Raw genomic sequence first — 248,951 nt, forward strand, 5'->3', positions numbered from 1 at the left:
GTGAAATTTGTGTTACTTAGTTCGAATTGATCCCAAATGAAGTGTATTATTGTATAAATAATTAGAATTCCTTATAGTAAAGTTCTTAAGTTTAACAGCTCAATTGAAATTACTACGCGATCTACTTGTAGCGTAGTAAAATGTTAAAAATTCTAACATTGCAAACCGCCCATATACATCCGATGATGTTTTCGATGTAAACTGGCTTAAAAGTTCCGATTGAATGCATCTCAACACCTTTTGAATCAATAGCAAGTTCGAAGTACTCTTCAATGTCTTAAAGCACTGAATTGGGCAACCAGTTCCTTTGCACGGTTTGCTGTGATAACTTACATTATCTGCTACTGTAAGATGCCGTTATTCCTACATAATATAATATAATATACTACACAATGCATTCTGTATATACATGTATTTCTCGCATTTCGATATTAAAATACTATGTTATTTTTTACATTTAAAAAAGCGTATAATGGTTACCCGTTTTAATCAGATCTGATTATGAGAACAAAAATTCTAGACCAATATTAAATGTAATTCTTTTTTCTACAGTCCAATTGAAACACTCAGATTTTAGTCTAGATCTCGTTGTAACAGCCAGTCAGAAAAGGTTGTTATTCCATGCACTGGATCGCTGAGGACATTGCATGCACCATCAGCGTATCGTCGAACAAAGACGTGCGCGCCCGAATTGACATGTAGCATAATGGTGGCCGTAGCAGGGTGGATGTCATGTACCTCTTCCGAATCGCTTCTGGTCGTGATCACAGAGGCTCCGTCTACGATTAGTTCGGTTATCACCCAGTCATGGTAGTTGTTGACTACGGTGAATGTGAAAACGTATATGCCAGTGACAGGGTATCAAATATGACTGTGCGATAGTAAAACAGATTTGTTTATTGTTTTTAGTAAAATCCGAAAATATTATTGTATTATTCTAATTGCATTGATTTATTAATCAATGCTCGAAATGCATGATATCATTCATATTGAGAAAGGCACATCCATAAAAAAGAAGGAAAACATTACATGTATATGCAGTAAAATAGAACAAAGTAAAAATTATTTTAAATGATACATTTTGATTGATTCAAATGAACTCATATTTAAAGATCGAAATATTATTCGTATTTGGTCATATAAACTAAATTGGGAAGTGTTTGTATTCTGATGATGAGTTTATTAGAGGTAGAGAGTTAAATGTGTCACATTTCTGTTCATGACTAAATTAACGTTTATTTAATAATGCGTACGTTAGGTACTGTTTCCCATATCAGTGACACAATTAACGGCTCATCAGATACAGTATCGGAATAATTTTATGACAATACAAAGCGCATCAATATGTGATTCTAATCTGGTTCAGTCTATCATCTTTCAATAATGATTTAATTACCGCATCTGTTGTCTGTTGGCCAATAGTAAAAAAAATCGTATTAAAAAGGACGGCACTGTTACATTCCATGTGATCTTGATAGGGACATTGCAATCTCGTTATTCGCCCTTGATATGGCCTTAACATGAAAAAGCGCTAATTTTTGAACCATCTTCTATCCGTTTAATCTAAACAGTGAGATTCGGGAGGCTCGAAGTATTTTCGCCGGTCCCTGGGAGGTCGAGCCAACAGGGTTCGACTGTAAGTAGTTGCATTGAGTAGTTTTACTGCCGTCCTTGATAAGACCATTCCCGATATAAAAAAAAAACGTTTACGACTGCCATCCTCAATGATCTTGAATGTCCTATCACTGTCTGAACGCAGTACTTAGTATACGCTCATAACAGATTCCTACATATCAAGAATGTTCCGGAGTGGTCGACCAATCACTCCCACCGGTTCAGTGCTTCCCGTAACATTCGGAAAACTCAGCCGATTTTGTCTTGTCGGACCACAATCGAGACTATGTCTGCAGTTTATACCGAATCAAAATCGTACCATTGTCCTGTGTTGTCTGGTGTCTGGACGGTGTTATATCAGGGACGTACATGATCTGGAGAAAATCTTAAATGCCGTTTATTGCCAAATGAGTCCAGATTGCGTCCAGATCTTCCATCAGCGTCGGTACACTGTCTGTCTGCTCGCATTCGAATAAATCGGGATGCTGTTGGGACATATTCGTTCGTTTTTGTACCATTAAAAGGATTCGAATCAGATCAGAATCGGATAACGAAGGGCGTAATTGTGAGGAATTCGGCTGGGAACGTCTGAATCGGGACACTTCCTGAACAATATTTGGCTGTCGTATTCAAATAAATACTTCTGACACAATTTCATAAAATGTTTGAAGCCAAAGCCACGAATCGAAGGATATGACAACAAAATGTGTGAGTAAGGTCTAACCATACGAACGCTAATCGCTAGCTTCACCACTTATAAATTAACGGTCGTGCAAATGAAAATGAGCTGTCGACACTTCCGTCGTGCAGCTGTGACCTGTGTTTATAGCGTGAATGCTATTTATACTTTATTAGATATTTCCGAAAATCGGAGAATGTGGTACCATGTAAGAACACTAGCTATTACTTCTGGTTGGCTACGATTTAGTTTAATATTGTGCGAGCTATGTTGCGAGGTGCTTTTTCTCCCGAATCGGACTTGTGCATATTTTGAGAACTGCTACCATTTCAAATATACTTCGTTGCTAACACACATCGTAAGGACATTCTGGCTAATGCACATATAGCCGTTATGTAAAGTACTGCCGGAACACAACAAAACTAATTAGCACTTCCTAAAAAGTCAAATAACATAGTAATAATAATAATAATAATAATAATAATAGTGTGTGCGCTGTCGAGTAGTTCTGGTGCTGATGAGTACGTTTTGCGTCCCACGTAACATAAAACAGACTTGTAACACACATCTTAATTTGCATGAATAGAGTTCATTAGAGCTGTAAGTCTTAGTGAAAGTCGTGCACCGATTTATGCCCCTAGCATTTGTTGCATGCCATCAAATTCATTAAAATATACTGTTTTCGTGACATGGCTACCTATCATATTATTAAAAAGCGTACAATCGTCTATCAAGCAGTTCATTGGTTTCGAATGGGGTTTTATTTTGAATGCAAACCAATGGACTTACGGCGTGTGTTTCTATATTGATTACTAAATCCCATTCGGAACTCCTCGGCCATTTTTATCGAAAACAACCTCGGATGTATTTGGACGGTTTACATACTCAAAAAGAGGTACAGTTAAGTCCGCTGCAAGTAGATCGCGTAGTAATTTTATTTAGCAGTTACACTTTATGTCTCAACTCTTGGGAATCTTAATTATGTTTGCAATATTACACTTCACTGGCAATCAATTTAAACTTAGATCAATAAATAAAACTCTAAAACACTAAATTTGATGAATGATATAATTCAAAAAATTACGAACTACTTCAACTGATGTACCGGCATACATCCGAGGTTGTTTTCGAAAAAAATGACCGAGGAGACCCGAATGTACCAAATCCCTGTATGACGACATGGTTAACCTCTATGTATTTTTACTGACAATACGTATAGCCATGACGTTGTTCGTAATGAACCTTACAATGATGAGTCGCGTATGGATCTATAAACATTTGGACAAGATTCATATAAGTATTAATAAGGATAAGGATTTTTGCATAAATTTATTTGCGTATTTCTGATTCGTCCAAATATTCGCAACTTATTTCTCTAGAGTCACGTTAAACCCAAATTATTATTCTGAATTTGTTAACCTTTCAACGTTATTGAAGTCCTTTTTATAAATATCAAGATCTGCCTTTTATTTAAAAAGCGACGTGTCATGTTAAACCCAAATTTGTTGTACAAAACGATATCAATTTGAAGTAAGTTTTTGACAACTTTCTTGTTTTTTGGCAACTGTTTTATCTAGTGTCTAGTCCCTTTAAAGCTCGAAATCTATAATAGTATTAAGCAATGGTGAAAAATAACGTAAGCCACATCTTCAAAACAACTCGAACATAAAATGCTGGGAAAAGGAATTGGTTAATTTATTCTTACGGATAGATTTGATCGATCCGAATGATATCACTCTTGGAGATGGAAATAGTATTCTTACTTGGTCATACATACGTATTTGGAAGTTTTATTTTTTCGATGATGATGAGTTTATTCGAGATCGAGCGTTATGTTCATGACTAGTATGTTTTTGCTAAAATACTTTTATTTGTTAAGGCGCGCGTTAAGTATCGTTTTCCATATAAACAGTGACAAAATTCACGTTTCCTAAGATACAGTATCGGAATAATTTTATGCATCAATATGTGATGTCTGGGGTCTGGTCTGTCATCTATCAATAGTTATTTAATTATCGCATCTGTTAACCAATGATTACAAAATAATCGTATTACAAGCGACGGCTCCATTACATTCAATGGCACGAATCGATTGTATTACTATGGAATCCCGTAAGGGACATATAGCGGTCTCGTTACTCACCCTTTGATTTTGCCGACATAAGGAAAAGGCGCTATTTTTTCCCATTCACCCATCTTCTATCTGTCAATTTATACAGTAAATCCCATTTTGCTTCTCAACATCCACAGCATAGATGCGACCGGAATCTGGAGTTTCTTTTTATGTCGTTATTGTGGTGGTGGTGTTGTTTGTTTTTATTGTTGTTTGTTTTGTTGTTGCTTTTTATTTTTGTTTTTTGGGGGGACTTTAGTCTTAAATAATAACTTAGGTACAAACTTTTATAAACTGTTATGAAAACATTCATCTGCCAACTACATATAAAGATATGCGGAATACCAAAAATAAATGTCTTTTTAAAGAGGACAATCGAATAACTGTTACCTTAAAACGTGAAATCACAATCACCCCCTATTTACAATAAGCATAATAAATGTCCTAAAATTCATTAAATTGAATAATCTTAAATGTGTTTGGCGGCTGTGAGGTGGTCATGTATAATCGCCGAATAACTTGGCCAAGCTTAAAGCGATATTGCCCTTATACCGACAAGGTTTAATATTGGTTTTTGCATGTCGCCTTTATGAGTAGAATATGTGACAGAACCATACTCCAATTGTAGGAGAGTTACAGAAATACAGGTAAATACATGGTAACCATGGTGATGTGACCATGACCTGACAAGAATGTAAATAAGAAATGTAGCGGACTTGAGAAATTTCAAGGACAGTCTCAAAATAATAGATCAAATATTTCTATTTTCCTTTCAACTTCGTAGCAAGGTCATTATACAATTTGTAACATTGCAGCACAGACGACAAAGAGTATAGATAATGAAATTAATTTGCACACTCTATATTGCACCATACACAATTAAGCTTGATTAGTTTGTTTTCTATATAAAGAACGTTATCAGGAGAGTTCATACCAGGACGAAATCGTGGTGCGCCTTAGAACGGTGTTAAGATGTTAAGCCACATTATACTATTAAATATTCTTATTTCGATTTTTGGTAAAACAGAATCGACGTCTAATTCGAGCCCAGAACATAGGATAAAGGCCATTGAGGAAGAAAATGCATCTTTAAAACGTCGTCTCGATTCTCTTGAACGAATGCTTACAGTAAAACATCGTAAGTTGCATTCTTTGGCGATTACCTTGGTAAGGAAAATACATACTTGCAGGCTTATAATTCTTGATATATATAAATATATAAATTAAATGATACTTATTTGTTATTGATAGTGATACTGAAATATCTTGGTTGTGTTTTACAAGAGTGTTTCTGACGCAGGCCGCCAAGTTCCGGAGTCAGTTGCGTTTAGTGCAAAACTGAGTGGGCAACGGTGCCTGGGGTCCCACGAAACCATTGTATTTGACCAAGAGGTATGCTGGAAAGCCGTATAATATTTCTTTATATTTAACAAAGCTGATTATTGCAAAAATTATAATCATAATTGTTCGGTGCAGCAATGTAATTGAGTTTGCGGTTACAATTAACCCGATAGTACAGAACCTTACATAAATTGTATTTCAAACGTCAGTATATCTGTTCCGTTTTTCAGTCAGTATCTATCTTTTCAGTCTTTCCGTTTTTAAGTCAGTATATATCTATTAAGTATTTCCGTTTTAACTGTTCATGTCGTAATATTATTAATATACGTATAAGTTTAATTCGTTCGTTGCCGGTACGGTAGTCACGTGCGAAACGAGTCTTGCCGATTTTTAGTGTACAGTTGTTGCACGTGCATTTGTGTAACAGTTAAAACTGTTGTCCCGAGGTGGATGGGGATGACTTCTAAACTGTTGTCCAGAGGCCGATAGGCCGACACTTTAATAACCTGATTATATTGCTGAAATCAATGTCGGAAACATCTTCAAATCGTGACATTGTTCGTTTACGTCTGATATTGATTTATTTACGTCGTTGTTGTTGTTGAGTTTATATAGGTCTGCCCGCGCCCTATAATGGCTGCATTATGGCTTGACCCCGTCACATCCCCAAGTGTGACTTAAACAGAATTTTGAAGCCAAAAGGGGAGTTTTACCCCCATCGGTTGATGGGATATTCGTCAAAGGAGTAATTTTTTACCCAAAATGCCGCGAAACCTGCGATGAATGACATCTAGGGAGGTCCCACAGCTCTGAATATTGGATATGGTTTCATTTCTCCAGTCTTGTATCTTAAAAAACATTTACGTGTAAGAATGGTATTTATTTGAAAGATGGGCAAGACGGTCAGTTCATTGACAAGAAAATGTTGTGAGAACAGGACTTTTTGCCCACTATATGTATTTATATTTCTAATATATATATGAACTAACCACTTTGTTGTCGATGCCCGACTATTGCCTCACTATTTACTTATTGGAAATTCTTCAAGACCAGAGAGTGCGTTGACATTACTTTGCCTACATGTTTTTTAAATGTACATGTACATATAGAGAGAGGGTTATTATGGTTGTTTTAAAAATAATAATGATTAATAATATAGGGTTTTTTTTGGGGGGGGGGTTTTGGGTTTTTTTTTTTTTTTTTTTTTTTTTTTTTTTTTTTTTTTTTTTTTTTTTTAAACTGCCTGCGCCCGATTTTTTCCATTTTAATATGTATGTGCGGGATAAAAAAAAATACATAGTATACTTTCTATACACAGGTATGTAGCCCCTGGTCCAGTGCCTTCTCTTTTTTATCAATAGGTCGTAACCATGTATATTTTCAAAATTTCAATATCTTTAAGTGAATGAATGAATTAGGGCTAGGATCAAAAACTGTTTTTCCTAACAAAAAACCTGGACCAGAAGCGTTATATTACAACACCATCACCATAGCATGTAAAATCATCATGGACCTCTAATAGCACTATGGATGTAACGGTCCAAATCGGTAGAATTGTTAACTCAAAATGTCTCTATACAGTTTATACCGATATTGGTTTTCTTTCTTGACAACTTCGCCCGAAAAATAATTTGGTTTCGTTTAAGGTTATGGTGACTTGCATTTAATAATTTATGGTTAAATCGATGTATATCATCATACTCCTTAATACCTCATCCTTTCATGCGAAAACGAAAGAAGAAAAGAAATGTTTTGTCACCATAATGTAGATTGAAAATCAGTAATTTATAGCTACTAAAAGTAGTAGAGATCCAATTTATACGCGTTCATCTCATAACTCCAGGAATGAAATGTTTGTTTACCGGACTTGATAATAATGGATAGTCGATTTGGTATTCATCGTTCCAAATAACCTGCTTAAATCCATGAATTCCATTCGTATGTTTCGGTAATTCCAAAAGGTAAAATATGTAAAACAATAAATATTCTATATACCTTTGGCTGTTAGCTTAGTATTTCGTTCATCGTGTGAATTACTATCGTGTGTGTCGCTTAAGGTGCCGGTTATCGTTTCGTTCCCTCTATGCTCATTCTTGTTCAATATAATATAATGTGTTTGTAGTTGTCAGGTAAACCTGCCACATTTGTTGTTTGTAATGAACGTATCTCTAAGCAAGGCGCCGGAGGGGATCGTGATGCCCCTCACTAAGATAAAGTTTTACTTATAGGGAATTATTTTCTAAGCTTCATTAGGATGTTTGAGCAGTCATTGTATTACCACCCTTTTGAAAAGGGCCCCAACAACAGGTACACGGCGTATACAATGAACGTGCTTTATATTTTATTTAGAAAAAAAGAAATTATTTATGCTTTCTGTTTCTTTTGGATGTTAAAGCAGTCGTTGTATTACCACCCTTTTAAAAAAGGGCCCCAACAACAGGTGCACGGCGTATACAATGAACGTGCTTTTTATTTTATTTTGTTTTATTTCTCAAGTTATTATTAATGTATGTTTTTTGCTTCCTTGGGATGTTAAAACAGTCATTGTATTACCACCCTTTTGATAAGGGCCCAAACAACAGGTACACGGCGTATACAATGAACGTGCTTTTTTATTTTTTGAAGATTATTATTTATGCTTTGTGCTTATTATTGATGTTAAAACAGTCATTGTATTACCACCCTTTTCAAAAAGGGTCCCAACAACAGGTACACGGCGTATACAATGTACATGTTTTGCATATGTTGTTTAATAAGTGCTGTGCTATTTAGACGTCTTGTAATGATCTTGATCATATAAACGATTGAGCGCTTGAAATTTCTTCGGTATTCTCCATGAACCAATTAAAATTACAAAATCAATACCGGAAAATCACGAGTTTAAACGATAAGCAGTTTATTTTTAGAATCTCGGTAAAACCCATGACGTACCTATGACGTACCCTCACGCACGGGTAACGGTTCATACTGTTAACGGGTCAACAGTTTAAAACATTGTAATATTGATTACTATTTGCTAAACAGTCGAAAACAGTGAATAACATTTACATAGGGCATCGGGTAAAAATTAACAATAAACACTGTGTCTGTGCATTGCACAAAAAAGCGAGTGCTTCGTTGTTTTCCGACGTCATGATAAAGCATAATTAAAAAAAAAAAATCATGGCGCATTGTTGCACGTGACTCACCATTCAAGAGTTGGTCACATGACCAGAAACACTTGTCCGGTATGCACGAATAATGTATATGAACTTAATCATTGGTTCTGACTTCAGGTAACTGATTTAGGCAACGGCTATGATGTCAGGACGGGAATATTTGATGCCCCTGTCGCTGGCATATACGTTTTCACATTCACCGTAGTCAACAACTACCATGACTGGGTGATAACCGAACTAATCGTAGACGGAGCCTCTGTGATCACGACCAGAAGCGATTCGGAAGAGGTACATGACATCCACCCTGCTACGGCCACCATTGTACTACATGTTAATTCGGGCGCTCACGTCTTTGTTCGACGATACGCTGATGGTACATGCAATGTCCTCAGCGACCCGGTGCATGGAATAACAACCTTTTCTGGCTGGTTGTTACAACTAGACTCAGAATAGAATCTGAGTGTTTCTATTGGGCTGTAGAAGAAAGAATTAAATTGAAAATTTGACTATATATTTCGGTATATTTTGATATTCAATTAGCATGCATTTATTTATTTATATAAGGGGCTAGACGCCAAAATCACCAAATACAGTATTCCTTAAAACAAGCCAAGAATTGGCAATACGAGCTATTATGAGTCCGACACTACATCACCTTACATGATTAAAGGAACATTTTGTCTCTGTCTCAGCTGAGTTTACCCGTTTGAAATATAGCCCATTATGCCCCGTTCAAACAGAACTATGATCTCACCACGCTCATGCCGACCTGAAGAATCAGCGAGAACGGCGTCAAAATCTTGAAAATCGAGTATCGTCCGCGGATCTACGCTTGTTCTACGATTTCTCTACGACCGCCGCGTTTCCAATACGTTTCCGATACGTTGCTTTCGCGCTTGTACAACGCTTCCACCGAGACAATCACCAATCGTGTGCTGCATCTGACGCCCATACCTTGTTGTTAATTACCAAGGTGTACACGATCCTACTACGTTGGTAGACAGATTGAAAAGACTGATCCACGATGTCGCCGCGCTCTTGCCGACAACACTATGCTATCTCCATGATCATTGCACGATTTGATTCGATGCGTTTATATATAAATTAAGGGATTTCAGTTCTCTAAAAAACGTTAAAAATGAACAGGCCAGAATTGATTCAACTTGTAATCCTTCAGCGAGACCAGATGCTTGTCGAATATCAGATGGAAATATTATTTGCGGGAGATGAAGGCGAGAAAGAAGACCATGGCTAACTGCAGAAAGAAGGCTTCAGTTTGGACATTTCTAGAGACTGTCAGTTTGGACATCTCGATAAACTGTCAGTTTGGACATTTCGATAAACTGTCAGTTTGGACATTTTGATAGACTGTCAGTTTGGACATTTTTGATAGACCGTAAGTTTGGACATTTCGATAGACTGTCAGTTTGGACATTTCGATATGGACATTTCGATAGACTCTCAGTGAATTAAGACTTTATAAGAATGCCACCGGAACTGTTTGATGAAATACTTCAAAGGGCAGAGAATTCAGAAGACTGAGAATAACTGGAGAAGACCTTTAGTGACAGGCATGAAAGTAGCAATCACTATCTTGCTTCTTGGGATAAGTATACAAGCCTCATGTACAATTTTAGAGCGGCCAAGGACACACTTGCTCTACTGATACCAGAAGTCTGCCAGGCTATCATCGATGAACATAAAGAAGAAACCATCCGCTTACCTACTACACCAGATGATTGGAGACTATTTGCAAACGAATTTGAAAACCGGTGGAATGTTCTACATGCATGCGGAGCCCTCGACGGCAAGCACGTGGCCATACCATGTCCACCGAATACCGGGTCCCTATACCACAATAATAAAGGCTTCTTCTCTGCAGTACTTTTGGCGATTGCTGATGCACAAAACAAGTTCTTCTGGATATATTGTGGTTTATGGGGTCAATGTCTGACGCCTACACCTTGCTCGAATGAACCATGTATTGATCAACACAAGGTCCAAGAGCCTGCTCCCCCACAACAATTCCTTACGATTTGTATATTTGCACCCTTTATTTATTGTATAAAACTGGGTTTTCGGCGAGCCAATCTACCATTATTTTTTCCTCGTCTTCTGTCAGATCAGTATGTAGTTTCTTGCGTTTTCCTGGTATGGTCGACCTTTATCGTCAATATTAGTTGCGTTTATTTCTTTGGAGTTTGAAACAATTTCTGTCGTGGCGGGAACAACAGTTTCTGTAGATGGCACAGATGGCGACGAAGGGACAACAGAAGGATCGTCAGCCACCCCTGCTGTTGGTTTGGAAGGCTTTTCCTGGCGTTTAACACGTTGTTAAGGCATACTTTCTTGTGTAACGTTCAGAGTGTGAATGAATAAATCAAGGCAAATGGCGGGTAAGCAAATCCGTGAAGCCATGCAAATCTTGTCGCGACTTGATCGGCGGTCTTGGTGTGGGATACATGTGATCTTTCTGAGTGTCGCATGAGCGTAGTATAGAAGTAGAAGTGCGGTATAAAACGTAGTTCATTCATTCGCCGACTGCACTACGATGTTATTACGATAATCAAGATCTTTCCACGATGCTTCTACGCTTATGCCGATCTTACTACGTTCTTACAGGGCTTTTACCCAGATTCACTTTAGCCACTCTCCTGCTAAGCTTGTTTTGAAATGATCAAAATAAGCGTGGCGGGTTCGTGATCTTCTCGATTCTACTACGACCCTAACATGTTCATGAAGACCCTATAACGAACTGCCACGATGATACCACGATTGCGATTCCGTACCAAGTTTAAAGCGTGGTAGAAGCGGGGCTTGGCGTGAACGGGGTATTACGATTCCTCAGCTCATAGTTAGTTTATTTAGCATGTGAAAGTCAGATTCATATATCGACACTTTTTTAACTCATTTGGTATTTGCGTGGTGAACTAACCCAACAAAATTCGAGTTTGAAAAATACGCTTTAACTTCGAAAGATACATGCATCGTTAGAGGTGTGATACATCAAGAGTCAATGCGTTGCACACAAACTTTTCTTGAAACTGATTCATCTAGTGTCTAGTACCTTTAAAGCTCGAAAGCTATGGTAGTAAACAATTGTTATATTAAACGAAAGCCACATCTACAAAACAAGTTTAATATAAAATGCTAGAAAAAAACCCGGAAAATTTGTAGATTTATTCTAAGGGATACATTTGATTTATCCACATGAAATCATTTTTGAAGATCGAAATAGTTTTAATACTTGGTAATAAAAACGTATTGTGGGTGATATTTTTTGATGATGATGATGAGTAAATCTATCTTCTAGTTCGAACGTAAATGATCGTGGTGACTTCTTTGTTCTTTTAACTTTTGTTTGATACCGAGTATGGTAAGTACCGTTTTCCATATAAACAGTGACAAACTTCACGTTTCCTCAGATAATGTGATATGTGATGTCTGGGGTCTGGGTTATCATCTATCAATAGTTATTTAATTACCGCATCTGTTAGCCAATGATTACAAAATAAACGTATTACAAACGACGGCTCTGTTACATTCAATGGCACGAATCGATTGTATTACTATGGAATCCTGTAATGGACATCACGGTCTCGAGACTCGCCCATTGATTTTGTCGAAATAAGAAAAAGGCGCTAGTTTTTTTCCAATTCTCGCATCTCCTGTCCGTTCCAGTTTTATACAGGAAATCTCAGTTGTTTTCTCGAAATTCATAACTTTTAGAGAGAGTTTACTTTTACTTGAAAACATATCATTATACATATTAAAAACACTTATGGTTAACATGTCCAGAAAACCCCCAAACCACATTGCCTTAAAGCTGCACTCTCACAAATTGAACCTTTGGGCAACTACTTTATATTTTGTCTTGGAACGAACCAATTTATGCGAAAATACATGGAAACCATATAAGACTGCTGACAAAAAATCAGATCGCAGATTTTCATATTTAAGTTAAAAAATTGATGGTTTATGCATTTTTTTCAACCGCTAGTAACGCTTTTAGCCATATCTCATTAATTTCCAAATAGAAATATGAAAATCTGCGATCTTTTGTCAGCAGTCTTATATCACTGGTCAGCTGATATTTACGCAAATACTGGCTCATTCCAAGACAAAAAAAACATACAAAAAATTGTCAAAACGACAAATCTGTGAGAGTGTAGCTTTAAACAACGTCAAATATTTCCTAAAATAATTGACCAAATCTTATTACACTACCAGAAAGGCCAAATAATTATCTACAAGAAAAACACATTTATGATAGTTCCTGCTACAATTCTTGCATAATCAGGCGAAACTACGAAAAATTCCCCCTCAAACATGTTAAATACTGACCGACATGCAAACCTTGCGCTTGCATTACAAAAAGAAGCTTGAAATATCATCCGTATCGTCATGATTTCGCTCATCCAGACGCGAATTAATCCGAATCGAATATGTTATTTTTTTGTTTTGGGTAATCTTTCATGATTTAATTACTTAATTATCTATAAATACTTTTCAACATAAAACTGTGAAACCAGAATGTAAACTTAAACAAATGCATAGTAGATTAAGCCAATACGTGACGTTACACAAATTCATTTCTTGAAGGAAATTCAGGGAATTTAAATGGAAATTTCAAATAATTAATTTATATTTTTACCAAATAATAATTTGTAATGGAGACGAATATTTGAATCCAAAATAGTCAATAAATTGCTGAAAACGAACAAATCGAGCAATTTGCCAAAAAATCAGTAACATTATCATTACAGTCAGATAAAGTGGCTACGGAAATTGGGTGTATTGGCTTTCTATTAATTAACTTTTCTTTTAATTATTTTCAAAATGCATGAAAAGTAATTAAATCCCATATTTGTTAAATATATAACATTTTTGTTTTCTCATACTTCCTCAATTTCAATGTTATTGCTATGAATACAAATTTAAATGACAAAACAATTTAGCAATTAGAAAATGTGTTAGCATAATGATCGTTATGTAATTTGTAATTAAAACCGGGCTGTATTATAAAATCGTATCAAGTTTAATAATGAACTATTAGCCATATTATTGCGCTGTTTTAACTGGGGAATTCGTGGTCAAGTAGCTATTATTTGAAAACCCTATTTATAAAGGATATTATAATTATCTTTATCTGTAAACATTTTTTGTTTCGATCATTAAAGATGCACTATTACTCCCAAATTAGATTTACCACATTTAATAATATTGTTGTTATTTTCCAAAAAGGATGAATAAATGTAAAAAAATGTTTTTTATGACGGATACCGAGTTTAATTTGAAAAAAAAAATGATGTACGTGAAGTTAGCGGCCTAGCGGCCTAGCGGCGTGAAGTTGGCGGCCTAGCGGCCTGGCGGCCTAATTATATTTTCTATTTCCAAGCAATTTTTAATGCGTTTTTTTAAACAATGATAAATCAAGGTTTTTTATTCATATAGTTACAAAGCGGCCTTAAATTGTTATCTATTCAGAATATTTTTCTTTACCTTTTATTTTAAATTAACTGTTTTATGCACAAATTATCACTCTGAAGCGTTTTTCAACTTTTTTTCAAAAAAGACGATCGAGCACTTCAGCGGCCTAGCGGCGTGAAGTTAGCGGTCTGGCGGCCTAGCGGCCTAAAATGGTATCCTATTTCAAAGCATGTATACATGCATTTTCTTCTAAAACAATAACATATTAACTGTTTTTATGCACAAATTAACACTTTGAAGCTATTAGCGATTATCAACAGTCTTCTTTTAAGAGCGTCGATAAAGCAGTCAGCTATTTCAAAGCATTAAACATGCCTGTTCTTCTAAAACAATGATGTATTTACTGTTTTTATGCACAAATTATCACTCTGAAGCGTTTTTCATTTTTCCCCCCAAAAAGGTCAATCGAGCACTTCAGCGGCCTAGCGGCCTAGCGGCGTGAAGTTAGCGGCCTGGCGGCCTAAAATAGTTTCCTATTTCAAAGCATGTATACATGCATTTTCTTCTAAAACAATGACATATTCACTGTTTGAATGCACAAATTAACACTTTGAAGCTATTAGCGATAATCAACATATTTTTTTCCAAAAAAGTCGATTAAGCAGTCAGCTATTTCAAAGCATTAAACATGCCTGATCTTCTGAATCAATGATATATTTACTGTTTATATGCACAAATTATCACTCTGAAGCGTTTTTCAACTTTTTTTCAAAAAAGTCGATCGAGCACTTCAGCGGCCTAGCGGCCTAGCGGCGTGAAGTTAGCGGCCTGGCGGCCTAAAATGGTATCCTATTTCAAAGCATGTATACATGCATTTTCTTCTAAAACAATGACATATTAACTGTTTTTATGCACAAATTAACACTTTGAAGCTATAAGCGATTATCAACAGTCTTTTTTTAAGAGCGTCGATTAAGCAGTCAGCTATTTCAAAGCATTAAACATGCCTGATCTTCTAAAACAATGATATATTTACTGTTTTATGCACAAATTATCACTCTAAAGCGTTTTTGTTTTTTTTAAATTTCAAAAAAGTTGATCGAGCACTTCAGCGGCCTAGCGGCCTAGCGGCCTAGCGGCGTGAAGTTAGCGGCTTGGCGGCCTAGCGGCCTAAAATGGTATCCTATTTCAAAGCATGTATACATGCCTGTTCTTCTTAAACAATGATATATTTACTGTTTTATGAAAAAATTATCACTCTGAAGCGTTTTTCAATTATTTTCCAAAAAAAGTCGATCGAGCACTTCAGCGGCCTAGCGGCCTAGCGGCGTGAAGTTAGCGGCCTGGCGGCCTGGCGGCCTGGCGGCCTAGCGGCCTAAGATGGTTTTCTATTTCAAAGCATGTATACATGCATTTTCTTCTTAAACAATGACATATTAACTGTTTGAATGCACTAATTAACACTTTGAAGCTATTAGCGATAATCAACATATTTTTTTTTTCAAAAAAGTCGATTGAGCAGTCAGCTATTTCAAAGCATTAAACATGGCTGATCTTCTAAAACAATGATGTATTTACTGTTTTTATGCACAAATTATCACTCTGAAGCGTTTTTCAACTTTTTTTCAAAAAAGTCGATCGAGCACTTCAGCGGCCTAGCGGCCTAGCGGCGTGAAGTTAGCGGCCTGGCGGCCTAAAATGGTATCCTATTTCAAAGCATGTATACATGCATTTTCTTCTAAAACAATGACATATTAACTGTTTTTATGCACAAATTAACACTTTGAAGCTATAAGCGATTATCAACAGTCTTTTTTTTAAGAGCGTCGATTAAGCAGTCAGCTATTTCAAAGCATTAAACATGCCTGATCTTCTAAAACAATGATATATTTACTGTTTTATGCACAAATTATCACTCTAAAGCGTTTTTTTTTTTAAAAATTCAAAAAAGTTGATCGAGCACTTCAGCGGCCTAGCGGCCTAGCGGCCTAGCGGCCTAGCGGCGTGAAGTTAGCGGCTTGGCGGCCTAGCGGCCTAAAATGGTATCCTATTTCAAAGCATGTATACATGCCTGTTCTTCTTAAACAATGATATATTTACTGTTTTATGCATAAATTATCACTCTGAAGCGTTTTTCAATTATTTTCCAAAAAAGTCGATCGAGCACTTCAGCGGCCTAGCGGCCTAGCGGCGTGAAGTTAGCGGCCTGGCGGCCTGGCGGCCTAGCGACCTAAGATGGTTTTCTATTTCAAAGCATGTATACATGCATTTTCTTCTTAAACAATGACATATTAACTGTTTGAATGCACTAATTAACACTTTGAAGCTATTAGCGATAATCAACATATTTTTTTTTCAAAAAAGTCGATTGAGCAGTCAGCTATTTCAAAGCATTAAACATGGCTGATCTTCTAAAACAATGATGTATTTACTGTTTTTATGCACAAATTATCACTCTAAAGCGTTTTTTTTTTCCAAAAAATATCGATCGAGCACTTCAACGGCCTAGCGGCGTGAAGTTGGCGGCCTAGCGGCCTAGCGGCCTGACGGCCTAATTATATTTTCTATTTCCAAGCAATTTTTAATGCGTTTTTTTTTTAAACAATGATAAATCAAGGTTTTTTATTCATATAGTTACATAGCGGCCTTAAATTGTTATCTATTCAGAATATTTTTCTTTACCTTTTATTCTAAAACAATTTTAAATTAACTGTTTTATGCACAAATTATCACTCTGAAGCGTTTTTCAACTTTTTTTCAAAAGAATTCGATCGAGCACTTCAGCGGCCTAGCGGCCTAGCGGCGTGAAGTTAGCTGCCTGGCGGCCTAGCGGCCTAGCGGCCTAAAATGGTATCCTATTTCAAAGCATGAAACACTCATGTTCTTCTAAAACAATGATATATTTATTGTTTTTATGCACAAATTATCACTCTGAACCGTTTTTGAACTTTAAAAAAAAAAGTCGATCAAGCATTTCAGCGGCCTAGCGGCCTAGCGGCGTGAAGTGAGCGGCCTAGCGGCCTAGCGGCCTGAAATGCTATCCTATTTCAAAGCATGTACACATGCATTTTCTTCTAAAAAAAATGATATGTTAACTGTTTTTATGCACAGACTAGGCATGTTCACATGCTTTGAAAAGCTGACTGCTTGTTCGACTTTTTGAAAAAAAGGTTGATAATCGCCTCAGAGTGATAGTGTGTGCTTAAAACAGTTAATATATCATTGTTTATTGGAAACCATTTTAGGCCGCTAGGCCGCCAGGCCGCTAACTTCACGCCGCTAGGCCGCTGAAGTGCTCGATCGACTTTTTCGAAAAAAAGTTGAAAAACGCTTCAGAGTGATAATTTGTGCATATAAACAGTAAATATATCATTGATTCAGAAGATCAGGCATGTTTAATGCTTTGAAATAGCTGACTGCTTAATCGACTTTTTTGGAAAAAAAATATGTTGATTATCGCTAATAGCTTCAAAGTCTTAATTTGTGCATTCAAACAGTTAATATGTCATTGTTTAAGAAGAAAATGCATGTATACATGCTTTGAAATAGAAAACCATCTTAGGCCGCTAGGCCGCTAGGCCGCCAGGCCGCTAACTTCACGCCGCTAGGCCGCTAGGCCGCTGAAGTGCTCGATCGACTTTTTTGGAAAATAATTGAAAAACGCTTCAGAGTGATAATTTGTGCATAAAACAGTAAATATATCATTGTTTAAGAAGAACAGGCATGTATACATGCTTTGAAATAGGATACCATTTAAGGCCGCTAGGCCGCTAGGCCGCCAAGCCGCTAACTTCACGCCGCTAGGCCGCTGAAGTGCTCGATCAACTTTTTTGAAAAAAAAAAAAAAAAAACGCTTTAGAGTGATAATTTGTGCATAAAACATGTAAATATATCATTGTTTTAGAAGATCAGGCATGTTTAATGCTTTGAAATAGCTGACTGCTTAATCGACGCTCTTAAAAAAAGACTGTTGATAATCGCTTATAGCTTCAAAGTGTTAATTTGTGCATAAAAACAGTTAATATGTCATTGTTTTAGAAGAAAATGCATGTATACATGCTTTGAAATAGGATACCATTTTAGGCCGCTAGGCCGCTAGGCCGCCAGGCCGCTAACTTCACGCCGCTAGGCCGCTGAAGTGCTCGATCGACTTTTTGAAAAAAAGTTGAAAAACGCTTCAGAGTGATAATTTGTGCATATAAACAGTAAATATATCATTGATTCAGAAGATCAGGCATGTTTAATGCTTTGAAATAGCTGACTGCTTAATCGACTTTTTTGGAAAAAAATATGTTGATTATCGCTAATAGCTTCAAAGTGTTAATTTGTGCATTCAAACAGTTAATATGTCATTGTTTTAGAAGGAAATGCATGTATACATGCTTTGAAATAGGAAACCATTTTAGGCCGCTAGGCCACTAGGCCGCCAGGCCGCTAACTTCACGCCGCTAGGCCGCTAGGCCGCTGAAATGCTCGATCGACTTTTTGGGGGGAAAAAATGAAAAACGCTTCAAAGTGATAATTTGTGCATAAAAACAGTAAATACATCATTGTTTTAGAAGACCAGGCATGTTTAATGCTTTGAAATAGCTGACTGCTTTATCGACGCTCTTAAAAGAAGACTGTTGATAGTCGTTAATAGCTTCAAAGTGTTAATTTGTGCATAAAAACAGTTAATGTCATTGTTTTAGAAGAAAATGCATGTATACATGCTTTGAAATAGGATACCATTTTAGGCCGCTAGGCCGCCAGGCCGCTAACTTCACGCCGCTAGGCCGCTAGGCCGCTGAAGTGCTCGATCGACTTTTTTGAAAAAAAGTTGAAAAACGCTTCAGAGTGATAATTTGTGCATAAAAACAGTTAATTTAAAATTGTTTTAGAATAAAAGGTAAAGAAAAATATTCTGAATAGATAACAATTTAAGGCCGCTATGTAACTATATGAATAAAAAACCTTGATTTATCATTGTTTAAAAAAAAAAACGCATTAAAATTGCTTGGAAATAGAAAATATAATTAGGCCGCCAGGCCGCTAGGCCGCCAACTTCACGCCGCTAGGCCGCCAGGCCGCCAACTTCACGCCGCTAGGCCGGTAACTTCACGTACATAAAAAAATGCATAAAACATGGTATTGCTACCTTATAAGACTAAAGTAGATCTTTTAGCATTCACCAATCATTTAATATGTTTGCGTTTTCTGCTTTTTAATACACGTTACAATCTTGTTATCAATAATTAATATTTTGCATAAATGCATTATTCAGTTAGTAGTTAAAGGTTTAAAAATCAAAATTGATGTTTGTTATACATGCGTATGTACTGATTTTGAATAAGAATTGGTTTCTTTTGTGCATCCCTCAAGTATCTATACTGTGTCCCTTTGAATTTGACAATTTTATTAAATGTTTTTTTTCCCTTTAGTTAATAAAAATTGCATATTATAACTTCAGATCATCTTAGAAAATAAGTATCAAGATATAATTCTACTCCCAGGTAATAGTAATATAAAAATAAGTAAAATCTTAATGATTAAAAATGATAAAGAATGGGCGATGGAAGTCTTCTTAATCATTAAGATATTACTTTAGGTCATCTAACTGTTTTAGATTGCAACCTCATTGGCTGACACATTGTCAACACAAAATCTGACGCAGGGAGTGTGTATCGGATAAGAGGCAGTAGGCGGACCTTTTAACTCCCGTGAAAGATGAAATTCTTAATGATTAAGCCTAGTACTTAATGATTGCCAATCTGCATTTTCATTTGCTGTAAATGTAGGCTGTACTCCTAAAGGACATAAACCCGAAACAATTAACAAACTTATATTAGTTAAAGATAAAAATTTATTTAAGACACGTGTGCAATCCATTTTCTAAATTACAACAAGTTAAGACCAAAGAAATAATACCATATCCAATAGTCAGAGCTGTGGGACCACTCTAGATGGCATTCATCATAGGGCCCGCGGCATTTGGGGTTCAAATTTACTCATTTTGCGAATATCCCACAAAACGGTAGGAACACCCCCCCCCCCCTTGGCCTCAAAAATATGCTTTAGTCACCCTTGGGGATGTGACGGGGTCAAGCCATAATGCAGCCACTATAGGGCGCGGGCAGACCTTTATAAAATCAACAACAACAACAATTAACATACACAACAGTTGTTGTTTCCACGGGGGTGGGGATGGGGGGGGGGAGTCATGCATATAAAACAAACAATAACTTGAAAGTTTTAGTAGGATATAACCGAAAACGGCAGTGCATACATTTCAATGCTTCATTAATATCACAGAGGTATTATATTGTCTTTGATGATCGGATCAGTTAAAACATGGGACTTCTATGACGGTAACCGAGGTATAATTCGGGCTCATTATGGAGTAAGGGAATTTGGGTATCCCGTGACACGCCGCTCCTGGAAGAAAACGAAAACAAGTCTCATTATATATACATTATTGTCCGACTAATTTTAATATTTAGACATTTACCACGGGAGATAATTATACTGTAACTATACTGCTTTCAGAATAGTTCTCTTAAAGCTGCACTCTCACAGATTGACCGTTTTGACATCTCTTTCTATTTTTTGTCTTCGAATGAGCCAATTATTTCGTTTATGTCTAAAAACTGGTGATAAGACTGCTGGTGAAGATCAGATCGCTGTTTTTAAAGTTGCCCTCTCACAGGTTTACCGTTTTGACAACTTTTTTAAGTTTTTTGTCTTTGAATGAGCAAATTTTAGCGTAAATATCTGCAAACCAGTGATAAAAGATTGCTGACAAAAGATCAGATCGCAGATTTTCATATTCCTGTCCAAAAAATAATGTTTTAAGGCTTAAACCGTTTTAAGAAAAATGCATAAAACATCAATTTTTGAACTTAAATATAAAAATCTGCGATCTTATTTTTTGGCAGCAGTCTTATATTACTTGTTTCCATGAATGTTCGCAAAAAATGGCTCGTACCAAGACAGAAAATAAAAAAAAGTTGTCAAAACACTCAATCTGTGAGAGTGCAGCTTTAATATTCACTCTCGAAATTTGATGTTTAATGACTAAAAGCGTTACTAACGCTTTGAGAAAAAAAATCGGCCGTTTTCCAAACAATTGAGATCTGTTCTATTGTGAGTCATCTTATATGACTGACTGAATTAAAAGCATTGATACAAACATCAGCTAATTCTGAGACAAAAAATGAAAAAAAGTTGTCAAAACTGTAAACCTGTGAGAGGGCAACTTTAAAATGATAAGATAAGAATGAATAATTCATGATAATGAATCAAATTAGTAACCAGGGATGTAAAGCAAACAAAGAGCCTTATTCTGATTGTTCGTACACAAAATGCTCAGTTGATCAATATACTTCAACAGGTTTATTTTCAGTTTAAACATACATTTTCAACATAATTATTAAACATTGCAATATTGCATATAAAAGTATTATATTCATGATATCGAAACGGATTAAAACGAAAGCAAAGTTTATACATGTAATGTTTCTCTCCGGAAAAATGTTTCCCATTGTCTATTTGTATCTATCAGACTATGTCTTATTAAATAAAAATTAAAAAAAATGATATACTAGTACATTAAACTAGCAACCCCAGTGGCGTTGAAAAGATGTTTATTCCACAAATTCAATACCTGACCAAGTATGATTTATATGCTTTAAAAAAGCAATTCGAAGGTTCAGAGAAGGACGTCTGCCTTGTGCTAAAGCCTCGAATTGTATCAAAGTGTACATCATCGATAACCAGAACATCATACCGTGTTGGCCCTGAGTGTTCACAGCGACAACAGCTCCAATGAAGTCGGGATAAAACCGGATAATGCTTTTTATGGCTTCAGACGTTGCTACGGATGGGGAGACGCCGGTCTTCATAAGGGTAACCGCGTAAAAGCTGAAACCAGAATATTTAAAAACAATAAAATTGGGTAGAATTGTGAAACATTGCATCAACCTACACACGTACATGCGACAAAAAATGTTAACAGCGTTCCATAGTGTTCCTCACACCGTAAACCGTTTTTTTTAAAAGCAGGTATACATGGGAAAGTATAAAATGTGTATTTCTTCAAAACAACTGCAGTCAGCAGTTTACTTGCTGTTTCTGGGGAAAAGAAAATCGCTATGCAGTATTCACTGCCTAATATTTTTAATTGAATGTCAACCGATGAATTTTAAATCTTCGACAATCGGCTCACTCCAAAGTTCGTACCTGCCCCTAGTCTTAGGCACATATGGTCAGCAGAGTATAGTATGTGCAATCCATACATTAATGTGTCCATCATACATTATATGATCCATAAAACACAGATAAAGCCAACGTGTCATTTTGATATAAGGACCAGAAAAGACATATGAGCAGGGCTCGACACTTTTTATATCAGGTGGCAGGATCACCTACCCGGCTACCCCCAAGAAATGCTGACCTGTTAAAGTTACATAATGAGATAACACAGCTGGTATGTCCCATACTACAGCCTTGATTCAGGATTAGTTTGCATAAAACTGTTGGCCATCCACTTGCCTGGAAAGAGAATTCTTTAAAAGCATGCTCCTACCTAGGAAGGAACCTCATCATGACGTCACCATCGCCCGTGGCTGCTGCCCCGCCTACATCGTTGTCGACGTAGCTTCCGGCACCGGCTATTGGAGAATCTCCTACTCGCCTAAGGAAAAGGGCACAGTGTTGATATCAGTTAAACGGAATGATTCCTATGATACTTGATAAAATTACCCCTAGATCAGTATTGTCAATTTAAAATGATATAATTAGGACATTGCTAATTGGATTATTGTATAGACCTTAAAGGTACGCTCTAACCCCCAAGAAGCAGTGCCACAAGTAATACTATTGTTTTAATTTACCGACAAGGATGAATAAATATCGAAAACATTGGTTCTTATGAAGGATACCGTGTTTAATTTGAAAGAAAGCCTTGTTAAGACAGAAAGTAGATCAGGACCCGTCAGTCATTTAATATATGTGCGTTTCAGCTATCAATATAGGAGATTAACGTTATAAAATACGCCCAAAATCTACCATTTCGGACTTGATATAGTTTTTTATCTTTGGGAAGTACCCATACCCCCCCCCCCCCCCCACACTCCGGTTACAATCTTGTTATCAGTTATTAATAGTTTCCATAAATGGATTATTTAGTTAGTAGTTAAAGGTTTACCGCTCAAAATTTATGTTAGTTATACATGTGTATGCATTAATTTTTAATACGTATGTCACTTTAACATGATAAACTTGCAATTCCGATCTGTAAGGTTTCTTCAATAATCCAATTAACAATGTCTTTGTCATTATAACATTTTAAAGTTTTTTAAAGGTTATTAAAAGACGGGATAGGCTTTGGTAAATTGCGCAATTAACTATTTTGAAGACGTAAAAAACTTATACATATGTATGGCTTCAGGACAGACTATAACATATATTTACAAGCAATATATCTCATAATACCATTGTAAATATCAACAAATGTTGTGATTTATTTCATACCCAGGAATTTTATGGTTGAGGCCATTAGTTGAGGTACCTCCAGCAACATTGCCCTGGCTGTCAACTACTATCATACCTAGAACACATAGATAAAACATTTCATTTAATGCACAACAGAAGCACAATCAAGGGCTTAATTAAGCTTAAAAAAAATGTTCGTTTCCGGTTTCTTGCCCCCCGCTCCCCCTCCACAAAAAATAATAGGGTAGGTAGGTCGATAAATCTTTTAATTAAATTATGCAAATTGTTTCTTGAGATTTTACTAAAAACTATAAATGCCTCAGAACACCAAAACAATCGTAATTAGCGTGATGCTAATTACGATTGTAAAAACTTAAAAGACAAAAACAGTTCATTTTTTAAATTTTGACTTTTAATTAAAAAAAATCAAACAAATGATAACAAAATATTTATCAAGACAATAAAAAGGTCAAGGGGCGGGGCTAAAAGGGTAGGTAAAAAGGTCAAGGGGCGGGGCTAAAAGGGTAGGTAAAAAGGTCAAGAGTCGGGGCTAAAAGGGTGGGTAAAAAGGTCAAGAGTCGGGGCTAAAAGGGTGGGTAAAAAGGTCAAGGGTCGGGGCTAAAAGGGTGGGTAAAAAGGTCAAGAGTCGGGGCTAAAAGGGTGGGTAAAAAGGTCAAGGGGCGGGGCTAAAAGGGTAGGTAAAAAGGTCAAAGGGCGGGGCTAAAAGGTTAGGTAAAAAGGTCAAGGGTCGGGGCTAAAAGGGTAGGTAAAAAGGTCAAGGGGCGGGGCTAAAAGGGTGGGTAAAAAGGTCAAGGGTCGGGGCTAAAAGGATAGGTAAAAAGGCCAAGGGGCGGGGCTAAAAGGGTAGGTAAAAAGGTCAAGGGTCGGGGCTAAAAGGGTAGGTAAAAAGGTCAAGGGTCGGGGCTAAAAGGGTGGGTAAAAAGGTCAAGAGTCGGGGCTAAAAGGGTGGGCAAAAAGGTCAAGGGGCGGGGCTAAAAGGGTAGGTAAAAAGGTCAAGGGTCGGGGCTAAAAGGGTAGGTAAAAAGGTCAAGAGTCGGGGCTAAAAGGGTGGGTAAAAAGGTCAAGAGTCGGGGCTAAAAGGGTGGGTCGGGAACTGAAAAATAAAATCCTTATGTTTTCTACGCCTTGCTGTAAAACGTTCTCCGTTTGTTATTGTTCAAAATGTAGCCAGTCTCTTAATACAACTCTACGATGTATACATAGCTTAAGTAAATTTCGTAAAGCTTTAATAAATAATTAAAAATACACGTACATAGACCAGATGTTACCTGGTCGGACATCTTCCTTTATTTACCTATAGTATCGTGGTTGTGGGAGCTGATCTGTTTATATTTATCCTCCGACAGCTGTTGTTGTTTGCCCACAGCTGGTTGCGGGGGCGGGAAAGGTTTCGGTTTGTAGGGACCACAAGATTTCTTGGGGTCTGGAACAACATTCTGAGAAAATACAACAGCACTGCATGACACATTGAATGCTGACCTGGGGTGTTTTGTTATACACAATTTAGTTCATACATGTTAATTTTCGACTTAAACGTTGCAAGACTTAAAAAACAAGGGACACCCAGACATAATTTTCGCAGTATACACTATGTTTACAGATTCCGTAGTACACAATACCTTAGTGCACATGCGCAAATCGAATTCTGCAAAAGAAACAGGAAGTTTGTCGGGGGGGGGGGGGGGGTAACGGAAATCAAATGGAAGAAAATGGCAATGTAATTTGTGGATAAAGAAAGGAATGTTCAGGAACAAGTGATATATATAACTCTCATTTCCTCTCATTGCTGTTTTGAAACACCATATGAGACCCGTACATGGTCACTGTTTAAAGTAAAATTATAATATACATGTATTGCCTTATATGCAGCATTCAATTGTGAACAAACACTAAGTGTGACCTTGACCTCAGAGGTAGGGACACAGGTCATGCACGCGACACGTTGTTTTGACATGTTCAACACATGTGTCGGGGGTTTTAACGGAAATCATATGAAATCAGTTTAATATAAAAAAAAATCCTTTAAAGAATATTTTTATTCAAATATATACATTATATTATGAAAAACTTTATAGGTATGCAATAAAGGGAATACTACATTAATCGGTTGACCTATAGATGTGTATCACTTTTCGACGTTTGCGGTAAGTGTTACAACTTCAATAATCAGCCAAATTAAATAATATTTTCCATTTATATCATCCATTGAGCGCCAACTATCCATGTGACTGCCAAAGATATAGCTTTACCATCCTTAAAATATCCGTATAACCCAATAATTATTGTAAAAGAAGTATAAAATTATAAGTGTTGTTTCCTCATACTGTGTACTCTATTTTACCCATTCCTTTAGTTATAACAATAAAGTGTCGACAAAAATGGTTTTTATGAAGGATACCGAGTTTAATTTGAAAGAAAGGTGCAGAAAACATCTTATTTCTACCTTATGAGGCCATAGTAGATCACAAATCATTTAGCACTCACCAATCACTTAATATTTTTTCCGTTTCATAATATAAACATTTTTTCAACTTTTAATAGAGTTAAATGATACATATGAAAAAAGTCAACAAGGCGATAAAAAAAACCTAGAATCGGGGCCAAAACATAGGGCAGATCGGGAGACTGGAGACAAACATTTTACGCCTTACGGCCTATCGATTACAAATATAATTATGAATTATCATTCTTAGCAGCTGTTATTTACTACATGCGATTTCTGCCTGAATAGGGTTTTTCTTACATAATAATTACGTATCTATTTAACAGCTCATGGAATATAACTGGCTGAATAATGGTTAGACAATCAATGTTTAATATACATTAATGGGAATACGATGAATTCTGCCTTATCTTTTAACGGAAGCAAATATGTAAGTACTGAACACACATATTGTATTTTATTTGGCAGACTATGATATCGTTTATCAATTTCCATTTCCTTTTACGGTCAAAAGTGTTTAAATATATGTACATGATCAAGTTATCATAAAAAGGTCACCTATTTTTTCAATTCAAATTATTTCAGTTTTTGACACGTTGCATACACCCAAATTTGTGTTCGAAGGAAAACAATTGCTGTAAGTACAACTGATTTAAAGGCAAACATATTCAAAAATAACAGAAAGCAAGCAAAAAACTCAAAGCCATGTACATGTTTGACTTCAGACAACACCAGCCCAAATTCATATACACAGTACATTTTGACACATATGTAAAATGTCTTGGTGTTCGAACTTATTTGTAGGCCAATCAGTAGTCGACGTTCTTTCAAATTTTCTGAAGCTGAATCTGATGTTGATACATCTAGGGTTAGGAGTTTATTTGGGTTTATTATCTTTTGAAAACCACATAAAAACAAATTGAGGTTTTTTTTAAAAAAGAAAAATAACACGTAAACAAGCAATGATGGAACATCTGGACTGGACGGACGGACGAGACAGACGGACGGGACGGACGGACGGGATGCACGTAGGGGACGGACGGGACGCACGGAAGGGATTGAGGACGGAACTCACGGACGGATGGTGCGATTTTAATATGCCCACCTTGACGGGCATTGAAACTTCACTAAAGTATACTGTTTAATTTTCGTCTATTTTTAAGAGATAAAGTTAATCCATCGATATTCCTTCACTAATTATATTTTAATATAGTTCAATATTGGCAATCTACAGAAAACAGAGCGGGTGTACCGTGCTTGCAAATTTTAATGCTTTATGTAGCGTTGACTGCCAGAATTTCTCATATGTCCAGTATCAGAAAATTGAAGATTCAGCAGACCGCTATTTTGTCAGAACGTTTTATTTTTGGAGTTTTTTCAACAATGTTCTATTTGGTACTTGTGGGATTTTCATAAAGGGCAGTTATTTTAAATATTATGTTGTTCACAAATGCCAGCATATCAATATTTTAAACCAAAGGCAGGTAATAAACAACAGAGCTGAATGTCGCATTCGTGCCATATCTCGATCGTACCAAAATAAGATTCGCCCCCTGCACTTGACGTTTGTTAAAAAGTACATGTACGATTTAAGTATTAAGGCAATGTCGATTGTTTAAAATATTAAATTGTCTTTGCTTTTTATTCATTTTTTGAAGAGAAATTTTAAAAAAGGAGACTAAAGACAGTTTTGCTACCCATAAAAGAACACCCATTTTGTTAATATTCAATCAAGGAAATGAAATTAAGTTGAATGTGAATATAAATTGAGATTTGAGGTATGGCACAGGATTTGTATCAGTTTTTTTCTTCTTCTTACAAGCAGTGTGGGCAAACTTTTCTAAAAAATGCTTGCATTCTTAATGGTTCATATACATGAAGTCTATGCATTCAATTTTAGTCAGATACTTTGATTATCAAATATTAATATCACTGCAGAACTAATATTATGAATCAACCAGGGTGCCCTTTGAGGCAAAAAAATAAATATAAAAACATTGATGCACTTCTATGTGCCCTTTTAGAAAAACATTACCATGCCCTTTATTAGTCCTGTGGGAAACACTATCTACTGTACCAGAAGCTAGACTTACCTTCCAGTAGTTTGGTTGACAGTTTTGATGTTTCCACTGTTCAAACATATTGACACTCTTGTTGCTATGGAGATCTGATGTCTGGAAACCTATTTGTTGAGCAAATGCAGTAGCTGAAATATAACAATTGAAAACAATTTAATGTTAAATGAACAATAAGTTTACTAGGAATTTGATTGTGATATTTATCTAACAATTAACCACTTTTTGTTCAACTATCTTTGGTAACAATTGATTAACTAAATAAAACAGGTTATGCTTTGTTTTGTTCTTGTTCTAGGGCCTGCCTATTTTAAAACTGACAAAAGAACGAAAATTGCAATCTTGAAAAACCTGGATTATCCAAGCCCCTTTATATCATCATGATAATATACCTTGCTGGCAGTGCAAAAATCAATGCCACACAAATATACCCCCCACAAAGCAGTATAAAGATTCAACCTTGGTCCCCAACAAGCAGTGTATGGGTTGTCCTTTCCATGACTGCCCGGGCAACAGATATTGCTGTCTTTACACGCCGTATTGCACCCACTGCTCCCACATCATGGGTGATACTGAAATGCACAGATTACTTTATCATCTACAATGTAATTGCATGATTTTGCCATGCAGAAGAATGTTTCTCTTATATTTAACACTGAAAATATAACCATATATATTCAATAAATCAGACAAGTACATATATACATGTATATACTTCATTCCTACCATTCCATGATCATGATATCTAGCCTGATCTTACCTGACTCAGCCAAATTGTTGCCCCAGCCCATAAATCCATGGAACATTACCCTCTCACACTCACTGGAACCCTATACATGTACATTTCTGTACTTGATACTCACCCATTCATGATCATGGCATCTATGGTACCTCCCCTGTCCCCTTCCGGTTGCTGTCCCAGCAAACACTTCCATCACATCTTTTCATTTCAAACTGACTGAACCCTATATGTATATATCATCAGTTGATACTCACCCATTCATGATCATGGCATCTATGGTATCTCCCCTGTCTCCTTCCGGTTGCTGTACCAGCAAACACTTACATCACATCTTTTCATTTCAAACTGACTGAACCCTATATGTATATATCATCAGTTGATACTCACCCATTCATGATCATGGCATCTAGGGTGGTCTCCCCTGTCTCATCCGGGTCACTGCCCCAGCCCACACTGCCATCACACCTTTCCATCTCACACTCACTACAACCGGCCTCGACTGCATCAACAGCTGTGTGATTGCTGGTGATCACTTTCCAGGCTGGTAATCAAATGGGATACATGTGAATTAAGTAGTTATTTGTTCAATCTCAAAGCTAGCATAATTTTGCTCAGAAACGTTACAGAAGACTGTAATTTTTTTTTTATTTATTTTCAAATCAGAGTTTATACTTCGTTTAAAATATTGGTTGAAAACTTAAAACAGTATTTATATTGCAACTGTAATATGTATTTGAAAAAATACATGTTAAAGACTGAGGAAAAAGCCAAAGACGTACATGGAACCCATTTCCTTGTTTAAAATATTTAAGGCGATTGTAGAGTATATTGGGTTAATCAGCCAACTAAAAGACTGTATGTATTAAGCTCAATTTGTACAGCACCATGTGACAGGTGTGGTGTTCTGGCTGCACTGAGTTCCAGCTGGGACAGACAAAAATATGCATTCATTGAGACCAAAAAAAATAAAATGATTAAAACATATCCCATTTGTCACATTAATGCTTTTTTAAGTATGAGCACAGTTTGGAATATAAATAGTACCAGTTGACAAAACCACAGTTACTTGGTATTTGGACTTCATTTTTTGGCCAGTCGAGCGATTGGTCCCTAGGGTGATCTCTTGGACTGAGAATCATGAAAAAATGTGTTTTAGTACTCTATGATACACATAATGAACAAATAATCATCTTTTTGTTGTTTATTTTTACATATTAATATTTTACAATTTCATACAATCTTTATCATTCACAAGTTATGAAGGTTAGCAGATTTCAGGTTGAGACATATGTGTGGAACCGAGCTAAGATCTACAAAAAAATTTCGGTAAAACAACTGTATACATTGCATGCATGTTCAAAAGGAAGTTATCTGAATCGAAGAGCAATTAGCTTTTTATCATCGTAAATTTCAGCGAATCTGGCCGACTTCGCCGTTGTCAAGGCGACTTAGTCGCTCCAGTCGCCTTGATGGACACATTCTTAAATAATAAGGCTTTGCGTATAAAAACACGATGCTTTAAGCGTTGTGTAATTGACATGTTTTTTAAATCACATATGGAAAAAACGGTAGCCCAGTCGGGCTAGTTTCTATGGAAAATAGGTAGCCCCAGCTGAAATTTGGTAGCCTCAGGCTATTGGGCTACCGTGAATTTCGAACACTGATGGTTTGTAAATTACACTATTTTATTATAAATAAAGTGTGGCAAATCATTAGTAGTGTTTAAACTAAGATAAGTGAGCTGGAACCCTTAAACAAATGTTGATATTTGCTCAAATATTGTCTTTCATGTCCACAATTTAGAAAATGTGTTACAAACATGATTCAACAAAACATTACCCAATACAGTATAAATATTAGGGGCACCTGCAGTTTACGTTCGCAAAACTGTTGTCTGTGTCATTGGAAGCTTTGTTGACCAAATTTAATGAGAATTAAGTACTGTTTTTAATTTTTGTGCAAAATATTTGTGCAGGTACATGGTAAAATATGAATATAACCTGATATATAATCTATTTCAATCATCAAATACTTCTCTAAATAGAATAAAAATATTCCCCCACCCCCCACACCACCACCACTGTTTTGTTTCAGCAACCCGTGTAAAGGTATCGGGGTTTTGAATGTCTACTCTTTTAGACTACGGTAATCTGTAGCCTAATACTAACATAGTCCAAATAATTGTACGTTGAAGGATTTTTTTAGATTTTTGATATGGCAAATCCTTCACGTACAAATTGTTTAGTATCAAAAGTGGGTAGTTGTTCCGATCAGGATTCCGGGTTAAAGCATATATAGCGTCTATAAAATATCATAAAAACAAGAAATATAACCAGATAATGTTATTTTATATTAGTTCCGTACACAAAAAATAAATATCCAACTAATAATTATGAGTTTGACAGCTTTTCTTCATTTCATTCTGTCAAAACATAAGGATATATACAAGAAGGGCACCTGCAAGGCTTCAGGGCACAGTTTTAAGTCGGAACATTTCGGCCATGGCCGAGTTGGTACGATTGTGTAACGAGGTCTATCTCGAAGCTTTGTCGGAAGAGGCCGAGTTATTACGATTGTATCGAGTTGTTCCCCTTCGCATAATTGTTGTCTGTGTCAGTCAACTTTTGTTTTATTGGAAAGGTAAACAACTTGTTTTAATGCATTAAATGCTTGTTTAGTGCAAAATAACATTTCACTTACATGATAAAATATGAATATAACTCTTAATGATCAATTTCAACCATAAAATACTTCACTTAAAACAATTTCAATATTTTTAAAACACCCCCGTTTTTTGCACATTCCCGTTTAGACGTTAGGGATTGGGAGAATCGCGTATAACACGTCTATTATTTTAGACCAAATACTAACAGAGCCGCTTTTTATAATTAATGCTAAAAATAAAATGGAAACGCAAACGTGAAACAATTTACCTGCTATAGTTGCATTTGTAAATGGCCACGTATTCACGACCACTGGAAGAGAAATAGCGGCCGAACCAATGATACAGAAACAAAATATTGTCAAAATCAAGAGCATGGGCGCCGCCATTTTGAAATCATGTGACAAATATAACAGATCCCGTACTACTAAGTATTCCCGTATATAACTGTACCTCTCATAATAAGTGTCGTGACACGAACATTTGGTTAATTGTATATGTGCTAGAGTTCTAGGAATTTCGAAGTAGTATAGCACTTTCCACTCAGATTTATAAATATTAAAAAATTAGCCTAGGGCAAATGCATTATAAAAGAATATATGCATACATTTGCCGGAGATAAAAGTTATGTTTAAGCGGAAAGGGGAGCGCGATTCCGGAGAGGTGAAAATCAAATATAAGCCTGTCAGAGATAACTTTTTCTCACAAGCATTGGCTGCTCTCTTATTTTTTTTATTAAGTACACTTTCACACCATTTGTGCGGATGAGGAGCGTGTGTAAAGGGGTAGCATATGGTCGTATCCAGGTTTTGACGTTAATGGGCTGGCGAACTTAGGCGCCGCGGTAAGCTCAGTTTTACTTGCACCCGTCCCATGCCTTCCATCAGAGCCGAAATATAATTGGTTCAAAGTGTTGTGGCAGGGGTACACCCACAAGAAAGATTGAACATTTCTAGTCCGAAAAGGTGCATTTTGTGGTGAATTTGATTACTTTTTTTCTCTTCCGTATTGAAGTAACAAGTAAACTTGGACCATTTGGTGTATGGTGGGGACTTGTGTGCCGCATATATAAAAGTACTATCATGATATTATACCGAAATTCAATCTCCACATTTTAATTTCTTAAAACTGGGGTTATGATTTGTTATTGGTCCCAGCTAAAAATGAAATATCCAGGCCAGCACTTATGATGATCGGTATTTCCATTGCCACATTGATGATATTTCACACATGCTTTTTGTACAGCAGTCCATGACATCGGTATAACAACATGTCATTAGCTGCAATTAGTGTTGCACGATATTTAGCACGTAACACCTATTATTTAATTAATATTTCATTACTTCGACACAGTAGTATCTATTTAACACTATATTAGGCAACACGACAATGCTTTATGGATATTATTATCGTTATTAGACTGAATCGATGTTCACTGTCTAATGTTTATAACATTGGGAATGTTCGGATCGAGTGAATGATTCTATTTACGGGGCATGATTATCGACCCCAAATCTCCTTGGTGACAGAGCATGACGTCAAACCAATATTCGCAGAATATGGAATCGGCTTGAAATAACTCCGAACAATCTGCTACGCGATATTTTCGAAACGGTGGAACTAAAGAGAATGTATTAAACTTAGTTTGTATACAAAAAAAACACTATCGTTGGCTATATTACTTTATTAGATGTCAGATATGCCAGCAAAGCAACAGCTCATTGCTGCTCTGGAAGTTAAAGCGACTCGCTCACTTGTTCGTTAAATACGCTTTTTGTATGAAGAAATAAAGTGTGGCACATCATTAGAAGTGGTAAAACTATAAAGACACGGACGGCTGGAACACTCACTTTACCGTCTCCGTGGCCCAGTGGTTAAGGCGTCCGCCTATGGAGCGGGAGATCGTGGGTTCGATCCATAGCCGCGTCATACCGAAAGACGTTAAAAGTTGGTACAAGTAGCTCCCTTGCCTGGCGTTTGGCATTTAAAGGGCAGTGCTTGGAAAAGTGGTGTACTCAGTACCGGTTTAACCAAGAAAAGTTGTACCGCATGAATCGGTGCTTAACAGCGGGGTCTTTTCGAAAATAGATAGGGTATCGCACCCGGACTTCCTTGTATCCCACCACTGTCTCTTTCGCGTGCTGACCCGTCAGTAAAAAAAGTCCACGATTTTGAATAGCGTTTAAGTAACGCGATTCAACAAAAGGCCAGGAGGTTATCATTCTATTTGTGTTTGAGTTTACTTTGGCGTGTGTTTTTGTTATCAGTTTTCGTACGTTGCCTTGTTTGTACCGGCATATGTTCGCTCCCGACTAAAACTTGACTACATGTGTATACTTTAATTGTATTTTTTTCTGAAATATCGGTATCAAAGAGTAAAATAGTTATCATAAACGTGTTTTCAGATGCATGATCGGGGGGAAATGGTACCAAATCATAAGCGAGTCCCTTTAAATGCTCACATGCGCAAATGGCCGCGGAACAGAATATGTCCAGAGTCGTTTAGTGAGACGGGAACGCGTGTAGGCTTCACAAGAGTTCTCAAAGCGGTATTCCTGATTTTCTTCACGTACGAAGGAAACGAGGCGTCCTATTTTAATATTATAATCAAAGTAAGAACGGAAACTCCGCGGCCACATGACCTAGCTGTTACAATCTGTTATCAGTGAAATTTCCATTGTGTATCAAGACACTGTCAACCAGTTTATAAATTCATTCTTTTTATCACGTGTAAGGGACTTAAAACATATACAGGTAAAGTATGGACATTTTGTTGTAAAATTTTTGTTGTGAATTATTAGTATTGTTAGGCCATCTGTTTATAAATCTACATGCTGGAATACATGGGTGTTGAAATAAAACATGGTGCTATATATTGCCAAAATATGCTCTCAATGATATGTTAACTATGTTTACCTCTTCTATATCTACTGACTAATAAAATAGTAAACGTTGAGTATGACAAAAAAGTTACAAAGATGGGGAGTATGTTAAAATCTAAACCAAGCCAGAAATCATTAGTGCGTGGGCGGGATACATCGTACTTAATTCTGAAATATATCTTAAAGACATTGGATCGATTGTTAATGAACTTGGTTAAAGTTAACAACGCTTTTAATGCGACCATGCATTGTTAACTTTCAAATCTTTGTCACTCAGCAAATCACATTGACATATTTGAAGTACTTCATACACATAATGAGACAGCTGTTTCAGGTCTGCTTCTTTTATTGAAACATATTAGGACCTAATAATATATTAATTTTTTTTAAAGTTAACAACGATCCCGTTAACAACGTTGTTATTTTAAATAAAGTTTTGATTATTCGGCCCATTGTCAATTTATTACGGAGCGTATACGAACCATCGGCTGAGGTATCGATCGATTATGGTATCTTTTGTTTATATAACTAAATATTTGTGTGTGTAAAAATAGGTTTTTAATTATATTAATGTTTCCACCATCCTTGAGAGATAATGCCCAAAATGGTTCATCGGTTAAGGTTGTTGTACAATATTTATTCCTATGGACCGAGAGTTCATTACTTTGTAAAAGTTAACAACGTGATTAACGTCATCTTTGTTAACTTTGAAATCTTTACTGCATGTGCAGTTTAATGTTAACACTTTTGATGACAATTGTTTCAGCTGTACTTGTTTTATTTAAAGTGACACTCTTATTCAAAATCAGTACATACACAAGTATAACAAACATCGACTTTGACTGATAAACCTTTAACTACTTACTAAATAATGCATTTGTAGAAAATATTAATTACTGATAACAAGATTATAACCGTGTAATTAATAGCAGAAAGCGCAAAAATATTAAATGATTGGTGAATGCTAAAAGATTTACTGTGATCTACTATAGACTCATAAGGTAGAAATACCGTGTTTTATGCTCATTTCGTTCAAATTAAACTCAGTATCCATCATAAGAACCATTGTTTTGGACATTTGTTCATCCTTTTTGGAATATTAAAACAATATTATCAATTGTGGTAAATCTTATCTGGGAGTAAGAGTGCATCTTTAAATGTATGAGAACACCATAACATTTCCACCCTTTAAAGTTTACAACGATGCCGTAAATCACATTGTTAACTTAAATCGCCCCAATATTGTTCGTTCATGTTATTCAGCACCATATTTAAAGGGGCTTGACACCAGATGGTCCCAAAATCTTCACATTAAAAAAAGGATTTTGTCGCTTTCTCAGCTGAGTTAACCCGTTTAAAAATAGCGCACAATGGATTCCCAGTCATATCTAACATGTGAAAACACACGATTTGTACATATACAGATACTGAGGCTATTTTTAAATTAACTGAGATTTACATGGTAGACCAGTAATTTTATAATTGGAATAATATGCAAAACTTGCAAAAGATACATGTGTTATAAGCGATTAGATACATCAGTAAGTAAGATTCAATGCGGTGTACACAACGATATCATTTTAATGTTAGTTTTTGACAATTTTCTTTTTTTTCTTGCATTTGAATCATCTGGTGTCTAGTCCCTTTAAGTCTCATTTAAGATTAAATATTTTAGTAACACAGTAGAACAAGTATAGCTATTCTAGCTACGAGCAAAATCAGTCATACAACCCAAACAACATGAACATACAAATTACGTTTAACTTGCATAATAAAAACATACTGTGAGTAATTAGATAGTTTAAACTCAATATAAGGTTTATTCGAATTGTATCAATATAAATCTTATTCGAGTATTGTGTTTAGGCCTGGCAAGTAGCATTTTGTTTCAAAAACGGAAGTGACCACTTCACGCCTGCAGGGATTTCGTGTCAAAGTTCAGATCTGAATTTGTGCACCTGTCAACTGTTCATTGTGAATTATAAGTTTTTAAGTTATTGGCTAATATGTACTTATTGATAATCAAATGTTGATACTTATCACTGACATGGATTACAAGGAATAAATACAACAACAACATGGATCTAAAAAGAGTAAGAAAACTGTTGAAATGTTGAAAAAGAGAGTGTGTTTTTTAAGAAAACTATATGTAAAAAGAAAAAAAGTTTGATTCTTAGAGATATATCATGATGAAATTGAATAAAAAGGGTTCACTCGCACTATTAATTTAATATTATAAGAATGTTTGATATTCATTTTAAAATCCTAAGCATGGTCAATCGTATTGGAAATGATATCGCACGGTGTATTGTAGGAAACATATTCTAGTATCGATTCTGTAGCTGATATGTCTTACCTTATATGATCAATGTTAGAGCACAAAATTCATGAATATTATTTTGTCCAACATAAGTCTTCAAAATGTGTGCAATTGTGTGTTGTTGTTTTTATTATGAATAAACTAAAACAGAGACTGGCATATTTTCTTTAAACAAAAATGTGTAAATTCAAAAATGTGCTCCGATAATGATGATGATGGTGGTGATGATGGTGGTGGTGATAATGATGGTGGTGGCGGCGGCGGCGGCGACGATGATAATTATGATGATGATGATGATGATGATGATGATGATGATGGTGATGATGATGATAATGATGATGATGGTGATGATGATGATGATGATGATGATGATGATGTTGGTGCTGCGGTGGTGTTGTTGATGCTGGTGCTGATGCTGGTGATGACAATAATTGCGCTTCTCCACCCGAGATTAATCGGTATATAACTCATCAAGTTCCGACGGTGAAGGGCACGTGCAACACGTGTATTTATTTAAATCGCCCAAAGCCGTTCGTGTAAAGGATGATATGGAAATTGATCAGTGTAATTGATGATCTTATTGTACAGGATATTAATTTTTCTTTGTTTGGATTAATATATTCAGGTAAAAATCACATACACATTGCAGACTGAACTTGTTTTTTCAGAGTATCCATAAACAGCGGTGTGCTAACCATGGATTATAATTCTGTTGCTGGCAGTGACACTGCATCCATATAAATGTTAACCTTCTTTAAAAATGTAAGAATTTACCAAACTTTGTTTTGTAGAATCACACGTGCATGGAGGTGTTTCTCGTGCTACTAGGATGCGCATGCGCGGTGATGGGAGCCCCGAGCGGGGCGGCAGACACGGAAAAAGTTGACCTTCTAATGCCAAGCGTCAAACCACAGACGGTAAGAGTTCCCCCGCTCCCCTACCCTTGATTTAGTTTTAAAGGCCATAAGTTCAGTTTTCTTGTGTTGAACCAAAATTAAAACATTAAAAGTGGTTTCAGACAAATTGACGAATGACGCAACAATTTAGATGGTAATTGTCATATTGGGCGTATTTCATTACCTTTTTCTCATAAATTGAAACAAAATGTAAACTTGAACGATCTAAAGGCCCTGCCGGGTGCACCCCATCCTCTTGATCCGTTAGTGTTAGCCATACCTTTGATAGAGGTGCACCTTTATATAAACCTCTGCCAAACAATAACAAAGAAGCAAAGTTCTTTATTTGGCTGATAATTAAACTGCACCTCTATATTTAGACCAAAAGATAAACCCTGCATGAAAGATAAAAATAAACTTCTTAATTTGAAAGAGGTGCTTTTAACTTCGCTAATGTCGTCTTTAGGCAACTTCTTTTGACCCTAATTAAAATGTTTTGTCATAACGGCAAAGGCTATGCTGATATTTTTTTAAAGTAATGACTAATCATTGATATTTTGTACTAACACAAATGAATTGTTTGATGCCAAGTAAGTTTTTATGGGTAAACAACTCAATGACTGGACCACCCACTGACCTAAATTCACTCAAACTGATCAACAAGTCTTGACAATGCGGATGCATGTAAGAAGGAAAGAAAGCGTCTGTTGTTGTTTTTGGACAATAAAGAGTCAAGGAATTGGCATAAACTTGGCGTCGGTGTCGGCGTCAGCGGTGGTTTGCCAAAACTTTGATGTCGCCGTTGGTGTCGGTGTATGCGTTGGTGTCGGCGTTTGCGTCTGCGTCGGTGACGGCGTCGGTGTCTGCGTCGGTGTCGGCGACGGTGTCTGCGTCGATGTCGGCGTCGGTGTCTGCGTCGGGGTCGGCGTCGGCGTCGGTGCCGGTGTCGGTGTCTGCGTCGGTGTCGGTGTAGGCTTCGGCGTCGATGTCTGCGTCGGTGTCGGTGTCGGTGTAGGCGTCGGAGTTGGCTTGCTAAAACCCCAACCGTGGCCCTAAGTTAACCGTTCAAAAGATTTTTATGAAACAAATGTATGCATGTTACCAGAGACAATACGCACATTTGCAGCAAGGGCCATAACTCTGGTTTTATGTTTAATTATTTTTACTTTCAGCCTGACACATATCTCTGTCACCCAATGAAGATTGGAAAAGATCCCAAATATATTGGTAAGTATTTTGTGTGTATCTTATTAGCATATTTAGACGTTAAGAATGTATGATTTTATTTTGGTGGCATGTCATGATAATAGTATGTTTAATATACCTGTTCTTACTTCCCAAGAAATGTAAGTGGCGAATTTTGCTCTGACACTACTAACTGCTTCTCAAACACTTCATCAGCCATAACTCCGGCTGCAGTATTTTTTGAGTTGTTGCCCATGGTTAATTTTCACACATATTCTTTGTCTGGAGCATACATTGAAAAGTCTTTAAGGTAGTGACCTCAAACTTCATCTACAGATAGATCCCGTTGAGGAGAAGTGCCATGCACAGGAGACATAACTCTGGCTGAAGTATTATTTTAGTTGTTGCCCTTTGCTAATTTTTATTGTTATCCTTTGTCGTAAGGCGAAGTTGATACTGTTCTTCATTTGGCGGGGAATATGGCAGTCTGTGACGGTTCTTGTTTATTTTGGAGTATCTTTATAATAAAAACATAATGCGGAATCATACCATTTCAGTGAGAATGGGATTGAATTGGAAAAAAAAACACTGAGTAATATTGCAGAGGATACATTGAATATATTGATATACTGGTATTATTATGATTAGAATATGAATACAGTCGAGCCCCGTTGGCTCGAAATCGCTTTGCTCGAATTATTTCTTGGCTCGAAATGTATGTAAGGACCGATTTCTTTAAACTGCATAATAAACTTAATATAAGCTTTCCCACTTGGCTCGAATTTTCCGAGGCTCGAAGTATTTTCGCTGGTCCCTGGGAGTTCGGTTTCGACTGAATATCATTTACGATTATCAGTTGTATAAAACACAGCTGTATAAAACTCAACAAGCCTATGCTTTCTTCAGGAAAATATATATTAACCCATTGCGATGTGTTACAGTGAAATTTGAGCCGCACGCAAACATGGCGATCGCCCACCACATCCTTCTGTATGGCTGCGAGGTTCCCGGGAGTAACTCTGTCTGGTGAGTGGGTGATATATTTTTATTTTGGGGCTTTATGGATTGAGACTTGCAAATAAACAGATACCTCCCCCCACCCCCACTCACACCACCCGGAAAAAATAAAATAAGTTTTAAATAATATCATTATAAATAAATAATAGTTAAAAATAAATATATGAATAAAAGAATAGTATGCATTTTTACTAAAACGTTTAATGCCCCGAGTGTTTGTCTATGTACGAAATAACCAATTATATAACGACAAGTACAGACTTTACTGTAACTCTTTAATTGAGATCTAGATATACATTTCTTGCGTTTAAACGAAGTATAATCAATATTCTACGTCAGCATAACTCAAGCACGGAACTAAAATAGCGTTGACCTCTCATAGCGTTGACATCTTGTTTTGTATTAACCTCATGTGCGTCTTTTACGTAAACTGTTGTTTTTGTACAGGAATTGCGGTGAGATGCACGCTTCCGGAAGTGGATACAAGACAGGGCCGGTGTGCGCTCAAGGCGCCCGCATTCTGTACGCGTGGGCCATGGACGCTCCAGCACTCTCTCTCCCGGAAGGTAAAGAAATACATCAATGTTCCTATGATCATAATTGTTGTTATACTGAATTCATATTCGTCACATTAGTTCCATGCCCGCTGAAAACATGTTTTATCTTAAAATGTCACCTTATATGTTCTAACATTACCATACGCCGCTCGTCTCTGGGTACACCGTTCAATACTTTTGGGTTTATTGTGGGATGGTAAACTTTTTAAAAAAGCCATTTCACAGGGGATGGATCCGCACACATTTATGAAACGGTTTTGACTTCGTTCCAAATCACGGCCGTTACCATTTCTGTTTCTATTCAGAATGCGTTGTTTCCTTATAAGGATGTAAGTTTGAAATGGGTGGGGAAACGAATTATAACTACTCCGTGTTGTTGTAGCTTTAAAACATGGTCGTTACTGTCTGGATTATCAGTGTCGACGTCATTAATTTATCCACAGAATTGAGTTTTATGTTGTATTCTTATTCTCTTGTCCCCTGTTTCAGATGTTGGCTTCAAGGTCGGCGGGAAAACGGGCATCAACTACCTCGTGGTACAGATACACTACAAGAACGTCACCACTTTCCTCCCACCTGGTAAATTCACTGTGATGGTATAAACCCACTTGTAGAACTCGACTCTACGATAGAATACAGAAACAATTGAAATATATTTTTAAAATTGAATATCTAGGACAGTGGTATTTAATATACTCAGCAATTTACAATAAGACGTTATGATTTTTAGTTGGAAAAATTCTATTGTATTTAAGATATTATGAAATCAAAATTGGTATTTAATATACAATAAACAAATAAAAAAAATATCAATATATTCATCAGATAAAACAAAAAATTCACTTTCACTTATTGGTTATCAAAAATGTCACACTATAAAATTAATACATATTTAGAAACATAATGATTCTTAGTTGTAAAAAAATCACGGTTATATGCATCTTCGTGACATTAATACCGCAGGGGAAAACAGAAAGTTCTTATGAAAGACATTATTCCATCTTCTGAATGTATTTTTTCTCTTTTTCAGCGAATGGCCATGACAATTCTGGGTTAACGCTAACAATGACAAATACACCGTAAGTTTCTGTCTCTCATACTGATTGATTTTCATTATTGTCTTGGCCTCTGTAAAAGCACCCCTAGAGAGTAGTCACGTGGGCAATAAAACCATTTCGCGTGCTTATTTGATTCACAGTGGAATGATGATAGGCGAGCAATTCGGGGGCTAAATGGTACCCTTGGAAAGAAACTAAAATCGTGTTGCTTAGACACATAAAAAAAACATTAAACAGCACTAGCGGATCCAAAGAGGGGCGCATCTGGCGCGCCTCCTCTAAATTCCTTAAAGTTAACATGTGATTTCAATACATTGTATAGGAGAAACAAAGTACTAAAATACCCTCAAAATGCATCCTTTTGGACTAAAAATTGTTGAAACATTTCTTAAGGGAGGACCATCAAAACCCCTGCATACATGTTTAAACAAACAAACTTTGGTTATGAGGAAAGAGTCCAAGTCAAAAGGTTTACACCCCTAAGTTACGCCCCCTCCATCGTCAAATACTTGTCCCTCCCCTGAGAACAGCCCGTTCGAATCAGTCCCAACTCTCAAAGCTTAGATTATATGGGACTCAATCAAATTGTATATTGAGGGAACGTTTCTAGATCTGATCTCTGTGTCAGGGTTTATTCAATATGATAATAGGTTTTTCCAAGAGTACCATTAAGGCCCTAAATTTCTCACCTGTCCTCAAACCACTATGATTTGATTTTGCCATGATATAAATAAACAAACAACAAGGAGTCAAACAAAATAGTCTTTAAGTAGCTTAAATACCCGTAATCCATTTCGTACCCCTTTTGCTTTAAAGGTTTTTGTTATTGCCTGTCCAGGGCGTTTCCCAAGCAACCTGTCTAACTTGTGACGACATAATGATATGCCATCATATGGTGTGACTCGTTTTCTACTCAAGCGTTTAATTCAATATAAGTCTTACTGTGAACTAAGAACGATATAGCTAATCGGATTACGTAATAAAAATACCAGACCTATTGAGTGAATGCAGTCAAAGATGTATGACCGTAGGATTTACTTAAGTTGCATATTGAATACCAACCAAGGTCTAAGAAGCAATGAGGGGCAGAAGTATCAACACAAAAAGCGTAACCTAAATTATAATAAAGATGAAATACCGCTTGCAAATTGGCGGCCATTCGTATAAATAAAACTTTTAATTCCTTTTTGCAGACAGCGACGGCGAGCCGGTGTGTATCTTCTTGGGACAAGCGGAAGTATCCCACCAAACAGTGTAACCTACATGGAGACGGAATGCAGCTTTAATGAGAACTTTGAAGTCCATCCGTTCGCCTTCCGAACACACGCACATGGGCTTGGTTGGTGTTATTCACCTTGTAAAATTGTGACGTCAAAGATGTGACGTCAAACTTTGTATTTTCAAACCTTTCTTGGAGGTCTGATTATTTTCCAATTTTTGAGAACATCTGTCGCAAAAGAGGGGTATCAGTTCGATTTTTAAATTTACTCTCTCACGTTTATTAGGGCTAGAAATGGTATATTTCTTTGAGTCGTCATACAAAATAAAAGCTATTTTGTTCTTAGGAAAGTATGAAAAATTGAACTTCATTTTGCCAAATGTCTGTTATGCTATTTAAAAGTTGATAAGTTTAGGCTTTAATTTAGAATTTATATGATAATCTTCCAGTTATTTTTTGGTCATAATAATTAATAAAATCCCTAAATTTGAGCACATTTTGTCAACATAAAAGATGTGCGTGAGCTCAAATTGTGGCCAGGTGTGTTTCTAACAAGTCGAACTACACCTTGATTCAGTTGAATGTATATATGCACTGCAATGCTAATAGAATCGATAGTTTAACTAATTAGATTTTTCGAACCAATGCTTTTTAGGTCAGGTTACATCTGGTTACCGCATCAGAGATGGCCAGTGGACTGAAATCGGACGCCAGACGCCACAAAAACCGCAGGTAGATACCTCCCCATTTGTGTTTTATGTGGCCCAGACGGAATCCAATGTGCTCTACTTCGATCTTGGTCAAGGGTAAATAGTTGACATGAAAATGCTTTTTATTTGACCCGTATCATGAACCAAAGTGTTCCAAGCATTACGTCAGTGAAAGGGAACGGCTGACTTATTCCTGTTTTTTTATCTGCCCCAAATAAAGGCTACAGTGCTCCCAACAAAACTTTGGTCAAGGGAAATAGCTGTCTTATTTTTCAGTTTTGTCTGTCCTAGACAAAAAAACAACAACCAAAATGTTCCTAATAAAACAGTAAATACCCATTGTTTATCCATTTTTGAGAGATTTATCTTATTACAAGTTTTGCCAAAAGTCTATCTCGATTACGTTGACAGTGTTTATTTTGACCAATTTGGGGCCGAAATTCAAGAAGCATAGTATAAAACAAGAACAATATTTGACGGAATGCAATCATTTCCCCACCACATTAGTGTGCATTGACACTTAACAGTGAGGGACGAATGACCAGTTTTGTTCATTGACCATTGTAGTAATTGATCGTGGTGGTGGTGTTAGTAGTTTATACTCCGGGTCCCGGCGTGAGCACATTGAAGGGTCCCAGAGTGACAGTTCAACCACCGCACACCTATCCTGGTCAGAACCAGTACTGGGTGCCTTCACCTCTGCAAGGAACTGACAACTTCCGTACATGCCAGGGGCAGTGGTACAGTGCGAATGGCCGTAGAAAGGATTTCATAACCAATCACAACAGAAGTGACCTGGTCCGCCCGGGAATCGAACCCGGGTTGTCCGATTCAGAGTACAATGCTTTACCGATTGAGCTAACCGGGCGGACCAACAATCAATAATTGATCGTGGTTGTGTGTAAGATTATTTATACTCGCACTCGGGCCTTGCCCATTCGGCGAGTGCTCCGATAAGATTTTTAGTCATTTTTTGTTGTTGTTGTTGTTTTGGAGATAGTGCACAGACAGAATGTAACCCTAGTTAGAGTTACCCTGATTCGTTTACGTGCATCAGTGTATAGCACAGCCACACGGGACCCTCTCGAAAAACGATTAGTATTTTTAGTGGTGCGGCGGCGAATCGAACATGCGATCCCTGGATTGACAGTCACAGTAATTGGCACACTTTAGCCGTGGTATATCTGATTACTAGTACTTTTCCGCAAGTGATATTATAACAACATATGATTCAGATAATATTTTTCAAGTTTTGTAAAGTTGAATTAATTGTATTTTATTGTTTTTCAGATGTTCTACAACAGTACAACGCCTGGGCTTGTTGTTAAAAAGGGAGACATATTGGTATGTATGTATGTAAGAATTGTTCCTGTGTAAAGTATTTAGAAAGGAAGGGAAATAATTAACATTAGGAGATGGTTTTGTTTGAAGATATCGAACTTTCAGGGACTGTTTCTTTAAACCTTGAAACTACTTGGAAAAGTAGTTTTCTATTATCCGGGCCTTTTAGATAAAGGGGCCGTTTTGACCCGACGCATACACCAGAAAGTATTGCACATTCGTATAAGGTTTCTCATGTAGTTATTTCTTTGCATATTTAATGATATGATCAAAGCTGTTAGAAATGAAGGGCCCTTTTCTCTTAACCTTTTGAACAATTCGAAAAGAATCTCTCTACTGATCGATAAATAAGTCAGTGTTAGGTCATAATGGCGTGATTCAAAATTACCGCGTAATTACCGACCGCCAGGTGGCGTAGAACACTTGTATCCGGAATTGGCTGCAAGCTGCAATTGATCGCGCATCTAAATTAAACAGTACTTGTAGAGAATGTGGGGGATGTATAAACTTTTGTACATGAACATTCGGCTATGTATGAACAACGGATATTGGTTCTTTTTCAGGCTGCCCGGTGTACAATGAAAAACGACAAGAACACAGTTATGAACATTGGGTATGTTAAAGATTTTAAAATCTATCTTAAACATAAAACCAAGAATCACTGAACTAAGATTCGCGCGTTTTTAACAATATAATTATATTCTTATATGAAACCATGAATTATGCATTCACAAAATACATTTGCAAACACAAAACTGTGAACCTAACAAAGTTATTTTGTATACACAATTTTGTCAAAACGAGGACTCATGCACTGATAACATATCTCTGCTTGAAAGCTTGCATTTACAAAATAAAAAAACTGGTGTTTTTGCTCTAATCTAAATATTATGCATATAAAAATATCTCTTGAGCATACTAAACCAGGAATCTACTTTGTATTCACCTAACTCGGAATCATGCATTGACAAAATATATTTGCATACACTTAACTAAGAATCTCTTTTTGTATGCACTAAACTAGAAATCGTGCATAGACAAAAAAAATCAGCGCGTACTAAACTAGGAATCTACTTTGTACTAAACTCGGAACCATACATAGACAAAATATATCTGCATATACTTATTAACTAGGAACCTATTTTGTATTCACTAAACAAAAAATCGTGCATTGACTAAATAGTAAATACCTTTGCACATACTAAACTAAAGATCATCCTTAGGTATTTTCAGTGTGTGTATATCACGTGATAAATTACGTCATAAATGGTACGTCGGAAGGCAATATTTTGCTTCGAATGAAGACTTGAAACAAGAATAACTTCACTATTTCTTCACCATTTGCGATAATACATAGCGCAGTCTACGCCTCTTAAGGAGGTCCGCCTTCATTCTTTTACCAGAGTTTGATTGAGAGCTTAGTTTCTTCAAACACTTCGACGAACCTTTTCACAATACGGCTGTCTGACGGAGCACTGTCAAAACATTGTTTTGGAAACAGGTTTGTCGAAGTGTTTGATTAAACTATTTACCTTATCAAACTTCGGTAATAAAACGAAGGCGGGGCTCTGTAAGCGGCATGGACTGCCCTTTATTTTATTTAAAATGGTGTAGTAAAAGAAGGTTATCTCTGATTTAAGTCTTCATTTTAAGCAAAATATTGCCTTCCGACGTAGCATATATGACGTCATTTATCACGTGGTATATACACACTGTATTTTACCTAGGCTCACACTAAAATGGAAGCATGCATTGACCAAATACCTATTCCTTCACTTTCATACGAGTCATACATTGTCAAAATACTTTAGAAACACATACATTGACAAGATACCATTTAAATCTGGTAGCTTTTCTTCATGGTTTTGACAAAATAACACTGCTCACAAAAAATGTTTAAAGCTGCACTCTCACAGATTTACCGTTTTTACAACATTTTATTTTTTTGTCTTGGATAGAGCAGATTTTTAGGTACACATCTTCAAACCAATAATATACGATTGCTGACAAAAAATCAGATCGAAGTTTTTTTATATTTCCTTTCGAAAATTAATGTTTTATGGCTTAAACCGTACTAACGGTTTAAGAAAAATGCATAAAACATTAATTTTTGAACTTAAATATAAAAATCTGCGATCTAATTTTTTGTCAGCAGTCTTATATAACTGGTTTCCATGGATTTTCGCAAAAATTGGCTCGTTCTAAGACAAAAAAGGAAGCTGTCATAACGCTCAATCTGTGAGAGTGCAGCTTTAACCAATTTCCTACGCAGTGATCTCCGCTGACAAGCAGATCTAGATTTGTGCCACGATTAGCAAGTACATATGTTTTTAGCTATATAAACGTTTTTCTTCTCTCTTTTTTGACATTTTTATCAAATTAAAATGGTTCAAGGTGCGTTGTGGTTTAAATAAGATTTTAATTTTCGAATTAAAGATAATTTACAATCTTTACCGTGTGTATTGTCACGTGATTTGCATGGTAGCCGTGATAACTGTACTGAAAGTGAAGATCCACTGCGTCTAGTTTAATGTTTAACCATCATCGATAAACCTTTTGTGATGTAAGGCCATACTAAATGGTTTTGATGATTAGCCTCAACCATTAGTACGGAATCCCCTCTAGTTATCCTGGAAAAACGAACCCCCCGAAAAAAATCGTATACCAAATTAGTGACATCCTATGTAGAATATAGACAAAAGAGCCTCCTCAGTCCATGCCATACACAAGTGGAGCTTTCTTACCATATATATGGTGTTAGGGGTCGTAAAGCTCTAAAAATCAGTGCTATCTTGCATCCAGTTTGGTCAATTGACTAAAGAAGATATAGGAAATTTAATAAGTGGTGTATGACCTTTACCGACACAGTGGTTACGTTCAACCAATTTTATTTTCTTACTTACAGGAGCACTCAGAATGATGAAATGTGCAACTTCTACATGATGTACTACGTGGACGGGGATAAGACTATGTCAGGGACCTACTGTTTCACGGAGGGCCCACCCCGTTACTACTGGGCTAACGATGAGCGCATGCGCAATGCGATCAAGAATATCCCCAAGGATGCGAGCCTCGTTCCAGGGGAGAAAACTCCGCTTCAGGTATTATCGCTATTTCTCGGCAATTTCCGTATAAATGGTTTTTACATTCAAACTATGTAAAGTTGGTTTTAAACTGCGCAAGTATGTACTTAAATTAAGGTAAAAATGTTATTTTCGTAAAGGTACTCTATCTCAATTTTAAGGTCGTTTTGTTGTGAAAAAGCTGCTTGCAACAATGGAAAATCGTCGTTAGAGATTCAACTAAGTTATTTGTTATTTAATGTTTGGAAATAAGACAAAAGGTTCGTCGTTTTGCCGCGAAGTTCAAGTAGTGTTATTGTTCATAGTAATATATTAAATACATTGTAAATCAATTTCAATACACATAAAAAGCATGAAATCTGTGAGTGCGTTCCTATATACTTGACAATGACCGGTTGTTCCTTGTTTTGAAGTAATAGTTTAAACATTTTGTGTAAAATCTTGATGATAATGTTCTTACTCACTTATATTAGAACGTGTTTAAGTAGGTTGGGAACCAAATTATGACGTCATGTCTGCTAAATTGCGATGTCGCAATTCTTAACGAGTTAAGCCGTTACTTAATCTGGACATGTTGACCATATTTTTGTTGTTATGCATCTTTGTTTGCAAGACATTTACTTTAACCATTATATATTTTACAACGATTGTGAAGGAAGCTATGATAGCTTTTACTAAGTCACTCTCGTTGGCACGATGTTGCGCGAGAGTGTGGTCTTGTGTTGTGGGGGAAACCGGAGTACCCGGAGAAAACCCACTTGTCCGGCTTTGTGACCACCAACCAAACTGACATGCGCCAGGGCCGGGAATCGAACCCGGGTCGCCTTGGTGACATTTCATTGATGAAAATACGGAATTACAATTTCTGGCAGTTTAAGCGTGTATTGCAAAATATATAATAATTAATTTCGCGAAAAGAACTATTGTTTGTTTATGTTTTAAACTTTGGTCTCATTCTATTTCAGCAAACAGCCCAACCGGGACTCTACTCACCATCAGAGTATGACGTCATCTATGACGTCGAGGGCGCTGACATGAATCGAAATTTTGACAAGTTCTCTCCCGATGAACTCAGGGAACTAATGATGTACTTGAAGCAGCGAGGCCCGCGGGCATACGATGATGACGAATACTTCTGAGGTCACTTCCGTGTGTAGAAATGGATAATTTCACCCGTGTAATTTGTTAATGGCTGTTAAACTTATATGTAATAAAACGTTAATTATAATGTACTTTGGAATTTGGCATGACTGATGCAAATCAGTAGTGCTAACAGTACGTTCTAGGAAGTTAACGCAATACAAGACGATCTTAATGCGGTTGATATTTTCTTATACGGGAATCATTTTACAAAATGTAACCGTGATAATAATGTATCATGTAAAAGTGTTCTAAAATTATTAAGTGCTCACTTTAACATAAGTTGTTTTTTATCCGATCGAGTTTAAATTTTAGGGAACAAATTGTGGGGGGGGGTAGGGTTGTGTAGATTTTGCGTGGAAACAATAACAAACAATAACGTGTTTGGTAAAAAAAATACAACAATACTTAAACAAATGTTTAACCCAACTGTTCCAAGTTCTTTCCATCTTCAATTAGTGCAGGATTTTTTTTACTTCTCTCTTACTTAAAAAGCTGTATTCAGATAGATTCAGATTTCTAATGTCAGTGAATAAATAAGATCACACTCTGATCACACTTTCTAATGTCAGTGAATAAATAAGATCACACTTTGTAAACAACCAGAATTAATTCCAATATTGAATCTGTGGTTGTCTCATTAATTCTAAATACTAGGAATTACTATTATTTGTTATTTGTCTTGTTTTCTTTCAAAATGCAATCCAGAATTTTTTTTATATATAATGCATAATTTATTGTTAGTCAGATTTTATTTTGTTATGTAATAAAGATGATTGTAAAAGATGTTGTTTTGTTTGGGTTGAATCAATGTAAAATTTACACACACTAGACACTAATATATAAAACAACTTTTATAAATCATATATTTTAAGGCTTTAATAGTTTAATCCTTCTATAAGTGACCCCCCTAAAAAACGTGTATTGTACACAACCTCTGTGTATTGATCTGAATCTAATTGCCTAATTGTCTTATCAGATCTCCGATCTGAATAACCTGGTGCAATTTTGGAGGTTTTAATATAGAAATGGACCCTAAATGGCCCTGAGCCAATAAACAAACAGGAAATTGGCCCCTACTGTGACATCAGTGCAATTAGCAGGAGATACACAACAGGGGATTGTCATGCCAAACATTGCTTAAACTAGACATTTAAGGGGCCAGGGACCGTAGTCAATAAACAACTTAGATTGATATTAGTCTAAACTTTAGAATTAAAAGCATGACGTCATATTTTGACTAAAGGCTTAAGTGTAAATTTTAGTGTTTCCGTTGGTCAGATAATCTTATAGTCCATCCAAAGCAGCCGAATTTCACTCCATAAAATATGTTCTTAATCAGTAAAGGAGTTGTCCGGGTAATCTCTGTGGCGGATCCGTGGTTTTTGTGGTAACACTGTTAATCCAGGGATCGCAGGTTCGACACCCAACCGCTCTACTTACAAATATCATCGTCTTCCGTAGGGAAGTTAAAAGGGTCCCGTGTGACAGTGCTATACACTGGAGCACGTTAAAGATTCAGGGTAGCTCTAACCAGGGTTACGTTCTATCTGTGCACTATGCTCCAAAAACCAGAAAATGACTAACAATCTTATCGAAGCACTCGCCGAATGGGAAAGGCCCGAGTGCGAGTTTAAATAAGCTTACACACCCCACCCATCCGGGTAATTGCAGTAAAAAGATTGTGGTAATATAAAATGTTGACGTGCAGTGTTGAAGTCAAGTGACAAGAATCTATTTTTACCTCGGGCTATCGGGCAAATTGCACGAATTCGGCAGTGACTACACAGTGTCCATTTTGATACTTTCGTTATTTTTTATATTTTTTAATGTTAAGTGCACAAGTAAAACATTCATCCCATATATGCTTTGGGGTTCATGAAATACTAAAACCAGTCTTATTTTGCGTTCAAATCACTCAATTCATTATAGAATATATAGGAATTTTATGGCCTAAGTGGCAAATAACCTTAAGTTTCACCTGAAACTACCAAACTATATCTGATATTACCATTTTAGCGCTTCAACAATGGAATTGTGCCATAAACCTTTTTCCATCGTTCAAATACGAATGTTTTTTTTTTCCATGTAGGTCATTATGAAGTACAGTGATTGATTCAATGTTAATTCGTGAATTTTAATGCCATATTTTAATTTTCTATCATTAAGTATCTAAATTTTGCTTGGAAATACCATGTATGATTTTGAGTGGAAATACGCATAACTCGATTTTGAATGTGTGGGTGTGGCTGTTTTCAAAGAGCTCCAAAATCTTCAATCTTCAACCTTGTTTTATATTGATTTTTTTATTACACGAAGTTTCAGAAAACGAAAAATGAAGGGTAATCTATAAACTGCTTGGATGCAGGGTGTTGTTGGAATCATCGCTATTGAGTATTTGAGCTATATTAGCAGTCGGAAAATCCCGAATTTACCTACGAAATAATCTCAAAATCGCTATTGGACAAAACAAAACAGATGTAGTCTTGTCGATGCATACGTACTCTAAACTTACAACTTGTATTAACAAATTTAATTAATGCTTTTCTAAATATCTAAACATTTTTGTTAATATTGTTATCGTGTAGCTTGATAATTGCATGCATACTGTATGGGCTATTACTGTTTATGACATTCGGAGCTCCTCGGCCATTTTATCGAAAACAACCTCGGATGTATTTGGACGGTTTACATACTGAAAAAGTGGTACGTTTAAGTCCGCTGCAAGTAGATCGCGTAGTAATTTTATTTAGCAGTTAAACTTTGTGACATTACTCTTGGGATTCTTAAATATGTTTGCAATAATACAATTCAATGGCAATCAATTTAAACTTAGATCAATAAATACAACTCTAAAACACTACATTTAATTAATGATTTAATTAAAAAAATTACGAACTACTTCAACTGATGTACCTGCATACATCCGAGGTTGTTTTTGAAAAAAATGGCCGAGGAGTTCCGAATGCTGTTTATGAATGTTGTAAAGGCCTATAGGGATGGCCATTACCGAGCCACGTGGTCGCTTTTACAGGGCAAATAAAAGGGGTGCTCGAGGCTTCAAAAAGAAAAAAAAAATATGTACTATTCAAACTAATGCAGGTCCCTTTAAGCTAGACCTGTCAACGCAAAATGTCGCCTGTACAAATGACAGATGGTACTGAAGTTTAGTTATCAATACGTTCGCTTATCTCAATGGAGCGTAAACACAATATACATGTATGACAGTGATAATGGATACATAGATGGAATCAGTTATAGTGTTTAGTGTATTGGTATGGTTCGCCGTTGCCTTGGAGAAACCGGAAGTGGAGGAATTGTCCGTCCGTATGCCAAATGTCGTCGCACCTAAAGTATGTCCATCAATGATGTTTAAAATCAATTAATACCGATGATTGATTCAGAACTTCTACTGTTAGAAATATATTTTACACTTCATATTTTCTTCATGCAAGTCTTTTAAGCTGCACTCTCACAGATTTACCTTTTTTATATATTTTTTCTTGAAATGAGCTAATTGTTGGGTATATATCTACAACCTAGTGATATATGACTGCTGACAAAAGATCAGATCGCAGATTTTCATATTTCTGTTCGAAAATTAATGTTTTATGTTTTAAACCGTTACTTACGGTTTAAGAAAAATGCATAACACTTCAAATTTTGAACGTAAATATGAAAATCTGCGATCTAATTTTTGTCAGCAGTCTTATATCACTGGTTTCAATGCATTATCGAATAAATTGGCTCGTTCCATGACAAAAAAAAATAAAATAAAAAGTTGTCAAAACGTTCAGTTTGTTAGAGTGCAGCTTTAAAGTTATTTTCATCGTTTGTGTTTACAATTATTCAGACCTTCTTGAATTAGAACTTGCAATTGAAGGAGAAATATCTGTTAATAAATCATGTTCTTAACGGTATAATTTTTTTATACTATTAAAATATCCATCGTACTATATTTTGTGTCGAATGTTCAGAACTTTGTTGAAGTTAACAATGTTGTTAACGTCACTGTTGTTAACGTCACTGTTGTTAACGTCACTGTTGTTAACGTCACTGTTGTTAACCTTGAAGTCGTTACAGCTATAGAAATAATAGATTCCTTTGTGATCTGCTGTATTTCTTACAAAATTATGGCTGTATTTTTTATAGTACAAACCAGAACGTCATAAAATAGTTCCACGTTTAAAAGTTAACAATGATGCTGTTAACCGCGTTGTTAACTTTAACAAAGTTCTGAACAATCAGCCCTTAGTCTCATTTTTGAGTGGTTTAAATAGTCGGTAAGTTCATTGAATGTCGCCAATGTTCTTCATCTTAGGAGGATGCATTGATGTGCCATGCGTCGGAGCTGGAACCTGAAGAGGCATATATAGGTATTTAATTGTCTATAAACATTCATTGAAAGAGTTTGTGATATAAGCGGTATAAGTACAGGAAAGCAATTATTTTACCCAGACTTGGGAAATACATACATGTGTAATGAGGATGAATACTCATGGGCGCGTAGTTATGCACCAGTCAATTGTAACCACGCCCCCCCCCCAGGTCCGGGGGTATACCGGGGATAGCCGGGGAAATGGGCCGTGTTTTTACCTTTCAGGTGGCCCCGCAGTGCCGGGTGAATGCGGTGTTTTGGCTTTGCGCAAAATATAGCGGGGAATGGGCCTTACCTAGCGTCCTTTGGGTGCGGGAGCATTTGGCGGGGATTTTACCCGGGGTTGGCTGGACCGAAAGTCAAAGTCCCCGCTATTCCCCGGACCTGGGGGGGGGGGGGCGTGGTTACAATTGACTGGTGCATTAGGCCATAGTCTGAGACTCAAACTCAAAAAGCTAAGATTTAATTTTGTTGTTAAATTGCTGCTTTATGAGCAAAAATGGCGAAACATTATGTATGTGTTACAAATTATCAGTTCCACGATAAGGCACACATCCTTTGTCACAAGAAGATTTATCATAAATATTTTTAAACATTTATGAAATTTAGGTTTCTGAATCCGAGTGAAACTCAGACCCAAGATGTTAGTGAATACTCCTGGGGTCATGATTACGAACAGTCTCAACTCCAAGTCCAGATTCAGACTCAGAAAAGTATTTTGATAAAAGAAGAAAAAAACATATTTATTTCATTTCCTTTTTTAAAAAAGGGTAAATATAAGTTAAATATTCAAATAGCAATGTTTCAGCAAATTTTACCATCAATGCTCTGAAAGGTAAATTACAATGATATGAAGTTTTGCAATAATAAGTCTTGGGTCTGAACTCAGACTTGAGACTGTTCGTTATCACTGCCCCTCGGGTCATGATTACGAACTGTCTCAACTCCAAGTCCAGACTCAGAGTCAGAAAAGCACTGTTATTAAAGCTCAAAGAACCATCTTTATTTAATTTGTGTTTCAAACATAAATGTGAATAATTGTACAATTGCGAATAGTTCAGCAAATGTCATCTACAAAACTCGACAAGAAAGAATGTTACAGTGAAATGAAGATATGCAGTTTTACCAATTGAGCCTGAACTGATCAGACACTTAGGACTATTCGGTAATCATGGACCCAGGGCACATTACGAACATGTCAAGTCAGATTCGAGACTTCGAACTGCAACTTTGTAACTTTCTTTCTAGAAGAGTATTGGTGATAAAAACAGTTGCATTTATTACCAAGGGCGGTTCCAGGATTCGATGTTAGGGGGCGTAACTTAGGGGCGTAAGCTTTTAACTTGCGCCCAAACCCTGAGAACCGCAATTTATTAGATTTAAAGTGTTGAAGGATATAATGAAATATAATGAAAATTTGGACCATTTATGGATCCGCTAATGATTTTCACATGTAAGATTTACACGTATGTACAGGGAGTGGGTTAAAATAATGTCACTTAAAACATTGTTGGCTTTTCACATGTTTGCTTTTTGGAATCTGAGTCTTGACTCGGGCTTGAGGATGTTCGTGGTTATGGGACCTGAACTGGTATAAGCATATACGAAATCCTTCATAAATTTACAAACATAGGTATACACGTTTTGCTTAATTGCGTGTCACAGTTGCGTTCAAGCCTCATGCAAGCCGGGATGTTGCGCATCACATGATGGTGTACGGATGTGGACAGCCGGGGTCCAACCAGTCTTCCTGGGCATGCGGAGAAATGGACGACACATCGGATAGGTACTTTAAATATTGTGATCCTAAGGTCTGATACGAAGGCGAGGGTAAATAAGCCCAACACAACATGTCTACTTGTTATGAGGGAGTAACCTCCCTTTGGGTACGCCGTTTACGGGATTCAAAGATGATGTTACGGGGTACGCAGAAATCCTGAAGTACGCATTCTCTCAAAAAGAAATAAATAACGTTCAATATCATCTTTAATGCATGAAATCGGATAAAAAATGAGGAAGTGTTCGTTGCCGCAGGATATAGGTAGGGGAGGGAGCTAGCGAGGTTACAACCCTCTGTTTTTGCAAGACAATTGACCGTGGATTTATCTAATTTAACTGAAATAACATATTTAGAACTTGTCTGGTTACCGCAGTGGTTAGTGCACTCGTTCTCGCCGGATCCGATTCCCGGTCCGGATGCAGGGGAGTTTTGTTTGTGGTGACCAAGCCGGACATGTTGGTTTCCTCTGGTTACTCCGGTTACCCACCAGACCAGACTCTCACGTAACATCGTGCTAACGAGAGTAATAATGTTGTAATAGCTTGTTTCACAGTCGTTGTAAAATAACTAAGTTTATACTAAACTAGTACTTGTATGTCTAGATAGTTTTTCGTTAGTAGTTATAGTATTTATTATAACAGTTTAGATAATTTTAAATTAAACTTACAAAATATTATAAAAATACACGATTTTAAACACCCATAGGGATTTAAAGCAAGCACATAATTATTTTGTACCATCTATGTGCCTGTCTTCAAGGCAGAAAAGCACATTTTAATTTGCTCATGCGAAAGAAAATGTATGCAATACCATACAATTATAAAACACTTAACTAAAGATGATATTTGTATTTACAAATAACCATGGTTTTCAATGGCCACTTATTCAAACTCGAAGCGTTATTTTACGTCTATGTAATGCACCAGTCAATTGTAACCACGCCCCCCCCCCCGGTCCGGGGGCCGGGGGTATACCGGGGATAGCCGGGGAAATGGGCCGTGTTTTTACTTTTCAGGTGGCCCCGCAGTGCCGGGTGAATGCGGTGGTTTTGTCCTCGCTTTAAATATAGCGGGGAATGGACCTTACCTAGGGTCCCTGGGGTGCGGGGGCATTTGGCTGGGATTTTACCATCTGTTCGTCCCCGTAGGGCGGGGTTTTTAGCCGGGGTTGGCTGGACCGAAAGTCAAAGTCCCCGCTATTCCCCGGACCTGGGGGGGGGGGGGGTGTGGTTACAATTGACTGGTGCTTAAGTGAACGGATTTTTGGGACCGTTTAAGGTTCTCTATCTTAAAGTTTGTTTTAACCTTAGGTCCGTCTGCGGTGACGGAGAAAGACAGATCTTGTGGGCTTGGGCTATGGATGCCGAAGGAAAGGCATTTCCTCCTGGTAAGCTTTAAGTAACATCATAAAAAAATCCTTGAAATAAGTCAAATTATTAACTTTATAAAGTATCTTTCAACTCGCAACTCAACTTCTTATTGTCTTGACTTGGCATCGGTTTAAGTTTTTTTGATTTTCTGTAAAATGTTCTGATATGTTCATTAATTTGCGTATACAGTCGAAACCCATTGGCTCGATATCCCAGGGTGCCAAGCGGAAATGCTAACAAAGGGTGAAACAAAAATGATTTCTAAAATCCAATTCGAGCCAATGAGAAAATCGACCGAAGCGATATCGAGCCAACGGGTTTCGACTGAACTGTTATTTACATATCACTGTAGAATAATATTGCCCAACCTTGCATTCCTTTTATTCCGGTATTGTATCCGTATAGTGTGTCTTTATCAGCAAAACATACTCGTGTGAAATATATTCAAATGTAATCAACGTGCATCCGTTCCTTATACTTGTCTTCTATCACTTACAGTACTTTGATTTTAAATATTTATTTTATTCATTTATTTTTTAAGTAGATTGATTTTGAGTACTCATATCGAGGGGTAAATGCGAAAAGGATCTAAGTGACATTAAATAAAGAAGAAGATAGAACCTCTTCGCGTTCACCTCTCGATATAGTTCATTATACACCATACTTTTTATGAATGTATTACACGTAGTGCAAATCTTTTCGATGGATTCGTACCAAAGCAGTTCCCTACGTTTTTCCTACGTTGTTTTTCAGACGTGGGTTTCCGAGTGGGCGGGGACACGGGGATCAACCACGTGGTCATTCAGATTCACTACACTCACGCATCCAAACGTAACTATATATGAACCGTTTTAATATATAAAGTATAGAATATTAAAATTTGTACTCTGTTTTTGAACACCTTATTCATTTTTTGGGTAAATCCCTTTCAGTCATTCAACTTCCCTTGATTTCTAGAAAAACGATTGACCCATCTACAATTGGTTCCTGGATCAACGCTTCGAATGAATTGTTGATAACCACGGGACATGATCACATTAATAACTACACAAACCTTCCCCGAAGTTCATAACATAACATAACATAACATAACATAACATAACATAACATAACATAACATTTTTTCAGCATAATATGATAGAACATTCATAGCCAAAATAAAAAAAAAACAAATGAAACAAACCATTGCAAACCTTCCCCGAAGTTTTTGCTAATCTCGATTTGTTTATTATCAGAGTTGGAAACGCTCATGGACTTTTCGTTGGTTTTACATTTTTAATACTTCATTTATATTTCGAGACTTGTAAAAGATGGAGGCTGGGCGTGGTCATTAAGATGCACGTCAGTAAAACTAAACTACATTGCTGTGGAAGTTTTCATTAACTTAATATGTTCTGCTTTCAGCCAATGAAACAGACACATCTGGGGTAACTATTCAATTTACGAAGAACAAGTAAGTCAATTACTAGGCATACACGAGTCTGTAATTATTTGCATACAAATAGTGTATACAGTCTAAACCTGGTGTCATGATGTTATTCGTAAAATATATACTTAGCTATAAACCCATATTAGAAGTCAACATATACTATTTTATCAAATGAGAAGGCAGTATATCTTAAGTTTTTCAATTTCAATAAATTGACAATCATCAGTTATTGCTTTAAATCAGGTGAAGCGGTAGGTATGAACAGTGGCTGGCAAAGTTAGCGGGTAGTTTACAATATATTAAGTAGGCTACGTGTGAACACGTTAATACTTTTTTTTAAATTAGTATGTAATTATACCCAATAAATGGGATAATTCGACTGCACATACTAATAATCTGTTTCCATTACATAATACTAGAAACCTTTACGATTGAACTCTTCTATTGCTATATTTGCCAGATTGACATACCAGGCGGGGTACTATGTTCTGTACACATATGGATATATTCCTCCACACACGCAAGGTTAGTACTAAACCAAGGGATTAGTCCAAGAAAGTCCGGACATAATATGAAAGGTTTAAATAATTGATCAGTTCTGTCTAGGACGAATAACAGACTGGGGAGTTGCGTAGCAGAGCGATATTCGCTAGGAACCCAGAATCACTCTACTTACCTTAAACATGCTCTCTTACTCCCAAGTGAGATTTACCACAATTAATACAATTGTTCTGATATATACATATGTACTAAAAAGTTGAAAAGATGTCGAAAACAATGGTTTTAATGAAGGATACCGAGTTTTATTTGAAAAAAGGTGCAGAAAACACGGTATTTCTACCTTATGAGACTATTGAATATTAGCACTCACCAATCATTTTATATTTTTGCAATATCAGCTGTTAAATACACGGTTACAATCTTGTTATCAGTAATTAATATTTCCCATGAATGCATTATTTAGTGATTAGTGAAAGGTGTATCACTCAAAATTTATGTTTGTTAAACATGCGTGTATTGATTTTGAATAAGAGTGTCCCTTTAAATGGACACAGCATAGGTTAACAATTGAAACACAAAAGAAAAAAATAATAATGCATTATTATGTGTAACTCATTTGCCTTAAATGGTTAAAACAAAAACAAAACATATCATTTGTGTCCAGATAAAAAATATTACCGATGTTTTGGCGCTTTTTAACTGGGGTATTTTTAGCCCCGTAGCTTTTAACTAAAACCTTATTGTAATGGCTTATATCTTTATTTTTGTACACAAATAATGTATTTTCTTTCATGCTTTACGATGAAATATGGGGTTTTAACAGTGAAATAACAACAGTGAAAATATCAATTTGATATTTTCACTGCAAAATAAGGAGTGAATATATCAACTTTCAGAACTACTTTTAAATTCCTTTGTTGTTACATGTACTTGCCTTGATCAAAACAGAACATTGGACTTCAGTAAATTATGTCAAAAAATGTTAAATAAATATATAATTGGAAATTAACAACTTACCGTTTATTACCGGTTATCCCGTTTATCAAACATTTTACTGATCTTTGAAGCTGAATGTTCGAACATTTGCTTTCATACCAAACAAATTACAGACAAAAACAACTGTTCGAACATAAATAAAATTTTATATCATCGTTCAAATGTATTTTGAACTGTTAACCATTGTAGTACGTAAAATGAGCTTCCTGGAGAATTCACACAACAATTTACAGATAGATCCAAACTAGCGTGGCATTTACTCTTTTAATATCTGGAAAACAAACATTTTAAAGCGAAACAGACTGGTCTCTGACAGTAAGATGACTGAATATTAACTTACTATAAAAACACGCGTACATGCAGCCGTAAACTAAGAAAAATGGTTATAAAATCCAATGAGTATCCACATTTGTTTTGCTAACACATTTGACCTTCCAAATTTTCATTCTTTAAATAGCGGCGTAGTAATTTGGTTATGATTCATGTCCATCTTAAAATAAAAGTGTTTTCATTATTTTTGGAACATATGTGCACTAATGATACTTCATTGTTTACTGTTCATAAAGCTTTGCAATAAAAAACGAGCGAATATTAAGCTATAAGAATGAATAGCAGAGAACTATTTCTCAGCAAACCGAAAGTAGAAAAGTTGACAGCTATAATTATGCATGAGGGGCGCCCCACGGGTAGCGGCGTAAAGCCCACCCTTTTCAAAAAAGAGGGTAATTCAGAAATAAATAAAAAAACAAATAAAACTCCGAAAATAAGCATAAAAGAAACAGAAAATTTGTTTATTTCAGTGTAAGATCGTATTTAATTTCACTCGTGATCATAAAAAAACTACATTTTCACTCGTGGCTTCGCCACTCGTGAAAATATGTTTTTCTATGGCACTCGTGAAATAAAATACGATCTTACACTGAAATAAACAAATATCCTCTATTTATTTCACCCGTGATCATAAAAAAACTACATTTTCACTCGTGGCTTCGCCACTCGTGAAAATATGTTTTTCTATGATACTCGTGAAATAAAATACATATAATATAATCTTACACTGAAATAAACAAATATCCTCTATTTATCATTAAAGCTGCTCTCTCACAGATTTACCATTTTTACAACTTTTTTATTTCTTGTCTTGGAAAGAGCAAATGTTTGCGTAAATATCTGCAAACCAATGAAATAAGATTGGTGACAAAGAAATCAGATCGTAGATTTTCATATTTCCGTTCGAAAATTAATGTTTTATAGCCTAAACCGTTACTTACGGTTTAAGAAAAATGCATAAAACATCAATTTTTGAACTTAAATACAAATATCTGCGATCTATTTTTTGTCAGCAGTCTTATTTAACTGTTTTTCATGGATTTCATGAATTATTGAGTATCATATATAATTTCAATTAAATAATAATGATAAAAGGAAAAAACCAATCCGAAATAGTTATGGAATAATTGTATTGCTATAAATGACAAACTTCGCTGCACATGTCATACCAAGTGTCATAACATTGCCGATGGATTATTTCTATCCTGCTGTGAATACGCCGCGGGGTGGGCCATAAAACCATTATCGTACAGTTGAATACACAATTTCTGGGCATCGAATTTCTACAAATTTTACATAAATCTTCAAAAAGGACCAAAAGATATTTAAAAATTCATTATTTCGAAAAGTTCATTTGAAAGAGAAAATTTTTTTTGCATCGTAATCCGCTGGAAGCTAAGCGATCGGACGTCTATAATAACTTTAAATAGCAAAACAATTTTTAGCTCCTTCTTATTTCAATGAAACTTTTAATGACCAACAAAACCCTTAAAAAGGACCAAAATGTAAAAATCATACAATTAATACAAAACCATCATCTTCAAGGGCAAGAATTATCCTAACATATATGTAGGAAGTAAGTTGATCTGTTGAAAGACTAAGTCGTGAGAACTGTTTAACCATATTTTCCCTATATAACTCTATAGGCACTTTCGCTTCAGCTGATTTCTCCAAAGTTGGCAATGTTCGCAAAAAATGGCTCCTTCCAAGACAAAAAATAAAAAAGTTGTCCAAACGTTCAATCTGTGAGAGGGCAGCTTTAATGTAAAAAAAATAATATATTTCTTTTGCATTAAAAGTTATGTGTTTATTTTGTGCATCATGCGCTATGAATTGTAAACATAGATTGTGCCCCTTTAAGCAATGGCCCGCCTTTGCTTAAAAATATTATTGGGTAAGAAATAAAAGAAGAAAAAAAACAATGAGTAAGGTTAAACCCCGCCCTAAGAAGGTCGATTTGTTTTTAACAGTTCATTTTACTTGAAGTCCTATTTTACCTGCAGCTTTTTTCTGTCGCGGTAACGATATGTGAATTTCCCATTTGTTTGATGATTTCAGATTACCATTTGGAAACTGCCTGTGACTTTGTTCAAAACTACAGTATCTTTCCCCTGGCATACAGAACCCATGCACATTCATTAGGTAAGAAGGTCATGCACAGAACCCACGCACATTCATTAGGTAAGAAGGTCATGCACAGAACCCATGCACATTCATTAGGTAAGAAGGTCATGCACAGAACCCATGCACATTCATTAGGTAAGAAGATCATGCACAGAACCCACGCACATTCATTAGGTAAGAAGGTCATGCACAGAACCCACGCACATTCATTAGGTAAGAAGATCATGCACAGAACCCACGCACATTCATTAGGTAAGAAGATCATGCACAGAACCCACGCAGATTCATTAGGTAAGAAGATCATGCACAAAACCCACGCACATTCATTAGGTAAGAAGATCATGCACAGAACCCACGCACATTCATTAGGTAAGAAGATCATGCACAGAACCCACGCACATTCATTAGGTAAGAAGATCATGCACAGAACCCACGCACATTCATTAGGTAAGAAGGTCATGCACAGAACCCACGCACATTCATTAGGTAAGAAGGTCATGCACAGAACCCACGCACATTCATTAGGTAAGAAGGTCATGCACAGAACCCACGCACATTCATAAGGTAAGAAGATCATGCACAGAACCCACGCACATTCATTAGGTAAGAAGGTCATGCACAGAACCCACGCACATTCATTAGGTAAGAAGGTCATGCACAGAACCCACGCACATTCATTAGGTAAGAAGGTCATGCACAGAACCCACGCACATTCATTAGGTAAGAAGGTCATGCACAGAACCCACGCACATTCATAAGGTAAGAAGGTCATGCACAGAACCCACGCACATTCATTAGGTAAGAAGGTCATGCACAGAACCCACGCACATTCATTAGGTAAGAAGGTCATGCACAGAACCCACGCACATTCATAAGGTAAGAAGGTCATGCACAGAACCCACGCACATTCATTAGGTAAGAAGGTCATGCACAGAACCCACGCACATTCATTAGGTAAGAAGGTCATGCACAGAACCCACGCACATTCATTAGGTAAGAAGGTCATGCACAGAACCCACGCACATTCATTAGGTAAGAAGATCATGCACAGAACCCACGCACATTCATTAGGTAAGAAGATCATGCACAGAACCCACGCACATTCATTAGGTAAGAAGAGATCATGCACAGAACCCACGCAGATTCATTAGGTAAGAAGGTCATGCACAGAACCCACGCACATTCATTAGGTAAGAAGATCATGCACAGAACCCACGCAGATTTGGTATCATGAGATGGGACAATCTTGTTTTAGATTTTAAGTAATAAGATTGTGCATGTACCTGTTAAAGTCGTGGCTTTCTTGACTCAGTTATTTCCCTTTTCCTTTAATGACTATCTCTGAAAATACACTGAGTCGACCTGGGAACATAATAAGCGAAGGGCGGGGGGGGGGGGGGGGGGGGGGTTGGAGGTCTTGGACAAAAAAAAAACGTGCAAATAAATTGTATCCTTGTTGTCAAGACTTTTTCCATCATTGTTTTAATCATGTCAAACGTTCACTCATAGGCTGACTCATTTGCAAAAACACATGGTACAGCCTCAACTCCGCTTGAGTTGGTGTATTTCCGCATTCTTAATTTCCGCGATCCTAATTTCCGCGTTCCCATATCTCGCTAGGCGTTGTCACATCCGGTTACCAGGTTCGTGACGGACGATGGACGGAGATTGGCCGAATGTCGCCTCAACTCCCGCAAGTATGTACAAACTTGTTGTATATCATTTCCTGTTTACCTGCCGTCTTTAAAACGAATGTGTCACTCGCTATTATCAATTCATCTTCCTGACATTAATTTTCGCAAATGTGCCGATTTTTTGTTTAAGACTTATTTTGTTTCTTCATTGTATCTCGCTTTTTGCCTCTTCCGTATATTTCTTTACGGTTTTCATATTCCTTTCATGATTTATTTATTTCCTTATATATAATTCTCTTGATTTTTAAAATAATAATAATAATTTCAGTTTTCGTACCTTCCTCCCTTTGTACTTTACTTTTTCCTTCCTTATTCCCCCACTTCTACCTTCATTCGTCTTTCTCTCCCTTCTACTTCATTTACTCAGCCAATCTTCATTTGTGCCTCTGTTTCAAGCATTGTTTGTGCGTTCGCTCGTTCTTGTATTCTTTCTTTCTTTCCCAGGTTCAGGAATCACGTGACTTAAAGGGGTTCTGCATGTTCAACTTGAAGGAAACATTACAATACAAGCAAATCTAAACAAGTTCACACTTCACGGTAAAAGCAGAAAGCATAGTCTTTTATAGGCTTAGAAATACTTTCATATTTTTCTGTCAAAAAGGTTATGTAGAAATTAAGGCGGCACTCTCACAGATTGAACGTTTTGACAACTTTTTTTTTATTTTTTGTCTTGGAACGAGCCAATTTTTGCGAAAATCCATGGAAACCAGTTACATAAGACTGCTGACAAAAAAATAGATCGCAGATATTAATATTCAAGTTCAAAAATTGATGTTTTATGCATTTTTCTTAAACCGTTAGTAACGATTTAAGACATAAAGCATTAATTTTCGAACAAAAATATATAAAAATCTACGATCTGATTTTTTGTCATCAATCTTATATCTTTGGTTTGCAGATATTTACGCAAAAATTTGCGTAATCCAAGACAAAAAATAAAAAAGTTGTAAGAATGGTATATCTGTGATAGTGCAGCTCTAACGCCACTTACTTATTTTTTTACCTCAGTTATGACCCGTGGTGACCCATGTGAGAACCCCTTTAAGTCACGTGATTCCTCACCCTGATTCCTTTACACTGCATGATCATCATTTTATTTGTTTCAGACATTTTATAACGTAACAAATCCGGGCCTGGAGGTAAAGAAGGGCGACATTTTGGTACGAACACTTACATTTCTCTTCGATTGCATCTAAATTATTCATTAGTCATCAGAACTAAGTCGCTTAGTGGCCATACTCGAAGTGTCTAGCCTAAACAGTCAGAAGAACAATATAAAGATCATCGTATATAAAAATGCAAATGAAAACTTCCGTTGCGAATTTCACAACTATTTAGTAAATATATAACGCACTTAACGGGATATTTATTGGTTCTTAGCTTTTATGCTCATTTTATTCCGATATTTTATTTGCCATAAAACTTCCAGGCCGCCAGATGCACAATGAGCAGTGAGAGAGACTTTCCCACAGTTATAGGGTAAGAAATATCTAAAATCTATGGTGGCCGATATCTGTCATTTTTTCGTGTTTCGAGGAGAGTGGTGTCGAAATATTTTTGGGCGTTTTCGGGTGTATTGCACAGCTCGTTCGGAACTCCTCGGCCATGTATCAACGGAAACAACATCGGACACAAACGGACGGTTAACAATGTTAAAATTCTTTACATTTAACTACGCTGCAAGAAGTTCGCGTAATGATTTTAATCTAGCAGTTAAACCTAAGGCTTTTTGGGGGAAATCTTAATAACTTATGCAATAATCACTTCACGGGCAAACAATTTGAACTTAGTATCATTAAAAGTTTACGAACTACTTCAAATGATGAACCAACATACAACCAAGTTTGGTTTCGATAGTAAATTGCCGGGATGCTCCGAATATAGGAGGAGTAAACACGTTATCTGCGCCCTGTCAATTGTCAATTTCGTTCGTATTGGCTGCCACACCACTTCACCTATGTCGCTCTTTGTAATGCCCGGACAAGGTGTTATAATTGAAACTGTCTTGAATAGTACTAAACAGTCTCTATATGATAGGAACAACACGAAAACCCTGAAAACATGCAACAACGTGGCAACGAAATTTTTGTCCGTCAACTCTCCCGTAAGCAACAGATGTCAGAATTGGGTCACCATTTAACTATTACTTTAAATGTTTTAAGACAAAAGGGAAGGAAAATAGTGGCACTTTATTACCTATCCCGTTAGTTTCCATACAGTTCTGAATGCCACGTAAAAATAGCCATATATATTGTATAACTTCCTTATTTGAAAATGTCAAAAAGGACATCAAGAGGAATAAACAAAATATAGTTTTCGCTAAAATTAGTCAATTATTAACCTTATTTTTTCCTCGCCCAGACCCAGAAATGAGGACGAGATGTGTAACTTCTACATTCTATACTACACGGCCCACCGTGGCCGCCTCCGCGTGCAGTACTGTCTGAGGGACGCTCGAACCTTCCACTGGCGCGACTACATGTCGAACCTCCCGGCGTCCGCGAGCTCCACTTCCGGTTTGCCGCCATTCACGCGTCACGACCCTCACGCAGCGGTTTCGACCTGATATAAAGGATGACAATGATTTGTTGTGAGAAGCTGCAGGGGGATTTGCTATTGTATATGTTTTGCAATAAATCAAACGAGTTTTAGTGAAAGCTTCGAACTTGATACTTTAAACGCTGACTGAACATGGCCTTCAATATCAACCTTCTAGTATAATGTAACCTAATCCAGACATACCTTTCCATTGTAAGGTATATTGAAATGGAAAACTGTAATAGAATATCAGTATCACTTTAATAACTACGAGGAGTCTGATAGCAAATACAAAGAAAGTTTTATGATTAAGTGACCTAAGTGTTTAAGTTTTCTTAGAAAAGATGCAAGTATATATATACGTACATCAGTTCGTGTGGCAAAGCAAAAAAACAACAACAGAGCATCTGATCATTCTCCTGGCTTTTACAAATGTATTAAATATTAACCAACTTCTACATCCTTTTTTAACGCGGTTAACCATGGCCGATATCACGTGCAGTACTGTCTGAGGGACGCGGGCAGGTTCCACAGGCATGACTTCCTGTCCAACATTCATGCGTCTGCGAGCTCAACTCGCGTTCTGCCGCTACTCACCCATCACGACCCTCACCGGCTGTGGTTTCGACCTTATGTCGATGAGAGATCGTTAAACGTTGTTAATGCGTGACGCCTTGGAAATATAATCGTATTTTGTGAGGACATTAATGGCTAGAAAGCTTTGTTTCTCCTTTTGTGTTTTCATAGACTGTGGTCGTCAATACTGATTATCTGAATTGATATTCGTTCAATACATACACAAAAGAGTTCCTGTCATGCTTTCTCGTACATGCATAATGTATTGTTTCTGATGGAATCCGGTTGGCGTATTCATTCTTTATATTCCATTCTTCGTATTTAAAGATGCACTCTTACTCCCAAATACGATTTACCACAATTTTGTTTTAATATTCCTAAAAGGATAAATAAATGTCAAAAACAATGGTTCTCATGAAAGATATCGAGTTTAATTTGAAAGAAATAAGCAAACAACACAGTATTTCTACCTTATGCGACTAAAGTTGACCACAGTAAATCTTTTAGCATTCACTATTCATTTAATATTTTTGCGCTTTCTGCTATAAGATTTACGGTAACAATCTTTTTATCAGGTAGTTATTTTTTTCAATAAAAGCATAATTTAGTAAGTTCAAGGTTTATCAATCAAAATTTATATTTGTTAGACATGTGTATGTCTTGATTTTGAATAAGAGTGTCACTTTAAAGGACATTTTCTTTGTTCAGTAAAATAATTTAAAAAGAAGAAGAAATTTAATTGCGATATTGTATGTTGTAAATTAATTTTAACTGCTGATGATGGACGATACACAGCGGCAATGCATGTCAGAGGCGAATGTGGTTCACCTCAAAACAATAGCGGATTGAAAAGACAAAAACAAAACAAAATCGGGGAAATGCTTCCTATACAAACTTAATGAAATAAGTTACGTTCACTAGCGGATCAAGGGGAGGGGGCATCCGGCGCACGACCCCACCCCTAAAATCGTCAAATTTACCTTTTATCTCAACATAGGAGACCAAAGTAATTAAATTCGTCCCCAAATGCACCATTAGCGACTAGAAACTAGAACTGTTATGGTTTTCTTTGATGAGTACACCCCCCCCCCCCCCAAACACACACACACTGCCAACACGTTAAACCGAATACATTTTAGTTCCTAGTCAAAAGGTTACGCCCCTAAGCTACGTCCCTCTAACGTCAAATCATGGATCCGCCCCCAACATTCCCCTCCACCCCGATATCAAGAAAACCCTTCACCTCTGATTTATTATAGAAACATAGAGGCTTCAAGTTTTACCCTAACCCCTTCCATCCCAAGCTTTCCCTACGCCTATTGAACGCCGCCCGAAATCTGCCTATCGATTGGTGAAAATCAGTATCTAGATCGCTCTGATATTTACAACGTTGTCATGTGAAAAATAAACAAAATATCGTGACAGTTTTTAACAAAGATAATGGAAAACATTTCAAAATGTTTCTTTAATTTAAATTCAAACAGTTTTGAACTTAAATTAATTTACATATCTACAGCATTTGAAACGTGTTTTATATTTATATATAGCCCATTACTTAAATGCACCGCGCGATGCGAATGACTGGTTGCCAATGTAAACAAACGCCACGCCCAAATTGATAGCGACCAGGCGCTTTATCGTTAAACCTATAATGCACTACCATCGATTACTAATAAGACAGTGGTGCGAGTTTATAGAAAGGTTTCACATACAGTACCGGAAATTATAAGTGTTATATACAACCAGATCATTCACTACTGTGAATATGTAGACCATAAATGCCTTAACTCATTTAAGGTACGTGTTAAGATTACGATGTTTGTGAAATCTCTTTTCATCTATTCAATTCTTCATGGATAAGTTTAAGCCTTCACTCTGGATTTGTAATCAATGAACTTTTAACTGGAGTACAACTGGCTAACGTGCTTTAGAATTGATCTGGTGAAACACATTTTCGCTGGTTCATACATCTTTCATGCGGGGAGGCATTTAAACCGCTTCATTCATTGTGGTATGAACCATACATATGTTTCGAGCGTTTTTAGTTTATATAGCTGTTATATAAATGTAAACAGTGGTGGTTGTATGGTTTTCGTTTAACGGAAGTGGAGACAAACAGACAGAGACAGCTAAACGGACACATGCTGAAAACAACAGTCCTCTATACAGTTTACCTTATAAGAGGCATACCCGGAATATTTTCTTGAAACATCGGAAATTTAAGAATATGAAATGGACGTCTTAACCCATAAATACATTTTTTATAAAATACGGATATATAAAGGCATACAAACAAATATATTTATGAACTAATTTTTAACTTGGTTTAAGTTTAGAAAGCCAGTTATACATGAATGCATATCGATAAATAGAATAGCTCTGATCGAAGGATTGATGGTGTTAAACGCATGTATTTTAAGTGGATCTTAGTTCTGAGTTGAGTTAAGTCGGGGGGAAGGACTAAAACAAGATGGGTCCCATGTCGACTGACCCCCGGGGGAGTGGAGGAATGCCGGAAGTGGCGGTGGACCCGGGGCTCCTAGATGGAACCCTGGATGAAGTACCGGAAGTGGGTTCCAAGATTATCCGTGTCTTCCTCAGTTCGACCTTCTCAGGTGAGTTTTTTTACGTACGAACATTTGTAAAAAACTTGGTAAAAATTATTTATTATTTAAATAGATGATGATTAATCCTAAGATAATATGCAAACAAATACATGCAAGTTATAGATTATTAATATTTAAAGGAAACATGATTATATTACGCACTACGGATTAATTTCCCTAATAATACTATATTGTTACATGCATACGAAGACAACGGAGATTTGTTATTTATGTCGTTAAAGCAGATTTATTACTTAAAGTTATTAATCATGTCTCAATATAGATTATTTATTACATATTTACTGTATTCATATTTCGCACAGTTTATAGACTCGAGGGCTCAATGGCATACTAAGTTGTATCCCTATAAATCACGATAACAAGACATTTACATCCATCAGAAATATCCATTAATATAACAAGAGAATGGGAGAAACTGCTCGTTGGTTTAATACAGACAGACAGACTGACAGACAGACACACAGACAGGTCTTTGGTTTAAAAAACTAATGTGAGTTGGGCCTAAAAAAACATTTGTTTCGGGTTACCCGACCCTACGTACGAAATAGGCGCCGACCCCACCGTTTTGAAAACAAAATGAAAAACTAAAAATGTAGTTTAAAACCTTGAATGCTTTGTACAGAAGATCACTTCAACACCCTTCTCCAATGATGGAAATGACATTCTTATATAAAGCCCAATAAAAAAATTAAAAAAATAAATAAAAAGCCTACAAAATCAAACCATTTTTTAGGCCTTGCATAGAGTCATATTTTTTATTACATAGCAAGCAATCTGTAATGTTTACTTTCTTAACCCGAACTACTTCAAATTTACCTATGACTCGATAAAAATGAATCATTTCTCATTGATAACATTACGAACCAGACGATGCACCCATCCCCATCAATCATAAGCTACTGTAACAGGGAATTGCTTGTTAATTTTCCTTACGACTGTGCATGAAGTGTGGCTCGTTAACCAAAGATAATATCTTCTTCACTCTTTGATGGACGTTCGTTTGGTGGCGGTGACTTTTACGTCGGCGATCATGACACAGGGTCGTTGACTATTCACTCCCTGTATAGAGATGGCCAACTTGACACGTTTCTTATTGGTAAATGTTATGCGATGTCACAGGTTATTTTGACGTAACAATACAAAGCGTCAAATCACCATGTCACCTGTACTTAGTGTTGGTATTTATAAGGTGAGATTGTGGTTCAATTTATATACCACACTATCGTAGCTGGATTGTAGAGACAGCTATGTTACACGGTATTTTAATAGCGACGAGTTTTGGGGGTGACTACAAAAATTGAAATTTGATACTAAAACTAGTAACACCCTTTGAGTTTTGTTATTTCGTTACCAAACCTCAGTTGATGTTGACACATCGTCCGTAATAGCATAGTATTTACATGGGTGGAGCTTGAGTAGCGCATCATCATCATCACCATCATTATCGCCGTCGTCGTCATCATCATCGCCGTCGTCGTCATCATCTTCATCATCACCATCATCATCATCATCATCATCATCATCATCATCATCATCACCGTCGTCATCGTCATCGGCCTCATCATCATCATCATCAGCAGCAGCAGCAGCAGCATCATCAGCATCAGCATCATCATCATCATCATCATCAAACCTATGACCTCTTAGAGAAGAGCGGACAATTGTGCCACTTATGCACTGTTAGGGCTCAAACCCATGACCTCTTGGTCGAGGAGCGGACAGATATGCCCCCTAAGCACTACATGGCATATTGGGCGAGGGAGGTACGCCTATACTGCTAGCTACCAAAAACCTAACCGCCTTAAAGCGATTGGATACGTATTTATATGCAGATATTGAGAACATGAACATGTGTTATCGGTGATGGAGGTGTGTCAATGCATCACTAATGAACTTAAGTTAAAAAGTAAGTCCCCCGAAGTAGCTTTATCAGTATGCCGTTCTCAGTAAACGGTTAAAACCTAAAACTTAGCAAGAGCATTCAACACAAATGCAAAACATTAACCTGCTTAAGATTCCGAGAGCACGGTATGTATATCTAGTTCTCCCATGGTAAACAATTGAAATATTTAAATGTGAATCACGTGTGAACCACATATTGTGAAACAAAACCAAATATGTATATACATGTATATGTATTCAATAGCTACTTGCTAAAACTAAAACATCTTAAATAGTGAAGTTGGGGTTTAACTGCATTGTAAATTGGCAAGCAAGTAGATGTTGCAAGTAACAATACTAAGTGCCTTAAAATTAACTTCGTTACATTTGAAAATTCGCTTTCTTAAATCTTAGACACTTTAAACGATTTCAAAATAGCTTTGATATAAATCCCTACTTTGAAGTTTCATTCAGATCCTGCCGGGGGATCGGTTATGAAGAGATGATTAAAGTCTCTGTACAATGTACATTACTTAGTATATCGTAAAACAGTCCATAATCACAACTACGCTTGATTACTAATGTGAAGTTTCATCAAGATAGTGCGCACTAGAATCGCTATGATTAAAGTCTCTGTACAATGTACATTACTTAGTATATCGTGAAAACAGTCCATAATCACAACTACGCTTGACTACTAATGTGAAGTTTCATCAAGATAGTGCGCACTAGAATCGCTATATACACTCTGGGACCAATTCATCTGACTCCAAGGTACACAATGTTGTGAAAAGGGCCATAACTCTGTGGATGTTTTGAGTAAAACATGACGATGATATGTACCTCTTTGCTTGGTACCGAATACCTCTGTGCAGTTCAATACGAATCGGTACCAAATACTCATGTGAAGTTCAATACGAATCGGAACCGAATATTCCTGTGAAGTTCAATACGAATCGGTACCGAATCGGTACCGAATATTCCTGTGAAGTTCAATACGAATCGGTACCGAATACTCCTGTGAAGTTCAATACAAATCGGTACCGAATACTCCTGTGAAGTTCAATACGAATCGGTACCGAATACTCCTGTGAAGTTCAATACGAATCGGTACCGAATATTCCTTTGAAGTTCAATACGAATCGGTACCGAATATTCCTTTGAAGTTCAATACGAATCGGTACCGAATATTCCTGTGAAGTTCAATCGAATCGGTACCGAATACTCCTGTGAAGTTCAATACGAATCGGTACCGAATACTCCTGTGAAGTTCAATACGAATCGGTACCGAATACTCCTGTGAAGTTCAATACGAATCGGTACCGAATACTCCTGTGAAGTTCAATACGAATCGGTACCGAATACTCCTGTGAAGTTCAATACGAATCGGTACCGAATATTCCTTTGAAGTTCAATACGAATCGGTACCGAATATTCCTTTGAAGTTCAATACGAATCGGTACCGAATACTTCTGTGAAGTTCAATACGAATCGGTACCGAATAATTCTGTGAAGTTCAAAACGAATCGGTACCGAATACTCTTGTAAAATTCAATACAAATCGGTACCAAATACTCCTGTGAAGTTCAATACGAATCGGTACCGAATACTCCTGCAGAGTTCAATACGAATCGGTACCGAATATTCATGTGAAGTTCAATATGAATCGGTACCGAATACTCTTGTAAAATTCAATACGAATCGGTACCGAATACTCCTGCAGAGTTCAATACCAATCGGTACCGAATACTACTGCAGAGTTCAATACGAATCGGAACCGAATATTCCTGTGAATTTCAATACGAATCGGTACCGAATATTCCTGTGAAGTTCAATATGAATCGGTACCGAATATTCCTGCAGAGTTCAATACGAATCGGTACCGAATATTCCTGTGAAGTTCAATACGAATCGGTACCGAATACTCCTGCAGAGTTCAATACGAATCGGAACCGAATATTCCTGTGAAGTTCAATACGAATCGGTACCGAATATTCCTGTGAAGTTCAATATGAATCGGTACCGAATATTCCTGCAGAGTTCAATACGAATCGGTACCGAATATTCCTGTGAAGTTCAATATGAATCGGTACCGAATACTCTTGTAAAATTCAATACGAATCGGTACCGAATACTCCTGTGAAGTTCAATACGAATCGGTACCGAATACTACTTTGAAGTTCAATACGAATCGGTACCAAATACTCCTGTGAAGTTCAAAACGAATCGGTACCGAATACTACTGTGAAGTTCAATACGAATCGGTACCGAATACTCATGTAAAGATCAATACGAATCGGTACCGAGTACTCTTGAGAGGTCCAATACGAATCTTGCTAGGAAATTCTGAGATGAAGCACGCTCAAGAGTGTACACACAGACGGACATACGAACAAACTGGGGCCAAAATGCCCAGGGTTCAACCCGTACAACTCAGTTGTGCGGTGGTATAAAAAGTAAATTTGGCCTCCGTTACAAGTAATCATCGTCGGTTTACAAGACATTTTTGAACAAGTGGTTTATGCATCACGATAATCTAAACATGATTCAAGAAGCTATAACAGATTGTGCAAAAAATAACTTCCTAGCAAAGTACTTTAATAAGTCTAATTGCGACGAATGGGAGAAAGGCACAGTAATTGTATTTTTTGAAGTAGCGACCCTAATTGATCTTACAAAAAAGTTTCTTAAAGGCGGGCCGGAAGATTAAGATTGACAAATGACACACCAAACAATGGAACAAGATTTGAAATGACAGTAGATTTAAACCAGCTGATGAAAACTGCTGAACATTGGAATGGGGGGGATAAAACGCGGCTTAATTAGCGAAAACTATCAGGGGTTGTATTTTATGACCAACAAATGTATGTTAAACATGGGTGAAACATATATATACTTGTAAAACATTGTCATTTTAGTTTCTAAGGAAATAACTAGTCACTCAGACCTTGAACTTATTTCCAATTCTTTGGTGCATTTGTCATGATAAAACAATGATGACGACAGTCATTCATGATTTTACAGACCTAATGAAATGAAACCTTTGGCTTTGTGATTTTGCTGTAAAGATGAATTAATATTTTAAAACAATTATTACTTAAAGGCACCCAAGCACCAATGCTTCTGTAAATCTTATAAAATATGGATTAATGAAACACATGTTGTACTGTTTATTTGACAACATAATCGGTGCAAATTAAAGTCGTAAAATATGAAACAAGGTTTACCTCCATACGGAATGCCCAGTTCTATATTTAGAAGAAAAATATATCCGCTAGTACCAAAAATTATCTAAAAATAGATATTGTCGGTGTTTAATTCGGACGATTTCGAATTCTTTTTTTTTCGTTTTTGACATACTTCATACATTTCAGCCTCATAGGAATCTTAATTTCTTTTTCGTTTTCTTTTTAACGTACTTGTGTGCCTTTAATATGTTATTCCAAAAATGTGTAATCAGACATGTTTTTACCAAAGCAACATGTCCGTAGTGGGCGTGGCAGCTGATGTGGTTAAACGTCAGCAGATTGCCATTGTTAGCGTGACTAATAGGAATTCCGTTCTCTGCAAGTGTTTCCTGGTGAAACGCGCATTAATAATGAAGGTTGTTGTTTTTTCATGCAAAGTCATTCTCGTTAATATGATAGAGCATGTCAGACATGTCAGTTGCAGATGTTGGGATGAAAAGTAGTCATATTACTAATTTTTATTGTGGTCAATGAGAAGGCAGTATTTCTCAAGTTTTTAAGGACATTTATTTCAGTAAATCATTTATCAGCCGTTTTTGTTATTTTAATCAGGTGAAGCGGTAGATAAAAACAGTTGCTGGTCCAGTTAGTGGGTAATTTACACAATCAGTTGAAGAGTACTATTTTTTGTAGATTTTTGTTTCAGTAAATCGAAAATGAGCCGATATTGAGTTAAATCAGGTGAAGTGGTAGATATTAACAATGGCTGGTCAAGTTAATGGGTAGTTCACACAATAAATGTAGACCACATATTTCTTTAAAGATTTCACACAAAACATGGATATGAGACAGCGTCATATCAAACCCTTTTTGTAAGTAAAAACCACTGGCACCGGATTTTCAAACTCAATCATTTTTTTAAAAATAAAAAAAATCTTATAATTCCTTACTAAAAATTATAATACCGAATATGTAAAAAATATAATGAAAAATATTTTTTTAAAATATACACTTTGTACTGTATAATATTATACAGTACAAAGTGCATATTTAAAAAAAAAATATTTTTCAATTTTTTTTTAAATATTCGGTATTATTTTTTTGATTTTTTAAAAAAATGATTGAGTTTGAAAATTCGGTGCCAGTGGTAAAAACTAACAATCTTTAACCACTAATGACATAATTTTCATAACGTATTTCAGAATAAGGCCATTTTCAACGAAATGCTCGTTTCCGGACACATTTTGACAATATTGATTTGAATCGTAGCTATTAATTTTATCTTCAAAGGCACCTCTATTTTTTTCTTTTTCCACAATGTAAATATTTACTTCCAAAAGTGATTTAAACTTTAAGCGGTTTGAAACAATCCAGCATATACGATATACATATATACAAACAAATGAAATTCACTATGTACAGTATTAAAAGGACTGACCATAGCACATGTGAACTTTTCACATGATAAACATGTTTATTTTAATCAACCCATATAAAAAAAATCCCCCCTATCCCAAATACCTATCTTTTAACATAAGAAAAAAATCAGTACCAAAGCATATTGATATACGTAATCAACATTAAAGAGATCTACTCTCTTTGGGTGTAAGGTTGCGACCACAATATATTTGATAAGATATTTTGTTTCATTGTACCCAGTCTAGTATTAAACCATAGACCTCGTTAATTCACCAAAGTGATGTTTCAATGGCCCTTGTGGCGCATACCGGGGTTGCTAGCTGATATATGGCCAGACACAACAAGAACGGACAGGTCTTGGGGGGTCTTTCTTTCATTAAAACGTGCTGGCTCATCGGTGTGAAGGTGCATATCAAAAAGATTCTTTTCATTTATTTTCTTTATCATCATCGTTATCATCGATGTGCATATAGCCATGATCATTGCCATCACCATATGCTTCTTCCTTCGCCACCTTTCCATCCCATCTTTTCCTTCTTAGTCCCCTCCTTACTTTGCCTTTTTCCTCCAGTATCTTCATCTGCCTATTCATTTTCTTCAATTCCCCTCTTCCTTAGTCCTCTTTCACATCAGTTTCTTTCTCAATCCCCCCATTTGTCCCCTAACCCTCCCCGTTAATCCTCATTCTCCTCCTTTTCTCCACTCTCCTTCCATCTTCATATTCATCCCTAGTCCTCCTCCCTTTTCCTCATTTGCCTTTCCTTAATCCGTCTTGTCATCACTGTCTCTTTTGAATTCCACTTTCCCCTCCTCCCCATTCTTTCTCTCCTTTATCATCTTTACTCGTCTTCAGCTTAATTTCTCCTTCTCTTCCTCCCTTTTTCCTTCTTCTAAGTCATACTCCCTTCATCCACCTTATTCGTCTCCTGCCTCATCCCTCCTTCTCTTCCTCGTTATTCCCTCTTCTCCTTCATACTCATCTTCATTTTTTTTCCCTCTCCGGCCTCATTCCTCCCACTCTTCCTCCTTATTTCTCCATGTCAGTCATCCTCCTCTTTATCCCTCCTTCATTATCCTCAGTCTTCCTTGTCGTTTTTAAAGTCCATCGCACTTCCATATACCCCATATTCTTCCCCTTTATATCTCTTCTTTCTCTTCTCCCTACTCATGCCCCTTCCCCTAAACTTCCTTTCCATCCTTCTCTTCTCTGAGGTGTATGAATCTCATACGTGTCCCTTTCTCGAGTATAAACTAAGTACCGGTGTTATCTTGGGAAGCCAACAAATCATTCTCTGGCTGGGCACGAACCCGCGACCTCGACAGTACAAGTCGGACAACCATACCACTAGACCACTCACACACCCATTGGCATCGTCATAATATTTGGACAAAGTACAGTTGGCAGTAGTTTTAAAACCATCTTTCAAATCCTTCACGGAAAATAATTACTAAAATTCATATCAATCTGAAAGCTATCCGTTAATTGACTTTTTTAAACAAATGCGGAAAATTTGAATAATCCCATGTGTGTTATTACAAAGAGAAAATATCACGTACAAAGCTTATGAGTTATCGGTGCCTCATAAAGTTCCAACTATAGGGAAATTATATAATGATTAAATTGATGATAAATTATAGGTTTGAGATGCTTCCTGCTTTTAAGTAATTGTTAGATTACATGAATTAAGATCTTAATGATTAAGAATTGGCGGAGTAAGAGTAGCGAACGAGCTCTTTTTAATCATTAAGATTTAGTTCAGATCATCTAACTAACTTAGAACACAACCTCATTGTCAGCGCAACATCTGACGCAGGGATTGTGTATCGGATGAGTGGCGGACCTTTAAACACCTGCGAAAGATGAAATTCTTAATGATTAAGCATATCTGTAATTTCATTGGCTGTAAATGAAGGTTATAAAAACAAATAAATGAATGTTAAAAACATTTTAAGTGCTGTGAAAATCGTTTTTGTCTGTTTGTTTGTTTTGTTGATGTTTTAATTTAAAAATGAAACCCTGTTGAAATAGCAGCCCATAACAACGTTGATATCGAAAACAGCAAGATTGAAGGATCAAGATGGAAAATGAATCTCTCCCTTACGTGTAAACATTCCTCTGACACCCGTTCTTAAATCGTTGTGTGGGTTTTACAGACATTGCCCGCCCGTCTGTTATTTCCCATCCGTCTGTCTGCCCAAAATTGCGAAAGTGAAAATGTCCTAACGGACTTGTTCCAAAAGTCGCGATTAAGAACATGACCTCGTCGGATCGAGAACAAAGGTAACCGAAAGTAAATGGGCGTAACCGTTCTATTACTACCGTGTCGATGAATTACAACGCTATTCATTTATACCGCTCGTAATTTATTACACGTTGTCCTTGATAACAATGTGCAAAACAGGTACGTCACCCGCAACCCTCGTGATTTGAATAATACATTCGCGCTAAAGTGCTCGAGCAAAATTTCAATTGATCGGGTTGTGGGTGACATAACTACTACTCAAATGATGAGCCGCAGCAAAACCAACAACAAACTGTATTACCCATCGTCCCTATTTTTTTTCATATATGGTGGAAGAATGCAACGTTTTGCTTAAGGACTAATACCCTAGCATCCAAAGTATGGCCGCCGGAAGTGATACAAATCCAGCCTCTCCCATTACGTACATGTAAACGTGATTATTTTCAGACATGGCGGAAGAACGCAACATGCTGCTTGAGGACGTGTACCCGCGCATCCAGGAGTACAGCCGCCGGAAGTACGGTGTGGACTTTCAGATGGTTGACATGCGCTGGGGCGTGACCAACGAGGTCCAAAACGATCACATGACCTCCATTTGCTGCCTCCAGGAGATACACAACTGCCAGAAAGTCTCCATTGGACCCAATTTCGTGGTAGGTTATGTTTAAAGGGACTAACTCTCAGATTTCATGTGGGCAACGATTTTTTTTTAAACTTCGTTGAAATTGCTTTATTTTATTTACAAAAACAAACAGATAACACTAACTGGCAGATACGCATTGGAACTCTTAGCCTAAAATAGTTCAAATTCCAATATATTTAGCATTACTTACGTTTTTCTGCAAAATATAGCTTTTGTCACCTTTTAAACAATAATTGATGATGTTTTATCTATGAATGAAGAATTTCGTCTACATTTCAAACGGCACTCTCATTTTCGATGTCTGTCCCTATAAAACATAAACGAGCCCCTTTAATACCGTTCTTGTTAATTAAGCTTGACTGCGAAGAAAGTTATATGCTGGTATGATTAGGTACTAACCAGTTCTACAACTATGTACAACTAAGTGTCCCTTTTTGAGAGGCATAGAGAACGTGCACTTAGTTTGGCTCGAACTTCGTTGGCTCGAACTTAAATCAAAATATTGCCTTCCGACGTAGCATTTATGACGCAATTTATCACGTGGTATACACACACTGTATCTGAGTGAAAGAGAAGGGTTCATTAGCTACGCTCTTTCCGCCATTCTTAAAGTGATACTCTTATTCAAAATCAATACATACACATGTATAACAAACACCAAATTTGAATGATAAACTTTAAACTACTTACAAAATTATGGATTTATGGATAATATTAATAAATGATAACACAATTGTAACAGTGTATTTATAAGCAGAAAGCACAATAATATTAAATGATTGGTAAATGCTAAAAGATTTACTGTGGTCTACTATTGTCTTATAAGGTAGTAGTACCGTGTTTCATGCTCATTTCTTTCAAATTAAACTTGGTATCCTTCATAAGAACCATTGTTTCCGACATTTATTCATCTTTTTTGGATTATTGAAACAATATTAAAAATTTTGGAAAATTTTATTTGGGGGTAAGAGTGCATCTTTAATCATAAAAAGTTTACTTCTTGTCGTCTAACTATTACTTGAGCGAACGCTTTCCTACAGAAGAAAATAAGTAATAGAAAATATGAATATAAAGGTTTTTGTTACAGTTGTTACCAAAGAAATAGCAATGCCCATAATTCTGACTTAAATTATTGTCCAGTTATGGTTTAATTTTCGACAAAAAACAAACAAACAACAGAAGCGCGTGTGGCGTTCGCTTCGGCGCTCTTGTTTCCAAAATACTTAATATACACAAATATCAACTTAGTCAATCAGTTGTCGATGTGTCATTTAAGTGCCTTAGCACTCGTAACTCATCGTAATGTTTACAGAATCTCAGTTGATTTTATTTCAAAACATGAAACACATGGGCTCATTAGTTCACACCTATCTTATCTATATATGCAGTTCTAAAATGTAAATAATATAAAGCATATGGCATATATATATTCCATTCTTATCTTGAGGGGTACATGCAGGTAGACTGCAAATATTTGTTTGTTTCTTAAATTCAGTGTTAAATCAAGATATTGCAATTTAATCAAGATTTACAAATGTATATTGAAAATTCCGTTATCACCAATGTACAAATGGCCAAATATGACAACAAGGAATAATGGCAACTGACAATTTATTTGTAAATGAATGACCTTCCGATAACGTACTTCAAGGTTTGAGGGGAGGAAGGTTATTTCAGTGCTTCTCTTAAAACTTTAAGAGCGTTATTAGGCCTAAAAAAATACATTTGGTTCGGGTTACCCGACCCTACCTACGGAATAGGCGCCGACCCTATCGTTTTTATAGTCAGTTTGAAAAAAAAAATGAAAAACTAAAAAAAAAATATATATTTTTTTTTTTTTTCAATTGCTTTTCAATATGTAGTTCAAAACCTTCAATGCTTACTCAGAAGATAACATTAACACCATTCCACTATGATGAAAATGACAGTCTTATATAAACCTAATAAAAAATAAAAAAAAAATAAAAAAAGCCTACCTACCCTACCTATTTTTGAAAAGGATGTAACCCTAACCAAACAAATTTATTTTAGGCGTTAGGTACCACAAATCTTTCCAATTCAAATATTTAAAGCTGCGCCATCAAAAATAGACCGTTTTGGCAACTTTTTTGTCTTTGAATAAGCCATGTTTTTATATAAAACTGCTGTAAAAATTTCGATCGCAGTTTTTCATTTTTCCGTTCGAAACTTAATGTTTTATGGCTAAAAGCGTTACTAATGCTTTAAGAAAAAGGCATTAAACGTCAAATTTTGAACATAATTATGAAAACCTGCGATCTGATTTTTTGCCAGCTGGGTGATATCACTGGTTACAATGCATTTTCTCAAAAAAAAATGGCTCGTTCCAAGACTATGAAAAAAAAGTTGTAAAAACGGTCAGTCTGTAAGAGTGCACCTTTAATTTTTTTAATGATAACAGAAAGATAAAGATCAGCGGGCAACATTTATGTTTATTATCTCGTACAACATCTAGTCGTGCTCATTATTTCTCGTAAGAAAAATATATTATCCCATTTCACGCAAATTATAGTCATTACAATCCTTAACCTTGTTTTATATATTTCCATTGACCTTAATCTATCATTGGAGTTGAGCTTTTAGCTAGTCTGTTTGTCGACGAAGAAAATATCGGGGCATTGTGGCGACCTTGTGCTAACATTGGTGTCGGTGGCGTCATAGTCGTCGTAGTTCAAAATTGTTAACGTTGTTCGTTACTTAAATACCCTTCAAGATATTCAAATGAAACTTGGTACACATCTTGCCAGCGCGAATGTGGACATTTACGGCAAGGCCCACAACTCTTGCTTAAACATTGATTTAGTGATGCCCTTTGTGAGAAAAAAAACAACATAAGAGCGTTGGTGTTCGCGTCGCGGCGTTCACGTTACCATCGTGACAGGTATTAATGGGTCAGAAATACGGGTGCCACACATAACCAGCATGTATCGAGTCATCGCAGTTTAAACTGAACGTAACATTATAAGGTTTTAAACGCAGTATCCATCTGTAACATAAGTAACACTCCTTATTTCAGATGCCCATTTGTCAGAAATGCTGGTACCGCCCAATTTCTGCGTTTTTTTATCATGATGGCGTAACGTTTGATCTTTAAAATTGGATCCACCGTTAACGTTATATAACTCAAACACAACCTCACTTTCTTCAGGTGCTCATGGGTCAGAAATATGGGTACCGCCCCATCCCGGCGTTTATCGAGGCGGCGGAGTTTGAGGGGATGCGGGCGCTTTTAGCGGCTGAAGGAGAGGACGCCGAGGGGCTGGCGACCCTTGGACGATGGTATATCCGGGACGACAACTCTGTGCCGCCCCAGTATGTCCTACAGCCCATAGATTCGGTTCTTACCAACTACCATAGCCCGGTAAGTAACGTTTTGTTATATCATGGCTCAAAATACTGCATATGCATAATTTTTTTATGTTCATGCACCAGCAGCTGTTGAGCATCTGACAGTGAACGCAAAATGCAAGGAAAAGGACAACAAAAAACAAACAAACAATGAAGAAAACAAAAACAAATTAACAAAACCTATACTGAATATTTATGATGCACTTTAAAGTTACTTACATGTATAATCCAAATATCAGACAACTAATTGTTTCTCTTGCTGTTAAAGTTTAGCGTTATCAGAATTTGATAAACAAGGATTTTAAGAACGTTATATTAACTAATGTTGTCATGAAGTTGCGCGGGCGTGTGGTCTTGTGGTGTGGATGAAACCGGAAAACCGGAGAAAACTCACTTGTCCGGCTTGGTGACCACCAACCAAACTCACATATGCCTGGACTGGGAATCGAACCCCAAACACCTTGGTGAGAAGCGACTGCGCTTACCGGATAACCTGTACTCTTTTGAAGTGGTTTATCTATGTTTGGCTTAACTTACTATTCAAATGACATGTAAATCATTTAATTGCAAATTAATTTAAGACGTGCTCTTACATTTAGTCTACAAAATTAGTGTTCAACAATAAGAACATGATAACAATATTGAATTGAATTGAATTAGTATTTCCCTAAGCGCTCTAGATACCAGGCATACTGCGCATATTTAAGCATAGTATACATATTTTCCACTTAATGCATTATTACTGTTTTAAGTGTGTACTTATAGTTATACTCTTTAATCAAACGCCGATACACGTGCTTCAAACTATATTCATTTGGTAATTTCTTATCATTTATTGCGCTGTGAAGTCATTGTCTCATCGTTCATGATCATGTAATTGCATCTCTAAATTTAGAAGTAGAATTACCCTTGAATGCATGTGACACAATTTTTACATGTTTGAACTTTAGAAATGAATGTAGATTACACTTGCAAATATGTAAATTTGCATAATTATTTTTCATTGCATGTTGTTGTTAATATAAAAATGAACCCAGTATATACCAGGTAAGTGTTGGATTTATTACGTCGTATCTAAAATTTGACATTCAATTTAAGATCAAATAATATCTGCATGATAAAGACAGGATTTCGCATTAAAATTGCGCAAAGGTGTTAGTTATCATTAGTTTTATTAGAAACGTACATTAGACAAACGGTCCATTAATCGTAGCTTAATCCAAAATATACATTATTCAGTCTGTAATAAATTAGCGATAATTTAACACAATTCTTTGAAGGCGCATAATATAGATTGATGCAAAAATAGAATGCAGATTTGAATGCATTTTCATGTTTTACTCATTTGACTTAAGGTAGCACACCCTTTAAGATGCACGCTTACTCCCAAATATGATTTAACACAATTAATCAGTTTGTTTTAATATTTCAAAAAAGATGAATAAATGCCGTAAGAAATGGTTCTTTTGACGGTTATCAAGTTTAATATGAAATAAATGAGCAATGAACACGGTATTTTTACCTTATAAGACTATAGTAGACCACAGTACATCTTTAAGCATTCACCAATCATTTAATATTTTTGCGCTTTCTGCTATTTATACAGTATTTACATTAAAAAGTAATTAATTTCATTGTTTTGCACATACATATTAGCTTCTTTGAAGATTTTCTTACTTGAGGTCACGGCTGAAATAGGTGGTTGGGAATTCCAAACCCTTCTCTGTTTTAAACTAGACGATTCTGATTGTTTTGCATAATGTTCCCTAAAGGTTAAAGTTGACAAATAATAAGGAACAGGCCATGATTATTTCAATTGTTATGCGTCAAAACAGTGTGCTAAAATTGTAATACCATATTGCTATTTCAGTACAGTTTGATTATATATGTTGATCAAAAATGTATCATTCCGCAGAAAAATAAAATAGTTTATAAAATACATTGAAGATTCAGAGAACAGTATAATTCCTAAAGATTCTATGTTGTTTGTAAAGTGTACATCAGGGGCGAAGCTAGACCAGAATTTATGCGAAGGCCAAGTTTGCTTGTAGGTGGGGCAGGGGTGCATGCTACTCCGTGATTTTTATGATGCAGGATGCGCTTAGGTGCGTTTCCCGCTTTATATTGGGATAAACATAACACGGATAAGACAACAAACAATAAAGAGTACGCTAAAATTCTTACATGAAACATATACCCAAGCCCCTACAGTTAAGACAGCCATACAGGGCGATAACTGTATGTATGCATTTTTTTGTTCTCGTTACTATCTCTGTCTAATATAAATTAAATATTTACTAGGATCATTTCTAATTTCCGATTTAGAAAGAAGAGTTAAAACGGCGTGCACGAGAGGATTGGGATGACACTTTCGAAGAGATACGAGAGGTTCTGATGGCGGGCGCGAACCTCGCCTTCAAGACGGGCCTCATAGGCGCTCAGGGTCGTGATAAATATTTTAGTTCAGGTAGGTGGTAGGTGCTTAAGTATTCATAAGGAAGTTATCTGGACGATGTTCGAGGAGATGCGGGAGATTCTGATGGCGGGCGCAGAGTGCAACCTTCAAGACGGGCCTCATAGGCGCTCAGGGTCGGGATAAATACTTCAGCTCAGGTAGGTGCCTTTATACTTATGATGATGTTATTCAGACGATACTTTCGGGGACTTGTGCAGAGGGGGTGGAGGTTCTGATGGCGGGCGCAGAATGCAGCTTTAAAGTCGGGCATCATAAGCGATCAGAGTCGTGATCAGGTAGGTGGTAGGTGCCTTTAATAATTTATGGGGGAGTAATTTGGAAGATTTTTTTAGGAGTCTCGGAGGTTTTGTTGACGGGCGCAGAGCGCGGCTTCCAAACTCAGGTACAATACATGTAAAATGATGATAAGATCATAAAGAAAAGAAAAAAGGTATAGTCTGATTTCAACAACAACAAAAACACATTTATTTTCAACCATGTTTTCGACATAAAAACAACAACGGGTAATTATAATGAGGAAGACGTTGGGCTGACGGTCGGGCCGACTTTAGATATTGATTTCCGCCCAAATTTCTTTTAGTTAGAATTGATTGAGAGTGATTAAACTTGGTGTGTAGATAGCTTGTGTGCAGAACTAGCTTGCTAATGCTTCTCACGCTATTTCAGTGACACAAGAAGAAATAGAGATGGGAATACCTCAACATCCCGAAAAAGACAATAACATGAAATGTCTGTGTTTCGTTCGAGAGATCGAAGACCTCTCTGAAAACATTAACAACCTCAGGGCGGTGAAATTTCTCGACCTTTACCCTCGTGAAAACGGGGAGCCGGCGGAAGTGGATACTGACGCTCAGGAACGGTTAAAGCGCCTCAGGAACTATATGATACCTAAGCTTCTAAATAAAGAGAACATTGTGAAACTGACGACAAAATGGAGTGATAAAGGTGGAATCAACGTCGTCGACAACAAAGATTACCTCCAGCGGCTAGGAGAAGCATTTTACACAAAGATGGTGTGGTTGATTGATAGAAATCTGAATGATAAAACTATTGAAGAAGACGAGCATGCGCGGGAGCTCCGTGAGAGTCTCCTCTTCCGTAACAAGTGGAGTCGGATATTCTTCGGGCGGACGGAGCTTTTGACGCTCGTCCGAAAGTACGTTCAAGAGGGCGGACGGTCGGCGCCCATGATCGTCTACGGAGAGAGCGGCACCGGAAAGACTGCCGTCATCGCCAAGTGCGCCCGGGAGCTAAAGGGATGGCTTCCTGGAATGTCGCCAATTATTGTGGTCAGATTCTTAGGTAAGGCTTAAACAATGGACATGTATACATGTGTATGTAAAGCAAATTACAGTTCTATCATATGTTTAGGCAACAAATATCAATAAGAAAGATGTTAATGTTATAGGCTTAAATAAGACACGTATGCATATCAAAATATACTTAGTTAGACTTCAATATTATTGTTTATCTTTATGTTTCTTAACACAAAAAAACCCATCCGACATGGTAAACTTTTGCTCATGACACGAACTGCGGTAATTTTATACTATAAAACCAAGGCGTAATAAAAGTTCAGTCTGCTAATAGTATAATAGTGCCTAAAGGGTTTATACATTCTACAAATGTAACAGGCGGTGAAGTATGTTTGGATTTTGGAATAACAATGTAAAACATATTTAAATCACATGGAACAGATGTGCAGCATATCAAATTTTAATTATTCATTGAGATACTTCCCCGGAGTTATGGAAACTGTTTCAGCACAGCCGCGGACCCGTTTGGAATTTACCGGAAGGAAATAACTAAATAAATAGTCATGTTTTAGGAACGTCTCCACGTCCTCACACATAAAAACAACCTAAATTTTGTATATTAATTTTGTAGCGTATAATCATTTTCTTGGAAGGATTTCCGCATTGACAAGGAGCTAAACATAACTCCGGTAGCCCTCGTTTGTAATCAGCCTAGGATTAAAAAATATATTATTTTTATGTATATTTCAGGGACTTCCCCGCGGTCCTCACATCTGCATCTCCTACTACGCAGCCTCAGTTTGCAGATCTGTGACGTAGTGGGATTTCCCCGAAAGGATATCCCCACAGAGTTCAAGGAACTCGTCGCCTTTTTCCACACTCTGCTGAAGGTAAATACTGCTATTTATTTGTCAGGAATGGTCTGAATTATTTATTTGTTAGTATGACAAAATATTAATTAAACTTCACTTCTTGGTTTTATATACGATTGTATCAAAGATGCACGATAAAAAAAAGCTACGTGAAACAGTGCCTTACAATGAAAGAAGTCATTTAACGCTCATTGTCAATTTATATAAGTGTATAATAAATTTATGTACTTAGAAGAAGTATAACCATATTTGCTATTGTTTTCAATTATAGATGTGTAATTTATCTTATTATTTGTTATTTGTTAGAATGCGATTGAAGTGGTGTACAATGTTAGCAATAAAGCATACTTTTTGTACTATAATTGTACGTTCCGTAAAATGACAAAAGATACATGGTACATGGGCACAATTTAGGTCTACACTTGACAGATGCCTAAGGCCGAACAAAAAAAAAAGGTTTGTTTAGGTTAACCTTTCCCAAAATTTTTAGGTAGGGTAGGTAGGGATTTTTTTTTTCAAAATCTGTCGTAAATTCAGAGTGTTTTCTTGCACATGGCAGTCTTTCCTACATTACTGTCATTGCCTGACTTTGTTTTATCATATAAACAATAATTCTGATCGTCCAATTCGCATTTATCCGCCCTAAACTCTCTATTCGCTAACGAATATTTTTTTTGCTCAGAAACGGGAAAAAATAGTTAGGGTCGGCGCATTTTTATAGGTAGGGTCGAGTTAACCGAAACAGACATATTTGTTTTTAGGCCTAACAGAAACGTATTAATTTTAATGTAATATTATGTTTGACTCACTTGACTTTAATAATGAAAACAACAACAAAAATCAACATTTGATTGGCGTACTGATAAAAAATGTTAGAATTTATAAATGGGTGTTTCAATTAATATATAGCTATATACGTGGCCGCAAAATTCTCGGTTAAAAAGCGCCATAATATCATGGATGTTTTATCAATCAAGTCAAATAAGTTAAACATAACAATTCATTTAAATAAAAATAAAATGTTGCATCTATGAAGTGTATACCTATATTGTGTTTCTTTAATAAAATGCAAACAGTGTCATATACATGAAATGCAATGTTGCTCCTTATTTCAGAGAGCCTCCGAGCAGCCCCGCCCCATAGTGCTGTTCCTTGACTCCGTGGACCAACTGGCGTCTTCCGGTGAGCCTTACACGTTCCATTGGCTCCCTCGTCAGCTTCCGCCAAACGTCAAGATCGTTCTATCCCTCGTGCCATCCGTAAACAACTTGTTGTCGCGGTTCAGGGCCCATATGGACACTTTCAAATTTACGGCGGAGCCCATTCCGCCGTTAGGGGATACCATGTGTTTGGACATAGTCCGCGCACGCCTGGATGACAATGGGAGGACGATCTCAAAAGACCAGAGTGGAGTTATGAAGGCGGCCTTTTCGCGCTGCGGTCTCCCGCTTTACACTAGAGTCATGTTAGATGAAATTCAGACTTGGAAATCATATACACATGTCTCGCTGGAGAAGGTTTCTGCAACGCTAAAGGAGGCATTAAACTTCTTCTTCCGGCGTTTGGAGACGCAACATGGCAGCACGCTTGTCAGACATGCTCTTTCGTATATCACCGCAAGTCGAGAGGGCGTCTCCGAAATGGAGCTCCTTGATTTGCTTTCGTTGGACGACGAAGTCCTTAATTCTATCTTTCTGTTCTGGCTGCCACCCGTCCGCCGCCTGCCGCCATTCCTGTGGACGCGGCTGCGCATTGACCTAGATCAATTCTTGGTGGAGCGTGACGCTGGAAATACGGCGGTCTTCACATGGTATCACCGGATGTTCAAAGAGGCGGCCATGGAACGGTACCTCGCGGATAACGAAACTCGTGTGAACATACATTCCAGTTTAGCGGACTACTTTGCGGGAAATTGGTTTCGTAAAAAGAAACCGTTCAAGTTTAGCTCATTTCTCATGTCTCGTTTGTCGTTGAAGTCAGGTGACGGCGAAGAAGAACGTCATGTTTCCGAACAGCCGCTGATGTTCAAGCAAAACAGGAAGTTGTCCCAGTTTAACAAACGTAAGCTCACGGAACTACCGTATCATCAATTGAAAAGCGCGCGAACGGAAGAATTTCGTGACAAATGTGTTTTTAACTATGAATGGCTCTGGGCAAAGCTTAGTGCTTCAGGTTTACAACTTCTATTGGAGGACCTTGAGCTGGCGCTAGCAACATCTGATGACGCGGACACCGACATCCAAACGTTGGCGGACACCATTCGGATCGCCGGCTCCACTCTGAATGATCATCCTGAAAATCTCGCACTGGAGATCACCGGTCGCCTCATTGACTTGATGGACACGAGTCCGCGCATCCGGAACCTCATAAAAGATTGTGACGTCCATGGCGCGGCGCATTCGGCCTTGGTAGCGCCGTTTCAGATGTATGAAGTCCCAATAAGCTCGCTGATCAGCTCCATTGAAAATATGCCGTCCGATATAGGTGATACAATCATGGTTAAGAACGATTCTCGAATCATTGCCGTGTGTAGGGACGGCACGGTGTTATCCATTGACACTCAAAAAGGGGTTCCGGTAAAACAAGTTTCATTGAGTAAAGTAAAATCGAACTCATTTCAGAACATAGATTTGTATGCCAATAGAAATGAAAGGTATGTTGTATGTGAGTGTCGGTCCGCGAAAGTTGTATATGTGTTTGATGTTGACATCTTAGAAGTGAAAAATGAGCACAGAATGTCTATGGCCACTGCCTTGCATAACACTTACGTTAGCGAAAAATACCTGTGTATTGACAGCACCGTTTTCGAACTCAGTTCAGGAAAGAAGGTTCGTGAATTGAACAAGTATAACAAGAAAATGGGTTCTTTCGTGGAACTGGCCATCACCATAGATGAAAAATACCTCTTAATCGGCGACGCGGACGTTGTCGGTATGTATAATATAGAAACTGGAAAACATGTTAAAGACCTTCCGCTTCCGTCCACCGCCAGCGTGATCAAATTGACGCGGGATGGACGTCTGGCGGTCGTAGGAACTACTAATGCTTGCGTCATCAAAGTGTTTGACGTCAATGATCGCTCAAACACCTTCGGGCTCGAAGCGGTGACTTACGACCCACAGAAGGCGTTTCCGGATCTCATTATGACGGAAGACAATTACGCAACGAAGGAAGTGTCGGAAGTCTGCCTCGCTCACAAGGAGGGCGCCTTTGTCAGCCTCGTGAAGCGGAAATACCCGATTGTCTGGAGTTTGAAAAACGTCAGCACGAAACCGAGGCTCCTATCAATTCCGCAAAGCTCAGGTCCGTTTCGATACTTGTTTCAGGTTCAATTTTCTGCTGATGATAAGTTTGTGTTAGCTGCTGAACTGTCTCCCAACATTATGATGTGGGATTCGGTCAAGGGGGATCTTGTTGCGACGTTCACGGCGCATGAAAACGATCTCCATTCATTGGTTGTAGGTTCCAAAAATAACATTGCGTCGACCGTACAAGCCAACGGGACTGTGATAAAAGTTTGGGACTTGTATAAAGTTATGACCATGGAGAAAATGTCGAGTGTAAAATCGCAAGAAATGTCTGTGAAGAATGTAACTTTGCTGAACCAAAGTAACTTATTGTTCATGTCTAAAGTTCATCCACCGAAGAGTCGGAAAGCGTATCATTTTATAGACTACTTCGGCGTTGAAGTTCTTAACTTCACAACGGGTAAAAACACGACACTGCTACCATTTGACAAGTATGGACACATTGAAACGCTGTCTTGCTCGGAGGACGCTTCCGTAATGGTTGTGAATATTTCCGGAATGCGCGCGAGCTCCATTGCCGTCGTAGACCTCAAGAATGACCGTCTGCTGACGCTCAAAACGCCAGAGTGTCGCGGGGTTATCATAAGCCCTGACGGACACTTCATGTGCTTACTTTTGAAGGCTAACCCGATGCGTGTGGACCTCTATAACATCCAAAACACCGAGGCCATTGAAAAGATCGCTTCCTTTGATGGCTGCAGAAACGCTCTATTCACGCGGAGCGGCGCCTTCGTCGGCGTCCGCGGCTCCCAGCTCTTGGTGCGGCAGTCGGTGATGGACGAAGAGGAGCTGACGCTCGATCTCCACGGGAAAGTGGTGGCCACGCATGCTTCTGAAGCCGCCGGCCTACTGTTAGTCAGCGCGGATGATGGTTTACATGTAAGTTCATTAGATATTTGCATAAGATTGAAACGCTTATCTAGAAATTATGATAATGAGGTGACTATCAAAGGGACTAGATACCAGATGATCCAAAAATCGGCAAATACAGTATTTTTGAGGCTGGCTCATCTGAGTTTCCCCGTTTAAATATAGCGAATAATGGTTTCCCAGTAAAAATCTGTTAAAGTTTGTTTATGAGTACAAATAACTATAACGACGCTACTTTAAAAATTACTGCAATTTACATGGTAGACCCAGTAAATTTCGAATTGAAAAAAAGTGCAAAAACTTTGAAAGATACTCGTGTCGTAAGCGATGTGCTAGTTAGTAAGATTCAATGCGTTGTACACAACGATGTCAAATTTATATAAGTATATTGTTTAAAATATCTTTTTTCTTGCAATTGGATCATCTGGGGTCTAGTCCCTTTAATGTACACTCCCTACATGTCGTTCTTAGAAGGACGCATATCATTACAATTGCATTGATATTTCGATAGAGGCAACATGTGCAATACCTCAAGGGCGGTAATAAAAAAAGCAACATAAGTTGATTTTCCCACTTAGCAGTACATTCGTTACTCTCACACCGCCCATTCTTAATCGTTACGATTTTAATTAATGTCATCTAACTATTACTTAATACGATACGTTTATTGAACCACAGCTAAGGTCAATAAAACCTTACGTTCTTAATATAAACGAGGCCCAACACTTGAAGTGGAGTGCGTCATACAGTTTGTCACTACAAATACCTGTCATGGTTTTCATCTATTTCAGTTTACTGTGACGGCGTTCCGTACCGATAGTTTCGGCGCTATCGGCACCATCACTGACGTCAGTAAAGGCGGTATCAGCGATGTCGCCGACGACGGCTCCGTCTGCATTGACGCACAGTTGCAGGTTGGTGTTTTAAAGTTAGGGTAAACATAGGTTTTTTGACAGTGCCATGAGCCCTTGTTTGTAGAAAAGCTTCAATTCGTCTGATAATAAATCCATTGTTGAACATTTTTTCTAACAAACCCAGTTGAAACTGTTCCTACATAATTTCACTAATACCCAATAATCTATTTACTAACAAAGCGCCGATAAAAACCATAGTATTATTTGGTATTTAGCTCCCTGTTCCTCAAAGAAAACTGACGAGATATTGTGATAGCCTTTGTGTCGTTGCCGTCGTCGTTCAAAAAGTTTACCTTCAAAATAACTCAAAAACTGTTCAATATGTTCAAATGAAACACGGTTCACATGTTGCCATAGACAATACGCACATGACTAGCAAGGACCATAACTCTGACGTGAATAGTTGTCCAGTTATGCCCCTTTTGCGACATAAAATAATATAACAGACAAGCGAAGGGCGTTCGCTCTACTGCGCTCTTGTTTCAACTAATGTATGTAATTTTCTTTATCAGATATTCGAGCTACAGCGCTGTAAACAAGTAAAACGTCTGTTACTCACGTCTAAAACTGACGGCATCACGTCCGTGCGTCTGTCCAGCGGCGGGCGCCACGCGATCTTTATTGACAGTGTACAAGGGCCCTGCGTGAAGGTGTGTCGAGTCGCCGACAACGCCATTATCTCACGTTGCTTCCTGCACTGCGTTCCGGAGTCTATCGACTTTGTTCCGGCATTGGACGTCTTCCTCGTCGTCGGCAAGGATAGCAAGAAACTCTACATTCTCGCTCTCCGGGACCAGCGAAACCCGGACTTCGAAACGCGCGTGGATAGACTGAAAGGTATCCTAAAGGCCAACGGAGGAACGGCCGTCGGCGCCCTGGAGCTCTCTGAGAAGACAACGGAGTCTTTAAAGGCGTTGGCGACCGAGGAACAGGTGAAGCATATGACCTTGACAGAGCGTCAAGCGTCCATGCTCCAAGTAAGCGTCCGCCGTGCTACCAGCGCCAAAGGGCCGCATCCCCGTCAGCGGCACAAAAGTTCCTCGTGTACCCTTCTGTAGTTGACACTTAAGAACTAGCGCTTCGATGCCCCGGGACTTTGGCACTACGATGCCCCGGGAATTCAGTGCTAGTGTGACCATGAAATAAGGGGCTAGTGTGATCCTGGAATTCGACTCGTTACACGTTTCTCCGGTTTGTAGTTAAGTTGTTTATGGATGTGATTTCGATGTTATTTGGACTGTGGATTATTGTGATATGTTTTTATATTTAACTGGACACAAATGTGAAAAAGCTTCAAAAAGTTTTCACAACTAGTGAACAACTGGATCTTTGTTATCGGGCATTAATTTTGTTATCATATATAAATATGTTCAGGGATCACTTCTGTATAATGTTATTTGTAAAAAGTGTATATATGCGTATTTTTACAAGAAAATGGCCTAAGCATATCAAATCCATCGATTGTTTATTGTTAGAAATGGTTTAAATAAACTGCTTCATTTCTTAAAATCATATAACAATGTCATGTATTTTTGTACTGTTACGTAAAGGCTCATTTTAAAGAAATTTTAACGGTCTCTACATGTTTTTATATATTATATGTGTTTTACGCAGTCAACTTTAAAGTTTTGTAAAATTTGCGAAGTAACGATTCTTTGGTATGATTATTAATTTCGATTCAGCTCTGTTATAAAATAGTTACTGTTTTCGTTCAACGATATGAAACATGTATACAGTCAATCCCCGTTGGCTCGAACTCACAGGTACCGGCGAAAATACCTCGAGCCAAGCGGGAATGCTTACGATCAGTTTAAAGAAATCGGTTTTTTACATCCAGTTCGAGCCAACAGGGAAATCGAACCAAGCGATTTTGAGCCAACGGGGTTTGACTGTACATTTACGTATTTGATAATTTTGTATTTGACACAAAATGCACTGCAACTATTTTTTCTTTGCATTCAGTTGTTTTTTGCACATTAGTGAACGTACATTTTTTTTAATTTAGTGCTAGTTACTAGTATTAGGAATAATTAAACGTGTATCAATGAATATTTCATTTTAATTATCAAAGGAATGCTATTTCCCTTCAGAGTCTGTGATAAAACAAGTTGGTATTTATACGTTAACGATTATAAACAAAAAATGTATGTATGAACGAAATGTTGTTTGGTTCAAGTAAATACACAAGTAAGTTTAAAAGTTAATAGATGCATGCTTATTCCATTTTATCAACGATGTCTAAAATCACCATTTTCAGTTAAAACGCCCGTGTTACAAATCAAAATGATCGTTTAAATTCCAAAATCAATTGACAAATGAAATTGATAATTGAAAAAAATAGCAACTAAGAAATATGATTTCGAAAGAAAGTGGTCATACGATTAGTTCATTTTTATAGGGCGAGTACGTTACTTCAGCTTGTCGGATTTGTGTTTTTAAGATGTTGTCATAGTCTTTGTGTCGTTGTTGGTATTACCCAAAACCGGTTAAAAGTATAAACATGGAACTTGGTATAAACGTTATCAATGAGTACCAGGTTCAATAACCCTGGCTAAAATATATCTTGGGAAATGCCCCTTACCCTATAGAGAATTACAAAACAGACGAACGTTGAGATCCCCTTGCAGAACTCTTGTTCGTGTTACTCATTACTGGCTGTGATAATGTCTCAACATTCTTATCTTTCTCATTTACACTTTTTATATTAAAAGTGAAAAATGCATTTAATTATTTATTTATTTTCATAAGAAATGTTTTATTTATTATAGTATTATAGGAATAAATGACACAAATGGCATCAACTTGTACATTTTCCCAATTATAATTGAAGCTGGCATGTTTAATTTTGCTACTTTCACAACGGAATAACTTATAATTTTCCCAATAATTGTTGAAAATGTAATGTATAATTTTGTTACTTTCACAATGGAATAAATTCCATCTAAGGAACATTTTCCAAATAATTATTGAGTTTATCATATATAATTTTGCTACTTTCACAATGGAATAAATTACATCTAAGGAACATTTTCCAAATAATTATTGAGTTTATCATGTATAATTTTACTACTTTCACAATGGAATAAATTACATCTAAGGAAAATTTTCCAAATAATTATTGAGTTTATCATGTATAATTTTACTACTTTCACAACTGAATATATTACCATTCAGGAAAAAAAACAATTCAAGGGATTTAATTAACAGCATAGCCTGACATATATTTCGACGAATTGTTTTATGACCTTGACATGCATACATTCAGACACTATCTGGCAACACTTTATTCGTGGTCTAAAAAGTCAAAACACATCCGAATGTCTTGGTTTATACATAATAAACCACACTAAGTGTTATTCCCGGACGTACTAATATAAACTAACTATCTTATTGTTGGTGGACGGATGGACTGTCAGCTGCCATGATATGTGGTGTAGCCGTGTGGAGACAGCAACAGCGGCACGTGGTAGTGGTTGTCTTGGCCCGCTTTCACGCGGAACACGACCTGCAAGTGCAAAAAGTACGAGTCAATAATCATCTTAATCGTAATTTAAAAACAGAAATGTTCAATAAACGAACATATCGACATTCTAGTAATTGGGTCGATTGATCAGAACTTTGTTAAGTTAACAACGTTGTTTACAGCATTGCAACGCCGCATAGCAGCATCGCCGCATGAACGTGTTTTTTTTTTTCGCTTATGCGGTGAGTTTCAACGCATAAACAGGACGACCTCGTTTATGCGGTGACGCTCAACGCATAAAGCAGAAATTGCTTATATGGGGCGCAACTGTGCCTTTTTGCCACATAAAGAGGATTATTTTAATAATTTATTATTAAGCTAAATATATTTCAACAAAAACGATGTTGATGACGTTGATGATCATGATGATGAGGATGATGATGAGGATGGTTGTGGGGATGATGATGGTGGTGGTGGTTGTGATTGTGGTGATGATGATGATGGTGGTTGTGATGATGTTGTTGGTTATGATGATGATTAAGATTAGGGCGTAGCATATTACTCTCATTTTTTTTAAAAATACGGGAAAAGAAGGTAGGCCAATTGGTCAAATTAAAGGTATAATTTTAAAGTTGAGCCAAAATTGAAAGTTGAAAATAAATTATTACTCCCCTTGGAGTGTTCTACCTATTCTTGGTTACAAATGACTAGTGCATAAAAGCACAATCAATGAAAGAAATGCGTCCATGATGACCCTATATCAGTTATCTGAGTCCTCTTGTTCAAGTGCCCAAAACTAATGTTGTGTTGATTTTTTTGGAAACAATCTAATCTTCAAAAGTTTTCCTTTCGTTGCCCTGGCAACCAGAGATATACGCTGATGACCTAGACGTGAATAAATTTCACAATCGCACAATTACCAGTGGTTCTTGACAAGGAAATAGTTCTTAGCTCATCTGAGCACAAAGAGCACATGTGGAGCTGTGAGGATTGTTTAATTTCTGTTGTTTGTCCGTCGTTAACAATTGACTTTAAAAAAAACACGTTTGAAATGACGTTGAAAGTGCGCATTGTCAAGGGTACATACCCGTCAGTCTGACAAAAAGGCGATATATATGTTACGTCATACGACGATTTTCTGATTGTCCCAAATGACGGTGTTGTGCGTTGTCGTAACATATATTCCCGCCTTTAGTCGGACCAAGCGTCATTTCAAACGTTTTCGCAGAATATTAATTAGTTTGGTTCACATTTAAACAGATCTTACTAAATCTTTGTCAGAATTTACGTCTCTAAAAGTCTAGTTCAAAGATTGGTTAAGTGGACACAAAAAAAACTCCGATCTTGATGAAACTGTATCAATCACTATTGTACTAGTATGTTTTTAATTGTTTTTATGCGGCGAAATTGTGCCTTTTTGCCACATAAGAAAGTCCTGTTTATGCGTTGAAAATCACCGCATAAACGTGGTCGATTTCGTTTATGCGGCGAAGCTATTATGCGGCGTTCAAACAGCATCGTGGGTAGTTTTAGGTAACACACCACCATTGTTATTCCCTATATAATTCAATGTAAAATTATAATTTTTAGACAACATTTAAAGGCATTTCGAGCGAATGCAGGCTATGATAACCACATATAGTCTTAAAGTACAAGCTCTAAATTACCTTTTAAGCCAATAAAAAGGGGGGGGGTCAAGTTATTCCTAAGAAAAATCACTCCACTTGAAAAACAAACTCTAAAAATTGCACCGTCCGCCATGACAGATCTTCCAAAATGACCTTTCAGCTATAGGGCAGCGGTTTATGCTTTAATCTCTACTCTAAATGATAAATCAAGCAGGAATAGATACTTAAGGTATAAAAGTTTCAGGAATAATGATAGCTTTGATTTACAGTGTATTGAGCATGTGAAAACATGTCTATCAATCATAAGAACATTTTTTATTAAGAATTTTCCACACAACGGAAGTACATATGACGTAATGGTGACGTCATTCCTTTAAAGGTGAAATATTTGATGGTGTGCTCATATATGTAAACAAAACAAATAGAGATGAAAATCTAGTTAAAGATAATGCGGATTACATATGCATCCAACTTTCAGGCGCAGTCAAGGTTTTGATGTAAAAAAATGGCAATAACAACTGGCTAAACAATCGGCCCATTTTGTACAATAGACTTTTCGTTGTTAAAGAAGGATCTGCCACCTGCCTTTTACCACTAACAGTACTTTGATTTTAAAGCTTTCACTCAGCAAACAGCAGATGTGTTAAAATTAAAACGTTTTTTTTGCGCTATGAAAATGATGTACGAGAATTCCATTAATACGTCGACAATGGGTTGTCGTTTTTTAAATCCCCGAAAGATTAATTCTAACATTATTTACGAAGAGGGTTTTCCACTTTTGTTAGAAAGGCCGCAGCTGTGCACGGCTAGACCCAAATCTTACCTCAACATAAGGGAAGAAACCGGTGGCATTTTGCTTCCGGAAGTAAAGGTCTGTATCAAAGTAGAACCTGTACACTTCCGGTTGTAGGTTACCCCCCTTGAGAAACTCGCACCGACCGTCGTTGTCCGTACGTCTGTGAAGACATACGTAACTATGTGTGTAGTTTACTTTATTTTATTTTTAAAAGCAAGTTTGAGCAAAATCGGACAAACTTCATTTCTACTGAGTGCGCTAGTTCTGAAACACGTAACTTGTCTTGGACTGTTAGGCAAAAATGGACGGTAAACTGATTTTTTTTTATTATTAAAAAACACTCCTAAGCATGAACAAAGTAAACATAAATATTTTATGAGAATTTAAAACGAATGAAAACAGAATCCCAAACTTACCCTTGTTCAAGTTCCTCAAAAACGCCTTTAGAGTTTCGAAGGGACAGAATCACAGGTACGCCACCAGCAGGAGTACCACGTGCTGTATCTAGCACGTGCGTGGTCAGGCGAGGTCCCGCCGCTCCAAAGTTGATCTGTAGGGAGAAGCAATGTTAACCAAAAATGTTATATCAGAAATATTGACGGACTTTCGTGGGAATGCTTCCAGTAGAGTTCTTCGTACAGTTTACAGTTTGCAGAAAGTATGTCGACAGACAAAGCCAGTCCAGTCGATGAAAAGTCACAAATATCCAGTGACAGCACTACGGATAACGTGCCGAATACAGTGTTCAACTAAGCGACGACCGACTGATCCTCATTAGAAATATCGAGTTGTTGAACTTCTTTATGATGAACATGATTTATGTTTTGACATTATCTTAATGCAAATATTCTTCTGCTCTCATGAGATGTGTATCTACTTCCAGCCAAATCCTTTCTATTAATTAAGTTTTGTGTATAATATTGCATTAGAATATTCTCTTGAAAATAAAAAATATTTACACTAAATATTCTGAGGAGTATCCCAAATAAATTTATCTTTTTAAAAGAAACAAATAATGAGAAAATATATATCCAGACTCACTGCAGTAACGTTTGTAAGGTAAAATAGAAATCTCGGTAGCAACATTTTGCTTGGACACTAGCTGTCTCTAATGAATCGTCGTATTCCATTGCGCATATGTCATATAAATTACACTGCTCAAAATTTGCTAAAGGTCACACTGATATACTACCAACATATCATCCTTGATTTATAAGAGCTTTTATATAATAGGTTATTTATACTAATATATGGCTGAATTTCGTATTTGTATTTAGTAAACAAAACCTTGATCCAGAACTCGTGTGATATTTGTTTATTGTTCTTTTAAAGATCTTTATGGTAAATGATAAAATGAATGGTGTATTTTTGTTTTCAAAAAAAAATCGTTATGTTGTGTCAAATATTTTGATTAGCATTGTTTTCTTCCTTTAAACTACATATTTAGTTTACGACAGCCTTTGAACATACAAGCGATTTCCACAACGCAATTCAAAAACGGTGCCAGTGTAAATGGCAGACACGTGACAAACTTCCATGTAGTTATTTGTTGACAAATAAAAATATGTTATGTAATAATTTGCTTTTTAATGATGACAGATGAAACAAAAGTTACGAATTTTGAAAGGAATACAAATATGGGTTAATACTTTTAGAGTAAGACGACTTCAAACTTTAAAAATAAGGCATTTCATGACGCACAAAAATGAAAACTCTGGGTAGCTCGAAACACCTGATAGCTCGAGGTTTACGGTCGAGCTCTGGCCTCCTCGAGTTATCGCAGTTTAACTGTAATTGATTTGTCTACCTACAATAATTGCTGGTGATCCTTAGCAGTTTTGGGCTTTATATATTTGTATACATGTTCATACATGGACAAGTTTTATCTTTAGATAGCCATGAGCAATTGAACTATGCACAGATGTTGAACTCCCAATAGCTTAATGGTCAATTGTTACTTGCTATGTAGATATACAGGCGGTGTTCCGTGATGTTACGTAGTGTTTTTGAAGCGAAGAGTGTTGGTAGTGACTACCCTAAATTCGTTTGATAATTCGGAATCGTGCAATGGAACTTTTCGCTTAATAGACATCATTAACAGAATCATCGTAACCTTGATTGGACTCAACAACCATCAAGCATAGATTCAATATTATCATGATTATCTTCGCCGACGCTGTCGTTCTCAGTGTTGATGATAATGATGACATGACGATGACGTCGCAGATGATTAATGATGATGATAATGATGATGATGATTCTGCTGCTGCTGCTGCTGCTGCTGCTGCTGATGATGATGATGCAGCTACAGCTGCTGCTAATGCTGCTGCTTCTGATGATGATGATAATGATAATGCTGCTGCTGCTGCTGCTGCTGCTGCTGCTGCTGATGATGATGATGCTGTTGCTGCTGCGCTGCTGCTGCTGCTGATGGTGATGATGATGATGATGATGATGGTGATGATGATGATGATGATGATGATGATGATGATGATGATGATGATGATGATGATAACACAAGTCAAACAAAACAAAATCTTACATGTTTGACATACGTCTTCAGCCGTGCCGCCGATGGTCTTTGATAGTTCGTGTCGTAGGCGATGTTGTCCGTTCCGCTGTCGTGCAGACGTACGATCGTTTCCCGTGCATTTCCCGGAAACCCCACATTGTCGTTTGATCCACACAATGGCATCTCGCGACCTAGGTTAATAAAAATTATTTCCAAAAGACTCTTGAATGAATTGATACTAGTGCTGCATATCCGTTTGAGTTTTCGCCTTAACGTTATCTTAGATAGATGTTTACTCAAATTAAAATCAATTTTGTTTTAGCCGCTGCCAAAAACTCGAACATGTACAAATCTCAAGGCAAACAAATCGAGTTGATATAAAACTGGCTTTTCATTGAAGACCGGTAAGGCCATATTGACTGAAATCTTTTGACTGGTGTTTTGGAAGTTATGACTGATCTTTAAGGTCTTGCAGTCCGCCGACGTTAGAAAACCAAATGTCTGGCGTTTGGCAAACGTTAGCCTATATCTTAAAAACATGTTAACCAGAGTAAAGCATTTCATTCATATCAACCTGGACCAAACATCGACCCCTGCACTAATAATCTTCAGAGTCGGGTCCGTTGCCCGCCTCTGGTGTGATACAGTTCGCATTGTTGTTTTAAAATATGTAATATATAAACATATACATAAAAGGTCATACGTACTCCGTAGAGAATCACGTGTCACAACTGGAATGGCGCTAATACAAATACATATTAAAGTGTTCAAGGTCCTATAGGGCTTCCATAGATATTTGCGCTGATCAAAGGGCGACAACCCGTACGACCATATTTGAAACGGCGGGAAAGCGTTCTGTTTCACTCCAAAACCAAATACTCAAATACTCAAATATATTATTTAAATGAATAAAACTGTATTTATAAATTGAAATGGATATATTAAGAAAAAATATACAAACGTTATTGACATTATCAACAATGAACTGAACAGGTCTGACCTAAAAATATATATTATACGACCATACTGAACATTACAGAGAGCTTTTAAAAATGACATTGGACGTTTAATATTTCAATATCTTTTACCTATTATATTTTTTTTTTGTAATGAACATTTGGCATCAACGGTATAAAAAGTTTTGATGGTCAATTCCAATTGATGAACTAGTTTTTTTTAAATTCTAATTAGGCATGAATTTGCTGCCATGACAGTTATTTACTGAATTGACGAGATTTCAAAGATAGCCGCATATCACATAATAGTTAAAAAGTTAAAATAGTCCTGAAATGTCTTCATGTTACTAAGAAACGAAAATGATTTTGATTTGGGTTGATACTACAATAAATTAGATTATAACCTTTATTTCGAGCCAAGGATGGAAGTTTTACGCTTATTCATAAAATATGTAGTTTCGTAAGTGTTCTACGGGAATTGAATTCGAGTATCTCTAAGGGGATTTGATTTTGGAAGAACGAAAAGGGTAAGGGTTTGGATAAGTTCGGGTAAGGGTAAGGACTGATGTTGAATCCTCCCGTTTATTGGAATAATGCGAACACATTCCCGAACAACCTCCACCCCACAGTTTTACAATCTCACAGACATGACGTCATAATTTGGTTCCCCGTCTACTGAAAACAGGTTACAATCTACTTTATTTGGAACAGATAAAATCTTATGACTATTGAAGGCTCGCTCAAATCTGCTTAATTATTTAGTGTTAACGTAATATATTCTAATGATTTAACAATGATTACACAATTTTGTTTAGATATAATTGAGCTTGAGATTATGTATTAACTCCACAGATATCTGTCTATATTTTGGGCTGATGTCCTTTTATTACAAATTAACATTTGTATAGCTTTCAAGAGATACATGTATTTCTGTAAGACGACCCCAAAACGTATAATTAATTATTTATATATGAAAACTGGCGGTTTCTTACGAGATCTTCAAAAACAAAACAAAAACAACATTACAAACAGATACAACAACAAAAGGTTCTTGTTGTTTCATTCCTCAGAAAAGACGTTGTTGTGTTGTCTCAATGTATTATAAATCATGAAACGTATTAAGCAGAAGCCTTACTATTCCCAGAATGACCATTCAAACTGTATTAATCGCATTTTCTGCACTCAAGCCGCGTGGACGCGACATTTAAACTGATTTATGAAAACTCTCTAAGGCCTGAAGCGCCAGACAGAAAAAAAAATGTCAATGGATGCTAGAAAACTCATCCCGAAGAAAAACTGTTAAATATACGCGACTTTGCGACAAACTTGACTCGATACTTTGCGCTACCTGACAGCCATATTGATCGCGATGCGCATGACTGAGCGCTTGGCGAACTCTGATTTGGTTAGGTTAGACGCTTTACCGATAAGATAGTTGACAAAGCACTCAGGTGCTTAAGTGATTGTCATTGTGGAATATTCAAATAAACTTATAATAATGTGCCGATTTTGTGAAACAATAGATATGACAGTGACCTAAGGTGATAGAATTTTGTTGAGGACATTTATGTGAAAAAATGTGGCTAAAATGAAGATAAGATGTGTCGTTTACATTTTTGGAAGCAGTTAACTATTTTATGGATGTTTCCAATTTTAGGAGGTAAGTGCTTTGAAATTGAATAAATAGTACATCTGAATAAAGCAAATATTTTGTCCTCCAATTTTTAAAAGTTTAAGAAACTTGATTATTATTTTAAATGATAAAGGAAGTGTTTTCATTTCGTGAAAAGCTGTTCAAAAACAGTAGCTTTTTATGTATTGATAAGAAAGGAAATTAAATATAAATATTGTGATAAAATCGCAGTGAAAATCCTATCATTGTCTATCAACTGAAAAGGTTTTTAAGTCCTAGCCCATAATAAATTCGCCATATGACGGCAGATGTTTTCATGCTATAACTGGCAAAGTTTGATATAAAAAAACGAATAAGGCATGCAGACTGTTACGTTTCGATCCAGTAAATCTTTGTAAAGACACTGTTGATTTAAAGCCTTCATTTTGTTTCACAAAATATGCAGATTTGTGTGTGTGTGTGTGTGTGTTTTTTTCTGTCGTTTACTTTAATACCGAACGCAGAATGGGAGGGGAGTGATTTTAAAGGGTTGGCATTATTGTGTTGATTTGAATCCGAGAGGAATAAAGTTCTGAAGTGTGTTCCTCGGTAAAAAGGATCATACCACGAGAAACACGATAAATGTACACAAAAGCACGAGCAGCACGTACATCAGCATGAGAGATGTTCCCTATACCCTCCAAAAGTACCATGTCCCAGAACCCTTAGGGAAATTGAAAAACTTTCATTTTACACATTATAAATTAATTTAGATTGATTATAAGGATGAACATGTTCATAACTGCGTAAGGATATATGCATGTAGTGATAATGGGTGGACTGAGGATGTCAGCTATGGAAGCGTATATCGTATATACTAAAAGTGTCGTGTCGACTTATTTTATGTCGACTTGACGATTTACAGTACCACATGTTATCAAAAGTATCTGAATTCGTTCACTTATTTACTCGATATTTCGACATAAATTGTCGTCATATCCTGTTAAGCACGTTCTTTGTAGACTTCTCACGAATGAAGTAAGCATAGAATACTCTACTTATCGTGTCGATAAAAAAAACAAGTCGTCATTTCCACTTAATAAGTGGACATGTCAGGTTATATCTCGTCGACATAAAATTAGTCGACACGACTTTATGATCACATCATCAGTATATGTATGACGTACTCTTCCATACTCAGCCAGCTTAACATTCATAACTTTGTATTGAGTACATTTCTCATCGCTTTAATTGCATTTTACAAAAACTGCACATGTCATAAGGGATCTGATTTCATGGCCAGGCTCTGTTGAGAAAAATCTAATACTCCCTTTGACATAAAACTCCCGTATTGTAAAAGGAACCTTCAGAAGTTGTACGGATCATGGCATATTACCTGGAAATGCATTCTCACAAAGAACTATCACGTTTCATTCCTGCCATAATGACTAATTACACATCGATCAAACAACTCTTTTTTCACGTGCATTCGAATACCAGGTTACTTTCAGAGTATTTCTCGTGCACGCAAGGTTCATTATTTTGTTGTATCTCTTGTCTGTCTGTTGAAACTATACAATTACCGTCTTTCTCCTTTCACGTACATTCTTAAACCAGGTGACAAAGATATGTTATAGTTATTTCTCATGCATACAAGAGGGGTTTATTTGGTGTATCTCACCAGAAACTATATAATGATCATGCTACTAATTTCAGATATATTTTGGAACCAGGTGACAAATAATTGTCATAGTTATTTCTCGTGCATGCAAGACTGGTTATATTGTTGCCTCTCTCCAGATACTAAGACCAAAATAAAAAGTTCCCTATTTTCCATTAACTTCTCTAAAAACAAAAGGGTAGGTAGGTAGGCATAACTGTTTTTATTCTATTGTTTCTTTGGAGATCTGGGATTCGGTACCAAATCTGCCTATGTATATCAGGGGGTATATCATTATTGTAGAACGTTTAAAATGTAAGATAGTCAAATATTAACATGTTCACTCAAAAAAATGCACATTTATTAGGAAATCACGAAAACAAATCAACACTACGGCAAAAAGTGAAGGGCAGGGAGGGAAAAAAGGGTTGGTGGGGTTTGTGGAAACAAACATTTGTTTATATTATCTTTTAGTAAAATTTAAAGTAACACTCTTATTCAAAATCAATACATACACATGTATAACAAACATAGATTTTGAGAGATAAACCTTTAACTACTTACTAAATAATGCATTTATGGAAAATATTAAATACTGATAACAAGATTGTAATCGTGTATCTAATAGCTGAAAACACAACAATATTAAATGATTGGTGAATGCTAAAAGTTTTACTGTGATCTACTATAGTCTCATAAGGTAGAAATACCGTGTTTTTGCATCTTTCTTTTAAATTTAACGTGGTATCCTTCATAAGAACCATTGTTTTTGATATTTATTCATCCTTTTTGGTATATTTAAACAATTGTATTAATTGTGGTAAATCTTATTTGGGAGTAAGAGTGCATCTTTAATGCTGTTGCCTCTCCCCAGATACTAATGAATGCATCATGGACCATTCATCAGGTCGATAGTCAACATCCATTGTTGCCTTGAGATGCGGCACATTGTATTCACTTTTATCATTTTTATTAGTAATCAATTTTTTTCAATTTCATTAAAGTGCATTAGTAATGTGCATGTACAGAAGCGTTTTAATCATTAATTTGAGCACAGCACATTAATTCGTTTAAGTGATACTGATATTTTATGGCAAATGGTATATTTTCAGAATATTTTCGAATACTTGGTATATATATATGGCTTAGCTGAATTCGGTACAGCGTTTTCAGTGTGAATCTTATAGAAATAAATTAAAAGATAGAGTTTCTGTTTAATGTTAGCCTAAAATAAAGGTTTCTTGTTTCTCTCTTGCAAGAGAATAAAAGATGTCAGGAGCCAGTGAATAGTAAACGTCAAAATACATTAAAACATTCAGGAGCATTGAAATATATTTGGGGTGAAAACTTGGATAACTTGATACTTTTACACCTCAAAGTAAATTAACTGCCGAAATGCGATGTGGTTTAGAATTTCTGCAGCTTAATTCTTTAACACCGGTGCTATTGTTAATATTGTCCCCCCTATACCCCCCCGGAGCGAGTGATGCCGTGTTTGAATGTAATTTGGCATCAAAGAACAATGCTGTCGGTGTATGACTTTCAAAAGTTTTTTGGCTCAAACTGCGTTAAAAAGAGTAGATGATGATGTGATGATGATGATGATGATGATGATGATGATGATGATGATGATGATGATGATGATGATGACGACGACGATGATAATGATGATGATGATGATGATGATGATGATGATGATGATGATGATGATGATGATGATGATGATGATGATGATGATGATGATGATAAATAGGATCATTTCAGTAAACTCAACAGTATTAATAATAGTAATAAAAAGAGAAAAAAAATATATACGATTTACGACTTGACGTTTAATGCTTCTTGGTTAACGATTTTCAATACAAGCTTTAACTTTCACACAAACTTGATTTTTTATGACAAATCTTGATATAATGTAACTTTATTTCGATTGTTGAATTTCAATAACCACAGTAGTGTAAATTTGGTTACAAATCATATCACGAAGGTCGACATTGCGTATTTTTCGCGTTGTAATGGTAATTACAGTTCGGCTTCGTTAATGTTTGTTCGAGTTTCCTAACAATTATGAACTCATGTTTACAAGCCAATTTTCGCATTTGTGAACAAATTTACAAAGCAATAAAACGTATTCATAATACAACAAAGCTTTCCGAGTTTGTGAAGTGATTTGAGTGTGAGACACCAAGTTTTATTGACATTGGTAAAAGATGCATTATTCAAATTTGTTATAAAGTTGTTGACAAAGCAGTGGGACATCTTTGTGTGCGGTGTCAGTCAAAACTTTCGTCTCGAAAAAAAAGGTATGAAACATTTGTAAGAGTGGCGGTAGTGTCATATATGAGAATTAATTCAACAAGTTTAATGTGTTGAATGATATAATTGACAATAATGGAGGTGGCATCTTGCTGATAACTTAAATGGGTTATATCTGTGAAATAGCCAATAAAACTATACTCCATGCTGTTCACGTGTTGTAAAATGACATTACAAATTTAGTTATTTACCAATGCAAGGGGTTTCCTTTCGTACTTGGCCTTTTCAAATTCGCACTTTTTTAATCAAATTTACAGATGCTTCATTCATTTTAGTGAAAGAGTGGTTCGCTAATCCGCTAATCCGACTTTTTGAAGTCAAAATGATTATGATAAGGTTTACACCTAATGAATACTCGTTTCAGATTTATAGCGCATGCGTGCTCTAAACCTTTTAGAAGTGATAATTCACTTGTGTGATTGTGTTTACAAAGTTGTCCATAAACTTCGCTCTTGAAATACAGCCGGATATCTGCCAAATTTCGACTCATATTCGGCAATATGTTCAAATAGAGAAGATAATGTCGAGGGTTTGGCCATGTGTAAATTCTAGCATACGTCAGATGAAAAACAAAGGCTTTTGATGAAAAAGGCGCTTTAAAAATAGACCAAAGTGCAGATGTGGTGATGCTATTATAGTGTTCTTTGGTCGGGTATTTATGGGAATAACTTAAAAATGACAATAACTGAGATTATATAAAGATTAGTCGGTTCTTCATGTCCGTCTGTCCGAGTGTGACGTTTGTCTGGAGCGGGTGGTGGAGGATAAAGTTCATGCAAAAAGTATTTGTTTATCGTTATTTGCACATAAGATTATAATGAATTATTTGGTGTAAGTCGTCCGTTTTTTAAAGTGCCCTGTACGAACGACTTGCTTATAGCCCTGTGTACATTCCATTTCATTAAAACAGTTGGTGTCAGCCATCTGTTTTCCCTAAATAAAGTGCCCTAGACGAACGACTTGCTTATAGCCCTGTGTACATTCCATTTCATTAAAACAGTTGGTGTCAGCCATCTGTTTTCCCTAAATAAAGTGCCCTGGACGAACGACTTGCTTATAGCCCTGTGTACAATCCATTTCATTAAAATAGTTGGTGTCAGCCATCTGTTTCCCCTAAATAAAGTGCCCTGGACGAACGACTTGCTTATAGCCCTCTGTACATTCCATTTCATTAAAATAGTTGGTTTCAGCCATCTGTTTTTCTTAAACAAAGTGCCCTGCACGAACGACTTGCTTATGATAGGCCATGTGCACGTTATATTGCATTGAACTATGTATGTAAGTCATCAGTTTTTCCTAAATAAAGTATCTTTCACGCACGACTTGCCTATAGTCCGGTGCATGTTACATTTCATCGAAATATTTTGTTAGTGATCCGTTTTTCTTAAAAACGTTTAAACTAAATCATGGTTTCAGTTCGTACTTTATTAGATTCGGATGTGTTTCCTTCTTTTGTAAAACTGCGTATATTTGCAGCAATTATTACGGTCGAAGGAATTCAGTCACATCGGCGAATGTACATATTATTAAATTATAATTTTACAGCTATTTCAAAGCTAAGTGTTATTGAATTTTTTTGACATGACTTGATAAGTCATTTGGATTATATTCTTACATGTCAACAGCAATTAGAAAATCTCTTAAACTGTGTCTGTCATTGTGTGAATAGTTATACAGACGTTAGCGAGATATCGTTTTCACAATTATGAAATCGGATAGTTTTTAGAAAGAATGCGCTAAAACGAAATATATCTCTTACACCTGATAAGGTTGTCTGAAATTGACTTGAGAAAACGCACTGGATTGCCTAAATGGGTCTGAATACCTTGATATTTGGCGATACGTTTGTCAAGGATGAGCACAAATGTGCCGTATTTCAAAACAGGCTTTAGAAAGTAGTGAACGCGTGAAAAGGGCGAATTATCATTCGGTTTTCAAATCTATTATGAAACGAAAATGGTTCGACATCAAAGAGTTTGAAACGGAACAGAAAAAAATGATTTACAACAGTCAAGGAAATCATAAATATTTGTATTTTCCCTTCAACATAGGGCTGTAACGATTTATTTAAAGTAATTCAAAAGCTGTATGAAATGCTAATGTTTAAAATAGATTGAAGCAAAATTCAATCCATTGAATAATTGCTATTTCATGTCCTGAAGTTTAGTTCTGAATTCCAACGCTGGAACTAATTGTTGGCGGTCCTTGAATTTGTCTGTTTGTCTCCAATTCATTTCACCATTGCCAGCAATTCCCACAAGTAAAACTGTCTACATGATTTATGGAATGAAATATAAACCTTTAGTTCATAAAATTGATTGTACATGTTCTCATCAAAGAGACATTATAATTAATAATTGATGCTCTAGGTATGATCGATACTAGAGCTGGAAATGCTGATTCTGTGCGTTTTTTAAATTAGATTCTAGAATGTTCTGAAGTCTAATTTCCACGTATTTTTATGAAGTATATGGTGTAAAAGAGAGACGGCCCTACTAGCTAGCTGTAATGAAATTACTCATTTCGAAAGAATTTGTATCCTTTAAAAGTTAAAAAAAAACAACTTCATACAGCTAAAATTATAGTATCGATCTTTATCATCAAACCAATGCAGAGCGTTAAATTGTACTGTGATAATTAAAATATATTATAAACTTCACTCAGTTGGGACTTCTGTATAGTTATTGTCGGAAATGTTTCGATTCTAATTTTGAGATACTCTCTAAATTCCGTGGCAAGTTAAAAACCACAACACCATTTATATCATACATTTAGTTGATGGTATAGCTTTGGTCAAATTTTTTTTTGTCATACTATTGACTTATTTTTCCTTATTCCAGGTTGTTCGTACCAACTCTCCGTGCCGGGGGAGTACACAGCGCTGTCGGGAGACCTCCTTATCTCCTATGGCATACCGGAAGGGAATCAGCTCCCTAGCGCCTTCGTCCGCCTCTATCTGTTGGGAGAGACGGCCAACGTCGAGATAACCAACCTCCAAATCGGCCAGGGGTACCCGCGCGGAGTTCTCAAGATCACGTGCGGGATCATCGAGGTGGCGGGAAAATATGAGTTCCGAATGTACATGCACGAGGAAAGCCGCGTGCTAGTGCGCGCGCTCGTCGTTGTCCGCTGGCCGGAAGTGGCTATTCGGCTGCCCCTCACCCATGTTGCTCAAAGCACTTCCGTCCGTGTTCATATATCTTCAGATGCCGTGTGCAATCCACTGTTAAAGAAGTTTAGTTTTTCTTTAGAACTGGAATTCGCTAAAAACAGTTCTTCCATTTCCGTTTCCGGAAAAGATCACGTGACCTACTCTCAGTCATTTACAGAAGTTGCTAAAGACGATAACTTAATAGATTTCTCATGTAATTTATTCGAACAAATTGGAATATACCGTGTTTCATTAACATCTTCATACAGTGCAATATCAGTGGTAGCTAGGAGTAACTCCATGCTGGCAACTTCAAACCCGAAGTTTTTCATCAGAATATACAAAGACACTATTTTCCCGTGCAGCACGGGCAGTGATTTAACCATAGATTACGGACTCGGGCAGTGTCCAAGCGCACCCGGAAGTAACCGGCTTCGCGTCTACAAACTTGTGCGTACGGCCGCCTCCATGGCCTCGCCAATCAACAAGATGTACATCCGGGAGATAATTTTGAACGCTGATAGCACGCGGCTCAATGAGCGATGTAGTGGCTACCATACCGAGGCGGCCGGATATTGTTTCCAACTGGTGACGCTCATGGGTGGAGGTGTCGTCGTCAACCAAACGGAAGTGTGCAAGTCCGCACACCCAGATTCAGGTTTTTATCATTTTTTGGACAATAATTTTCAACTAAATATGGGGCAAACTTCGGCTTTGTGTGAAAACTTTGAAAAGTCAAACAAAAAAGGAATAATGTTTTTTGGACCTTGTTTGAAGAAAAAAACATTTCAGTAGAAACTATATTTATTCAAGCACATAAATATTCATCGATAGAGTTACGAGGTTGAAATATCGAGTAGAGTCACGAAAACAATGAATATCTTGTAAAAATCAGGTTGTAAATTTTAGTCGAAAAACTTAAGTCTGTTGTGTGTAGTCGCCAAAAATAACATTTTCACCAAAAATCGTCTTTGTATTTTCAAGTGTGCACAAGATAAGATTGTGGTATGGATTGAATTCAGTTTGTTTAAAAGGCAAATCTAGTCTCTATCTTTGATTTATGTCAGCTTGAAAGGCATTTGTTTACTCTAAAGGTTTACAAAAAAGATCTGTAAAGTCATCACACTCAAGCTTATACTCAGAAAATCGAACTCGCCATGATTACTTCTCAACGCCGTGTCCTCATTCCATTTTGTACATGCATTAAAGGTAAATTTCCGTCTGGCGATGGAATGTCGTCTGTTGGAATGTATCGATTTCCGCTTACGCACGTGCTAGGTGTCGTCTGCATCCGCATTGATAATCCCTCATCAGCAGTAAATATTGAAGGCGGTTATCAAGGCAACCTGATATGGTTACTGATTGTGATTTTATCATTTATTGATAGGAATTCCATCATTTTTAGCTGCTACAACATTTTACAAGTTACTGGTAGGATGACAGAAGTTAATGTTACAGAGACACTCTTATTCAGAATCAATACATTCACTTGCATACAATCATCAATTTTGACTCATAAACCTGTTACAACTTACTAAGTAATGCATTTATGGAAATTATTAATTGCTGATTGTAATCGTGTATTTAATATCTGAAAACGCACAAATATTCAATGATTGGTGAATACTAAAAGATTTACTTTAGTATCATCAAGTAGAATACCGTGTTTTATGCGCATTTCCTTAAAATTAAACTCGGTATCCTTCATAATAACCATTGTTTTCGACTTATTCATCATTTTTGGAATATTAAAACAATATAAGTGTGGTAAGTCTGATCTGGGAGTAAGAGTACATCTTTAAAGAGGCTAAACACCAGATGTGTACAACACATTGAATCTTACCTACTTGCGTTTCACATCGCTTAAGACACATGTATCTTCCGCAGTTTTTACGCATTTTTCAAATTCAAAATTTACAGGGGTTGTCTAACACGTAAATCCCAGTAAGTTTAAAGATAACGTCGGTATATTTATCTTTTCTCATAAACAGATATGATTTAAACTTGGAAAACATTATGCGCATTTTTTAAACGGGGAAACAGATACTCCTGCTAGTTCTCATTGACAATTCTAGGCTTGTTTTGATGTAATACAGTATTTGCCGATTTTGGTGTCTAAGCCCCTTTAAAGCCAATGACACTAATCTTATTTTGCCAGTAAACAAATCTAATTGAAAACATAAAGATCGGAAAACAAATACCAGAGTATACTGACACAAAACCATGCTGACCACAGCTTATGTAATGACCAATACGATTCGAACAGTCGTCTATTAATAATTTACGGTGGAATTGATTTGTTTGGACACTGTTTATAAGAAGAAGTCCAGGATGAACAGCCAAGATCGAGATGGTTCAACGACAAAAGTCAATCTACCAAAAAAGATATGACCACGTCGAGATAAGGACTAAACAGAACAAAGATAATCATTCTCGTACACTAGAGCCATGTTGCTATGCGTTAGATTTATCATTATCAACGCTTTGATGAATGAGAACGAAGATAATTGGACAGTATTCAGACTAACAACTCATACATTGGACAATGGTTAAGCTACTGTTATCCAAACGAACACGGCAACAGAAAACAACATTGAAGCAACAGTTTGGGAATTGGTCTCTTAGAAATAGATGCGATGGACCTTAGAGTGACCAATAACGCAGGTTTGAAACCCTGACGAAGGTTTGAGACCCTGACGAAGGTTTGAGACCCTGACGGAGGTTTGAGACCCTGACGAAGGTTTGAGACCCTAACGGAGGTTTGAGACCCTGACGAAGGTTTGAGACCCTGACGAAGGTTTGAAACCCTGACGGAGGTTTGAAACCCTGACGAAGGATTGAGACCCTGACGAAGGTCTGACGAAGGTTTGAAACCCTGACGAAGGTTTGAAACCCTGACGAAGGTTTGAAACCCTGACGAAGGTCTGACGAAGGTTTGAAACCCTGACGAAGGTTTGAGACCCTGACGGAGGTTTGAAACCCTGACGAAGGTTTGAAACCCTGACGGAGGTTTGAGACCCTGACGAAGGTTTGAGACCCTGACGGATGTTTGAAACCCTGACGAAGGTTTGAGACCCTGACGGATGTTTGAAACCCTGACGGAGGTTTGAGACCCTGACGAAGGTTTGAGACCCTGACGGAGGTTTGAAACCCTGACGAAGGTTTGAAACCCTGACGGATGTTTGAAACCCTGACGAAGGTTTGAAATCATGACGGAGGTTTGAGACCCTGACGGAGGTTTGAGACCATGACGGAGGTTTGAGACCCTGACGAAGGTTTGAAACCCTGACGAAGGTTTGAAACCATGACGAAGGTTTGAAACCATGACGAAGGTTTGAAACCCTTGAAACCCTGACGAAGATTTGAAACCCTGACGAAGATTTGAAACCCTGACGAAGGTTTGAAACCTGAGAATGTACAACGACGACTGTATATTCCAGTGTAATGTGATTTGGGTTTTTTCTTCGTAGAAATATTAGACTGTCCTTTGTTTCATTGAATATTGTGAAGTAAAAAAAAAGTTATCCATGTTTTAAGTCACCATTCGAAGCAAAATGTTGCCTTCCGATGTAGCATTTATGACGTAATTTATCACGTGGTACACACACACTGATATTGCATAGTCAGGTGGAAAATCTTGCGAACAACGGCGGTTTGGAATTACGATCAGTTTGAATTACAACGAACAAGGTATACCAATTGTTTCATGCAGACAGCCCATTCCTCCGACCTATTCTGGGCTTGGCTTATTGATCTCTGGGCACATCCTCTATATTATCAACCGCCATCCAGTGTCTTACTGGAGATTTACTCTGTGACTTGAAGCTGCCTTATTGATTGGGTCTTAATTGCCTTGTTTGAGCCATTAAACACCATCAGATAATGTTTCCACTGAAAAATCCTCACATATTGCACGACCGTCTTGATTTAATGCTAAAGAATTGTCATAAAATAAAGTCTAGACTCCAATTAAGTTATGGTTTTCCTATGTTTGACTTTGATAAACGGGAAAGATGTTTCCAGCTCGTGACGGTGAAGAGGTGGATGTTGGGCGTAGGTAGATGTAGGACTTACCACTGGCTTCAGATATCAGATTTTCCTGTAGACCTTCTTGAAAATTTAATACACATCATTTCATGCCAACCGACCATTAACAGGAACACATCTGTTGCTGGTGGAGATTGATAAGCTTAACATGTACTTTGTCACTGTTTATAGGACATGGTTTCTTGTTTTTATTTCGTCCTCCTCTCTTAATGTAATTAGGTTGGCAAAACAATAAGTATCCTACATTAGATTTAAACAAAAAGCACGGGAATTTGATTGCGTCCGCTACCCCCGACATGTTTTTTTCAGATGTGGATCCAGGATTTGACGTTCGAGGGGAAGTTACATAGTAGCGTAACCTTTTGACTTGCGCCCCTCCTTCAGAATCAAACTGATTTATTAGTTTGGAGTGTTTGCATTGGGAGGGGTGGGGGGGGGGTGAACATTTTAGCCCGAAATGGTGCATTTTGGCCGTATTTTATTTCTCTTTTTCCGTTTATAATTGAAATAAAAAATAATATTTGACGAGTTTTAGGGGGGTGCACGCCGGGCGCACCCAACCCCCTAGATCCGCTAGTGGTTCTCATAAAAAAACTATTCTCCAATTTCGACAGAATATTAGCATTAGATAATACTCAGATTTCTAACTGTCAGTATCTGTTGCTCTATTTACTTATAGAATTACTCGAGACGAAAGTTCCCGTCAATAAGCAAGTCGTTTATTCGCCGGAATTCCAATTACTCCGGAATTGTTTTAATCAAACAAGGCCTACTGGTCGGGTCTGAATGGTAAAAAAGACATTGGAATAAATAAATGATGAGAAAATGTCATCAAGTAATGCTAACGATGTTCACATCTATTGATCGGTTCCCTTGTATTATGTACGGTAACTCAAAGCGGCATTTCAAAGAAATAATTAAGTTTTATTTTTCCTGAAATATATTCTTGCCTCATCCGTTATGGCTGTTTTAAATAATTCACCAACACTGATCTATTTTTAATTCTAAAGTCTTTATTTTTGACCGTGTATCCAGAATTGATAACACGTCCATTCGAATAACAAGGGAGCCGGCTAGAACACCCCGGACAAAACACCTCCCTTGCTCATTTGTGTTTAAGGGGACCCTCTCCTCCCCCGTTCTCCCAAGTTGTTTACAAGGCGGACAAAACACCCCATTAAGTTCTTTAACGGGTGGAAAAAACACACCTTACCCAACATCCCCCCGATATTGAAATATTCTTAGGAGTGTATACAAAACAAAGCAGGAGGTGTTTTATCCGGGGGTGGTTGAGGGTGGGTATGTCCTACACCTGTTTAACAAGTGATCATATGTATATAATTATATCATATTGTTTCGTCCTCAAACCTCAGCATGGTTTTCTCCTAAAATCCTTTCCACGTCTCGCTATACATCTCCCAAAGTCAAGTATGGATGTATTTGACAGTGTTTTAAGTCATGGTGATGCATGGATCTTATTTATTCTTCTTACGATTCAACACTCGACAGATAAACGCGGCTCTCGAGTCATATAACTGTTAGCTCGTTAATCGTGGGTACCAAATTCACGCAAAACCCCGTCGCGGCCTGTCGAAAATAAGTAAACAAGACATACCCATTAGTGTCAAACGAAGTCACAAGAAGTTGCGAAAGTTGCCAGGATACCGGTCAAAATCATGTTACATTTTTTACAGCCCTTGTTATCATGGTCGGTCTGGCTTGAGGGTTCTTAATGGGCTTCGAATCATACACGTCCCTGGGAGGGGCGATGCTTGTGAGTGGCTTGCGTTGCCTAGGTGACGCAATTTGTTCGTGACTTTCGACGTTGGATCTTTGGTAGTATGTGTGAACATTGCTTGTCGTTCTCGCAAATGTATTCTGGGCCAGGCTCTTAACTTAATCTTAGTTCGGGCTCGTTGTTATCGAAATCATGTGTGAACTTCAGACTTTCTTATGTTATTTTATTTCGTTTCAAATTGTTCAAAAATTCAACAGAAAATATGAAAGAAATGCATTAGACGCAACAAATTATACTAGTAATACTCTTAGCACCATTATGGTTGTCAAATTTAGTGCGAACACCAACTCTGTTATACAATGTATATCACTGTAACTTTTATACCTGTATATAATTATAAAAGTAACGATTTCAGAGGGCATGGGACCCCTAACTAAGGCAGCACACCCAGGGTGGACATTAATTATACCTTTAACGAAAATGCTATCTTTGAAACATCATGGACAATATCTGCGTATCTTTGTAATTTATTACATTCGGGCTATATATGATACTAGTTTATCACTGGGCAAACTATTTTATCATTGGGCTCGCGTGTGAAAGTCTTGGTCATCTAGAGGCCTGCAACATTATCCGTCCCTGTCATTGGGGCTGGGTTCCTTTGTCCAGGCTTTTATTACCTGGGATTTTATTTCAATTATCTTAAATCCATCAGCTTTGACACTGGGTCAACTCGTTAAGCTGTCTAGTTTATTACCGGGGCTCGCGAGGACCTGATTTATAAACTGACCTTTTATGGCCGCTACAGTAGTTTAGGGGTTACAATAATGGTCTATCATTGCCGGTATTAGAAGCTCATGAATAAATTTCAAACTACTACTTCTAATTTAATAAATTCGAACAACTTGAACAAGTATAATTTTCCTCGCCTTTTTTGAGAGATCTCTCCGGAAACACATTGAAAAGGGCATGAAATTTCTTAAAACGTTTTTTGAAACTCATTAATAATGATTTTAGCCATTAAACGGACACAGGTATTTTATAGGGTGCCCTACAATAGATGATGAATTGCATTTTGATACCAGTTGCTCCAGAACAATAACGCGGAACCGCCCCTTGACCCGGGTGCCGCGGCGTGTTTACATGGCCGCCAGGGGGCCGGCCGCTCAAAGAAGTCAGTCCGTTGGTCATTTTTGGAACGACAGCGTGCTGCTGTGACGTTGTATTGTTGTTGGTGTCATTGTTAATGAAAAACATGGCAACGAACCGGTGAAAGGGCTTCCGAGGGCACATTTAAAGCACTTTTTCATTTGTTGGATTTGCAGACGCCAAATGCATGTAGTTCAGACGGCAAAAATAAAGCGCTTGATCCTGGACAGTACATGGCGGATTTGTATTGTCATTTTGAAATGTTGTGACTAATCTGAAGACATATGACAAGAGAAATATTAATGACTTCATATGTAAGCTGGTCAACCTATTTGGCCCCCTTTAAAGCCCACAATTCTTTCATTGTAAACCAGCAGAGTAACTAGCCCCCCGTACAAACATGTGACGAATGGTTGTAGCATTCATTTGATTTAATTAGAAAACATGGCAGACGACAAATTGTCTTCTGATCCTGGATTTGCAGCAGATTTCACTCACTTTATCCTGCTTGCAACATGGGACCAGGCAGATTTGTTTTCAGATACTAATTATGGCCGCAAGGAAAACCCCGGACTGACCATTAGGGACGTGTCACATATGGTCACTCGGCAGCTTGTTGATAATTCGATCTATTCTTGGAGTCATTAACAACGTGTATGAAACCTCACGTCTGCTGAATTAATCATTTATAGGAGCATGCAGCGCGTGATTGTTTTCTGTTTCGCTTTTCTTTGTGATTTAAAAAAGGACTTGGGTTTGTACTAGGCTGTTGCTTAATGTTTGTGAATATCATAAAAGAAATAATCCCTCACTAGCCTGCCTTAATACAGGTATCGAGTGTAGTAAAAAATCCCTCTCGACGAAATCCCACGCCCCCACCGATTTTTGCAATGGCAGTCAAATCCAAACATGCTTAAAAATATTTTTTATGCTGTTTTGGTGTAGAAATATTGTTAAATGCAATACAATATACATTATACACTTTATACAATAAGTATAGATATGTTAAATAACCGTCGAAAATAGCAAGAAAAGGTAAAATTCATATGTGATGAGAACCGTTAGGTCATCTATGCAAAATAGGTACCTGTGTGGGTGGGGGAAGGGAGATTTCGCCCTTAAATTGAATATCGTCTGGCAGGGGGTAGCGGTCATCATTAGGATCAAACTTAACTACTGATAAACCTTCACCTGCCCATTTCCCAGTCGAGAGGGAAATACAGTTATTGTAAATAGTCTTCAACTATGGCAAGAACAAGTTAATATCATATGGGAAGGGGGTGGGGGAGGGGGTATTCGCAAATGCAACAAATGGTGGGGGAATTTGCCCTTATTGGGAGTATGGACTGAATTGTGGCCATCATAAGGGTCGAATTTTCAAATATTATATCGTAACTCTGCAGAAAGCATTGCTTTTAATTGAATTACATTGTTAATCTTCACTTCTGTTCTTTTCTGTAAATGCGTAAAATTTTCCTCGTTTTCAATCTTAATTTATTTCTTAATTGAGTTTTCCGAATGCCTAATTGGGGATTTTGTGCAATATTCTGAGCTAATTTCAAAGTTTTGTGTGCGAGAAATCGACTTTGTTGTCTTTGATATTCAATCTGATCAAGAACCATATAACATTAATTTAAAAGATGCATAAGGATGAATTTCAGATTATGCCAGTCTCACAATATCTGTTATGCATCAATGATCGGATCCAGGAATTGACGTTAGAGGGGTGTGATCTAGGGGTGCAACTTTAGACACGCGGCCCTCCCTCAGAACCGGAATTTATATGGTTTTAAAATGTTAGCAGGGAGACTCGGGGTTACTCCTCACAAGAATTATTTAATGATTCAAATCCCCCCACATACACACACACAACACACACACCCAACCCCCGAACCTGCTGCTAGCATCTTTCACAAATGTTCACAGTCACTAGAAAATGAAAGTGGTTTCTAAAGTCAAATTCAAGAAACAAATTAGCCATATTGTCGCCTCAGAAGAAAGAAACCATATTGCATTCATTATTTCATTATCTCAGTCATTTATGGATCTTTCCTTCGCAACACTGCATAACATTCGGCAATTGTGTGCATCGAGGCAATTACTATAAGTGAATAATTGAGGGTTCATTTGTTGATCTTACAGATAATTACAAAGTCTAATATCAGTAAATAATGATTTGGGGATGTTTACACTGTAATCAGTTTACTATATCGATACCGCCTTTATAGACCAAAGGGAGATAATGCTAGTTAAGACTTTCGTTTTAGCCGGTGGCGTTTTAAATTTCAAAACAGGCGGTTTTGTTTCCGTTTTCTAAAATTGCTAAATACCTTATGTCAACTGCGAAGTTGATAAAAATCTGATAAAATGGTAAAAATGTAAACATTAAAGATAAAATCCTGGCAATCTAAGTGACAGGCGTGTTGCTCTTAATTATTAGGTGACATTAAAATTATGGAATAAGTAGTGAAATTATAATTGTACAAAATGATATGCCATAAAATTGTTAATGATATGCCATAAAATTGTTATAATCGATTGTTTCAATTAAATAATGATATAATTATGATCAGATGATGCACTCTGAGTTATGACTAAAATAACCCACTTGATTTCGGTATTAAGACTGAACATTCGTGTATCTGGAATTCGGTGGTGAGCAAGTGGAAAACGCGATTTTAATGCACTCGATTCAAATTGATTGTATTCGTTTGAAAGTCATATGTTTAATTCAGTCACGTCGGTCGGTCAGTCAGTCAGTCCCGTCGGTCGGTCAGCCAGTCAGTCAGTCCCGTCGGTCAGTCAGTCAGTCAGTCAGTCAGTCCCGTCGGTCGGTCATTCCCGTCGGTCGGTCAATCAGTCATGTCATAAGGACAGTCAAACTCGCCATTCACTCTAGTTATCCATTATCTTAAATGACCAATCAAATGACAGACAGACGGACGGACGGACCGTTGAGGTAGTGTCGTTGTTACAGATTAAGCTTGATTAGCAGTGATTAATCCTTGACAATAAATGGCCAAACAAACGGATAGTGGGACGGGTGGATGAAGGGTAAATTCGGACACAATGCTCGAGTTGACCAAACGGTGAGATTGACAATAAATAGTTCCAAAACATTTTGAATGCTTTGACCGGATGGACGTACTGACGGTTAATCCGGACATAACTCTTGATTGCAAGTGAGTGTTTGACCAAACAGACAGATGGACAATGAATTGTTTCAAAACATTGTAAATGATTTGATCGGATGGACGCACGGACGGTTAATCCGGACACAACGCTTGATTGCGAATGAGTGCTTGACCTAATAGACAGATGGACAATGAATTGTTGCAAAACATTGTGAATGATTTGATCGGATGGACGGACGGACGGACGGTTAATCCGGACACAACGCTTGATTGCGAATGAGTGTTTGACCAAATAGACAGATGGACAATATTTTCAAAGCTTTGACCGGACGGACGGACAGGCGGACGATGGACCGTGGGAGGTATATAATGACTTCGAAAAAAGATTCATCAACTAGATACCCGTACCGCGACGCACCGAAGCGTACCGGAAATAGCCAAGGGGCCTCCGATCAACCAGTGTCACATGTCTCATCGGCCGTGTGAGAAATCGTTGTTTTCAAATCTAATGACAATCTCCAAACTTTTGTTTTGTGGGAAGCATAATTATCTTACTTGCCAAAAACTCATTTTCATACCTTTCTTAAGATAGACCGGTAATGACTTCTGATCATTTGGATATAAGCAGAGACACAACGCGATACGTAAATGTGAAATTAAAATGAGAGCTATTCTCGAGTGAAAATAAATGTGAATGATGTCATCGGATATGAGTGCTGTTAATTTTTCTTGTATTAATTTATTGCTTATTGGAAGTAAATTGTGTTTATTTATACTTATTTTGCAACCATTTGCTGTGGATTTAAAAACTACCGGTAAGGAATGATACTGTTGTCATGGTAACACTCGTTACAAATGTTGTCTCCAGCTTATGATATTGTGTGCATTTTGTGAGCTTTCGGCACTATGTAGCGGATATTTAAACATTTCGTTTAAAACACGTGTATTTTATGTAGATTTTTAGTTGACTTGCACTGTTGTTGTCACTTTTCATCACAACCTCGGACATCATTCAAATGTGGCTATTTTATATGTATTGTTATTATTTTTTGAGTCTATATTTTTTATTTCTTGCACTTATTTGTCATATGATAGAAACTATCATTTATAGACTCATTTTGTCCGTCATACTGTTGTCATGCACCTGTTATGTCTAAGTTGTACCGTTTATGCAAATTAGAAATGTTTACTTATTCAAAATGCTCCAGTTTTTAAAACACTTGAGTATAGTACTGCCAGCTGGGGCATACCTAGACATGCATGTATTACTAAAGGCTTGGACATTCGGATCAATTTAGTCACTCAAAAATGGCAAATGCTGTAAAATCAAAATTCGAAGATGGTGTATTAACATGAAATATTTTACTAGATTCATTCTAATTTCACTGAACATCGATGTTTAGAAAGCTTGAAATGGTTCTTTCATTACCGTATTACTCATTCAAATTTTAAGGGAGGGACACGCTTCCAACTCCCACTTCATCTAACATTTTGAGACTAAACTAATGGCGGACCTTCATATGCCCATGTTTCACTCAAGTACTCCGTCGAATAATTTATAACGCATCATGTACGCCCCTGAACTTGTATGATAAACATGTGACACAGCAAATATCAAAAAAGAAAATAAACAATAAACAACTTAAGCGCAGACGAAACCTTATACTGCTGTATTACAGCTCTCAAAATGATGCATAAGTTTAACATTCTATTCAGAATATAAACTGTATTTCACGTGCCAAACACTTTCTATATTCCTATATCGCAATCAGCATTTATGCCTTCAAAGGCATGCCTCATATTTTTTGAGCTTATACTATTTGACTCTTCTCATTTCCCATGCATCAATCCCACTTTTTATTTCAGTGTTACCTATAGACGGTGGATGGTCTCAATGGAGTTCCTGGTCCAACTGCTCGAGCACGTGCGGCCACGGCGAGCGCACGCGCTACCGAATGTGCGACTCCCCAACCCCCAACTTCGGTGGCGCCTTCTGCCAGGGAGAGAGCGTCCAGCGGCGACCGTGTAGCAACTTTTGTCCAGGTAAGAAAAGCGGGGATTTTACTATAAGCAATATGTGTTGCAATTTAATTGTCATAGCCTTTGTGCCGTCGTTGTTTTCAAAGTCATTGATCTTTTGACTTCATGCAAAAACCATCATAAATCGTGAAAGAGTGAGACAACTTACACGTAAGGGTTATAAATCTTGGTAAATTCATGCACAATTTGATATGTTGGGTTATGTCCCTTGCAAAGACCGAAATGGATGCAGAAGGCGAGTAAATAGTATTTAACTAAAAGGCGCGTAATATACTGCATTAAAATTAGAAAAATTAAAATAATGTTTTTGCATAAACCTATATTGCGCGCCTTTTAGTTAAATTACTATTTACGAGGATTATCCCGAGCTTACCGGAGACAGCCGAGTAGTTACGATAAAAATTTGCTCCTTTCGAGAAAAGCCTTGTTTATTGGTACAGACGTCGTAAATTTGTAAAAAGACAGATGATATTCTCCTGAAAATGATTCTTACGGGAATATTTTTATTTGTTTTGCCTCAGAAATACATAATTTATTTGCAATAATGTCTTCTTAAATCATATTAATGTACGCATTATTAAAATAACGAAAGACAGTGAGGAGTTGCTTCGAATTAGTACAGGCTTCTCTTTTAAAACTTGTTAAATGATCGTAAAACATGTCTCTATGTAGTTATGTATTTAACAGATTCCATCCCATACACACCTCTGCATGCCCCGCGGGTGAGCATAGAATGTGCCTGTGGATGCCGGATGTTAGGCGGCCAGGGTGAGGTGGTGGCTAGCGGCCGCTGCACCGGAAATTCCGTGTGGATTCTCTCCGCACCTGAAGGACACGTGATCACTCTGTGGTTCACGTTTATTGATCTTTACGAGGGGCAGTGGGTCAAAGTCCGAAATGGAGCCTCCTCATCCGCGGACCTCTTGGCGTTCACGGACGGACGGACGAAGGTCGAGAGGGTCTCTACTTCCGATCATCAAATGTTGGTGGAGTTTTACAGTCCACCAGGAGAGGACGGAGTGTCGGTCTATTCTCAGAAAGCTACAAAGCCCATACATGTACATGGCTTCATCGCAAAGTTTGAATCCAATGGTAAGATTTTATAGAAACTGCAAATATATTTGATGACTGGGAAATGAAACAAACCATTCAGAGCTCCTCGGCCATTTTATCGTTGTTTTCGATTAGAATGACCGAGGAGTTCCGAATGGAAATAAACAACACACGCGAAAATAGTCAATTTCCTGGTAGTAATTTTAAGTGATAAAATCACTAGGGTATTGCAGAAAGTGTCATATCTATCAAAATTACACCAACTTTAAAGTTGGCTCTTGACTTTGTTAGAACAATAGGGTTTCATACTAATGCAGCATGGTGATACCAATTTGTCTCTGTCAACAAATAATCTATTTAGATAGAAAACTTTTTATTATTTTCTTGTGCAAGTTTTACCTGAAATCCGTTGATCAGCTTCTATCTCAATCTTGGTAAACATTTACTGGTCACCCACTTTAGTGATTAGCATTGACAAAAATAACGTAAGTTGTGTATTTTGTATGATGTTAATGGCGAATCAAATCTCAATTTTGTTTCTTGTAGAATCCACAGCCGCTTCGGTTTCGCCGGTCGTCGTTGCTCCGGTTGTGAGCGAAGCCCCGCCGTCGATTTGGGAAAGCACCGTCACCATCGTCGGCATTTCGTTGTGTGGCCTCGTCGTTGTCACCGCCATCATTTTCGTCATTTACCATCGCGCTTGCCATAGTCGTTTGCATAAATACGCCATGGCGGCTCACGAGGAAAGCCCACGGCGCATGTGCAAGAGTACGAGCATGCGCAGTACGCCTAGTCATGAAAGCGGGAATCATGGGATTGAAATCGAGCACGACATGGAAACGCCATTGACTGGTATGCCTCCGAATATTGATAATAAAAAGCGCGCAAAGACGCCCGGTGGTCATTCCAATAGATCCAAAGGATCATTGGCTAGTGTTCATTCACACCACGCTAAAACTTGTAAAGCGGAAGTTGAAATTGACAGAGAATTTCGCCGCCCTAGTGCAATACATTCACATAGAGATTATATGCAAGTGCCACAGGACGCTAGCCCCAGACGGACCCCTCGCAACCACGAGTTAGTTCAAGCTGGGGACCATAATAATATGAGTTTGTTTAAAACTAGTCCTCTTGTGAAAACAAAAGTGCCAAGATCTCCCAAAATCCATCCATCTCCTAAACTTAAATCACATATTCATTCACGGACTCATTCGCCGTGTGACAATAATCAAAAATCATCAGTTCCGTTGATACCAAAACGTTTAGACAGCTTAGGGTCAGACCCAAATCAAAGGGTTGTAATGGGGTCAGACTATACGCCCACAAATAGTGTTAAATCTCCTCCGTCGGATTCGTCAAAACACGATTGTCCGACGCCGACTAACATCAATTTTAATACATTAAATAAACCTCATTCGCATGGCGGTGGCACGCCTACGTCACACGATATCAAATTAAATCAACTTAATCGATTACCTGACGATAGTGAAAGAAACGGCGCTTCTGGAAAGTCTGATAACTCCACAAACGCCGACAATAACGTTACGTCCCTCGCGACGACGTCGTTCATAGAAAACAGCACCAAACCACGACGTCCGACGTCACTTACAGAGAGCTACAGTAAAATGAGTCTGGCGTCAATTCACAGCAAGGCAAGTGTAGAAGGTTCGAAAGAAAAGACTTCAGTGACGTCGAGTGACGACAGACAAAACATCTTACCAAAACCAGACGGACAAAGCCCAAAGTCTCAGCGTCTGGATTTAATAAAGGTTAAATCTCATCCTTCGTCACCGTCCAAAACGTCAAAAACGTCAACGCCGTTAAGTGCAAAAAGCTTACGTAGTGATCGGACTGACGTCAGTGGAACAACGAAATCTCCGGCACGTAGTATTAATACGCCTTCTGACGTTATAGAACTTGAATATGACGACTTCATTGATATGGATGATACATACTCATATTTCGATCCCGTAGAAACGGAAAAGTTGACGTGGCATGGCGTCGAACGTGTAAAAGGAAACACTCCCAAATAAAAGTACATCTAAAAAAAACAGAGTTATAATATACAGTAAAAGATAGGTCTGAGAATTATAGTTAAAGCTAGCTTTTCAAAATCTTAGTTAAAGTGAGCTCTGCAATGTCTTAGTAAAAGCTAGCTTTACAAAATCTTAGTAAAAGTAAGCTCTGCAATGTCTTAGTAAAAGCTAGCTTTACAAAATCTTAGTAAAAGTAAGCTCTGCCATGTCTTAGTAAAAGCTAGTTCTACAAAATCTTAGTCAAGTAAGCCCTATAAAATCAAAGTAAAAGCTAGCTCTTCATAATCTTAGTAAAAGCTAGCTCTGTTAAATTCTACTAAAAGCAAGTTCTACAAAATCTTAGTAAAAGCTAGCTTTACAAAATCAAAGCAAAAGCTAGCTCTACAAAATCTTAGTAAAAGTGAGTTTTACAAAAGTTATTAATAAAGTAAAAGTTTGACCTACAAAATATATTTTTATTAAGTCTTGTGTTCTTTTTCTATTTTTGTTTTTTGTTCGTAAAGAGCCTGGAAATTATTATTTTAATGAAAATACATAATTTATTTATAGTTTCTTTAATATTTATCATGATTATACACCATCATAAGCAATCTGAACACCTCGGCCATTATCCAATAGTCTCGAAGCTTGCCGGAGATTGCCGAGTTGTTACGATTAAATCACAGGTTGTATCCATTTAATACGTCATTTCCGGTGATCTCTAAAATGTCAAGTTAGTGTCTTCGTTACTTATTTATCATATATTGTGAAACTTGTTGTTTTAAATAAATGTTGAAAACATTTGTGTGTGAGTGTACAATATATATGCATTTACCTATGGTGGCTGATTTCTGCCATTTCGTGTTTTTATGAAAGGCCATACCGAATTGATTTTATGTTAAGCGTTAACCCACGAGTAGTCTAAAATATTAGACGTGTTATACGGGATTCTTCCAATCCCTAACGTCTAAACGGGAATGTGCAAAAAACGGGGGTGTTTTAAAAATATTGAAATTGTTTTAAGTGAAGTATTTTATGGTTGAAATTGATCATAAAGAGTTATATTCATATTTTGCCATGTAAGTGAAATGCTGTTTTGCACTAAACACACATTTAATGCATTAAAACAAGTTGTTTACCTTTCCAATAAAACGAAAGTTGACTGACACAGAAAACAATTATGCGAAGGGGAACAACTCGATACAATCGTAATAACTCGGCCTCCTCCGACAAAGCTTCGAGATAGACCTCGTTATACAATCGTAACAACTCGGCCATGGCCGAAATGTTCCGAGCGATTTAAAACTGTGCCCTGAAGCCTTGCAGGTGCCCTTCATGTATTATATATATCGTTATGTTTTGACAGAATTAAATGAAGAAAAGCCGTCAAACTCATAATTATAAGTTGGGTATTTATTTTTTGTGTACGGAACTAATATAAAATAACATTATCTGGTAATATTTCTTGTTTTTATGATATTTTATAGACGCTATATGCTTTAACCCGGAATCCTGATCGGAACAACTACCCGCTTTTGATACTAAACAATTTGTACGTGAAGGATTTGCCATATCAAAAATCTAAAAAAAATCCGTCAACGTACAATTATTTGGACTAACCCATGAGTAGCCCATAATATTACTTTAAGTTGTGACAATCAAAATACTATCAAGAACATCTTAGGAACATGCACCAGTCAATTAGTAACCAGCCCCCCCCCCCCCCACCCCCAGATCCGGAGAATAGCGGGGACTTTGACTTTCGGTCCAGCCAATCCCAGGTAATTTTAATCTCCGTCCTGCGGGAACAAACTGCTGGTTAAATCCCCGCCAAATGCCCCCGCACACCAGGATACCTAGGTCATGCCCATTCCCCGCTATTTTCGGAGCAAAAACAAAACCACCGCATTCACTCGTCATTGCGGGCCACGTAAGAGGTGGAAATACGGCCCATTCCACTCGCTATCCCCGGTGTACCCCCGGACTTGTGGAACCGTGGTTACAATTGACTGGTACATTAATCCAAATAATTGTACGCGGACGGATTTTTTTACGATGTTTTATAAGACAAATCATTCCTTAAGGGATTTAAAGAATCCAGATTTGAACGTCTATTATTTTAGACAACGTCAACATTTAGTACAAAAGCCTATCTAGATATCCTGAACAAACAAAATAATCCCCGAGAAGAAAAGAACACTGAATGATTGACATTCTCAGTAGAATATAGACACCAGAGCTTCCTTAGTCCATTCTGGACCATTCTTAATTGTTAGTTTACTTAGATTCCCACTGCAAAACGAGTTCAATTAAAACTTTATTTAAAGTGAAACTCTTATTCAAAATCAATACATGCAAATATATAACATTCATAAATTTTGAGTGCTAAACCTTTAACTACTTCCTAAATTATGCACTTATGGAAATTATTAATTACTGGTAACACTATTGTAACCGTGTATTTAATAGCTGAAAACGCAAAAATATTAAATAATTGGTGAGTGGTAAAAGATTTACTGCGATTAACTATCGGCTCACAATGCAGAAATACCCTGTTTTCTGCACCTTTCTTTAAAATTAAACTCGGTATCCTTTCTAAAAAAACATTGTTTTCGACATTTATTAATCTTTTTTGGTATATTAAAACAATTATATTAACATTTGGTGAATCTTATTTGGGAGTAAGAGTGCATCTTTAAAGTGACACTCTTAAAACACTCACATGTATAATAAACATAATTTTAATAATAAACCTTTAACTACTTACTAAATAATGCATTTATGATTTTTTTTAATTACTGATAACAAGATTGTAACCGTGTATTTAATAGCTGAAAATGCTAAAATAGTAAATGATTGGTGAGTGCTAAAAGATTTACTGTGATCTTCTTGAGTCTCGTAAGGTAGAAATACCATGTCCTCTGCACCTTTCTTGCAAATTAAACACGGTATCATTCATAAGAACCATCGTTTTCGACATTTTTACATCCTTTTTGGTGTATCAAAACAATTGTATTAATTGTGGTAAATCTTATTTGGGAGTAAGAGTGCATCTTTAAGTGTGTTGATCAAGGGAATCACCCAGAATGCATCATTTTCTGATATTAAATGCCAAGAATACTAGTACAAAGTATATTGTTTGCACGTGTGTACCTTAGTCGGAATTATAATTTAGGGAATTAAAAATATTCGGCAAGATCGTTGATCATCTAAAATGAAATATATTTTTCGATCTGGATGCCAAAATCATATCCGTCCACAGACGCTTAACTTAGAAAACGGGTTGGTAAGACCTAAGTATTGAGAATAAAATAGAGTGTTATGCACCAGTCAATTGTAACCACAGCCCCCCCAGGTCCGGGGGTATACCGGGGATTGCCGGGGAAATGGCCGTGTTTAAACTTTCCAGGTGGTCCCGCAGTACCGGGTGACTCCGGTGGTATTGTCTTCGCGCAAAATAGTGCAGAGGCATTTGGCGGGGATTTTACCATTAGTTCGTCCCTGCAGAGCAGAGATTTTACCCGGTCTTGGCTAGACCGATAGTCAAAGTCCCCGCTTTTCCCCGGACCTGGGGGGCAGTGGTTACAACTGACAAGGTGAAAATACCATTATTTTATTTGTATTAAGGCTGGCCAACTTCGACTCGCGTATGTCTCTCAAAACGACCAAAATAAGAATATTTTCCCAGAAACTCATTCACCAATGTGTCTTGCATACGCAAAGTAGAGTGTGGTCAAAACGAGTATTGTGACGTCATGTTCTTTTTTTAATGGACGTTCGTTGTGTAGTGAATTTAATCTATGATTGTGACGTTATTTTTCTGACGTCATTCACGTTGAAAATGAGTCTATCGCTAAGGACATCTTAAAGTAAGGAGACAGCCACATGGCCGGTTGAAGTAAAGGAAGGAGTCATGTCGGGGTCGGCGGGACAGCCGGGGAAGTCCGCCTTTCGGAAGGGGTCCGCCAAAGGGTAAGTTTCGATGCCTTAACTCTGGAAATTTATGTCAGAAATCTGGAAAACAGAAATAAGCAAACATGATAAAAGTAAGCAAACATGTATTCTTGTGGCTAGTATGAATTATGGAACACCAACTGAACGAAAACTTACGTGACAAAATGTTTTTTTCAAACGTTCAACACCACTTGACAGACGCGATATTTTCTCTTTTAAAGTTTAATAATAACCCCAAAATTTTTCCTTTACTACAAAAGAACGGCTGGTTTGTGCCATTGTGTGTTTTACGTCCGTAGACGAGAGAAATAAAAAAAAGAAAGCACAAAAACGACATTGGAAAACTTCCTATTCAGTTAAAGTATTAAGTGATTTTTCTAGACATGACAACGACGATGCGCCATGATGCACTTTTGACAGCCAGAAATGCGACGTGCTGCCCAATCATAAACTCCCTATCGGAATTCTAAAACCGAAGTTTATTTCTTATTTTTTTTGCATTTTGTTAAATTGAAAAACTTCTGTAAGAAAAAAAAACACAACTCTTGATGATTGCAGTTGATGTTGTAAGGGTATAGGTCAATTTTCCAAGACTACTTTTTTTTCGAAAAACACACAAAACGATCTGATATAAAAGGACACATTTATTAGGGAACGAGGAGTTAGTGAGGTGGTGTGGGTGCACACCCAGTTACTGAAGTCCTATGCAAATTTAACCATATGGGCGGGCAGGAGGTGTCTTGTCAGATGTACCAGGCAGGATGCCATTTTAGAAAAAAACGTTAACACAGTCGCGTTACGGTTGGGCTCTTTTTAGAAAACACATACCTTTATTAAATTTCATGAGAAAGTACAACTATCTAGTATCTACCAATCCATTCCGAAAAATTCGGCCATTTTACGTTGAAGTAGTACGCATAATTTTAATTAATACTATCAATTTATTACAGTGCTTTAACGTGTATTTCACTATTTTGTAATACTAAGTTTAAATCAATTGACCGTGAAGTGTATTATTGTAAAAATAATCAAGATTCCCAAGAGTAAAGTCATTAAGTTTAACTGCTAAATTGAAATTACTACGCGATCTACTTGCAGTGTAGTTAAATGTAAAGATTTCAGACACTGTAAAGCGTCCATATTTTCGATGGAAAAAGGCCAAGGTGTTCCTTTATTATGTCTATCAATCCTTGATCAAATATCCGCAAGTCACCTTGACGTGTATATTCTGTGTTTCCATTCATCAACAATAGAATGCCAGCATGACCTTTGCGAAAAGGTTCTAAGTGACATTAAATAAAGAAGCAGATGGAACCTTTTCGCTTTCACCAACTTTTGGACATATTTTATTATATTTTTTTTTGTTAGTCGTTCGTCCGACCAACGCGCAAACACGCAATTGAAATTACGTTAAGGAATCGATGAAAATTCCTTTTGAGAAATTTATTTCATGAAATAAAAAATGAAGACTTTCAATTAAATACAGACAGAAGGAATGTTTATGTTCTTGAATAAAGACTATTCGTTCGTTAATTAACCCCCACTGAAGGAAACACGTTGACCTTTTTGCCACCCGGCGCGTCCCCCACCCCTCTTAAATCGCTCAAGTTTACTTTATATATCAATATCGGAGAATTAAAGTAAATTCACCACTTCGGACTGAAAATGTTAAAAGTATCCACAAACACCACTGCCAATATTTCAAACCATTCATTATAGTTGGTTCAGAAGGAGGGGCAAATGCCAAAAGGCTGTGCTACTAAGATACGCCCCTTCTTGCGCCAATACCTGGAACCGCCACTGCTACCTACACATTCTTATTACATTAGATTTTCTTCTCGGTTAACTGTAGAGTGAGTGGGATTTTCCAAGTTCCGGCCACCGATGTAAAATAAGACTATACCCTGCGTTTGAAAACCCGACATATATATGTGGTTGTGTTCTGGTTGCCACGTACGGGGGTGGCAGATCCATGGTCTAGTATTAAAACCAATTTCTTTCAACACATGGGGTCGCAATCCGCCCCACCACCAAAACATGATACCGTCTTCCGGGCTAGTAAAACGGGGTTCCTTTGAAACTGTGCGATGCATAGTAACGCTGTCCATGGTTACATTCTGTATGGCTGCCAGTATGACTAAACCTTTCCCCACGTTCAATGCGCATAAATAGGCTTTAGATAATTTAAAAAGTATGTTAAAAGATTTTAAGGGGTTACATATTTGTTAATTCAGACTCCAGGGCCCCTTTCAATAAGAAATAGTCGTAACTTTTAAAGTATCCAATCACGTCAAGTTAGCAGAATGTTTACTTAAATTATTGCCACACGTGTGTCAACTTAAATACTTCATAATGTTCAATAGTCTTACAAATAAATACAAATATGCCCCTAACATAATTTCACTTTTTGACCCCTCGCCATTATTTAAACAGGTCCCTAGTTAGAAAACAAAACATACGCATTTTGAAAACAAAACTAAACAGCCTGATTTTGGAAGCAACAAATTGTATATTGAAATATTCATACTCGAAAGCATACAGTGGGTTTTACCCACCAAACACTCAGCTTGACCTATTTTAGTTTCAAAAATAATAGTTAGGTGTAACCAAATTAATACCTTACTTTCCGTCAATTTTCAGGCGTCAAACCGAGGCTGTTAGAAAAGCACTTGTTTCGGGACGTAAACAAACCTTTGTTTTGGGGCTATCATTCGATGAATTAAAGAAAATATACATCAGTGTAGCAGAGGCTAAGCTCTTGGAAGCCTTGTTGACAATGCCACCCGGAAGAATACCGTCGGCGGGGAAGAAAAAGGCTAAAACTCATGTGAGACCCAGTTCTGCGGCCGCGAATATCCAATCTCATCCGTCGTACACAAGTGGACTTTTCGACAATGTTCCCATCCGTCCCTCAACTGCAGCTGCTGGTGGGAGGAGACCAGAGCCTGCACCACTCGCCCAGAGGCCGGCGACCCAGGCTGCCGGTGGTAGACGGCAATGGAGGACTACAAAAGAGCCGTCGGCTATCGAACCGAAGGACATGCACAAACAACCCCGACGACTGACGATCGGTGCCGTTGACGGGATAGCCACTGGGCCTTCTAAGTTGAACAGGCCTGGAATCGTGTTGGGAAATCAAGGACAGATTCTGAAAAGCAAGGTTTGTCGATTCATTAATGAAAATAGAGCTCATTTTGAAAGGGATTCCCCAATTCGGGGATTCCAAAATGGCGGATTTGTTGTAGCAACAATATTCTACTTTCAGTTTATATTTCCTCTTTTTATTTGGATAATCGCTAACATCATGTTTCATTATATATGTGATAAGGATTTATATATGTTTAAATATTTTATACTATAAAATAAGATTGATTTTGAAGTCATTTGGTGAGAAAGATAATGTTAATGCCAACTGAAAGCAGAAAACATGTGCCTTATATACAACGGTTACAGAACACTAAATTATAATATCGGAAGGTAGGTATGAAGTTGATTTTTACAATGTTTTTTGGGGAGTACCATTTTCAGGACCCCAATACCGGTATGCAACCTTTCTTAAGTGGATCAATTTGGTTATTTTTCTCAAATTGGGAAAATATCGTATATATATATATAGCTTTGGAAAAGGGTCCCCTGGTCGTACCCATGGGAGCTACAGAAAAAAGCCAATATTGTGTACTTTCAGAACTGAAAAGCAAGGGAAGAGAGCAAATGAAATGAGTTTTAGTTATAAACATTTTACACAAAACTTCTATTTACTGACTAAGATTAGAATGTTTTTCACTAGGCAGTGACAAACAATAATCGGTTTTAAGTTAAAAACTGCAAATTCTTGACAATTTAGCGTTGTAACTTACAACAATTTGATAGGCAATCTCATTGGCTGTAAAGGTTAGTTTTAACAGAAATACACAAAAACCATGAAAAGTTGTATCTTAATTTTAATATTAAAGTATTATTTCCCTAATATAATTATTCTTTTTACATAAAATTTTATCTAAAAAAAATACTGTAACAATATTGACATCATTCAATTTCCATCAATCATCTTTTCATTCAATTATATATAAACTGTTTTTAAAATTATTCACCGCAATCTTTTTTTATAATATTGTACATTTTGCAGCTTAAAATACAATATTCAACATACCATTTGTGTTGTGTGCATAAAAGAGGTTCATGTCCATCAGATCTTCACAGTATTTTTTTATTTGCTCAAATTTCCTATATTACATTATTACAGCACTAAGTGATGAACTTTTTTAAGCAGTTTTTATCATCTCAGACCTTCCCTATGGTAAGTTATAAAGGAAAACACAGAGAGATGTATAATTAATGGATGGCAGAACAATAGCAATCAGCTACTGATCTTTGACCTCCCTCATTAATTTTTCAAATGCTTTGCCCATCTTCGAAGCTCAGACTCTTAATTAAATGAAACAGTAGCAGAATCAAGATACCTCAATTTGTTCTCTTTCCAAGTCTTACATGCTTACAACTTACTCTACTTTTGAAGGAAGTGTTAGGAATTGGAAAGTTAACTTTTGTTTTGAAAATGAGCGGTTTTAAGAAAGATGTGTGTGAGGCAACATGTGTGGATATATTAAAAAACACTTTAGCTAAGAAAAAAGTTCGAAAGGACATTCAGGAGATACAGGTTCTTGAAGAGAGCCGAACTCTTCCATTAAGTGTTAGGTTTCGAGAGTTACTGAAGCCCCTGTTGTTCCCAATACGGAGGGACAGTCAGGAAGATTCAGAGGATAGCGATGATGAGGTGTTTTGTGGTTTGAAGGGTTGGGTAAGTGATCATATTAAACCCATGTTTGAGTTATGTCGATGTAGATCGGTTAATGCTAAATCCTTACAGTCTGGATGTTTGTCCCATGATAGGATGATAGGCGGACACCTAGCCAACTAGACATCAGTGTTGCCCAGATTGGAATAGAACCCGCAGAATGTTGGGTGATAGGGTACAGCTGGACAACTAAGATCACTTTCAACCAGGTGGGGATTGAACCCACATTCTTGCATACCGGACGTGTGTTTCTGGTCATGTTACCAGTGCTGAAATATTTCGTCTTTCACCCCCCATGTAAGATGAGTCACGTCCAACAATGTGCCACTTTTTATTTCTTCGATTGTATGGTTTATGAAAAGTATATTATGCCATTAGGCATTTCAATAAAACGCAATCAAAAATATAAGTATGCAATATTACTTCATAATTTTATATATGCAAGAAAAAGTATCAAATATGTTTTTCCGGTCCGGATTAAAAAATCCTTACTCGGACACGCATGGCCCTCCGGTCGGATTTTTTTAACCTTACGGAAACGCTTGATAATCCCTTATGTGAGAGGGTGGACACCAAACCACTCTCACCCACTTGGGGATTGTACCCACAATTATTTGAATGAGAGGCGGACACCTATACCATTAAGATCACTCAACCAGGATGGAACACACGATCCGTTATGTGAGATTCAGACACCTAAACCACTTGAACCCACAATTTCTTGAATGAGAGGCAGACACCTAGACCACTCAAGACCTGATGGGGATCGAACCCACAATCCCTTTGGTCAGAGGTGGACACCTAAAAATCTAGACACCTCACACTCAGGTGGCATCAAGCTGAGGCAACCTTTTGGATGAGAGGCGGACACCTAGCTATTCCATGAGTGCACTCTTATCCAAATTGGCACGGAACCCACAATCTCTTGGGTGATAGGCGAGCACCTTGACCTGTTCAATAAAGGATTTTAGTCATATATTCAATTATCGCAAATATGTAGAAATGTCACAGATTGCAATTTGTACATCAATTTATCAATTTTATTTCTTAAGCTTTGTGTTATTATTGTCGATGCTTACTAATTTTTTTTATTTCACATGGAGTAAAATCAGGAAACTTTGGCACAGAGATTCTTTCAACCTACAGCCCCCAGAACCTAAACATTTAGGTTGGGAAAAGCTAAACAAACTATTTTAATATTAACTATGGCCTTTATAAACAATAATTGATATTTTAGGGATAATTTTGTGATGTTTTTTAACGGTATCTACGTTCAACAATTTGTTGTTTCTGCAGATTTAAAGAATAACCAGAAAAATATTATGATAACCTGATAAAAAATGACAATGTTTTGATTGTAAAACAAGAGATTTGATTTAAAAATTTGAAATATCATGACAGACATATGCTGTGGTATCATGCATGTAAATATTACATGTATTGATAGGCGAGTTTATGTTACCTTGATAAATGGCTTTTTATTCTGTAATTTCTTTGAGGAGAAATAATGTAAGATGTATGGCTAATTTCTATCACAGTTCTTTAAATGGATCTTAATGCAGTATAATGGTATTTCTTATGTTGCACTCTTTTTCTTAATATTGGACATGTATTGATTTCTTGTAATATTGATGACTTTTTGTGAATTGGGAATGTTTCTTACTTTGTTTTGGGTAGCAGTGATAAACATAAATCTGTTATTGCTTGAATATTAAAAACTGCCAAACACTGCAAACTATGTTTATTTAACAGTGACTTGATTATTGGGAATTGATGTGTGGGCATTTTCAAATTTTTCTGTTAAGACATCTGTTAACAATTAAAATCCGAGATTTTACCAACAATTTATTTTTAAAGAGCTTGATTTTGCATATAATTGCTGATGTTGCACTTATTATTTATAATAGTAACTGCATGAGGCTGATAATGATTATAAAAAACTGACTCTGGTTGCAAGACTGTTTTTTGAGGCAGATAATATTTTCATGGATGACTTTGATGAATTTATTTATATTAATGAACATGCAGTGCTGAACGTGTAACATCATATCGATGTTAATGTTTAATGAAATGCGTTGATTCAAAAATGAAAAAAAACAGCATCGATTTTATCGGTTTGGACTTAATTTGATCTTCAAATGAATCATCTTTATGAGTAAGAATAATAATTTGAAATTCATAATGAATAATTTACTAGCAAAATCATTAAAGCCAGTGCAAGGCGAAGAAAGGATGAACGGACTGTGTATGAAAATTGCGTCAAAACTGGAGACCTTTTTTAAACAGAACGTGTATAGTGGGGGATTTATGTTTAAAAGCAATGAAGAAAGACTGTTTGACTATAACGAGGCAAGCAGAATTTGCTATAAGGTAATGAATTTGCATTTTCTTGAATTTTGATAACCTTATTTTTCATCAGACAGGATCGAGTCTTACAGACTCATGAGTTGCTGTTGAACTAGCTGTCCCTGGAGCAGTATACAAAATTAATCTTATCTATAGATACATGCCTCAGTGATTACATTCTGTTAGTGACTGCTCCGATAGCTCAGTGGAAGAGCGTTCACTTAGGGTCAGAAGGTCAGGGGTTCAGACCCGAGCTGCGTCAAACTGAAAGACGTTAAAATATGGTACCAGTAGCTCCATTGCCTAGCGCTCACCATTTAAAGGGCAGTCTACTGTGAAAATGGTGTACTCAGTACTGATTCAACTCAGGACATTTGTATCCCTTGTAAACATGCTTTAAAGAACCAAGAGATCTCTTCGCAAAGAGCTAGGGTATCGCACCCGGATCTCTTGTGTCTCACTCAGTTTCTTTAAGTCTTCCAATTTTTGGCAGACGTTGATTAACTCAAATAAACAGAACAAAAACAATTTTAGTAAGTTGGTTAAGGCCCCTGAGTGGACTCAAGAACCTTAAGTACAGTTCAAGAAATGGCACATGCAGTTCAATCATTGATCAAAAACGTTCAATTAGTTCGAGTCATACCTGCATAATACAATTTTAAATGTTCAAGAAATTTATGCTTGTTCAAGTATAATAATATATGTCAAAATGGTTACTAGGTTTGAATGGTTCTATTTCTAAGTTCTTATTTGAAGAATCGATGATTTTAATAATTATGATTCTTAAAGTCTCGGTTGGCATAACATACTGGGGAAGTATAATTAATTATATTGGGGTTGAAAAAGATATGCAGGCATGCACACATTATAATCATCCATCACACAGCATATAATGGAACAGCCTGACAAATATAATAATAACATTAAAAGAATATGCGGATCAAAATACAAGTTGATATTAATTAATTTGTCCTTGCAAACAACATTGATTTATAGATGCGAAAAATGAGACTTAATGGATTATAAGAATTGAGTCTTACGAGTTTTTCATTTCTGATGTTTACAACAAACACTCTTTATTTGAGAGTGAGATATTTTGGTTCAGGTTTAAACAGTTTTATTTGAGAAGATCTAACCGGTTTTTATGGGGTTAAGTTATAAAACTGACCCGATCATAAATTTATGATAGAATTTTATTGGCGTGTTGTTTTAATTGTAAGACTTGCTCATATACCGTACTTGTTCTTATCACAGCACTGTAAAATACACATGTAAGAAAACAAATCTTTTTTTTAGGTTTTTTTTTTTAGTTAATTTGTTAATTTTAAGTAAGAAGAAATAAATACATTAACATTTTAGACATGATCTGTTTTGGAAACATAATTGAAATGCATTGTGAATTAAATATCTTATGAGTTTCTATCATTAGTTAATATACATGGTTGAAAACATGTAACACTTTATTTTTTTCAAGAAAATAAAAGTTAAATCATGTGAAGTATGAGGTACTAATTATTAATTGAGCACAGTCACTTAGATGCTATGTTTAATATAAGTATATCCTGTAGAATTCTTAAAATATCATGTCTATTGAAAAAGTAGACAGTGGTACCTTTATTAGAACAAAGTTGAGCCTTTTTCATAGAGCAGGAATAATTCTTAAACTTAAGACTAATCAATAAATCAAACTATTAGGAGTGAAATATGGATGAAAATAAAAGAAAAAGACAAAAACTGAAAAATGAGGTTGGTTTTGAAAATACATTTAAATTTCTTATTTTATTTTTATTCCTGTTACTGTTTTTCATTATTATAAAAACAATTGAACTTTTCTTCAATAGTACAAAGAATGTTTAAGTCGTTGATAAAAAAATCGAAATTCTTTTCAAATTTATAAAATATTGTATTGTTCGCTTAAACATGTTCAGTGTATAAAGTAAAAATAATTTTTACATGTATACATATTATTGTGCATGAAATTATAAAGAACCCACTAAAATAACTATCATACTATTAGTGTTTGAGCATTTTAATTACAAATTCCAGTTTTGGGTGTATAATTTCAAGCACTTAACATAAGAATGAATTAAGTTCAAGATTATAACAATAAGGAAATTATCTATTTATTGAATGAATTTTAATTAAAATATTTCACTGGCTAAACATGAAGTAAACTAATTAAGTTATTATACATGAGAGATTAAAAAGATTGATATTTTTCTTGATCTTTTCAAATTTTGTTGCTTTAATGGTTGAAATAAAGTATTTAAAAAAAGTTATGAACTTATTTGTTTTGAACATAGTCACTAAAGTCATGTTTATTCTTATGTCTCTGCCAATCATGTATTGCCAGACGGATTCTGATGTTATCATGAAGAAAGCCTATGACAATAACATCTGCCAAATTTCAATCAAAGCACTTACTGATTTTAGTGTTCAGACTTGTGCCTCTACTGATTTTAGTGTTCAGACTTGTGCCTCTGCAAATGGGACCACCAGATTTTGAAGACCACAAATACACATTAACTATTACTTATTCAGTGTGTGTATACCATGTGATAAATTGCGTCATAAATGCTACGTCGGAAGGCAATATTTTGATTTGAAAAAAGACTTTGAACAAAGATTACTTCGCTATTCCCTCACCATTTTAAATGAAACATAGCGCAGTCTATGCCGCTTACAGAGCACCACCTTCGGTCTTTTACCAGAATTTGATTGCAAGTTTAGTTTCTTAAAACACTTTGACAAACCTTTTCTCAATACGGCCATCTGACGAGCACTGTCAAAACATTATTTTGGAAACAGGTTTGTCGAAGTGTTTGATGAAACTAATGACCTCATCAAATTTCGGAAATAAAACAAATGTGGGACTCTTCAAGCGGCATAGGCTGCCCTTTGTTTCATTTAAAGTGGCGTTGTAAATGAAAAGTTATATTTAATTTAAGTCTTCATTTTAAGCAATTTTTTGCCTTCCAGCGTAGAATATATGACGTAATTTATCACGTGGTATACACACTGTTATTATAACATGGGATATTGCCTCTGCTAATGGGATCGCCAGACATGTTCACATTTTATCATAAGAAGAGCTCTGACAACCAAAATTCGGTTAATCAGATTACAACCACAAAATTTAAATTTGGCTGCCATTATGGCTGATAATATTTATTTCCATATAGTCATAAGCGAGTTATTTTGAAGCTCATGCATGTAAACAGGCATTTGATAGACATTTTGTGCTAAACACTTAGAAATTTGACATTTATTTTTGGTCTTCTAAATGATTGGTCAGTAACTCAGGGCTGGGCTCCGGCCTGCTGACTTAATTATTAGCAATTCGAGCATGCACACTGGTGCTGACTAGTATAGGGGTATTTTGGGCTGACCCTTTGATAGTCATTGTTTGTTGGCAGTCTTCAAAACAATTTAATTGTCCATGGCTCAGGCCTAGAGGTTTAGTGGTGCTTCTAGTCTTAGAATTTTAGGGTGTGACCTAAAATTTTCTCAATGCCTTGCAAAATTGGATGTCAGTATGCAGATTTCTACTTTGTACTTTAGAAATGGAATGCCCGATGTTGTTTATATCATTCTGAACGAAATTAAGTATAATTATCAATTTCAGATTGAGGAGAGGATCAACATTGACACACTCGAGGCTCTCAAAGGGACTTTCAGCGAGGCGGACACAAACAGGAGCGGTCAACTTGAGCTAGATGAATTCAAGGCTCTTCTCAAGTCAAAACTTACAGTATCCGGAAACAGGGTAATTATCATAAAATCAATCTTTAGGTTCCTTAATATTTGTTGACATGTGCAGTAGGGACAACCTCTAATTAAATTCAGTCTTTAGTTAGGTAACTTAGACTGGTTGTATGCACTTTATATGCTATATACATGTTTTTCCTGGATTTTACTGTGACTTAAGACTGTCGCCTTTGTCATACATAGGCACACTCTTTGCTAACATTAGCTAAGCACTGGTGCCCCAAGTTTGATTCTCGGCTTGGATGCATGCAAGTCTGATTGGGGTCAGCTTGAAGTGGTTTTCACAGGGCAGTGTCAGTACTCTGGTGTCTGCACTTGAAACAAGTGTAATTATGCTAATGTTGAAAAAACAAGTTTCTCAAAAAAGTCGGAGAAAAATTAATAATTATTTCTCATGAAACTCAAATGAAAAACGTAAACAACAACAACTATTTAAATATAAGTTCTCTTGTATATTTCAGGAGGCCCAAATTGACTCGCTGTTTATGAAGATTGACTGGGCCTCAGAGGGCGCAATCACATGGGATGAGTTCTGTACGTACATGCAGCTGGAGTATGCCGAGAAGGAAGACTCGTACAAACGCGCAAAGGAGGTCGATTTCCACCTACCCGCTAAAATTGAGAACATACCTCATCGTGACCCTGTCCTGAGAATTGTCGACACTCCTGATGGAAACTTTGTGGCCTGTAGTCAGGTGAATTTAGCTTGCATCTAATAACTTGTATATCGTCCTTTGATTGCCAAAAGATCTTCATTATCAATTATCTTCAAAATGACATTGTGGAGCGCTTTTGTATTTTTCTGCCATAAATCATCTGTCAATATTTTAAACGTTGATCTACACAATGTTATTTAAGTTACATGCAACTTAAGCCCATAGTACCATACGGATTAAGCTAGATCTTCAAAAAAATATTTTTTTATCAAACAGGTTAGATTCTATCAAGTTCTTTTATCATTTTATGTAGTCTATAAGGACAACAAACATTTTTCTGATCAGTTTGAAATTAGATTTTTGATGTTTTATTCATTTGCCAAGTCTCTTTCTATATTCGTCTCTGCACCTCATCTGGTGCACTAACACTTTATGTATTTATGAACCTATATAATGCCTATGTACTTGCAGGATGGGATGGTGTCTTTCTGGTCTGCCAACATTGACCTGAAGAGGACCAGACATGTTGTGGTGAGTAAATCTAGCTCGAAAATGATCTTAATGATATTGAGTATGTAACATGATTGTGTTTGTTAAGATAACCAGGTATTCCATATATAGCTACTCTTATTCCTATTGCTGTCTGCATAGCAAAGTTGTGAAGCTAGGGTTTGACTGTGTTGCAAGGGGTCTAAGCAGTTTGATCCTATACATGTGCACAAAGAATGAAGTTAGCTCAGGGTTTTTTGTGTCACCTGCAAAACATGGCTGACACATAGGGATAATATTGTCCAGCAACTGCATCAGTGTTGTCGTCACACTTTTGTTTCTGAACAATTTAAAAGACTTCTTACAGAGTATCCAAACTTGGTTGACACATTTTTCATGGTCAGTGCATGACCCCTATTCATTTTAGAGTCAGTTTCTCAAAGGTCAAGGTCATGGTGAGCTTTGCTAGAATAATGATGGGCGATTTTGTCAAGCGACACATGATTTCGCCGAATTCCAGTAAAGCAAACTTATATATTTGCATATGTTCGCATACAACTACAATCAAATAACACTTTTGATAATGTTAATGATAAAATTGGATCTTTTTATTTCACAGGACACAGAACGTTCCTCCAGAGTAAAACCCAAGTGGATCACAGACTTCGTCATTATGCCACAGTTTACAAAGTTCATCGTCGGAACTGGGTTTGTGGCCATTAGGTTTTCCAAAGGCAGCAAGAAGTTCTCTTATGTTATATTTTTATGTCTGTATTTTTTTAATGAGTCTGACTTCCATCGGTTGCTAGCTTTTGCCTCTTTGGTATTTTAATCTGTTGAATCTTATCAACAATTAAACATATGTATGAAAAGTTTAATCAATGATGAAATAAATGTAAGTTCATTAATAATGAAACGACTTTGGTATGGTATGTCTCAATTATGTTCTTTATAATGTTTTTTTTAATGGTCATGAAAATGTTTATAGCTGTTATTATTTTTGATTTACAGAGACCGAGAGATTCAGTTCTTTGAGTTGTCGTCATTCGAGCCATATTGTCAGATCAGTGGTCTAGAAACTGTTCCTCTCAAACTGGACTACTGGTATGTAAAACAGTGTGACAAGCATTTGTTAATAACTAAGTACTGGCACGAGAAATCAAGTGCTGATTGAAGTACATGTACAGAGCCTTTTTACAAGTTATGGGGAAGACACCTAGCCCCTTTTGTGGGGAAAATAGCGTGTTCTTTTCATTTTTTTGTGGAAAATTCTCAGAGTACTTTTTCAAACATTTTTGGGAACAAACGGAGAAGTAAAATATCAATTAAGCAGTAAATATATCACTTAGAAACATCATTTAGTTAATCATGAGGTTCTCATTGTATCAAATGAAAATGGGGCATTTCAGACGCTGTTTGGGGGGAAACAAACAGGTTCTGTCCCAAGGTTCTGGCAAAAAATGGCAAAAAGGCCCTGATGTTTTACCATCATACCTAAGAACTACATGTACCATCATATGAAAAATCATTATAGTTATGGTAAATTAGGGTTTAAGATTAAGGTTAAAGAGAAATAGAAGAGTACTGCACCCTGGCCTCGTGTGTCAACACTCTCCTGCCCTCTAGAATGAAATATTTATGATTGTGAAATATTTTCTTTCTTTTGATTAGAACTTATACTATGATTATAAATACATACATATTTTAAATATTTGGCATTTGAACTCTATTATTAATTAAATTAAACAGAAGTCTGAACATTTTCTGACAAATTCATTATGTTCAAGTCCTTCATTGCCCAATACAATGTGCCGGTTTCTCCCTTTTCACTCTGTCCTTTTTCTGCATCACACTGCCCTTTTTAAAACCGGGCAAAAACTCTTGGTAAATGGTTACCTTCACAATTTATAAGACTGGTCGCCGTGCAACCTTTAAATAATCAGATTGTATAATGGGATCATATGATGTCAATATTAATCCAATGAATTACTTTTACCACCTCTGACAAACACCTTCTGACCAATAACTGGGCGGAGCTAAGCTCACATTCGCACCGTGTTAATTAGATAGCAGATATTATTATAGACATTTATCTGCATAACATCAATTTCAACATTTCAAAAAAATACTATATATTTATATTTTTCACCGTTCTAGTTCTACTGGCCATGATGAATGCCTGATTCTGTTTGGCGACAGTCAGGGAGCAGTCAACATTCTTGTCATCACCTCCACTGGCGAGTGTCTAAGGTAATGAGTGCTTCATATTTATATTTCAGATATTTTTTATAAAGAACTCAAATCATCCGTTTGTGTCTACATGGAATATCAATAATATCAAAGCAGACAGTTTTGTATAAGATTAAATTTTTATTTATTTTTGAGTTGCCTTTAGGCAAACTCTCTGGAGTCATGTTTGATACCATATTTCAGAGTTACACTATTTTTCGCGGACCCCTTGATTCAGGTAGAATGCCGCGCTGAAAGAAGTTCCATATCTATCATGTTTTCCACATGCATAGTTCAATTATTATGTGTGATGTGTCTTAATAAATCATTTATTGTGCGAGTCTGAAACTCGATTATTTGCATTTTGGTCAAATGAAGGTATTAAAAATGATTTATCCTGTCTCGTAGTAATTTATGCTTTTACATATTGTCAGAGGGGTGAGCGCAAGACTGTGTTAAGTGTAAAGCAATAAAGAATGCACTTAGCACAGTCTTGCGCTCACCCCTCTGTCAAATTGTGCAGTACCGGGTAATAAAAGTAGTCCATTGAATTTCCCGCCAGCTTGTCAAAACCCGCCCAATTCTGTGGTACTTCGGCTAAAAGTAGTCCATGAATGTGAAGTGTCGGGCGTGCTATTTTGTTATTTCATTAAAATAAACGTATGGAAATTAAAAACAATTAACGTCGAGAAACGTTTGTTATCATAAGTGATTTATATACAATTCATTTTGAATGTTCGACTAAAATATCGCGGAGGAATCGTCGCCAGCTTCAATCCGGGCTAACTCTTCTACAAACCACAAACTATATCTGGTAAGTAGCCAACTATAACAAATTGTTTTTCCTTCAATTTCTTATTGTTTGTGTTGAGTATTTTACAATCATAGCAGTGCATTGTTATTTTTGTCTTGTGACATATCTGCACAATTTACAAAGCGTCCGAAGTCAGTCATTTTTCAAAAACTCTGGGCATCGTTCAACAACACCGGAGCCTGCCATTTTGTAAAATCTCGGCCCTCGTTCAACAACAACTAATCGACAATCAGCAGTTCCGTTTGCATGCACTTGAATATATTGTCATTCACTTGAGTTTTCTTTTTATCGTAGGTTATTTATGTTTGATGTTCTCTGTGCATTTTTAAACAAACCATTTTTGCACAAATTACGTGAATTCGACTTCGGAAAAACGATCCGTCTTCGTTCATTTTAGCATGCATGGAATAATTTCGTAACCAAGCCTTATGTTTATCTCGGGTTATATATGTATGTTGTATTCCGTGCATTTCTACTTAACGTTACTCGAGTGCGCATGCTAAATTTAGGTTATCAATGATAATATCATTTTACTGCGCTATTCGCCCCCACCACCATTATCAAACACGTACATTTGGGATTTTTTTATTGATGTTCACACTCACAGACACATGTATTGAATTGACATATTAAAGACTGGTTAAAAATCAATTAACATTTTGTTTACATCAAGAGTTTGATAATCAATAGTTTGAGGTGTTTGGAATATTGGATACATTGTTAAAATATTGTAAAGCAAGTATTTGAGAAGCACTTGTGACTTTTTTCATCAAGTGTTTACATCACACGTGTTTGAATATTGGAAACGAGATTTTAATTGTTAAGTGTGTGTTTGATCAATAGTTTGATTTTAACTTTTTCATTTTTATTGGTCGAGCTTCTTTGATTCTAAGTCCTTTGGACTGTATTGAGCACAAAGTGTATTCTAAGTGTTTTCTCAAAGTGTATATATATATAAAAGTGAACACTTATAAATTGATTGCGTAATTGTTATACAAAGTATACCATCACCCATACATAGAGCTTATTGGATAGAGTGAAACAGGATTCGCCCTATGTGTCTGTCTAGCCGTACACATGTTCGTGTCTGATCCATATCTCCCGTCATGAATAAATGATTTTTTAAATTTTACAGAAATGTTAACCACATCCAAGATTATGTGTTGCAGGTCAAAGTTCAATGTCACAAAGCTTAATTGTCATATATTCTACTAATACAGCTAGTGACTTCATATTTGGCATGTAGGTGTACCTGATGGAGCCACCAATTTTCAGTGGTAACATTTGAAGGTCAAGGTCATCCTTCAATGTCAAAGGTCAACTTTTGAACTATTGCAGATACAGAATTGATACTTGACATGCATGTGTATCTCATTAAGTTGCAGATATTCATTTGTAACATAACACAGTCAAGGTCATCCTTCAAGGTCAAATGTCAAATTTATTTGTGACAAGACCCTTTGGGCGCATTGGTGTTTCAACTACACACTTTTATTTACCATCGCAAGGGTTACAATTTGACAGGGTAATAACTAACGTTTTTTTTTGTGTGCAAATTTAATGCCCCTTTACAGGCAGACAAATGTTGGCATACATAAAAGATGATGATTGAAAATAAGCAATCAAAAACTTCTTTATGCCACATCAAAGATGTCGATGTTATTTCTCCTTGCAGGACAGCGTTGCCACTACAGTAATGGTGAATGACAAAGAGGTGAATGTGCGGACCATTACGGTGGAGGACCGTACTGGGAAGGTGAAAGTCAGCCTGTGGCGCAACATTGCAGCAGAGCCTGTGGTGTTGGGGGATGTTGTTGCCATCACCAATATTGTTGTCAACAGCAAGAGATATAACAATGAGGAATCCCTGTCGTCAACACAATTTACAAAGATAGAGGTAAATGCTATATCTTGGAACATACAAACATACATGTACTCGAGCAAAAGTTCCTTTCCAAATCCTCTGATCTACCTAAACTATTTGCAATGCACAGACTTGAATTTTAGCATGAAGGTGCATCTCAATGACCCACACATTTTGAGGGTCCACTTGTCAAGGTCACATTCAAGATGTAAAATTGCCATTAACTTTTCATCCATTTGACAAACTTCATATTTAACATGATATTGCATCTCGGGAAGCCGCTCATTTTTTTAGCGGCCATGTAAAGGTAAAGATGTCCCATCAACATCAAGCGTTTCATTTATGAAATGTTTATACTACCCCTGGCAATTACGCATGCAAACTATTTCGATAGTGTATTTGTCCCATACTCTAACTTAAAAACTACTTGAAAGAATTAAAGGAATTGAAGGAATTTGATTGAAACTTGCAACTTAGATAGATAGCAATGTGAAGTTGTGCACTTTGCAAGGGTTATAACGCTTGGTCAATTTGTTGCAGAGTTATCTCCCCTTGTTCCATAGTTTAATAGTGTAAACTTTGTCCAGAGCATACTATGACAACTACTAGATTATATTTGATAAAGTTTTAAACAATGGTAGAGCTCAATTAGAGGAAGTACAGTTTACAAATACCATAACCCATGTTTGCTTAATGACAGAGTTATTTCCCTTTGTTACTTTTTCTTGTCCAGTGCATAACTTGAAAACTACCGGATGGAATTTCATATACTGCATACAATGGTAGAGCTCAATGAAAGGAAGTGCAGTGTACAAGAACCATAACCCCTTTATGCTTAATAACGGAGTTATTCCCTACTTTATTTATATAGGTTACTGACATGCCAAACACCGAGATGACGGCCACCATTCTAGGACTTGACCTGGGTGATGTGGAATCCCAGTTACTCACAGAACAGGATGGAATCTTCAATGTATCAAACGAAGTGCTAGTTGCAGCCTTTCAGTGTCAGTTGGAAGACATTACAGCCAAACTACCAAAAACACTGAATTTCATAGCCAAAGGACAGTCTGTGGTCACCTTTAATGAGTGAAAAATCATGTTCAAAGTTTATAGTTTAGAGATGTTTACTTTTCATACACTGGAGCATGACAGTCTGTGGTCACCTTTAATGAGTGAAAAATCATGTTCATAGTTTATAGTTTAGAGATGTTTACTTTTCATACACTGGAGCATGACAGTCTGTGGTCACCTTTAATGAGTGAAAAATCATGTTCATAGTTTATAGTTTAGAGATGTTTACTTTTCATACACTGGAGCATGACAGTCTGTGGTCACCTTTAATGAGTGAAAAATCATGTTCATAGTTTATAGTTTAGAGATGTTTACTTTTCATACACTGGAGCATTCATAGTGTTGCCTGTTATATCATTCCATCACCAAGAATTACCAAACTTGCTAGCTCTTGACCTGGGTGGTGTGGAATCAAGCTTAGTCACAGAACAGGATGGAATCTTCACTAAATCGAACGAGGATCTAGTTATCACCTAGGATTACTAAACTTAGTGTGAGGATGCATATATTGAATGCAGCGTTCCACTTTCATCAGTTTCATGTCCTTCTGACGTTGACCTTTACATTTGATCTTCATTATTTAGAGTAATATTCTTGATGAAAATTCACTTTAAAACACACAAAAATCTATCTTTGTCTGTTAGAGGACATTACCTATCTGTCATTGATGTGACAGATTGATGCATTATTTGATGTGAAAGTGGCGTATTTTACCTATTATAAAAGTCATTTGAATTCAATTTGAGAATTTTATTTCTCATAGTTCCTGCCCACAACTGTCAATCATTATGTGAACCACCAGCCGCGTTTCACAATTTTACTTTAAAGGTACCAGTTTGAAACAAGAGCAGCAATGTGCCAATCAACCTCTTGTGTACTTTTTAATTGGCCAATTGTAAAGCACGCAATGGTTCGTAAACTAATTTACAATCTGGGGTGGGAATCATGAGGCATTAAAATCCTCACACTTTATTCATTTTGGTGTAATCACACTTTATTCATTTTGGTGTAATTAGGGACCCCCACACATCAATGTGGGAGCCCTATAGTAATCACCTTGTTTGTCTGTCCGTCCATTCGTTTTTTGTTTTTCTTCCATAACTTCAGTATTTCTTAACACATTATCCCCTATGCTATATTTAGATTCCGACGTCATTTTTATATTTTTAGCTAACCAAAAATAATCTTGAAGGCTTGAAGTATCGGTTTATCTCAATGGTTTTAAAGGCATTATGGGATATAGAGCATTTGCTCCTAAGGAGCAAATGCTCTATTTCTCACAATTTCTTCAAACATCAGCCACAATAATTGTGCAATAATGTGTCTCTAGGAGATAATGAGTTAATGGAATTTGATAAAACTTCATACAATAGTAAAGCTCAATGGGAAGAAATGCAGTGTACAAGAACCATAGCTCTAATTTACCTAATTATGGAGTTATTGACCTTTGTTACTTTGTCTTGTCCGGAACATAACTTGAAAACTACTGTATGGAATTTCATAAAACATCATACAATGGTAAAGTTCAATGATAGGAAGTGCAGTAATTTGCTTAATTACAGAGTTATTGCCCTTTGTTACTTTTTCTTGTCCAGAGCAAAACTTGGAAACTACTGGATGGAATTTCATAATACTTCATACAATGTTAAAACTCAATGAGATGAAGTGCAGTGTACAAGAACCACAACTCTTAATTTGCTAATTATGGAGCTATTGTCCTTTGGTACTTTTACTTGTCTGGAGCATAACTTGAAAACTACTGGATGGAATTTCATATTTGCTTCATACAATGGTAGAGCTCACTTGGTCAGAGTTCTAGTTCAATTACATATTGTAGGAAAAAATCTACCTCTTTTACTAAAAATGATTTCATCTATAACGTTTTTGGTCATTACTTTTACCAGACGATATAGGTTTTTTTTCGTGTTTGAAAGATTGAATATTCATCAGCAGAATTACTTTTAAATCTTTGTCAGTGCATATCTCCTATACTATATGGCCTACGATCACCAAACTTGGCTTGTGGTTGCATTTTTGGATTGTGAAGTGTCATGTATCACTATCATTCTGACCTTGACCTTCACATTCTACCTTGATTTTCACACACCAATTGAGTGGAGGCGTCCATGTACCATATATGCATGTCTACTAGTAGTTAAGTTTTAAATATACTTTAGTTAAATACAAGGAGTACAGGAATACTCGCATTTTATTATACCAGGCTTTAAAAATTGAATTTGCTTTTGCCAAATTCCAGCTACAGCTGTCTGCATTCTTTTTACATGCTCTTGGTGACACCTTCCCTAATTGACCACTACCTATCTAAGACAGGTAGTTGTATTAAAGAGTTGTTTTGCTGAATACACTCAACAAAACTCCTAATCGGTCACCTAGGTAATCTTCTAATATTCCCTTCCCTGTACAATAAGCTTAATTACAAATTAGATTTATGAAAAGACCATTATCTCGTACACATGCTGTGAAAACTTGGTTCACGTACTACGCTTCATCAAAAAGATACAGTGTCTCAAATGACAACACTATCAATAATAAAAGTCACAAAATCTAACATAGCGTATAAAGGAAGAAAAATAAAAATACCACCCTTTGTCACTTTAAAATGATATTACATGACATGTGAGACTGATACACAGTCACCAATGGCTTAATAAGTTAAAAAAAAATGTTCAACTTTAACATTACCTTCTATGTGAAACAGAGACTGTGTCAAAAGATTTTAAAAATACAAAGTCAATGAAAAATGTGATTCCCTATGGAATTTGCATTGTAATTTCTTTTCCTTGTGACTTTTGGATTAGGAGTAATCACATATGAACTGTGTTTTCTCTGCCGTTTAAGTTTCGATTTAGCTGAAATTTTCTAAGAATATTGCCACGAGATGGGGAAAATAGAATACTGAACTGTATATTGTTGACACTTTATGCATTTTTCAGGAAAGTTACTTTACTAAGTGACCGATTAGGAGTTTTGCCAAGTTTACATCAGCTGAGACAATTACTAATTTTTCAGACAGGACAGAAATATAGTTTTAAAAAAAATCCAGTTTAAGAAGTGATCGGTTAGAACTTTGACTGAGTGTATGTCATTTCACATATCTTACAAACTATTGATATGTCATTTGCTTATTATGTTGCCTATGATTTCTTTCTATGTTATGACTAAACTTTTACTATACTGTACATATCGTTGTCTGTTTATCTTTGTTTCATTCAACTTAGATATTTTTTCAAGCCAATTTTTTTTTTGCTAACCTTAAATTAATATAACAGGAATACAACTGCTTTCATAGTACATCATTTACCCATTACCTGATATGCTATATTTGGATGATGACATTATTTTCTACACTTGGTTATAAATTTTTGAAATGTTTTGCTAAAGAAAAATTGAATTTCTAACAGTTTTGAAAACCTTTTTAAAAAAGTGAGCATTTGCTCCTTAAGAAGAACATGCTCCATTTTTAACATTTCTCGGATGCATCAAAATGTGTCTTATCAGATAATGGGTTAATAGTGTCGCGGGTTAGTGTTCGTACACATAATTAATGGCAACATATCAAAGCCAAGATCATCCTTCAAAGTCAAAGGTCAAATTTAAGGTTAATCAAGATGTTAATAGGCCATATTGCATACAGGCAGCAAATTGTTTTACAAACAGTGTTTTATGTGAAACACGAGACATACTATTTTACAAAACTGATAATGTACAACATAAACCTTGTACTTGTATTACTTTTACACCATCTTGTATGTACAATCTCATTCTAACCAGTATTTCAAGCAGATTCTATGCCAATCTAGTCATTGTTTTTTTAGCTCCACTGGCCGAAGGCCATGGAGCTTATGTCGTCACAGATTGTCCGTCGTGAGTGCGTGCGTGCGTGCGTAAACTTTTACTTTAAACGACATCTCCTCTGAAACTGATAAGCGGATTTTGACAAAACTTCACAGGAATGTTCCTTTGGTGGTCCTTTACCAAAATTGCTCAAATGGTTCCGGTCCATTGCACAATATGGCCGCCAGAGCTAAAAATAGCAAAATCTTTAAACGACATCTCCTCTGAAACGGTTAGGCAGATTTTGATGAAACTTGACAGTAATGTTCCTTGGGTGGTCCTTTATTAAAATTGCTCAAATGGTTCTGGTCCATTGCACAATATGGCCGCCACAGCTAAAAATAGCAAAATCTTTAAACGACATCTCCTCTGAAACGGATAGACAGATTTTGATGAAACTTGACAAAATTGTTCCTTGGGTGGTCCTTAACCAAAATTGCTCAAATGGTTCCGGTCCGCTGCACAACATGGCTGCCAGGGAAAAAAAATTAGAAAAACCTTTAAAGAACATCTTCTCAGAAACCGATGATCAGATTTTGATGAAACTTAACAGAAATGTTCCTTGGATGGGCCTTTATCAAATTTGCTTCAATGGTTTCGGTCCACTGCACAAGATGGCCCCCAGAGGTAAAAATAGAAAAACCTTTAAACGACTTCTCCTCAGAAACCGATGATCGTATTGCAATGAAACTTGACAGAAATGTTACTTGGGTAGTCCTTAACCAAAATAGCCCAAATAGTTCTGGTCTGCTGCACAACATGGGCACCAGAGCTAAGAATAGAAAAAAACAACGTTAAACTACATCTTCTCAGAAACCGATTATCAGATTTTGATAAAACTTTACATAAATGTTCATCGGGATGCCCTTTAACCAAAATTGCCCAAATGGTTCCGGTCCGCTGCACAACATGGCTGCGAGAGTTAAAAATAGAAAAACCTTTAAGGACTTCTTGTCCGCAGTCTTCACGAAAAACATTTTAACCTACTAGCCAGTTGGACTAGCATAATGGCATATTTTACTAGTCCGAATGACAATCTAGTAGTCCGACTATTTTGCCACATTATAAAACTGTATGCTTGAGGTAAATACCTATTTCAATTGAGCAGCTTGCAGTTTGAGTAAACATTTCTTTATTATGATGCTCATGCAGTGATAGGGAGTGACATCCTTCTGTTGGGAATAGTGCTCCTTGTTTTTCAGAACCTATGGGTACTATGTAAAAACAAAAGGCATCTTGCTTGAATAGACTGTAATAATATCAACATGGTTAGAAAAGAAATGCCATGCTTTAATAGCTTTGATTACATTTTACTCCTGAATAACCTCCCTTTAATAGAAAAAAAAATAATGTCTTAATTTTTCACGTATAGCATCTTTAAATAATTTTTAAACAATAATAATTTATGAGTAAACATATAAGCATAAAGTTCTCACAAAAAGATCAATTAAAAAACCTTACATTTATACATAGGAAAGTATATATATTGACTGAACATTAATTTTCGTTTAAGTGACATTCTGAAAGTTTATGAAACAGCTATTTTTAGTAACTTAAATGGCCGAAAAGTGTAAGTGAAACACCAAGTCGATTCTATCTCGTCAGTTCTTGTTCAGGTTAGATATTTGCTTCATTATCTATTCAGATTAAATGTTAACCGATGATCAGATTTTGATGAAACTTGACAGAAATGTTCCTTGGGTGGTCATTAACCAAAATTTGTTAAATGGTTCCAGTCCACTGCACACCATGGCTGCCAGAGCTAAAAAATAAAAAAAACTTTATACGACTTGTCGTCGAAACCGATGACCTTTTTTCGATAAAACTTGACAGAAATGTTTGTTTGGTGCTCCTTTACTCAAATTGCCCAAATCATTTCGGTCCACTGCACAACATGGCAGCCAGAGCTATTAAAGTAAAAAAAAAAAATTCAAATAACTTCTCCTCAAAAATTGATGATTGTATTTCTATGAAACTTGACGAAAATGTTCGTTAGGTGGTCTTTGCTTGAACCTTTTGGCCAGTGGAGCACAGGCACTGATGTGCCTCTTGTTTCTTCATCTCATATCTTCAAAGGCTTAGAAAAAATAACCCCTTCACTCCCAGGCCAAGTGTGCACATGAAAACTATTATATTTACTTCCAACTTAAAACACTTCCCCAACCTTTGGTAATAAAATCTATGGATTGAATTTCAAACAGTTTGGATCTAGATGAAACTTTAGTTACTAAGTGTCTTGTACAGGCTCAAGCCATATTCATAAAGCTCCTAAGGAAAATCTTAAACTTAAGTGAACATTTCCATTGCAGATTTCTCACTTTTTTACCCATAATACTTCAATGAAACTTTGCATTCATATGCAAAACTATGTTTTTCATAAGCATGAAAAGTTTCTTTGACGTTTGCTTAAAAATAAATTGGAAATCCGTATCTGAAATGTTCACTTAAGTTTAAGATTTTCCTTAGGAGCTTTATGAATACGGCCCCTGAGCTACTGTGTGCCATTTAGGCCAGTAAACAGGTTAAATATTCACTATTTTGTTACCTCTGATTTTTTACCAAATCATACTTAATGTGCAATGTATCTATTTTCTTGATAAAAATAAAAGAAAAGTCCACAATTTTTTTTTTTTTGTCTCTATAACCACTTCATCAACGTCAAGGTCACACTGATTTCAACTGTTTTATGCAAGACTTGTAACTGCAAGTGATTTTACATCCGACAATTGTATACAGCTGTTTGTCTCCCTCCAAGTGTGATCTTGACCTTATAGGTAGGGACCTGGATCTTGTATATGTCACATCATCTTCATGTGCTGAACAACTGTGTATAGTTCTTTCAAACCATGACAATATTACATGTCTCATGTCTGCTAAAAATCTAGAACCTTTCGTCAAATATTTACAAAACTTTTGTTTACTCATATAAGCTTCATTTAGCAATGCATCTGCAAGAAACTTCTCTTGGCAACTCTCAGGACCTTCAGTCCTTTGATTTAAATTTTGCTATGAAGGCATAAATTTTAGAAATCTTAACTTTACTGCATATCTCTATGATTAAAATTTGAACAATGGCAGATTTGTTCTAAGGATAAAGAAGATATTTATTGCATAAAAAGCATGCCTTGAAGTGGTAATGTTTATTTCTTTTCAATCCTCTTTAATCCTTTGTTTATGATAACAAGTTCTAATGTAGGTTATACGTACACATTAATTTGGTTCTATCTGTTTTTGATTTGACAAACTCATTGCAAAAATGTTAACTGATTCTTAAAGGTACTTGCTCATGATTTGCTCTATTTTTGTATAATGAAAGAAAGTCTGGCAAATCATTAGGAGTGTTTAAACTAATATACCAAAAGAACTAATATACCAAAAGTTGGAACCCTTCAACAAATGTTGATATTTTTTCAAATTTTGTCTTTGAACAATTTTCCTACTTTTTTTATATCATCACTGTATTTTTGCTGCAATTTCGATATCATACAGTAAAATAATGCTAGAAGATAAGTGTTTTCAGATGCATTTGCTGGTAAACTTATTTTTGGTAAAAAATCATGAGCCAGTCCATTTAAACTAATAATGTGCAAACACAACAAAAAATGAAGACATTCAAACTAAATGGAGTTTTCTTATTTTGGTAATAAAAGTTAGTTGCTTTGATTAAAACATTAAAAAGATGCCTGTTTTAGATGATATATTTCAAATGTATAATTCCATCAATCAAGTAATTTTTGAAAACGAAAGTAATAATATTTTATTTTTTTTAAAAATAATCATAATAATGATGATGATGATGATGATGATGATGATGATGATGATGATAATAATAACTATAATAATAATTATAATGAAAATAATGTATTGTAGAACTTGGAAGAAAGCCACAAAAGTTGATGATTTCATAGCGAGTGTATCACTGAATGATGCTGTCGGACCCAATGTCAACTTTATACGATGGGCCGTACACGGAGACTGGGTCCAACAGGTTTACCATTTTTGTCCTTATAGGCATACGTGACCTATTAGACATCCAGGGTGTCAATTTCCCAAAATTTTAACAGACTGTTAACCTATGCAGTATGCTTATCTTGAATACAAACGTATTTTTTTGCATATTTCGCTGTAAGATGATCCATTGGTCGGCCATTTTGTTCACTATACACGGGTACCCTAGACTGCTTACATTACTTCTTACACGCAATGTATTAATTGTATATTAAGTGAGTATTGAAAATGTGTACTTACTGATAAGCCTGACTGGCTGTGTGTTTCAGCTGAAGTATTACCACGACATTGGTCAGGTGATTTCCTGCTCAAACCATGCAAACACTGCCCTCGTCATTGGTAAGAATTATGTAAAAATATGTTTACATGTAAATCATATTTCATATTTTTTTTTTAAATATTTCTATTCTTGATTATGTTGCCATACTTTTCAATTCATAAATTAAGAGTTCTGTTTGGAATGAAATTTAAAAAAAATAAGTATTGGAGTTTGATTGTCTAAAGAAAATGATATCATACATAATATTGAAAACAAACAGCATACTCTGAAAAATGGATATGTTGATGTCACATATACTGGAACCTTTTTCTTAGCCAAAAGTAATAAAATAGTGATTATAATCAGTCATTTGCCTTTTAAACAAAATCCCACATGTGATTGCAGGCTGCACTACAGGAAGTACCCACGTTGAGGCCCAGCTCAAAGAGATAAAAGATGTTGGGCAGAAAGAGAACCGGGAACCAGGCACAAATGTTCAAGAACGAGCCCGACAGAACAAATACACTTATGGGCTCATGAAACAACGTCTAGAGACTGATCAGTCGGTGTTCAAGGTGTACAAAGGCGTAAAGTGCTTCGACTTCTCGAAGGATAAGAATATCATTGTCACAGGTGGCATGGACCGCATCGTGAGACTGTGGAATCCTTATGTGCCAGGGTTGGTATAAACTTTATTTATTTTGAATAATTTCATTTCACATGCATTTACATGACATGTGTATTTTTTTGTTATATTTTTATGTAACTCTTTAAGCCTACCAGGGTTGGTATAAAATTTATTTATTTTGAATAACTTAATTTCTTTTATGGTTTTCGATGAAATATGGAGTTTTATCAGTGAAATAACAACAATGAAATTATCAGTTTGATTTTTTTACTGCAAAATAAGGCGTGAAAATATTAACTTTTAGAATTACTTTTAAAATCCATTGTAGTTACTTCCCCTTGATCAAAGCAAAACTCTTCACTTTGAACAAGAAAATGTTGCCAAAAAAATGACATTTAAAAAAAGAATATCAGAGAACTTTTTCACAACAAACCGGAAATAAAAAATTAACAGCTACCTCATTGGCTTTAATTTTGCGTGAGGGGCATCCCACGGGTAGCGGCGTAAATAACACATATACATGTAGTTTTTCTATGACACTCATGAAATAAAATACGATCTTACACTGAAATAAACAAATATCCTGTATTTTACATGTGTTTTTTTTTAGTTATATTTTTTGGTCACTCTTTTAGCCAACCAAGCTAGCCTCGGGAGCTTCAGTTACATTGCATGCAAGATTTTCAGTTTAATGATTTTAATTTTGATTCGCCTGATCCTGCAGATTTTACAATCTCATGTTTAAGGATGAATTTATAACTGGATTGCATGACAAGATACATTATCTGTATCACATGGAAAATACGACTCCTTGTATCAGGAAACGGACTGCCAAGCTACAAGAACACAGCACATTTTATATTGTCATTGATATAGTAAACGACATCATTATTATGAAATATTTAATGTTGTCATTTATAAAATAAATCAAGTCATTATTATGAAAAAGTGTCATTATATTTTTTATATATAACTAGTAAAATATTCTTTGACATGAGATTATTGTACATTGTGCACCTGACATGAGAATGTTTTATGTATTTAAAGCCTTGTAAAATACCAAATTAGTATTTATATATAATAGAATATCACATTCCTGGTCATTCAATACAGAATTTATAAAAATTGTTTGTTTTTTACATGAATTCCTTAAAAGTTTTTTCTACAGTTATTACTTAGATTAGCTTAGCTCCATAGTGCTGACAGCTGAAAGCTAATGTAATTCATATTTGAGTCTGTTTCCTGGGCAGAAACCAATTCTGTCTCCTTTCTGGAAAGCTATGAGAAAGCACCCCAGATGGGGATCCCACAACTACTTGAATGAGAAATGGACATCTATACCACTAGACCCTTCTCGCTCAGTATTGAATGACTACTCATGAAATATCCTTGATACAAGACTGATATATTGATATAATCTCAGGTTTAAATTCACATTTTGTAATGTTGCATATTTAAGCACCATCATGGTATGTGAATGGAATGAATTAATCTGCAAAACTGTTTAACACACATGAACTCGATGCCATTGTCTTGATGATCTTATGGTTTATGGTTGCTTTGACCTTAATTAACAAAGTTGTGTTGCATGAACAAAAAAATTACATACTAGACAAATTTGATCACAAGCAATATGTTATGGTTAATTGGCTCTGGCTTTAAATCAAAATGATAATGCATGTTTCAGGAAGCCAACTGCCATGTTACGAGGACACAGCGCGCCGATCTTCTTCCTGTTTGTAGCCGAGGAGGAGAACAGAATCTTCAGCATTTCTACCGATAAATGTATTAAGGTAACATGAGCATTTGAGTTGACGTCTTTTTTATTTTCAAGGTTTAATCTTTGTGTCTCTGGTTCGTTGTCGATTGGGCCCTTGCCTTGTGTTACTTAACAGGGTGTATTTTTGAATTTTCGACAGCTGGGCTTGTCCCTGTAGTTTTCATTGTATTATTGGTACCAAACATACCGGTAGTAAATATGTATTGGCTTCTTTAATTGCAAATAACTTGTCAGCCATGGTGACATGATCTTAAAACGAAATGATTCTTGCGAGATCACACATTCAAGATTTGTTATGAGCGAATTCCAGCTGGTAGCATAGCAACCAATAGTTGCTCTTGTAAACTTTGTTGTCATAAAGCTATTTTGAGTTACTGCTTTACAGTAATAGGAAAAACAAATGATCTGTTTTACTGACATTTTAATGTTTGGTTTTCAAATAAAGGAATTATTAATTGTTACTAACATGCAAGTTAGTAATAACATTAATTCTAAAAATCTAAGAATAAAAAAAGAAAAAGAAAGAATGAAAAATTTAGATCACAGCTTGTGATGTCTTGGTTGTTATTTTAAGGTCTTCATGGCTGAACCACATTAGCATCGATATGAAACAGGTGTTACATTATACTATAAACACAAATGATGATTATATCAGAATTGGTGAACATTACTAAAAAAGAGTAAACATTCAAATGTTGATGTTTTACAATCTGAGCAAAATTCACTTTTTTTGTGGACACTATTCACTATTAGACAGAAGTTTAATGAAAATTCATTCGAGAGTCCTTAATATTTTTGCAACCAGTGATTTGTTGTGAAACAAAAATGCTGACCAAAGCTCAGAGAGTGGACAATAAACAAATAGTATAAGCATAATTGAATGTCAGAATTCAAGTGAACTGCTCTTAAACATCAGCCAAACACTTTCGTTTCTGATCAATATGTTAAAAAATGAATTATTTGATGTACAGTCTTTAAACTTCATACTAAGATTGTTCATGGTCATAGTTCATTAGGTCAAATGCCAAGGTCATGGTGACAATTAATAGTAAGATTAAAGTCTCCTTCGTTTCTGATCAATAACTTATGAACTATATGTTATAGACTCTTAAAAATTAGTTTTTATTCACATTGGTCATGGTCAGTAGTTGACCCATATTGAATTTGGATCAAAGGTCAAGGTCATGATGCCTATTATTAGGAATATTATGGGTGACCAACAGGTCCAACAGCTGACTCATCTGATTCACATAATTTTTTAATTGTTTGATTTCCATGTATTGCCCTGATTTGTAAGGATGTTGGAAGATCAACTTGCATCTTTTTCTTGAAGGTGTGGGACATCCAGGATCACATGTGCCTCCTGACGATCCGCCCAAAAAGCCACAAGATCCGTGGAGATCTGCAAGCAGTTCATTATTCCAATATCTCAAAAACAGTTGCCGTGGCAACGGACCAGATGGCTGCACTCAACCTTAGACTTAAGTATGTGTTTTATTGTTAGATTACTTATAAAAATTGTATTTATTTTTTTAAGATTTGGCGTTGTTTAAACTGTACCAAACACTAAAGTGCTAGTAAATGTTAGTCATAAATTTTTAATTGTTTTTTAGTGATTACATTAGATGGTACGTGTATTTAAATATCAGCTTATGCTATTCATATCAAAGCTAGTTATAGAATATTGTAATATATTGTGCAAATAATCAGTTTATTATGCTTACATGTATTTACTGTTTCAGCTTTCAAATATTTAGAGATATTTTGAGCATATGTTTTGTTCAGTAATCTTAAAGAAAAAGAACTAGGAATAAAACAGTTCTTAACTTAAACACTTTTGAACCAACATTATAAGATTTGAACATTTGCAGAATTATTCATCATAGGTATAAAATTCCTAATAAAATCATTTATTTTTTCATTTTGATAATTAATCTGGAATATTGATTTTTTTCCTATTACGAATTTTAGCATTTTTTTCTACATACATATACTTGGTAAAGACTTTTTCTATTGATCTTTTCATATTGGTTAAGGAACATAATGTTTTCTATAATAGAGTTGAGAAAGACTTAGTAGGCGGAAGGTAAAACTATTTGCATTTGAAACACAGAGCTATCATTTCAATTTGCACAATGTCTTTGGATTACCTCCCCTTTTACTTTTTTCTTTTGATTGTATAGCTTCTTCATTTAGACACATATGTAGGTTTGATAGCTATCGTTTACACTTATTCAGCTTTCCAACATTCTCCACTTTCATTTCTTTCTCTTCCAAAAAATCATAAAATTATTTATAGTAAGTTTTGTATAAATACGAATGGTTGTCCGGTTGGCGCACCAAGATGACAGGGGTTTGATTCCCGGCTTGGACGTGTTTGAGTTTGGTTTGTGGACACCAAGTCAGACAAGTGGGCCTCCACCGTGTTCTCCGATTTCCCCCACAAAACTAAACCAAACTCTCGCGGAACATTGTGTACAGTCAAGAAAAAATTAGAAAGCTGAAAACTAAACTGCTCGTCCTAAAGGAATTATGTAACTTAAGCCGAGGGATAATTTAACCTTTAAGCCTTTTGATGAATAAATGTTCGTAACACTTTTCAAAATCATTGACTTCAAAGACAATATTTGAGCATATATCAACATTTGTTGAAGGGTTCCAACAGGCAGTATCATACATGCCTTATTTCTGAGAGGCTTCCAAGGGGATTTTGATCTGATCGAATACCAGGGGATTTTGGTCTGAATATCAGGGCATTTTAATATTAAACCAGGAGAATTTTACGCATCAACATTTAGCGCAATATCTACATTCATGATTCAAGAATAAGAACACAAACACACTCTTATTACAATAATTAAAATAAATAAATAATAATAATTATTTTTAATTCCAGGGGATATGGATCCCCCGGCAGGGGACCAGGGGATGGGTCGGCAGTATCTTTGCCCTGTTTATCAATATTTGCCCTGTCTTTCAGTCTTTCAGTCAGTCCATCCTTACTTCACACTTTGTTTCTGCTCAATTATTTTATTCACTTGGACCCAGGGACTTCATACTTATAGTATGCAGGATGGTCATGACTAGATGACCCGTATGTTGGTTTGTCTCCAGTCTAAAAGTAGAAATTTCATGTCCATCATTGATTATTTCTTTGAGCTATGACCACAAATGGGGGGGGGGGGGGAACAAGCTCTTTTCCAAAAAAGCAATCTCTAGTTTTACTATTCTGTCTAAAGGTTTTTGGTCTTTTTCCATCTATTTCTTGAGTTTGAAATCTTAGACCTTGTTTTCTTTATCAAATTCAACTATTGCACCTTTCTTCTGGGAATTTCCTTTTATTTTCCCTTAATTTTGTACTCCATTTTTGAATATTGTACAAAGATTATATGTTTTCTTTATTCATGATATACTCTTTTTTTTTTTACTCATTTTTATAGTTTTATAGATGTTTTATAGATGTGTGTAGGAATAAGAACTAGTTCTAAGAAAGTACCCAGTTCATTGATTGCCTGTATTTTGCATGCCAATATTTATAGATATGTGAAACATTTGTTACATTTTAAAATTGTAAATGGAAGTTACTTATGTATAGTACATGTACTAAAGCTCAAAGTATGCTTTGCAGGTTTGAAAATTAAATGTCAGTATATTATATGGAAAAAAGGTGAATGTGATGTTTAACTTTGTATTGTCATTTTGACAACGGTTCTTGAATCCTAACAATGAAATTAGCTGTCCCGTTGGTGTAGTGGTTAGTGCACTCGCTTCTCACCAAGGCAACCCAGGTTTTAATTCCTGGCCTTGGCCCATTTGGGTTTGGTTCGCGGTCACAAACCCATACAATTGGGTTTTCTCCAGTTTCCCCATTTTTGCAAGACAACACTTTCACGCAACATCGTGCCAATGAGATTGACTTCGAATAGTCGTAAAAATTAATAGATATTTATTTAACAATGAAATGATTATTACACTTGAACAAATTTGTCACTTACTTTTACTACATGGAAACAATAAAAAAACAACTCTCCAAAGAAGACAAAGTTATTGTTATAAGAAAATAATGAAAATCAGTATATTTTGCCCACTAGCAGACAACACTTGAAATTTGCCAATTATGACACAACATAAAAATCCATGGTGTTTTGCAGGCCGAGCCTGAATGCGGACATCGTGCTTACCCACAAAGAGCCAGTGACAGGATGTCTCTATAACCCTAGCTTTAAGCAGGTCATCACGTGCTCAGAAAGCTCGGTAAGTATTGAATTAATCAATAATGTTTCGAATTTCTAAGAGATGGGATATAACATAACTGTTTAACTTGCTACCCACAAGGAAAACCCTATGTTTAATGACTGTATTTCATTGAATTCATTCGTGCCCAATGCATTTCCAGGACTTCCATACGCACTTTATCCTGTGGGGATATACAAACTTGCAAAGAACTGCTGAGAGTTAAAGCTGCACTCTCACAGATTGAAGGTTTTGACAACTTTTTTTTTTTGTCTTGGATGGAGTAAATTTTCGCAAATATCCATGGAAACCTGAGTAATATAAGACTGCTGACAAAAAATTTGATCGCAGATTTTTAGATTTAATTTCAAAAATTTATGTTTTAAGCATTTTTCTAAACCGTTAGTAACAGTTTAAGCCATTAAACATTAATTTTCGAACGGAAATATGAAAATGTAGGATCTGATTTTTTGTCAGCAATCTTATATTATTGGTTTGCATATATTTATGCAAAATTTCCTCTTTCCAAGACAAAAACTTAAATAGTTGTAAAAATGGTATATCTGTGAGAGTGCAGTTTTAAACCAGAATCTAAACGTCATTGAGAACTCTACTTTAATTTGATTATTCTGTTCATCGCTTTGTTTTTAATTTGCCTGCTATAATATGTCAGAATTCAACTTGTTTGTTTTACAGTTATAAAGAGGTAATTCAGTGCAATCGTTGCCAGAAATATTGTTTCATTGTTGCCAAAAAGTTGTTTTTGTTATCTTGCACCCTGATATTGTTATTGTTGTGTTAAAGTACCGTACTGTTTCTCCCTGAACCTTACAAATGTTATAAGGAAAAAAGAACTTAAGAAAGAAATTTTGTCCGTTGAATACCTGAACATAATTTTTCCATTGAAATGTTTCCAAACCTACACTCTCTTTTTCAGTCTATTGTTGAAATGTTTGTTGTTAATTTGTTCATGTTTTTGTTGCCTGCGAACAAAGTAAAGAAACAGGGATTTCTTTGTCATGCATCGACGTCTGCGTCATCGTTGTATGCAAGACGCTTTCATTTACGATTAATAACTTTTTAACAAATTGATTTTGAGTCTTCAAACTTCATATGCTCATTGAAAATGATCAGAAGATGTCCCTATTGAATATGAGGTAATTTTGTCAAAGGTTAAGGTCATGGTGGCCTTTACTAGAACAAATATGGTCATTTTTGTTTTTGATCAAGAACTTTGTATACAAACTGAACATGGTCAGTTAATGTCCCCTATTAATTTTGGGGTTAATTTTTCAAAGGTCAAGGTCACGTTGATCTTAATTAGAACAAATATGGTCACTTTTGTTTGTTCAAGAACTTTTGAACAAATAAGTGTAGAGTCTTAAAACTTGATGTGCAAATTGCTCATGATCAGTTGATAACCTCTATTGATTTAAGGATCACTCTATTAAAGGTCAAGGTCATAGTGACCTTCACTAGAAAATTCATGGGTCCTCCTGATAGGCAACGCATTCTAATTTTGCGGAATTCTAGTTTATTACCCTTGTTAACTGTGCTTAGTCACATACTTTAGAACAGTATTAATTCTCTGTTGGAGATTAGGGTAGATAAGAATCACAGAAAATTTAACTCAAACTTTAAAAGTTGATGAAGCAGGTACAATTTAAGTCTTTCCTATTCTGGAATTGTTAAAATAATCTGAGAAAAACTTTGCCTGAGGAGGATATTGCAGATGATTTTCTGATATATAGTAAACAAATTCTGAGTGTAAACAGTGTATTGTTTGCTAAACATACCGGGTAAGTGTAATTTTTTTTGTCCGTTTTACAGACAATCAAGATTTGGGACTTTGAGACGGGGACAGCTATATTTGAGTACGGTGAAGCCCACGGTGACTCTGCCATCACATGTATGACTTTCGACAAATGTGAACGGAGGTAACATAAATCTATAACCTGATATTGGCATGAATGCTTGTGCATAGGTTAACAGGCAGTTTCATTTTGAAAATGGCTAATAAAAATTAATCAATATTACTAAGTTATGACAGGATGATTGATTATAATCAAATATTATCATTGAATTGCCCCAAACTTCGGCACCAATTGATTGTGATCAATCTTAATTGATTTTCATTTTTTTCCCCTTAAAACACATTTAATTCATATATAAATGTGTAGAAAATCATTTGTTAAGGCAAGGTGGTGCTGTGAATATAATTATTCTTTTTTATTTATTTGTCATTTAGCCTATATATTGAGCAAAAATTGAAATATCTAATACATAAAAATTGTTCAAATCAACGTAAACAATATTTTCAAACCAATATTTTGTATGGAATTAATGCATGATCTCTTGAGTCGCATGTTTATGATGGCCAACTCTGGCTGAAATAATTGTTGAGTTGTTCTCCTTGATTTAGTGATAAAAGCAGTCAACAGTTGGCATCTGTGTGTTGTGTTCTTGTATATGTATGACTGTTACAAAATTTAACTTTTGGTGAAATGCAGATTTTGTATTAGCTAGTGGAAAATGACACAAGAAAGATCTTAATATCTTTATCAAACCAACTTTATTATTGAAACTGTCTACCGAGTATTTCATACAATGTTTCAAATACCTCTGAATAAGTCTTAAAATACTGAATGATGGCGTCTTTATTTGATCTTTTATTGTTGACAGGTTGATAACTGGAGGTCGAGATGGTCTGATTCGAATCTGGAACTACAATAATGGCCACTGCCTCAAGGTTTTACAGAAAGGTGGGTAACTTAGGAACAGAGTTGTCTTCGTGCCCGAATTTCTCAAACAATCTCAAGTATAACAGGATCAAGCTTAGCAAACTACTGGTATTTTTGTTTTATTATAATGCCCAGTCAATTGTAACCATGCCCCCACCCCCCAGGTGTGGGGAATAGCGGGAACGTTGACTTTCGGTCCAGCCAATCCCGGGTAAAATCCCCGCCCTGAACCCACTTGAGGTGCTCTTGTATAGACTCTTTTATGAGTTGCGATTTAATATGAAATTTTTAAAACAATTTTAAAAAACTTATAAAGCGAGCCTTTGGCAAACTTCATAACTTTTCCCGAACAATTTTCAAAAAAAAATGTATGAAAGGGCAAAGAATGTAAGATTCTTTTTAGCACATGACTCATTTGATGTGCAAAACGAAGATTTTGTTCATTTTTCTGTAACAAAAAGCTACATTACCCCCTTATTTACCAGGGTGAAATGATTTAAAAGTAAATTTATATAGCACTAGTGTAATAAGAAAATATGTAATAGTCCCATTTTATTTGAAACAAGAAACGTCATGTGATAAAATCAAGTTTGATGAATTTATTTAAAATTTATAATTTCTTTTGCTTTAAAACCTAAGTTTGGATGTATTTGACTTGATATTTGTAGCTCCAACACATACTGATGAAGAAGAAAAAGGTAACCTGTAACAGGTGTTATGAAAACATGTATAACGTTTAGATTTAATTTTGAGCTCAAGATAAGAATTTTATTTTGAATTTTCATACTATAGAGGATATTGTAACATAAGTAGCCATTTGTACTATTGATTTTATTAAACAAGTTTTCTAATGTTTCAATTTTAGTTAACAAGTTTAATAATAATAATAATGTTCATAATTATCATCAATATAAATTTGTTGACTTACAATGCTAAAAAATAATACAAGCACATTTTAAATGCTTTTCATTTATGACATCACGCCAAAACATATTAAACTTCAGTTATATATAAAAAAATATTTAATAATGTTGTATCATAATGGTGACGTTTTTATAAAATTATTTTTATGAGTATTTTCATCGTAAAGACAGATTTTTGGACAATAACTTAATGGGACATTTCTGAATAAGCTCACACTCATTTATCTTGATAACTCTTATTTTGAGCTCTGGTTGCATGGTGTTTATGTATTGTAATTCATTGTAAAAATATTGTTGTCCGAGCAAAAAATGCTTTTAATACAGTAACATAATAATGTGGCTGTGCTTATGATACTGAGGTTCATGACTTGTGTAGTTGCTAACATGCTGTTGTGTGCAGGTCAGAGAAAGATGGAGGAGGAGGAAGTGGAAGTGGAAGGTATATACATGCAATGTGATGCACGAGAATTTCGGGAAATGTATTGTCTTTAACCTTGAGGCATTTTTTCCTTTCAATCAGAGCTCCTAGGCCATTTTTCATCAAAAACAACCTCGGATATGTTGGTACATAAGAAGAAGTAGTTCATAAAATTAATAATAATAATAATAATAAATTGAAGCGTTTTAATGTGTAACTTGTATGACTATGTTTTAATTGATTCCCAGGGAAGTGTCTAATTGCATAAATAATAAATACACCTAAAGTCCATGTTTCAGTGCTATATTGGAATTACTACATGATCTGCTTGCAGCATAATTAAATGTAAAGATTTCTGACATTGTAGACTATTCATAATCATCTGAGGTTGTTTACAGAAAATGGCCAAGGAGTTCTGATTTTTTTGTCTTTAAAGTTTTTTGTAGAATATAATTTTGGTCTAGTGCGATTTAATACTGTCTTGAGTTTACAAATGCAATCTGTAAACACCCCCACATTGTGGTCTGTTGTTATGATAGAGCTGCAGCGGAAAAATTGTTTTGTCATTTTCACTACTTAGCTAATTAGTTTGTCAATATTGGTATAATTTAACCTTATCAAAATACAAAGTTGTCTCTCTTGAAGAGTACATAATTCATACATATAACACCACTGTGGATTGCTTTAATTTGGAGTGAACTTTTGTTTGCAATTATTTTTGATTGGCTACTTATGTAAGGTTGGAACCTGGCGATGTTTATCATATTTGTTCTAGCAACTGGCAGATGGGAAATTGAATATATTGCTCAGTTTTCTCTTCTAAGCAACATGATTTAAATTTGCTAAACATCATTAAAATTAAACACTTGTGAAAAATTAAACAGTCTACAGTATTATATTAGTGATAATTTTTTTTTTTTGTATTTGGTTATTTTAGTTTAGTAATCGTTGTACAATAATTAATATGCATGTATGTTGTCTATATTGTAACTATGATAACATTAAGCATTATTATAAGGAGGGTGGGGGTACATTATTGTAGCAGTATTACATAAGTATTTTGTTTTTTTCTGGGGAACCTTGATGTATACATTTACAACTTATATATTATTATATCATATCATGTTCCATTTATGTTTCTTAGAATTGCAACTCTGTAAGAATTTGTCTCATGAATATTAGTTAAATGCTTAATATGTTAATAACAACATTAATGTTATTAATACAGTGTGTATCACATGATGTTACAATTTTGAAAGTCATTAATTATGTCAAATACATATTGAATAAATATATTTGTGTAAATTATTATTATTATTATTATTATTATTATTATTATTATTATTATTATTGCAATTGTATTCTCTAATGTATACTTACGCTGCAGTTAATTCCTTATATTAATTTGTCATGTATAGGGTATGAAAAGACACTAGAAGAAATTCGAAACCTTCGAAAAAGGAGATTACTGGCCAACAAGGTTAATTATGGAATAAAAGATATACCTGGTAAAATTATGCACAGTTTGCAAAGCACTGATATTAAATCAACAATAAATTAAGTTTTATTAAACAAGATGATAAAAAATTATTAGTATAAAGCAACATTTGATAAAATTTGGTAACACTGAAGTTTAAATTAAAAAAAGTTTAAATTATTGAAAACACTGGTGATATTTTCAAAATCAGTTTAAACTTTTCTTATTTATTTTAAACTTGCCTATTAAAAGTTATTGATGTAATTAATTAAACATATATATGTAATTTTAACTCCGACTAAAAATATTATTTGCTTTAATTAAACATAATCATTTGTTAACTGTTTAAAGTCCCTCAACAACCAAAGAAAGTAGAATTCCCGAACCCAGGTAAGAATTCGCACAGTTGAAAGGATATGGGCAATTATACTTGTTACCTTGAATTAGCTGTATTAAATTGGGTCAAGGTCAACCATCTTAAAATCATTATTCAAATGTATCCAAGGTGACCGTGTCAGTTATGCATCCTGGAAAATTCGGTACTTGCCTTTATTATGATGACATGTATTTTTGTACACCCTGAGGGCTTGTGTGAAACCCAGTTGGTATATGAAGAATAACAAAAGGTTTCACATTTAGACAACAATTAATTAATAGTTTGCTTGGCATTTCCCTTTCACATTTTAAGGTGTGGTTATGTTGTTCCTTATTTTTAACCCTTAATTCCAAATTGAAAACCAAAACCAAATGACCACTGGAGAGGCTAATCAATAGTTAGATGACATGAAGTAAATTCTTAATGATTAAGAATGGGTGGAGTGAGTGTAGCAATGAGCCCTTTCTTAATCATCACTAAATTACTTCAGGTCAATCTAACCGACTTTGAGTACAACCTCATTGGCTGATACATTGATGAAGCAAAATCTGATGCAGAGATTGTGTATCGGATGTATGGCAGTTGGCGGACCTTTAAACACCAACGAAAGTTGAAATTCTTAATGATGTAAGTTTAGTACTAAATGATTGCCTATCTGCAATTTCATTGGGTGAAAATGTCAGCTGTATTCTAAAAAGACTTAGGTCTTGTGTTTATTTTTGTCACTTGGATTGGAAGCGCAAACAAACTTTTAATTAATCGTGGCCTTACATTTACTTATTTTTGTCATTTATATGATCTCATCCCTGATTTGTATTCTCTTGTTTTATTATTTGTTATTGACTCCTTGTTAGGTATACATATGTATTAGGGTTGGATCATATCACCTAGTTACAAACCCTCCAACCCAGTTCATGTAATCAACAATCAGATGTTAGTCGAAACTACTGTTTGCCGTTTTGTGGATTTGATTGCAGTTTGCTATGTGCATTTTAAAATATTTCAGAAAGTGCTGAATATAGTCATTGTAACTTGGCAACATTTTAGCCATATTGCATTTAATGTTGGCCATTTTATTTCGTGGTTATTATTTTCAATTTGTATTACCCAGACAGCTTTACTCTTGAATGACAGTCTTTCCATTTTTATGACTTTTGTTCTGAAAGTTATGGATTACTTATGTTAGTGCAGTCAATGCCAAATTTCCTCAAAGAAACTATAATTATTTTACATTTTCAGATGAAGAAAACGAAGAGATCTGTGACCTGACATATGTTGAGATGAATCGTAACAAGTACATCGTGGGTGTGGGCTGGGATAGGCGTATCAATATCTACAGCGACGACGTCAACGACAGCAATATTCACCATGTTCAGCACCCACTGCCAAACTGGCATGATGATGTGGTAAAACAAACAGGAGTTTTATTTTTAATTTATTTACAGTACGAGTTTTCTTCAGTTTTGCTTAGCCTCGGACAAAAATGATGTTCGTCCTAGCGAAACGGTTTCTTATGTCTGTAAGAGGACACTTTTGAAGAAAAAACAAGTAACTGTATCTGACTTATATGACGATAAGTGTATTGCACATATAAGTGAGAAAATAAATGCATAAATTAATACAGATTTATAGATAGATAAATAAAAATATTTTTCCGAAAGATAAACATTATTATCATGGCCTGTCTAAATACAATGTATCGGTTAGTAGAATTACTCGAAATTCTTGTACACGACCCGTTTACAACTGTAAGAAGACACTTTTTCAATAGCTCTGCTGGGGTTATAGTCGTATAATATGTAATATCTTTACATATTTAACATTTTTCTTATTATAATAACTTAATCAACATGATGTAAATGGGTGCCTAGCTCCGTCTGATCACCTGTGTCTGATCACCTGTGACTGTCGGAGGTTGTTTGACAGAGGTGATCGAAGTAATCCATTGGATTATACAACCTTGTGCTATTGATGTAATTATGTAACAATTGAATTGATGAATAACATCCAGCATGTTTTGAAATGTATTTTTTTTTTTCAAATAATAACAATAGTTTGACTATAATCTAGTAGCGATTTTTAAAAAGCAATTGAAATTTTAAATGTAGCACTTTTACAAAGTATTTTTTTATTAAATTAAAAGTTTGATTTTAAGGTTCAAATTCATTCATCAAAACTGAAAATATACATGTAGGTCCGTTTGTTTAGAAAGTTGTAAAAGTTAAGAACGGGATTTATGACATTTTGTTAACTTTTAAATGTGAAATATTTAATTATGTGCTCACATCTTTTAATGTTAACAAGAACAGCTGAAAGGATTTATCAAATCAGGTTATAAATACAGCAGATCACAAGTGTATCCATTAAACTTCCAGAGCAGTTATAATTTCAAAGTTAACAACAATGACGTTAACATCATTGTTAATTTTAACAAGGTTCTGAACAATCAGCCCATATTGTTTCATAAAATTCTTCAACATACGTGTAGGTTACGATTGCTGTTCGTCAGGATATTCCATACCTACAGATATTTTATGAAAAACAAAATAAAATTTATTAACAATTATGAATATATTCCTTATTCCAGAATCGTGGCCATAAAGAGGACATTCTATCTGTGGCCCAGTGTCCGCCAAACCTTCTCGCTACTGCCAGCTATGACGGCAAGATTATCGTCTGGAACATGGTCTCTGGTCACATCTTTGCCAACCTCATGGCACCAAAACCGTCAGACTATGTAGACCAGTCATGTGAGTTAAGAAAAATAAGAAGCAATGTAGTGATTAAATTTCATTAAAAGTTCACCGTAATTATCATGTACATGGTCCTCTGTCACATCTTTGCTTATCTCATGGAGCACTTCCAACTGTAATGTCATGAGTCATGCAAGTCAACATCTTAGCCAATCAAATTGCTCCAAAACTGCATGTCCAAGAAGATCTCTTTTTGTCATTTATCTTTTGTCGATGAGTCATGCAAGTCAATATCTTAACCAATCAGATTGCTCCAAAACTGCATGTCCAAGAAGATCTCTTTTTTTCATTTCTCTGTCATGCAAGTCAACATCTTAGCCAATCAAATGGCCCCATGCTAAACTGCATGTCCAAATAGATCTCTTTATTTTAAGGCAATGTTTTTGTAGTTGAATTTGCTGTTGATTTGACAGTAACTGTTGCAATATAAGTACAGAATATAGTATTCATATATTTTCCTGTGTTTTTTATGTAAATCATATTTTTCAGTGGATGGAGATCTGAGCATTAACAAGCTGTGTTTCATGGCAACCCGGGCATACAACAAGGATGCGGGCTCCCTGATCTCTAGCGGCCCCAGGGCTCACATCCATATATGGAACGTGTTCCAGGGAGGGACCCTCATGGCCCAGTTTGCTGGGGTAAGTTAAGGGAGATTTTTCATTTCATTTCTCTTTTGAATACTGTGTACTTATAATACCCACAGGAAAATAACCAAGAAATAAGAAAATAACTCTGGTTAGCGCAGTGGTTAGCATACTTGCTTTTTACCAAGGCAACTAAGTTTTGTTCCCAGCCTGGGTGCATGTTAGTTTGGTTAGTGGTCACCAAGCTGGACAAGGGGGTTTTCTCCGGGTACTGTGGTTTCCTCCACAACGCAAGACCACACTCTCGCTCAACATCGTCCCAATAAGAATGACTAAGTATAAGTTATTATAACTATCTTCAAAACTGTTGTTAAATCATCGTCTGATTACCCCAATACACACTACGCTATACTTCGTTGTGTACTGTGGGCATTTTGGCTAGGAAAATCTTGTAATCATGAATAATGAATGAGGCAGTTTCATAGGTTCCACAAAGTACCAGATGATGCTTTACTGTTGAAAAATATTCTGGTGATTGCCGGAGTTGAACGGGGTCCGCCTTCTCAGTACATAATATTTGGCAGTAGTCATGACCACACTGCAGAGGCTACTGACACTATAAAGTTATTGAACAATATTTGAGTGAAACATGCAAATTCATTGGAAGAAGAGTTGTCTCTCCTGCCTCATGCATATTCATTAAAACTATATTTTGTCAGTCAATTGCCCCATGGTATGTTTGAAGTTTAATGGAAGAAAGTACCATGATTGCCGACGATGTTGTAAAATATATAATGTTTAAACTAACAAAAAAATACATATCCTTTCTTATTTTATTTCAGTCAAACTCTAAGGGTGCTATGGTGAGTGTGATGGAGGTGAACAAGGCCAACACGGTTCTGTTTACGGGCGACAGTCTTGGCTTTGTCTACCTCTGGGACATCGATGGATATGCTGCCACACACGTCGAGTCTGAACCACCAGAAGGTATTGTTTTGTATGGGATTTTTTTTCGTATGAGTCGTAGTCATATGTTTACCAAAGCATCTGCATACAATCCCAATTTATACAACATACTCTGTATCAGCATTATATAGAATAAAACATCATCGAATGGTCAGATAGTCATTGCATTTTGTCACATTTTCTTGAGATTTTAATAGAATGCGTGAATTATATCATCAACGAAAATGATGATAAAACGTTGAACAATTTATTAAGGGCTATTCCATTTAAACATATAACCCCCGGGGGGAAAGGCACTTTTAAAATATACCACCCCCCTACAGAGGTATATTTACCCTTTCAGGGTCAAAACAAACAAAAAAAGATATCCACCCATATACTATTTAGATAATTGCCTTCCCCCCGTGGGTTTTGTTTTACTGAAATAGCCCTAAGAAAGTCTACGACGTCTTTGAAAGGCCTGTGTATATTCCTACTTATGATTTTGATATTAACTTTTTGCAGTGACGATGACATGGCGAGGTCACGTGAAGAGTGTAACGGCCATCTCTCTGGTGGAAGAACATAAACTGCTGATCACAGCGTCTGTAGACTGCACAGTCAGACTCTGGAACATGGACGGCCACTATGTTGGTAAGTTACATGACATTAAGGAATAGAGGATAATTGTTTGTTTGAATGTAAGATAAATAATAATGAATACAAGATTTTCCTAACCAATTTGGCCACAGTACACAACGAAGCATAGCATAGTGTGTATTGGGGGTAGCCGACAATGATGATTTATGTACAGATTTAAAAAAATGAGTTTAACATAATAATTCATTAAAATTTGTATTTATTTGCATCAACCTATATTGTAGCCATTTAAAACTGCATACCTTGAAGCTGAATGACTGGCCTCAAAAAAAATGTTTCTGTCCCCAGGTACATTTGGTCAGCCTGACCCTTGGGACATTTACAACCAGGGCACATGGCAACACCCGATGGTGCCGTATGATGTCCTCATTGACCCCATGAGTCTGCCAGACCACCCTGTTGTCTCTGAGAAACAGAACATGCATCAGATCATTTATGAAGATAAATCTTCTACAGATAAGGTAATTTTTAGTTTATAATTTATATATATAAATACAAGTTGGTCAAGCTTGATAGTGAAAACAATTATAAGCTAATATAAATCACTTTTGAAACCATTTGCTAGTTAAACATCAGTGCTAGTGTCCTCTGTCCATGATAATGCTCTAGTAGAGCTTGACCCATAACCTCTCTAGTGAGAGGTAGACCCCTACCAATTAGGCCATTTTCACTAAATCTTCGTACGAAATGTTTTTGCAACTGCTATTCCTGAGATATTCCAGTTATAATAGATAATTGTTTGTGCATTTTATTACAGAATTGACCATGTCTGCTCTGAAATTAGATAATTCCTTAATTCAATCTTTCTTAAACTTGATTAATAATGTCATAATCATCTTGATAATAATCTTATGGCTATAGATTAGATGCTAAGGAGTTATGTCCCTTCAATTGTTAAAACTTGACTAAATTGACTTATTCATTTTTTCTTATCCAATTAAAACGTATCTTGCATATGATATTTTTGTGCATAATATTGCCCTGCTCTAGTTCAGTCTCAATTGATTGTTCTTTCCAGACAACGCGGACCCCCACTCCTCCGGTTGTGTACAGCAAACAACAATACCATATAGATGACGACACTATAGCTAGTCTCATTAGGGAAAAGACCTTCAAGAAGGGAACAGGGAAAAGGTACAGGGCCAGCTCCATGTACTTTCATTCCATTGGCTGATTGTTTAGCACGGTGTTATTTGCATTATAGTATCGCAGTGTTCACTTACTTCCGACTTTTTTTGCTTTTTTTACGATTACTTAGTGAAATAAATTTTGACATCTAACCGAAATTTAATGATATTCTCTGTATGTTTTTGTTTGTATGAAGCTCATCCATTTTGCAAAGAATACATCAAGATATTCATGTTAAACTTTCATTTATTAAGTCATGAAATACATATATGTACCAAGGACTGTAAATCAGTCTTCAATAGTTGTTTGCTTATGTTCTAGACATACTACAATCAAAGCCTTATAATGTTTACACCAAACCTTACGAATTTATCAGTCTGATTGAATAAATGTAAAAAATGAATATTTGAAAATTTCAGACAACGTCATGAAAAGCTCCGCCCAGTGCGCATTGATAGAGGCGGGCCAAGCGAATACCAGATGCTTCGAACCCTCGATCTAGAAGACACACCCAGACCTAAAACCCCCACCCTGAAATTGGACAAGAATGATCCTTTCAACTTTAACTTCATAGACTGAGAAATATGTGATATTCTATTGTGTGACTTATTTGCCATTGGATTGTATATTGAATTATTGTCTGTGATAAAAATGAATTTCTGCTGCCAGATGTGCATAATTGTTTGAAAGGGTAAAAAATGTAGATTATAAAATTTTAGTACATGTGTAATAGACATGACGCTAAATTGGATCAAAACCACCTCTTTGTTTAACAAAAGAATACATTGATTCCAAGTCCATATGTATTTGTTTGTCAAGGGTTATCATGTGACTAGTAAAGCATTCCATTGGTTCAACAGTTATGAATATTTATATCATGGTGAATCAGCTTCCTGTTACCAGGTGACTTGAAAAGCTATCCATTGGTTCAACAGTTATGAATATTTATATTAACGGGGTCAGTGTCCTGTTATCAAGTGACTTGAAAAGCTCTCCACTGGTTTAACTGTTATGAATATTTATAACAGGGTGGATCAGCATCCTGTTACCATGTGATTTGTAAAGCATTCCATTGGTTAAACAGTTATGAATATTTATATAAGGGTGGATCGGCGTCATGTCAATTATGTACATGGACATGTGTACTTGTAAGTTGAGATCTGTATTGTGTTGCGATAGGCTTCATAAACTTACTTCTTTGAGAGTTAGAATATGAATATGTTATTTCTTATAACTGTATGTGTCGATTGGTTTGTTCCGGAGTTTTTCGGCAGCATCTGCTACGCTGTGATAGATTTAAACACTGTTATTTATGTTGCACCAAAAGACGTTCTGAATCGAACATTTTATTTGTTGTCACTATGTGTGTATTGTTGTTGAACTCTCTTCCTTTTACAAAGTCATCTTTTAACATTTCCTGAGTACTGTAATAAAATAAATGAAAGTTATGTTTGATTTTTTTATTTCAAAAATGATATATCACAGGGGCGGTTCAGGATTTCGCTTTAGAGGAGGCACACTTTGGAAGTGCAACAGAGAACGTGCGCTCGCTTCCCAAAGAATAGGAACAATCCATGGGTTTCAATTGGTTAATTGGGGCTTGAAGTAGTCCCCAGGGAAAAAATGAGACATTTCAGTCTGAAGTATTGCATTAACAGGCTTAAAACTAAGCAGTCATATAAGAAACCAATAACTGAATTCTATTGTCTTCAGTACCACAAATCGCTATCAGTTATCGTCAGATCTTTTTTTTTTTTACATGTTAAAAGACTAAATGCACCTGGATTACAAATGGGTGTTATGGGATTTTAATTGAAGAATCTTAAAGCTGCACTCTCATAGATTGAGCGTTTTGACAACTTTTTTTTGTATTGGAACGAGCCAATTTTTGAGAAAATCCATGGAAACCAGTTATATAAGACTGCTGACAAAAATTAGATCGCAGATTATTAAATTTAAGTTCAAAAATTGATGTTTTATGCATTTTTCTTAAACCGTTAGTAACGGTTTAAGCCACAAAACATTAATTTTCGAATGGAAATATGAAAATCTACGATCTGATTTTTTGTCAGCAATCTTATATCATTAGTTTGCAGATATTAACACAAAAATTTGCTCTTTCTAAGACAAAAAATAAAAAAGCTGTAAAGATAGTATATCTGTGAGAATACAGCTTTAAATAATTACGCAGAAAATGGAAAAGTGTTGTCAACACTAGAAGACCCTGCCTTACATTACGTACTACAAATAGTCAAAAGGTCCTCAGCCAATCCGGGGTTTCCTTTAATTAACTTTACTCTAGAAAGCAATACATGTGCGAGATGAAAGCAATATTTATGTATCATAGTTCATAAAGGTGTACTGTCAGTAAGTGTTTAATATGAAACTAGCTCATATAATTTAAAATTTCATAACTTTACATTTCAAATTGGTAATGACAGGCACTTATTAGTTTGTGGGTCACTCAAAATATTTTTTGGAATCGGTTTGTATTGCACATATAATGCTTAAATTATATATATCATTAAATTGACTTTAAAATAAATTTATAAAAGGTTATAATTTGGTTGCTATTTGAAACATGTTCTACTTCCAATTTAACACAGGTTATATCCGTATAGATAAAAATATCAGTTTAGTATAACCTTACTGAGCCGAACCTACTTTCTGGCAATGTTTATAATCTCCCTTTGATATATTTATTGTTTACTTCCTGTACATAGTAAATCTTGGAGTAAAGGTTAAAAAATATTTATATCATTACACTTAGTTTTTATATTATATATTTATATATATTACATATAAGTATAATAATGTTTATTTGGTTTGGTTGTATAATTTACGTGCTAGTATAAGAAGGCTTGGATATTATCTATGTAACTAAACGTACTTTTCTTAAATTGTTTTGATCTAGTTTCGATTTAAAATTCATTTTATTACATTTGAAAACAGTAAGATGTTTAGTATATTTAAATGATAGAACTAACAAATGAGTACAATCTTTCAAATTTAAATCATGTAATAGTTAAAGTATGTTATAGTATGTAAAAGTGTCTGCACAAATGTTGTCTTACATACAATTTAATTTCTAGCGTATGAATAATTGAATAGTGCAAACCCAAACCATAGGTATAGCACAGTAAAGCTTAGTCTTCGTGTCATTGTACATATATATGAAAATGCATACAGTAATCACTACCGAATCATTGCAATCATGCAGTTATTAGCAAGGATACACATGAACAGTCACATGTGAAAGCATGTATTTGCTATTTTGTTTTCATGGGGGAAAAAACTCACAAACCAATGAAAGATTACTCTTTTGGACAAACATCTTTCAAGTTAGTCCCAGTGGTTGGAATGTATAGAATTTGGTTTCCCAGCCTATCTCTGGATATTTTATTAAATGCCTAAACATCCATCAACCAAACTTATAAAATATCATCATTTCTATTGATAAAGTGTTCTACATTCATTTAAAGCAAATGTGATATCCATACAGTGAAGTGTAACCTTACCAAGGTTGACCTAATTTCTGGTGATGTTTATCTCCTTTGCGATATTTATTATCTTCTTTATGTTCACCCATAAACTGGAAGTAAAGGTAGAATTCATTTTGAATCATAACATTCGTACTTATATTTATTTTATTTCGTTAAAGTATAAGAATGTTTTCTGAGTTTGTTTGTTTCATTTACAATTGATTTTTCTTAAAAAATGCGTTGATCTAGTTTCGATTTTGATTCCATTCTTAAACATTTCTTTGACAGTTAAATATCCAAACTTTTAAACTGTAGAATGCAAATGATACAAACAAACTCAGGAAACATTATTATACTTTAACGAAGTTCAAACATCATATATCATGAAGTTAAATTAAATTTTGGATATTTAACTATCTTTGTGTACTATATAGATACACTTTTACAAATGCGTTGATCTAGTTTCGTTTTTGAATTCATTCTAAATTGACATTTAAATACAGCATATATATATCCTGAAGTATATGTTAAGTTTATTTATATGAGAGAACTAGCACGTGAGTACAATCTTAAACTATAAGATATACTTTTGAAATTCTAAAACTATTAAACTGGAGTTATGAAACAATATCGAGGGATGTGGAAGAAGTTATTGTTTTGTCCCATGTTGTGTGGAACAGAATTTAAAAAATAGCGTGCATATATATTATGGGTGAATAATTTTAAACCCGTCATGGTTATGGCACGGATAAGCTCAGCCTTCTAGATTCTTCCTTTATATTGTATATACGAAAATACGAAAAAAAACGTTCTTAAATTCATAAGAAATGTATAAATTTCTTTTTAATTGTGGTGAAGGCCGTGAGATATGATAGTTGTTACAATGTAACTAGCGCACAATTTTACATTTATCCTTAAATATATTCATCATAAACAGAATACAAAATGTATATCGTGCACTTTTTAATGTGTTAGACATGGTGTTTACGAATGCATACGATATTGTATATAATTTAAAAATTGTTCTTTTTAAATATCAGGACTATGGAGGTTCCAGGGAAGAAATTGCAAGCAGGACCATCTACAGCAGACACAACCTACTGCCAGCCCTGTGAACAAGATGACGAAATCCTCCCCGCTGAGGCCTTCTGCACCTTCTGCAAGGAGTTCTTCTGCTCAAAATGCGCAAGTCTCCATAGAAAACAGAAGATTTCTAGATCGCACAACCTTCTTGACAAATCAAATATGCCTACATCTATCAGTGGCCACGAGGATAACCACGGATACACAGAGCCTTGTAAGACCCATCCAGAAGAGTCTATCAAATATTTTTGCAGCGCCCATCAGACCCTGATTTGTGGACACTGTGCAGTACAGAACCATCGATCGTGTCATGCTGATGTCATATCAGATATATCCAAGGCCTTCAAAGATAAACAAGAGTATGGAGATGTCATAAAAATAATTGCCAGGTTATTTGAAGACATTGATTTATGCGCGTCTGATGTAAAGAAAAACGTTGACGTTGTAGCAAAGTTAGGTGAAAATGAAGTGTACAAGCTGAGAAGATATCGAGAGGAAGTTAACAAGTATTTTGAAGAAAGAGAACAAGCACTGTTAAAGCTTATAGAGAAGACGAAAAACATGGATGAAGAACTACTAGAGTCTCTGAAACCGAAATATACAAACCTTAAGTCCAAGCTAGAAGAAATAAATGTTAAACTTGCAGCACAAGAAAATAACATGATACAGTTGTTTATAGAAACCAAAAAAGCTACGAAGCTATTAGGAGGTCTACAGAATGACCTTGCTGACATTAAAAAGGACAACGTAATTCACCACTACGAATTCAGAAAGGATCCAGCCACAGAGCGTCTTATTGCATCTGACACTGGCCTTGGGACTTTAGAACACATTGCGACTGAACCGCACAAGATAGCATCCGCATCAGGTATAACTGAATATTTATTTAATTAAACTATTGTAAACACCTTTGGTGTATTAGAACATAACAGACAGTGTATAAAGACTTGTCTAATAGGACATAGTCTAAATAATGTATATCTCTCTGTTTGCATATACAGTACATTCATTGCATGTATCTAAACATGTCAAATGATGTTGAAGTGATTTATATAGAATAAAAGTTATGTACTTCAATTATATTCACTGTAGATATGTTATAGGATTATTATACGTTTGTTAACAAAGTGAATGAGCAAAATGAACATAATTAACATAAAATTACGCTGCATGTTTTGTTATTAAATTACGTTATACAAAAGTTTTTCTCATAGTTATAGATATCCATAATCTGGTTATCTGATAAAGACAGTAGTTTACTGAACTTAAAAACAAATTGCGATAACGTTTAATACAGAAGTCCAAGATAGTATCGGTATCTTTATATGAAAAGGGTTCACAATCTATTATCTAGTATTTACAACAGAAGCAATAACGTTCATTACGAGATGAACAAACGCCCTTATTTTAAGAAACTACAAGTGCATTAACTCAAAGTATTGAAGTCACCATAGGCATATGCAAAACTATAACTTTTAAGGTAGCCACTGTACAATTACCTGACTTTTTAATGACCAGTGATCCTATATTGTGGTATCAATTGAAAAAGGCTTATTAAAGGGACTGTACACCAGATTGGCACCAAAAAAGTTTTTTCTCTGTAACAAATCTCAGGACTATTATCTAATATAATGTGTTACGCTTTGATATCATAATTGTAAAAATGTAAAAAAGTACCAAAATGTAAAACCAAAATGTGTCGGAGACCGGGTTCGAACCCGTGGCGCCAACATTGCAGTCCAGCGTCGTATCCACTGAGCTACAACGGCTTACTCTAATTAGGTGACATAATTAAGCTATACACCTACCTCGTTAATATCACGTGATACCACCGACTAGCCAATCACGCATAAGGAATGAATTCTACCTAGTAGACATACCCATTAATCTTTTTTAATGGAAAAATACGAATAACTGCTAAACTTAAATAAATTGTTAACTATGTGGTACTTCAGTTTGTAAGTTTGAATCATTGTACACATCGATGCCAAGTTTATGTCAGTTTTCGACAATTTTCTTTTCCCCCCCGCTTTTTTATCATATGGAGTACAGCCCCTTTAAGAGGATAGATAATATGTAAATTTTTATATCGAAGACTGACTACAAACAAGCTTTTTTATCTTTGAAAGATAGCTAAATAGGCCAATTGAAGCTTGATTTCAATTAAGGTAATGAACACAATTACAATGTCTGTTCAAACTGTACCAAAATTTCATGGGGTCTACATGTACAAAAATATAACTTTAGTACCAATGCTTTGGGGAAAGCTTATTTGTCCATCTCATATCTTAACAACTTGATTAATTCGTCATTGCATTTTTTTGCTGAACTTTTAAACATAATTTATGGAAAACAAGAAGTACAATTCCTACAGACTGCAAACAACGCCCCTAATGCCAAAAGTTATGACAGTTATGTTTTAAATCACTGCAGAGAGCGACCATAGCATAAAAGGACTCACAGTTCTGGGAGATGGCACAAGGGAAACCATGGAAATTTCCAAACCTACAGGTACTGACAGTCATGAATTATCTGAGTAAATGAGCATTCTTATTTAAAGATGCACTCTTACTCCTAAACAAGATTTACCACAATTAATAATATTGTTTTAAAAGATGAATATATGTCGAAAACAATGGTTCTTATAAACGATACCGTGTTTAATTTAAAAGAAATAAGTATAAAGCACAGAATTTCTACCTTATGAGACTATAGTTGACCACAGTAAATATTTTACCATTCACGAATCATTTAATATGTTTCACTTTCTTCTATTAAATACACGGTTAAAATCTTGTTATCAGTAATTTATATTTTCCATAAATGTATTATTTAGTAAGGACTTCAAGATTTATCAGTCAAAATTCATGTTTGTTATACATGTGTGTGTATTGATTTTGAATAAGAGTGTCACTTTCGTATATATCCACATGATGTGCTATGTATTATTTGTCTTATGAGAAATGTTTACTTCAAATTTTTATAATACCTGTAATTTTTTCAACGAGCAATGAACATTATTGTTACGAAATAATGAAAATGATTGACATGGTATTAATAATATGGCATTTTGAAATAAAACCATAATGCTATTTGCAAACGATGATTTTTTTAACTTTGATATGTTGCCCTATGTAACGTTATTGTAACACATATATTAAATTTACTATAAATAATTCATTACAGGGGGTCAGGCCACTGTAGACCTGACTAAATTACGGTTTACACCAGCTATGGGCATCCCAATGACGTCCCCAACTGACAACAATGACTGTCACCACCTGTCTAACATGCTCAACCTTACCGGATCCAGACTGCTGATAGCTGACTTTAACAACAAGAAAGTCAAGATGGTGGACATGCAGACCAACAGCCTGGTCTCCCAGATCAGTGTACGGGGTCAGCCATGGGACATATGTCATCTTCCCGGGGACAGGGTGGCTGTTACTATGTGTAATAAGGGTGTTCAGTTCCTTGCGACTGGAGGACAACTCGCTATTGGTGACCATTTCAAAGTTGATGGTGACTGCCGAGGTATTGCTTACCATGAAGAAAGTTTGATAGTGTCCTTATTTGGAAAGGTAGCGGTACTAAATATGAACGGACATGTTTTAAGGCAAATAGAAAGAGATGGCAATGGAAAGAAACTGTTCCAATGTCCTGCCTATTTAACATTGGTGTGTGAAGAATCGACTAATTTCATCTACATATCAGACACGAGCAGGGACACAATCACAAAGCTCGACATGAACCTGAACATTACCAAGACGTTCCAGGACCCTTCATTGGAAGGTCCAAGAAGTATCACGGCACTCGGGGAACAACTGTTAATATCTGGTTACAGAAGTAACAACATTATGATTCTTGGTTTGTCCACTGGTCAGATGACACAACTGATCGGGAAGAAGGAGGGGATAAGAAATCCAATGTTTGCCTATTGCTTTCCGCAACAGGGCAAACTTCTTGTCACGGAGTACTTAAACAATTCATTAAAGGTGTTCAATACAATCGCATAATGCCAGCCAATTGTATGAAATGGTCCGAAACATCAACTTCTTGTTCACTTACCCCTTGCCATTCAGTTGATGCATTCAAAGAAGAATGTTACGTGGACTACTTCAGAAAACGATTTTTCATGATGTTATTTGTATTGAACACCGGATCGTTATAGTTCTTAGTAAAGAACACGTACTCAATATGATTTGATGATTTTGCTTTGTGTGCATTCAAAGTGCGTACAAATCCAAATATTTTTTAAATGTCATCGAAAATATAGCATTAATATTCTACCATAAGGAAATGTTACTTTATGTGCAATGTAAGTTCCCTTTAGCTGCAATTACCTATCTGAAATAAAGACTATCAGTATACATGTTTTCTTAATTGGGTTGGAAGCCATTGCGTTGATTTGTTATCAATTATCCAAAAAGGAACCACTCACTTTCAATGTATGATATTGTACCATGTTTTCGCTGTCTTTTTTGTATTTTCCCTTGTCATTGGCATCTCTTTTGATATTTGTTGTTACTTTAAATATCTTAAATATGTTGGAACAACACTGATACCAACATAGCGATTTTATTTCTTTCATAGTTTTAATATACAGTTTAATTGAAACGGGCCCCAGGGTCTGATATTGTGTTCCAATTATGGATATATGGCATTGACCTGCCTTTATATAAACAACATAGAATTGCGATAGTTTGGCACGACATTACTTGTTCTAAATCTAGTGTCTGTTTCATTAAAGAAAGTTTTGACAAAAATATTCTTAAGACAGTATGCAAAGTGGCGATAAGTTTAGTTTACATTTCCTCGGCTATTCTCTTTAAATATCCGCTACATATCAACGCACACATACATGTTGCAAAATATAGATAATATAATTTCAGTTCACGACTAGGATCGAAATAGATGAACGTTAGCGATCTGTGTCTGCCCTGACCCATTTTGTTTGCTAGTTTTGTCATGGCATTAACTTGTTAAATATGTTTGACTACTTCATCGTCTGATAGGGTTGACTCTATCCATGCCATGACCAATTGCCATAATCTACGATTCCAAGTTACTAGCGAAGGTCAGTCCTAATTGAAAATAGAATGTTTGTATGTTGATTTTCAACCATTTACAAATATATGACTAAGTTAGTATATATATTTTCTTAATCGCAAATGTTCACTGGGGATAATGTGTACAGTGTGCATTACAGTTAATATCAAACGTTTACAATACATTTTAGTTATAATAGAAAAACCGCATCAAAAAGTATGTTAATTATTTATGGATTATAAAAAAGGCAAAATATAAGCCATGTTATATCATAAAACAAACGGCGAATGTTCTAGAAAAAAGTTTTATACACGGGACGTATAATAGTTTCACTTGCGATGTATGTGCGTGCCGGTGGGCGAGCGGTGTGCAGTATGTTGTCCGATCAATCCTTTTTGTCCAAGCATCATTAAATTTAGTCAGAATTGGGATAAAATATTGGACAAGTTCGATAACAAGCCTTTTTTCTTAAGTCACCCGACATTTATTTATCGCCCTTGAATTATAGAAATCATCCAAAATCATTCTTTTTCAATAACTTAAGAGGTCTTTGTCCAATCATTTGACTATTTAAGAATGTGTATTGAAATAAGATCTTTGACAATGGCGATAAGCAGCCATATCACTAAGATCACTCAAGAGTTATCGCCCTTTAATTAAAGAAATTACCCATTATCGGACTTGTCCTATTAATTACTTTAGAATCCTCTCTCCAGTCGTAACCACATTTGGTCAGAATGTGTATTGGCATTATAGCTCGTACAAAATTTGATAACCAGCCATATCGCTTTTGTCACTCGAGACATATCACCATTTAATTATAGAAATAAACTAAAATCAATATTGTCCGATCAATAACTTTCGCTGCCTTTGTCTAATCTTCACCAACTTTGGTCAGAGTGAGTTTTGACTGGATATCTCGACCAGGTTCGATAATCAGCCTTGTTGCCTCTGTCACTCCAAAGATATGGCCCTTGAAATTGCAAAAAAACTGTATAAACTGTGTTCTCCCTCTAAAGTCGGCTTAACATACAACCATTTATCACCAGTTATCATCAAACATGATGTCATAAAAAGTGGACGGGCGAATTTTGCCCCAACATCTCGAAATTTCTTAAGCTTAAAAGGTTTAAGTAGCTTATTTATAAAATAAATACATATTTAAATTTGATTTTGATAAAAAAGGTTAGTTGTGATTATCATAAAGATAACTCCTATCTAAAATATAAAAAAAAAACTTTTAAAGAAGTTAATAACATTAAGCAAATAGTGATCTTCGCTTAATCCTGTTAAAAGGGACTTAAAAAAGTTTCGAGAAAATGGGGCCTGTATATAAATTTACGTTAAAGTGTTAATGATTGTTTCAACTTTTAAACCACGAAAATATATGGTAACATGAGGTCCATGCAATTAAACAAATGGCTACCAGACTATAAGGCGTAACGAAAAGAAATGATTGTAAAGCGTTTCCATGCCTTGCTTTGTTTTCACTATATCCTACTTTTTTTGTATTCCAGCGTTCATATTTTCTTCCGATCGTTATTTTTTTCTTTTGTTATAGCTTTCGGTAGTTTTGCACTGGAAAGCCTTGACAAAATGGCGATAAATTTAGTAAGAACATGGTAAGAAGACAAAACTTCACTTAAAGGGACTGTACACCAGCTAGATTGGCACCAAAAAAAGTTTTTTATCTGTAACAAATCTCAGGACAATTATATAATAGAATGTGTTACGCTTTGATATCATAATTGTAAAAAAAAGTCCAAAAATGTAAAAAAAAAATGCATTGTACACATCGATGCCAAGTTTATGTCAGTTTTCTACAATTTCCTTTTTTTCGCTATTTTATCATACGGAGTACAGCCCCTTTAAAGAAGAAGAGAAAGGAAATACACCCCCTACTTTTTCTCAATATAATTAAACTGAGAAACAGTAATATGTTAACCTCACAATGTATCATCGTAAGATATTACAACGCATTCAGCTTGATGACGTCACACACCCTCTTGCGTATTCTTCCGCCATATTGTGGACAACTTCTAACCGATTTCCATCACTACCGGAGGTTCCTGTCATGGACCGGGAGGCGGCACTTCCGCCGCTCTTGCGAGCCCATTTAAACTCGTCTCCATCCGGAACGATGTGAATCTCTTTGACATCCTTGGACGAACCTTTTTGCTGTAGAATGTGCTTTTTACAAATTTGTACAATCGTCCGTCCTTTTTTTCCTGAAAGAATAAACAAAAGTGACTGTTGTGTGAAATAACTCTTTTTTAAAGTGTGGAGTCGATCATTTACTTCTTAGGTTTGTTTTTTGCTTCTGTTTTGTGTATTCTCCTTCACAATACCTCGCATCTAAGGGTGATTGTCGCCACCTGCTTGTATCACTGAATTTGTGATCGAATTTATACAAACTGCAACTCAAAAACTAATAACACGTTTTTTATTTTATAAAACGTAATTATGGTTTACGAGATATTTTTAATTTAAAAAATGATATGAAAAGGGCATTTTCATGTCAATTTTCAGCTAAAGTCCCCAGGTACTGCAAAGGGACATCTGGTACCGTCAGATCTACTTTTTGGCGTGACTTTTTAAATAATTAAAGCACCTGGGTTACAAATTGGACGCATTGTCGTATGCGGTTTTAAATAGTACATTAAGATACCACTTAAATTGAATACGTTCATAAGATTGCAACTTAAACAGATCTGATAGCAAGTCGAAACCTAAATTAATATTGGTGAGGAGCCGAGCACCTAGTTTAATTATAGATAATTCTGCAGAAAATGGAAATAAAATAGGGTTATAAGTACTGCGTTTTGATCCGGGAGGTTGTATTCGACTCGAGTGGATTTTTGCAGATTCGGATTTCACGAGGCGAAAGATTTTTTAAACTCAATCCGCTGACCATAAGCTTCTTTCAACACAAATGGCAGCATTGATTACATTAATAGAGACAACTATGAATACGGCACATATGTATTTTTTCACTAGCGGAATATGCCCCGCCCAGCCCCTAAAAGTTTCCAACTTTTAACTTTTGACATCAATATCGGAGATCAAAAAATACAATACACCATTTCAGAATAAATATGCAACTTATTCTGGGCAGGGGGAGGGGGCAACACCCCCACCCTCCTATCAACATTTAACCATAAGTAGTTCGGTTCTAGGGTTAAGGCGCATGTTCAAAGTTGCACCCAAAGTTGCGACCACGTCAACATCTGGATAGAACCCTGCGATTTATGTAAACAACTTACCCTTTTCACCTTTGGAGTTCTTTCGTCGTTCTGGTTAACAGAGTCCGTGCACGTACTATATATATATGTATCCCGCATATCCATACACATTTATTTTTAAAAATTGGGACTAGACTAATGCACCGACTCCTGAAAGTAGACAGGTAACAAACTAGTGAGATTAAAACTTGAACTTGTGAAAAATTGATCCGGAATTAGGCAACTGCCCAGTATCCATAAAAAATAGCTATTAAGGCGACCAGCGAAGAATATTAATTTTGGCCAAAAAAGCTATATACTAAGCATTTTTTATTTGTTTTACTTTAATTAGAGCCTGTTGTTCACTATCCTGAAGTTTCATTCCATAAAAACCAGAAATAAGAAAGTCGATATATCGTGTACCATCAGCATCCGTAACAACTCGGCCATCGCCGAGGAGTTCCGATTGGTATAGGTTACACACCACCATTGTCATTTCCTCTATAATTCAGTGTGAAATGATTATTTTTAGACAATATTTAAAGGCATTTCGAGCGAATGCAGACTATGATAGACATATATATTCTTAAAGTAAAAGCTTTAAATTACCTTTTAAGCCAATAAAAGGGGGGGGGGATCAAGTTATTCCTAAGAAAAATCACTCCAATTGAAAAACAAACTCTAAAAATTGCACAGTCCGCCATGACAGTTCTTCCAAAATGACCTTTCGTCTATCATGAGTATAGGGCAGCTGTTTATGCTTAAATCTCTATTTTAAATGATAAATCAAGCAATAATAGATACTCGAGGTATAACAGTTTCAGGAATAATGATATTTTTGATTTACAGTGTATTAAGCATGTGAAAACATGTCTATCATTCATAAAAACATTATTTTTTTATTGAGAATTTTCCGCAAAACGGAAGTACATATGACGCAATGGTGACGTCATACCTATACAGAAATTTATCCTTCCGGAATATTACGGAAATTATCGGGTATTTCCGTGCAGTAATGCAGTATGGCGTACATCTCTAACGGAAAGAGAATGGTAAGTCTTTCAAAATACATATTCAACGTTTTATTGTTTATTATCATGACTTTTGGACAGTAGTATAAATCGTCCACCCTTTGGATGAAAAGCAAATGAGTTATCCGGATTTTGTTCATCCGAAACTAAATCACTAGTATCAACATCCGGTATAATTTTGGGGTCCAGATGGCTTGTGTTTTGAAGAAAATCGATTGATTTCTAGCAAATTTGGTCTACCACTACATCGTCGCTTCTTATAATTTGGTATGTTTCAATCTAAATAAGCATTTGCACCCTTAACATCTGAGATGTTAATAAATAAAAGACGAAAGGATACAAATGCCTTACATTTTGTTTGTCAATGTCATTAGTCATTCTCATCACCGATGCAGAACAGAACGAACACCATCACCCATTCGTATTGTGGCTTTTTGCATGTGTGTTAAATTTTCATATTTGATAATAAATGAAACAATAAAATATTTCCCGCCCCTTATTCTTCCACAGTTATGCTCCAGTCAATTGTAAGCACTGCCCCCAGGTCTGGGTTATGCGGGGTAGCAGGGAAATTGGGCCATGTTTTTACCTTCCAGGTGGACCAGCAGTGCCGAGTGAATGCGGTGGGATTGTTTCTGCGTCGAAAACGGTGAGTGGGCCTAACCTAGGATGTCCTCAGGGTGAGGGGGCATTTGGCGGGGCTTATACCAGCAGTTTGTCTGTGCAGAGCGGGGATTTTACCTGGGATTGGCAGGACCGAAAGTCAAAGTCCCCGCTATCAGCAGGACCTGGGGGACCCATGCTGCAATTGACTGTTGCATTACTTGGATTATTTTTCTTTACTTTACGACACGACCCTTCTACAGTATATTATAGTCAAGTAAAGTAATATTTATTTTACAGAAATTGGATAACTTAAGAAATAAAGTAAACTGTACTGAGCTTTTGAAACCAACCTACATACTTATAAATCAAAATTGATATTTTAGGGTCTACACTGAATAAACCCAAAATGTTAGTTTTGATTTGATAAATTCGAACTGTATTTAGTCTATCCACAAAGAATTAACAGTACCATCAAATACCAAATTTTCTAAAAATTCTCTGTTTGCCAAATAGGGAAAAAAGGTTGCTATCTGTGATACTCTGACAGCGGTGCTGGACGTCATGAGTTCAAATATCGTCATGAGTTCAATACATGTACAAAGAGAATACCTTTGGAATACACAATTATCTATAAAAATGGCAGAGCAAGTTGCTCATATTGAAGTAATAATGCCGTTGATCGAGCAGTGGATAACTTCAATGGTGATGAGGAAGCTAATGACACAGTAAGCAGTTCACACCCAGGGAAATTCTCAGATAGAACAGCGCGTATGAACTTGTTCATTACATTTTTCATTTGTATTGAAACTGAGACAATTAAAGGAAAACCATTATTGCTGATCTTCTGAAGACAAATCTTCTAACATTCAAATATTTAATTTGTAAGATGAACTAAGGTTAATATTGATTAGAGATTGCTTCAGTTGGATTTAAACTAACCACCAACAAAAATATATGCGGGGATGCATTTAAATCACACAACGTAAACAACTGCGCCACATATCTTATCTGTATGTTTTGGGTTTTTAGATCGACTATTCGAAGAATAGGTGGGCTATACTACTCGCCCCGGCATCGACGTCCGGTTTAAGTTTTAGGGCAAGTTGGGATTTTCACTTATAAGTCCAATAGTATACCCTTCATTCAAGTGACTTAATGCTTCACACAGTTGTTCAGGGCCATCACATGATGAGGTTAGATAACTCCATATTATCTTTTATTCAAATTATGGCCCATGATTGACTATGGAACTTAGGTTAAAGTTTTAGGGCAGGTTGGGATATTTATTCATTACTTCTATACCCTTCATTCAATTGACTTAATACTTCACACAATTGTTCAGGACCGTTACCCAATGAGGTTACATAACTCCATATCCTTAATACAAGTTATGGCCCCTGATTGACTAAGGTTAAAGTTTTAGGCAAGTAAAAGTGAAGGGCAAGTTGGGATTTTAATAAAAAACTTCTATACCGTTCATTCAATGCCCTTTATAAAATTCAAAATTATCTACGACCATCTTACAACAAGAAACATAACTCGATTTTAACCCTAAATACATATTATGGCCCTTGATTTTTTTTGTGTTGATTTTTGATTTCTTTTGAAAGGCATATTTGTATATTCTTAACCACATTTTCATAATGGGAAATCAATTTATTTGAATGACTTGCGTCATTGTTCGGGCGGGCTGGTGGGAGGGCAGCATCAAAGTCACCTTATGTATCGAATAATCTTAGTTAGGTTTGACATAAAGAGACCAAACTTGGTAAAATTACATCGTTATTGTATTCATTTCTAGAGCGTGCTGTCTTACGACGGCTCTTGTTAAAATTTAGCAGTTAAATAAAGATTAGCATACTGGTACATGTAGGTCTGTTGCTTTAGTTGCTAAATACGAGGTAAACATAATGTCAGTGATTCAATCACTATTACTATTAAAATATCAGTTTTCTTCTTCAAAGCATATCAAATTTGCACCATTTTTTTACCATTTATCATAACAACATTTGAAAATACAATAGATTTCAGTTGGTTTCTATTTTTTTGTTCATTTTTGCTTGAAATTATTCTGCTTGAATGTGATTATTGTTGCTTAAATTAGTACTTTACACTTCATGAATATTTAAGGAATGCAAGGGGTCAGATTTCAGATTGCTCATTATTTATGGAACACTAAATACTGTATTTGATTGTGTACACTGCACTTTCTTGTTAAGCATTCATCCAAATCATTTGGGTAAATATTGGCAGAAAAACTGCTTTTGGATTTATACTGGTCATCAAAACCGGCACTGACAAAACATAAGACGTGTTTAATGAATGTGCGGGAAAGAGGTATAAATGCGTCGGCCCACAACGAAATGCTTCCGGGTCGCAGTACCCCTTCAAGTAGTTCTTGAAAAAAATGTTTCTCTCAGGTACCATTTGATTATGTGTACATTGTATTCTTGTATGTATTTTATAATTTTCAAGTTTACACATGATTTATATCATATTTAATACAGTGATGTGGTTTTGAATGATATTTTGCAGGACGTCTTTCTTGTGTGGATGGATTCAGAGATGACCCCAGAGATGCGGCAATGACTGTGGCACATGTACGTTATAGATAGTGACTGTAAAGAAATGTTGAAAGCAGAAAAAGGAAACTATCTTGATATGGTTTTCTGGTGTTAAATTAGCTGACAAAGTGTTCATAATTTGTCGGAAAATAGTGTCAAAGCTGAAATCTGTTCTGCAAATTCAAGATAAAGTGATGAACTGGAGTGATTTTACATAAATATAACAAGAAGGACAATTTTGTTGTGGACCGTGACCTAGAAGTGAAAACCAGATTTTTAAAAAATAACTTGGCTGATATGCAAGTTGAACAGTAATGAAATTTCACACAAATGTTCCTGAGGCTATAGGCACCTCGTTTCAAAAAGGTTTTTACCAAGGTTTGTATAGTTTTATTTAAATTTTAAAATTTTAATTATTTTTTTTAAAGATTTGTCTGCCCCTGTCTGAACACTTAAATTCTTGGTCTTTGGACTACTGTCTGCAAATTCAAAACCTGACATTTTGGAACAGGACACATTGTTCTGATATTTTATCCAGTTTGACTGCAATTTAAGTTGTATTTATCAATAATTCAGGTAAAAATGACATTATTTCCATTTAATACCTGGTAGTTATTTGTTAATTGGTTTTAATTCATGGATAGGTCTATTGAAGAGTGTCATGGAAAGCTGAAACTTTTCAGTACACAACATGCAAACTAAGAATGAACTGTGTGTTCCCGCTTTGTGAACAAAAACGCAAGGTGGCTATGGTAAGTTGGGTCAAGATATCCTTGGGACCCCCCCCCCCCTCGGACACACAATGCAATACGTGTTTCGCTGATCATCGGGATTAGATATGTTATCCAAGCCAACAATGGCTGAATGTTTAATTGTACTCAATACTAGGCTTCGTTTTAGTGCGAACATCAACATATTTTTCTAATTGCAGTTGCTGCTTGGGACAATAAAGTTAAGTCAGCTACCGTCTACCGGACTGCAAGCTTCATCACTTCCAAAGGATGTCATACCTTTCCAGGTGGGTGTGCATTGATTGATTAATTGGCTGACTGACTGACTGACTGATTGATTGATTGATTGATTGATTGATTGATTGATTAAGTGTGAGTTTGTGTAAGTGAATAAGTGTGAAACTGAATGACTGTTGGGCTGTTAAGGTGTGTGAGTGTGTGCATGCTTACCGTAACATATTCTCCGTCCTGGCTGGCATACAGGACCATCATCAGACATTCTGCCATGAATGTGAGAGAGTTTAAAGTGACACTGTTATACAAAATCAATGATAAATATGTAAAACAAACATACATTTTGACTAATAAACCTTTAACTACTTACTTAATAATGCATTTATGAAAAATATTAATTACTGATAACAAGATTATAACTGTGTATTTAATAGCAGAAAGTGCAAAAATATTAAATGATTGGTGAATGCTTAAAGATTTACAGTGGTCTTCTATAGTCTCATAAGTTAGAAGTACCTTGTTTTATGCTCATTTCTTTCCAATTAAACTCGGTATCCTTCATAAGAACCATTGTTTTCGACATTTCTTCAACTTCTTTGGAATATTAAAACAATATTATTAATTGTGTTAAATCTTATTTGGGAGTAAGAGTGCATCTTTAAAGCCATTTCTTATTTTCCTGTGTTACTTTATTGATGTTTGATTAAATTTATGCCGCCGTGTTACTGAGAAACACTTTGAAATTGGGCCTAAATCTTCAAGCTAGAGCTTGGCATAATCTTACAAACTTCTGCGAGATTTCTGCCCTTGAAAATATTTGCTCGCAGCCCGCCTCAAGGTTACGCTTTGTTCAGATTTTTAAAGCTTTCTGATACACTTTTTGTTAATTTAAGATCTTATTGAGGCTACTTCAAAGTAACTAGACGCTCTTAGTGTTCACTGGGTGACAAAGGGTGCCCAGTAATAGTTGTTTCTTTTTTCTGAAAGGATATTTCTAGTGAATTGCCCAGTTGCAGTGGTTTTGACGCCACAGAACCAGCACAGCTTCATGACAGATATACATGTTTCGTCATTGATGTCAAAACTGCGGTATTGGAGGCCTCACAATATCTGTGTGGAATTGTCATCTGATACAATCATAACTGCCTGTGTACCAAGGCGTTTTTCTAGCATAGCTTTCATAAGTGCATGGCCTTTTTCTGTAATTTTCAGAAACACTGTGTTGTGTGTGGATAAGAAATGCCGAGTGGTACCACCAGTCACCTAAGCCACCTAACAGACCAAAGGCTCATGGAGACAGTCCCTGCAGTTAACAGCAAAGCTCTCAATTGCAGCCCTACAAACTTCAGGTAAGTGATAAATCTGGGCTTCAAGATATCTATGTACTCGCTTTAAGTTCATACTTGATTTGAACGAAACTCACAATTTCAGCATCAAAATACACGTTTAGATCCCAGACCGAACCTTGTCTCCTTCATTAAACTTTAGTTCAGATGTTCTATAAGCCACATACATGTTCACTACTTATGACGGATAAGAATTTTCTCAAATTGATTATAAATGCGTTTTCCCAGATCTTTACCCTCCTCTTGCAGGTACTGCCGAGGGCGTAGCTTGGGTGCACGGGGCTGGTTTTCCAGCTGTGTTGAATCAACATCTCCAGCTGAACTGGGGCCGGGAATTATATAAGACTCCTCAGCAGCACGGTGAGTTTTTGCGTATTTATTTCCAGGCTGGCATATCCGGCCAGACTTACGTTTAAGCTTTCCTTTCGTCATTTTTTAAATAATGTACCTCAAGTATTTCAATGAAATCACAACTGTGACACCTTTGGAGACTAGATACAAATTAAGGAACTATTATGTGTAGAAAGCCTTTTGGGTGATTTAAAAACAGATAAGTAAACAGGATTCTCATGGTTTATAAGAGGCCTTGTGGACCTTTCATTCTTTACTTGGGTAAGAGCAGATTAAGTATGTAAGAAGGGAAGATACAGATGAGATAGTAAACAGTGTTTTATTAGGTATATTTGTTTTTATTTTATCACCATTTTGAAGGTAATAATTGTATGTCTACAATTTAAGGTAAAAAAAGTTCTATTTTCATAACTTTTGCATTTTTTCAATGATTCAAATTTGGAAATGCATAATTTTTTTAGTGAAAATTCGAAGTTTTTTCTATCATAAAGCTCTCAAAATCACATTTTAAATGGTGTGAAGGGACCAAATCAGGGATAAGTAACAAGTTTAACACAAACACTGTAACATGTTCTTTATTTCTAGTAAATCTATAAATTATCTCTGGAGAATTTAGTCTGATCTCCATTTCTCAGAAAATGTAGCTGTCTGAGGGCCTATTCCATCAATGAGAATCACTGTTTTTAAATTGCTGTTGTGGTACAGTTTTAAATAGCAAAAGTTTTATGGCCCTGCTTGTTTGCAACTCCTCATTCATTTTTGTACATCGAGAAAAGTAAGGGAATTCTAGAGATTTGCTAGAATTATGGATTAGTTTTCTTGAGTTACACAGTATATAAGGAGGGATAAGTGTGTACACATCTCCTCATCTCCTCATTTATTTTCATATGTTGTTTGCAGACTTTATGAACAGAAAATTCCTGTTTATTATTAATACATGTAACATATATGTGTACAAGACTAACATTAGAAACATGACATAAAAGAGATCACTTTGATTAATTTTCTCAAAAAAAATAATTTTTACCGTTAAAGTAAGAACTTTTACTGCATAGTAAGTAATGTCTCTGCTCATCTTTATGACATCATTACATGGAATTAACTTCCCAAGACACATTTCCACATGGCGCAGCTCAGTTATATATTTTGTTGATGGATTGTTTAGAATGGGTCAGTTTTAATTTGACAGAATGTTTTAATCGCCATTTTACAGAGTGCCAGCCAGTCGTTGCCATTCCTTACATTGCTGAGGAGGACAGTCCTGCCAACATAACAGTTCGTTCAATAACAGGTAAAAAAAACTCTCGTTTGCATTTTTGATTGCTAACAGAATTTTGTGGGCACAGTTTGAGATTAATAAAATTATTATACCTGACATCTATTTAACATAAAGTAAAAATTCCAGGACAATATTTTCAACTATCACTTAACATAATCACCCACTGCCATATTATAAAATGATAACTCCTTTCTTCACAATTGTTGTTAAATATATAATGTTTAAACTATTAAACAATAAAATGGAAATTATGCTCTTTAAACTCAGAACCATTTTTAACTGTCAGATGCCACTGGTAAATGAACTGGTCTTGATGTACTTTTTGTGAGATAATAACTATTTTCATGTTACTACTATTGTACCTTCAATAGAACATCGTCTTGTTTGTATGGTTAAATGGCTTTATTATGTTCCCCCAGTGTAAGACTACCAGTGATATATCGAGATTTATCAGTGTAATAAAATGATATTTTACTGTTTCATATCTATGAAATATCCTTGGGATTTTGGTTGAAAAGAAGTATGATAATCCTGTAAGTAGTATAACAGGATTCTTGATCATTAGCCCTTCACATATAATCTAAATAGGATAGAACAGTTAATGTAAATCATTTAAAGAAATTATAACATTAGTGATGCCTTTCTTGTTTAAATTCATTTTTGTATTTTAAGGTAAAGAACGGATCGATGATTTCCTGGATATGGACAAGACCCACTCCCTGCAGGGATTAAACAGAATAAAGCAGTTTTGAAAAACAAGAACAAAACTTTTTAATGAAAACAAAACACTTTCATTAGAAAGCACAGAAGAAAAAAGCAGCAATGACGATACACTGAAGTGATTGGAGTTTCACCACGATATGATACCAAAAAGAAAGTCATCAAGTCGGTCGGTTTGGCAGGTGGTCTGTGCAAAAGTGCAAAAAAATTGTGACGCAAACCAAAATACTTAGACTAAAGTTTTCAAGATACTGTCTTTGAACTTTAAATATAAGTTCGCATGAACTGAAGATGTATTTGACATATTTATGATATGGATCAGTCCAATATTTGTTAGACGTGGGAAAGATTCGTAAATATTTCAAGATGCAAACAAGTAATCATTTTCAAGACAATAATTAATTATAAATATTTAAAAGATACATACTGTGGAAGAACTTTTTATAAATTATTATTCACATTAGATAAGAAAAATCTGGAGTCAGTTTGATCTGTACCTAGAGCAAGCTATAATATGCAAATAAAGTAACTTTATTATTCATATAAATTTAGTCTGATGCCTTGATTAACAAGTGTGAAATAAATAGCACAACAGCTACATATTTGTTTGACTGACCACTGTGCACACACTGTGATATATAGCCATGGATATTAAAGTGAACATTAAAGCTGCACTCTCACAAATTGGCAGTTTTGACCTTTTTTTATTTTTTTGTCTCAGAATCTATATAATCATATAATGATAACACAACTTTGGTCTTTCCAGGATTAGTGTGTCACTTTGTAGGTAAATACACATGCAAGTATAAAACTGACAGGAAATTTTGGATATTTGCACAGTAACCACAACATTATGTCATACATGTTGTATTCATCAAAAGCTAATGTAGCTTTAAAATCTGTGTGTAATTTTCCACCATTCTGTTAACTACATGCTGCATTGTTGCTACAGTTATAGTGAATTTTCCATACAAATTGAGATCGAGTTTCAAAGAGACAATACATAAATCAGTCAACAATTCATTAAATGGAGATTTTTTTTGCATTGATGAGATATGGTTGCACCCAGATCTAGAATATTGGAGCCTTAGGCCATAATAATACAAACACCTTGTCATAAACACAAACATCATTCAATATAATAATTATTTTAAGATATTTGGTAACATGAGTGCTTAATTATTACATTGTGTCAAAGTTTTTTGGCTGTTCAGTAAATATTTCTAAATAAATTCCGGTGTTTATTATTTTCTAAAACCAAAATAGGTTTTCTACTGGCATGGACAGGCATAGGATAGCATAGTATGAACAGAGACACCAGTATCTTCCATAACCCTTAGTTTTACTTAATGTTTATAAACAAAGTACAATGTAACATGTAACATGAAACAGCATTATAACTTAATACAAGAGTGAACTGTACAAATACAATTTAACTATAAGAATAAAAAGTTACTGCCTGGAAAGTTTGAATTTATTTTAACAATACATTGTAATTTTATATCAGTTCTTTAATCGCCACCAAAGGCAGATGGATATTCTTTCAGTGATGTCTGTCCGCCCCTCCTTCCCCCTGTTCGACGTCTGTAACACTTTTGTCCCAAGCCATTTTTTGGTACTTGATAGTAAAAATTTGTTGAAACTTTGAATGATTGTATACTTGATAAGGGAAATGATGTGTTAAGAGTTTTTACATTCCACTAATGTTTGGCAGATTTATGGCCGTTTGGAACTTAATAATAGCTATTTCTTGAAGGAAAATTTTCACCAGGAGCCATATCTTAATACTGGTGGGTCATATATCACTTTCCATTAGGTAATATACAAGAATGGGAATGATGCATGTCAAATGCCGTCAAAATCTATATAGTTATGTATAGTAGAGTTATGGCCCTTTGTTACTTTCAAATAACCATTTCTGCCTGTATACAAAAACATATCCAATCAATAACTGATGAATGGTCAGGCATAGTGTCCTCAAACTTGGTAGTTTGTTGACATTGACAAGTAGATGACCCATATTGTTTTTGATGCCAATAGGGTACTTGAGGAAGTATTTCTTCTCTATTTAATGTTTATCACTATGCCGACATTTGACCCCCACTTTGAAATCATTTATATCCATGGGTCACAATTAAAACATGTAACCCAATGAACAATGTTCTTTAATCATGAGCTAACTGTTTCAAGCGTTAACAGACAAATTCGTGTGCAGAGGAAACTTTTATTTTTTTAACAAGCACACAACTTGTATTTAGCATTTATAGTTTCTATGTAATTCAACTGAAAGTTATTTTTAACCATAATTTATCAAATAATATTAAGCCACCATTCACTAGCGGATGAGAGGGGGGGGGGGCAGTCGGCGTGCGCCCCCCTCTTAAATCGTCCAAGTTTACTTTTAATGTCAATATAGGAGATAAGTTTGCTTTTTTGTATGTTTAGGTAATAGATTCGGAAATAATGCAATCATGTTATAGTATTATACTTCCATATACTTTTATTTAAGAAATGCAAAAAACTCGCACACTAAAAGGGTGTAGATTATTAAAAGTTGACCATTTGGAAACCTGATGCTCTAGGAAAGAAGAAACTATTGGCTTATATTTACACCTAAACTTCCAGTATAGTGTAACATGTGGCACATTTGTTTGCCAATAGGGTACTTGAAGAAGTATTTTTCTCTATTTAATGTTTATCACTATGCCGACATCTGCCAATATAGGAGAAGAAAATAATAAAATACGCACATAATGCATCATTTCCGACTGCAAATTGTTAAAATTTTCTTGATTGAGTAACCCCAAATCCTCATGCAAACGGCCCTAAGCTACGCCCCCTCTAACGTCAATTCCTGGACCCGCCCCTGACCATTATACATTTTGTTTACCAAACGGTACACAGACCAAGTGACTGAAGCTAACTTGCATTTAATGAACGAGCTGGTCGGTTAAAGATTTCCGATGAATATCCTATGAAATTTGCAGCCCTCCAGTTTCGACTGGTCATTGTTTCGGGATTCATTACACACAATCATGAAAAATTACCATTACCAAGTTGTCTCTTAAAGTTACAGGAGCTTTCAGTGTCAAAGAAAGATATATATAATTTGTCCCTCTAATGCCATAAAATATGGATGGTCCCCTTAATGCCTCAAAAATAATATAATACATACCCTGGTCTCCATAAACCCTTCGACATATATACCTGTCCCCTTAAAACCTGCAACATCATGACTTACAAATTATTAAGGCGACCGCAAATAACGTATATATTTTGTTAATTAATTTAAGAAGCCTAAAGCTTGCACACATAATAAATGATCATTTCAATACTAAATTATTAACAAAAAAGCAATAAAGTATAAAAAAAAAAATATACAAATTGTCTCCTTAATGCCATACAATATATACGGTCATTGTAAGGAGACCTTATATATTCTACGGCATTAAGGAGACAATTTGTATATTTGTCGTATACATATAGGCGTACTTGACTACGTGATCCTAAAATTGTTCATTTTCCCGTACTAAATAAAGCACCTCAGGACGCCCAGAATGCGCTCAGGGGCCCCCGGACCCACTAGCACAATAATGAATCCACATGACTAGAGGACTAGCTACGCTCGTGAATACTATACAATACTTTTATTTCAGCTTTAAACTTATGCTCAGTGAAAAATAAAACATGAAAAGTGCTAAACGGAACTTAATAAAGAGATATTATAAATGTATCACTTTAATGCTAAGCATTTTTTCTAAATAATGTCAGTTACGCCCCTTTTATTATTATTTCCAAGCCTCTACATAAATCGAAAGTACATTTTTCGAAAACGGATAACAAAGATGGTCGATCCTCGGGCGCCCTGTGCATGGAAAACATCGATACTGAAATAACAGACTAATTCATTATTTACGTTGTGAAATCTAAATTTTTATGGCAGACGTCTGACGGAGTCCTCTATTCCTGTTCTTACCAAAACTGTGTGAAAAAAACGATACAATCGTAAGTTCGCTTTATTGTATGTAATCTATGATTGTTTCGAATGTCATGCACCACAAGGGGGGGGGGGGGGGGGGGGGGGGGGGGGGGGGGGGGGGGGGGGGGGGGCAACTCAAATCTACCCTTTTCTCACTGCATAAAATGGATGGCTTTTAGGCGGCTCCATTTACGCCCATTTAAGGTGTTTTACATAAGTGTGAAGTAAATCAGATGACAAATGGTTAAAGTTATTTCCTTGGTTGTGGTACAGAGTATTCCAAACAAATTCTGGATTTTTTTTAGATTTAAACTTTTGATAAAAGCAGGTAATAGATTCGGCAACAATGCAAGCATGTTATAGACTTATACTTCTATATACTTTTAAAAGTTGACCATTTTGTAAACCTGATGCTCTAGGAAAGAAAAAAAAACTATTGGCTTATATTTAAACCTAAACTTTCAGTATAGTGTAACATGTGGCACAATATTTTGTAACTTTTAACATTCTTTGTCTTAACTGCAGCAATTCTCAATAACAATAAAACCTGAAAATTCAATAATGTATGTAATTCGGATGTCAACTATTTCGGACAGTAAAACGTCTGATTAAAGTAGTGTTTAAGTGAATATAATATTCTTTCGATTAAATTTGATTTTTATTATTTTTTTGTGATAAAAAGTATTAGCAAATCAAATGAAAAAAAACTTCCCCAAAACTATAGTTTTATGTTTGACTTTTGTTGTGTACGAATAAAGTTTACTTTTATTATTAGAAATGGTATTATAGGGCTATTTTAGTTCAATAAAAACATAAAGATTAACATAAAGATATACTTTAGCTTAATAAGACAATTCCGTTTTCATGTTGACTGTTCACCTGTTTAATTTAATGGTATTCACTCCCGTGTTTGGACCAAAAATTAGTTTTCTCGGTTATGCATCCGAAAACATATTTTTATCAATATCTTACTCTTTAAGAAATAGAAATTACTGGAAAAACTACAAAAATTACAGTATTAAAAGGTATTTGGGTTTTAGTGGGGTGCGAACCCACGCCGGTAAAGTCAAGAATTATTTTTAAGTAAACAATCACCTTCACCACTAGGCCACCAGCACGAATTCAAAAGTGAGATTATTTTTACCTTTTAACATTTCATTGATAACATCACGTGATAATGTCAATCAACCAATCACGCAACAACAAAGCCGACATTTAGATGTCTTCAAATACGTAATTTGAGCAAATATCAACATTTGCTGAAGGGTTCAAGCTTTTGATATCTTTTAAGAATGTACGAACTTCTTCAATTGATGTACCGGCATACATCAGTGTGTGTATACCACGTGATAAATTGTGTCATAAATGCTACGTCGGAAGGCAATATTTTGATTTGATAAAATACTTTAAACAAAGATAACTTCACTATTTCTTCACCATTTTAAATGAAACAGTTTACGCTGCTTTCGGAGCCCTACCTCCGGTCTTTTACCAGAATTTGATTGCGAGTTAGTTTCTTAAAACACTTCGACAAACCTTTTCATAATATGGCCGTCTGACGTAGCACTGTCAAAACATTAATTTGGAAAAACATGTTTGTCGAAGTGTTTAAGGAAACTAATGACCTCATAAAATGTCGGATATAAAACAAATGCGGGGCTCTTTAAGCGGCATAGACTGCCCTTTGTTTAATTTAAAATGTTTTTTTAAATGAAAAGTTATGTTTGATTTAAGTCTTCATTTTAAGCAAATTTTTGCCTTCCGATGTAGCATATATGACGTAATTTATCACGTGGTATACACACACTGATACATGTACACCCGAGGTTGTTTTCGATAAAAATGGCCAAGGAGTTCCGAATGCCTCGGATGTATGCCGGTACATCAGTTTAAGTAGTTCGTATTTTTTTAATTATATGTTTAATTAAATGTAGTGTTTTAGAGTTGTATTTATTGATCTAAGTTTAAACTGATTGCCAGTGAAGTGTATCATTGCAAACATATTTAAGATTCCCGCGATCTACTTGCAGCGGACTTAAACGTACCGCTTTTTGAGTATTTAAACTGAGTTCCGAATAAATAGTGGGATGCTTATTGCCGATTGGGGGCAGTGAAAAAGCGACTGTAAGTATCCATTGTGTCAGTCAGGCATACCAAAAAAGTCTTAGGGATGCAATTGACCAGTCGTCAGTTGTCCATCAATCAATCGGTTTATCAATAATAGGATATATTTTTTGTTTAATAAGTTGCATTATCCGAATGACTTATTGAAAAACTTTTGCCAGATCAGCTCAACAGGTTGCAATAATAAATTTGCGCCCCGAGCCATCTATATGTGATATTGTCAAAAATATAGCTTAACGTGAGGACCAGTTTATAAATTGCAGAAGAATACGGGCCTGCTTAATTTTATTTTTTTAAATATTGATTTGAAATCAACCTCTCTGAATATAGCTGCAGGTTACACGGACCATTACAATTTCTTTTATGTTTCTCAGTCTCCTACGCAGTAATCTCCCTAGGCGAGCAGCGACAAAGGGAGTGGTGAAAAAATATTTTTATTGCTCATTTTGTAGTGTCAATCAAAATAGTTAATTCCATTTTTTACTCCTTGCTGTAGCGTGTTCACAAAAAAATGTTACAGGAGTATCAACAATAATGTCTTTCGAATACTTAATAGTTTATCATTGAAGTACACAAAAACCAACTCATTGCAGGGTTATCATTGCAATTTTAATTATATTTCTGATACCATTCATTCCGTTCACTTAATTCTTCACAAAGTTGATCATGGCCATCACACAGTGGGGTTACATAACTTTTAATCCTTAAAACAAATTATGGCCCCTGATTGACTTATGAACTTGGGTTAAAGTTTTAGGGCACATTGTGTCAGGTTAAAGTTTTAAGGCTAGTTGGGAATTTTAGCTCGACTATTCGAAGAATAGATGGGCTATACAACTCGCCCAAGCGTCGGCGTCGGCGTCCGGTTAAAGTTTTAGGGCAAGTTCGGATTTTCACTTATAAGTCCAATACCCTTCATTCAATTGACTTAATACTTCACACAGTTGTTCAGGGCCATCACATGATTAGGTTAGATAACTCTATATTAGGCTTTACACTGATTATGACCCCTGATTGACTATGGAACTTAGGTTAAAGTTTTAGGGCAGGTTGGGATATTTATTAATAACTTCTATACCCTTCATTCAATTGACTTAATACTTCACACAATTGTTCAGGACCATCACCCAATTAGGTTACATAACTCCATATTATCCTTTATACAAGTTATGGCCCCTGATTGACTTTGGTCAAAGTTTTAGGCAAGTAAAAGTTAAGGGCAAGCTGGGATTTTATTAAAAAAAACTTCTATACCGTTCATTCAATGCACTTAATAAAATTCAAAATAATTTACGACCATCTTACAACAAGAAACATAACTCCATTTTAACCATAAATACAAATTATGGCCCTTGAATGTTTTATTTTCTTTTTAAATTTCTTTTAAAAGGCATATTTGTAATATAAATCTTAATCACACTACAATAATTGGAAATCAAGTTATTTGAATGACGTGCGTCATTGTTCAGGCGGGCTGGTGGAAGGGTTAGCATCAAAGTCACCTTATGTAGTAATTAATTTTAGTTAGGTTTGACATAAAGAGACCAAACTTGGTAATATTACATCGTTATTGTATTCACTTCTAAGTCAAAGCGGCGTAGTCGAGCGCGCTGTCTTACGACGGCTCTTGTTACTAGTAACTTCTATACCCTTTATTCAGTTGACTTAATACTTCACACAATTATTGATTATGTGCGTGAAGTTAGCACCGTAGCACCGTATCACCATATCACCGCGGGGATGCGGTGCTAGCACCGTATCACCATCAAAATCAATACAATAAGAGCATTAATCTCGAAGAAACATGTAAGGCTCGTTCTCGCAGAAACGAGCAAGGGGACCATAGGGACCTATGTCACTGTGTAGCCGAGACCTGGCCCTAGGTGATGGCACATGTGAATACCCTAGGATTTTAGGCAGGCTATGCGGGATAGGGACATGAACTCGACCCCCCGTGCCAATTTGGCCCATATTCAGACACTGTTATGGTGCGGATGCCTTAAAAACGAGCAAGGGGACCAATGTCACTGTATCCAAGGGTTACCTGGCGGTGTGATACATTCGGGGAAACTGTTAATACTACGAGGATTTTAGTCTGGCCCCGTCCTTAGCCCAACATTGTGCGTATATGGGCAATATCAGCCCTACTGACCCCTACCATACATGTAAGGCTCGTTCTCGCAGAAACGAGCAAGGGGACCATAGGGACCTATGTCACTGTGTAGCCGAGACCTGGCCCTAGGTGATGGCACATGTGAATACCCTAGGATTTTAGGCAGGCTATGCGGGATAGGGACATGAACTCGACCCCCCGTGCCAATTTGGCCCATATTCAGACACTGTTATGGTGCGGATGCCTTAAAAACGAGCAAGGGGACCAATGGCACTGTATCCAAGGGTTACCTGGCGGTGTGATACATTCGGGGAAACTGTTAATACTACGAGGATTTTAGTCTGGCCCCGTCCTTAGCCCAACATTGTGCGTATATGGGCAATATCAGCCCTACTGACCCCTACCATACATGTAAGGCTCGTTCTCGCAGAAACGAGCAAGGGGACCATAGGGACCTATGTCACTGTGTAGCCGAGACCTGGCCCTAGGTGATGGCACATGTGAATACCCTAGGATTTTAGGCAGGCTATGCGGGATAGGGACATGAACTCGACCCCCCGTGCCAATTTGGCCCATATTCAGACACTGTTATGGTGCGGATGCCTTAAAAACGAGCAAGGGGACCAATGTCACTGTATCCAAGGGTTACCTGGCGGTGTGATACATTCGGGGAAACTGTTAATACTACGAGGATTTTAGTCTGGCCCCGTCCTTAGCCCAACATTGTGCGTATATGGGCAATATCAGCCCTACTGACCCCTACCATACATGTAAGGCTCGTTCTCGCAGAAACGAGCAAGGGGACCATAGGGACCTATGTCACTGTGTAGCCGAGACCTGGCCCTAGGTGATGGCACATGTGAATACCCTAGGATTTTAGGCAGGCTATGCGGGATAGGGACATGAACTCGACCCCCCGTGCCAATTTGGCCCATATTCAGACACTGTTATGGTGCGGATGCCTTAAAAACGAGCAAGGGGACCAATGGCACTGTATCCAAGGGTTACCTGGCGGTGTGATACATTCGGGGAAACTGTTAATACTACGAGGATTTTAGTCTGGCCCCGTCCTTAGCCCAACATTGTGCGTATATGGGCAATATCAGCCCTACTGACCCCTACCATACATGTAAGGCTCGTTCTCGCAGAAACGAGCAAGGGGACCATAGGGACCTATGTCACTGTGTAGCCGAGACCTGGCCCTAGGTGATGGCACATGTGAATACCCTAGGATTTTAGGCAGGCTATGCGGGATAGGGACATGAACTCGACCCCCCGTGCCAATTTGGCCCATATTCAGACACTGTTATGGTGCGGATGCCTTAAAAACGAGCAAGGGGACCAATGGCACTGTATCCAAGGGTTACCTGGCGGTGTGATACATTCGGGGAAACTGTTAATACTACGAGGATTTTAGTCTGGCCCCGTCCTTAGCCCAACATTGTGCGTATATGGGCAATATCAGCCCTACTGACCCCTACCATACATGTAAGGCTCGTTCTCGCAACGCTTTTCAGTAAGCCGGGAAACAGGAGCCGATCTCATCGACTGCTACCAGGCGTTCGTCTACGGAAACGGAGATACAGTGATACCATACTTTACCCGCGACGGAATTCATCTCACTGAGCAGGGATCGAGAACACTAGTTGCGACTGTAAACAGTCGAGTTCATATTATTCGTGATAGAGACGGTAACCAGAAGACACACAGAACACAGAGACACTTTAACACACCTCCAACGCAGACGTGGGGCACGTTTCCCAGACAATCTAGGAATAACTTTCATTTCAGAATGGTACAAAATGGAAGATATTCCCAATAGGATAAGCATGACAGACACTCTATTGATTTAACTCGTTCTTGCAATAGATATCATCATTTAGCTTTTATATGCCAGGAATGTAATGAGGTAATATGTTCATGCAGTTTTTTTAGGCAAGTTATGTGTGTTGACCAAATTGAAACGTGTAAAAACATCGAAAGTATACATTCTGAGTTAACATACGACGTCTGGCAAAATGAGAATAGATCTAGCACAAATTGTATCCAAAATAATGTTGCGTTATACGGTCACGTCAACTCGCTAGGAACCGATATTAAATCTGATAAAATTATTACCGATACCGATAACAACGTAAGCACCATAATAAGCCAAAAATGCTGTCAACTAAATTGCACGAGTGTGTTGGGCGGTAGTCATAATTCGCAGTGTATTAATACAAATATGGAAACAAATGGAAACACATATACTCCAGCAGCCTCTTCTCAAGGTGACACTGTGTTCATGTTTGATAAGAAGGGTGTTCGGTGTGCACACTTAAACGTATGTCATTTGCTTCCGAAACTTGAGGAAATTAAATACCACCTTTGTCAATCGTATTCGCCAAATATATTAGGTTTATGTGAAACTTTTTTACACGCAGATATCAATGACAATATGCTGCAAGTTAAGAATTACACGTTTGAAAGGAAAGACCGAGAACATAAAAAGGGAGGGGGTATTCTTGTTTACGTGAACAATAATATACAGTACCGTAGACGTCTAGATCTCGAGGTAAATGACATTGAATCGATTTGGCTTGAAATTAATGGTCTATATTGCAAATCGTTCTTAATCAATTTCATTTATCGACCTCCGAACTCCCAACAAAAATGGATTGACTTATATGATAAGCAGTTAGAAATAGCTGATAGTTCTAATATTGGGTTTCATTTAATTGGAGATTTTAATATCAATTATTCGCCGGAAAGTGGCAAATATAACAACACTAAATGGGCAGATCTTACCACGAAGTATGGCTTGGAACAATTAATCAAATCACCAACAAGAATTTCAAAAAATAACTCTACTATAATAGATCATTTATATACGAATATGAGTAATCATGTAACTGAATGGTGTGTGTCTCACTTATCACTAAGTGACCACTTTCCCGTTTGTTTCACACATTCTATTACAGACAAATTACCAAAATTGGCCCCTAATAGCCATACAGTTATACAATATAGATCTTTTAAGAAATTTGAAAAAGAAGCTTTTCAGGCAGAATTGATGTTTTCAGGACTGGATGAAATAGACTCATTGTCAAATTCCAATGATGCACTGAAAAGATTTTATGAAATTCTAAATGGCATTTTATCTAAACATGCCCCAGTCAAAGATAAACGTGTGAAACGCGAGAATCAGCCTGATTGGTTTACTGAGGAAATTATATCTATAATAAATCACAGGGATAAATGCTGAAAAACTGGCAACATAGACCAGTATAAAATACTTAGAAATAAAGTAACTTCTATGATAAAGAAAAGTAAAAAGAATTTTTTCAACAATGCAATAAAAGACAATAAAAATCCGACATATTTATGGAAAAATCTAAAAGATATTTCACATTTGAATCAATCAACTGTGACAGCATTACCTCATAAAATGACATTTAATGAATTTCCGGTTGAAGATCCGTCAAATATTGTAAACGAATTAAACAGTCATTTTGTAAGCATTTCAAACATTATAAATAAAACAAAGTTTTTGAATACAAATTTTAGAAACTTAAAACATATTCTAGATACAAAACTAGGTACAAATAGGTTTGAGATTAAACATATTACCCCTTATGAAGTCCATACTATTATTGATAAATTAAATGTTGGAAAGGCCACAGGCATAGATGGAGTAGGCCCCAAAATTTTGAAGCAATGTGGTGATACTATTACACCTTGTATAGCATCAATTATCAACAGTAGTATAGCGCATGGAGTTTTCCCTGATAAACTGAAAGAAGCACGAGTAATACCAATTTTCAAGTCGGGCAACAAAGAGGACCCCAATAATTACCGCCCCATTTCAATACTCCCAACTATATCAAAAATCTTTGAAAGGCATATAGCGACACAGGTACAGTTGTACTTTGAGAAAACCGATGTCATACACAAAACACAATCTGGATTTAGAAAACACCATTCATGTAACACTGCTCTAATAAGACTTATAGATACTTGGCTTAAAGATGTTGACAGTGGTAAACTAGTTGGTGCGATATTTTTGGATTTGAGAAAAGCTTTCGATTTAGTTGATCATGAAATTCTTCTTTATAAATTGAAACTGTATCATTTTTCTGAAATAGCATTGAATTTGTTTAAATCATATCTTGAAAATAGAAACCAAATTGTAAAGATTGGCAAAATTAAATCGCAAAAACTCACTGTTACATCTGGGGTACCCCAGGGTTCCATACTGGGACCCTTGCTTTTTATTTTATACATAAATGATATTGCAGTTATGCATCCAACATTAAATATAGATCTATATGCAGATGACTCAACACTTTATGAATCTGGATATCAGTTGACGGATATTCAAAATAAATTACAACATCATTTAAATTATGTTAATAAGTGGTGTCAACTAAATAATATGTCATTGCATCCTTCCAAGACTAAATGCATGTTAATAGGGTCTGCAAATAAATTAAAAAACACTGGGAATCTTGAACTTTGTATTAATGATGTTCAAATAGTTAATGTGGTTGTGCAAAAGTTATTAGGGTTGTATATAGATAATACACTAAACTGGCATGTGCAAATCGATTATGTTTGTAAAAATCTGAATAAGAAAATTGCACTTCTAAAAAATATAATATATTTCCTCACACCTGATACAAAACGAATGTTTTACAATGCATATATTCTGCCAAATTTTGATTACGGCTGCTTGGTCTGGGGCAAGGGAACCAATTCATATGTGAATAAAATAAATAACTTCCAAAAACGAATTGCAAAAATCATACTTGGTAAATCTAAACGAGATTCATCAACAAATCTATTTAAAGAACTAAAATGGCTAAACTTCTCGGATAGATGTAAATACCACGCAGCAGTATTAGTTTACAAGACGTTGAATAGCATGGCTCCATCATATATGTCAGAATTAGTAACAGTTTCAGACAATAATGTATATATGCTAAGATCAATGGCACACAAAGATATTGTTTTACAAACTAGACCTCGTACTAATTATATGAAAGCATCGTTTACATATTACAGCAGAATTGTTTGGAATAATATACCTTTGGAAATACGAGAATCAAAAAACTTTAATACGTATAAAATAAAGGTCAAACAGTACCTCATAGGAAACTTGTGATTATACAAATTGTGATGTTTTATTCATAATTATATTTAACTGAGAGTATCTGTCTAATATTGATTCAACATCATCATCATGTCATCATATGCATCATTATCGTCAGCATCAACAGCATACTTATAATCATCATCATCATCGTCATCGTTGTTAGCATCGTCTTCATGTTTGTCTTATGATTATTTGCCATATTTTCATTCTGTTTCAGAGGGCCATATCGAAAATAAGATTCTGTAGTTTTGTACATGATCTTAATATGTCACCTTCTTAAAATAAAGATATTATTATTATTATTATTATTATTATAAACGTTTACAATACATTTTAGTTATAATAGAAAACCGCATCAAAAAGTATGTTAATTATTTATGGATTATAAAAAAGGCAAAATATAAGCCATGTTATATCATAAAACAAACGGCGAATGTTCTAGAAAAAAGTTTTATACACGGGACGTATAATAGTTTCACTTGTGATGTATGTGCGTGCCGGTGGGCGAGCGGTGTGCAGTATGTTGTCCGATCAATCCTTTTTGTCCAAGCATCATTAAATTTAGTCAGAATTGGGATAAAATATTGGACAAGTTCGATAACAAGCCTTTTTTCTTAAGTCACCCGACATTTATTTATCGCCCTTTAATTATAGAAATCATCCAAAATCATTCTTTTTCAATAACTTAAGAGGTCTTTGTCCAATCATTTGACTATTTAAGAATGTGTATTGAAATAAGATCTTTGACAATGGCGATAAGCAGCCATATCACTAAGATCACTCAAGAGTTATCGCCCTTTAATTAAAGAAATTACCCATTATCGGACTTGTCCTATTAATTACTTTAGAATCCTCTCTCCAGTCGTAACCACATTTGGTCAGAATGTGTATTGGCATTATAGCTCGTACAAAATTTGATAACCAGCCATATCGCTTTTGTCACTCGAGACATATCACCATTTAATTATAGAAATAAACTAAAATCAATATTGTCCGATCAATAACTTTCGCTGCCTTTGTCTAATCATCACCAACTTTGGTCAGAGTGAGTTTTGACTGGATATCTCCACCAGGTTCGATAATCAGCCTTGTTGCCTCTGTCACTCCAAAGAAATGGCCCTTGAAATTGCAAAAAAACTGTATAAACTGTGTTCTCCTTCTAAAGTTAGCTTAACATACAACCATTTATCACCACTTATCATCAAACATGATCTCATAAAAAGTGGACGGGCGAATTTTGCCCCAACATCTCGAAATTTCTTAAGCTTAAAAGGTTTAAGTAGCTTATTTATAAAATAAATACATATTTAAATTTGATTTTGATAAAAAAGGTTAGTTGTGATTATCATAAAGATAACTCCTATCTAAAATATAAAAACAACTTTTAAAGAAGTTAATAACATTAAGCAAATAGTTAAAAAGCAAAAATAGTGATCTTCGCTTAATCCTGTTAAAATGGACTTAAAAAAGTTTCGAGAAAATGGGGCCTGTATATAAATTTACGTTAAAGTGTTAATGATTGTTTCAACTTTTAAACCACGAAAATATGTGGTAACATGAGGTCCATGCAATTAAACAAATGGCTACCAGGATATAAGGCGTAACGAAACGAAATGATTGTAACGCGTTTCCATGCCTTGCTTTGTTTTCACTATATCCTACTTTTTTGTATTCCAGCGTTCATATTTTCTTCCGATCGTTATTTTTTTCTTTTGTTATAGCTTTCGGTAGTTTTGCACTGGAAAGCCTTGACAAAATGGCGATGATTTTAGTAAGAACATGGTAAGAAGACAAAACTTCACTTAAAGGGACTGTACACCAGCTAGATTGGCACCAAAAAAAGTTTTTTTTCTGTAACAAATCTCAGGACAATTATATAATAGAATGTGTTACGCTTTGATATCATAATTGTAAAAAAGTCCAAAAATGTAAAAAAATGCATTGTACACATCGATGCCAAGTTTATGTCAGTTTTCTACAATTTCCTTTTTTTCGCTATTTTATCATACGGAGTACAGCCCCTTTAAAGAAGAAGAGAAAGGAAATACACCCCCTACTTTTTCTCAATATAATTAAACTGAGAAACAGTTATATGTTAACCTCACAATGTATCATCGTAAGATATTACAACGCATTCAGCTTGATGACGTCACACACCCTCTTGCGTATTCTTCCGCCATATTGTGGACAACTTCTAACCGATTTCCATCACTACCGGAGGTTCCTGTCATGGACCGGGAGGCGGCACTTCCGCCGCTCCTGCGCGCCCATTTAAACTCGTCTCCATCCGGAACGATGTGAATCTCTTTGACATCCTTGGACGAACCTTTTTGCTGTAGAATGTGCTTTTTACAAATTTGTACAATCGTCCGTCCTTTTTTTCCTGAAAGAATAAACAAAAGTGACTGTTGTGTGAAATAACTCTTTTTTAAAAAGTGGAGTCGATCATTTACTTCTTAGGTTTGTTTTTTGCTTCTGTTTTGTGTATTCTCCTTCACAATACCTCGCATCTAAGGGTGATTATCGCCACAGGCTTGTATCACTGAATTTGTGATCGTATTTATACAAACTGCAACTCAAAAACTAATAACACGTTTTTAATTTTATAAAACGTAATTATGGTTTACGAGATATTTTTAATTTAAAAAATGATATGAAAAGGGCATTTTCATGTCAATTTTCAGCTAAAGTCCCCAGGTACTGCAAAGGGACATCTGGTACCGTCAGATCTACTTTTTGGCGTGACTTTTTAAATAATTAAAGCACCTGGGTTACAAATTGGACGCATGTTCGTATGCGGTTTTAAATAGTACATTAAGATACCACTTAAATTGAATACGTTCATAAGATTGCAACTTAAACAGATCTGATAGCAAGTCGAAACCTAAATTAATATTGGTGAGGAGCCGAGCACAAAGTTTAATTATAGATAATCCTGCAGAAAATGGAAATAAAATAGGGTTATAAGTACTGCGTTTTGATCCGGGAGGTTGTATTCGACTCGAGTGGATTTTTGCAGATTCGGATTTCACGAGTCGAAAGATTTTTTAAACTCAATCCGCTTACCATAAGCTTCTTTCAACACAAATGGCAGCATTGATTACATTGAAAGAGACAACTATGAATACGGCACATATGTATTTTTTTCACTAGCGGAATATGCCCCGCCCCAGCCCCTAAAAGTTTCCAACTTTTTCAATATCGGAGATCAAAAAATACACTACACCATTTCAGAATAAAATATGCAACTTATTCTGGGCAGGGGGAGGGGGCAACAACCCCACACTCCTATCAACATTTAACCATAAGTAGTTCGGTTCTAGGGTTAAGGCGCATGTTCAAAGTTGCACCCAAAGTTGCGACCACGTCAACACCTGGATAGAACCCTGCGATTTATGTAAACAACTTACCTTTTTCACCTTTGGAGTTCTTCCGTCGTTCTGGTTAACAGAGTCCATGCACGTACTATATGTATCCCGCATATCCATACACATTTATTTTTAAAAATAGGGACTACACTAATGCACCGACTCCTGAAAGTAGACAGGTAACAAACTAATGAGATTAATACTTGAACTTGTGAAAAATTGATCCGGAATTAGGCAACTGCCCAGTATCCATACCAAATAGGTATTAAGGCGACCAGCAAAGAATCTTAATTTTGGCCAAAAATAGCTATATACTAAGCATTTTTTATTTGTTTTACTTTAATTAAAGCCTATTTTATACTATCCTGAAGTTTCATTCGCTAAAACCAAAAAATAGAAAGTCGATGTATCGTGTACCATCAGCATCCAAATTTTCCAGTATACAGACAATCGTAACAACTCGGCCATCGCCAAGGAGTTCCGATTGGTATAGGTTACACACCACCATTGTCATTTCCTCTATAATTCAATGTGAAATGATTATTTTTGGACAACATTTAAAGGCATTTCGAGCAAATGCAGACTATGATAGACATGTATATTCTTAAAGTACAAGCTTTAAATTATCGTCTAAGCCAATAAAAGGGGGGGGGTCAAGTTATTCCTAAGAAAAATCTCTCCAATTGAAAAACAAACCCTAAAAATTGCACAGTCCGCCATGATAGTTCTTCCAAAATGACCTTTCAACTATCATGAGTATAGGGCAGCAGTTTATGCTTAAATCTCTATTCTAAATGATAAATCAAGTAATAATAGATACTCAAGGTATAAAAGTTTCAGGAATAATGGTATTTTTGATTTACAGTGTATTAAGCATGTGAAAACATATCTATCAGTCATAAAAACATTATTTTTTTATTGAGAATTTTCCAACACAACGGAAGTACATATGACGCAATGTTGACGTCATACCTATACAGAAATTTATCCTTCCGGAATATTACGGAAATTTTAGTGAGGAGCCGAGCACAAAGTATAATTATAGATAATTATTTAGTTTCGGATGAACAAGTATATACAGCGGTTGCACACAGACTACATATATGAAACTCTACAAAGCCTTGGTCTTGCCAATTTTGGACTTTGGCTTACCTGTACTGGTCACTCAAACTGATCAATGCATACGCGCATTTGAACCGGTCCAACGCAGCGCTATGTTAAAAGCTAGTGGATGTTTACCAAGTTCAAGCACAGAATCACTGGAACTATTAACAAATACCCTACCAATGAACATTCACATTAAGTTGAGACAAGCAGAGGAACTGATCAGAATTGTAGCCAAAAGAGGTGAAGACCCACTGAAAGAAGACTTTAACATGTGGATGTCAAATAGGTCAAGTTTTAGAGGGAAACCTACAACATTTGCGCTTCTAATGTGCCGCTACACAGAACTCAAAGACAAAATCAAGCTAGAAAATATAGAGAAGGAATTTGAGTACAACGTGAAGTACATTGGTCTTTCTAGGACACGCGAAAAGGTTAACTTCGAACAATTCACTGTGGATAAGGAAACCCAGACAGCAAATATATAGCACACATATTAGATGCTACATCTGGAGGAGACATCCTAGTGTTTACGGACGGCTCTTCACTGGGTAACCCAGGCCCTACCGGTGCGGGTGCTGCCATCTATCTTGAAGAATACAAGACAAATCCAGTTTTGTTAAATAAGGGCGTGTCAAATCTTGGCAATAACTTTTCTGGCGAAATGGCGGGTATTGAACTTTCACTGGACTTCCTAACAGCTACAACACCAAAAGGAAAAACATTCACATATTCACAGACTGCCAGGGAGCAATATCAACAGCATTTTCAAGAGAGATTCCCAAGAATAAAATTGAAACCGTTTTTAACATTAAAACATCTGTAACAAGTTTAGAGGACAATGGTAATACACTCCATGTGCACTGGATACCTGGCCATAAAAACATAGAGGGAAATGAGCTGGCTGACGAGCAGGCAAAAAGAAGGGGCTAAGAAGGCAGCAGAATTTGATGAAGCAGAATTCAATGATGAAAAGAAAGATGCCAGTGAAGTCATGCAAATGATGAAAAGAAAAGCCATTAATGAAAAATGGTTAGCACAATACCTTAACTCTGAGAGGTCTTCCGCCATACATGACATCTTTGTCACACCCGGAGTAAGAAACTGCGTTGGTGAAAAGAAAAGAAAAAGTTTCAGCCAAATAAACCAACTCCTAAGTGGTCACACCCGGCTCAAAGATCACTGGGCAAAACAGACACCAGACCAAACAGACAACTGCTGCAGTGTCTGCCAAGTTCCTGAAACTGTAGAACACTTCTTATTCCACTGTAAAAAGTATGATGAAGCTAGAAGAGGACTGGAAGAAAGAACTTTGCAAATCCAATACAGACATTGTATACCCAATGCAGCAATTACGTTGGGGTTACTAGCGGGTGAAACAGAAGAAATAACGAAAAGTGCGAAAGAAGAACTGATGGATTCATTAAGCTTATATCTGTCAGAAACAAACAGGCTTTAAATATTTAATTTGATAAAAAAAAAAATTGTCCTTTTTAAAAAAAACACACAACTTTCCAAAATTCGATGTGTCCAAAAAAAAAAGTAACAAGAGTACAAGTACATGGAATAAAGCACATAGATGATATCGGCCAAAATATTCGATAAAGTACATCGAGACCATAGGCGACGACGACGCCATAATTCGACAAACAACAACAACAACAACAAATTTTTGGGTATCTCCGTGCAGTAATGCAGTATGGCGTACATCTCTTACGGAAAGAGAATGGTAAGTCTTTCAAAATACATATTCAACGTTTTATTGTTTATTATCATGACTTTTGGACAGTAGTATAAATCGTCCACCCTTTGGATGAAAAGCAAATGAGTTATCCGGATTTTGTTCATCCGAAACTAAATCACTAGTATCAACATCCGGTATAATTTTGGGGTCCAATTTTGGCTTGTATTTTGGAGAAACTCGATTGATTTCTAGCAAATTTGGTCTACCACTACATCGTCGCTTTTTATAATTTGGTATGTTCCAATCTAAATAGGCATTTGCACCCTTAACATCTCAGATTTTAATAAATAAAAGACCAAAGGATACAAATGCCTTACATTTTGTTTGTCACTGTCATTAGTCATTAGTCATTCTCATCACCGATGAATTGCAGAACAGAACGAACACTATCACCCATTCGTATTGTGGCTTTTTGCATGTGTGTTAAATTCTCATATTTGATAATAAATGAAACAATAAAATATTTCCCACCCCTTATTCTGCCACAGTTATGCACCAGTCAGTTGTAACCACTGCCCCCAGGTGTGGGTTATGGGGGGTTAGCAGGGGAATTGGGCCATGTTTTTATCTTCCAGGTGGACCGGCAGTGCCGAGTGAATGCGGTGGGATTGTTTCTGCGTCGAAAACGGTGAGTGGGCCTAACCTAGGATGTCCCCAGGTAGCTACAATAATGAGCGATCAGGGATACTCTTTCTATTATTTTGACAGTTGTTATGTATCCCTGTAACGCTACAACTCTCCACCATTTAACAACGGGTGAAATGTTATACTGCAATAATATGCATTGATGTTGAATAATAATGACAAAGTTGTTCAATTTTTATCCGACAGTGACCTGAACTGGATTAAATTTGTCATAAGAGTTGTTATTTTCACATTAATATATTATGGGTCACGAATACCATTATACATGTACACAACCAGTCAGATTTGTCCCAGATTTACCAATATCGGGATTATATTTCTATTGAAGAATGAACTGTGTGTTCCCGCTTTGTGAACAAAAACGCAAGGCGGCTATGGAAAGTTGCGTCAAGATATCCTTGGGACCCCCCCCCCCCTCGGACACACAATGCAATGTGTTTCGCTGATCTCCGGGATTTAGATATGTTATCCAAGCCATAATTGTACTCAATACTAGGCTTTGTTTTAGTGCGAACATCAACATATTTTTCTAATTGCAGTTGCTGCTTGGGACAATAAAGTTAAGTCAGCAACCGTCTACCGGACTGCAAGATTCATCTCTTCCAAAGGATGTCATACCTTTCCAGGTGGGTGTGCATTGATTGATTAATTGACTGATTGATTGATTGATTGATTGATTGATTGATTGATTGATTAAGTGTGAGTTTGTGTAAGTGAATAAGTGTGAGACTGAATGACTGTTGGGCTGTAAAGGTGTGTGAGTGTGTGCATGCTTAGCATATTCTCCGTCCTGGTTGGCATACAGGACCATCATCAGACATTCTGCAATGAATGTGAGAGAGTTAAAAGTGACACTCTTATACAAAATGAATGAATAAATATGTAAAACAAACATACATTTTGACTAATAAACCTTTAACTACTTACTTTATAACGCATTTATGGAAAATATTAATCACTGATAACAAGATTATACTGTGTATTTAATAGCAAAAAGCGCAAAAATATTAAATGATTGATGAATGCTAAAAGATTTACAGTTAGAAGATTTACAGTGGTCTTCTATAGTCTCATAAGGTAGATATACCGTGTTTTATGCTCATTTCTTTCCAATTAAAAAGTATCCTTCATAAGAACCATTGTTTTTGACATTTCTTCACCTTCTTTGGAATATTAAAACAATATTATTAATTGTGTTAAAGACCTAGATCGGTTGTCCTGGAGAACTGGTCTGTGATTGACAGGAGGAATTAACACAAGCTGGGTAATGGGTCATTGAAAAGCAGTTTGCTGGTCATAATCATTATTAGCAGCACGGGTCAGTCTGGAATTTTTGTGCTTGGGTAAAGAGAAGAAATATATGAACCCAAATAGTTTAGAGTATGTTTATAGCTTTTTATATTATAATGCAAGGCTATGTAGATTAAATAAAATAAAATGATAAATGTGAAAGGATGCATACCAATAATACAAATTAAATTTGATACAGTTATACAATGTGTTGAAATCTAGTTAATACCTTTTCAAAATGAAAAAGAAGGTATTTTAATTTTACACATTGTATTCAAACATTGTACAGGGTATAATACATACAGCTGTAAGGTACAGCTACGTATATCACTGGTTGTAGTATAACGGAGGTTATTGAGACTGTAATAATTATGCACACACAATTGGCTGTTCATTATACATGATATGTTCGAGAAAAATAGTATAAATATTATACTTATAAATATTAATCATTGCGATATCGTTGTTATCATAAGTAGGTACAAAATATTTTATATTTCCTCATCATAATGATCAGCATTATCTACATTTTGGTCATTTGCTCCTTGTATGATCTTTCCGTCTCCTTTCACACTTACAAGGAGAGACCAGATGTCATTTACAAATTTGTACGTTTTGTTCTTATATGTTTCCCAAGGTTTCTACGATTATGCTGAACATTTTGTCGATTGGACTGGGACGTGTATGGTCCATCAATATGCTCGTTCAAGCTAAGCGTTGCTAGATCAATCCTGGTTTGGTAGCTTGAATTTTTATAGTGTATTCGTTTGTCCAAGTAAATTAAAACACTGTTGTTGAAACTTTTAACATGTTTCTTTAGATTATAAGTGCATAGTCTGCAGCAGTGAGACTATGGAGGAAATTCTGCAAAAGTCTTACAGCCACTGGATCTCGTTACACAATATAGTCTGGAACAAAGTTCGGTGTTTTGCATTGTGACTCTGCAGGACAACTTTCATGAATATTTTGAAAATGAGGTATACAGTTGTCTATTATAGCACGTAATTCGTCAGGGTTGTTTCTGCAATTGTCTATGGCAAAGTACAAGTGGTTATGTACTTTGGCTGCTTTTTCAGACAATTGTGGGTACCATGTTATTATCCCCCGCCAAATCGAAGATTTTGGGAAGGGGATATTGTTTTGGCGTTGTCCGTCCGTCTTTCTGTCCTTCCGTCCGTCCGTCCTTCAGTCCGTCCGGTATCATATCTTGGTAGGCATTGATCAGAAAATGTTCAAACTTGGTCAGAATGTTCCCCTTGATCATATCTCGACCTATTTTTAAAAGTGGGTCACATGAGGTCAAAAACTTGGTCACTAGGTCAAATCTTAGAAAAATCTTTGGAACATACTAGAGGCATTATACATGGTCAAATATTCATGAAACTTTATCAGAATGTTTTCCTTGATGAACTCTTGGTCGTAAATAAAACTGGGTCACATATGATCGAAAATTAGGTCACTAGATCAAATCTTTGAAAAATCTTGTCCGGAACCATATCATGGTAATGATTGATCAATTTATGTTCAAAATTAGTCATGATGTAAACCTTGATGAAATATGGACCACTTTAAAAAGTGGGTCACATGGGGTCAAAAACTAGGTCAGTAGGTCAAATCTTAGAAAAATCTTTGGAACATACTAGAGGCATTATACATGGTCAAATATTTATAAAACTTAATCACTTAAATTTAAAGGTCACTGAGGAAGCATGCTTGTGACCTGATACATGATCCAACTATTAAACAGATGGATGTCCTGTGCTTAACAGAGACAAAAATGAAAACTTCTCCCAGACAGATATTAATCCCTGGTTATGATATGATCCTTGACCACAGAAATCATGGACTTGGCATATTTGTTCGACAACATCTTGTTTATAACAATCTGTACTTTGAAGACAGAGATATTGAAATTCTCGGAATAGCCTTTCATTCTCATCTACAAACATTTAACATCGTTGTTGTTTACAAGCCACCAAATTTCCCAGTTCAAAGATTTTTCCAATGTTTACAGATACAAGTTAGAAATCTCCAGAATCTAGTCTTGCTTCAGGGGTTCCATTAAGTTTTGAAAAGTGGAAGTCTGAACTTCCTGACATTGAAATTTGGAAGTCTGACTTATTTTTTAGGAAGTTTAAATTCGAATGCGCTGGGTTTCATTAGACTGTCAGTATCAGTATACTTAGTTACGTTAGTGTAATCGTTACTTTGTTTTATTCATTACATAGTTTTGAACAGCAAATGAACACCATCTAAATTTCAATTTTCATTTATTAACAGAAATATTTTATGCATACTCAGATATATGAAAATCATTAAACACATAGGACATGAATATCATAACATGGCATCAGCACTTAACAAAGAAGCTACAGTCATTTGGCCAAGTATGTCACAAAATTATGCAAAATCACTAGATAAATAAAATACATATATTTACTTGTACATTTCTAAATATAACAATATTTCATTTAAATACCGGTAACATAAGAATCAGCACTATTACTACCACAATTGACAAAGCATATACAGTCATTTTACATCACTTTAATGTCATTTTTCTTTTTTATCACTGAATTAAATGTAAATGAGCAAACAACACTCAAGATATATGCCACATGATACATTGTAATGTATTAACAGTTTGCCTTCGCAGCAGCATACAGGCTGCCAAGCCTAGGTTTCTTCACAGCCTTCCAGTGTTGAACAGCTTTGTCGTAAGGAAATCCCTCAACACTGGGTCCCTTGGTGAGTCGCATGAGGATTTTTAGAGCGTCTGGAGTGAGAGATGTTCGGCCTTTTACTTTAATGTTATTTTGGAGACTAAACCCCCTTTCACATGGCACACTGCTCACAGGAATGCACAGGGAGATTCGCAACAGTTTACTTGTCTCTGGGTAGTTTTCAGGGAAATTTAAATGCATCATTTTGCACATATCCCCATAGCTGAGACTTTTGTATGATCCAGACAATAGCTTTTGTACACCAGAGTACTCCAAATTGAGTGTGTCCTTACTGACATTGTACTTGTCTGACAGAATACAAAAAAGTTTGTCTGTGTCCACATTACTCAGAGTTTCATTGCTCAGATGCTCATACAACTGGAATGCCTTAAGCACAGGAGGCTGTTTTCCTAACCTTTCTGTCATGCACTTGGTCACATTGTCTATATAGTCCACTCGGAGTTTTTCTACCTGTTTACTTTCGTTTGCATGTGTCAAGAGGAATGCCCTTATAAAATGCTCTACTACCATTCATTACAACATTGTCTGAGAACTCCTTCATTTTTTTCACCATTAACATCTTTCAGTCCCTCGAGTGTCCTTAGAGTACTTTCAACCTCGGGGGCAAGCTGACTCAAGTTCAGGTCATCTGCTTGAAGTTTCTTGGAGAGTGTGCCAATTGTCTGAAGAATGTCGCTGAGCATTGCTGTAAAGGCATGAAATTTGTAGTGCAGCATGTCTTTCAGTAGTCCATTGGCAATACAGTCACCCACAGTGTTCTTCCCGTCATTGGATTGGAGGTACATCACAATGGAGCCATAGCATCGGTGTACAGTGGTCACAGCATCTTCCATAGCGAGCCTGCGGATGTTGATAGGATCCTTGAGTTTCAGTTTAGGTTCTTCCATCACCTTCTGCATTTCTTCAAGCTTACATGTTCGAATGCCTGAGCATTGCTTGGAGATTTTAATCAAACTGGAAACACTGAAGTGTTCAACTGCTTCCTACAAGATAATGGCTTCAAGCAGTACATTACAGGTCCTTAGCCCACAGCCTTGGAGATACACTAGACCTCCTTATTAGCCCAATTCAAAATCTCCACACAGTCAACAAACCCCTACCATACACTGACCACCACTTGGTAGCAGTGAAACTCGATAAGCTTGAAAATAACACACAGTGGACATGATCAACAGTACCTTAAAATGTCATTTTCCACTATTTATTGTTATCACTTCAGACTTATCTGAACTTTCACTTTGAAATCATTCAAATTCATGGAAACTATTACAAATGTTACTCTATATACAAAACTTTTACTTCAAATAATTCCAAACAAGCTCAAACTTATATCCAACGTTCATAATGGTCCATTTCTCTCCAGCCATATTGCATGTTAATATAGGAGTATTCCACCTTCTTTTCATTTCCAAATCATGAATCTTGACTAATCAGGCGGGGGATATCAATTCAACGAATTTGCTTGTTGCAATATTTTTTGAGCTCCAGATGATTTTTTTTTCATTTTCTTAGATACCGTCTTTTCGTTAAAGTTTTTTACATTTTCTTTGGTTCATATGGTCTAAAAAATTATTTACTTAAAGATTGCGGTCATGAGCATGCATAAAATTACTTATACAGGTTTACCTTAATATAAATATAACAATGTTCTTTCTTTGTAAAGTCGTTATTACATGATTACCTCAATATTATTAAATGAAAATGTTGACTTCACTTGAATAAGGTGACCCAGACCTAGGAATATTATAAAATAAAATAAATAAAAAACATATGAACATGTTTTGTTGTGGTTACTAAATTAATATGATAATAACAAAATTATGATAGTATCATATTGTGAAATAGAGAAAATAGCTGTGGGGTAATTACACTCATCAGGTGAAATGTTAAATGTATGTTGGTGTACAAAGCCTGGAAGTTATGATCATGTCAATATATTCAAGTTGTAGTTGATAGCTAGCTGCTGTATAAATCTGAGTAAAATCTGGAATTTTCACTTTTGTTTGAAATCTGTGGAAAACCTCATGAAAACAGTCTGACCATACTGATGTTATAAATTGCCCTCAGTTGCCCTGGTCAGTGTAATTTTATAGCTTTAGACTCCCGCTATCCTAATGTCCTGTCAATCACAGACCAGTAGTCCAGGGCTACCGATCTAGGCCTTGAAATCTTATTTGGGAGTAAGAGTGCATCTTTGAAGCCATTTCATATTCCCCGTGTTACTTTATTGATGTTTGATTAAATTTATGCCGCCATGTTACTGAGTAACACTTTGAAATTTGGCCTACCGTAAATCATCAAGCTAGAGCTTGGCATAATCTTTTACAAACTTCTGCGAGATTTCTGCCCTTGAAAATATTTGCTCGCAGCCCGCCTCAAGGTTACGCTTTGTTCAGTATTTTAAAGCTTTCTGATACACTTTTTGTTAATTTAAGATCTTATTGAGGCTACTTCAAAGTAACTAGATGCTCTTAGTGTTCACTGGGTGACAAAGGCTGCCCAGTAATAGTTGTTTCGTTTTTCTAAAAATATATTTCTAGTGAATTGCCCAGTTGCAGTGGTTTTGATGCCACAGAACCAGCACAGCTTCATGACAGATATACATGTTTCGTCATTGATGACAAAACTGCTGTATTGGAGGCCTCACAATGTCTGTGTGGAAATGTCATCTGATTCACTCATAACTGCCTGTGTACCAAGGCATATTTCTAGCATAGCTTTCATAAGTGCATGGCCATTCTCTGTCATTTTCAGATACACTGTGTTGCGTGTGGAAATGCCGAGTGGTATCACCAGTCACCTAAGCCACCTAACTGACCAAAGACTCCTGGAGACAGTCCCTGCAGTTAACAGCAAAGCTCTTTATTGCAACCCTACAAACTTCAGGTAAGTGATAAATCTGGGCTTCAAGATATCTATGTACTCGTTTTAAGTTAGTACTTGATTTGAACTAAACTCACAATTTCAGCATCAAAATCCCAGATCCGAACCTTGTCTCTTTCATAAAACTTTAGTTCAGATGTTCTATAAGCCACATACATGTTCATTACTTATCATATGACGGATAAGAATTTTCTTAAATTGATTATAAATGCGTTTTCCCAGATTTTCACCCTCCTCTTGCAGATACTGCCGAAGGCGTAGCTTGGGTGCACCGGGCCTGTTTTCCAGCTGTGTGGAATTAACATCTCCAGCTGAACTGGGGCCGGGAATTAAATAAGACTCCTCAGCAGCACGGTGAGCTTTTGCGTATTTATTTCCAGGCTGGTATATCCGGCCAGACTTCCTGCGTTTAAGCTTTGCTTTCGTCATTTTTTAAATAACGTACCTCAAGTCTTTCAATGAAATCACAGCTGTGACACCTTTGGAGACTAGATACAAATTAAGGAACCATTATGTGTAGAAAGCTTTTTGGTTGATTTAAAAACAGATAAGTAAACAGGATTCTCATGGTTTATAAGAGGCCTAATTGTGGACCTTTCATTCTTTACTTGGGTAAGAGCAGATTAAGTATGTAAGAAGGGGGGATACAAATGAGATAGTCAACAGTGTTTTATTAGGTATATTTGTTTTTATTTTATCACCATTTTGAAGGTAATGATTATATATCTACAATTTAAGATAAACATAGTTCAGTTTTCATAACTTTTGCATTTTTTTCATGATTCAAATTTGGAAATGCATGATTTATTTAGTGAAAATCCAAAGTTTTTTCTATCATAAAGCTCTCAAAATCACATTTTAAATGGTGTGAAGGGACCTAATCAGGGATAAGTAACAAGTTTAACACAAACACTGTAACATGTTCTTTATTTCAAGTAAATCTATAAATTATCTCTGGAGAATTTAGTCTGATCTCCATTTCTCAGAAAATGTAGCTGTCTGAGGGCCTATTCCATCAATGAGTATCACTGTCTTTAAATTGCTGTTGCGGTACAGTTTTAAATAGCAAAAGTTTTATGGCCCTGCTTGTTTGCAACTCCTCATTCATTTTTGTACATCGAGAAAAGTAAGGTAATTCTAGAGATTTACTAGAATTATGGATTGGTTTTCTTGAGTTACACAGTACAGGGATATAAGGAGGGATTAGTGTGTACACAACTCCTCATTTATTTTCATATGTTGTTTGCAGACTTTATGAACAGAAAATTCCTGTTTATTATTAATACATGTAAAATAGATGTGTACAAGACTAATATTAGAAACATGACATAAAAGAGATCACTTTGATTAGTTTTCTCAAAAAAATATTTTTTTTCTGTTAAAGTAAGAACTTTTACTTAATAGTAAGTAATGTCTTCTGCTCATCTTTATGACATCATTACATGGAATGATATCAACTTCCCAAGACACATTTCCAAATGGCGCTGCTCAGTTATATATTTTGTTGATGGATTGTTTAGAATGGGTCAGTTTTAATTGGACAGGATGTTTTAATTGTCATTTTACAGAGTGCCAGCCAGTCGTTGCCATTCCTTACATTGCTGAGGAGGACAGTCCTGCCAAGTAACAGTTCGTTCAATAACAGGTAAATAAACTTGTCTCGTTTGCATTTTTGATTGCTAACAGAATTTTATGGGCACAGTTGGAGATTATTAAAATTATTATACCTGACATCTATTCAACATATAGTAACAATTCCAGGACAATATTTTCAACTATCACTTAACATTATCACCCACTGCCATATTATATAATCTTATATAATGATAACTCCTTTCTTCACAATTGTTGTTACATATATAATGTTTAAACTAATAAACAATAAAATGGAAATTATGCTCTTTAAACTCAGAACCATTTTTAACTGTCAGATTCTACTGGTAAATGAACTGGTCTTGATGTACTTTTTGTGAGATAATAACTATTTGCATGTTACTACTATTGTACCTTCAAGAGAACATCGTCTTGTTTGTATGGTTAAATGGCTTTATTATGTTCCCCCAGTGTAAGACTACCAGTGATGTATCGAGATTTATCAGTGTAATAAAATGATATTTTACTGTTTCATATCCATGAAATATCCTTGGGTTTTTAGAAGTATGATAATCCTGTAAGTAGTATAACAGGATTCTTGATCATTATAGTTAGCCGTTCACATATAATCTTAATAGAATAGAACAGTTAATGTAAATCATTTTAAGGAATTATGACATTAGTGATGCCTTTCTTGTTTAAATTCATTTTTGTATTTTAAGGTAAAGAACGGATCGATGATTTTCTGGATATGGACAAGACCCACTCCCTGCAGGGATTAAACAGAATAAAGCAGTATTGAAAAACAAGAGCAAAACTTTTTAATGAAAACAAAACACTTTCGTTAGAAAGCACAGAAGAAAAAAGCAGCAATGACGATACACTGAAGTGATTGGAGTGTCACCACGATATGATACCATAAAGAAAGTCATCAAGTCTGTCGGTTTGGCAGGTGGTCTGTGCAAAAGTGCAAAAAATTTGTGCCGCAAACCAAAATACTTAGACTAAAGTTTTCAAGATACTGTCTTTGAACTTTAAATATAAGTTCGCATGAAGTGAAGATGTATTTGACATATTTATGATATGGATCAGTCCAATATTTGTTAGACGTGGGAAAGATTCGTAAATATTTCAAGATGCAAACAAGTAAGGCCTAAAAAAAAAATACATTTGGTTCGGGTTACCCGACCCTACCTACGGAATAGGCGCCGACCCTACCGTTTTTATAGTCAGTTTAAAAAAAAAAATGAAAAACTAAAAAAAAAAAAAAAAAAAAAATATTTCTTTTTTTTTAATTGCTTTTTAATATTAAGTTTAAACCTTAAATGCTTGTACAGAAGATAGCTTTAACACCATTCTCCAATGATGAAAATTATATTCTTATACAAAACCTAATAAAAAAAAAATAAAAAAAAATAAAAAGCCTACCTACCCTACCTATTTTTTTTAAGGATGTAACCCTAACCAAACAATTTTTTTTTAGGCCTAATCATTTTCAAGACAATAATTAATTATAAATATTTAAAAGATACATACTGTGGAAGAACTTTTTATACATTATTATTCACATTAGATAAGAAAAATCTGGAGTCAGTTTGATCTGTACCTAGCAAGCTATAATATGCAAATAAAGTAACTTTATTATTCATATAAATTTAGTCTGATGCCTTGATTAACAAGTGTGAAATAAATAGCACAACAGCTACCTATTTGTTTGACTGACCACTGTGCACACACTGTGATATAATGCCATGGATATTAAAGTGAACATTAAAGCTGCACTCTCACAAATTGGCAGTTTTGACTTTTTTTTATTTTTTGTCTCAGAATCTATATAATCATATAATGATAACACAACTTTGGTCTTTCCAGAATTAGTGTGTCACTTTGTAGGTAAATACACATGCAAGTATAAAACTGACAGGAAGTTTTGGATATTTGCACAGTAACCACAACATTATGTCATACATGTTGTATTCATCAAAAGCTAATGTAGCTTTAAAATCTGTGTGTAATTTTCCACCATTCTGTTAACTACATGCTGCATTGTTGCTACAGTTATAGTGAATTTTCCATACAAATTGAGATCGAGTTTCAAAGAGACAATACATAAATCAGTCAACAATTCATTAAATGGAGATTTTTTTTGCATTGATGAGATATTGTTGCACCCAGATCTAGAATATTGGAGCCTTAGGCCATAATAATACAAAAACCTTGTCATAAACACAAACATCATTCAATATAATAATTATTTTAAGATATTTGGTAACATGAGTGCTTAATTATAACATTGTGTCAAAGTTTGTGAATGTTTGTTTTTTGGCTGTTCAGTAAATATTTCTAAATAAATTCCGGTGTTTATTATCTTCTAAAACCAAAATAGGTTTTCTACTGGCATGGACAGGCATAGGATAGCATAGTATGAACAGAGACACCAGTATCTTCCATAACCCTTAGTTTTACTTAATGTTTATAAACAAAGTACAATGTAACATGTAACATGAAACAGCATTATAACTTAATACAAGAGTGAACTGTACAAATACAATTTCACTATAAGAATAAAAAGTTACTGCCTGGAAAGTTTGAATTTATTTTAACAATACATTGTAATTTTATATCAGTTCTTTAATCGCCACCAAAGGCAGATGGATATTCTTTCAGTGATGTCTGTCCGCCCCTCCTTCCCCCTGTTCGACGTCTGTAACACTTTTGTCCCAAGCCATTTTTTGGTACTTGATAGTAAAAAAATGTTGAAACTTTGAATGAATGTATACTTGATAAGGGAAATGATGTGTTAAGAGCTTTTACATTCCACTAATGTATAGCAGATTTATGGCCATTTGGAACTTAATAATAGCTATTTCTTTAAGGAAAATTTCCACCAGAAGCCATATCTTAATACTGGTGGGTCATATATCACTTTCCATAAGGTAATATACAGGAATGGGAATGATGCATGTCAAATGCCGTCAAATCTATATAGTTATGTATAGTAGAGTTATGGCCCTTTGTTACTTTCAAATAACCATTTCTGCCTGTATACAAAAACATGTCCAATCAATAACTGATGAATGGTCAGGTATAGTGTCCTCAAACTTGGTAGTTTGTTGACATTGACAAGTAGATGACCCATATTGTTTTTGATGCCACTAGGGTACTTGAGGAAGTATTTCTTCTCTATTTAATGTTTATCACTATGCCAACATTTGACCCCCACTTTGAAATCATTTATATCCATGGGTCACAATTAAAACATGTAACCCAATGAACAATGTTCTTTAATCATGAGCTAACTGTTTCAAGCGTTAACAGACAAATTCGAATGCAGAGGAAACTTTTATTTTTTTAACAAGCACACAACTTGTATTTAGCATTTATAGTTTCTATGTAATTCAACTGAAAGTTATTTTTAACCATAATTTATCAAATAATATTAAGCCACCATTCACAAGCGGATGAGAGGGGGGGGGGGGGGCAGTCGGCGTGCGCCCCCTCTTAAATCGTCCAAGTTTACTTTTAATGTCAATATAGGAGATAAGTTCGCTTTTTTGTATGTTTAGGTAATAGATTCGGAAATAATGCAATCATTTTATAGAATTATACTTCCATATACTTTTATTTAAGAAATGCAAAAAACTCGCACACTAAAAGGGTGTAGATTATTAAAAGTTGACCATTTGGAAACCTGATGCTCTAGGAAAGAAGAAACTATTGGCTTATATTTACACCTAAACTTCCAGTATAGTGTAACATGTGGCACATTTGTTTGCCAATAGGGTACTTGAAGAAGTATTTTTCTCTATTTAATGTTTATCACTATGCCGACATTTGTCAATATAGGAGAAGAAAATAATAAAATACGCACATAATGCATCATTTCCGACTACAAATTGTTAAAATTTTCTTGATTGAGTAACCCCAAATCCTCATGCAAACGGCCCTAAGCTACGCCCCCTCTAACGTCAATTCCTTGACCCGCCCCTGACCATTATACATTTTGTTTACCAAACGGTACACAGACCAAGTGACTGAAGCTAACTTGCATTTAATGAACGAGCTGGTCGGTTAAAGATTTCCGATGAATATCCTATGAAATTTGCAGCCCTCCAGTTTCGACTGGTCATTGTTTCGGGATTCATTACACACAATCATGAAAAATTACCATTCCCAAGTTGTCTCTTAAAGTTACAGGAGCTTTCAGTGTCAAAGAAAGATATATATAATTTGTCCCTCTAATGCCATAAAATATGGATGGTCCCCTTAATGCCTCAAAAATAATATAATACATACCCTGGTCTCCATAAACCCTTCGACATATATACCTGTCCCCTTAAAACCTGCAACATCATGACTTACAAATTATTAAGGCGACCGCAAATAACGTATATATTTTGTTAATTAATTTAAGAAGCCTAAAGCTTGCACACATAATAAATGATCATTTCAATACTAAATTATTAACAAAAAAGCAATAAAGTATAAAACAAAAAATATACAAATTGTCTCCTTAATGCCATACAATATATACGGTCATTGTAAGGAGACCTTATATATTTTACGGCATTAAGGAGACAATTTGTATATTTGTCGTATACATATAGGCGTACTTGACTACGTGATCCTAAAATTGTTTATTTTCCCGTACTTGTCTGAGCTTATGTCAACGTCTATTTTGGTTCTAACGAAATAAAAATGCTTTTTACGTTTTTCAATCTCGTTAACCAGCCAAAGGTCATTTTCCTTAAACCGACACTGTGTAATCAATATGAAGAAGTCGAAACGTTCAAACTGCACAGCTTCCAGGTAAGATTCTTTCGGAAATTTGGGGGTTCCTACACCAGGAAGGTCAGTAAACGATAATGTCTTCTTTCGTTGGTGTTGAAATTCTTTGCAATCTATCGTGCATTCATTACAGCCGCTGTAGGATCGTCGCCACTTAGTCCAAGCATCGCATTTATAAAGGAGGACTTGCCTGATCCAGATTCACCAATGATAGCAAACCGTATAACTATATTTTGCCAAAGGTTCAACTCTGAGCTGATCTTCTTCTGCAGAGCAGAAATCCCCCCTCCCCCCTGTGCTAAGCGTTTCCTCATATTCCTTTTGCATTTCGTCAGGCATGGTTATATGCACAAAGGAATCCTAAAAGATGTAAAAAAGTTAAAAACAGCTACAAAAAAGATACGCCGCACAAATAGATGTGTCAATTATCTATATCAAGCGTATTTTCCTTTAAGTAGTAATATATAACCAATTCAATAAGTTACATGGTTGAGTTATGCTAAAAGAAGATATCTCAGTGATTGGCCCAAGATGTCCACTTGACAGTAATGTTTAATGAAGACAGTGTATTAATCGATAGGATGTTATTATTTATATAGATAATATTTACATACCGTTTTATCCTCATCAGAACCATTCACCACGGCATTCGCTGAAACAGTAAAATATGTATATGCGAGAAAAACTGCACATCGTAATAGAGTACAAGTATGTCCTTGTCTTCAGTTGCATATCACAATTAGTTTTCGTTTCTAAATAAATAGTGAATAATTGTTTGTTTCAGTGTAAGATCGTAATTTATATCACCGACCGAGCACCAAAAGTTTTATTTTAAGAGTGTTGTAGTCTTTTTTTATCATATGCCTAAAATAAGTAAAATTATGATGAATTGTAGGTTTTCAGAAAAGCGCAACAAATTGTATACGAACGTTACGCCGTCGTTGAAATTGCGTCACATCCCAGTGCGCGCTGAGTTAAAAAAATAAAATAGTGAAAAATATCAAAATATATTTTACTGATCAATTTCTATAAACCACCGGAACATTGGACAGCGTATACGAGATAGAGGATAACAGGTTGTTTAAGTGATATATCGATTTTATATCATCAAGTAAGCACCGAATGTCATATTTCCACGAGTGGCAAAGCCAAAGCTGTTTCAAAACAGTGATATATCAAATTTATTTAATTGACCAATCTCTATAAACCACCAGAAAACATGAACTAAAATAGGGTTATTAGTACTGCGTTTTGATCCGGGAGGTTGTATTCGACGCGAGTGAATTTTTGCAGATTCGGATTTCAAGATGCGCAAGCCGAATCGGCAATAAACCGGCACAAAAGTTGAAGGAATTTGATACAGGGTCATCTTAGAAAACTCTCTGTGAAGTTAAAATCGGGTCAGTGGCTTATGAAAAGAAAATTTTCAAAGTGTTTCCTTTCGATTGCCATGGCAACCATAGTTCTGCATGGAACCACGTTTATTAAAATGAATCTGGAAGAGGACCCCAAGGAAGCTCCTGTGGAGTTTGGTTGAAATAGTCCCAGTGGTTTAGGAAAAGTATTTGTTTGAAGAAAAATGTTGACGACGGACGGACGGACGGCGGACACTCACTTATTACAATAGCTTAAAGCTACAAATAAACATATTTCAATTTAAGGTAATGTTTACTAGCAAACAAACAAATCGTAAGGCTGATAAATGGACTTTTTAAATTTTGATACTGAACGTAACACACTACTTGCAATGTTTGACTGGAGATTAAGACTCGAGTTAGAATAAAAGAAATAATTGTGTTTTCTGCACAAAGTGGCGTCAGTATTTCTAGATTCTACATAGTGGCGTCACGATTCTTGATTCTATAGAGTGGCGTCGGTTTTCTTGATTCTAAAAAATGGCGTTAGAAGTTTAACTTCTACACCGCGGCGTCGGGTATCTTAAATCAACAAAGTGGCATCATTATTCTTTGTTCTACGTTGTGGCGTCAGTATACTTGATAATACGATTTACGTTAGTCTTCTTAACTCGACAAAGAGATGTCAGTATTCTTGATTATACATTGTAGCATCAGGATTCTCGATTCCTAAGCGTGGCATCAGACTTTTCTTGGACCTACACAATGACGACAAACCCACAGACAGCAGTTACGTTGACAGGACCCACAAACACCACCCTACGTAAGAGGGCCTTCATATGTCAACCTTTACTATACATGTATAATAATAGTAAATATTGGGGAAAACAATTAGTGGAATATTTGGTTCCAATCATTTTTGGTCTTGAATTTTTTTTTAATATTTTTTAGAGGGGGGGCATAGGGTGGGGACTGTCAACGTAACTGCTGCCTCTGGAAAAACCCATCTGACACCCCCCATGTAAGATGAGTCACGCGCAACATTGCGCCACTTCTTATTTCTTTTATTGTATGGTTTATGAAAAGTATATTGTGCCGTTTCAATAAAGAGCAATCAAATATATAATACTAAGCAATTCATAATCACCATCGGAATCTGTGTTTTCAACAATTAAACGCTCGTTTTGTCAAATATAACAAATGACAGGGCATGAAAGCTGTCGGAGGCAATTAAACAAATGGTAACAACCTACTCACACGCAAAAATAATTCCAAAATCGCTACCAGGTCAGTATTACGTCAATTTGTTTTCGACCTTGAATTCGGATACTCATATTCGGATACGGATATCAGGATACCTACCTGGTTGCGAATCAGGAATTATATATACCAGTGCAGTGGGTAAGATGTAACCATTTGTTTAATATTATGCTTTAGTTTGCATGCACTTTCATTAGTTTTACTTGACGAAAAGAGCAAATTTATGATAAGAACACATATTTAGATGGTGATTATGAATTGCCTACCTAAGTGCTTCTCTAAGTTTGGACTTAAAATGTACAGTTTTTTTGTTCGAAATCCATTGAAGTTGTACATTTTCTGAAACTTTATTATGTTCTGTAAAGTTATTTGGAGACAATTGGTTGAAAAATAAGTTAGTAACGTGCTTTTCAAAAACACCACCCTACGTAAGAGGGCCTTCACATGTCAACATTTACTATACATGTATAATAATAGTAAATATTGGGGAAAACAATTAGTGGAATTTTTGGTTGATATTTATGTTTTTATGATAAATGATCATGTTCCAATCATGTTTGGTCTTGAAATTATTATTTTTTTTAATATTGTTTTAGAGGGGGGCATAGGGTGGGTCCTGTCAACGTAACTGCTGCCTTTGGAAAAACCCATCTGACACCCCCATGTAAGATGAGTCACGCGCAACAATGCGCCACTTCTTATTTCTTTTATTGTATGGTTTATGAAAAGTATATTGTGCCGTTTCAATAAAGAGCAATCAAATATATATGTTTGCAAGACTTTGATTTAAAATTGAAAATAACAGGGTGAGGAATCAGGACTTCAACGGGGTTCTCACATGTGTCATCACGGTTCATATCCGATGTAAACAAGCAAGCAAGAAAGTGACAGTATTTCTTAGCCTATAAAAGACTATACTATTTTCTGCTTCTACAAGTGTGAAATATTTTGGATTTACTTGTATTTTAACGATGGAATCCTTGGCCAAAATTTCAAATCGACAGGAATGTGTAGAACGATGCAACGCTGTGTGCGCCGTGAGTCTTTGTTTTGTATACATTTCTTAGTAATTAGTAATATTTAAGAACTCAAACATGTGTTAAAATGTTGATTTAACCCATTTCATTCATTAAACGAATTGTTTGTAAAATTTATTTTAGTTCTTTTATGAATATCGATATTTCAAGAGAGGCTGTTGTTAACGTGAATTTTATATTTGCTGTTGTTAACGTGAATTATTCTCATAACATGCTTAATTGATTTAATAAGTTGTTTATACTACTCTCTCAACTTTGACGATAATGCATTCAACACTGAAGTTTTATTCAAAATAATATTTCTTTGATGAAATGAATATATATCCATCCAATTGTTCGATTTAAAATGTTAAATTTATGTTCTAGGTTGGCCGTCATGGTGATACGTCCAAATTATCCATTGTCTTTCTGTAAGAGACGGAGTCAACCCCTATATGTTTCACCAAATGTTAACAAAAGATGGATAAATTTAATTGATGTAGTGATGAGTACATTCAAATGGAAAACAAGATATACTCCACTAACTTCAGCCAACCCCGTACCATGTACATCCCCTGGTAAAAGAAAGTCAACAGCGAAGAAATTATTGAAAATAAAAGAAATAGTGATTACATGTTTTGCTGGTTGGATCCATTGTATTTGTATATGACGTAATTATAAACTACTTATTTCTTTTTCCATGATAAAAGAAAAACCCTTTGAGTGAAATGATTCAAAACGTCACACTCATTATGTAAAAATTCAACCCTTTTAAGTTATGGATGTAATGTATGCAATATCAATTTCTTTGATATATGTTTGCGTATTACATAAAGAAAGTAATGTTGTTGTTTATATAAATATAATCATATACCATTGTTATTTGACATTACTAATTATAGGAATTGTAAATGTGATTTGTTATTTGTAAAAGATTTCACAATGCGATGATATTAAAGCTACTGTGCACCAGATGATCAAATTGCAAGCAAAAAAGAAAATTGTCGAAAACTGACATAAACTTGGTATACATGTGTACAATGCATTGAAAATAACTAACTGAAGTACCAAATAGTTTACAATTTATTTAAGTTTAGCAGTTATTTCGTATTTTTCCATTAAAAAAGATAACTGGGTATGTCTACCTAATAGATTTCATTCCTTATGCGTGATTGGCTAGTCGATGTTATCACGTGATATTACCAAGTAAGGTTTATAGCTTAAATATACCACTCCATTGTCGTAAGCTATCGTAGCACAGTGGATACAACACTAAATTGCAATTTTGGCGACACGGGTTCGAACCCGGTCTCCGGCACAATATATTTTACATTTTGGTACTTTTTTTACAATTATGGTATCAAAGCGTAACACATTCTATTAAATAATTGTCCTGAGATTCGTTACAGAATAAAACTTTTTTTGGTGCCCATCTGGTGTACAGTCCCTTTAACTATGTTAAAGCTGTTTTAATAAAATCGTATAGATATTTAAAAAGACTGCCAAATTGTTAGTCATGAGCAAAAGTTATTAAAGATATATTACAATCACTAGGATTTTATGATGCATGGTTATTTCAAAGTGTTGGTGATTTTAATATATATTTAAAGTGAACTGAAACAGAGACTAAAATGTGTATGTACAAAAATGGTTTGCTGAATTTATTAATTCAGCTACAGCCAAAACGTTTGTTCTGTTCACTGACTGTAAGTTACAACCACTTTTGTATGCTGTTAATATAGTTAAATAGGAAAGCATTGACGAGACATAGACTTTCGTCACACAGGTAAGAAATTGAGGCCGGTAGATGGCACAAACCTAAACCTATTTCTGAATTTAAAAGGAAAAGTCAAGTTTGCCATACAAGAGTAGATGAGTTTTATTTCTTGTTTGAATGTACTTTATTTAGTTATTGAAGAAGACAATATAATGCATACATAAAAACTACATTGTATTTAAATAGACCGAATATAACCAAATTTGTTGAACTTTTACAAATACCAAAAATACTATTCAAAGGAAATTAGCAATGTTTATCCACAAAACTTTTATTTAGAGTCCCTGCTGTACTTAATGATGCTAGATAACACATTAAAATGATATTTGTAACCACTGTCACCTCACTATGGTTATATTATATTGCATGTGTACTGTCTATGTTTAATTTGTGTTTCGAAAGTACCTTGTTAGTAAGAATAAGTATACGTGTATTAATATATATCGTGACCTACGATCGATTGATAGAAGTGCATTAGAAGTGCATTTTATTATATATATTATGAATTCCATTGGTGAATGTTCATGGGCCTAAGGCATTTATGCATTTGATTAAACTATGAAACTTTATTATCACAAGTCGAGGCTTGTAATTCCACTTAAGGTCTCTGGTTGGTGATATTTTCTTCTATGGCGTTAAAGATATCAATTTCTCTATCTCCCTCTCATTCCCCCCTCCCCAGATAAGTAGTTTAAAATATTTGGCCACGCTGGACATCATTATCGTGCTCATAGCTACAGAACTTTTTGATGAAATCTACAAAAGAGTGTTCTCTACAACAATTTCCCCACAAATTTAAAATTTTAGATATGCAAGAAAAAATATCAATCCTGTGTTTCCAGTAAGGATCGAAAAATCCGACGCTCGGGCACGCTGCGTGGCCGGTAACTCGGCAAGCCTCGTTACCGGCTTACGCGCGAGCCCTCGGGTCGGATTTTCTATCCGTACCGGAAACACATGATAGATACTTATACTCTTCTATTGTCACCACATACCTGCCTCCCTTGTTGAAGATCGTCGTCTGCAGCACAATGGAAACATTGTCATATGGTATTTTTTGAAAAGTGAAAACACGCTATGCTCGGGTTGGGGGGGGGTGAAGTTTTTTACACGAAAGGCCATGCCAGATACAAATTATCATCTTACGAGGGAAGGTCATTTTCATGGTAGTCAATTTCGTTGTCAGTGCTTCTTATTATTTCCTGATTTCTTATGGATAAATATATTTTGACCATTTTAGAAGCATGGAATTTAACTGGAGCGTGGGAAGTTTTATGATTAACCTTTAGGAATGGCAATTTTGTTTTTATTGCTATTTGTCGTTTATTGGGTGTTTGAATTTCTTTAACTTTGGAACGAACATGAGACGGGTTTGGCTGATGTGAATATTGCCTTCCATTTCATTGTATCTTTTACTTCATCCATTTAGTTTATCCATCTTTGTAAACATTTGGTGAAACTGCAGAGGGATACTGAATATATGGGAGTTTCAAATCGATCAAATTGATGTAAATTCATACCATGAATAAGAGCTTTAGGTTGTATAAATTCTCGTCACAAATGAGAGTGCAATACAAACCATAAAATAGAATAAACTGAGCATGTTATGATAAATTTGTTAAGAATACCAACTTAACATAGTCAGCTTTATTGAGACGAGAAGAAGTTTACATTAACGACAGCACATATCACTATCACGTTTACAACAGCACTTCATGAAAATTCGATAATTATTGAAAAAAACTAAAATAACATTTAACGAACAATTCGTTTTATGAGAGAAATGAGCAAAACTAACTATTTAACGCATGTCTGATATCTTAATTATTACAGATGACTAAGAAATATGTACAAAATAAAGAATCACGGCGCACACAGCGTAGCATCGTTCTACAAAATCCCGTCGATTCGAAATTTTGGCCAAGGATTCCATCGTTAAAATACAAGTAAATCCAAAATATTTCACACTTGTAGAAGCAGAAAATAGTATAGTCTTTTATAGGCTAAGAAATATTTTCCCATCTTTTCTCTCCAAAAAGTTTTTAGAAATAACTGTCACTTTCTTGCTTGTTTACATCGGATTTGAACCGTGGTTTCACATGTGAGAACCCCGTTGAAGTGACGTGATTCCTCACCCTAAATAAATAATAGCAAAAAACGCGACTTTTACTTATTTAAAGTAACTACGCGCTATGACGTCATTAACAACGCGCACGCGCTTTTTGGTGCAATTGTACAAAAGTTCGTTTTCTACGTCATTCTTTCCACAAATTGATAAATTTAGATACTCGGCAAGCCTCATTACCGGCTTACGCACGTGCCCTCGGGTCGGATTTTTCTATCCGTACCGAAAACACATGATAGATACTTATAATCTTTATTATACATATTGGTGTCAGTATTCTAGATTTAATTCAGTATTCTTTATCCTACATAGTTGCTTCATTTTTTTTTATCGTACACAGTGGCGTCAGTGTTCTTAATTTTACATAGTGACGTCTGTATTCTTGGTTCTACATAGTGGAGTTAGTATTCTTCATTCTACATAGTGGCGTCAGTATCGATTGATAATATTGAGTGGCGTCAGAATTCTTCAATCTTCATAGTAGCGTCAGTTTTCTTGATTCGATTCAGTGGCGTTTGTATTTTTATCAAACATAGTAGCGTCATTATTTTTATCAAACATAGTGGTGTCAGTATTTTTTATTCTACGTAGTTGCTTCAGTATTCTTCGTTCTATATAGTGGCATCAGTATTATTCATTCTACAAAGTGGCGTCAGTATTCTTGGTTCTTCAAAACGGCGTCACTAATCTTCATTCTTCTAAGTAGCGTCAGTGTACATTAATTATATTGAGTGGCGTTAGCATTATTCAGTCTACATAAAGGCGTCAGTATTCTTGATTCGATTAAGTGGCGTCAGTAATCTTGATTCGATTAAGTGTCATCAGTATTCTTGATTCGATTAAGTGTCATCAGTATTCTTGATTCGATTAAGTGACATCAGTATTCCTGATTCGATTAAGTGGCATCAGTATTCTTGATTCGATGAAGTGGCATCAGTATTCTTTTTTCGATTAAGTGGCATCAGTATTCTTGATTCAATTAAGTGGCATCAGTATTCTTGATTCGATTAAGTGGCGTCAGTATGCTTGATTCGATTAAGTGGCGTCAGTATTCTTGATTCGATTAAGTGGCGTCAGTATTCTTGATTCTACATAGTGGCGTCAGTTTACTTGGTTCGATTAAGTGGCATCAGTATTCTTGATTCGATTAAGTGACATCAGTATTCTTGATTCGATTAAGTGGCATCAGTATTCTTGATTCGATTAAGTGGCATCAGTATTCTTGATTCGATTAAGTGGCATCAGTATTCTTGATTCAATTAAGTGGCGTCAGTATTCTTGATTCGATTAAGTGGCGTCAGTATTCTTGATTCGATTAAGTTGCGTTAGTTTTCTTGATTCTACAAAATGGCGTCAGTATTTTGAATTCTACATGGTGGCACTGGTGTTCTTGATTCTACATAGTGGCGTCAGTATGTTTGGTTCCACATAGTGGCGAAAGTATATATATATACGTATCTATAATGTTTCTGGTACTGAAAGAAAAAGTCGACCCGAGGCCATGCAGCGTGCCCGAGGGTCTGATTTTTCAATCCGAACCGGAAATACATGATTGATATTTTTTATTGCATATCTAAAAGTATCAATTCGTGGAAAAATTAAGGTAAAAAAACGCACTTATATATATATATATATGTATATTTCATCAAAAAGCGCGTGCGACATTGTTTACTGACGTCATAAAGCGCAGTAATTTTAAATCACTATTGACTAAATGAGTTCTTTATCCTTAATAGGCATATTATAAAAACTTTTTCACCTCGTGAACATCAAATTTAAAGTAGATATTTCACACGTGGCTTTCCTGCTTTTGGTGTTCACTGGATGAAATATATTGCGATCTTACGCTCAAACAAACAATTATTCTCTATATAAAACTTGTGCAAAAACCATATGAATTTTTATTGCAATGGTATGCAATGTAGAAATTTAACCTAAGTTGTTACTGGTTAAGCATTTTGGTGTTGCTGTTTTTTGTGTGTAATTGGTGATATAAATGACGAATATTACCTGTCCTAGGCGCATCTTTCACATTGTCCTCCATAGCTAGCCAAACGCACAAAATCCCAATCGTTCAAATTGTTAGTGTCAACTGCATCCAGTCGAGCATCTGAAATATACATCAAGTGAATACTATAACCATATTTTTGACCATTTGTGTATGGACACTTATATAGTTGGTTTATCTGAAGGACAAGCAGAAGCTTACATCTTCTTCCACCCCAGACAAGTAGATCCAAATATTTTGCCAGGCTGGAAATCCTTTTCTAGCACACCGGATGGGCATTTCCGGTGAATTCAGCCGTGCTGGAAAACTCCATCTGACATCCCCCATGCCAGATGAGTCACGCGCTGTGACGGAATACTTTCAATTTATTTTATTAAACACTAAATGTAACCATAGTTATGAGATTTTAATTGATGAGTTCCATTAACATTAACTTTACAAAGATATTCCTTAAAAGCTAAACAAAATAACCCTTAAAACATCATCGCGCTTTTTGGTGAAATGTACAAAAACGCGCTTTCTTATGTTTTTTTCTTCTCAAAAAATGTACTTAAAGGTATGCTAGAAAAAATATATATCATAGCAAAATCCGACCCTCGGGCACGCTGCATAGCCGGTCACTCGGCAAGCCTCGTTACCTGGCAACGCAGGTGCTCTCGGGTCGGATTTTTCTATCCGGAACGGGAACACATGACAGATATTATTATTCATCTTGCCCACGGGCCAAGATATAAAAAAGTCACCGTATGGAATTACTTTTCTTCTTCCCTTCGCACAAAGGAGTTCCAGCGAAAATATATTTTTGTGATATTTTATTTAACTGAGAGGTGAGAAATAGCATCTACCATTGCCGCTCGTGTAAGATAGGTTCATCCCGATTCTTGTTCATGGTGTTTTGCTGAAACTCGGAAAACCTCGTTTCGGCAAAATAAACTACGCTCGGGTTGTTATAAACCTATCTTACATGAGCGGTGATGGACGATACTGACAGTCTCTACCCTTGGTCATGCTACTAGACTTTGCGGATGGTGGTTCTTACATAGTGGTACTGCTGAAATGCTCTAACTTCCGACGTTGTTGCGTTTATGCTAACAAGATATTTCTGATTTTGCTGCTTGTGGTATCTCCTCGTCTTATGTTAGCAACCGTTGAGCAACCCAACATTTCCGCGGCCAATTTGAGAATTGGTGGTAACCAACTAAACCTCTAACTAGTAAATGAAACAAGAATAAGTTTGAACAAACTCCATTATCTCTTTCTTTATACAAATATATAAAGTCTAATGCACTTCGAATGCAGTTAAATGTTACCTGACTTTATAGTCTCCGTGAAGTCAATTCGCCATGTCTTTGGATTTGTAGAGTGATATGTAGATAATAATAGTTAGATAATAATCATCATAAAAAGGAAGTGACGTCAACGTCATACACTGTTTAATGACGGCACGCCGTTTACCGGCAAAACTAATGTATTGAGATTAATAGAAACATAAATTATTTTCTTTCGCCCCAGATGAGTTGATACAAATATTTGGCCAAGCTTTTACCGCAAACAATGTGCCCTAAATCTTTAACCTAAGTTCCTAAGTCATAATGGGTCCAAAATTTGTATTCAAGATAAAATGGTGTTATGTAACCTAATTGTAAGACGGTAATCAATAATTGTGTAAAGTATTAATTCATTTGAATAAAAGATATAAAAGTTACTTGTAAAAATCCCAACTTGCCCAAAAACTTTAAACTGACAAAATGTGCTCTAAAACTTTAACCAAAGTTCTTAAGTCAATCAGGGGCCATAATTTGTTTTAAGGAATATAATCATTTATTATTATGGGGTTATGTTACCCCATCGTATGATGGTCCTGAACAACTATGTGAAGTATTAAGTGAATTGAATGAATGGTGTTAGAGTTTTAAGTGAAAATGCAATGATAATCCTGCAATGGTCTGGTCTTTGTGTACTTCAATGATAAACTATTATGTATTCGAAAGACATTATTGTTGATAATCCTGATACATGCTTTGTCAATACATTATGAGAAAACAACCTGGAACTTTGATAAGTCCCCAAACTCACAACGAATCATCGGGCCTACAAAGTTTTAGGCCCTAGCTACGCCCCTGCATTATGAGGAAACAACCTGGAATTTGATTTACACTTCAAAATGAGCAATAAAGAATAATTTTCACCATTTCCCTTGTCGCTGCTCTCCAATGGAGATTATTGCGTAGGAGATTGAGAGACATAGGAAATTGTAATGGTCCGTGTAACCTTCAGCTATACAGAGAGATTGATTTCAAATCAATATTAAAAATAAAATAAAAATAAACAGGCCCGTATTCTTCTGCCGCATTTATAAACTGGTCCTTAAAATCCTAGTTTAAGGAATGTTTGGCAAGATAATCCCCTGCTGTGCATCTCCTGCTAAACGCACTGGTGTCACTGTAGGGTCATTTTCCTGTGTATTCGTGGCTCAGGGCCATTTAGGGTCCATTTTAATAATAAAACTGCACAGTAGGAAACTCAGATTGGAGATCTGATATGCCAATTAGGCAATAAGATTAAGATCAATTAACAGAGGTTGTGTACAAATACACGTTTTTTTTTTGTTTTTTTTTGGGTGGGGGGGTGGGGGGTCACTTATAGAAGGCTTAAAATAGGCCTTTAAAGGAACTTGTTGTACACCAGATTGGCACCAAAAAAGTTTTTTTTCTGTAACGAATCTCAGGACAATTATTTAATAAAATATTTTACTCGTTGATATCATAATTGTAAAAAGAATTACCAAAATTAAAAATAAAAATGGCGACCGGGTTCGAACCGGTGTCGCCAAAATTGCAGTCCAGCGTCGTATCCACTGAGCTACGAAGGCTTACTGTAAACAGATGATATACTTAAGCTTTACACCTAACTCGGTAATATCACGTGATAACATCGACTAGCCAATCACGCATAAGGAATGAATTCTACTAGGTAGACATACCCAGAAATATTTTAGATGGAAAAACACTGCGAAAAATAAATCAATTGTCAACTATGTGGTACTTCAGTTACTAAGTTTCAATGCATTGTACACATAGATACCAAAATTATGTCAGTTTTCGTCAATTTTCTTCTTTTTTCGCTATTTCATCATACGGAGTACAGACCCTTTTAGTTAGGCTATATTTTTGACAATATCAAATATAGATGGTTCGGGGCGCCAATATATTATTGCAACTTGTTTAGCTGATCTGGCGCAAGTTTTTCAATAAGGCATTCGGATTATTTACAAATATTATATCCTATTATTGGTCGACCGATTGATTGATGGACAACTGGCGACTGGTCAATTGCATCCCTAAGAATTTTTTGGTATGCCTGACTGACACAATGGATACTTACAGTCGCTTTTTCACTGCCCCCATTCGGCAATAAGCATCACACTATTTATTCGGAACTCCTCGGCCATTTTATCGAAAACAACCTCGGATGTACTTGGACGTTTTACATACTCAAAAAGCGGTACGTTTAAGATCACTGCAAGTAGATCGTGTAATTATTTTATTTAGCAGTTAAACTTTATGACTAAACTCTTGGGAATCTTAATTATGTTTGCAATAATACACTTCACTGGCAATCAATTTAAACTTAGATCAATAAATACAACTCTAATACACTACATTTAATTAATGATATAATTAAAAAATGTACGAACTACTTAAACTGATGTACTGGCATACATCCGAGGCATTCGGAACTCCCCGGCCATTTTTATCGAAAACAACCTCGGATGTATGCCGGTACATCAGTTGAAGTAGTTCGTACATTTTTAAAAGATATCAAAAGCTGGAACCCTTAAGCAAATGTTGATATTTGCTCAAATTACGTATTTGAAGACCTCTTAATTTCGGTTTTGTTGTTGCGTGATTGGTTGATTAACATTATCACGTGATGTTATCAATGAAGTGTTAAAAGGTAAAAATAATCTCACTTTTGAATTAGTGCTGGCGGCCTAGTGGTGAAGGTGTATGTTTTCTTAAAAAGAATTCTTGACTTTACCGGCGTGGGTTCGCACCCCACTAAAACCAAAATACCTTTTAATACGGCAATTGTTGTAGTTTTTTTCAATAATTTCGATATCTTAAAGAGTAAAATATTGATAAAATATGTTTTCAGATGCATTTCCGGGAAAACATTTTTTTGGTCCAAAAACATGAGCGAGTACCATTAAATTAAACAGCTAAACAGTCAACTTGAAAATGAAATTGTCTTATTAAACTAAAATTATATCTTTATGTTTTTTATTAAACTAAAATGGCCCTATAATACCATTTCTAATAATAAAAATATACTTTATTCGTACACTACAAAAGTCAAACATAACACTATAGTTTTTGGGAAGTTTTTTCATTTGATTTGCAAATAATTTTTATCACAAAAAAATCAAGATCATATTTAATCGAAATAATAGTATATTCACTTAAACACATTACTTTATTCAGATGTTTTACCGTCCGAAATAGTTTACATCCCAATTACATACATGATTGAATTTTCAGGTTTTATTGTTATTGAGAATTGCTGCAGTTAAGACAAAGAATGTTAAAAGTTACAAAATATTGTGCCACATGTTACATTATACTGAAAGTTTAGGTTTAAATATAAGCCAATAGTTTTTTTTCTTTCCTAGAGCATCAGGTTTACAAAATGGTCAACTTTTAATAATCCACACCCTTTTAGTGTGTGAGTTTTTTTTTTCATTTCTTAAATAAAAGTATATAGAAGTATAAGTCTATAACATGCTTGCATTGTTGCCGAATCTATTACCTGCTTTTATCAAAAGTTTAAATCTAAAAAAAATCCAGAAATTGTTTGGAATACTCTGTACCACAACCAAGGAAATAACTTTAACCATTTGTCATCTGATTTGCTTCACACTTATGTAAAACACCTTAAATGGGCGTAAATGGAGCCCCCTAAAAGCCATCCATTTTATGCAGTGAGAAAGGGGTAGATTTGAGTTGCCCCCCCCCCCCCCCCCTTGTGGTGCATGACATTCGAAACAATCACAGATTACATACAAAAAAGCGAACTAACGATTGTATCGTTTTTTCACACAGTTTTGGCAAGAACAGGAATACAGGACTCCGTCAGACGTTTGTCATAAAAATTTAGATTTCACAACGTAAATAATGAATTAGTCTGTTAGTTCAGTATCGATGTTTTCCATGCACAGGGCGCCCGAGGATCGACCATCTTTGTTATCCGTTTTCAAAAAATGTACTTTCGATTTAGGTAGAGGCTTGGAAATAATAATAAAAGGGGCGTAACTGACATTATTTAGAAAAAATGCTTAGCATTAAATTGATACATTTATAATATCTCTTTATTAAGTTCCGTTTAGCACTTTTCATGTTTTATTTTTCACTGAGCGTAAGTTTAAAGCTGAAATAAAAGTAGTGTATAGTATTCACGAGCGTAGCTAGTCCTCTAGTCATGTGGATTCATTATTGTGCTAGTGGGTCCGGGGGCCCCTGAGCGCATTCTGGGCGTCCTGAGGTGCTTTATTTAGTACGGGAAAATGACAATTTTAGGATCACGTAGTCAAGTACGCCTATATGTATACGACAAATATACAAATTGTCTCCTTAATGCCGTAAAATATATAAGGTCTCCTTACAATGACCGTATATATTGTATGGCATTAAGGAGACAATTTGTATATTTTTTGTTTTATACTTTATTGCTTTTGTGTTAATAATTTAGTATTGAAATGATCATTTATTATGTGTGCAAGCTTTAGGCTTCTTAAATTAATTAACAAAAAATATACGTTATTTGCGGTCGCCTTAATAATTTGTAAGTCATGATGTTGCAGGTTTTAAGGGGACAGGTATATATGTCGAAGGGTTTATGGAGACCAGCGTATGTATTATATTATTTTTGAGGCATTAGTGGGACCATCTATATTTTATGGCTTAAAGGGGACAAATTATATATATATAGATATATCTTTCTTGGTCTGTGAACCGTTTGGTAAACAAAATGTATAATGGATAATGGTCAGGGGCGGATCAAGGAATTGACGTCAGAGGGGGCGTAACTTAGGGCCGTTTGCATGAGGATTTGGGGTTACTCAATCAAGAAAATTTTAACAATTTGTAGTCGGAAATGATGCATTATGTGCGTATTTTATTATTTTCTTCTCCTATATTGACATTAAAAGTAAACTTGGACGATTTTAGAGGGGGCGCACGCCAACTGCGCCCCCCTCTCACCGATATATAATGGTTAAAAAGAACTTTCAGTTGAATTACATAGAAACTATAAATGCTAAATACAAGTTTTGTGCTTGTTAAAAAAATGAAAGTTTCCTCTGCACACAAATGATTTTGTTAACGCTTGAAACAGTTAGCTCATGATTAAAGAACATTGTTCATTGGGTTACATGTTTTAATTGTGACCCATGGATATAAATGATTTCAAAGTGGGGGTCAAATGTCGGCATAGTGATAAACATTAAATAGAGAAAAATTACTTCCATAAGTACCCCATTGTCATCAAAAACAATATGGGTCATCTACTTGTCAATGTCAACAAACTACCAATTTTGAGGACACTATGCCTGACCATTCATCAGATATTGATTGGACATGTTTTTGTATACAGGCAGAAACGGTTATTTGAAAGTAACAAACGACCATAACTCTACTATAAATAACAGTAATAGTTTTTGACGGCATTTGACATGCATCATTCCCATTCCTGTATATTACCTAATTGAAAGTGATATATGACCCACCAGTATTAATATATGGCTCCTGGTGGAAATTTTCCTTAAAGAAATAGCTATTATTAAGTTCCAAACGGCCATAAATCTGCCAAACATTAGTGGAATGTAAAAGCTCTTAACACATCATTGCCCTTATCAAGTATACATTCATTCAAAGTTTCAACAAATTTTTACTATCAAGTACCAAAATATGGCTTGGGACAGAAAAAGTGTTACAGACGTCGAACAGGGGGAAGGAGGGGCGGACAGTCAACACTGAAAGAATATCCATCTGCCTTTGGTGGGGATTAAAGAACTGATATAAACTTACATTGTATTGTTAAAATAAATTTTCCAGGCAGTAACTTTTTATTCTTATAGTGAAATTATATTTGTACAGTTCACTCTTGTATTAAGTTCTAATGCTGTTTCATGTTACATGTTACATGGTATCATTGTTTATAAACATCAAGTAAAACTGAGGTTTATGGAAGATACTGGTGTCTCTGTTCATACTATGCTATTCTATGCCTGTCCATGCCAGTCGAAAACCTATTTTGGTTTTAGAAAATAATAAACACCGGAATTTATTTAGAAATCTTTACTGAACATCCAAAAAACAAACATTCACAAACTTTGACACAATGTTATAATTAAGCACTCATGTTACCAAATCTCTTAAAATAATTATGTTGAATGATGTTTGTGTACATATGACAAGGTTTTTGTATTATTATGGCCTAAGGCTCCAATATTCTAGATCTGGGTGCAACAATATCTCATCAATGCCAAAAAAAATCTCCATTTAATGAATTGTTGACGGATTTATGTATTGTCTCTTTGAAACTCGATCTCAATTTTTATGGAAAATTCACTATAACTGTAGCAACAATGCAGCATGTAGTTAACAGAGTGGTGGAAAATTACACACAGATTTTAAAGCTACATTAGCTTTTGATGAATACAACAAGTATGACATAATGTTGTGGTTACTGAGCAAATATCCAAAATTTCCTGTCAGTTGTATACTTGCATGTTTATTTACCTACAAAGTGACACACTAATCCTGGAAAGACCTAAGTTGTGTTATCATTATATGATTATATAGATTCTGAGACAAAAAAATAAAAAAGGTCAAAACTGCCAATTTGTGAGAGTGCAGCTTTAATGTTCACTTTAATATCCATGGCTATATATCACAGTGTGTGCACAGTGGTCAGTCAAACAAATAGGTAGCTGTTGTGCTATTTATTTCACACTTGTTAATCAAGGCATCAGACTAAATTTATATGAATAATAAAGTTACTTTATTTGCATATTATAGCTTGCTAGGTACAGATCAAACTGACTCCAGATTTTTCTTATCTAATGTGAATAATAATGTATAAAAAGTTCTTCCACAGTATGTATCTTTTAAATATTTATAATTAATTATTGTCTTGAAAATGATTACTTGTTTGCATCTTGAAATATTTACGAATCTTTCCCACGTCTAACAAATATTGGACTGATCCATATCATAAATATGTCAAATACATCTTCACTTCATGCGAACATATGTTTAAAGTTCAATGACAGTATCTTGAAAACTTTAGTCTAAGTATTTTGGTTTGCATCACAAATATTTTGCACTTTTGCATAGACCACCTGCCAAAACGACTTTCTTTATGGTACCATATCGTGGTGAAACTCCAATCACTTCAGTGTATCGTCATTGCTGCTTTTTTTCTTCTGTGCTTTCTAACGAAAGTGTTTTGTTTTCATTAAAAAGTTTTGTTCTTGTTTTTCAATACTGCTTTATTCTGTTTAATCCCTGCAGGGAGTGGGTCTTGTCCATATACAGGAAATCATCGATCCTTTCTTTACCTTAAAATACAAAAATGAATTTAAACAAGAGAGGCATCACTAATGTCATAATTTCTTGAAATGATTTACATTTACTGTTCTATCCTATTAAGATTATATGTGAAGGGCCACTGATCAAGAATCCTGTTATACTACTTACAGGATTATCATACTTCTTTTCAACCAAAAATCCAAGGATATTTCATGGATATGAAACAGTAAAATATCATTTTATTACACTGATAAATCTCGATATATCACTGGTAGTCTTACACTGGGGGAACATAATAAAGCCATTTAACCATACAAACAAGACGATGTTCTATTGAAGGTACAAAAGTAGTAACATGCAAATAGTTAGTATCTCACAAAAAGTACATCAAGACCAGTTCATTTACCAGTAGCATCTGACAGTTAAAAATGGTTCTGAGTTTAAAGAGCATAATTTCCATTTTATTGTTTATTAGTTTAAACATTATACATTTAACAACAATTGTGAAGAAAGGAGTTATCATTATATAAGATTATATAATATGGCAGTGGGTGAAAATGTTAAGTGATAGTTGAAAATATTGTCCTGGAATTTTTACTTTATGTTGAATAGATGTCAGGTATAATAATTTTATTAATCTCAAACTGTGCCCACAAAATTCTGTTAGCAATCAAAAATGCAAACGAGAGTTTTTTTACCTGTTATTGAACGAACTGTTATGTTGGCAGGACTGTCCTCCTCAGCAATGTAAGGAATGGCAACGACTGGCTGGCACTCTGTAAAATGGCGATTAAAACATTCTGTCAAATTAAAACTGACCCATTCTAAACAATCCATCAACAAAATATATAACTGAGCTGCGCCATGTGGAAATGTGTCTTGGGAAGTTAATATCATTCCATGTAATGATGTCATAAAGATGAGCAGAAGACATTACTTACTATGCAGTAAAAGTTCTTACTTTCACGGTAAAAATTATTTTTTTTGAGAAAATTAATCAAAGTGATCGCTTTTATGTCATGTTTCTAATGTTAGTCTTGTACACATCTATGTTACATGTATTAATAATAAACAGGAATTTTCTGTTCATAAAGTCTGCAAACAACATATGAAAATAAATGAGGAGATCTGTACACACTTATCCCTCCTTATATACTGTGTAACTCAAGAAAACCAATCCATAATTCTAGCAAATCTCTAGAATTCCCTTACTTTTCTCGATTTACAAAAATGAATGAGGAGTTGCAAACAAGCAGGGCCATAAAACTTTTGCTATTTAAAACTGTACCGCAACAGCAATTTAAAAACAGTGATACTCATTGATGGAATAGGCCCTCAGACAGCTACATTTTCTGAGAAATGGAGATCAGACTAAATTCTCCAGAGATAATTTATAGATTTACTAGAAATAAAGAACATGTTACAGTGTTTGTGTTAAACTTGTTACTTATCCCTGATTTGGTCCCTTCACACCATTTAAAATGTGATTTTGAGAGCTTTATGATAGAAAAAATTTCACTTAAAAAAATTATGCATTTCCAAATTTGAATCATTGAAAAAATGCAAAAGATATGAAAATTGAACTTTTTTTACCTTAAATTGTAGACATACAATTATTACCTTCAAAATGGTAATAAAATAAAAACAA

General features: G+C 35.8%; 10 protein-coding genes and 2 long non-coding RNA genes across 17 annotated transcripts; 10 read left to right on the plus strand and 2 right to left on the minus strand.

Moving 5' to 3' along the window:
• The first annotated feature begins 5,378 nt into the window (after positions 1-5,378).
• Positions 5,379-9,358, plus strand: LOC128225888 (complement C1q-like protein 2). Its single transcript, XM_052935786.1, has 3 exons — positions 5,379-5,544; positions 5,707-5,798; positions 9,023-9,358. The coding sequence occupies exons 1-3, from the start codon at positions 5,379-5,381 to the stop codon at positions 9,356-9,358; spliced, it is 594 nt and encodes a 197-aa protein (XP_052791746.1).
• An 11,296-nt stretch (positions 9,359-20,654) lies between these two features.
• On the minus strand, positions 20,655-26,172 carry LOC128225889 (putative N(4)-(beta-N-acetylglucosaminyl)-L-asparaginase GH22932). The gene is made up of 6 exons (XM_052935787.1): positions 26,152-26,172; positions 25,122-25,263; positions 23,846-23,921; positions 22,899-23,006; positions 22,101-22,234; positions 20,655-20,749 (listed from the first exon to the last, which is right to left on the minus strand). The coding sequence occupies exons 1-6, from the start codon at positions 26,170-26,172 to the stop codon at positions 20,655-20,657; spliced, it is 576 nt and encodes a 191-aa protein (XP_052791747.1).
• A 372-nt stretch (positions 26,173-26,544) lies between these two features.
• Positions 26,545-49,245, plus strand: LOC128228871 (peptidylglycine alpha-hydroxylating monooxygenase-like). 2 transcript variants are annotated; one of them, XM_052940402.1, is made up of 13 exons: positions 26,545-26,700; positions 37,743-37,868; positions 39,020-39,074; positions 39,974-40,058; positions 40,497-40,615; positions 41,096-41,185; positions 41,637-41,685; positions 42,858-43,003; positions 43,539-43,615; positions 44,884-44,937; positions 45,498-45,547; positions 47,840-48,035; positions 48,983-49,245. In XM_052940402.1, the coding sequence occupies exons 1-13, from the start codon at positions 26,665-26,667 to the stop codon at positions 49,154-49,156; spliced, it is 1,257 nt and encodes a 418-aa protein (XP_052796362.1). In that variant the 5' UTR covers positions 26,545-26,664; the 3' UTR covers positions 49,157-49,245. The 2 variants fall into 2 exon arrangements, with proteins under 2 accessions (XP_052796362.1, XP_052796363.1); XM_052940403.1 differs by lacking the exon at positions 26,545-26,700 and adding an exon at positions 34,300-34,503.
• A 3,104-nt stretch (positions 49,246-52,349) lies between these two features.
• LOC128228946 (peptidylglycine alpha-hydroxylating monooxygenase-like) lies at positions 52,350-66,415 on the plus strand. Its single transcript, XM_052940507.1, has 12 exons — positions 52,350-52,510; positions 53,479-53,533; positions 55,201-55,321; positions 56,625-56,701; positions 57,438-57,515; positions 58,089-58,137; positions 58,574-58,638; positions 61,999-62,082; positions 63,685-63,761; positions 64,865-64,918; positions 65,188-65,237; positions 66,120-66,415. Exons 1-12 carry the CDS (start codon positions 52,403-52,405, stop codon positions 66,322-66,324), a joined length of 1,023 nt encoding a protein of 340 aa, XP_052796467.1. The 5' UTR covers positions 52,350-52,402; the 3' UTR covers positions 66,325-66,415.
• A 2,152-nt stretch (positions 66,416-68,567) lies between these two features.
• Positions 68,568-94,730, plus strand: LOC128228169 (NACHT and WD repeat domain-containing protein 2-like). Its single transcript, XM_052939327.1, has 9 exons — positions 68,568-69,487; positions 78,678-78,883; positions 82,040-82,252; positions 84,565-84,706; positions 85,382-86,017; positions 86,722-86,861; positions 87,959-91,030; positions 91,813-91,935; positions 92,448-94,730. Exons 1-9 carry the CDS (start codon positions 69,343-69,345, stop codon positions 92,991-92,993), a joined length of 5,223 nt encoding a protein of 1,740 aa, XP_052795287.1. The 5' UTR covers positions 68,568-69,342; the 3' UTR covers positions 92,994-94,730.
• Positions 94,731-94,874: 144 nt separating this feature from the next.
• LOC128225890 (5-hydroxyisourate hydrolase-like) lies at positions 94,875-100,517 on the minus strand. The gene is made up of 4 exons (XM_052935789.1): positions 100,365-100,517; positions 98,239-98,372; positions 97,850-97,982; positions 94,875-95,440 (listed from the first exon to the last, which is right to left on the minus strand). Exons 1-4 carry the CDS (start codon positions 100,515-100,517, stop codon positions 95,348-95,350), a joined length of 513 nt encoding a protein of 170 aa, XP_052791749.1. The 3' UTR covers positions 94,875-95,347.
• Positions 100,518-102,720: 2,203 nt separating this feature from the next.
• On the plus strand, positions 102,721-126,006 carry LOC128226080 (uncharacterized). Its single transcript, XM_052935973.1, has 5 exons — positions 102,721-102,950; positions 109,719-110,687; positions 121,964-122,140; positions 122,825-123,229; positions 123,737-126,006. Exons 1-5 carry the CDS (start codon positions 102,890-102,892, stop codon positions 125,221-125,223), a joined length of 3,099 nt encoding a protein of 1,032 aa, XP_052791933.1. The 5' UTR covers positions 102,721-102,889; the 3' UTR covers positions 125,224-126,006.
• A 3,150-nt stretch (positions 126,007-129,156) lies between these two features.
• LOC128227907 (WD repeat-containing protein on Y chromosome-like) lies at positions 129,157-175,404 on the plus strand. The gene is made up of 29 exons (XM_052938840.1): positions 129,157-129,177; positions 131,800-132,319; positions 139,926-140,066; positions 140,530-140,763; positions 141,196-141,255; positions 141,833-141,921; positions 142,225-142,317; positions 143,371-143,463; positions 154,920-155,037; positions 155,327-155,396; positions 155,722-155,995; positions 157,632-157,737; positions 159,058-159,209; positions 159,784-159,810; positions 161,876-161,978; positions 163,788-163,894; positions 164,640-164,719; positions 165,367-165,396; positions 166,022-166,060; positions 167,458-167,547; positions 167,868-167,906; positions 169,132-169,298; positions 170,480-170,642; positions 171,135-171,286; positions 172,075-172,219; positions 172,703-172,831; positions 173,126-173,298; positions 173,856-173,971; positions 174,385-175,404. The coding sequence occupies exons 2-29, from the start codon at positions 131,936-131,938 to the stop codon at positions 174,542-174,544; spliced, it is 3,534 nt and encodes a 1,177-aa protein (XP_052794800.1). The 5' UTR covers positions 129,157-129,177; positions 131,800-131,935; the 3' UTR covers positions 174,545-175,404.
• On the plus strand, positions 144,119-148,020 carry LOC128227908 (uncharacterized). 2 transcript variants are annotated; one of them, XM_052938842.1, is made up of 3 exons: positions 144,119-144,256; positions 145,932-146,153; positions 146,992-148,020. In XM_052938842.1, the coding sequence occupies exons 2-3, from the start codon at positions 145,953-145,955 to the stop codon at positions 147,211-147,213; spliced, it is 423 nt and encodes a 140-aa protein (XP_052794802.1). In that variant the 5' UTR covers positions 144,119-144,256; positions 145,932-145,952; the 3' UTR covers positions 147,214-148,020. The 2 variants fall into 2 exon arrangements, with proteins under 2 accessions (XP_052794802.1, XP_052794801.1); XM_052938841.1 differs by lacking the exon at positions 144,119-144,256 and having other exon boundaries at positions 145,345-146,153.
• A 1,250-nt stretch (positions 175,405-176,654) lies between the features above and the next one.
• Positions 176,655-182,900, plus strand: LOC128226679 (uncharacterized). Its single transcript, XM_052936659.1, has 4 exons — positions 176,655-176,705; positions 178,488-179,398; positions 180,964-181,041; positions 181,717-182,900. The coding sequence occupies exons 2-4, from the start codon at positions 178,492-178,494 to the stop codon at positions 182,544-182,546; spliced, it is 1,815 nt and encodes a 604-aa protein (XP_052792619.1). The 5' UTR covers positions 176,655-176,705; positions 178,488-178,491; the 3' UTR covers positions 182,547-182,900.
• Positions 182,901-187,792: 4,892 nt separating this feature from the next.
• Positions 187,793-196,975, plus strand: LOC128228578 (uncharacterized). Its single transcript, XR_008259944.1, has 7 exons — positions 187,793-187,852; positions 190,973-191,379; positions 191,933-192,019; positions 193,179-193,315; positions 193,562-193,672; positions 194,877-194,954; positions 195,615-196,975. It is a non-coding gene; the product is annotated as an uncharacterized LOC128228578 (long non-coding RNA).
• Positions 196,976-215,130: 18,155 nt separating this feature from the next.
• Positions 215,131-226,760, plus strand: LOC128227866 (uncharacterized). 4 transcript variants are annotated; one of them, XR_008259864.1, is made up of 7 exons: positions 215,131-215,213; positions 215,804-215,856; positions 216,413-216,499; positions 222,662-222,793; positions 223,034-223,144; positions 224,359-224,435; positions 225,106-226,760. It is a non-coding gene; the product is annotated as an uncharacterized LOC128227866 (long non-coding RNA). The 4 variants fall into 4 exon arrangements; XR_008259863.1 differs by having other exon boundaries at positions 215,144-215,856; XR_008259865.1 differs by lacking the exon at positions 215,804-215,856 and having other exon boundaries at positions 215,144-215,213.
• The last annotated feature ends 22,191 nt before the right edge of the window (positions 226,761-248,951 follow it).

Source organism: Mya arenaria, chromosome 3 (assembly GCF_026914265.1).
Source record: "Mya arenaria isolate MELC-2E11 chromosome 3, ASM2691426v1".
Classification (NCBI taxonomy): domain Eukaryota; kingdom Metazoa; phylum Mollusca; class Bivalvia; order Myida; family Myidae; genus Mya; species Mya arenaria.

Bases quoted from the DNA above. Each gene is read 5' to 3' on its own strand.
- LOC128225888 (XM_052935786.1), top strand. From the start codon at position 5,379: ATGTTAAGCCACATTATACTATTAAATATTCTTATTTCGATTTTTGGT. The intron at 5,545-5,706 runs GTAAGTTGCATT...TTTCTGACGCAG, and splicing joins AATGCTTACAGTAAAACATC to GCCGCCAAGTTCCGGAGTCA. The intron at 5,799-9,022 runs GTATGCTGGAAA...TTCTGACTTCAG, and splicing joins CCATTGTATTTGACCAAGAG to GTAACTGATTTAGGCAACGG.
- LOC128225889 (XM_052935787.1), bottom strand. From the start codon at position 26,172: ATGGGTAAAATAGAGTACACA. The intron at 23,922-25,121 runs GTAAATAAAGGA...TATGTGTTCTAG, and splicing joins CCACAACCACGATACTATAG to GTATGATAGTAGTTGACAGC. The intron at 20,750-22,100 runs GTATGATGTTCT...GTTTTCTTCCAG, and splicing joins GAACACTCAGGGCCAACACG to GAGCGGCGTGTCACGGGATA.
- LOC128228871 (XM_052940402.1), top strand. From the start codon at position 26,665: ATGAATTCTGCCTTATCTTTTAACGGAAGCAAATAT. The intron at 41,686-42,857 runs GTAAGTTTCTGT...TCCTTTTTGCAG, and splicing joins CTAACAATGACAAATACACC to ACAGCGACGGCGAGCCGGTG. The intron at 43,004-43,538 runs GTTGGTGTTATT...AATGCTTTTTAG, and splicing joins AACACACGCACATGGGCTTG to GTCAGGTTACATCTGGTTAC.
- LOC128228946 (XM_052940507.1), top strand. From the start codon at position 52,403: ATGGAATCAGTTATAGTGTTTAGTGTATTGGTATGGTTCGCCGTTGCC. The intron at 52,511-53,478 runs GTATGTCCATCA...TCTTCATCTTAG, and splicing joins CAAATGTCGTCGCACCTAAA to GAGGATGCATTGATGTGCCA. The intron at 58,639-61,998 runs GTTAGTACTAAA...TGATGATTTCAG, and splicing joins TATTCCTCCACACACGCAAG to ATTACCATTTGGAAACTGCC.
- LOC128228169 (XM_052939327.1), top strand. From the start codon at position 69,343: ATGGGTCCCATGTCGACTGACCCCCGGGGGAGTGGAGGAATGCCGGAA. The intron at 82,253-84,564 runs GTAAGTAACGTT...TTTCCGATTTAG, and splicing joins TTACCAACTACCATAGCCCG to AAAGAAGAGTTAAAACGGCG. The intron at 86,018-86,721 runs GTAAGGCTTAAA...TGTATATTTCAG, and splicing joins TATTGTGGTCAGATTCTTAG to GGACTTCCCCGCGGTCCTCA.
- LOC128225890 (XM_052935789.1), bottom strand. From the start codon at position 100,517: ATGCCATTGTGTGGATCAAACGACAATGTGGGGTTTCCGGGAAATGCA. The intron at 97,983-98,238 runs GTAAGTTTGGGA...ATGTCTTCACAG, and splicing joins TTTGAGGAACTTGAACAAGG to ACGTACGGACAACGACGGTC. The intron at 95,441-97,849 runs GTAAGATTTGGG...TTGCACTTGCAG, and splicing joins GTTTCTTCCCTTATGTTGAG to GTCGTGTTCCGCGTGAAAGC.
- LOC128226080 (XM_052935973.1), top strand. From the start codon at position 102,890: ATGTGTCGTTTACATTTTTGGAAGCAGTTAACTATTTTATGGATGTTT. The intron at 102,951-109,718 runs GTAAGTGCTTTG...TCCTTATTCCAG, and splicing joins GATGTTTCCAATTTTAGGAG to GTTGTTCGTACCAACTCTCC. The intron at 123,230-123,736 runs GTAAGATTTTAT...TGTTTCTTGTAG, and splicing joins CGCAAAGTTTGAATCCAATG to AATCCACAGCCGCTTCGGTT.
- LOC128227907 (XM_052938840.1), top strand. From the start codon at position 131,936: ATGCCACCCGGAAGAATACCGTCGGCGGGGAAGAAAAAGGCTAAAACT. The intron at 159,811-161,875 runs GTAAAACTATTT...GGTGTTTTGCAG, and splicing joins AAAGACTTAGTAGGCGGAAG to GCCGAGCCTGAATGCGGACA. The intron at 173,972-174,384 runs GTACAGGGCCAG...TGAAAATTTCAG, and splicing joins AAGAAGGGAACAGGGAAAAG to ACAACGTCATGAAAAGCTCC.
- LOC128227908 (XM_052938841.1), top strand. From the start codon at position 145,893: ATGCCACATCAAAGATGTCGATGTTATTTCTCCTTGCAGGACAGCGTT. The intron at 146,154-146,991 runs GTAAATGCTATA...TTATTTATATAG, and splicing joins CACAATTTACAAAGATAGAG to GTTACTGACATGCCAAACAC.
- LOC128226679 (XM_052936659.1), top strand. From the start codon at position 178,492: ATGGAGGTTCCAGGGAAGAAATTGCAAGCAGGACCATCTACAGCAGAC. The intron at 179,399-180,963 runs GTATAACTGAAT...AAATCACTGCAG, and splicing joins CAAGATAGCATCCGCATCAG to AGAGCGACCATAGCATAAAA. The intron at 181,042-181,716 runs GTACTGACAGTC...AATTCATTACAG, and splicing joins GGAAATTTCCAAACCTACAG to GGGGTCAGGCCACTGTAGAC.